This window comes from Balaenoptera borealis (assembly GCF_965194805.1).
Source record: "Balaenoptera borealis genome assembly, chromosome: 20".
NCBI classification, from domain to species: Eukaryota; Metazoa; Chordata; class Mammalia; order Artiodactyla; family Balaenopteridae; genus Balaenoptera; species Balaenoptera borealis.
Window position 1 is genome coordinate 39,965,122 of NC_138879.1, and position 288,358 is coordinate 40,253,479.

General features: G+C 44.3%; 7 protein-coding genes, 2 long non-coding RNA genes and 1 pseudogene across 29 annotated transcripts; 4 read left to right on the top strand and 6 right to left on the bottom strand.

Moving 5' to 3' along the window:
• Nucleotides 1-3,511: 3,511 nt before the first annotated feature.
• HNF1B (HNF1 homeobox B) lies at nucleotides 3,512-57,162 on the bottom strand. Of its 6 annotated transcripts, none has more exons than XM_082373961.1 (9): nucleotides 56,621-57,158; nucleotides 51,826-52,025; nucleotides 46,890-47,076; nucleotides 45,198-45,433; nucleotides 25,598-25,758; nucleotides 20,412-20,544; nucleotides 16,159-16,353; nucleotides 13,381-13,499; nucleotides 3,512-4,482 (listed from the first exon to the last, which is right to left on the bottom strand). In XM_082373961.1, exons 1-9 carry the CDS (start codon nucleotides 56,962-56,964, stop codon nucleotides 4,462-4,464), a joined length of 1,596 nt encoding a protein of 531 aa, XP_082230087.1. In that variant the 5' UTR covers nucleotides 56,965-57,158; the 3' UTR covers nucleotides 3,512-4,461. The 6 variants fall into 6 exon arrangements, with proteins under 6 accessions (XP_082230087.1, XP_082230085.1, XP_082230086.1 ...); XM_082373959.1 differs by having other exon boundaries at nucleotides 46,890-47,154; nucleotides 56,621-57,157; XM_082373960.1 differs by having other exon boundaries at nucleotides 20,412-20,547; nucleotides 56,621-57,156.
• Nucleotides 57,163-57,347: 185 nt separating this feature from the next.
• LOC309619141 lies at nucleotides 57,348-61,658 on the top strand. The gene is made up of 2 exons (XR_014238766.1): nucleotides 57,348-57,527; nucleotides 58,160-61,658. It is a non-coding gene; the product is annotated as an uncharacterized lncRNA (long non-coding RNA).
• On the bottom strand, nucleotides 57,536-195,421 carry HEATR6 (HEAT repeat containing 6). Of its 13 annotated transcripts, XM_082373928.1 has the most exons (25): nucleotides 191,367-192,944; nucleotides 189,145-189,252; nucleotides 186,839-186,979; nucleotides 186,257-186,372; nucleotides 185,294-185,408; nucleotides 183,724-183,825; nucleotides 182,260-182,397; nucleotides 180,098-180,396; nucleotides 179,129-179,306; nucleotides 173,140-173,346; nucleotides 172,658-172,757; nucleotides 161,694-162,049; nucleotides 160,679-160,801; nucleotides 160,041-160,127; nucleotides 156,697-156,831; nucleotides 155,769-155,891; nucleotides 154,902-155,026; nucleotides 154,145-154,241; nucleotides 151,073-151,277; nucleotides 148,829-149,396; nucleotides 147,164-147,218; nucleotides 145,272-145,409; nucleotides 140,679-140,850; nucleotides 131,815-132,175; nucleotides 130,570-130,796 (listed from the first exon to the last, which is right to left on the bottom strand). In XM_082373928.1, the coding sequence occupies exons 1-21, from the start codon at nucleotides 191,583-191,585 to the stop codon at nucleotides 147,203-147,205; spliced, it is 3,558 nt and encodes a 1,185-aa protein (XP_082230054.1). In that variant the 5' UTR covers nucleotides 191,586-192,944; the 3' UTR covers nucleotides 130,570-130,796; nucleotides 131,815-132,175; nucleotides 140,679-140,850; nucleotides 145,272-145,409; nucleotides 147,164-147,202. The 13 variants fall into 13 exon arrangements, with proteins under 13 accessions (XP_082230056.1, XP_082230047.1, XP_082230055.1 ...); XM_082373930.1 differs by lacking the exons at nucleotides 130,570-130,796; nucleotides 140,679-140,850 and adding an exon at nucleotides 57,536-57,686 and having other exon boundaries at nucleotides 131,998-132,175; XM_082373921.1 differs by lacking the exon at nucleotides 140,679-140,850 and having other exon boundaries at nucleotides 113,626-130,796.
• On the top strand, nucleotides 95,992-109,155 carry LOC309619144. 2 transcript variants are annotated; one of them, XR_014238771.1, is made up of 2 exons: nucleotides 95,992-100,696; nucleotides 101,828-109,155. It is a non-coding gene; the product is annotated as an uncharacterized lncRNA (long non-coding RNA). The 2 variants fall into 2 exon arrangements; XR_014238772.1 differs by having other exon boundaries at nucleotides 95,992-100,359.
• Nucleotides 195,422-195,518: 97 nt separating the features above from the next.
• On the bottom strand, nucleotides 195,519-199,911 carry LOC309619134 (protein Wfdc21-like). The gene is made up of 3 exons (XM_082374010.1): nucleotides 199,708-199,911; nucleotides 196,925-197,025; nucleotides 195,519-195,718 (listed from the first exon to the last, which is right to left on the bottom strand). Exons 1-2 carry the CDS (start codon nucleotides 199,802-199,804, stop codon nucleotides 196,931-196,933), a joined length of 192 nt encoding a protein of 63 aa, XP_082230136.1. The 5' UTR covers nucleotides 199,805-199,911; the 3' UTR covers nucleotides 195,519-195,718; nucleotides 196,925-196,930.
• A 7,166-nt stretch (nucleotides 199,912-207,077) lies between these two features.
• Nucleotides 207,078-223,404, bottom strand: LOC309619123 (uncharacterized protein). Of its 2 annotated transcripts, none has more exons than XM_082374002.1 (5): nucleotides 223,247-223,404; nucleotides 221,228-221,329; nucleotides 209,786-209,887; nucleotides 207,588-207,733; nucleotides 207,078-207,408 (listed from the first exon to the last, which is right to left on the bottom strand). In XM_082374002.1, the coding sequence occupies exons 1-5, from the start codon at nucleotides 223,368-223,370 to the stop codon at nucleotides 207,355-207,357; spliced, it is 528 nt and encodes a 175-aa protein (XP_082230128.1). In that variant the 5' UTR covers nucleotides 223,371-223,404; the 3' UTR covers nucleotides 207,078-207,354. The 2 variants fall into 2 exon arrangements, with proteins under 2 accessions (XP_082230128.1, XP_082230127.1); XM_082374001.1 differs by having other exon boundaries at nucleotides 209,786-209,890.
• Nucleotides 223,405-234,076: 10,672 nt separating this feature from the next.
• Nucleotides 234,077-235,842, bottom strand: LOC309619131 (C-C motif chemokine 4). Its single transcript, XM_082374008.1, has 3 exons — nucleotides 235,664-235,842; nucleotides 235,044-235,158; nucleotides 234,077-234,468 (listed from the first exon to the last, which is right to left on the bottom strand). The coding sequence occupies exons 1-3, from the start codon at nucleotides 235,737-235,739 to the stop codon at nucleotides 234,381-234,383; spliced, it is 279 nt and encodes a 92-aa protein (XP_082230134.1). The 5' UTR covers nucleotides 235,740-235,842; the 3' UTR covers nucleotides 234,077-234,380.
• Nucleotides 235,843-244,993: 9,151 nt separating this feature from the next.
• LOC309619130 (C-C motif chemokine 3) lies at nucleotides 244,994-248,448 on the top strand. The gene is made up of 3 exons (XM_082374007.1): nucleotides 244,994-246,737; nucleotides 247,391-247,505; nucleotides 247,921-248,448. Exons 1-3 carry the CDS (start codon nucleotides 246,662-246,664, stop codon nucleotides 248,009-248,011), a joined length of 282 nt encoding a protein of 93 aa, XP_082230133.1. The 5' UTR covers nucleotides 244,994-246,661; the 3' UTR covers nucleotides 248,012-248,448.
• A 17,426-nt stretch (nucleotides 248,449-265,874) lies between these two features.
• On the bottom strand, nucleotides 265,875-270,256 carry LOC309619397 (C-C motif chemokine 3 pseudogene; annotated as a pseudogene). Its single transcript has 3 exons — nucleotides 270,198-270,256; nucleotides 268,820-268,966; nucleotides 265,875-268,452 (listed from the first exon to the last, which is right to left on the bottom strand). The product of its transcript is annotated as a C-C motif chemokine 3 pseudogene (transcript).
• LOC309619125 (C-C motif chemokine 3-like) lies at nucleotides 269,057-276,870 on the top strand. Its single transcript, XM_082374003.1, has 4 exons — nucleotides 269,057-270,546; nucleotides 275,031-275,218; nucleotides 275,868-275,982; nucleotides 276,377-276,870. Exons 1-4 carry the CDS (start codon nucleotides 270,425-270,427, stop codon nucleotides 276,465-276,467), a joined length of 516 nt encoding a protein of 171 aa, XP_082230129.1. The 5' UTR covers nucleotides 269,057-270,424; the 3' UTR covers nucleotides 276,468-276,870.
• The last annotated feature ends 11,488 nt before the right edge of the window (nucleotides 276,871-288,358 follow it).

The window sequence follows — 288,358 nt, forward strand, 5'->3', positions numbered from 1 at the left end:
TCTGCTCACACCCTGACTCCCACACCCCCGCTCACTCAGCTCTGTAGCTACTCCAGCCTCCCTGCCGAATTTTCCATAGATTTAAAAAAATCATCTGACATGCACATACACACATTCACACACTGACTACCCATCTCCTTAACCAGAATGTAAAGCTCACGAGGGCAAGGATTTTTATCTGTTTGATTCACTGACGTATCTTCAGTGTCTAGAACAATGGTGCCTGGCACACAGTAGGTGTCAGTAAGTATTTCTTGAATAAATAAATGGGAAATATTATTTTGGACTAGATGATATTTCCAAAAGCAAAGGGATATACAGAAGGCTAAGGCCTTCTGGCTCAGGAAATCAGGCATGCTTTCCTTATAGTGCGATTTTTTTTTTTTTTTTTTTTTGTCTTTTGAAAACTAGCTTTGGACTTCCCTGGCGGTCCAGTGGTTACGACTCCACGCTTCCACTGCAGGGGGCACGGGTTCAATCCCTGGTCAGGGAATTAAGATCTTGCATGCCATGCAGCGAAGCCAAAAAAAAAAAGAAAAAGAAAAAAAACCTAGCTTTATCTTTTTATCTCTTTCATAATTAATTGGGAATCATTTAACATAATTGATTTATTAAGGATGTCTGGACAGTTGGGCACAGGAAGGAAACCTGCCTTTGGGGGCTATAACAGTATGTATCTGGTGAGAAAATTAAATGTGTGGAAATGGAGAGGAAATTTCAGGTGATCTGTTGGAATAAACATATTTATACATATGCAGACTGCATGAAACCCGCTCTGAGGATTCCTGCTTTTGATGTTGTCCCCCCTCATGTTTGTTCTGCTCATTCTTCCTTAGAAAGTATTTCCTCTATATACATGCAGATACCATTTTATATACACCAGGAAAAATATGGTCATCCAGGTGTGTGTGAAGCCCTGCATGCCCCAAAGATTCATTTATAAAATGCTGTCATGTTATAAATCTTGGCTGACAATCTAGTATTTGCCCAGCTGGAATGATCTCTGTACGAAAGAGAGACAGAGACAGAGAGACAGGGAGACAGAGACAGAGAAAGAAAGGGAGGGAGGGAGACAGGGAGGGGCTTTATAGGCATTTGGTTTAACTGATTGCAACTTCTCGTGAATATTCAGTCTGTTTGATACAACTGGGATGTGTTTAAAGTATTAAAAAACATGGATTTGTTATATGCCACCGTGTGGTCCATTACTGGTAATCTCCTATTTTCCAGAACAGATTTCAATGGCGTTTATTTGAATTACTTCCTCATTCAAAGGGGACGCATCAGCCCTGATCGTGCTTGGGAAGAAGTTCACTCCTGCCTCTTCCTGACCCACCCCCTTCCTCACTCCCTCTATTCCTCCTCCATGACCGCCCCATCCCCAACCTTTAGGGACGTGAAGCCACCTTTAGTCCCAGCCTCCTGGCTCTCTGTGGCCCTCCCACACATCACCACATTTTACCTTCTTCTTTCCCTAAGGACACAGACTCCCCAGTCAAGCCTTTCCTCTCTCCTCAGACCTCTCCTCCCTGACTCATCCTTGGATCACTGCTTGATTGGTCATATACCATAGACGTGAGCAAAATCATTTCACCAGTGATTGGCAGTCTTCTTTGCCAAGCATCACACTGGTGATGAGGGTGTCTGGAAAGATCAACCAAGTCCAGAAGGCTGCATGGGAAGGCACTCTGGGATGAGAAGATGCTAACACACACGTCTCACAACGTACCAGGCCCACGTCTAAGCGTTTAACGTATATGAACTCAATTACTCCTCAACAACTGTATACAGTAGGTACTACTATTATCACCCAGTGTTATGTAGGACGACAATGAGCACGGGGTTTAGTGGTGAAGTTAGAGATTCTAATCAAGGCATTCTGGCTCCAAAAAGAACATCAAAGATCTGCCCCCAACCCAAAAGCTCAGTTCCCTGGCTGTCTACACTGTGTTCTTATCCACCTGAATCCAACAGTTAACACTCAAGTTATTTCTGCCTTTGTGGGGAGATAATCCACTGTTTGGCATGGGCAAGTCAATCCATTTTAAGGCAGATTTTTATTACCCATTTCATTTCTTATCCACGGATGTGAAAATGAAATCTGCCTTCCCCAGATTCACCCTAGAAGACGGAGGCAGGTCATGGTAAAAACAGAACCATCTGTCTGTTAGCCTGGGCTCAGGGTGTAAAGAGAGACCCCAGAAATGTTGGTCCATAACGTGCTGCAGGAAGGTATGGGGAGGTTTTAGTTGCGAATGAATCTTCAGAATGGGTAATGCCCACCTGAATGCACACACAGTGGGCCTCCTTGCCCCTCTTAGAGCCAGTGGGAAGGGAGATTTGATTTAGAAGGGAGGTGTTCTCAGCTGTCAGGGTCACCTTCTACAAGTCTTGGATCACGTAGGGTTTGGTAAAGAAAACTCCCTAGAGATTTCCCCCTACCTGCCCACCCCCCAACTCCCAGATGGCCTCTTGGATGGTTAAGACCTTCTGGATTCTCAGGGTTATTGCAATAACACAAGATCTAAAATCTATCAAATGCAGATACTAGCTGTCCCAGAAACAACGTGAGTCCAAACATAGGGCTTCAGTTGAGGCTTGAGCTCGAGACCTATATTTCCTTCCTCTTCCTGGAACTCACAGGAGCCAACCAATAGGACATCGCAACCAGAGACAGCAAATCTTGGCCTCTCTTGATACATGCTGCTCGGCCTTGGTCCCAGTCCTTTTCAACCCAACCAGGAATTTTCTCTTGACCACTTTAGCCCGAATTACATTGTCTGGGGGAGCCAGGAGCCAAAGGAGGTCAGTGTTTCCAAACCTATCCATCCCTGCCCTGGGCACTCAGTACATTTGCCCGGCTCACTAAGAATTACATCTTCCACTACACTGGGATTTTGAAAAACCTGTTGCTTGAGGCCTCGTTGGCATGATGCCCTTGCTTACACCCAGCTTGGGAACTGCTCTGTCTAGAAGCCAGAAACCACGTGCTGGTAGGTCTACGCTGCACGTAAGAGGAGACGGCAAAGAGGACAGGTCCATCCTCCTTCTTCCTGGAGTCAACACTGGATCATCTGTGGCAAAGTCCCTGCTGGCAGAGTGTTCAGACCTCTGGCTTTTCACCTTTTGGCTTTTCACCTTCCTGCCTGGGAAGCGATCCCCACAAGAGCCATTCTCCTGACTAAGGGAAGAGAGCTGGAGTTAATGCTTACAAGGAGGTTGAAAATGTTACCCACGGGGATTCCACTTTTCCTACTTTTTCTCTGTTCCTGTGACCAACAGTCACCAAGAGTTGGCTCCTGTGAGTCGCAGAAAGACAAAGGTATTGGAGTCTGACTGGGGGAACAGACTTTCCTTACCTTAGCGGTAAAGCCGGCCTGAAGACACTGGGGCGTGCAGCAGTGAGCCTGGTGGCGTAAGTGGAAAATTCCAAGGAGACCAGGGGCCGGGGGTTCTTGGAGGAACCGTGGCAGGGGGAAGAGTCAGAGACAGACAGAAATATGAGACTCTGGGCAGTGACAAAATAAATTGTTTTAATGGGAGGTTTTCGGAAAGGGCGACTTTTCCTTGCGCTATCCAACAGCCAGTGTCCCTGTCTTGGGGTTTCCTGGGGAGGTACTGGCTGATCCCCCACCCCCACCGGAAGCGAGGACATTACTCTGACACTATGTTCAGCCCTTCCAGGGATCCAGAGGTGTGTCTTAACATCAGGAGATTGGGGTGAGCTAGCAGACAGTCCAAAATACACAGTCCCTGTGTGTGCCCGGGCCCGAGGAAGGGGGCAGGGGCTTCACTTCCACCTTAGATATTTCTCCGTGGGGGAAGAGAGAGGGGGCAAATCACTTTGAAAATTCAACTCTGACCTTTACGAAGAAAACTGAGAGACACTTTAGTATTATATACAGGGCAGAGGGGAGAGGAAGTAGAGGGGAAATTGCACTTAATTACAGTAGTTTATAGTTTACACCCATTGGACAAATTTACTTCTTTAAAAGAAATCTCCAGATCAGCCGGGATGGGGGGGTGGGGGGGAGGGAGGTGGCTGATATTTACAGTGTGTTTGGCTCAGTTCAATAGCACGTGTCCTCCTCTCCTCATTTCAGTAACAGATTCAAGTTTTCACATCAGTTTGTTCGATGAAGGAGCATAATGTAGACGCTCCGGCTTTCTCTCTTCCTCTTCCTCGGTTTCTCATCTCCCGCCTTTAGGACAGACCAGACAGGAGAGCTTGACGTCTTGGGAGAGGCATCGTGACAATACTGCATAGAAGGGAAGCTGGGCTCTGGGCCGCACCTCTCAGAGCGGATTGTCCGAGGCGCTGGCAGGACGTCAGGTGAGCAGGGACCTCTCGCAGGTGCTGCTTGTCAGGTCACTGCGCTTTTCCGAGACAGCTGCCTGGAGGGTGATGGTGTGGAAAATAGGGTCCTTGTTGCTGTGCACAAAGTAAGTGACGTGTGGGCATCACCAGGCTTGGAGAGGACACTGCAGAGAGAGAGGAGAGACAGCTCAGCTGTGTACATCTGCCAGGACCTGGGCCATTAGTCTGGCTTCTTTGGGGGAGCTGAGACCCAACTCAGTCAGCACAGAGCTGAGGCTGGAGGCCTGGGGACCCCGTGCCTGTTGAGTCCCGCAGGGCTGGTCTTGAAACACGCTCCCTTTAGGAAGACCTAGGTGCCGGCTTCCCTGGCCACTTCAGAAGAGAGAAGTGAATTGCCGCTGACCTTGAAATAGTCATAACTCGCCGACATTTATCCTGAAGTTGGGCTCCTCTTCCTGTGAGTTTATAAATAAACTGCTCAGTTTGGTGGCAATGGCAGCTGGATGGGGAGCTCTTGCTTCTGGCGGAAATAAGGGTCTCTTCCTAAGTCCTCTAAGAGCAGGGGTTCCCCTAGACCCCTTCCCAAACTGTAATGGACCTATGAGTAGCAGAGATCCTGTTAAAATGTACTGATAAATTCTGATTCAGTGGACCTGGGGTAGGCCGAAGAACCTGCATTTCTAATCAGCTCCCAGCTTGGGCAGATGCTGCTAATATATTTTGAGCCACAAGGCCATAAAGCACATGAGAAAATCACCACGTACTCACAAACGATCCATCAGGGAAGAAGCATGGGGAATTGCAAAGAGCTTTCTACAACATTTGTTACTGTCAGGACAAGAGCTCAGAGGATCAGGATACAAGGGCTGACGGCCTCTGATGCCAGGCTTCCCGGTGGGTCGGGGCAGGAGACCTACGCAGCATGGAGGAGCCTTTGAGAGCAGCCAGACCCCCATCCGAGGCGGCCTCTGCTCCCAGAGCCCTGGGCCTTGCTTATCTCAACTGTCTTGGAACACCATTGCTCGCCCTTGCCTTCCAGGGAGTCCCTTTTCTCCTCTCTCTGTCTCCTCCTTCTCTTTCCCCTCTGTTGTCATCTCAGGGGAAGGTTCTGCCCTTCAGCTTAGTGGCTTATTTTCTCAAGACCTCACCTAACACACACGCATGTGCACGCGCACACACACACACACACACACACACACCTACCACTACTATTAAAGGCCTATTATCCCACTGTTATCTCATTAATCAGTGTTCCCAGCCATAGCCTTGTATGAGGCTGCCATTATGCCCATTTTACAGGTGAGGAAAACAAGGTCAAAGAGAGCCCGTGAATTGTCCAAGGTTTCAGAGCTAGGAGAGTGTGGGGATTCAAACCAGTTCTGGGAGACCTCCCAGCCCGCGTTCTTGCTATTACGCTGAGGTTAGGAGCCTTCTACTAGCTTTCTTCTCGGTCAAGCGCCTTCCTCTGAGCCTCAGTTTCTCCACCTATAAGATGAAGGCCGTTGGGGGATCAGATGGGCTGCTCTGGGTGCAGTACTCCCCACGGTGCTTGGTGTAACTGTCCTTGTTAACACTGGGCTGCCCGGGGTGCCCCCGCCGGGGCTGCTCCTCCTCCAGTGCCCCTCAGAGCAGGACTGAGCTGTGCGTCCGTGTGAGGAGACAGGTTTCTGGCCCTTCTTCATTCTTGAGGCCCTGGTCAGGGTCCTCTGATACCCTTTGCCTCCTCTTCCTTCTCCCACCCACCCCCGCTCTCGAGTTTCTTTACTCCCCACTATCAGCCTTTTTCCAATTTTCAGATTTCAGGTGGAGGAGAGAGAAAATGGCTTGTGACCTTGCAGGTTTCAATAGAAAAGCAAACACCAAGAGCAGATAAGGAGACGCCAGCAAGATTCTATGACCTGTCATTAGGGATGGGCTTCCCAGCTATCAAATGTTTGCTCACATAATAAAATGGTGGCAGAGCCCTAAATGTTGTCAAAGGAACTAGGGTTATTTGCCCCCTTCAGAGTCTAAACACAAACATCTGATAAGGGGTGCCCTGTGCTCCCTCAGAACGGAGGTCCGGCTCACCCAGCCCCGCGGGGGCCTTGCCTGAGGACCTCTGAGGGACTACAGAGCCCCCGTCTGGAGGCTGTAGTGGCTGGGGGATCGTTAAGGACGTCCTCACCCTAAGAAGATTTGATCCGTAATGGGGAAGAGCTGACATTTATTGAGGTCCTACTGTGTGCCGGGCTGCACCGCTAAGTAAGGGCTTGACACGCATCATGGCATTGAATGCTCACGTCAAGCCTTTGAGGCAGGTGATCATCATTCATTCATTTCACACGGTTTGGAGGTCCTTCCATACGCTTAGCCCTTTTTTAGGCACCGGGTGTGTGTGCAGTTGTGAACAAGACCCTGTCCCCATCCCCACTGAGATTACATTCTAGTGAGGGTTTCGAACAATGAATGAGTAAAACAAAACGCATAACATAAAAGTGTAGGAGGAGATGAACATTCTAGAAAAATAAGCATGGTAAGAGGTTTCAGTGACTGGAGGGAAGAGGCAATAAATTAGGGAGGGGGATCGGAAGGTGATCCCCCCACTCTTTGAGGTGGTGACGTTTGAACTGAATGAAATGAACGCAGGTAAAGATATGCATTAAAGAATATTCCAGGCAGAAGATACCGCAGAAGCAGAAGTCCTGTGGTGGGATTGCTTCAGCTCTGGTTCAGCTGAAGCTGAGTGACAGAGGGAGAAAGGGCCGTGGTCTGACCACATAGGGCCTTGGAGGTCCCTGTTTCAGTGTGGTTACAATGGGAAGCTAGTGGAGAGTTTTGACAGGGGAGCGACATGATGGATTTCCCTTTTCCAGAGATCACTCTGGCTGCTGTGTGGTGAACAAAGCACACCCACGCCTGTGGGGCAAGACTGGAAGTGGGAAGTTAGGGGCCGCTGCAGGAGCGAAAGACTGATGGGGTGGTGAGAAGCGGTCAGACTGAGGATGCCTTCTGAAGGACCCCTAGCAGAACTTATTGATGGACTGGATGTGGGGTGCGGGGTATGAAGTGATCAAGGGTACCCTCAGGAATCCCACTGGAACAACTGGTTTCGTGTTTGGAAATGGAGAAGCCCAAGGAGGAAGCAATTTGGGTCAGGAGGAATTGGGGCAAAATGAAGAGGTGCTATTTTAGGCAGGTTCACTTTGAGAGGCTTGTCAGGTATGTTAGGTATGCATCTGTATGTGCCAAAGATGCATCAGGTTTGTGAATGGACTCTCAGGGGAGAGGTGTGTGCTGGAGACAGAATGATAGGATCCATCTTTGTGTACACCTGATCCAAAGCCCTGGTACTGGAGATCGCCCAGGGACAAACATGGAAGAGAAGAGGCCAAAGAAGGAGTCCCAGGGCCCTTTGACAAGTAAATGTCGCAAAGACGAGCTGCCAGCCGAGGAAAGGAGGAGTGGCCAGTGCCATAGGAGGAGAACCAGGAATGGGTAATGTCCTAAAATCCAAGTGAAAAAAGGAGGGAGTTATTGGCTGTGTCAGAGATAGAGCTTGAGAGAGAACCACTGGATTTGGTGACAAGGAGGTATTAGTGAGCTGGCCAAGAGGGGTTTCAGGAACGTGGGGACAAAAGCCAGACTGGAATGTTCTCAAGAGAGGTATAAATACAATGTGTGGGGGGGTATATATACAATGGAGTACTCCTCAGCCATCAAAAAGAATGAAATTTCACCATTTGCAGCAACACGGATGGATTTGGAGGGTATTATGCTTAGTGAAAGAAGTCAGACAGTGAAAGACAAATACTGTATGATATCACTTATATGTGGAATCTAAAAAATACAACAAATGAGTGAATATAATAAAAAAAAGTAACAGGTTCACAGATAATAGAGAACAGAACAGTGGTTACCAGTGGGGAGAGGGAAGGTGGGTGGAAAAAGAAAGGAGATTAAGAGGTACAAACTACTATGAATAAAATAAATAAGCCACAAGGATCTGTTGTACAGCACAGATATTGGAATACAGCCATTATTTTATAATAACTATAAATGGAGTATAACCTTTAAAAATTGTGAATCGCTATGTTGAAACGTATAGAATATTGTAAGCCAACTATACCTCAATTAAAAAAAAAGAAAAAAAAGAGAATTGGGGGTGAGGAAGTGGAGACAGTGAGTACAGATTATTATTAAGTTAGATTAATTATAGCTCTATTAATTATAAGTAAAGATTATACTTCCAGTTTTGTAGATGAGGGAACTGAGGCTTACAGAGATTTTAAGTGACGTGCCCAGGGTCTCAGAACAGAAAATTCTGTGCTCTTACCCACTACGTAAGATTACTGCCTTTTCTGCGAATATTCTCGCTGTTCTGATTTTGTAATAATCAGGGCAGGCTAAACATTCGCTATATTAAGACCATGCATGTGTCCCCAGACCTAGTTCTTTTCCTAGGTCTGGTTTTATAAATGCTGGTGATAAACCAAGTCTGATTTATGTGATGCATCTTAAGTGGGAAATGTCTGTGACTCTAGGTATCCGATCAACCTTGAGAAATGGTAGCACAGCTAGTGTAATAACTTTTGAAAATAACCATTGCTAATTTGATGATTACCCGTTGCCATTAAGTGAATTGTAAAATTAAAAAAAAAAAAGATTACTGCCTTTTATCTTGAGTGGGACACCAGGGGGGAAAAAATGCTCTTTGCCATTTAAGATCCTCCTTCCTAAGCTCGAGAGACGCTCAAGGTTACCATCAGGGAAAGCCAAGATTGACCCAGCTGCCACGGACTGGGTGTTTCCAGCCAAGCGCCAAGCTGAGTGCTTTACAAGTTTTATTGCATTCTGTCCTTTCAATGATCCCACGAAGGAGGAATCGTTATCTTCATATTAAAGATGAGGAAACTGAAGTTCAGAGAGGCTAGACTTTTCCCTTTGGTCACACAGGTAGACAGTGGTAGAATCTTGAGCCCGGGTCTGCCTCGTGCCCACATCGGCTCTTCATCAGCCCACGCTGCCAGTGGGGAAGGTTCGGGAGGGTGGGGGGCAGCTGCAGGGGATTTATGACGATGAGGCTGCCCACCTCCTTCTCGTCAGCACCCCTGATGGGTGACCGCTCCGGGGGTCCTCTCCTGACCTCCCTCTATGTAAACTAGGAAGCGGAGCGGTGGGTAGAGAAGTTGTGGAAACAGGACTCGGCTCACAGCCTACCCACACTTGTTCTAGCCAAGGTCGGTGCTTGCTGTGGTCTGGTTTCCAGGCTGGCGGGCTGTTGTTTTGCAGGAGGCTCAGGCAGAGACCCACTTAGGTGGTAACTCGCCAGCACCCAGGGGTTGAGAAGGGGGGGATGGGGCATAAGCTCTGGAAAGGACGGAGGGCAGTAGCTGCCAAGGATTCCCAGCAAGAAAGTTCCAGCGTGAGGTTCCCGAAACATGATCCACGAGGCCCTGGGGCATGTCTGTCTTGACAATGGAAAACACTGGGATCAGACAGATTCAAGGTCAAATTCTGGCTTTAGCCTTATACTGGCATAACCTTGGGTCATTTTTATGAGTACTTTAAAAATGGATCTTAGGACTTCCCTAGCGGTCCAGTGGTTAAGACTCCATGCTCCCAACACAGGGGGCACGGGTTCGATCCCTGGTCGGGGAAGATCCCCGCATGCCGTGTGGCATGGCACAGCCAAAAAAAAAAAAAAAAATTAAATGTTAAAAAAATGGATCTTAGAAGGTGAGTGTTGTTTAATGGATGTGGAGTGAGAAGAACCAAAGTCTGGAACTCCAACTCCAGATTTACCGTCATGTGAATCTGGGCAGATTCTTCCCCATCTTTGAAATTCAGGTTTTTGCTCTATAAGTCAGACATACAAATTTCTACCTCGCAGGATGGGTGGGAGGATTAGCCAGGAAATTAAGATGGACAAGCATCTGGAGTGCTGTGTGGCAAATGGGAGGCAGTCAAAAAATGCTAGATCTTCATTCATTCATTCATTCATTCATATTTACTGAACATCTACTAAAGCCCAGGCATTTGGCTACACACAAAGGGCTTGGGTGCTTTGAGAGGCCCTGAACTATTTGCTTTTTTCCTGGGAGGTGGGTGAGAGGGCAGCCTTGTGCCAGCAGGAGAATGGGAAGCAGGGGTCTGGAGCCTGAGCCCAAGAGGCAGGATGTGCTTGAGAGATGGTCCTAACCCTGAGAAATGTTATTGTCAGAACCTCCTTTGATCACATGCAGACCAAGCAGTGAGTTAAATATTGAAGGAGCTAATGGAAGGTGTCTCCTAAAGGATCACAGACAGAAAGGGGTAGGAACAGGGAGGAAGCTATCACTTTGTGCACGTGACTCTGTACTATGCATGGTCTTCAGGCACTTTGAATATTCCGTAAGAGGGAGGTGGGATTTTCCCCTTTAGAGATGAAGAAACTTAGTCTCACAGCCATGAATTAACTGCCCAAGGTCGTGTAGCAGGGGTGAAGGAGCTGGGATTGGCTCAGGCCTGTTGGCTTTTCCTAGCATTCTACGATGCCTCTAAAGCAGCACTGCCGGGGATGGGTCTCTATTCACTGCCCACATCAGCACAGGAAAGATTCTGAGATGCCCTGCCCTGTGGGATTTCTGTTTAGCCCAGCTGTTTCCCCAACAAATTTGACCATGGAATCTTCTCCTCATGCCAAATCTTCTCCTCATGCCCTGGGCCCCTGATTCCTAGCAATAGCCTTGAAACTCTTTTTGGAAAATACTACTTTAAAACAACAAAAAAGCAGAATTGCCACCAATTCTCTTCCAGAACTCACTTCTGACCCTTTGCCTTTGGAACAGAGTTTGTACAACTTTTCTTCACCTTGGGTTCCTTCTGCTGCCAGGAGACAGCATCTCTACCCTCTTTTTACTTCATCCTGTCTTTCCTATTTCCTCTTCTCCTGTAGTTTGTAGGAAGAAAGTTTCCTGACTGGAATACAGTATGTGGGCTTAATTTTTACTCTTGTTCCTGACCGTTAAAGACCACAAGAGCAGCGATTACCACGGGTGTTTTAAAGATGGGTATTGGAAGACAAGTATTGTTTAAGTGGAAAGAGTCCAGGCTTTAGAATCAAAGACCAAAGTCCGGAAGTTTGGCTCCAGAATATCATCTATGTGACTTTGGGCAGGTGACCCTGCATCTCTGAGCCTCAGTTCATTTCTCTGTACTTCTTAGGAGGTTTTGGTAAAAAAGAAAATGGTGAGATAATGTTCATGAGAAGTATCAATGTAAACTGTAAAGCGCTGTATGAAGTTTTATCCTTACTAAATGTTATCATCACCCTGGAAGTGAGTCCATCATAGACTCCTGAAATGTGCGGGGACTCGGAAACAACTTCACAGTAGTTCTAGAGGGCCGTCCATGCGGCTTCAAGGTCGGCTGGCCACTCTGTCCGGTGGAGGGGAGAAGCCGGCTGGGGGCCGGTGCAGCGTCTCAGAGAGCATCTCGAAGCATTTTGATTAAGAGACCATTTCCTGAATTCAGAGGACTTGTTTCAACAAGCAAGCATCAAAGTCAACTTGGGAAAGACAGGAATCATTAATCACAGCCCCATCTAGGGCTGACCAAGCGGCAGATGGATTGATAAACCTTTCAAAGGGGAAGGTATTCCCAAGCAGGGCTGCTGCGCCTGGCTGCCCCCCTGATTGAGATTTGTGAGCACAGATAAATGTTTTCCCTGCTCACTACAAAGAGTGGGAAATCACATGGGAGTCGAAGGGCAGGGCAATGGGGGCTGTCCTTTCATCTTCCAATGGGTGAGAGAAGGGTAGCAAAGCAGGTCCCACACACCTCTCCCTCCCCAACACCCCCAATTCCAGAGCCTGGATGCCTACGTTGTATGTGTTTCAGCATCCAAGATGTGCCAGGCACTTAGTCTACATGACGTCATCAAATCCTCAGAACAAGCAAATGATATGACTTGTTTTAGAGATGAAGAAAGTGAAGGCTCATAGAGGTCAAGGTCACCAAGCAAGTGGCAAAGCCAGGAATTGAACCCACCTGTTTGACGCTGCAGGACCAGGAGGAGATGGGGGCAAAGGAAGAACAGAGAAAGCTGAGCCCGTGAAAGAACTTGCTCAGAAACACATGGCACTGGATGAGGTGTGATTTGAGGGAAAAAAAGACCATCAACAGGACCAAACCCTGCCGAGAGCGTCTGACATGAAGTTCAAGGTTGTCGCCTACTTATCTAGCAATCAATAAAGGCCAAACAGTTCCCACACTGCACAGACCCCAGCTACTAAAAGGTCCTATTGTGTTACTCTGGAATTGTGACCTCTGTTCAGACATCTTGTCCTGTTTTCTAACTCTCGGCATCTCATTCCAGTCCAGCTGTCCAAGCTGCCGCCTCACCATGGGTCATCTTTACTCTCCATCCCCTCTATGTGGAGGTGGGCATTAGTCATCAACTGACATGATGACTAAGCCTCTGGATTCCCCACTTTCAATGCACCAGGAAGTTGATTCTAAGTTTCTCTGTAAAACACCAAGTAAATGCAGGTCCCTGGCAAGGCCAGGCTTGTCTACTGGGGAGTCCCCATGGGTTGGCAGAATTGCGTCATTCTCTAGAGCTTACAGCGTTGGGGGTCCAGCATGGGTCCTGGGCTGGGTGAATCAGCCTGGGGACTCACTGTTCACTCTCTCTATTGGTGGGAAATCCTCAGGGATCCCTCTTGCAAAGCATGGAACTCCGCAGGGGGTCTGACTTTCTGAGCCCTCCTTGGAAATACCTTTTCCGTGGCTCACTGATCAATCCATTGGAGATACTCAGTCTCAGTGCCTATAGGCTCTGTGTAATCCAGTCTCTAGCAACTGATCAAACTTCAGTACTCTAGCGCTCTTGTTAGGGATGCTGGGGGGAGCAATAAGTCCCTCCCCTTCAGGCTGTGGCCCATCTTCTTTGCCCTGTGACCTCAGGGATTCCTTTAGCAAGTGCCAGGGGAGCCTCAGAAGGATCACGCTTGTGGCTGAGTCCACACTTGCCACACTCTCTGCACACGAGTAGCCGTAGTCATCCCTCCCCTCCCCCCGCATCTTCTTGCCGGCATTACCTGTTTACTGGAAGACATGTTGGTGAGCGTACTGATGCTGCTGGTATCTGTGACCACCATTGCAGATGGAAACCGGGAGGTGTGGGAGTACTGGGGGGGTTCCTGCTTGTGTGCATACACTAGGGAGACAGAGTGAAGACAAAATGAAGGCGTAGATCACACAGGCGTGAGCACAGCTACAGACCCCCGCCACCTCCATCCCACACCACTGCTCCTGCTTCCCCAGGCAGATCAAAGGAAGGTGGTGGTGGTGGTTATGTCTGGCAAGGCAGTGCGATGTGATAAAAAGAACAGCCATGCGTTTAAATCCTGGCTCCTTAATCAACTCAGTTAGCTTCAGTTTCCTCACCTCTAAAATGGGAATGATATAGGATTAGAAGAGAAATGGGAATGATATAGGATTAGCCATGCGTTTAAATCCTGGCTCCTTAATCAACTCAGTTAGCCTCAGTTTCCTCACCTCTAAAATGGGAATGATATAGGATTAGAAGAGAAATGGGAATGATATAGGATTAGTCATGAGTTTAAATCCTGGCTCCTTAATCAACTCAGTTAGCCTCAGTTTCCTCACCTCTAAAATGGGAATGATGTAGGATTAGAAGAGTTTGTGTTTAAAGCACTTCGTACCAAATAGATCAATAGCTTTGCACAGTGCCTGGTATGCAGTGGTGGATGGCACTGCTGGGGTGGGAGCACTTCTTTCCCCCTGACTTTCAACAGAGTATTAGACTCCTGGCCATCAACAAGTGATCCTTAGGCATATGTGGTGCATCTGAGAACTTAAGGCAAAAAAAAGTTCTAAGTAGCTGGCAAAATGAAGGAGCTGGCCTGTTTGCTTACTGTTTCTGCCATGACTCAAGTACCAGGTCTCGTGCTAGCAACTGTAGATTAATTAATAATTGTAAATGGACACGGATGTCATTACTTGTATAATTCTGGGCTGTTCCAGTTTGCACTAAAATGCCTTATGACATCACACAAATATGAAGGCTGATGGACAAAAGGAGACTAGATTCCAATAAAACCTCCAGGACCATGTGGCTCACTTTTTGTTTTTCTAGTATGTGTCCACCAAGTCTGGAACCTTTGACTCATGCTAGTTCATCCATAAGAGTCATGTAAATTCCAGGTCACATGACCAACCCAGAAAGCATGTGGATGTTTGGCCTTGAGGGAGGGACCAGCCTGTTCTACCAAGGAGTCCTCCAGTTGGGAACGGGGGTGAAGGTCACAGCCCGCCGCCTCAGCCTGCCCTTCCCTTGGAAGGAGGCTGGTTATTTCCTGGTCTGGGGCCCCATGAGCTATCTCTTCAGAGCCAGCCAGGCCAGCTGGGCCATGGCAGTCCACAGGTCACTGGTGACCACTCTCTGACTGTCATACCCGGGCCTCGCCACTGAGGAATCCTGCCCAGGGTGAGGGGCGGGGGCAAGTGGGGAGCATATTGGCCCTGGGCGGAAGGGCAGTGGTACACCTGTGGTCCCAGACTCTGCTACAGGCTGTGGCAGATTTTTTTAAAGCCACGAAAATGTGATTGGAATGTGAGATGGTACTTAGAAACCAGCTCCGCAGGCCTGGGGATAGAGCCCCGAGCATAGAAGAAGGCTGAACTTGGCTGGTCTCCCTCAGACCCACAGCTCTGCCTGAGGCAGCCGGAGGAGAAACTGAAATCCTCTTTCCCATCCCTGCCTCCTTCTATTAAGGAGTCCCTTAATAAATAATCATTTGCATTTTTACAACTCTTAATGCTTACCAAACACAGTTCGTACCTATTTTTGTTTCATTTCCATAATCACTCTACATGCACACTACTTCCATTTTACGAGGATGAAACTGAAGCTGAGAGTAGCTAGGGAACTTAACAATGGCTACCTAGCTGGTAAGGCTCAGAGCCAGGATTTAATCAGACAGCTAGGTCTGTCTGACCCTAAGGCTATCACCCTATTCCAGAGACGTCCCTGGTGTCCCTGTGGGAACTGTGCTTGAAGCAGGGAAGCCATCCTTTCCATGATTTCTCCCCAAACTCGGAGGCCAGGGACTATAGCCTGACGTGGCCAGAGGACTGGGGGTCTGGGGCTCAGGAGGGGTAGGGGGAGAGACACGGGGGATGGGGGTGGGTGGGAACTAAATGGTTGAAAGGTAGACTTGGGGTAGGTGTAGAAATTGGAGGCGGGAAGCAGCCTCTGTGTGGGGGGCAAAAACTCTAATATTCCTTGTACAGGATGATGTGTAGGCGGTATTTTCTGCCCATGTTCATGGTTCTTGATTGGAGATGTTTGGGGTGTGGAAACTGGAGGGTGTGGGGACTCTGGAAGATTTTTCAGTTTCAGAGAAGGCAAAGAGGAGGCAAATTATATGCCAAGTCTGATCATTTGGTAACAGCTGCCTGGAATTTTGAACTGAAAAGGCTAAGTTGAGGCTCATTGGGAAAAGGGGCTGTGCTTGATTGGGGGGTCTCTTCCACGGGGGCCAGGGTGGGAAAGGGGGCATGAGTTCGTTCCACATCTACGCTACCCTTACTCTCTATCTCCAGCTCCCCTTTCCATATAGGCCTTAACTGTCTTCATCAAATCTTCCCCCAGGAATCCTGGGGGTAGAGAAGAGGACCAGAAAAGGCACAGCACTGCCTAAGAGTTATGCTTGAGATACTGGCTTTGTTGATCACAGGTAGGGAAAAGTGACCAAACCAATAAGCTTCCAAGAAACTTCAGACCCGGAGAGGGAAGAGCTTGGCTGCTGAGGTCCCTTTGGGTTCCCTCCCCGACTTGCCCGTGTCCTTACTGTGTGAGTTCTGCAGCTGCGTCACAGCGGCCATGAAGGGCTGCTGGGCCATGTGGCTGCCCGGGCTCTGCTGCATGAGGGGCTGCTGGTGAGAGCCGTGCAGCTGCTGGGAGAACTGGACGGGCTGCAGGGCTGCCAGGCTGCCGGCCACACTGTTGATGACAGGGACGCTCTGAGCTTGGGAGGAGTTGAGGCCTGTGGGAACGAGAGGGAAGATTAGAGATGGCTTCAGGGGGGAGGACAGGTGAACAGATGTGAATGGTCATCAACGGAGCCCCTGCTATTTGCCAGGCACTGGGCTGAGCCTGTTACGTAAGAGACTGCACAGAAAGCAATTTTATAGACCCATCTTACAGACCAAAAAACTGAGGCTTAGAGAGATTAAGTTGACTCGCTCAAATTCCACAGCGAGTTGTGGATTCAAATGGGCTTTCAACAGATCTGACGGAGACCTGAGAGTCTCCCAAAGTCGTCCTGTGACCTCCCAAACTTAGCTCCCTTGAGGTTGCAGGGCCCTATGCTTGCCTGCTCCATCCATGCCTGGCTCTGAGGGAGCAGAGTTAAAGGCGTCCACACTAAGGTGCAGATTACTGCCCAGATATGTCTGTCCAGCAGGGGGCAGGAGTGTGCAGGGACCCAGGTTTGGATAAAAAGCAAAACCCCCTCCGCAGTCCTGGAGGTATGGAGCCTGAAGCCCCTCGTCTAGCGGGCTGTGCAAAAGCCGAAAGAGGTCAGATGCTCTTTCTCTTGACTGGAACAGAGAGGGGATAAAACACTGCAACTCAGTCAGTCTATGAAGCGGGTATATCTCATCTGGCAGCACAGGGCTGGTGGCATCAAAAGGACCAGGTATTGGAAGGAGTAAGCAGTAAGTTGAAGGTTGGCAGTTACAGTAGGTGTTGCTTTCTGTTCTGGAAGGATGAGGGCCTCCGTGGTTCTGTCCTGTGTCTGTATCCTAAGGTCTCTTTAGAACTGGGGCCGGCACTGCAAAGATCAGGTCCCTGGTACCCACCCTCCATCGGCTCCCTGGGCGGGACTCTGGGGAAGGCACCTGAGGCAGTGTGGGAGTGGGGATGTGAGGAGCAGGGGAAAGACACCCCAACCTCTTTCCTGGAGCTGCCAAGGTTCCTTTGCCCTTGCTTTCTGGGAAGTGGGGGGAAGAATGCGACAAAGAAGGAAACCCAGAGAAAGGTCTCTTTTAGGCAAATGTGGAAAAGTCACCTAGAGAGCCCTTCCTGAGATGGAGAGGGTTCCATAAGAAGGTTCACAGGAGGGGGCAGTCCTCCGTGGAGATAGCACAAAGACCTCAACAATTGCCTGCTCAGAACCCAGCTGATACTGTTATCAGAAACCTAAAAGGTGAGACCGATGAGCAGAAGGGAAGGGGAATAAGCCCCCTCCTGGCTCTCCTGGCTGGGACTGGGGAGGTGGGGTCCTCTGAGCACTCAGAATAGTGCTATCTCAAAAAAAAAAAAAAAAAAAAAAAAGAATAGTGCTATCTCCAGTTCCCCAGGGGGCTCGGCTTCTCCTCCAGGCAGTGTCTCACCTGATACCATGATCTCCTGTTTCCCTTTCCTACCTTCTACGTAAGGTCTCAGTACCCGAGGAAGCCCCACGGATTTGCTGTTGTCTCCCCGAGCCCATTGCCCCTGCTCTTTTTGGGAAATCTCTGCCCAGAAAAGCAAATTATGCTGTCTAGAGTGGATGACAGTGGAGGGCATACTTCTGCAGCCTGCCTGTGTTTTAGAATCATCCTGGGGAGCACTTTAAGAAATATACATTCCTCGGCCTCACCCATGACTTAATGAGTCAGACACTTTAGAGGTGAGGCCCAGGAATTTTATTTTCAACACAGCCTGTGACCCTGATGTGCCTCAATTCCAGGATGGAGAGCCACTGATGTCATTCGAGCTCTTGCGGAGTGTGACTCTTGGCCTTTCCCATCTGTTTTCTGGGCACTGGTTCCTGCTTAGGAAGCATGTTATCCAGTCCAGTAGGTGAGTAGAGAACAAGGAATTGACACTGCTGGGTAATCTGTTATCACATTCTCCTTGGGCCTCTGCAGTCGCCAGGCAGGGCCCACGTACTCAACAGGACAGGAGTCGGCTATTCCTTGCCCCAAAACTCATCTCTCGGTTTATTGGCCTGTCGTGTGGAGAGCAGTACAAGCTTGGACTCGGTAACTGATTCTTCATCCTGACACTCCATGAGGTAGGACCACTGCATCTCAGCCATGTTTCCTGGTGACCCTCACCATGCTTCAAGTACACACACACACACACACACACACACACACACACCCTTCTAAGGTCAACGTACTCTGGTGTTGGCTGTCTGCAGTAGGAGATTAAGATTATTGTAAGAAGGTAGAGAAGTATGGGTGAGAAAAATTAGGAGGAACAAAACAGAAAAATATGTAATAGCTCCAGGGAAAATTTTAATTCAGATAGTGCCTAAGAAAATATATAACTGTGTGTGTCAGCCAAAGCTGGACGTGTGAAGAGAGAAGGTAAGTAGGATGGTTTGTGTATCATTTTGGTTGTAAAAATATAGGTGGGATATCTTATCCGTGGGCCTTTTCAAATCTTCTAGAAGGTAAGCAAGCTGGTTTCAGTTATCCTATCTCATTCTCAAACCCTGGTGTTAGTGTGGTTACCATATTCCTGGAGAGGGCCCAGTGAAAAGGCAGCAAATTTTAAATACTTTATTTTGTGAGTTCTCTAAAGGCTTCTCTTTTCCCACTTCCCTTTACAGAACTCAGTGGGGAGGGTGTCAATCTCCCAGCTGCTGAGGACAGACAGAGCCACACCGATTCATTCAGTAAACTCCTGTGTCTCCTAGGGGCCTAGCCCTGTTTTGCTCTCAAGGAGAGCACGAGTCCTTCTCTTCAGAAGTGATCTGAGTTGCTACCCTGACTAGAGATGGTTTAGGGAGAGAGGAGGGAGGAGCGAAAAAGGCAGGAACAAATAAAGAGGCGGTCTTTGTGGGTACTGGACACAGTGAGGCCACGAGGACAGTGGGCAATCCCCAGGGTGAAAGAAAGACAAGCAATGTACCGCCCTTAGATCCTTCCCGAGACTTCTCAGGGATGCTTCCCTGGGTCACAAGGAAGACTTGGCCTGAGTTGTTACCATAAGGCTGAAATATGCTGAATACTCATCAACATTATTACTCTGAGAGAGACATCACTGGCACAGCCGTGTCAGCCTTCCCATGCCCTGAAATGGTCCATCTGTGATGGATGGGGACAGACTCTCTGTGGGGTGTGAGCTGCTGGGGCTGGAAGGACCTGACCCCTCTTCCTGTCTTCAGGTCTGGGCATAACACAACCTATTTCTCCTTAAATCTGTCAAGGCTCAGAGATGCTGTGACAGTTTCCTGCAGAGTTCCTTCTCAGTATGTTTTCACCGTGGGCCAAGGAGGTCTCGTTCGACCACACAAAATTCCCCTTTAAGGAGGAAGCCCCTCATGTCTTGCTCCATCTTGGCCAACACAAAGAAACATCAACACAACCCAACCTCCTGGAAAATCCACCACATACTTAGGGATAGGAATGAACAGCAGACAAAAGTATAAGCTACAATATTATACATACTCATGCTTTATCGATTTACAGGCGTGTCTGCATGTGTACACGGTCATTGGATTGCCTCAGCAACCCATTTTACAGATGAGAAGACTGACCCTCATAAAGCTTCAATGATTTGACCCACAATGCACAGCTGGTGAGCTGTGACCAAGATTCAACTCCGTTCCATAACTTTCTCTTATTTTAGGCTAAACAATCCAAATCTTGTTGAGGAGAGAGATAAGGAACGAAACTAGTTGAATCAAACCTACGAGTAAAGTGAGAGAGTGGCATGGACATATATACACTACCAAATGTAAAATAGATAGCTAGTGGGAAGCAATCGCATAGCACAGGGAGATCAGCTCGGTGCTTTGTGACCACCTAGAGGGGTGGGATAGGGAGGGTGGGAGGGAGGGAGATGCAAGAGGGAAGAGATATGGGCACATATGTATATGTATAACTGATTCACTTTGTTATAAAGCAGAAACTGACACACCATTGTAAAGCAATTATACTCCAATAAAGATGTTAAAAAAAAAAACAAAAAACCTACGAGTAGTGGGTGAGTTTTAAGGGGATCTTCTTTAGTTCTGTTTTTGTTTTTTTTTTTTAAATCAGGTTGACTCATTTCCCACGCTGCTTCTCCCTGCCCCCAAGTTTTCTGACCAAGAACAGAGCTTACTTTGTGCAATGGCCATGACTCCAGAGAGGGGGGTCATGATGAGGTTTTGAGGTTGCTGGGCATTGTGGTGGGACAGGCTGTGGATATTCGTCAAGGTGCTGACCGGGGGCAAACCTCCCCCTGACACTGAGATCTGCTGGAGAGAAAAAAACAAGAGCAGCATGAGCGGAATCGGGGTTGCAAAGAGCAGTGTCCAAAATGACGTGGCTTAGCAATTCCTTGGCACGGCTAATTCACTGGTTCATTCATTCATTCAGGAACAATTATTTTTTATTTTTATTTTTTTATACTTATTTAACTTTTAAACTTTTTTTATACTTATTTAACTTTATAAAGTCAAACAGCTTAACACAGATTTTCTGGAAATTATATTGGCAATACAAATTTATCAGGAACAATTATTAAGCACCAAGTGAGGGATAGGCACCGTTCTAGGTACAGAGGATGGAGTGGTAAGTAATATCGACCATAATCCCTTCCCTCATGTGCCTCTGTTTGTTGACTACCTTTGAATTACTAGCTTGCCTTAGAGATTCCTCAGCCCATGTGTATTATATGATTGTCTCTGGCTCATGTTGAAAGTATCCTCTGTTCTGCTCTGTGCCCTCTATATTATTGGTGCTAAAGACACGCGATTGCTAAAAATAGTAGCTGAAGAAATGCCCTGGGATTCCCTAGCGTAGCAGATTAGGGCCCAGGCAGGAGCACAGGGAAGCTTTCACTGAGTACAGGTTCTAGGAAGCACTGCTCATGCATTAACTCACAAACCTCACTATAGCCACGAGGCAGGTACTTCTGCCATTCCCATTTCACGGATTAAAAAACTGAGGCTCAGAGTAGTTGTGCATATTGCCTGAGATCCGACAACTAGTAAATGGTAACTCTTGTATTCAAGTCTGTCTGACTCTAAAATTCAAGTTCTTACTTTTTACAGAGGACTTTTCCCCGACAATTACTACTAAGGTTTGTCTGGGGGAGATCAGCCATTATTGGGCTTCTCTACTTTTCCCAAATCTTTACTATACATTAAAAAAAAAAACACAAAACTTTTTTTTTTTTTGGCAAGGAGCTACTATTGTAATGACAAAGCTACTAAATGAGGCTTGGCTCCAGGTATCCCTACTCTGTTTCACCATTATATTTTAATGACAGATTAGTAAGAGAAACCTACTGAGTTTTGTGTATTTTTGTCCAAGGCCACTCTGAATCCTTTTATTTATTCCTAATAGTGTCTTTTCCTTATTGATTTTCTTCATTTTCCCAAGTGTATATATAACGGCATCACAGGCATATAATGCTAATGGGGTCTCTTCCTTGCTAGTGCTAATATGTCTACATGTCATATTGCATTGGTTAGAATTTTCCCAGTAGTATTAACCAGTAACAGAGGTAACAGATGTATTTACTTTGATTCTATATTATCAGAAATGCTTCCAATGTTTCCCCATTAATTATAAGGAGCTTTCAGTTTTACACACACATACACACACACACACACAAAACACACATACACACAACATACTTTTATTCATGATAAAGTAGTTTACTATTTATAGTTTTAAAATAATTTTTAAAAGTATTACTAAGAAAGGACTGTCCCCCCTCACTCTGAAATAACTCAGACATTCTTGATGGCATCAGGAATGCTGACAGGTGGGTTAGGGTTGGGATACATACATCAGATGTTTGAGTCGCCCTTTCCTTCTTCCTTCCCTTGTGACCCAGAGCTCCTTAGACTATAGGTCTCACACCAGCACCCGGGGTGGGTGGAAGACACTATCTCCTGCCTGCCCTTCTGATCAACCCCATAGCTTCCAAGGTGAATTTGAAAAAGAAAGAAAGGAAAAACCAAACAGGTTTGTTTGTGTTTTTAAAATGAGCATCAAGACATGAGTTAAGGGTCACGTGACCAAGAAGGAATTCTGACCACATCAAACAAGAGAGAACCAGCTTGTTGTTTGCTGGACTTGTTTTTCAAAATGTCAGAGTCATTAAAAAAAAAAAAAAAATCAGTGACCTGCCTTCAGACTTCCCCTGAGTAATGCAGTCCTTTGGAGAAAGTCAATGGAGTGACAGTAATCTCTGCCATTTCAATGTCTGGTTTTAATGGTGAAAGAGAAACGTGGGTGCTAATGATAAAAACAATTTAAATGTGTACGGCTTTAGCGCTTTCACTGATTGTCCTCAATAGTTAATGACACACATAGGGAAGGCATTATGATTATTGCTCTATGGTACAGATTAAGAAACTGAGACTCTCTCAATGTCTTGTAATAACCTACAATGGAAGAGAATGTGAAAAAAAAATATATATATATATATATTTATATATGTATAACTGAATCACTTTGCTGTACATCTGAAACTAACACAACATTGTAAATCAACTATATTTCAATAAAAATTTTTAAAAAAAGAAAAAGAAAGTGAGCCTCAGAAGAGTTGAGAGAGTAGCTCTGTGTCACCTGACTAGTAAGCGAGGAAGCCAGAATTCAAACCCAGTGTTGCTGGGCTTTAAATCGCATCCACTTACTATTTTGGGGGGCACCTTGGGCAAGTTCCTTCCCACTCTAAAATGCAACCATCATCTTCTATTTGCCTTCAGGACTGATGGAAGCCAGGGAGCTGCCAAGAATATCGGTCATGATCCTCACAGGATAATCCAGAGAGTTTGAACGGTATCAACGCTGCCTTTTGCAATCCTTTGCTTTGTGCTTTACATACCTACCATCTACGAGGTTGGTACTGTTAACCTTCCTTTGCAGACAAGGAGACGGAAGTTTGGAGAAGTTAAGAAATGTGCCCAAGTGGTACAGTGGCCATGAAGAGCAGGCGATCTGCCTCCAGGCCTGAGATTTTCACTATTAAGCTCTACTGCTTTGATACTGTGAAAGTATCCAGCATGTGCTTTTCTAAAACACAAGGTTCAACACACACAGACTGCAATCCGAAACCTGGCCAGCTCTTTGTGGACGCGTGCCATTTGGGCATGGGTTGGGGCCCAAATAGAGCAAAAGAAAGCTCAAATTGATCACCATTATTTCCAAAACCAATCCCTGGGGGAAGATTTCAAATGCACATCCTACCACAGGTCAGCACACGGAGACTATCATTCCCTGGATGGGTCTTATCCCCAAAACAGCAGAGTTACAGGCAATCCTTACACCACCCTGGTGATGCAGGCATTGTTATCCCCCATTTTCCAGATGAGGAAACTGAAGTTAAGCAACGTCCATCCTATGGCTGATAAACAACAGAACCCAAGACGTGGACACACTAGTTCCCTTGCTGCGTTATTTTTAACCATACTCCACTCCTGTCTTTGGTGGACCAAGATCTGTGATGGCTTGTTATATATTAACCGAAAACAGACTCTTGAATTTGGGCATCCAGCGATAGTGACATAACATATGAGCCAGGGTGTTGGAAACTAGAGAAAAGCTGGTCCCTGCAAACAAGCTTCCAGGTGTTTGCTAACGTTGAGGTGTGCTGTCTTGGTCAATCATCAATCCAATAACATACTGCCCATTAGGGCGCTGCCGAGCAGAAGAGGAAGAAAAAAGCGTCTCCTGCGGCTGCCTTTGGAGCGCCCCGGCCTGGGTGAGGCAGTTTGCTTGTTAGGAGGAAGGGCGGGAGGGCTCACAGGGAAACCCCAAGGACCTTCAAGCAATAGGAGAGGAGACCTGTTTCCTCCACTGGGAAGCCAAGATCTCTCCCGCAAGGCCCCCTCCTCCAGGGAAGTCTGGGCAATCCTTTAACTTATTTGGGTCTCACAAGGCAGCCAGAGAAGAAGCTTAAGGGATGAGAGGTGGGCAGGGGGGCTGCAAAAGGGCTGCCCTAGGAGCATCTTTCGTTTCCTTTTGTAGAGACCACTACCAGGGAGCGACCAGTTCAAGTCCCCAAACTAGAGTTGGCCGGGCCTGGCGCTCCCCTCGGATATTACACTTTGTTTTTTCCTCCAGGGAGCTGGGGACTCAGTGACCTGTGACTCACCATTCCTGTGTTGCCTACACGGCACACACGTCAAGGTCTAAAATGGCATCGGCTCCCTGCCACCCCCCCCCCCACCCCCGCCTCTAGGTCAGACACCTTGAAGGAAGGCATACGGCTCCACCTTGAGCTTGGAAGCCAGGAACCCTCGGCTCCTCCCTCCCCTGAAACACAGAGCATGATCCAAAGAATCAAGTTTTCCACGTCCTACCCTTCCTAGTGTCGTCATACTCGTGTTCTCTCGGAAGCCGCCCTCCCCTGCTGCACTTGTGCTGCTTGAGGATTAGGACTTCGAAAATTCAACATCAACTAGTCTATTCCTCACCGGGCGGGGCTGCTCAACTGACATCTGGGGCTGGGCTGTAGTTATGGGTACAGACAGCTTCATTTAGGGAGAATAATACTGACATTCACCTAACAATAACCACGTTGTCATTCATTGAATATTTACCGTCCCAAACACCGTGCCTCTCGTGTTATCACATTTGTTCCGCCAACAACCCTAGTGTTATTACTTTTTATAGATGAGAAAGAAAGAGCTAGAACCTGCCCAAGGCTACACAGCTATTAAGTGCCAGAGCTGGGATTTGAACCCGGGTCCTTGTAACTTCAAAGTCGGTGTTTCCCACTCACCCTGTAAGCACTGCCCCATCCCACCTGCCATTTTGTGCTGTGATCTTCACTGCCGTCCAGTGTCCTTCAAAACCCCCGTGCCAGAAGCTTCCCCACCTCTCGCCATCCACTCAGTCCTGACTTAACTACCCTCCTTGCCAGGACCAGGGGGTGTGAAGAGAAAGAGGGGGCTTGTTTCAAAGTGAGGTGCTCTCTGGGTTAAAAAACTGGCTTTGGAGGCCCTGGGTTGGGGGGGATGAATGAGCATTTTATCAACTCAAATGTCACTGGCAGCCCCAAAACAAACAGTGTCCCACCCGGTTTGCTCCTTTATGAGGCATTCAATCAATAAAACGAGAGCAGGGCTCTGTCAGATTTATTGGCTGGGTTCAAACCGAACACCTCTTCCACCCGCCAAAGGCTGGGTCACCGGTTCTACCTTTCCGTTCCAACTCTGGACGGCCCCCATTTTCCCCTGTGGGGCTACAATGGTTCATTGTTTGAGGCAGGCCTTGTGAGAAGTTGTGTTTGTTTTGCCTCTTATCTTATCAGCTCCAGAGCTACAATGGCCCAGGTGTACTCACCATTTTACCATCAGGTGAGAGGAGATTGTGGCCCGGGTCCAGGCTGGCTGGAGAGACTTGCTGTAAAACAGACTGGCTAGTCACCATGGCGCTGTTGCCATGGTGACTGATTGTTGAGGAGGAAGTGACCTCATTGTTTCCCTGCTGGCTGTAGCGCACTCCTGCAAAACAAGGCAGACCCAACAGCGAATATTAGTGTCACCTGACCCGAGAACACTTGCTTTCTAGGGTGGATGACAAGGAAGAAAAGTTGCCTTCTTTCCCCTGTCTACCCATGAGAAGTATCAGCTGCCTTTCTCTAGGGTAGAGGTTGCATGACCTCTGCTTGAATTCTAGAATGTAATCTCCATGAGGGCAGGATGTTTTTATCTGTTTTGTTTTGTTCATTGCTGTATTCCCTTGATAGCCACTCAATAAATATCTGTCAAATGAATGAACGAACGAATGAACAAATGAATGGATTCTGATTCTTGTTGCTTCAGCATAGTTCTTTTAGGATTTAGGGCCTTCTCTTTCTGGCTGGCGTATTTCTTTTGTTCTTCAAAATGCCTTCTAGAAATGTTTCCCTGGCATCGCTTGGCCGAGTAGGGCTTCAAAGCATGAGTTGACGGATTTTACAGAGAGGCACCAGCCCAGCGACCCTTCTAAGGGCCACAACAAAATGCACCAGACTCTGTGCCCCACCATTTTGGCCAAGCCCAAGAGGCCAGGGGGACACAGGCAGAGCAGGATCAGGATGGGGCTGAAGCTAGGAGTCTTTGGTTCTGGAACTCACATTCCTTTGGTGGGGTCCCATTTGGCTGACTTCCAGGGCCCAGGGGAAGGCGTGTCTGCTGGGAGGTGGGGCAGGCAGCATGCACAGGCAGGAGGTAGATGCCTAGTAAACCACTGCAGTTTGGTCTGCGAGGGAGGGGAGAACCAAGCATGTGTACAACGTCACTGCTCTGACCCTCCCTCTCGCTCGGGAACCAAAGCGCAGGTCTGTGCTCAGGAAAGGGACAGTGCTGGCCAGAGACCAGGCGACTGAAGGGAGCTGAAGGGGGAAGAGAACCTGGGCCCAGTGTGCAAAGTCCTGCTTGATGTACCCATGAAACAGCCAAAGACAAAGCCAGGGGTAGCTGGGCCATCTCACCCTCAGCTCAAAGCTGAGAAAGACAGTGTTCTGGTTTATGCTTTGGATTCGACAAAAAGGTTCGGGGGACCCTGTTCCTACCTGCAAGGGACGGAGACCAAACGCCTTAGGCATGGAATTATTTGGAGAGGAAGGCCAACTCCTCCTTCGTTTTCCCTTTTGCCCAGTTCCCCAGGATCAAACATCACTGTATCAAGTATCCGAGTTCTGTTGGTCCGCTTGCCCCCTGCCCTGCCTCCTGCCCCACCTGGAGCCCCATCTGCTCGAGGAGCTTACAAAGGTCCCCCTCCGCACCCCGGGGAGCCAGGGAAGCTGCCCTAACCAGCAGCCTCTTATTCACGAAGACAAAGCTCGCCAAGACGAGATCCAAGCTAGTTTTCCTTGAATTGTGCAAAGGACGTTCCCCAAGGCTGATATGACCTAGAGCTTAAGAGGGCTGGGGAGAAAACAAACAAATGCTAGGGCAGGGTTCTAATCTTCAGGAGCAACTTGTTTGACTATGAAGTGGCTTGATGCATGCTCTGTGGGCTTCTTCTATTGGTTGTTTCCCCATCCTTTGATTCAAGGGGCTGCTGGGGGCTGGGTGTTGGCAGAGGGGCAGCCCTGGAATTTGGTAGTTATAGGTCTGGAGCACTATATTTTGGTGGTGGTGGGGAACAGGAACCATGAAGTTAAGAGGAAGAAAGACTTTCACGTCTCCAAACCAACACCGCCTGCCCAGTCCTGTCTGTCTTCCTCTGCACCTACCTGTAGCCCCTAGGTCTCCTCTTTACCACCCTCTACTCCATCCCGTTGGGTTAAATTAAGTCCTTTTTCTCCACTCATATTTGCCACCGGGTTCCCAGCAGGATGCTTATTTAGGAGAAGAGAGATCTGGAACTTGTGAGCTCAGAAGGCAGCTGGGTCCAGTAGAAAAGGGGGGAGACAGATTTCAAATCAATTAAACGAAGGATTTTCTAACAAGGAGGGCTAATGGGAAGATTGTGTGCTCTGGAGCTGGACAAACTCGGGTTCCAATCCTGACTTTGCTCTTAACAGATGCGCGATCTTGGGAAAAATCACTCTCTCTCTCTGTGGCTCAGTTTCCTCTCATAAAGTGAAGAGAATGCTTCCTTAATAGGGCTAGTTTGGATTAGAGATAACATCTATAAAGCTCTCAGCAGAATGCCAAATAAATGGCAATCATGGCTAGGGGTGCTGCAGGAAGGGAGCTGGTGTAGGGATGGAGCCCAAGGTATTTGCCCTAAGGCTCTAGAATTCTGGACAATGAACGGTAGATCCTAAGTACTGAATGGAATTACCTTTCCACGGAGAATCATTTCCAAAGAATCCAACTCTGCTGCAACCACTGATGCTTTGTCCTGGAAGCAACTTGGGAGGGAGGCCTGGCCCCTGGCCCTCTTGTTCTTTCCTTTTGGAGAAACTGGACTTCACCCTGTTTTTCTCCTGCTTCCTCTGACTCCCTGACCAGCTATTTACCTCCCCAAGATGCTCTGCTCCTGAGAGAGCAGTGATAACGCTGGGAGTCAGGTGTGTTTTCACCTCCCAGCTTGTCCCCATCATTGATTCAGTCTCAAGTCAAACAGACGCTCGTTTTCGCCTATTTAATTTGGCTGAAGGAAGAGGGCCAGTCCTCTGGTGATCGAATATGGGTCATGGGGAGACTTCTCCCCTACCCCAGGCTACATAATTATTTATTTAAAAATAATTAACCAAAGATACCCGCAGGAAACAAAAGCCTTCTTTACAAGGGAGCCTGGCAGGAGGGAGGCAAGAACCATTTGTTAGAATCCCAGCAGCACAGCCCAAGGCTGCTGTGCTTTGTAAACCTTGTTTTCTCCCCCAGCGGAACTTCATTATATGAGAAATATAATGATGGAGCTGCTCTCTTCAAAGACAGATGGGCCTAGACCTCTGCAGCTCCCTTTAAGGACCGCTGGTTAAGAGATAGCGTCTGGCTAGGGATTAGGGGATCCCTGTTTTGAACTCAGCTCTGCCATCAGTGTATTGGGTGAGCTCTAGCTCCCTCAGCTCTCGGCCAGAGGAGTGCCTACTGTGGGGAGGGGGCTGTCATCACTGCAGAGTGTGGTGAGAGCTGGCCATGAGGCTGCTCATCGGCTCCAGGTGCACCTGTAGCTTTTCCCACTGACACTCCTCTCGCCAGGAATTCGGCAATCACTTAGGCTCCTGAGAGGGTGGCTGTAATCAGCCAGCCGCCTTAAAAGGGGGTGCGGAGGTGGACGGTGTATCACAAGGTCTCTGCCGGCGAGACCAGAAATCGGTGTTCTCGTTGGAGGAAGGAGAGGCCAGGTCCTTGTGTATTTCACAAACCCAGAAGAGCGCTTGAAAGGAGAGCCAAAGTAGAATAAGCTCTGGTGCCAGGTGACATGGGTTTAAATCCTGGCTCTACCACATAATAGCTGTGTGACCTTGGGGGAATTACTTAACCTCCCTGAGCTTCAGGTTCTTTATTGTTAACGATTTCCATCCCTTCGGTCACTGGATGAGTTATGGGCGTGAAATTACCCAGGCCACGCTTGGCACACAACAGTTACTCGAGACACATCTGTTCCTCCTATTTGGGGATTGTCTTTGTCTAAAAGACATTTTTAGGAAGGCTGAGTTCACAAAACTTCATTGAGCACCTATCTCTGTGCCAGGCATTGCCGCAGGGCGCCTGTAAGAAGTGGAATGGCATCTTCCCTTCTCCCTTCACCACTGCAGGCTCTGAAAACGAACGTACGACGAGGGGTCTGGTTTAATAGTGACTGACTGAAGATGCCAGGCTAATAGCCACAGAGGTCCCATAGGAGAAATGACAAGGCCAGAAGGTGGTCATGTACTTTCCACTCACTTCCTGGCTCAAGTCACTAATTGGCCACATCCCTATCACCAGCCCTAAGAACCACGGCAAGTATGTCCAGCAGCAAAAGGCATCTTAGCTGGAATCTAGAGACATCCCTGAGGCCTTGGAGTGGAGGTATCTACTCTCACCTGTTCCCAGTCCTCAGCATCATGGGTGATGATGCTATTTCTGAACTCCTGACAGCATGTGGGACAGAGACAAATCATTTGGTTTCTATCCAGTATGACTTGGTCAGAAGTGACAAAACATGAAGGAAGCTTATGGTTCCAGAAGCCAGCTTCTCCATACCCTGCCTTCCTGTACCAGCACCCAATCCAGGGCACTCTTCACACTACGGCAGGTTGGGATTTCTTTCTAGAACAAAATTGCACCATGTCACTGCACTGTTTGGAAACCTAATGCTGCTCCTCGCTGCCTTCTGGAAAAGCCCCAACACCTGAAAGGCAGAATTGGGCCGTTGTGACTCCAGTCTGCCTTATTGGTATCATCTGTCACCACATTTCATACAGCCATGTCAGAGCCCTGCCACTCCTCACCCAGACCCTGCCATCTCCTGCCTCTGTGCCTTTGCTTATGCTGTTCCCTGTGCCTGGAGAGCTCTTCCCTTCTTCTCCATGTCCCATCATTTAAAAGGGCTAAATGTCGCCTCTTCTGTGAAGCTCTCCTTGATTCATTCTGGTAGTTATCTGCTCCATCCTTTGCATTTTACATACAGTAGAGACTCTTACAGCAGGAGCTGGTCGCCCTGCACTAAAATGCTCTGATGATATGTTTCTTTCTCTCTCCCTCTTAATGAGATGGCTTTTTACTCATTAGTGCATCCTCAGAGCCTAGCAGAGGGGCTGATGTGTGAATATTCATTGAATGAGGGAATAAGCCCTCAGATGCTTTGAGGATCCTTGCCCCAGAGAACAAGGGAGTATCCCTTCGGGCAGAAGGAGAAAATACAGTCAGTTCTGTGGTAATATTGGTATTAACAGTGTGGATTGGTTCCAACTCTATTGATATAATAGGGAATAACTTGAGTACAACATGAATTTCATATTTGAGGGATTCAGAAATCTGCACCCAGCTGAATGGAGCCACAGAGGAATATACTACAATTGCTTTTTTTTTTTTTTTTTTTTAGTTTTTTAAAAAATTGAAGTATAGTTGATTTACAACATTGTGTTAGTTTCTGCTGTACAGCAAAGTGATTCAGTTATACACATATATACATTCTTCTTTATATTCTTTTCCATTATGGTTTATCCCAGGATATTGAATATAGTTCCCTGTGCTATACAGTAGGAACTTGTTTATCCATTCACATAGGAATACACTAAATGCACACACACACACACACACACACACACACACACACACACACACTCACACTCGTCAAACATCTACCAGCTACCATTAGTTCACTGCATGTACTGTAAGACACATCCAGCCCCCATCTCACAATAACTCACCAGCTGCAACCCTTCTGATGCTCAGTTCAATGGGCAAACTTTAGGACTTTCTCAAGGTAAAGTGCCATATTTATTGTTGTACAGTGTTTACGTATTTCTTAAGCATTTAACAGGTGTAAAACACTGCTAATGTTTTTATTAGATTCTTATCTTTTTCAAAAGGTGTCAATGACAAAGTTTTGGAGTATTGTGCCCTTAACCCCATTTTTTCCCCATAAGCCCTGTGGTTTTTATTGTGTGACCTTGAAAAGCACGGTGGTTTTTATGATGGGTATGTTGGGTTCTATAGGACTGACTGTGCCCCTGTGTTCAAAGATGGAAGCAACTGCCTCCCAGGAAGACCCCAGAGAGGAGCTGCCCAGGGTGTAATTAACCACAGAAACTTTTCAGAAACCTGTGCTTCAGGGGCTTGGACTACCCCATAGAGCCCTGGGTATCTAATCCAGCTCTCTACGAGCTTTAAAAAACAGCTTAGGAGTTTGGGATTAACATATACACACTACTATGGACTTCCCTGGTGGTCCAGTGGCTAAGACTCCACATTTCCAATGCAGGGGGCCCGGCTTGGATCCCTGGTCAGGGAACTAGATCCCACATGCCACAACTAAGAGTTCGCGTGCTGCAACTAAAGATCCCGCACGAGGCAACGAAGATCCCGTGTGCCGCATCTGAGACCCAGTGCAGCCAAATAAATAAATAAATAAGTAAATATTAAAAAAAAATACACACTACTATATATAAAAGAGATAAACAACAAGGACCTATTGTATAGCACAGGGAACTATACTCAATATTTTGTAATAACCTACAAAGGAAAAGGATCTGAAAAAGAATATATATGTATAACCGAATCACTTTGCTGTACACCTGAAACTAACAAATACAACACTGTAAATTAACTACACTTCAACTTTAAACAGTGGTTTAAAAAAACCAGCTGAGGGAGTTCCCTGGTTGTCCAGTGGTTAGGACTTGGCGCTTTCACTGCCATGGCCCGGGTTCAATCCCTGGTTGGTGAGCTAAGATCCTGCAAGCCATGTGGTGTGGCTAAAAAAAAAAACAACCAGCTGAGACCCCAATTCCACAACTCCAGAAATCAACTGGGCACCAGTGTCCAGCCACTTTAAATTCATACTCTATCTCTCTGCTTTGACTCTCTGATGATTCTGGGCCAACTTCTGGGCCTTGGCATTTTTATCTGTAAAATGGGCATACAGATCTCCGTTCCTCGGAAGCCAGAATAATGAATGAATAAAATAAGGTTAGAGAAGCACTGGTTTTTCCTGAGAAAGAAAATGCTGGGCAAACAGAACAGCAGCGTCAGCCCAGAAAGCATGACCAGAATTGCTCTTTTAGAAAGAAGCAAAGAGGGAGGTGGGGGTCTCCTGGGCAGTGGGAGGCTCAGCTTGACCTCACGTGGCCTTTGAGCCTGAAGCCTGGGGGTCCCTTTCACTGGGGTCTGTGAGCTGCACCCAGAATCTGGTGGGCTGCCTTTCACTCTTGACATTTCAAAGCCAATCTCCCATCCCTGATAATGCAGGAATGTTCCTCTGGCTGGTGGACCGCTGCCAGCTCGAGTGAGCGTCCCAGCCACCAACAGAGTAAACATTACTCAACCGGCCGGGGCTCTGTCACACACATTCTTCCCCTGTGTTCCTAACCTCACGCAGAGTGCAGCCCAGCACTGTCGGGTCTGGAAACTGGGAATTTAAAATCAGGCAGGAGGGAGAGTGCAGAGGAGAAAGCTCTTCCAAAAAGGTAACAACCGTGTCCATCAATTATAAGTAGACAGAGCTGTCTTCCTTATGAAGCCAAAACAGAGGTTTGGGGGTAGGGGCACCAGGAGGAATTAGGCCAGTCTTGCTGGGTCCAGTACTGCATCCTTATAAACCCACTTCCCCATTTCCCCCAAACGAGTCACTTTCTTAAGGAGAGAGGCAGAGACACATATGATTCAGTCTAGAGAACTTCTTAAAATACTCATTTAGGATAAAAGAATGTGAACAATTCCCCCAGCTTGAAACTGGGAACTCCAAAAATGAAAGCTTTCAAATAAGCTGGCACTGCTGCCTCAGTTTCCTCATTGGTCACGCAGGACTATTGCCGATTCTTATTAATATTTCCTTCTCTCTGAGGATAAAGATGAATGTTTGCCAAGAGTTGAGGAGACTAAAAATCTGAAAGCCTGGGAGGAAAAATCTGAGGCAAGATGAAAGCAGTTTAAACATGGGGCTGGTTTCAATTCCAGATCTCTTTCTACCCGAGGTGGCTTAGTTAGGAGCCCAATTCATAAGAGGAGAAACACAGACAGGCCTGCGGGGACGGTAAACATTCTTGAACTCAAGGAGTAAAAGTTGAGTGATACTTGAGGGAAGCCCACAAACTGGTTTTCTTATAAAAATCAAAGCAAATGTAACCAAGAAAAGACAAAGGCTTCCATCAAAAGCATCTTGGCTGAGAACAGAAATGAACGTGCACCTGAAAAAATGGCACATGTGGGGAGGTAGAAAGGGCTGCCTGTCCTTCCCACTAAGCCCATCTCGGCTACCACGCCTGCTCCTTAGCAGAGAGCTGGTTTCTGCAGGCAAACAAGAGAGGGTTTGCAACGAACACTTCAGCCGGGAGATGCTGCTGCAGGTGAAAGAAACCCAGCCACCCCTCGAGTACTTGAGAGGTCCTCACCTCTGTAAGTGTTTTACACAGTCTGCTTCTCAATGTGTCCCAGATGCCCATTTGACAGAGTGGAACACTGAGGTTCAGAAAGGAAGAAGTCATTTCCACCATCTCTTGCTAAGGGTCTCCCAGCAAAGCAGTAGTATCCCGAAGCTGGCCCCTCTCCCTCTTCCCCGATAGCCCCACACTGACTCCACATATCCTGAGCCTCCCATTGTGACGCACTAATAGTTTGAAATGATTTCATTTGTTTTCTTGGCTGCATCTCTCACTGGAATGTAAGCCCAGTGAGGGCAGGACCTCATCTGTCTTCTCCATGATCTCCTTCCTCAGCACCTTGTACAGACTATGCTCTGCCCCCTCGATAAGAGCATGTGATGAATGAATGAATGACCTGCACTTCAACTCTGACTGAGCAGTGGAGAAGTGACAATGGTATAATTTATTCTCTGATCTCCCAGGTTTTCTGAGGTTGACGGGAGGCATGTATTTTTAAGGAGGAGTAGCAGAGAAGGAGAGAGGAGAAAGAGAGATTAAAATCTAATCAAAATGAAGAGATAGCATAGATGAATTTCAGCAACTTCATGTTGGAAGGTGCGAGGTGGGGGTGCTGAGGACTAAGTATGACGTCGCAGCTCTTCCTTTCCGCACCGGACACCTTGGACAGTGCTTTATCCAGAGTGCAAAGGGCCAGTGGGATGCCTGCAAGGACCTACCCATTCCCTACTTCCTGAGGCCTAAGAACATACCCGTTACCTAGGGTCCTGATGGGCTGACCATTTCTAAAGTGTTTGGGCTGCTGGTGGGAGCCCCAAATTTAGACTTGCCATGTTAGAACCCAGTTTTAGGCCCCTTGGGTTTATTTGGGGGTCAGGAGGATCAATTCCTGGGGATTTACTGTGGCAACCTGAGTAACTCAAACGCCTTTCTCCAAAGGAATCTAGGGTAAAACTAAGAAGGGTTAATGATGGACATCGTTAGGCCGAAAGTCTGTGCGGGCAGACACAGCCCTGCCACCGTCTGGCTCCTGGGGTGTCTTTTCTGAGAGGCTGCCTTTGCAGGCAGGGGTAATGCGGCTGCAACAAAGGCCCCTAGGCTTGGCTGACGAGGAGAATGATGATGCTTCTAGTGGGTCTGGGGAACGGGGAAGGCTATAAAGTCATCAGCAGACTGAGCCACTGGGTGTCCACATAAAAGTGAGGTCCCATAAACAGACATCTGTATTGTGACTGAAGGGCTAATAAAATTGCCTTAGAAGAGGGAGGTTTTCCACTGCGACCTATTCATAAGCAGGACCCTACTGGGAAGTGGTACCCGGGGAGAAGATCCCTGGAGGCCTGGCAAGTGTCAGAGCCGCCTCATTATGGGAGCTTGCCCGGCCAGACCTCAGCCTCTTCATCACCGTCGTGGTGGGCAGCTCCAGCATCATTATCATCATCATCATCACCATCATCATGACAGATAGCCACTGATCACCCGGCAGGCTCATGGATGCTGGTCCCAGGGAACAGCGTGTGTTGGGCACTGATACCTTGCAAGCTGGATGATCACTGGCTTCCATTGACCAGGAGCACCAGTAACGTGCTTAGGGATCACCCCAGAGACCTGGTGGCAGCCTGGAGCTGGGGAGTTTCCTTCCCGTTTCTCCAAACGACTGATTTGCAATAAGTCCAATCCCTTTTCTAGTCCTCAGTTGCTCAGTAGAAACTCAGGAAGAGTAATTCTTGCTCTTTGCTTGCCCAAAGGATGCTGGTAAGAGATTATAAAAGGAAGTAATCTAGAGTGAAGTAAGTCAGACAGAGAAGGACAAATATCATATGATATCACTTATGTGTGGAATCTAAAAAAAGGGTACAAATGAACTTATCTACAAAACAGATAAGAAACAAAACTTATGTAGAAAAGAAACTTATGGTCACCAGGGGGTAAGGGAGGGAGAGGAGGGATAAATTGGAAGACTGGGGTTGACATATACACACTACTATATATAGAATAGATAACTAATAAGGACCTACTGTATAGCACAGGGAACTCTACTCAATACTCCGTAATGGCCTATGTGGGAAAAGAATCTAAAAAAAGAGTGGATATACGTGTATATATAACTGATTCACTTTGCTGCACACCTGAAACTAACACAACATTGTAAATCAACCATACTCCAATAAAAACTGTTTTTAAAAAAGGAAGTAATCTAGTAGAACTGAACTGAACTAGTAATCTAAACTCAGCTAATACACTAAACAAGGAGAAGCTAAATTAGTAGAACACAAGGGAGAAAGAATAATAACATGTTCCTTGAAAACTTCCTGATAGCATTTATCGTTGAGGGATTTTTTGGTGAACTGCATACTTTAGTTAAGCAGTATTCATGGAGGTGGAGCTGAATGACTTGTTTCTGGAAAGGGGAGAATATGCTTTACATAATAATATGTACATAAGTTATGTAGAATGAAACTAATTCCATGCTCAGCTTGAAAGTGAATAACACACTTATGAAGCAGGGGATTTATGCATGAAGCTTTTGAACAGGAAGCCCTCTACAAGAGAGGTTGTCATTCCACAAATATATGAAAGGTCTACCATGTGCCAGGCACGGGGCTTTGGGCTAGAGACTCAGTGGTGAAAAAAGCCAAAAAAAAAAAAAAGAAAAAGCCATAGGAGCTGGATATTTAGAGACTTCAGGGACTACCTTTTTCATGGTGAGAATAAGACTTTCTTGGTTTTTTTCTCTGTCTTTGACAGGTAGGAATGCAAACCCTACACTCCACCTGGCAGTGGGATTCTCAAGACGAAGGAGGAGAAGGCTCATTTCTGTTTCCATCTGTAAGACATCTTGAGATAAATGAAGCACCTATTTTGTGCTCACCATGCAAACTGATGTTCTCCTATGGGAGATGCTGTTCAGAGGTTTTCCATCCTTGCTGAGCAAGGACTCACTGGGCTTCATTGCCAGCCTGATCCAACAGGTGCCGACTGGAGAGAGGCACCCTGTGGCGGGCAGGGCCAGAAGGCCTGGGCAATCAGGCTGCCACTCAAAGGCCCTGAAAGTGTTAACCTCCAGCAGTTATAGGTGCCTCGTTTATACCCATTTTAAATCTGTTTATTGTGACTGGCCCCACCCAATCTGCTGGTGCTGTAAAGCTCTAATGGTCCCTAATAAAGGTGGAAGGCACACAGTTCCTGAAATGGGGAAGAAGTGAGGGAGTGAGGGAGACCAGGAGGGAGAGAGACAGATGATGAGTTTAACAATAAAGTATCACAATGGCAAAGCTCCCTCTGCTACTTCAAACAGCAGAGCCCTGGGCCCCAGTGTCCAAATAATAACCTGTCAGAGCTGAAAGGCCAGAGCTGAAAGGTCTCATTTGCCAGACTCCCGGAGAAATTAAGTGATTTGCCCAAGGTCACCCCTGCTCCTCAGTGCCTCAGGGCTCCTGGATCCGAGTCTGGGGCCCTCAGCCCAGCAGCCTCATCGCTTTTACTTCAGCGGGGGTACCATCAGGACTGTCGCCAACCCCTTGAGACTCTAGCCTTCTCCCATCTAGCCTACGATGTCCAGCCCTGATTGCATATCCGCATCTCTTAGGGAGTTTGTTGAAACTTCCCATGCCTGACCCCTTGTTCCAAATTCTGATTCTAAAAGGTGTGGATGGGGGAGACATGGGTACTTTTAATAAGCTCCCCAGATGCCTTACATGTGGCCTGGGAAGGAGATCTGAGAACCACAGATCTTGTCAATACTTGGGTTTCACTGTTCCTGATGTCTCAGATGAAAAGCAGGGTTCATAAAAAGGGAAACTCTTCCAGGGTGAAACTGCAAACCACAGCCTTGTCAAGAACCCAGGGAGAACCAAAGCTCTTCCTCTCTCTTGACGCCCTGAGGGTTCCTGAGTCAACCTAATAACCCCTTCTGGGTCAGGCACTCTGCGGGGGCACTGGGTGCATTTTATCACCTTTAAGCCCCTCAGTAGTCTGAAGGAGATAGGTATTACGATCCCTATTTTATGGATGAAGAAACTGAGGTTCAAAGAGGCTAAGTAACTTGTTTGAGGCCACACTGCCAGACAGGGACAGAACCACAGTTCAAGCCCAAGCCTGTTTGGGGTGCTACACCTTGCTACCCAGACACACCCATCTGAGTGTGGTCCTGGCAATGCACTGCCTGTGACCAGCTCGCCTGGGGAATGTGGATTTCCCTTGGGAAAGTCATTAAATGCTAAAGATCATCTGCATGCATGGTGTGTCTCCAACTTGGGAGGGACATGCAGTGTACACGTCCTGAGAAATTTCTTGACGTCCTGAGAGCACTAGAGAGGCTGAGCCTCGCTGGTCAGCTCCTCCGTGGCTGAACTCACACAGGGGTGATTTGGACGGGGCTGCTGAAGCCAGAACAGAGGGTGCTGGGGAGGTATCTTAAGCAGATGCCTGCTCTCAGGTAGAGGAATGTGGCTTCCAGAAAATCAGCCCTCAGGAGCATCTGAGGTTTCCTGCGTTCACTGCAGGAATCGTGTCTACCCCACCCCTTCTTACTGCTCTTTTGCGTGAAGTTTGGGGGAGCTTCCTTCCTAAGAACAAAGGTCATGAAGCTTCTCAGATTTGGCCTCCACCAGGAAAGTACCACACCCTCTCTAAGTGGCAGGTTCCCAGGGCTAATTACCAACGAGCAGGGGTACTCACACCTCCTTTCATTAAAGGAGAGAAATGCCTTATTAGGTACAGGAAATTCAGGGTCATCTTACGTACCTGACCTTGCTACATGGTCATGACCTGCCATCCCCTCCACCATCCACGGTCCCTCCCAGCTTTCTCTCACTGTTTAGTGTCTTTGCACTGAAAGCCTGTGGCACTGGATATGGCAGTTGCAAATGCCTTATGGATGTCACAGAGCAGTCCTTCCTGGAAGCATGAGAGCCTGCTTGAGACTCAATTACTATAAGAAGCCAGCCTGAGTCTACTGCAACCATCAAGATGAGTATCTAGTAGAACTACTCAAATCGTCTCAAAATTGAGGTTGAAATAAACCTATAAGAGGAACAGAGGTAAAGAGGAAAAAGAAACCCAAACCACTAGGCTCTGCAAGTTATGGTAATAGGTACCATTTATGAGAGCCTGCTACAGCTGGGGTGCTTTGCATATGTTATCTCATTTAATCCTTCCCACATCTGCATGAGCGGGTGTCTCCATTTTATGCACTGAGAAACTGAGGCCCAGAGTCCAGAGTCACACAGCTGATCAGTGGCCAAGTTGAGGTTGGGATTCAGGTCGACCTCCATACCCATGACTTTGTTGCTACGCCCACTTGGATTTATAACAGCATTTCCCCAGAGTATCTTTAGCATATATTCAATGTCGGTACTGTTGACGGTCAGGCATCTATGGTACAGCCCAGGCACTGGGATTTTTGGAAGTCCCCCAGTTGATTCTAAGAGGTGGCGAGATTTAGGAACTGTTGTCCTAGAGCACGGGTCAGCAAACTGTGGTCTGCAGGCCAAGCAGCCTGTTTTCGTATGACCCACGAGCTCAGAATGGTTTTCACATTTTTAAATAGTTTTTAAAAATAAAAAAAGAATATTTTGTGATATGCGAAAATCGTAGGAAATTCAAATTTCAATCCCCATCAATGAAGTTTACTAGAAGACAGCCATGGCCATTCTTCCACATATGGTCCATGGCTGCTTTTGTTCTCCAAAGGCAGAGCTGAGCAGCTGTGACTGAGACAGTATGGCCTGAAAAGCCTAAAATAGTCACTATCTAGCTTGTTACAGAAAGTTTGCCATCCCCTATACTAGAGTTCTTATGCACAGCTAGGACGATAAACAGGATTGAATGTATTTGACTTTATTTTGGGGCTATGTTTCATATATATATATGTTTCATATATATTTACTTTTATACGTTTCATATATATATTTTTTTCCCCTCTCCCCGTTTGTGTTAGATCTTGTGGCTTCCCGGGCAGCAGTTAGCGTCATAGACCCTTGCATAGCTTTCTGCCTCTCTCTCTCTGCACCTTTGGGGCTTAATTCTCTCCCAGTTCTTGTCAGTTTCCATCAAACCTTCAACAAACAGACTCCAAGGACACTTCTCCCATAACTTGCGGGCTGGGGCAACGTGCTTGCAGACAGCTTCCTTCCTCCTTAGATCGGACAGGAGGCATCAAGGAGTCCTTGAATTCTCTAAGGGTCCTTCAGGGGGATTAGGCACGCAGGTAGGGCTGCCTTCAGTGATAGAACTCCGGTATCTCCTTGGCCCCTCTGTGAGGAGGCTGGAGTCCCACCAGCCAGGGCAGCCGGCTTTCTTTGTATGCAGACCAGGGTTGGTCCGCTCTCAGGGGGAGGTTGCCAGCAGATTGCTCTGAAGGCTGGGCCTCTTAAGCTCATTAATATCCTGATTGTCTTCCCCAATCTAGTGGCAGCCGATGGGGTGGTACCCGCGAGATAAAATGACCTTCGAATTCAACAGATAAAATGGCAGTCAGATAAAGTCCCTACAAGGAGAACATTGGAGCCGTGGTCACCGTGGAACTCCAAATCAGTATAAAATGTGTTTTCTAAAACAGCAGATGACTCAAGGCAGGATCTGTTTCTCTTCTGAACTCAAAGAACCTGCTACTTAGGGACAATGGGGCTTATTTACTGTGGGGATCTTTGCTGCGGAGATGAATATTTTTACGACTGCCCTCATAAACCCCCTGCACTCGTCTGCTGCCCAGGGAGTGGGCGGGGCTCCAGAGGTGAGCTGAGGTGCCTGCACTGTCTCAGAAGCCCCATTAAGTTGTTAAGGCATTTAGTGCCCCAGACAGTGCCGACTGCAAGGGCAGTTCAAATCCCCACCCAGATGGGGATGGGGTTGTGAAAGAGGGGGCTTTGATTTCTGCCCTGGGCAGGGCACAGAATCCACCTTGGTCAGGGGCAACAGCTGGTGGCAGGGGCGGGGGGGGGGGGGGAGGTTGAGAGGGAGGCGGAAGCAGCAAACTAGCCAGACTGGGAGACCCCACCCTTAACCCACCTCGCAAAGCCCCTTTGTCATTCAGAGGGGAACAGTAAGAATATAGGAGAAGAAGGAACTGTGGGAGGATTGTGTGTGTGTGTGTGTGTGTGTGTGTGTTGATTTCCATGCCTGAAAGTCCTTAGCATCTGCGTAAAGCAAAGTGATAGTCAGTGTGTAACAGCTCAAAACCTGTCTCTGCCACTTACAAACTATATGAACTTGGGCAAATTACTGACATACGAAATATCTCACCTTCCTTGATTGTAAAATAAGGGTAAGGTTATGGATGGTGTCTACCCTACAAAGTTGTGAGGATTAAATAAGATGATGCATGTACTCAGCCCAGGGCCTGGTACCCAGGAAGCGCTCGATCAGCACTAGGTGTTCTGATTATTCAAATTTCCTCACGACCCCGCCACTGGGCACTTTTGAGATTTCCTTGGGTTCTGCAGATTCCAGTGTCAGGGAAAACCACAGCGACCACATGATATCCTGGCCCAGAGTCTGGTTTGTCTAAGACCCAGGGTTAGATTTCTGCAGGCAAGTTAGGAGGAGATGTAAGAGGGGTTCAGGGGGAGGCAGGAGGCTGGATTCTCAGGTCCTCAAGCTCTGATCTGACCATGGGGGCAATCACAGCCCCTGGGCTTGGAGAGGGAGGAGTAGAATTTGACGGGAGTGAGGCGTAAGCAGCCACAGAAATAAACGTCTCCTCTTCTTGGGTAAAGAGGCTGTGTGGCTCAGGACATCCAAAGGTTATCCTGGTAGGGCTTGTTCTCGCCTCTGGGCCTCACTTTCTTACTAGGAGAATGAGCCTCTATCTCCTTCTCGAAAGATGATACAAGAGGGAGGACATTAGGTGTCGGGTGAATGAAGGCTGATGAAGACCTCTGCCCCTTCCTTGCTGTCGCAAGGCGGCCAGGTGAGTTTGCTGGAGGCGACCAGGCGAGTTTGCCACAGACTGGAGCAAAGGGGACAGTACGCAAGGCCACCGCAGATCGTGCAGCGGATCCCAGGGCTTGGGCCAAGGCTAGCCCAGCTTCCAACCCATGCCAACTTCCTCCTGCTCGGGCTGATCAATACAGATACCAGTCTCCAACCAGTCTGCTTCCTGGCCACAGCCCTGCTCTCTGACCTTTGGGGGGCCTTTCTCTTGATTCTGCTCCAGAAGGGAGGTCGGGGCCATCACTCCGGGCCTGCTCAAAGGCCTCAGAATGGGCTGTCACAGGGCCTATAACCAGGGACAGCTCCTGCTGGCGAGAGCTGGGATGGGGGGGGTGCAGATAAAGGCCTTCCCGGCTGAAGATAAATGGCTGCCCGCAGCCTGCTACAGTAACTCCAGGCCCCCAAGAAGAGCAAACAAAGGGTGCCCCTGTGACACTCACTGGAAAGACGAAGCCCCATCAGAGGCAGCCAGGCTGGTTCAAAGCCCCAACTTAATTGTCAATTAAGCATGCATGAGGAAGACAAAGCCATGACAACCCTGGGCTGCATGCTGGCGTGTGATTGTAAAGTCGGGAGGGGCAACGCTGAAAACAGCTGATTCTGCTGACAGTGTGTTTGTAGGGCACCTTGTAACCAATCAGCCTCTGCTGACAGAGGCAAAGGGCTCCTCCTGCCACTCCTATTGTGCTGGACATTCCAGGACCAGGGTCACACTGTGGTCACCGTGGGCAAGTGGGCCACAGCACCGTAAGCGTGGCCGGGAAGGAAGGGGCTCAGGTACAGAAGGGATGCTCTCCTCACCAGGAAGAGGGGTCAAGGGAAAGATTTGTCTCAAAGGTGCCTCCTGTCCTCCTGGCTCAGAGACTGGTGTTTGGAGGGGAAAGTGGGGAGGGGGTGGGGACCTCATCTCCCCAGCTCAGCCTTAGAGGTTGCTAGTGCTGACTCCGGCTGTTGGCTTCTCCTCGGCCACCACAGAGCTCTTTTCTGCAGCCAGGTAGGTTTGGGGCTTACTTAGAGACCATACCTTGGTTGTAAGGACCGTGATGGGAAATATATCGTGAGAAGTTCAGATCAAACCTTCCCTGAGCGCCGGGCTTCAGCCTGCCGTCTGGCTGGCCCTGGGCGCACTTCCTAGGAGCCTGTCACAGCCCATGCGCTGCCTCCAGCAGCAGCCTTCGAGGGGGGCAGGGCCTGATCCCAGCATTTGCACCCCAGCCCCAGAACACACCTCACTGCCTCTTAGGAACAAGGCCCGTGTATGAAATTGAAAAGGAAATAGATTTCTGCTGTCCGTCACTCTTTCCACTGCCGCTTGTTTAGCCTTCTGTGATAATAATAATGATAATAGTAGTTATGGTTTATTGGGAAAGATGGTGTTTACACACTCTCTCGTTTAATTCTCACATGGCCCCTATGAGATGGGTACTATATCTCCATTTTACAGACAGGAAACTCAGACTCAGAGAAGTTATGTGAACTGGCCACGCTGCAGTTATGGGAATTAGAACCAGGTTAGAACCAGGATTGAAAACTAAGTCCAGAGAATCAGTCCCGGGACTATTTTGATGAACCCTGAATGGAAATTAATGGAGAGGGGGAGGTAGCCACTGAAAATACACAGTGGCCCATAATTATTGCTCCATAAATCGCTAGAAAGACGCACAAACCCCCCAACGATAACCTTGATCCCCAGCCAGTTCTAGGGACTCTACGCCAGCAGGAGGTCTTCCCAACAAGACCATAAGCCCCCAGGGGCAGGGACGCGTGCGTGTCTTACTCATCACTGACGTGGTGCCCGGACTCAGCGCGTGTCTGTGCTGCAGGAAAGTACAGGGTGGGAATCGGCAGGCCTGGGTTCTAGCCCTTGTTTGGCTACTGTCGCCCTGTGGAACTCGGCAAAGTCACTACCTCTTTCTGGGCCTAAGTTTCCTTCTTCCAAGTTTCTCCCGGTTCTAATATTCACTGATTTTTAAAAAGGTTGCGACTTCCGGGGACCCTAGAGAATCCACTTCCAGTGGGATACGCCTCCTCAGACGGCTCGGTGGTGTCTCAGGGCCGTGTTTCCCGCCCGACCCCTGCCCTGTCCCTAGTACCTGCTCCAGCCCCTCCAGCCCCGCCTCTCTGGGTCTCCTGTCACCATACAGAATGCCTAAGCCAACAACTGCCTGGTGACCTCACCACAACCCCAGCTTGTCAGAAAGCTGCCGGGCCTTTGTTTGGCTTGCAGGCTCCCTGACTTTGGTGTGGAGATCACAGGTCCCAGCACAATAGCCATTGTCTTCTCAGTAACGCCCCTAACCCCAGCCACGCCCCCCGGAGCTCCCCGCTCCAGCTCCAAGGATTACTACTGCACAGGGGTACGTTACTTTGCCGTCAGGCCAGTGTTCATCTGGAGGCTTCTCTGCCTCTCAAGAGTAACCCCAACTTTCTTCCCGTGTGGCCGAGCCCTCCCCTTCTGTGGCAGCGGGACGCAGAAAAGCTCCCCTCCCTGGCCCCCCAGGCTTCACGCTGGACAGTAGCAGGCTCCCAGAGACACTTGAAGGGGTCATGCTGGGGGGATGGGGTGCAGTGTGGAACAGATGCTTGGAGACGGCCCAGCTGCTGGCTCTGAGCCTGTGCCCCCAGCACTTAGGTCAGCGCCCAGGTCTCAGGCCTCTCCCATCAGAAGGGCAACCAGCAGGCGAGGGGACGAGCAGTTTCAGAACCGTCCCCCGAGTTAGAAATGGTGCTCGGCTCTCCTTCTGCAAACCCTTCCCCGGAGCAGGCAGCAGACTGTGCCGCAGTCTGTCTACACAGGCACCAAACCGACCTCAGTAAACACATCCACTCCGGGAAGCCGGCTCTCCTGGGAGCACGAAGCCCCAGGGGAAGATGTACTCATCCCATCCCCAGCCTATGCCCGCCGCAGCCCTCAGCCTATGCGGGTGCTTTCCCACCAGGAAGGTGTAGGCTTCCATCCTGCCAAGCCCACCGCCCAGAGCAGAGGCACCTGATCCCGGCCGGGGCCTGGCACACGGCAGCACACATACGTACTCAACCAATTTTGGCCAACTCATCACCGCCAAGATTTCAAGTGACCCGCCCTGCCCTAACTCCGGCGGAGCACAGACGCCAACAAGCAGAGTGGCCCTGCCCCAGAGGGCCCTGGGCTCCTCCCGCGGCAGCTGGACAGAGCCCCGGGGATGCACCTGGATGGGGTGGAGGAGGCGAGCCCTCTGCCTGCGGCGTGGACCGGGCACACCCGTGAGGCAGCCTGCTCCGTCTCATCCGGTGGTGGCCCTGACCCGCTGAGTCAGCAGCCGCAAGGGCAGAAGAGAGGAGCCTGGAGAAGAACGAGGCGGGCGGAGGGCTCCCTGGAGGCCGAGCAAGGAGTCAGAGCAAAGCCAACTAGAGCCACACGCTCTTCTCACGAGAATATTCCAGCAGCAGGAGGAGGCCAGCCCTAGGACCATCCAAAAGCACTGCCTCCTCTGAGATACGCTGAGCGCCGTGGGGAGAAGCCGGAGGGTCGGGTCGCCGAGGCAGTGGGGCCCGGCTTACCTGGCAGCTTGTTGGGAGGGGAGGTGCTGGGCTGGTGCGGGGGGGAGCCGTGGGAGAGCAGCGGGTTCAGGCCGTGCGTCTGGCTGGAGCTGTAGGCGTCCATGGCCAGCTTCTGCCGGAATGCCTCCTCCTTCCTGCGGTTCGCGAACCAGTTGTAGACGCGGACCTCAGTGACCAGGTTGGAGCCCAGGCCGTGGGCCTTGGAGGGGGAGACACCTCGCTGCAAACATTCCGCCCTGAGAACAGGAGGGAGGGGAGGTGGTGAGCAAGGGTGGCCCGGGGCCGGCCCGCCGGCGTTTGGCCCCAGACGCACAATCACGGGGGGCCTTGGCAAGGAGGGCGAAGAGGCCACGGATAGAGTGGGGGAAAGCCTGTCCTGAGAAAAGGCCAGCCCATGTAGTTATCTGATGAGACGGTGGGAGTGGGGCGGAACACAGGTCTGGAGCAGGCTCGCTGCCCCGGGAGTCAGGGGCGCAGCCTCTGGTGTGGCTCCTGAAAAAGAGAGGAAGCCGAGGGGCAGGCAGCTCAGGGAGAAGGTCCAGGTGGGCCTCCTGACTCCTCCTGATGTGGTTATTCTTCCCACCCTACAAAAGGCAAGCTCCCGGCTCTGTCTAAGCCCTTCCAAAGCACCCTGAAACGACTTCTGGTCCTCTGGGGTTTGGACATCCCACCCAGGTACCAGGGAAGCGAGATTCCTTATTCACACAGCAGAACCCCCTCCAAGGGGCAGGCTGGGTGAGGTATAAATGAGGACACGCAAAAGACGGCTGGTCTCTAGTTTTATCACTGCTGATGAAACCCCAGTGCCAGACGTGAGAGAGATTCTTAGACACCAGTGGATACTGGGGGGTCCTTCTCATCAGCAGGGGGCCAGAGCACAGCGGAGGACGCTGTGACATGTACGGGCAGATCGTTTCGCCTCCCCACTCCCCAGCCTGACCTCCCTGGCTGTATCCTCCCACTGCCAGAGCCAGTCCAGCCCAGAGAGAGGTCTTAACCAGAGCAAAGAGCAGATTTTTTAAAAAGTCAAGGTTGGAGTCAGGGCGGATGGGGCAGGAATGAAGCAAAAAGATATCTTGAGGATTTCTAATAGTTTTCTTTAAAATTCCATGTTGTTAAGAACAAATGAACTCTACAAAAAGAACTCTAATCAATGTGGGCAGAGTGGAGGGAAGACCTGAGTAATTCTTGCTCTCCTGCTAAGTTTTCTTTGAACCAATGTGTGTACAACATTTGGTCGAGGCCAAAGCCAGTCTGTGGCTAAGGGATAGCTTTTCCCTGGTCTGTAAGGGAGGTCAAACACATGATTCTCCCTTCATTGGCATCATATTTTAGACCAGCATTCTCCAGCATTCTCTGGGATAATAGTTCATAGGGGTATACCACAGAGAGACCTCCCATGGTTAACAACCAATTCAGCAAAGTGAAGAGGGCTTCTTGACTGCAGGACTTCTCAGAGCCTTTAAAATATTAATGTATGCCGTGACTCCCTAAGAGGAAGTATGCAGAATGATGCTTCTCAAACTGCTTTATTAATGGCTTGAAATGAGGGTTCTGTGGAACACACTTTGGGAAACCCTGATTTGGCCACTTATCTGGATAACTAATGTCTCAATATTCCAGGACTGAGGGGATGGAGGCTCGGGTCCATGTGCTTGCCTGCCTGCTCGGGTGAGCTTCTGGTGGTGTTACCTGTTGCACTCCTCCACTAAGGCCTCCCTCTCTTCCTTGCTGGGGTTCTTTTGCCGGTCGTAGGCCTGGTACAAGATTTGCTGGGACGCGGGCCCCCATTTGAACCGGTTGCGACGCATCTTCTTGTTGGTGGGCTCAGAGCAGGCATCATCGGACTGCCCAGGCCCCTGGCTCTGTTGACTGAACTCTGGAAAGAGAAACAGCAGCTGATCCTGACTGCTTTTGTCTGTCAAATTTCCAGAACTCTGGACTGTCTGGTTGAATTCTGAAAAGAGAAAGGAGTAGATTTGATAGGGTCTGTAGCCTTCACTCAGCAGACACACAGACAGATAGACCAATGGAAAAAAAACACCTTTATTCCTCTCCCCTGAGCTTTGGGATCTGCTGTTACTGCGGATGCGGGTGCAGGGGGTAGGCTCGGCTCAGGCCCCTCACTGCCCACTTCTGTTGGCTCCACCAAAGCCACCCCTTTCCTTTCTTTGGAGGAGCTCAAACGTGGCCGACCATTGTTTGCAGGACAATTTATTATTATTATTATTTCATTGGCTCACTGGTTCTCAGACATGAAGCAACACTCTGAATCCTGAACTCTTGTGTTTTGATGTCAAGGAGATGAACTCCATCAAGTCTCAGGTCTAGGGGAAAAAATGCTCAAAAATACAATTTGCACTTAGACAAAGTGTTCAGAGGCTGAAAATAGCTCCCCCCACCGCTCTCCTCATAATTCCTAGGGATCAACATTATAGTGTTAACGCTCTTTGAAAAATCCCAAACCCCAAATCTTTTGACTACTGCTTTGAAATAAATATAACTGGACCTTTGTATTGGAAAGAGAAGAAGCTCTTTAGAGCTCAGATCATTTCCGAGGCAATGGTGTGTGTGTGTGTGTGTGTGTGTGTGTGTGTGTGTGTGTGTCCAGGGGTCCATTTAGGAGGGAAACAGCCCAAGAGGGAAAGGTCTTACAGACCTGCCCTCACATTTGAAAGATGGGAAATGCAGGAGGTAGCGAACACAGTACCTTCCTGGGAATGGCATTTAATGAGTTGGAGAAAGGTAAATATAGATGGCATGATGTCCCTTGTCAGTCCAATTCCCAGGACCCAGGCACACTGTGACCCTCAATATATTTTGGTTGAATGAATGAATGAAAGACGGCAGTTCGCCTGACGGTGATTCCCTAGCCTTTGTGGCTGCAATGAGATTTGATATCTGCTCATGGAAGAGGCAGCCTCGTTGTCCTCTTCCTCACATGTGCGTGAAAAAGGGTTCATCAGGGTGATTAATTCCATTTTACAGATGAACAAGCATAGAGGCCAAGGACCCTGCTGAACAAGGACACGTAACGGATTCATCTCCTAACTCCTGGTCCCTGGGTTCTGGACCTTGATGTTTTTCTTCCTTGGTTCCTGGAGTCATCCCCACAGGTCTCAGAAAATCCTCAAGGTCCAAAGTCAGGCCACTACTTAGTGCTTGAATCCCGTCCACAACACCCTACCACGTGGCCTTCCAGCCCATCCACCTCCAGCAATGGGGAACTTACTACCATCTAAGGATCCATTTCCATTTTGGTCCATCACAAGGAGCCGTGGGCCCCTAACAAGCCTGGACCCCAGATGCAGGTGGTGTTGGCCTTTGTTTAACCAGTTGCTGATTGGCCAGGTTAACGAGCTGTCTCCCAGGTAGATGGACTGAACGTGTCACTGGGGCCTTTGATTTGGGCCCCACCCACTTTGGATGATTCTCAGGCCACTTAGGGCTCTGTTTTCACTGGTTCCCAACAATTCCTTTAGATACCTGAGAATGTCTCTGCCAAATTTACTGGCAGGAAGTCACTGACTCAATGAAATAATGTAGGGCCCCAACCAAGTTCCTTAATTCCTGGTCCCTCAGCTTCCCCGCCTGTGGAATGGGACTGGGTGAAGACCTACGGGCACTAAATAGTCTTTTAGAACATCTGCCCCTAGTCAGGATAACGGTGATGATAATGATTATTACCCAAGTTCCTACGGAAGTTATACTTTTCAAAGTGCTTTTACACTTCCTATATTATTTGGTCTTCATAGCAGCCATCTAAGTACAGTGACTTTGGGGAGGATCACAGTGGGAGAAGGAAGTCCCCTGCTCAGTGGGTGTCTGTCTCAGTGACTCCTCTCCTCCCTGTGGCCCTGTGGAGTTACCATGAATAATAGCCAAAGCCAGTATGGATGATCCCAAGGACCCAGGATCAGTTTGAGGTTCCTCATTTGATGTGAACAGATGTCATCACAGGGAACATTTATTGAACCATTTCTACAGTGAGGTATTATATAGAATCCTCCAAATGTATCCCTTCATCTAATTCTCACACCTCTCTGTGCAAGAAGTATTGTTATCTCCATTTTACAGATGAAGAGATTAAGGTTCAGACCAGTTAAAGTTGCATGGGCTTGGGGCGGGAGCCAGGACGTGAACCCAACCTGTAGACGCTAAACTCATAACCATTGCATCACCATGCGTATGCATGGTGATGCACCATATGCATCACCTCTCGCTCGAAACAAAACCCAAACAACACACCCACAAAACCTCCCAACTGGCCTTGGGTAGAGGTAACTGAACTGACTCCTGAAGTTCTGCCTGTGGTGGGTGCGAGACACGCCCGCAGTTGCCCACACTATGGGGGCTGCCTCTGGCTGTTGGCTGCCCATTTTGAAGAACTAGACTCCCCCATGTCCTCCATCCACCACCAACTCTCCCCCACTTCCTTCCAGATAAATTGGGGGAGGGGCACAGAAAATGTTCATTGCCCATAAAAATGAACTTGGAGAAGTTGGCTTCGGCAACCTCTTTACAGGCTCAGGAGCCAGCCTGGACAAGGAGATTCTATCTGCACAGATGGGTTCATGAATATTACCATTTATTATTTTTAGTTTCTCAAGAAAATTTATCATGTGTCATCTTTTTTTATCTTCCCCACTCTCTCTTACCACTTGCCACGTTCACTTGTGTCCCTCTTTTATTCATCTCACTTCCTATATTTTATCCCATGCGTGCATGTCTTATATTCATCCTTTAAGAATTGGTTGAAATGTCGCCTCCTCTAGGAAGCCCTCCGTGATGTCTCTAGGCAATTTAGCAATTCCTCTGCTGCCCCTTGTGTATACTTTTATAACAGCTCTTAGGAAGCAGCTGTCATTATTTTTTCAAACATCTCATCTCCCTCATTAGGTTGTAAATCCCTGGAGAAAAGGACCTGTGTATCTCACAGCCCAGCAAGTGCTTGGCACCTCATAGGTGCTCATACAATATTTACAGAATGAAGGGATGCTTTGTAAGCTTTATGCCTCATGGGACTTTAAAACAATAATAATAATTTTAAAATCCTTTGCAGAGACTGTCATACATTTTTGCAAAATGTCATTCTCAAGCATCTTGAGAAACTTTTTGGGACTTTTGTCTTTTTAGAAGCTTCCGGCTGTCCTCCTTCTCCTTTCTGAGGGAAATCCCATGGCACACAGAGAGGTAGCTCAAACTGGAGATGCTGCCTGAGGCTTGTATTGGAATGAGGGTGTGTCCCAAGGGTTCTCTGGCCTTTGGAGACTGTGGCTCTTGAAAAATTTTCTTGGGCTTTCCAGGAATTACAGGGAGTTGCTTCATGTCAGACACACAAATTCTTAAAGACCTAGGCACCATGGATGGTGGATCATCCCAGAGTTTAAAAGGGGCCTCTTCCCCTCAGTAGCAAAGAGCTCTCACTTTGCTTCTTCTAACCTACCCAGCTAATGCTTCCAACAAAAGAGCGAACCACCACAATATGAGATGAACCCTTAAACCGTTTCCCTCCACCTTGAAGTCCTTTCCAGCCCACAGACATTGAGACAATAAATACTGAAACAATCACTTCAGGTCAGTGTGTGACAGAAAACAAGAGTGATTTTTAAAAGTAGCCCTCCAGTGAGAGGGGAAAAACCCTGCCCAGAAAGTGGTAGAAACTCATATCTTGACAGAGAAGCCCACGGCCCAGAGGATAGTGTGTGGGAGGAGTGAAAGGTCATATAAATTTTTCCTAGAAAAAGGGCTGGATCGAAATAATCAAAGTGTAATGTAAAAGTATACCTTCCTAAAGTAAAAACAGTAGGTCACTGATACTCTTATCATTGAAAGGCAGTTCAAACTTCCCTAGACTTCAAAACAAAAATCTTTGTGTTATTGGGTAGAAGAAATCTTGGGACAAAAAGGAAATTTGGGAATGACAATGGGAATGACAAGAATTCATGGGTCAGAGTTGCAAATGCAGACACTTTTAGTGTGTCCTGCTTTAGCTAGAAGCAGCTTCTTCCTCCGATAGGCTCACTGGCTGGGGGTCTCAAAACTCTACCGATTCTGGTAAATGTGAGCAAGCATCTTAAGTTGCTTCAGAACTCAGTTGCACCCCCCTACCCAACCCTCCCAAATAACAGGATCAGGTTCTGAATACATCTATATATATACAAATGCCTTCTATTTTTTATACTGTTTTCAGAGAAGAGGAAAATAATGATAATGGTGATCAATATTATTGATTGCTACTAAATGTCTTCCTTGGAAACTGATCCATGGTCATGTATCAAGGGGAGATGCTTGGCTTACTTTGGGGACGATACTCCACTGTTACCCACTTGGTTTCAAAGAGAAAGATGTTGGAAGCAGGGACCAAAATATTCAAGGTGCACTGCACACACTGAAGGGCTTGTCAAAGCAACTGGCTGGGTACTAGGGGATCGTGGGAGAAGAAAATGATGTAAGTCAACCCATTGTGCAGCAGCTCTGAAGGCCAGATCCACATGCCAGCTTCCTTATATTTGCCAAGTGCTACGCAGACCTTGTTGATGAAGAGGAAACTGAGGCATTCCACAGGGGTCAGAGTTAGGGCAAAGGTCACTCCTGGTTGAGGCAGAGGCAGGATGAAAGCACTTACGTCGGAGGATCTCCCGTTGCTTTCGGACGTACCAGGTGTACAGGGCGGCGCGCTTCTGGGTCTTCATAGGGGTGCCCTTGTTGAGATGCTGGGAGAGGTGTGACTGGTTCAGGCCGGTGACGTCGACCACCTCCCTCTGGGGGATGTTGTGTTGCTGCATGTAGCCCTTGATCATTTTGGCAGCCCTCCAAGGGTCCTCGCTAGACAGATAAGCAGATGGTTAGGACGCTGGTAGAAGAGGTCGGGGAGAAAGACCCGCTTTCTAGAGGTTTTACCTAAACTCTGTGTAAAACTCTGACCTTCCCCTGTTTCTCCTCCTGTCCAAGTTACATCCTGGGGAGAGGCCAACATAGAACCTAAACAAAAGAGGAGATGAAAGCGCCTATATAGTGTACTCCATCCCTTTCATCTGAGATTAGGAGGGCAAAGAGGAAGATGATTTCCCTGCTTCAGGAATGGGAAAGCACCCCAGCACTCTCTCTTGGGAAGCAGAAAGAGAAGTTCCTGCTTTATTTTGCTTTCCTTCACTTTCCTGGAATGTGAGAGACTTAAACAACGGCAAGAGGCCCACTGGACAGTGGAGGTGCCATTAGCTTGGGGCTGGGCTGGCTGATCCGACAGTGACAGAGGGCAGAATCTCTAAATTCACCTGGACTGCTCCCGCATTATTTTCCTTCAGAATGGGTGTTTCCGTTTCTTGTCTTATAAAACAGGAGTAAAACTTTTGTGTCCACCTCCTGAGAAGCAAGGAGGACTTCTTAGCCAAATGTTAAACAGTTTTCAGAGTTTCAGAAAAGTTTTAAGAAATGATGTTCCTCCCTGGGGCTGAAGAATCGCTGCACTGAGTTGAGGCCAGTAAAGTTAAAAAAAAAAAAAAAAAAAAACCTTCACAGCCCCGCCTCTCAAATAAGACCAAACGGAGGGAGAATAATTTCAATTTCTGAATAAGATATGAATGATTCCAAATGCGATGTTTTCTTGTATTCTTACATTTCTCCTCTGACAGGGTAAGAGTGTCTGGAAGTTAATCTTTCTCATACATTTTAAGCTTGGGATAAGGACTTACATTTCTCATAAACACAGGTAATGCAAAAAACTTCTTTAGAACACTGTATTAGTGCCTTTGAATTTATTCCAAATGTTTTCAACTTTGCCAATATCTTTTCTTGCTTACTGAATAGGTGACTTAAAAGTGAGAGATATAATTGAAAGCAGAAATTAAGAAAACAGTGCACAGTATAGAACAAAAATATTCAAGAAGCAATACATCCACATATACTATTTGTTTAATGCAGCTACATATTTAACTTAAAAAAAAACCAGCATCCCTTTACTGTATGTTGATGTATATAATAGCCTGACAGAACATGAAAAAAAGTGAAGGGAAAAATTAGTTTCAAAGGTAATAAAAAACAATGCTGAAAAGCAACATTTACAGTGTTGCAAATGAAATAACCGATTTATTTCTAAATGGTATTTATAATATGTCAACTAAAGTTATGTTTGTGTAATTAATTTTTAAAAATCTAGTAATTAAACTGAGATTTTTGTAAGCATTTGAAAGATTGTGATCATTTTAGCAAGTCTTTAATATTAAATTTATGAAAACACAGGCTTTGACAGACATGTTTTGAGAAATGCAAACAAGATTAATTACATATAGCTTAATATATTTCTCAAATATTTATAAAGGTACTTCCACGTAATACAACATAATGAAGTAACAACAGGAACAAAAAATGAGGAACTGCGTCCCGGTTTCAAGCATGGAGAATTCACCTTGAGTAAGAGGAAAGTAATGTAACATTTTGCACATACCCGTGTAAACATCAGAGCTCATTTAAAATCTTATTTCTGGTGAATATTTCCACAGATATTTTTAGGGTAGAAAAACACCTTCAACGGATACCAACAATAGCTTCGAAAGTTAGAAAAAGTATTTGGATTTTAAAAGTTAATGCTGCTTCAACAGATTCTTTGACTTTTTTGGTTTTGTTTAATATGTTTTTACTTGTATTTATTTCGTGTGTCTAAGAAACCTAACTGAAATAGTGTAATGTTCTAAGAGCGAATGATTCCGTTAAGAGTGAATTAGCTTAACAATTGGGAAGGTTAAAAAAAAAAACAAACAAACCAGTAAAACCTTATAAACGATAGCAAATCTTTCAGCCCGCATTGAAGGACCAGAGTTGGGGATAAGATGGCGTAGTTACACCTTTACAGCTCTGACCACAGAATTCTCATGCATTCACCGGGAAGAGCCCCGAGAGTCGGTTACGTTTTGAAATTTGAAAATACAGCCCGTGATCAGGGGTTCCCAACCCCGATAAACACACAGAACGGGAGAAGCGCGCCCGGGCATTGAGCTCAGGACGCAGGTGTCAAGCGCCCGACCTCGGCGCCCGCCTGGCCAGCCCAGCACGCTCCTTTCCAAACAATGCCTCGGCCGCCCACAAGCAGAGAGGCCCTGGACCCCGTCTCAGATCGCCGTGATTCTTCTTTAAGAAGCCTCAAGCCCGGCCTCTTGGGAGCAACCAACTTCCCAACTTTCCACCGCGCGCCAGCCTAGACCTGGGGCCGGGGACCCGGCAGCGCGCAGCCCCCGGCCTGCTTTTCTCGCCTTTCTCTTCCAGGAGATGGAAAGAGCGGCCGGGCGCTCCCCAGAGTGACTTGCCCTGTTCTTTTCTTTCCGCCTTAGGGGAGCGAGGTGGGCCAAAAAGGGAGTGCGTGCGTCTGGCGGTCAGCAGCCGACTGTGCAGTGACCTGGGGACCGCTAGCGATTTCTTGAAAAATTGCTTTAATCAAGTCCGACCACTCCCGAAGTTGGGGGAGGGAAGGCAGCAACCGCTGGGGAAAGGGAGCGAAACCTTGGGGTCTGTCCTGCGTCCACCCGCCCCAGCGGGGGTCTCGCGCCCCCTAGCCTCGCTCCCCGCCCCCTGGAGCCGGGGGCTCTGCTCAGCGAAGAGCGCTGAGGTCCGGGGCTCCGGGCCGGGCCTGGCTCTCTGCCTGCCGGGCCTGCGGCGTCGGCGGCCCTGGGGCAGCCCGGGTCCGGCGCCGGGTCTCCGGGCGGCGCGGGGGCTCGGCTGGGAGGGCCCGGCGGCGCGGTGCGTGTGCGCGGGCAGCGGCGAGCAGTCCCGCGTCCGCGTTCTGCTTTTCCTTCCCCCTCGAAGCCGCCGCGTTTACAACTTCACCAATGAATAACCCGCCTCTCCGTTCAACCTAATCACGACTTTTTGTGTATCTTTCTGTTGATGATTTATAGAAATAAATTAATAACACCCGAACTCCACGTGCTGCAGTTTATATTACATCTCTGCCGCGTCCGGCCGGCGCGGGGCTGGGTGCCGAGGGGCGCCCCAGGTCGCCTCGGGCTTCCCAGGTCCTTCCAAATCCCAACTGGAAGGCGGGCCGCCTGCGGCCAGGCATATGGGCCTAGGTCCCAGGGTTGGGGGGGGGGGCCCGCCGGCGGGCAGCGGGAGATCGGTCGGTCCGCTGGGCCCGGGTCAACCTCCGGGCCGCCTTGGCGCCCCAGCCGCTCCTCTTCAGACCCCTCTCACCTTCCTGCACCCTAACCCCGGCTGGGGAGAAACCGCCGCCACGGGCGAAACCGCGAGGGAAGAACCTCAAACCTCAGAACTGTAGCAACATACTTTCGGGAAGTAAAAAAAAATCTAGAAATTCCCCTGACTGTTTTGCTAGAGAGTTAGCCGCCGGGTCCCCAGGTAGCAAATTCAAATGCAAGGTCATATCCCATCCCAAACTGCCACTGCGGGCGGGTGACCGAGGCTGCCCGAGTCCCCGGCGCGACTTTGGTCCTGGCCCTGCCTAGAGACCGCGGCTCTGAAGGGTCTGAGGCCAAGCGAGGGGCTTGGTCCTAAAGCAGAGTGGCCGGGAGCGACGTGCGGTCTAAGGGGACCGCTCGGCTCCTTGGATAATTAGTAACCAGCTGTCAAAGCCCTGGGCCGCTTGGGAAGTTTTAGCAAACGACCCGGGGCCGGGAGATAGACCTCCCGCCAGCCTGCCTGGATTCCCCAGGGACGCCGGGGTGTCGGCGGCGAGATCCGGAAACGCCCTCCTTTCTCCCACCAAATCCGCTGCGAACTGGGGTCTTGGCCGCATTTTCCCCTCGCTTGCTTAGTGACGTGGTTTCTTCTGCCGCTTGAGGATCCACCCTAACCTGACAACGTGCAAACATTTCCTTTCGCGAATCTAAACGGGCTTTGGGGATTCCGGATAACCCTGGGGTCTCGCACGGGCGCTGCAAATGGGAGTGCACTCCAGAGAAGTCGCGCCCCAGATCCCGTCCCGGGTGCCGCCTGTCCCTCTGCTAAGAGCGGCAGGACGCCGTGCCCCAGGCCGGGTGCGTTTCCCCGGACCGCGGAGGCGTTACCTCGGAGAAAGGCTTGGCCTGGGGCTGATGCGGGCCCGAGCCTGGTCTCCTGGGAATCTCAGCGGTTTCACTGCGCCCACTCGCACCTTCCGCCGCGTGGGCAAACCTCCGGGCAAAGGGCCCCGCAGCTCGGGTTCTCCCAGGCCGAGCTCCAGCCCGGCCGGGAGGGCCCCGCGGATCCCGGGCGCTGGCCTGGGCAGGCGTTCCCGAAGCCTCGGGGCTCGGGCCGTCCAGTTGAGGGACTTGGAGGGGTCCAGGTGTTGGGAGAGAAGCGGAGTGCCCCCCGGGGGATTTCTCTGGTGGGAACCAGGCTTGGCAAGAACGGTCGCGCGCAGTGTCGCTCAGGCGCTGGGCCGGGGGCTCAAGGGGCTCGGGCGCACACTCCGCACCTCGGCCCGCGCCTACCTGAGCATCCGGTCCACCTCCGCCCGCTGCTCCGCCGCCTCCTCGGTGTTGAGGGCTTGCAGCTCCTTGAGGATGGGAGGGGTGTCATAGTCGTCCCCGTCCTCGGAGCCCTCGTCCCCGGACAGACGGCCCTTGGCGTGGCCGTTCGTGAGAGTATGGAAGACCGGCTTGGTGTCCGGCTCGGCCCCGCTCCCAGGGGACAGGGGCAGCGTCTCCAGCTTCACCCCGAAACTCGGGGATGGCAGCAACTCCTCCAAGGCCTGGACCAGCACCTCCTTGGTGACCCCGGAGCTCAGCAGGGCGCTCAGGAGTTCTTGCTGGAGCGACGTGAGCTTGGACACCATTTTCCAAGGACAGAAAAAGAAGGGGGTGAGGGGGTGAGGGGGTGAGGGGGTGAGGGGGTGGGTGGGTGCGAGAGAGGAGGGTGGAGGGGAGTTTCACAAGCGAACCCCAAGTCCAGGAACCCCCCCACCCTTCAGCCTCCAAACACCTGTTACTCCCCGGGGTCCGGAGTCTCCTCCGAGAGGAGTCAGAAAACTTCTAACTTGCCATGATCGCCACCATTAGGCCATATAAGATATGCAAATTAGTGGGGAGGGCCCGGCTTTCGGCCAGATGCAAATGGTCGTGGGGAGGGGGGAAAACCGAGAGAGGGAGAGCGTGAGGGGCAGACGGGGAGAGCAGGAGACCCGGGCCGGGAGCGGGGCTGCCAGGGTCCATTGTACTCACGCCAGGGGGCTGAAGAGATTCTTGTCCTGGTTCTGTTTATCAGCCAAACTTTAGCTGACCTTTGGACTTGTTAAACAAGTAGCTTGCAGCCTAGTGTGGAAGGCTCCGGGACTTTTCCACCGGCTGCGGGTCCGGCTTTAGTCCGGAGAGAAGAAGAAACTGCGCTTCGGGGGTTCAGGTGAGAGCTGGAGGAAGCTGGGGTGCTCTTGGAAGAAGGAGATGGAGGGGGATGCGAAGAGCAGAGACCCTCCGACGCGTCCCAACCGACGCAGGCGATGGGCCGGGAGAGCCAGGCGGGCGGAGGATAAACTGACCGCAGGGGAATGGACGCGGAGACCTGGGGGAAATGGGACGTATTAGGTGGGGTGAGTGTGGGTTGCGGGGGCGGGGGTCCCATTTACTTCTACCTGAGCTACCGCTCTGAGGACCCCAGGCCCTCACCAGCTGGGTCTAGCGGTTTGGATTTGCAGAACTGCCGGCCCGGGAGCGTAGGAAAGCGGGAAGGAGGCCCGGAGAACACTTGGGAGGAGGCACCGACTAATTTATGACCAGAGGGAGTAGCCGAAGTTGAGCTCCCCCATAAGCGGGGCTGCACCAGCACCCAGACTGGCCGAGCCGTGGAAAGCTGGACGCCTGGGCCACTGGGTTCCCCGGTTTAAACCAGGACTATCAAAGCGCCTCCGCTTTCGGGGCAAAACTAGGATTGCTGGGCCTTCCTTTCTGGCAGTGAAAGCAAAGCTTGGCCTGCAGCTGGATGGACAGTTGGAGCTGCATGTTCTCTGGGCCCACTGACTTCTGGTTTATTCGCAGCTCCAGGACACAGCGGTTCCCGGGGCCAGGGGCGGCGCTCTGCAGAGGCGAGGTCAAGGTGGCCCTGGCAGGCGTCTCCCACGCCAAGTTGGGAAGGCGCGGAGTAAGCCGCTGGGGGAAAGAAGTATTTTTCCACGCCGGCCTGGCCCAGGAAGGAAGCCGGGAACCTTTCAGCGCTATCGGAGTTTCACCTGCCTCTCCCTGAGGCGTCCAGGGGAAGGAAGGATGCAGGAGTCGCACCCAGACCTACAGGCTGGACCGGACCTGCAGAAGAACAGGGGCTTTTTAGGATCCATCGCTCACAGTCCCATAGTTCCTGGGGCAGAGAACACCCCCTTCCCCTCTCTAAGCCTCAGGTTCATCATCTGTGAAATATCGAAACCTAAAGTGCAGGGGATGGGGCATTGTACACAATGAATGAGACCACCTGTGAAACCCTGTGGTCTAACAATAGTGTTCACACTTTTCCTTCCGGGAAGGTAGGAAGCCAGTTCCTAGTAGTAAAATCTAGCCCCTCTGGAGGTTTAGGATTCTCAGAATCAGGCAGATCCAGTGCTGGGGTTGGAGGGACCGGGAGATTCAGAATGAGCAGGCAATTTGCAAAGGAGCTTCTAAGCAAATTCTCCTCCCTTCCCACCTTTAAAAGACAATTAGGAGGAAGGGGGGAATTTCAGCACGGGTGGGGTGGGGAGGGTCTGCAGTCCTGTCTGCTTGTTTCAGGATCAAATCTCCCAGGTGTATGAGGGCTGAAACTCCAGATGTGGCTGATCCAAGTCAGGCTGCTAAGGAGCTAGGCTGCCTCTTTTAAATACAGGGTCTGCTCCACACGCCTGGGCGACCCATGAGAAAGGGGTGGTTGTATGCACAGAGCTCTGGGGGACCTTTACACCGTCTCAGTGTCTTTCCCGGAGAGAGGGGTAATAAGTTCATAGAAACGAGGGCTCTTCATTTCACCTTATTGTCTTCTAGTTTGTTGTGACATACGGCAGATCCTTGGCCCTCACAATTCAGCCCAATGGGAGAACATTTTCTGCCTACCCAGCTCCCCTCAACGGGGATAATGAAGTGTTCAGAGTAAATGTCCCTGGAGAACAATCGCTTTTTCTCTGTCTCTCACTTACTATCAGGATAGAAGCAGTCAAGTGTAATGAAGATCAGTTTCTGTGTTTAGCTGGAAAACCCATTAAAAAACCAGCCATCACTTCCCTTTTACCAACAAAGCTTTGATTTGTAGTTCCAACTGCTGTGTTCCCCGTCTGACTCTCAAGCTTCCTTACCTCTCAAAATTCAGGTGTCAGAAAACCCATTCTTCCCCCTACCCCAAGCCAACTATGGGAATGTACAGGAAGTTGCACAGAGTACAGGGAAACTTCCTATGCGTGTCCAGGTAATCTGGCTATTAATATCCAGCAACTTCCTGTAACTCTCCTGTCCAGATCTACCTTGTATATACCACCTGATGCAACATGGGTGCTCACCAACCAAGTAACTGCAACTGTGCATCTGTGAGCAGATCCAATATCTACCCCTTCGTATGGAAATTTAAAAAGAAAAGTGTAAGTATCCCACTTTTCTTTTCAAGGATGTGGGTCACAAATGCTAACCAAATGAGTTATCACAGAAAACCCTTTGGTTAAGCTTCCCCCAAACAGAGGAAGCCAGAGTACAGCTGAAAAACCCTTGTTTATGCTTCACACAAGATAAAGTAGTGACGGGCTGATATAGTAGCCCCATTTTAAAGAAATGGGAAAAGAAGACATAGGACACTTTAAGGAGGTGGCTTGGAGCTACTGTAATAAGTTAATGGAAGGGTTGAGATTGGGGCTCAGGACTTTTGAGCAGGGCTTTAGGATGAAAGAGGAAGGGCTCCAGTTTTACTGCTTTGGGAGATGGGAAGTTAAAAGGGGGAATTCTGCTGTGATTCCACGGCAGAGAATAGAGAGCAGATGTTGGAGTCAAACAGACCTAAATTTGGGTTCTCCAATCTGCTTAGCCAGCTGTGCAACTTGGGCACATTATATAATCTTTCTGAGCCTCAGTTTCCTTAGGTGGAAAATAATGATAATACTCTACTGTGTTTTTGTGAAGATTAAATGAGTTAGTAGCTGCAGGTTTCTGGATATGATATGTTTAGAAAGAGGCAGCACATCATGAAAACACGCCAAGAAGTGAGGCGGCCGATCTCTTTGGTCTCTTTTATTCCCAGCTTGTTTTTTTAAGAGTTACTGAATTCAAAGAGACTGCATTAGGTTCTTCTACTCAAACAATGAATTCGCTGCTCAAATCCCAAGATTTTCTATAGGAAATGTAGTCCCTGGTCCAAGATAATTTAAAATCCAGATGGCTCATTACTGTGTGAAGGTTTTCCGGGCACTACCTTGGAAGTTTCACAGAATGGCAAGTGTGATTGCCATGGACTCAGTCTCTCCTGTAACTTCACGGCATAAAGGATATTTCTTTCCTGCTCTTGTGCACACAGTCTTCCCCCTACTTTCCAGGCTTACCCTGATTTGCTTACAGCAGGGAGAGCCTGGTCCTCTCCGTTCCCTGCTGCTCTACTCTCCAAGGCTTTCACATTGATTTGGGAGAGTCTCTAGAAGGCCTCAAAATGAAATAATCTCTAGAGTAAAACGTGAATACAGCCCTACCCTAGTCTGAAGGAGGTTGGGGGCCTTATTGTTGGAGAGCGGTGCTGCAGCCTAGAGAACATTCTAGACTGTGGTGTTAGAGCCTGAGTTTCCAGCTCTAGATACAACACTCTTTTTGGGATAACTCTTGACCTCCAAAGGCTTGGCTGAGCACCTTTTCTGATTCTGCTTTTGAAAAATGGCCAATTGGTCTGGATGACCATTTAAGTTCCCTAACTTTTCTATGATTTGAAATTCCGGAATTAGCAGGGTGTCCGTTTCCAGGCCTTTGGGCTGATGATCCATGAGCTCAGGCCAGAACTCTGGGTAGTGCTGGACGTGGGACTGTTGACTTGCCTGTGAGGAAAGACACCACGGACAGTAAGCTCCAAGAGGGCAGGGACCATTTCACGCCTTACTCTTCAATGCCCGGAGAGGTGTCTGATCCATAAGAGATGCTCAGTGAAGCCCTTGTTGAATAAATGAAAAAGTGATCATCCCTGCATGATGCCATTAAGGGTGATTTTTGTGCCCTTATTTATACTTCTCAATTTTCCAAGTTGTCAGCAATGAAGTTGTAGTTTAAATACCTTTCCCAGACGCAAAAGGGTATATATTGTGTGATTCCATTTATATGAAGTTAAAAAGCAGGAAAAATGAATCCATGGTGATAGAGGTTAAAATTGAGGTTATTGGGGGATGTATTCACAGGGATGGGTAATGAGGGAGCTTTCTGGGGTGCTGAAAAAGTGCTGTATCTTGATCAGAATGGTGGATACATCATCAGGCTACACATTTAGTATTTGTGCATGTTGCTGTAAATGATAACTTAGTAAAAAGTAAATAAACAATTCCAAAGTGTAAAATGTAAACATTGGCAGCCATCTCCTTAGTGCCCCCTCTGTTTACAGTTGATGTGTGGCCCTGTACATTCTTCCCCATTCGCCACGTGTAGTTTATCACCACTGAAACTTACAGACTAGCATATTCCAGGGGTGGGCAAACTTTTTCTACAAAGGGCTAGATAGTATTTTAGGCTTTGTGGGCTTATACTCTGTCACAACTACTCAACTCTGCTCTCACAGACAATACGTAAATGATTTGTATGGCTATGTGCCAATAAAACCATTTTTAAAAACAGCTGGGTGGCTGGATTTGGCCTGTGGGCCACCGTTTGTCAACCCCTAGATAAAGCACCTGTGTAGGTAGAGATCCATATATCTGAAAGAGACCTGAGAGGCATCTCACTTCACTTCTTCATCGCTGGGATGAAGAAGCAGATTCAGGGAGGAGAAATGACTTTCCCAAGAGATCAATATTAGCACAGGGCACTGGGGAGATCCTGGTTTTGGAGTCAAATAGAGCCGTTGTTTGTGGGTGTGGCTTTGGGCAAGTTACTTAATTTGAGTCTTTATATTATCACCATGTGTCAACGGTGATAATAATGGAATTTCTATCTCCTAGGGTTATTGGAAGGATTAAATTAGATAACACAGCAAAACACCTTGTAGGGGGGCTGGCACAGCTGGACTTGGTTTCAAATCAAGTGCTTTCTCAATCATAGCACACGGCTCACGGGCTCCCTCCCGCCTCCCTTCCTTCCCTCCTCCTAAAGGCACGACTTCTGGTGTAAGTTCACTGACAAACACCACCGGGTGTCTACTACCTGTGAAGTCCTTCAGGGACAGCTACAAGCTTGTGACAAATGGATGCAGGAAGATCTCAAGTACTACCACCCCAGCCCTCAACTTCCTTTCTAGAGATCCCTTCCAGCCCTGCGCTTTTATTTCCCAAACAAGCCGCTATCAGATGATCTTCGCCAGGAAAACTCCTAAGGGTAGAGGAGATTTCTCTCATTTTGATTCAACAACCTACCTCCTTCTGCCGGTTCATTTTTAGAAATAGGGTGTTCCCAGGAGCTTGTAAAAGATTAAATTAAAAATGAGAGACCTAGTATGATATTAAACTACTAAATACTACACCTGGCATAGACAGCCTTCACTCTGGAGCAATAATCTAGCCCTTCTACTACTACACCCATGAAAAGTGAGATTGGCAGGGGCCCAGCACACACCAGGGGCTCCATAAGTGTTTATTGAATCAACGATATGGGCCAGGCTAGTGTTCAGAAAAGAAAGAAAAGCGATACTCTTTACTAAGATTTCCCGGACTCTGCTTTAGGATTAACATTCAAAGAAGTGTTAGCGAGGTGTCTTTGCTATACTCTCCCCTGTATTCCTCCCACAAACCTGTGAGCTGGGCAGCGTCAGCCCCGCTTTAATGATGACGAAATAGAGGCTTTAAAAGCGTAAGGATTGGCCCAAGGACCCACAAACAGTTAAGGAGTGGACCTTGGCCTTGAACTGAGGACCTCCTAATTCCATATTAAGTGCCTTCCTTCTGGTTCTTTTGCATCTTTCAAACCCAAACAGAGGAGGGAGCATATAGAAGCACCCTGAACAGTCTCAGTGAAGAGAAATCTCGTGATTGTGTGAGTGTGTGTCTGTGTGTGTGTGTCTCTGTGTGTGTGTGTTTGTGTGTGTGAGAGAGAGAGAGAGAGAGAGAGGGATCAAAGTCTTCTTTCCTGTCTGAGGACATACCAACCACGTAAAAAGCTATAACATTTGCACAGCGTTTTATGATGTGCAAAGAGCTTCCTCCTCATTTGATCCTCAAAATACTCTTGCAAAGAAGGCAAGGCAGGCATTAGTATTCACATTTCACAGACGAGAAAACTGAGATTCAGAAAGGAAAAAGGACCCACTGAAGATTCCAGAACCACCCTCTATTTTTTTAAAAAATAAACTTATTTATTTAATTTTATTTTTGGCTGCGTTGGGTCTTCGTTGCTGTGCACAGGCTTTCTCCAGTTGCGGTGAGTGGTGGCTACTCTTCGTTGTGGTGTGCAGGCTTCTAACTGCGGTGGCTTCTCCTGTTGCAGAGCATGGGCTCTAGGTGCGCGGGCTTCAGCAGCTGTGGCTCGTGGGCTCTAGAGCGCAGGCTCAGTAGTTGTGGCGCACGGGCTTAGTTGCTCCGCGGCATGTGGGATCTTCCCGGACCAAGGCTCGAACCCATGTCCCCTGCATTGGCAGGCGGATTCTTAACCACTGCGCCACCAGGGAAGTCCCAGAACCACCCTCTATTGACCCAAGTCTTCTGAAGCTGGACTCCACTGTCCTCTCCCCAATATTGTGTTTGTACAATGACAAGATTAGTACAAGGCACAGCCCAGGAATAGATACAATACAATATCTAAGAATTAGACAAAATAAGATACCCCAATTCTAGTCCCAAGGTCATGCTCAAGCAATGGAGAGCTGGAAGGATGCCAGGCAAGAAATTGGGTCCACTCCACGAGTTAGGAACCACTACCCACTTGGTGTCACCCTGTGCCTCCCCACCTGCATCTCCTCTCCTCCCATGGTGGACCCGCCCCTGCTCTGCTTAGTGCTGTCTGGTCAGGAGTGCTGTCTGTGACATGCACTTAGGCATGAGAGTGGCCACTGGGCCTCAGGTAAGGGAGGACCAAGGTCTTCTTTAATGCTCTGGTGACTAGACACAGACACTGCTCCCAGCCCTGGGGGTGAAGAGCATGCAGCGCTGCTGAGACAAAGCAGCAAACATTTACTGAGCACCTACTGGGTGCTAGGCACTGCGGTAGGTGTCTAGCACTGCTGGGATGAATGTGATTTAATTCCTGCTCTGAAGGAGTTGGTTTTATAGGGGGGGAGATAGACACATATACACTCACTTCTATTGCTAGACAGGATGGAGCAGCCTTTACAATAAGCACGGTGCTGATGGCTTCACATAAAGCATCTCATTTATTCGTAACAGCCCCATGAGACAGTACTATTATTCTACTTTTAGTTTTCTCAATTTATGCTCAGAAAGCTCAAGATTTACATTGAGATTTAGTGCTGTCTGGCTTCAAACATTTTCTGTACCTGCCGAGAGGCAGAAATGACAGGGGGACTCAGTGTGGGACTTGGAGTCAGGATGATCTGGGTTTGCAACCTGTCTCTGCTGCTTCCTAGATGTGACCTTGGGCAAGTTTCCACTCTGAACGTCAGTTTCTTCAGCGGTAAAAAGGAAAACAGTATAGAATTTGGCAGGAAAGATAATATATGTAAATCGCCTGGCACAATAAATAATTAGAAGCACATGCTAATAATAGTAGGGGAACCAGCCAAGTTCTATGGGGGCTCAGATGCCTTGAAGGATAAGTAGGACTTTGACAACAAGAACTCAGAGAACATTTCAGGCAGAAAAAAGCATTGAGCAGAGGCTTGCAGGCATGAAAGTAGGTGAGGAGGTGATGGGGGCAGAGGGCAAGCTGAGTTGTCTGGACCATGGAGGGATCTTGCTAATGATGATGCTGGGAAGTTAGGGCAGGGCTGATCACGAGTAAACACTGGATGCCAGGCCTGGGGCTCTGAACTTCTCTCCTTAGGCAATGAGGAGTCTTGGAAAGTTTCCAAAGGAGTGTGTGTGTGTGTGTGTGTGTGTGTGTGTGTGTGTGTGTGTGTGCCGTTATTTATTGATAATTTCTTGTTTAGAATGCTTATAACAACAACAGTAGCACTGCTATTTATTAAGTGCCTACCTCACTGTGCTAAATGATTTCCACTATTGTACCGTATAATCTTCACAGTAATCTGAGGTTACTCTCATTGCCTGCATTTTACAGATAAGACAATTGAGTGAAGTAATTAAATATGAGGCTCTGGAGCCAGAGTGCCAGGATTCAGATTTTGAGTTCACAACTCACAAACTGTGTGCCCCCGGGCAAATTCCTAAAACCTCCCCATGCCTCAGTGTTCCCATCTTTAAAATGGGGACAGAGATGACATCTACCCAATGAGGAAGTTGTAAAGAGTAAATGAGTCAATACATGTAAGGTGCTTAGTAAAGGAGTAGCTGTCAATAGCTCTCAATAATTCTTAGCTGTGATGATTATTATCGTCCAAAGTGACACACCTAGGGAGAACGCGGCCCTGTGTGTTCCCTGATGGATTCCCTTCAGGGAGCCTTTGCCCTTCTCCAGGCAGGTGAGTGACGGTCTGCAGTGGAGCAGGAGCAGAGGGGATAGAAACCAGGGCACCGAGGAGGGTTGTCGCAGAAGGAGCCTCTTCAAAGATGCTGATGGTGCATCCACCCCAGCATCCATCCACCGGGGGCCTCGGGAGGGGCGAGGCACCACACAGCACACAGGAGGAGGCCAAGAAGTCCAGCATCTTACCAGAAGCCACAGTGGAGCAAAGGGAAAGTTCAGAAATAAGCAGAGGAAGACCGAGACACCCCCATCCCCAACCCCCTTACCCTGCCAGCACCTTGTTAATCTCCACTTCTGCACCTTCTCACCTGCCGTTTCCTCCACCTGGAAGGGCGCCTTCCAGCCAAACCAGATTCTACAAACTTCCCTGAAAACTTGGTTTAAAATTCATGAGCTACAGGACTCTTTCCTGATTAGTTCTGTCCCTTCTAATAATTATTTTCCCCTGTAACCTTCTGGGATCAGCTGAGGGTTCAACTCCCCTTAGGAAGGCCCCACCCAACCCCAGGTTGAGCTCAGAGGTTCTCAGCTGAGGGTGGTTTGGCCCCTTGGGGAGACTTACCAATGACCGGCAGGACTGGCTTCATGGGTGCGTTTGAAGTTTAATGCTCTGTAGTTGCCATCTTGAATGCTTAATAATTTTATTTTTGAACTTTTGTTCATCAGGGCAGCCTGATGGGAAAATGGAGCGTGTGCGGGGGTCTTGGCACCTCAGCTCAAGAGGCCCCGCCTCCCGCTGCCTCCTTGACTTTCTGGGGTGGGTTTGGGGCTCCAGCTTCTGGCCCCGCCAGGCCTGTTTCTCCCTAACTCCCATCCAGCCACCACCGCTGCCCTCTGCACCCTTAAGGGGCCTGGTGTGGGCATGGCAGCTTGGGATAGGGTGCTGGAGTCCCATGGCATCTCAGGGACATGACGGTGGCCATCCCTGATCCAAGCTGGAAGGGTCTGTCTGCCACGGGTTGGAGCAGTACCCCTGGGAAGGGGAGATGCCTGACCTGACTTCCACGCCCTCAGCTGGGGCACGATGCATTGGTCCAGTGGCTGGTCAAGGGGGAAACTGGCAGCTGGTGGGCTGGGTGCCCATGTGTGTACTGAATCACAGGGTGGGGGAGAGAAATTAATTAAAAATTAAATTCTATTTAGTTTTTAATTAAATAGAAAATTAAAAAACAGGGAGAGAAAGAGAGAGAGAGGGAGAGAAAACAAGAGAGGGAGGATAGACCACAAAAGAAATGAAAAATCTTTGTATTTTAGATCTTTAATGACACTTTTTTTCCTGTGTTTTGAATAAGGGAGCCTCACGTTTTCATTTTACACTGGGCCTCACAACTTATGTAGTTGCTCCTGACGTCTGGAGACACTGTGTATCGTCATGGCAGGGGGTTCTTACGACATCCAGTGGGTAGAGGCCACAGATGCTGCTAAACGTCCTACAGTGCACAGGACATTCCCCAGAGAACAGAGGAAGATCTGGTCCAAAGTGTCAATAGGGCCGAGCTTGAGAAACCCAGGCTATTTGTTCTTCCTTTCTGCTCCCAGCATCCTCTGTGCTCATCTCTGCCCCAGCTCTTTGCCTGTGTTGTTGAATTGACCTCACCACCTGTCTAGACCAGAAGCCCTTCAAAAGCAGGGTTGCATGTTCACTAATCTTTGTGTCTCCGGGACCAAATGCAGCATTGGCACAGAGTAGGTCCTCAATACTCACGGGTGGGACCAGCTGGCAGGGCCTACGAACCTACCTGATCACATTTTAACCTATTATTTTGTGTCTGTTGGAAGCACGAATCCACGCTATTCTAAATCATTACGTGATTGTATGTTTTCTCTCCCCTAAGTGGATTGTAAATCTCTACAGCACAGGAAATAAACTTTCCACATTTTCTGTTTTGCTCAGTGGTGCTTAGAACAGTACACAGCAGGCCACAGGCACTCTGTAAGTGCTTGCTTACTAACTCCGTGTGCTCGGTGCTCCCTCCACCTTTCTGCATGTCCAAGGCCCAGAATACACTCACTTATTCATTCATTCAACAAACATCTATTAAGCATTTACCATATGTGACATGCTTGGGACTGAAAGATGTTAAAGATACAATTCCTACCCTCAAGAAGTTCAGTCAGACCAGGGAGTCAGAGGGTGTTTTAACTCAGCATAATTAAGCATCACGGTGGCTGTGAAATTAGCCTTTGGAAGACAAAGGATAAAAAAGAGAAGATCCAGGGACTTCCCTGGTGGTCCAGTGGATAAGACTCTGTGCTCCCAATGCAGGGGGCCCGGGTTTGATCCCTGGTCAGGGAACTAGATCCCACATGCCGCAACTAAACATCCCTCACGCGGCAACGAAGATCCTGTGTGTGGCAACTAAGACCCAAAGCAGCCAAATAAATAAATAAATATTAAAAAAAAATAAAATGCCATTTTTCAAAAAAAAGAAAAAATAGAAGATCCAGTGACCCCGTTTCCAAGGAATCCCCCTAAGCCGTGTTTGGTCTAACTCAGTCACTTTCAGCCCTTGGTTTCTTGGCTTATTGAGTACCTATCTGTGTCAGGCACGATTCTCGATACTGGAGATACAGCAGCAAATGAAACAGATGAAGGCCCTGCCTTCACAGAGCTTTCACTGCAGCGAGGGCTGGGGACAGACAACCAAACCAATGAACGAGGGAGTACATCATATGTCGGGTGACAGTGTGCCATGGAGAAAAATCATAGGGTGGGGAAGGTGAAAGGGAGTGGGAGGACACTTGTAAGTGAGGGGTCTTCCCAGGGAAGACTTTTCAAATCAGTGACATAGGGCTGAGACTCAAACTCCACGTGGTCTGGTGACAGCTACTTCTCGGGATGTCAAGACTCAGCCCTCCTCACAGCTCAGGCCCTGTGTGTGCCTGGAAGCCCCCCTTCTGAGGGTAGTCAAGGCACTGACTGTACATAGGGATGAGCTGAACCAGGTATTATTAAATCTTAAGGGTCTTTTCTTTAAAACTGTAATCTGTAAATGTTTTCCCCGATTACTCCTCTCAGTTAAAAAGGAAAAAAGTTTGAGTCCCTCAATACCATTATTTGTATTAAGTAATTAACTTACCACATGTGCTACTGTACTGATATTTCATGCTCATTATAAACCAAAGACGAAAATTAAAAGGCCATGGAGTTAACATAAAAGTCAGATCCAGTATTTTCATCCTGTACCCGCAATATATCACCTTGTACACTCCCCTCTGGGACCCCTGCTCTAATGTATGAGAGTAGTCCATCTTATTTTATTTTATTTTTAAAATTTTTATTTATTTATTTATGGCTGTGTTGGGTCTTCGTTTCTGTGCGAGGGCTTTCTCTAGTTGTGGCAAGCGGGGGCCACTCTTCATCGCAGTGCGCGAGCCTCTCACTATCGCGGCCTCTCTTGTTGCGGAGCACAGGCTCCAGACGCGCAGGCTCAGTAATTGTGGCTCACGGGCCCAGTTGCTCCGCAGCATGTGGGATCTTCCCAGACCAGGGCTCGAACCCGTGTCCCCTGCATTGGCAGGCGGATTCTTAACCACTGCGCCACCAGGGAAGCCCCTTATTTTAATTTTTGATAAGCAGGAACCTGGCTACAGGTCAGCAGATATCTGCCTCTCCGGAATTAAGATTTGGAAAAAAGGGGAAATTGATTGGAGGTGTAGGATGAGAGAAAGGAAAAAAGGAAGAAAAGAAAAGGGGAATAATGAGAAAAAGAGATAAGATTAATAAAATTTTAAAAGGAAAGGAAGAAAGACAAAAGGGAAGAAAAGAAGGAAGGAAAAAGAGATGAAAGATAGGAAGGGAGAAAGGGTGAGAGAGAGAAAGAGAGAGAGAGAGAGGCAAAGAGTAAGGGGAAATGTCCCCAAGATTCCCCTGGACCGAGGCAGGGTGCATTCTCCCTGCCGGCCTTTGCCCAGACCTCACAGCGTTGTAAGAGTGTTCCGTCACAGTCTGTAGGCTGGACCTTGGCCTCTTTCCACACATTCAGAATCACCAGCTAATGAAGTGGATATTGTTTTCTGGTCCATCTCTCTCACCCTATGGCTAGTTCCCCTCCGTGGCCCTCACTTAGCAGTGGTGTCAGGAGTGATGGAGAGGCTGACCGTTTCCCATCCCTGTCCCGCACACCTCATTAACCTCTCCTTGCAGCTGGAGGTGACCATTACGGATTAGAAAAGCCGGCAGGCTCGTCAGAGAGCAGAGGCACCCACAGTTTCCCAGAAGTTCCTGACCCATGCGTTCTCTCCTGCAAGTCATGGGAGACAATCTTCTGGGTTATAGAGCCATTGGAAGAAAGCCATGTTCGCCGCTCTTAGAGAACCCTGAGCACTTTTTTTTTCTTTTCAGAGACTTGCTTTAAAAACAAAGGAACAGATCTAAAACATACAGCAACAAACTAGTGAATGTAACAGAAAAGAAGCAGATTCACTGATACAGAGAACTAACTAGTGTTTACCAGTGGAGAGAGGGAAGGGGGGAGGGGCACTAAAGGGGTAGGGGATTAAGAGGTACAAACTATTAGGTATAAATTAATAATAAGAATATTGTACAACACAGGGAATCTAGCATATATTTTATTACAACTAAAAAAATGATTAAGATTGTAAATTTTAAGTTATGTATGCTTTACCGCAATAAAAATTTAGAAAAAAAAAAAAAGGAATGAGACTAGGGCGCTTCAATATAGAACTAATTAGAGAATATAAAACAAAAGAATACAAAAATACTATACAAAATTATTCAAGAGGAAAACTCAAGCATTGTTTGTTGAATGAAATGTCCCTATTTCAAATTTGATCTAGCCCTGGGCCAGGAGGCATGTGATATTTGTTGAATGGATGAATAAATGAATGGTGAATTTTCATGATAGTCCTGTGATGATTCAAGGTGGGTAACGTCTTCAGGTAAACTGAGGAGACTGAGGCTCAAGAAGTTAAGTGCCCAAGGTCACACAGTGAGGAAGCAGGTGGCAAAGTCCTGTCCTCCACTGTCACGGGGGCACTTTTTTTTTTTTAATATATATATATATATTTTAAATTTATTTTATTAATTTATTTTTGGCTGTGTTGGGTCTTCGTTTCACTGCGAGGGCTTTCTCTAGTTGTGGCAAGCGGGGGCCACTCTTCATCGCGGTGCGCGGGCCTCTCACTATCGCGGCCTCTCCTGTTGTGGAGCACAGGCTCCAGACGCACAGGCTCAGTAGTTGTGGCTCACGGGCCTAGTTGCTCCGCGACATGTGGGATCTTCCCAGACCAGGGCTCGAACCTGTGTCCCCTGCATTAGCAGGCAGATTCTCAACCACTTCGCCAACCAGGGAAGCCCACGGGGGCACTTTTTCCAAGCAGTCCTTTTGTTTCCTTCGAGATCTGCCACTTGCCCAGATGCTCTGGTGAAGTCACCCCTCGAGGGCAATGGGATTTAGAGCATCTATACTGACCACATACAAGAAGACAGGTATGGTGTTGGGCACGGGCTGGGATGGAGGATTAGGCTGCCAAACTGAGCGTGCCCTCAGGAATGGCACAGCCCAACAGGTGTTCCTGGCGCCCACGACAACCCCACTGACCCTGAAGCACGTCATTTTCACCATTGTCTCCCATGTCTCATTATTAAACATTTTTCTAATCTATGTGAGTATTCACTTAAAAAAGCTTTTGTTTTCTAAGTTACAAAACTAATAAACATCACCATATGATCCAGCAATTCCACTTTTTGGTATATACCCCAAAGAACTGAAAGCAGGGATATTTGCACACAAATGTTCACAGCAGCACTATTCACAATAGCTCAGGTGTGGAAGCAACCCAAGTGTCCACAACCCAAGTGTCCACAGCCACCCAAGTGTCCACAGCAACTCAAGTGTCCACAGATGGATAAGCAAAATGTGATCTCTACATACAGTGGAATATTTTTCAGCTTTAAGAAAGGAAGGAAACTCCAGCAAATGCTACAACATGGATGAACCCTGAGGACATTATGCTAAGTGAAAGAAGTCAGTCACAAAAGGACAAATACTGTACGATTCCACTTACATGAGATACTGAGAATAATCAAATTTATGTATAGAGAAAGTAGAGTGATGGTTGAGGGGCAGGGGGAGTGGGGAATGGGGAGTTATTGTTTAACGGGTGCAGAGTTTCGGTTTTGCCAGATGAGAAAAGTTCTAGAGAAAGATGGTAGTGATGGTTGCACAACACTGTGAATGCACTTAATACCACTGAAGTGTACATTTAAGAATGATTAAGATGGTAAATTTTATGTTTGTTTTACCACAATTTTTAAAAACCTAACAAACATTACAAAAAATTAAAATGATCAAAACTGGATAAAGTAAGAGAGTCTCCTTTCTCACCTATTTACTACCTGCTTCCCAATCCCCAACTGCCTCTTTCTCTAAGCATTTGCTATTCAGTTTATCTGTTTCCTTCCTGTATGCCCACACAGGTGTGTGTGTGTGTGTGTGTGTGTGTGTGTGTGTGTGTTGTACTTAAAAAAACCAAAACAGGATCCCTGGTTCCTTCTTTTCCGTTGCTTACTTCTCAAGGGCTGCCCAGAGGAACATTCAAGCCCACAGGCAGTGGGACAGATTGCTGGGTCTGAATTTCTATTCCATCCCTTACCGACTGACACCAGGGGCTAGTGACTTAACCTCTCTAGATCTCAGTTTCCACATCTGAAAATGGGTACACTATTATTGTTGGGACTTAATAAAAAGGAGAGTGGCAGAAGCTTGGCACGTAGGAAACATACAGTGAGGGCTGAGTGTGGTTGTTCTCTGGAAGTTTCTTCCTTGACCTGGGCTCTGCGAGCAATCAGGGTTCAGGGAAGTCTGCAGCCAGGGAGGGGAGGGAGGACCTTGTAGGAGGTGCTATGCGCATACTTGCAACACGTGTTTCATCTTTCTGCAGAGGGTCTAGCTAGGAACAAGTTATCTTTGTCTTTCTAGCAATCGAGAGCAGCTGTTACAATACAGATATCCTTTTCAAAATAGTAGATCCCTGGAGTGAAAACTCAAAATGTAAACTTTAAGAAGAGGTGACAGAGCAGAATCCAGAAAATATTTAGGACCCGGAGCACGTGGATTGGTAATTTTAGGAAGATACTGGGGTAGTAGATTACGTGAAACACTTGGAGTCAAGATGCCCAAGTTCAAGTTCTACCCTATAGGAACATATAACCTTGAGTCATACATACTATAAACTTTGCAAGCCTCAGTTTCCTTGTCCAGAAAGTGGGCATCATATTTCACAGCATATAGGATTACTGTGAGGATTAAAGGGATATAGTATGCAAAAGTGCTTTTCAAACCATAAAGCGCTAAGCAGATGCAAATGATTATTTCTGACTTTTTGTGACAATGGATTTGTGTCAATGTCCTGCCACACAGGCCTGTGCAGTACCAAAATCTTTTTTTATTTTTTAAAAATGAAAATAACTTTCTTGTTTTTTGTTCTCGGTAATATATAATCATTGCAAAAAATTAAAGCAAAATGAGAAAGTACAATTTTCCTTAATCACAGCCGCTGTTGACACTTTGAAATCTTTATTTATTTAAAGAGATTTCAATATATTAAATGAAGAAAAGGTTTCAAACATTTTTATAGTATGATCCTAGTTATGGCTTATGAATTACTCCCAATCAAGTATCAGTGATGGGAAGAAACATGCAAGTTACCAATTAAGATCATACGATCTTTTAAGACTTGTATAATCTGGAAATGCTATCAATTATTTATAAAGAGTCTTCATGTATTTAAATTAGAATAATGTACTAGTTAGGACCTAGGTTCTACCTGGGTAAAAATGGAGATAACATAGTGTAAATTCATAGTTTTGGTGAAGATTAGAGAACGCACAGTGTTGTCACAGACTGAGCCTTCAGTAAATGTTAGTTGCTCTTATTGTCAATAATAATACATTATGGTTATTTTGTCCCCTGCTTCTGATGACAATTGAGTAGTTGATCTGACGAATCCATGATCACCTGAGATAAACAAAGTAGACGAACTAGGATTCTCAATTTACAAGGTTTGAAGGTAGAGCGGAAGTAAGGATGATTGTAGGAAGACTCTTCGAAGGTCAGGGAGTGACGGATAGTACCTGGTAGGTAGTCAAGGCTAGGCAATGGTCCTGGGACTTCTAACCTGTGTTTACCACCGTGGCTTCTTTGGTCTAAACTTTAACTACTATTACTGAGATTTCATGTGACTTTCTCCCCATCTCCCTGTCCAAAGCTTCTTTAGTGCTATTGCCAGACTTGCTAATGTGTGAGGGAACAGTACTTTTCTTCCCTCTGCCAAAGATGGGAAACTTATTACAGGAACTATCTCATAAGTCCAGAACAGAGCATGTGTTTTCCATTTAATCTAATTCTAAAGTCTTTCCCCTGCCCCTATCAGATAGAGGTTATTAACATGTGGTACATGCAATGCCTGGGACAGAATGAGAGGCAGATGTTTTTCTGAAGTTTAAAAGTTGCTTTTTAAAGCAGCATTTGCTACCACAGGGAATTTCTTCTGTATCACGGAAAACATACACACATACACCCCTCTCCCAGTTTTCAATGAATAACATTTGTGACTTTACCCACAACAAAAATGTGTCACCTTTTAGGTGGTCTTTGAGGTTTACCTTTTAAAAACTATTTCAAGGAGCTAAGTTTTGGTTTTGCTTTTTTCCTCTGGTCACTGCTGACTAAGGACTCCAGGCTGTTTACACGGGAGAGCTTTAGATACGGTTATTTGTGTGGCATTGTATCAAGGCCTTCAAATATTTGCGGGGAGGTTTGGTGGAAAATGTCTAGGCCAGTGCAAATACTGCCGGCCCCAGAGAAATCCAGGAGGCTCAGAGGACCATTCCAGAACCCCTGGTCTGTCCTATTGTCCCTACGAGGAAACCCTCTGAATCTTTGTCAGACTGAATGAGCCCATTGAAGAGACTTATGTGGGTTCATATCATGAGAGGCTCCTGATTTAGCCACCGCTGGATTTGATCATTCCGCATCTATGAGAGGTACAGTGGAAAGCCATTGACCTCACAGTCAGGAACACTGAGCACCAGCCCTCAATCTGCTACTCACTTGCTGGGCCACTTTGGCAAGTCACTGGCCCTCTCTGGGTTCTGATTTTCTTAACTTTAAAAGCAGATGATTGAGCAAAATGAGCTCTAAGATCCCTTTCTTTGATCCTATTTCTCTATAAAGTACCTCTTCGGTGTAGTCATTGGACCAGGCCAGCAGTGGAAGATACAAAGAAAAATAAGATAAGATCCTTTGTCTCAAGAAAGTTTGATTGGATGTTTAACCTCTTTTATTATTTCTCAGCTCCCAGCAGTTTCCTGGAAGCTCACAATCTCAGAGAGTATACACAGGGTGGCCACAGGCACATAATAAATTATTTATTGATATATTACAATGCATGTTGAAATAATATTGTCTGTTTCCCTGAAATAATATTGTCTGGCCACCCTGAATTTTTGTACAGGTGACCACACACTCAGAAGGCCAACATATTAATAAGTAGACCTATAATAACAGTTACATTTATGTGTAATAATGGCCATAATTTATTGAGCACCTACTATGTACCAAGCTCTTTGCTAGATGTTTTAACATTTTTATCTCAAGAATCCTCATGACAATCTTGTAAGGTAGGCTGTGCCATCTCCACTTTACACAAGAGGAAACCAAGACTTTTAAGAGGTTGAGAAACCAGCCCAACCTCTTATTTATAGTAAGAGGCTTCACATCCAGTTCTTTGTGGTTCCAAAGTCTGGTCTCCTAGCCCTGTACCTCTAGCTTTGGGTGTAATATTTTGCATTTTACAAAGAATATATATATATATATATATATATATATATATATATATATATATATATATATATATGGGGGGGGGGCACACGCGCGCGTGTGTGTATACATATCTCTGCAGATTTTGAAGATAAGTAGATTCAAGCATAGAGAGCTTAAGTAACATGCCCCAAATCCCTCGGCTAGAGAGTGGCAAATACGGGACTCGAAACCAGGTGTTCTGACTCAAAAAACCAGAACTTTCCCCACCTCGCAACATTGCTTGTGCAGCATTCTCTGGCTGACTTGCTTTTGTAAGAATTTTTGAACCACTCCTTTCAGGTGGGGCAGGCACGCCACATGTATCTCCCCCTTCCTACTGTTTATACACAGCTTCCTATTTCCTTCCTCAAACCTGCTTTTCCTGCAATCTCTCCCAATTCTGTAAATGACAAACCCATCTTTCTACCTCCTTGTGCCTCCAAACAAGGAGGCATCCCTTTCGCTTATACCTGTATCTAACCCTTCAGCAAACCCTGTTGGATCTTCCTTCAAAATAAACCCAGACTCTGACCACTTCTTGGCACCTCCATCAACATCCTCTCAGTCACCCCAGGCATCTTTCCTATTGCCTAATCTGGGCCCTCTGCTTCTGCCCTTGCTCCCTAGAGTCTATTCTCTACAGAGCAGCCAGAGGGATTTTGTTAAATCAAAAGTCAGATCATGTTCTTCTCTGCTTGTAAATATCCTGGTGGTGTCCTATCTCACTCAGAGCAAAAGCCTGCTGTGAGGTACTTGACTCCAGCCATAGGGCCTCCTTGCTGTTCCTGGAACCCACCAGACACATTCCTGCCTCAGGGCCTTTGCACTTGCTGTTTCCCTGCCCTGGGGCACTTCTCCCCGGATATCTCCCTCAAGCCTCTACTAATTTGTCATCTTCTCTGTGAGGTTTTTCCTGCCCACCTTTATTAAAACTGTAGCCCACCCCCTGCTTGATATTCTAGAGCCCTATCCCCTTGCCGTTTCTCTTCTTCTTCAGAGCATTTATCATCATCTGACGACCTATGTATTGAACAACTTAATTCTGTTTATTGTCTGTTTCCTCAACTAGCCATAAGCCCCAGGAAGGCAGGGATTCTTTTTTTGGGGTGGGGGGCAGCAAGGTCTGGTTCTTTCACTGCCATAACCCCAGAATCTAGAAAAATGCCTGGCACTTATTGGTTCCCAGTAAGTGTTTTTTGAATGAATGAATGAAAGAATGGAACTCCCATGGTGTTTGAATTTCAGCCCTGCTGGGTCTCATCTTTTCATGATCTGCAGAGCAGATCACTTTTATCTCAGTCACATGGCCACTTCCAAGGTATGGTTCATTTATCACTGCCTCTTCAGCTGAGCCCAGCTCCTACCCAAGAAGCTCTCCCAAGAGACTTGGGTGACGTGCCGCAATCATGGGAGTTTCCGACCTAATCCACGTTCTGTGATTGTAACAAGGGACATGGACTCAGGCGCCGTCCTAGACTCCTCCATGAGATGCTGCCTTCTCCTAGAACACTCTCATTTTTAGGAGTCACTCAGCTGCTGAAGGTCAACCATTCAGTTTATTGAATATTAATTATTCAAATGTGCCTGGTCGTATGGGAAATGTTCAGCCAGCAATGACATGAGGGTGAATCAGGGAGAGAAAGAAAGCTCATATTAATACTCATCTTTTTCCCCCTCTCTAAAGGGGTAAATGCCCTCGAAAGAGCCCCTGTGTTTCTGGACGGAAGAGAGGGCAGGAGCACAGGAGGAGAGGCAAGGCTATTCATTTTGTAATTTGTGCAAAAGGAGTCAGTTATGCAAGTTTCTGCTTGAGATATTGAATGATGGAGTTGCCATTCAAAGTTTCTTTCGGGGTAACATTGCCGATTGAAAATGAAGCATGTGCTCCCATTTTGTGAATGAGGAAGCAGACATCAAGGGACAATTGTATTTGCCTCCATCTACCTGAAGTGCCCCAGACCGGCTCTGGAGGGGGTGTGTCATTATGAAATTACCCAGCAGTGAGAGAAAGAGGGAGAAGTGAGACTCCCTACTCAAGCCCCCCACAGTGTGGAGTCAGGGGTGGCAGCAGAGAAGGCAGGGCTGGGAAGAACCTTAGAGGTGACATCAGAGACCCAGCTGGAATGGTCTCTAGAGGTCGTCTAGAGCAACCTTAGAGGTCATTTGCACATGTAGAAGCTGGGGGGCAGAGAGGATGACTCTGGGTCCTGGTCACATGGGGAGTCTGTAACTGGAGAGGAGCCAGAATTCTCCTACCTTCAGGCTCCACATGGAGCCATGTCCAGGGTCCTCAAATGACCTTGGTGACCAGCTGGTCTCATATCCTCATTTTCCAGATGATGAAACAGAGACCAGTAAGGCAGAAAGAGCAGTGAGGCCGAGGAGGATATTTAAAATGGACCTTTGTCCCTTTGGGTTCTCTTGAGTTTATTTAAGCAGGACTTGCAGTTCTTTCTGTCCTTCAGTGTCAGAGTAACTGATACATCAATTCTGTCTAGTCCCCGAGGAAATGGTCTTGAACCTGAAAAACAAATGCCTAAATTCACTGGACCAAGTTAGTTTCTTGTACTGTCCCTTCTGTTCCATGCCAGTGTTTCTGTCCAGAAGTGGGGTCGGTTTGGTCACAGCAGGGGAAGGAGGTACAATGGACCCCCCAGAGCCATCGCTTAGCAACGAGAAAAGAGGGACACCTAGGACAGTCTCCCCAGAGTGGACTATCCCAGTGTTCTTGGCATACAGCAGATGCTTACAGACGATTGTTGGAATGCCTTGTTAGATGCCATGGTGGAAAACTTGTAAGCTGTCAGTTTCACAACTGACCAATAGATGAGTTCACTGATCACCCAAACACTCTATGTGCAGAATTATACTCGGAATTGTGCAATAGTCAAGAGAGATATGTGTGTTTTTATTCTTACCCTCAGGGGCCTGGAAATCTTGTCCGGAAGTCAGTTCTGTCACACATGACACAAATTGAGCAAAATATAAGACAGTTCCCACGTAAGACCATATAACTGATAGGACTGGGGGAGTGGATGTAAAAGCAATTCCTCTATCATCGTGCTGATGTAATAGTAATCATAGTAATAATAATAGCTGCCTTTCTTTGAGCAGTCACTGAAGTTACCATCTGCACTTTACAGATATTGTCTCATCTAATCTGCACAACAACCCTACCAGTTTAGTACTAATGTCACCCCCCTCGTCTGAGGTCTCATAGCTACAGGGTGAAGCTAGAATTTGAACCCAGATCCACCTTGCTCCAAAGCCACCTTCTCGGTGTTGACACCCACAGCAAGTACTCAGCCTTCAGCACGTAATCTAGGCCTCTGTGTGTGTGTGTTCTTTAAATACGACTCTGAGACCTTTTAAACCCTCTCCTCATCCTCTGGTCACCATGTCTTTCCAGACCAGTGGTTCTCAAACTCACACAATAGGGTCCAGACGAGTGAGAAAGAAAGGGGAACTGCTCATAACCTGGGGCCCACTTGCTTCCAGCCCAGCTGGCAATGAGGGGCGCGAGCGAACCCTGTCCCGGTGTTACCCATCAGGTGGAACATCACCCCGACTGCTGTGTGCCCGCTTTGCCCCTGCCCTTCCTGCTTTCCTCTGTGCAAGCTTGCTCTCGTGAAGTCTGCCTTAAAAGCTAGGAATAAAATTGTCTCTAAAGTGGTCTCTGTTCCTAACCCATGTGTGTTTCCCTGGGGGGTTCAGACACTGTGGGTCCCGAGCCACTGCTCCCCTCTATGGTTGTGCCTGGGAACTGCAGCTCTCCTATTCCATTCTCAGGGCCTCCAGCATTTAGGTGCTGGGTTTCTTTCTTTCTTTTTTTGTTTTTTGGCTGAGCCACGCACGGCATGCAGGATCTCAATTCCCCGACCAGGGATCGAACCCACACTCCCTGCGGTGGAAGTGCAGAGTCTTAACCACTGGACCGCCAGGGAAGTCCCTAGGTGCTGGGTTTCAATTCCACCCTCTCCCACTCCTGTACTCACTTGGTCTCCAGGTTAATGTGGAAGTACACCAAGCTGACAAACCCATTTGACCTCCTCAGATTACTGCCTTGGCTTCTGGGTACACTGAAATTAAAATCACCCTGATATTACTTCCACTACTACTATCACCATTACTACTACTATCACCATTACTACTATTACTACTGCCACTACCACTACTATCACTGTTACTACTACTACTGCTACCACCGCCACCACCACCACTACTACTTCTGCTACCACTACCACTACTACTACTACTACCACTACTACTATCATCACTACTACTATCACCATTACTACTACTACTACTGCCACTACTACTATCACCATTACTACTACCATGACTGCTACTACTACCACTACTGTTACTGCCACTATTAGTACTACCACTACTACTGCTATCACCACTACAGCTACTGCCACTATTACTATTACTACTATACTATCACTACTGTCTGTTAGTACTGCTACTACTACCACTATCACTAGTCACTATAGCTACAACCACTCTTAATATCAGCACCACCACTACTCCTCCTCCTCCTCCTCCTACTGCCATCACTACCACTACTACCACCATTAGTACCTCCACTACTACTACAATTACTACTACTGCCCCTGCTACGGCTGCTGCTGCTGCCACAAACGACTTGCTGTGTGCTTGGCTCACAGTATTTTACTTAAATTGTCTCATTCCATTCTCACAACAATCCTTGAGGTGGGAAATACTCCCACCCCTATTTTACAGATAAGCTAACTAAGCCTTGAAGAGACCCATGAGTTGTCAGAATTTCCACTGCTGCTAAGTCGAGTCAGGCTCTGAATCCAAATTGTCTGACTTTCAGAGCCCATGCACTTAACCCCTATGCTCAGTGGTCTACCATGTAAGGAGGTGACATTGGCTTTGGAGTCAGGGCGGCCTGGGTTAGACTCCTCACTTAGCTGGGTAACAGGCAAGTTAGTCTTATCTGTAAAATGGGGTTTTCACTGACACGTATGGAGTTCTTTTGAGGATTAAATGAGAGGATGTATATAAAACACGTAACAGAGAAGCTGCACATAATCTACCCTGACTTCCAGGGAGCCTAAGAGACCTTCTGTCTGTGACTCTCCTCCCACAGCCAACAACAGGTCCTCTGCAAACGTTTGCAGAATGACTCACTCTCCACTCAGGCCATACAGACTACACGTTAATCATTCATTCATTCATTCATTCATTTATCACACAATTATTGAGCACCTACTGTACGCCAGGTACAGTGCTCAGGCCATGGGGGATAAGAAGGTGAGGAAAGGAGATATGGTCACTGCCCTCGCAGACCATACCCTAGTGGAATTTTCTGTGTACAGACTCCAGGGTATGCAAAAGACAGTGTAGACAGGCAAGGCACATAGCTGCTAGTGGGTTGGGAAAGAGAGGTAAAATAAGGCCATCAAGATGAAGAGGTAAAACGAGGACATCACAGTGAAGATTAAGATAAACGTCTTAAGAGACTGGGGAATAGAGAGCTGAAAGGGAGAGAACTCCCATCAAAGGAAAGAGAAATTCCACTGGTGGATGGATCAGGCAAAGCTTGTGAAGGGAAAGGAAGGGGCCAAAGGTAGAAGCCTGGAGGTGCATGCCAGGTGATTGGTGCCTTATTATTGAGGATAGTAACCAACTATTCCCTCCTAGCAGTTTCACTGAAGAGGGGGCACTGAGACAGTAGAGGTTCCTCTAGAATCAGTAAGGGACAGATTACTAACCAAGTGAAAATACTCCCATCCCATGCCAGGCACTGGACTGGACTCCAATCCTCACCACTTGTGAGTGGGCCCCCACTTCACAGATGAGAACATTGAGGCTTACAGACGTTCAGTCGCTTGAATTCAAGTTCCTGAATGGGGGAGTCAGCATGCAAACCTGGATCCATTTCGTTCCAAAGGCCACACTCTTTCCATCATAGGACACATTGACTCTTTCCTTTACTGAACAGGCAGGAAGCTCAGTGAACTTTCTCACTCAGATCTGATAACTCAGGGGAGGGGGGTCTGAGGCAGTGTTTCCTGTGATCTAAAGGAATGGCAGTGTCTTCCTTATGAAGGAGGCAGTACCTGGTGCCACACAGGGTCATTGACAGGAAGAGGTCAAGGCCATCGGGCAGTGTGGCATAGTGAGAGGCTGCAGAGAACAGCAGTTGCTGTCAGGCAGACCTGGGCTTCCATCTCAGCTGGGCAAGGTTTTTTAACCTCTTTAAGTCTCAGTTTCCTCATCTGTAAAGTAGAAGGTAAACCAGTAGTACTTACCATAGGATTAAATCAGTTGATACAAGAGGAGTTCCAGCAAATGCATGTATATGGTAAGCAGCCAGTGCGTATTACTAGTTATCAGTGTTCTTTTACTAGAAGGTTGTAGGACAGTGCTAAGTCCTCAGGATGCAGCTACCCTGCTTCCTTTTTTCCAGAGCCTGACAACATCCTGGCCACCATACCCCTAACCCATGAGTCAAGTGGGTGCTTCATGAGCTTATGAATTTTTATAAGGTTCTATTTTTGCAATTTCATGTAATGCTCCAGTGCCATTGGACACGTCAGCTCCTGACCTTTCAGCCGGTGGAGTGCTTCCCATAAACAGAGCCATAAAAGCCCACTGGTTTTCTCTTGGCGTGTGAGTGTGTTTGGTGCTCTCCCTCTCTCCTTCACTATTTGAATAGTGATGTCATATTCCAATATCCTCTCACCTCTACTGAAAAAGCCCTCCGCGTGATTCCCTCCTGAGCGCTCAGCAATCCCCAGAGGGGAAGTTGTGGTTTCAACAAGGTGCAGGCATCACGAAACCGAGAGAGAACTGGCAGGGTGGAGAAGTTACTCAAAGGTAGGAGACAGAGAAAAACACCCACGTGATGTATAAATCTCCAGTCAGTGGCCAGTGGCCGAGTCAGGTTTTTTTTTTTTTTTTAAGGCTTGCTGTTAAGACGCTGGCATAACAACATTTAAGGACATATAAATAGAATAAAGCATCCACCCATTTCCTCCCCTAAATGCGAGCCCAACTATTTTCCTCTGTGACTGCTTTCAGTTTTTACACATATTTTTGTGAACTTTATAATCAAGCTGTAGGTTTAATTTGGAGTCCTTCTCTGGTCTCTTAATGTTCTTTCAGGAAGGATTCTTCTGCATTGCTGCAATATCTTCACACTCATGGCGGAGGCTGTGGTGTCCAGCTTCCTTCCTGAGACTCACTCACTCGCTCCAGTGTCTTGGTCCCAAGTAATCCTAGGGATGAGTGGAATAAAGTCTTTGGTTCAAGCCTTGGTTCTGCCATACTAGCCATTTAGTGACTGCCTAGTGCCCCAGGCCTTGGTTTCCACATCTGTGACGGAGCTGCTGTAAGGTTTTGAAGCATATCCAGACCTGTCAGAGAATTGCTTCAACAAACGGCAGCTATGAATAGAGATGTGCCGTGGTTTACCTGTTGTTGGATAGTCCTAACCAACACCACGATGGACATCTGTAATAAAGTTTCTTTTCCTTTTGACTTTTCTTTTGATTATTTGGCCCAAGGGTATAGACATCTTTGTGGCTTTTGATAGGCAATGTCAGTTTGCCTTCTAGAAAGCTGATACCAATTCACAGAGTTGGCAGCGTAACCTGCATTTGATCCAAAGCTAGCAGCAAAGGAAGGTGCGGGGACTAGTAACGTAGTTCAACAATAGGCAGGTTCTTTAGGAACCAAGATGCAGCAGTTAGTGGAACTTTTGTGCTGGAAGCCAGCAATTGGCAAGATGGTGTGGAGGTCGTGGAAGTTAGGCTGGGCATAGTTACAGACCAACCAAAGGCAGATATTTATTTTCTGGGTGTTTGTTAAACAGGTACTGCAGTAGGGCTCAATTCTTTGATATTAAAATGTGACTCTTCCCAGATATATTTCTGGCGTAAAGCCTAAACAAAACTTCTGCTTAAATCTTGCCTTTATGGTTAACTCTCTTCCTCTAATTGCTGCATCTCTAGTTCTTTCCGTGGGGAGTTAATTAACCTGTTAAATAGAAGTTGCTCCATTTATCTATTCTTCATTTTTATAATACATTGAAGCTATTGCTTTGCTGGTTTTTATATTCCACTTAGCTAGACTGTAAACCTCACTGCACAAACACTATTTTCCCATTTGTGGGGTGGGAAGGTCAGTGCTATGATATTTTCATTTACGCTTTACGACTTAACACAATACCTCTTCAGTGGGGTGGAGAGAGCACTGAGTTGAGAATTGTTTGATCCAGGTTCAGGGCCCTGTTCTCTCAATACCTTATAGTGTAATTTGGGGCAATCACTTCCTCTTCCCCAAATTCTGATGCTTCCCTCCATGGAGACTCCCTGCTGTGGGGGCCATGTTACAGGTGACAGGTAGGAATATAGCCCTTCGACCAGAGTCTCCTTAAATTATTTTTCATTTCTGGGACTTCCCTGGCGGTCCAGTGGTTAAGACTCTGCGCTTCCAGTGCAGGGGGCGTGGGTTCGATCCCTGGTCGGGGAACTAAGTTCCCACATGCCGGTGCAGTGAGGCCAAATAAATGAACAAAATTATTTTTCATTGCTAAGTGTTAAGATGATCTGAATTCCTAAGTTCAAGGGCATGGTTTCCTTGACTCTGCCCTGTCCATCATCCACCTATACTGTTCTACAGCCCCATGGGAACTGCTGCAGGAATCCACACCTTTAAATTGAAGACACTGAACTAGGTAATATTGAAGGTCTCCATCTAGCTCTTATTTCCAAAAAAGATTTAGAAAATGTTGGAATTGACCCAGGAAAAACACTTGGGCAATGAAAAGTACTAAGGTCATTATTCCTTTTCTTAAGTTTGATTTACAATGGTGATAACTGAAAACAAACCTAGTGTCCAACACTAGGGGATGGTTAAGCAAATTGTGGCACATTCACATCATGCAATGTTTGGGGGGCCATTAAAAATATAAGAGTTTGAAAGAACATGGAAAAAGACTTCTGGGATAATGTTCAGTTAATAAAATCAAGTATGACGTCAACTAAGTACTAAAAACATGGCTGTGTAGAGGAAAAAAAAAAAAACTGGAAGGAAATATCCAAAGTGCCTATAATGACGTTTTTCTGGGTATTCAGATTTTTTTTTTTTAATTAATTAATTTATTTATGGCTGCGTTGGGTCTCTCGTTTCTGTGCGAGGGCTTTCTCTAGTTGCGGCAAGTGGGGGCCACTCCTCATCGCGGTGCGCGGGCCTCTCACTATCGCGGCCCCTCTTGTTGCAGAGCACAGGCTCCAGACGCGCAGGGTCAGTAATTGTGGCTCACGGGCCCAGTTGCTCCGCGGCATGTGGGATCCTCCCAGACCAGGGCTCGAACCCGTGTCCCCTGCATTGGCAGGCAGACTCTCAACCACTGCGCCACCAGGGAGGCCCCCAGATTTTGAATGATTTTATTTTTTCAACTTTTCTATATTTTACCAAATTTTATATAATTTATTTCTATTTTTTTAATAACCAGAAAAAAATTTTACTCAGGTGTTATAAAATTTTTGAGACTACTTTAATCTAACCAGGAATCAAATCACCCCAAGGTTTAAAATTTTCTAGTATTAGAAAGTAAGGCCAGGGCTTCCCTGGTGGTGCAGTGGTTAAGAATCTGCCTGCCAATGCAGGCGACAAGGGTTCAAGCCCTGGTCCGGGAAGTTCCCACATGCCGCGGAGCAACGAAGCCCGTCAGCCACAACTACTGAGCCTGCGCTCTAGAGCCTGCGAGCCACAACTACTGAGCCCTCGCGCCACAGCTACTGAAGCCCACGTGCCAAGAGCCCATGCTCTTCAACAAGAGAAGCCAACGCAATGAGAAGCCCACACACTGCAACAAAGAGTAGCCCCCGCTCGCCGCAACTAGAGAAAGCACACACGCGGCAAGGAAGACCCAACGCAGCCAAAAATAAATAAATAAAATAAATAAATAAATTTTAAAAAATAAGAAAGTAAGGTCAGAACAGTCAATTATGACATTAAAATAAAAATACGAATGAGAAAAATGGGCAAAATTTCCTGCTTTTTACAAAAATAAAACTACTCAGCATGATATATAAAAGTGTTTTAAATTTGAGTCAGAGAACATGGGTTCAAATCCCAATAGAATTCTGGCTGAATGACCTTGGGCACAATTAACTAATATTTCTGTCAGTTTCATCTGGGCCATAAAATGTACCTCTCAGGGTTGCTGTAAAATCAAATGAGACAACGTCTATAGAACTCTTCTGTAAAATGTTAAGTTTAATAGGGGAGGATAATAACTGGGAGAAAAAAGGGAAGGGGCGCTTCTCTGCTTTCATTTGAAGGAATAGAGCAAGATTTTTCAAACCGTGGGTCCTGACCCATTTAATGGGTTATAAAATCAATTTATTGGTTCACAAACAGAAAGCAGTTATTTTAAAAAGAATATGATTGTATGGCAGAGTAATGACATTGTTTTGTGAAGTATACACATCAGATGATAAGTAAAACATGTATCTTACTGCCCTGAGGACCTAAGATGACTGCATAGGGCCGGAGAGTCTTTGGCTTTGAGGTCAATACCCATGGGGAGACCAGAATAGCAAAGGCCCCTTTCTCATGTTTGCTGCATGAAACTCAACGGAATTAATGTCTGGTGGCTCGTGAGTTAGTTTCAGGAGGAGAGGGGAAGTTAAAGAGGGGGATGGTTTACTCTACTGCCTGACAGTAAAATATTTACATTTGTAACATGCTCTGCCATTTGTAAATATTTTAGCGCTTAGGATCCATCCTTCCTTCCTTCTTCCCCCGGCCCCCCCCCCAAAAAAACAACTTATTAGGCACTCAGTTTTGTGGACTGAATTATGTCCCCCTCAAATTCACATGCTTAAGTTCTAACACCCAATAGGACTGTATTTGGAGATAGGAACTTTAAAGAGATAATTAAAATAAAATGAGGTCATAAGAGTGGAGCCCTAATCCAATATAACTGGTGTCCTTTTAAGATGACGAAGAGAAACCAGGGGTATACACACACAGAGAAAAGGCCTTGTGAAGACATAGTGAGAAGGCGGTCGTCTACAAGTCAAGGAGAGAGGCCTCAGGTGAAACCAAACCTGCTGATATCTTGATCTTGGACTTCCAGCCTCCAGAACTGTGAGAAAATAAATTTCTGTTGCTTAAGCCACTCAGTCAGTGATATTTTGTTAAAAGCTCTAGCAAACTTATACACTACTATGTGCCACGTTTGGTCCTAGGTCCTGGGGGATCCAGAGGTGAAAAGATCAGGCCCCTGTCTTCCTGGAGACAGATACACAAATAAGTACTTAAAATACAATATATTAATTGCAGTATGATGCTAAATGCTGCTCAAGGTTCAAAGGGGCTCAGAGGTAGCTGTCTCTAAGTCTTCCCAAGGGAGTCAGGGGTAGCGTCTCAGAGGAGGAAATTCTAGAGGCTTTTTCATTCATCCTATTTTCTGACACTGTTAATGCCAGATCAAAGTACAGGTTCCCGATTTGGATACCTTTATTTCTAATCTCTGACTATACCTATAGCAGACACAGGGTCTCAGGTTGTAGGTATACCTGTGACACCTACACAGGAACTGCAGTGGTCTTAAAGGGACATGTGGAGGGGACCATCAAAGGCTCTAATGGAGGGACATTCAGGGCTAATGTAGGTTGTTGAATGCATGGAAGGCCCAGAAGTGACAGAGATAGCTCACAGAGACACGGTTCTGACTCTCTCCGCACAGGGAATTAATCCTTGCCCTCTCCACACATGGTGCCCTGTAAGCCTCTAGAGAATTTTCTTCATGAGTGATGTGTCTCCCCCCAACCCCCCCCGGAAGTTTCTAGCTTTAGATGGCAAAGCCTGGGATCACTTCCAACATCTTACTCCAAACCTTTATTCTCTACGTGAAGGGCCTGCAAGCTCTTTCTGTAAAGGGCAAGATGGTAAATACTTTTGGCTTCAAGCACAATATAGTCTGTCCAACTGCTGGACTCAGCCATTGTAGTATAAAAGTGGCCAGAGTTAATATGTAAACAAACTAACGTGGCTGTGTACCAACAAGATTTTACTTATAGACACTGAAATTTGAATCTCATATAATTTTCGCATGTCATGAAATGTGATTTTTTGTTTGTTTTCTTTTCAACCATTCAAAAATGTACAAACCATTCTCAAGTCATGGGTATTCAAAACAGGGGGCTGTAGTTTTCCCACCCCTGACTCACATGGTCACGTATATTTTTCATGAATTTGATGCTTTTTTTCCCCCCAAGTGAATCCAGAGAATCCTAATAGTATCAAGAAGAAAGTTAAGGATGGTTGAGTTTGCTTTACAGCTTTTGAGTTTTCATAAATCAGTTCTGAAGTTCTCTATGACAATAGGCCAAGGGAATTTTAATAAAAGAACTTATCCCTATATTTTAATAAATTCATTTAAAATACCCTAGGGGGGAAAAATAATAATAAAATAAGATACCCTAGCGGGGGACTTCCCTGGTGGCGCAGTGGTTAAGAATCCACCTGCCAATGCAGGGGACACAGGTTCGATCCCACAGGCCACGGAGCAACTAAGCGCGTGCGCCACAATGACTGAGCCTGCGCCCTAGAGCCCGTGAGCCACAACTACTGAGCACACGTGCCACAACTACTGAAGCTAGCGCGTCTAGAGCCCATGCTCTGCAACAAGAGAAGCCACCGCAATGAGAAGCCCGCGCACCACAACGAAGAGTAGCCCTTGCTCGCCGCAACTACAGAAAGCCTGTGCGCGGCAACGAAGACCCAATGCAGCCAAAAATAAATAAGTAAATAAATTTATTAAAACAAACAAACAAACTATAAAATACCCTAGGGGTATTTGCATAGTGACTTGGGGCAACTCTTCCCCTGGCTGGGCCTTGGTTTCCCCATTTGTAAACAAAGGGGCTGATTTAGGCAACCGCTCAGGCCCCTCCCTCTCCAAAATTCCAGTGTCCTGGAAAGAGGTACCCCACCCCCATCTCGTGCTAATGTTGAGGCTTGCCACCACCCTTGTGCTCTGCCTCTGACCATGCGCTTGGGGTCTGTGGACTTTGAGGCACTCTGCTCAGTTTAGCTCCCTTTCCCCTGTTAATCTTTAAGAAAGAAAGGATTAAATACACAGAATTGGAGAGCTGGGCCCTTTGCATCTTTCTTGGCAACAACACTTGGGTGGCCCCTTCGAGGAACTTACTTCCTCATCTTTGTTCTCTTTCCCAGCCTATTTCAAAGAACCCTTTGGAGAACTTGCTGTCAGATTTGGCATGCCCATTCCCATGGGGAAAGGGACAGACTCTGGGTCCCCACGAGGCTCTGGGCTGGCTCAGGGGACCCCATCTCAGTTTCTCTTGCAGGAAGTGATTATGGCCTGAGGGCCCTAGACACTGTTTATAGGCCACAATCATTGCCAGTGAAAGAAAAATGCCCAGGGCAATGTAATTAAATGTAAATGAGATTATTACTGGAACAAGGTTTTTTTTTTTTGTTTTTGTGTTTTTCCTTCTTTAAGAAAAAAACCCCAGCAGGTTCATGGAGTCAGAGTAGCAGAGTTCAGGGCCTCTCACTCTAGAACAACCCCAGTTACACGTATGAAAACTAATCGGCAGATGGCCACCCTTTATCGTCACAATTCCCCCCTCTTCCTACCACCATGCTAAGAAGTCAGGCGTTCACAGCCTGTCTGGGACGGTTTCTCAAAACCAGGTGGGCTCAGAGGAACCAGAGAGGCTGAAGTCGGGTTCAATATAATCTGATTAAATGACCTGGTCTGGTTATGGCCCCAGTACTGCAGCAGCGTTGGGGGTAGGGGAGAGGATGGGGGGCCCTGGGCCCATGAGTGTGCATGCCTGAAGGAGGCTGCCTTGGTACACTTATGCTTGAAGACTCAGAAAAAAAATATTGTTCACATTAGTCACTAGAGAGGGAAGTGACTGCCCTTCAAGGAAATACATTGAAGTTTCCTGTGGTTAACCCAGGGAAACAGTGGTTCTTCCTTCTCCCGTCACCTAGGATACTATGAACAGACTTTCACCGTAACCACACATATTTCCTGTCTGTATTTTCCTGTAGCCTTTGAGCTCTAAGCTTTGACAGTCTGGGTCTTTCTTTTTTAAACTTTGTTGCTCTTTTCCAACCTCTTACCTCCAACCCACATGGCCTGTGTCCATAGCACAGTATCTGTCTTGCATTAGACCTTTGCTAGTCAGTGTGGTCTGGGGACCAGCAGCACCGGCGTCACTGGGGCGTCTGTTAAAAATGCAGAACCTCAGGCCCCACCCTAGACCTCCTTAATTAGGATCTGTGCTTAAAAAATCTCCCTGGGTGATTTCTGGTACATTAAAGTCTGAGAAGCACTGAATTAGAGAACAGGTGTTTGCTGAGTGTATAATGATGACATGGTGTTGCTGTCACTCTCTTTGCCACTCTCTTGGTGTGTGTGTTTTTTTTTAATGGCCGGCGCATGCTGCGTGGCATGCGGGATTCTAGTTCCCTGACCAGATATCAAACCCGCGCCCCCTGCACTGGAATTGCTGTGGAATCTTAACCACTGGACCACCAGGGAATTCCCCCACTGGTGTGCGATTTGTAGCAAGCAGTTTAACAGACTTGGGCCTCAACTGCCTTTGGACTAGATCAAATCAGACAAAAGCAATATTTTAAGCAGAACTTCACAGAATTATAAGATGAACCAGGCATGAGCCCTGCCCTCAAGAGGTTTCGATTCCAGTGATGGAGATGAGACAAATATGCAAGTAGTGATAATACAGGGTGAAAAGTGGCAGGTGCCCCGAGAGAAGTACAGAGAAGGGGCTCTGGGCTTCAGAGAAAGAGGAGGCTCCTGCTAGCTCGTCCTGCAGTTCTGCCCTTCTGTGGCTTCAAAGGAAAAATGGGGCTTCCCTGGTGGCGCAGTGGTTGAGAGTCTGCCTGCCAATGCAGGGGACACGGGTTCGAGCCCTGGTCTGGGAAGATCCCACATGCCGCAGAGCAACTAGGCCCGTGCGCCACAACTACTGAGCCTGCATGTCTGGAGCCTGTGCTCCGCAACAAGAGAGGCCGCGACAGTGAGAGGCCCGCGCACTGCGATGAAGAGTGGCCCCCGCTTGCCGCAACTAGAGAAAGCCCTTGCACTGAAACGAAGACCCAACACAGACATAAATAAATAAATAAATAATAAAAATAAAGGAATTCCTTTAAAAAAAAAAAAAAAAAGGAAAAATGAATTTCATGTGGAAGGGCTGGTTGAGACACCTCACACTTTACAAGCTACCGTGAAGTAAGGTCCACAAACGCTGCTGCCACTGTTCAGGAGGAAGGGGAGTTGCTTAGGAGGAATGTCAAAGATTCTAAGTAGGCGAATAAATGAAAATAAAAAGAAAAAAAAGAGAAAAACCACAGAAAAGTTTCTATTTTCCCATCCATGTTCAGTATCACCCAGACTGTGAGATTTGGAGATCAGGGGCCTCGTCCTATTCTTCTCTGTGTCCCCAGGGTGTGGCACAGTGTGTGAGCCACAGCGAGAGCTCGATAAACATTTGTAGGACTGAACCGAACTGCAATGATTTTCTTTTTTTTTTAAATAAATTTATTTATTTTTGGCTGTGTTGGGTCTTCGTTTCTGTGCAAGGGCTTTCTCTAGTTGCGGCGAGTGGGGGCCACTCTTCATCGTGGTGCGGGGGCCTCTCACTATCGCAGCCTCTCTTGTTGCAGAGCACAGCCTCCAGATGCACAGGCTCAGTAGTTGTGGCTCACGGGCCCAGTTGCTCCGCGGCATGTGGGATCTTCCCAGACCAGGGCTCGAACCCGTGTCCCCTGCATTGGCAGACAGATTCTCAACCACTGCGCCACCAGGGAAGCCCTGCAATGATTTTCATGAGCAAGACAAACACACCTTTGGGATGGAGGAACACAGTCTTCTCTTGGGTAGTTTCAAGGCAGTGTGAACAAAATCCTGCAGTGTAGCAAGTTATTATCCTGTCTTCATTCTAGAAAGGCAGATTGTAGAAAGTATCTCCTTTAGTTGCTCAGGCTTGAGTGGGAATTTTCTGAGGACCACGTTTCACTCTTCTTCCAATAAGCCTTGTGCATTTCTAAGGTCCATGAAGAAGAGCTAATCAGTGATGTGCCTTGACATTTGACTGTTAGCATTGTTGGGAATAAATCTCAATACACAGAAAGCTCTTTAGAACAATTCTTTAGCTCTTCTAATACTCCACAAGTTGGGTCAATAGAATTGCTTCCATTTTAAATAACAAAAAAGCTAGGCATATTTTCTGTCCATTGTCACCAAATATAACTGGGAGAGAACTTTGGTTTATGGGTTAAAACATGTCCACTGGAGTCACTGGACCCTATGTCTATTTCCATAGAAAGAGAGAGGAAAGATGGACAAGGTTCTTGGATTTCTATTTCTGATGTCAAGTTTCTCCTTTGAGTACATTTAAAACTATAGACTTTAGAACCTGGAATCTTGGATATCATTCATTCATTCATCATAAAGAAATTTCTGGAGACATCTGGTTAATGAGACAGACTGACTGACATGGGCTTGCTTGTCAACAAATTCATAGAAAATCTGGATTAAGTGGAACAAAAAAAATTTTTTCCCCAAATACATTGTTAAGCTTGTAAGAAATAAATAAAGAGAAGGGTTCAAAGCTAGAGTAGCAAGTAGGCACCGAGAGCATGATGCTTGACCAGGGTCTCAGATTCAGAGATAGGTTTTAGGTGCTGGAGAGGCTAAGTTTCAATATTAAGTGAAGGCATAGAAGAGAAACTCTGAGGATAAGGAGAGGTGAGGAAGTGGGGTGAATTCTAAGGGCTCCCCTGTACACGAATGGCAACTGGAAAGCTGCTCACCAGCCCAGGGAATTTACAAGGAATCTTAATACCCACCTGGGACTCTGGATGGAAGAATAGACACTCATGAGAAATTGTAAACCAAAGCCTGTGTCATATGTCAGTGTGGAGTTTGAATTTATAATATCCAGGTGGGGCAGTGTAAGAACCAGTTGAAACCAGTAAAACCACTAGGGCCCTACAAGAGGCATATGTGAGACTTCACAAAAGATAATTCCTGCTGAAGAAGAGCCCATGATAAAAACTTACAAATTACACAAGGAACCAAAGCAACATGAGGGAGAGTTAACAGAGACAGTAAGTGGGAGCATTTGTATCCACAAAACTATCGATAATAGAACATTCTGAAAAGATTATAAAATGCGTGTGTTTAAAATATTTAAAGAGGTAAAAGGCTAAGAATGGGATACTAAAAAGGAATCAGGATATCTGAAAATGTTGAATTTTTAAAAATGAAAAATATAGGTCATTGAAACCAAAAACTTAATGGATTGGCTAGATGATAGAACAGCTACAAATGAATAGAAAATCAGTGATATTAAATATGGATCTAAGGAAGTCACCCAAAATGAAACATGGATAAGTAAAGAGATGTATGTTATGGAAGGAGGTTAAGAGACATGAAATATAGAATGAGAAGGTCCAACATACTCTTAATAGAGATTCTAAAAGAGAGTCTAGAGAAAATGTAGAAATGGCAATATTTAAAGAGATGCTGGCTTCCAAATTTGAAAAAAAGATATGAGTCCTTAGGTTAAAGGAGTATCCTGAGTCCCATGCAGGATAAATAAAAGCAACTATACCCTTAGGCACATCAGCATAATGAAGCTGCAAAAATAATACAGACCAAAACAAAACAGAACACAAAAATGTTTAAAGCTACCAGAGATAAATACAAACACATTTCCTATACAGGAATGTCAGTTAGACTGAAACAAGACCTCTCATCAGCCACCAAAGGTACCAGAACACAGTGGAAATAATCTTCAAAGAGCAAAGGAAGAATAACCATTGGTGTAGAAATTTATACCCAGCTGAAGTATTATTTGAGAGAGATGGCAAAATAATGATATTTTCAGGCAAAGACAGAGTTTATCGTCACAAACCCTCACTGAAAGGACTACTAAAGGATGCACTTCAAGAAGAAGAGAATTGAGTCCAGATAGAAGGAGTGGTATTGCAAGAAGCAATATGAGCAAAAATAAAGTATACATGTAAGCATACTGCTATATCTAAATAATCATCGGCTATAAAATTTTTTAAAACAGTAATCTGAGTGAGTTTAAAAATAGAATGAAACTAAAACAGCAAGGTACAGGATTTAGGAAGAACAAGTTAAAGTATTCTAAAGTTTTTCTATTGGGGGAGATACTGGTTAACTTTATAGTCAGTAAGACAAGAATTTATGTTAAAATTTTAAAGGTTCCTACCAAAAGAATGGCAATAAAATGCAAAACTTCCAAACCAAACAAAATACAGTCAATTTGGTAGAATGCAAAAAAAGAAAAGATCAAAAGAAAACACAAAACAAAATGGTAGAAATAAGTTCACAAATATCGGTAATCACAATGACTCTAATTGGATGAAACTTAAAATTTCTGAACACACACTTGATGCCAGGCACTGTTCTATGCACTGGGGATAGGAAAATAGATAAACTACAGCTTCTGTCTTCAAGAAGCTCACAGTCTAGTGGGTGGGGGTGTGGGGACAAATGAAGCAATAATAACAATGGACTAAGTGTTATGATAAAGGGGAACACAGAGTGCTGTGGGGCTAAAAGGAGGGGCACCTAACTCAGCCTGTAGGGAGAGGGTTGGCGAAGACTTCCTGAAGATGGTGACCCTTCAGCTGCATCCTGAAGGATGAGTAAGAAGGCACAGGGGATAGGAGGGGTGCACCAGGCAAAGGTAACAGCATGGGCCAAGGCACAGAAGTGTGAGAGAACATGGCACGTTCTGGTCCAACCTTCTTTTGTTATGGATGAGGAAACTGAACCTCAACGTAAGGAGACTATCCCAAGGTCACCCAGCTGATCAGTAACAGAACCAGGATTTGGACCCAAGACTCCCACCTCCTCGTACACCGCCTTTCTACTGTACCATGGTGTCTTAGATGTGTAGCAGGAGGGTTGGGGACTGCATGTCACTGAGACGCCAGCCGACTTTGAAAAAGAGCTGCCTTTGGGTGTAGGTGCTGGCTATGTCTCTGGCCTATCCTGGGCTGGGGCAGAGCCAGGAACTTGGCAGTTTCCAGAGCTGAGCAGCCCAACTCACCCCAAGGAAGCCATGGCACCGATGCCCAGTGTAATCATTAACTCCAAGTTCACAGGGCTGGAGCTGGAATGCACGGGACCTCGGGAGCAGTCCGGGTCTCCAGGGAGCTAAGGAAAGATGGCTCTTGAGATGGGAAGGGACCCAAGTTTAGAATGGGGTCTTTTGTTCCTGATTGGGTCTATACCCTGGGCTCAGGAATAAGGGCTCTTGCTGTTCCTTTCAATTTTGTTGGAGTTTACCCATCATGTTGTTAGCTTGATTTCAGGATCCCTGTCAATGTTCACAGCATATCATACTTGCCTCTGCCTCAGCCCTTACCCTGCATGGTAAGTCTTTACTCATCCATCTACCCCAATAAACTGTGACCTCCTGGAGGGGAGGACTCAGTCTTTTATCTCAGCACCCTCGGTGCCTGGCACAGCCTGGCACGTGGTAGGTGCTCATTAAATGTTTGCTGACTGGTTGAATAAATGAGACCCTAACTCTGCATAAAGGTATTCCAAAGCACATGCCTTTTTTTTTTTTTAATTAAAAGAAATGAAGAGTGATTTTGCATAAAGAGTTCAACAGAGGTTCACGAACATCTCTTGAGATGTTCTGTGGTGTCTTAAAACTTCATAGAGCCAAGATGAGGTCCACTGGTCTAAACGGGATGGAATGTTCTTAAGGAGATGAGTCTTCTCTTTCTCCCTGAGTGTTTGGATGACAGCAGGGCATATTGAAGGTTGCTTGGGCACGCATGGGAGAGGGGTGCTCTTCAAGCATGAGGTGACATTTTATTGAGGAAACAAAAGCCCCATAGAGGGCAAATTCCACCAGCATAATAAAGCTAACTGCTGCTTATAATTTCTGAAAGCCTGCAGCCTGCAGTTGAAAAGACTGTTGGTAGTAGCATTACCAAACCTTGAGAACACAACTTTAAAGAGAACAGAAGATTCCACAGAAGAAAACTTCCACTGGAGGGTGAGGTGCAGGTGTTGGCAAAATTTTTGTTTCTTTCTGGTGAATCTGATTTTCCTGATCTGCAAAGTAGAGGCACTTATCTCTTCTTCACAGGCACTTGTCCGGATTAAATGGAATAATGGCAAAAGGGCCTTGGTACCTAGAAGACGCTCAGTCATGGTGCAGACATTTTCTCTCTCTCTCTCTCTCTCAAGAATCCTGAACCTATACAGAAACAGAGATGTGGAAATAAATTCTGCTCTTACGGCCATGTGACTGGTACCCAGGGACTCAGCAGCCCCGTCTGGAAGGGACAGAGTCACTCTGCTGACTCCTGGCTTCCAGTGCAAATGTTTGCTGGTAGTGTTGTATAGTCAGCCCTGGAGGATGCTGGGAGAAGAAACGTTCCTTGTAGGAATAGTCACTCCCCTGGAAAAGCCAGCTTGCCCGGTTGGAGTTGAGCCAGAAAAGCTGAGTCTCACCCTAGCAAATTCTCTATCACTCCAAGGTCCTGGATACTCTGGGAAGACTGCCCAACGTCAGGGAGCCTCCTTCTGTACCAGCCTCTTGGTCCTTGCTGGTTGGTGGCATACAATCCAACCAGTTTGCATGTACCTCTTTCCACCACCTGTAAGTTCTCAGAGATCTGTAAGTTCTTTAGAATTCTAGCACTCAGTGATTGTTACGTGAGTTAATTCAGGAAAGACCCAGGCTTGGATTCCTCCAGCTTCCCACCTGCCCTGGGTCCCAGCACCATCTGGAGCAAGTCACTGAGCTGCCCTGTTCACCTGATTTCTTTCCCCTTGGCCTTTCCATTTCTCTCCCTTGCCCCAAGGAACTGATATGAAATGAGAAGTAAACTGCCAAAGGAGATCCTCTCCTGGGGCAAATTTCCTGTCTTGGCTTACGGGCACAGAGACCCTGAGTGGGGAGGCCAGTGCCGGGCACTCTTCTAGAACCAGCCCTGGGGTAACAGATGCAGGGAGCATCCACCCTTTCATGGCAGGGCGGGGGTGGTTAAAAAGAGGAGGAGGAAAAAGAAAGACTGCGTAGGAGACCCCAAGGCTGCCCCTATTCCTCCAACCCTGCCCCATCCCGAAACTGTCAGTCTCCACCGAGTCTCAGCAAGAGAGAGAGAGAGAGAAAGAGTGAGAGAGAGACAGAGAGACAGAGAGAAAGTGGGGGTGGGGGAGAAAGAGACGGAGGGGGGAAATCAAAGAAAATTGCAAAAGTCAATGGCCTGGAACAAGAGGCAGCCTCAGCAACTGCAGTGTGACTTTGATTCCCCTATCATAACCCTGAATTAAAAATTCAGGCAATTATCTGCATGGCTTCCTTCTGATTAGAACGAGCCGGAGCCTCATTAATGCATCGGCACAGAGGAAAGCCATTAGGGTCTGTGAAATGGAATGTTTCTCTGAGAACAGGTTCCGCTTGATGTAGAATACCCAGCAAAAAGAAATTTCACACATTTTTGAGCTCAGAGTCACAGGACGGCAGGCACCCTGCTTCGGGGCTGCAGACCCCGCCACGGTCATCCCCTCTCAGCTGGCTCTGGGTGAAAGCCACCTTTGTTTCCCAGCCTCTCTCTGGTACCTCCATCTGCTGGAGTTGTGTGGAGGGAGGGTGAGGGAGTTGAGGGGCCAGAAGGGACTTCGTGGCCGTCCTAAGACACCAAGTCAGCCTGGATGCCTGATCTCAAAGTCCTCAAGCCACGAGGAGCACCGGAACTTTGGGGGAATTCACTGCCCTCCTTTGCTAGAAGAACCAGAAGCAAGCTTGTCGGGGACAGAGAAGGTCCGAGACTCCAGAAAAGATCAGAGTATCTGCATGACCCCAAGAGTCTTGGTGCTTTCCTGACCCATGTAGTTACTTGGGCATCCCAAGGTGGCCCAAGCAGGATCTGGTGAAGCTGAGGCAGCCGTGGGGGCTTGTTGCTTAGAAAGGGGTGAAGGGTTGGAGGTAAGGAGGGCACCCTTTATTCATCTTTTATTCTGTGAGCCCAGAGCTTCCAGAGATGCAAATCTACCACCCCGTGCCTAAGGGGGTGAACATCCACACGATATCTGGCATTCGGAGGTTCTCGTGCACCCCTCTTTGGGATTTCTAGGGTGCAGCTTTCTTCTTCAAATGACTGTGTATCGCTCACAGGGGAACCCAAGAGCAGTTTTCCAAAATAACCACCCTTGCAGTCCTGGTAAGTTCACCTCTTGGGCTTGACCCTACTTCATCTAGATTTTCCTCAAGCCAGTGGATGGCGCTTGGGTTCCCTCAATTCAGACAGCTCCACATTCCTCTAATACAGTGATTCTGGGGACACCAAACATTGATCCTTGGGATAAGTCACATAAATAATCTCTTTAGGAGAAAAGCCAATCTGACATGGTGAGAACTGGAAACCATGAAAAAGTTTTTGTAGGAAGAGAACTAGTTACAGTCAATAGGGTGCCAACCAGGAAAGCGTTATCCTTCAGTGTTTGAGCAAAGCCACATTCTTCTCCTGGCACACCTGTTGCCTATTCAGTGTTAAAAACCAGGGCCAAGTGTCTGCAAAGCTGTAAACACAGCCAGACCGTAATCAGAATAATGGAGTCAGTGTGTAGCTGACACAATTTGTACCAATGGCGCCCCCTACTGGACAGCAGCAACCCTAGGCATCCTAGGCAACCCTAGTGGTCATTCAGGTTTTCAGAATGTTTCCAGTCCCGTCCCACGTTGGAAGGGACATTCCTGGTCACCAGGGAGTTTTTCTGCAGCATGTTTTCAATACTGCAGACAGTTTTATGGATGAAGGCTCCTAGAGGTTACTTCACCCTCTAACACAAACAAGATGCTTGGTGATTCAACCATGTTCTTTGTGGGCTCTGAGGGTCCGATTTTTCTAACACTTTACTCTCTCTGGACCAACACTCACCAGAGTCAAATGCAGTTGAGAATGACTTGTGACTACAGATGATCCCTGTGTAAAGGGCTGACCTAAAGGCACCTGGAGTCTTGGGTGGGTGGAGGTTATCTCTCAAGCTTCACCGGCTGGTATGAGAGTAAAAGGGGCCGGCCAAAGGTCAGGAATGTGGGCCTTCTGGAGAGGGAAGCCACCCCACCAGCTCCACAGCTGAGCTCTTCTTTCTGCTGTTGGAAAGGATCAAATCTCAGCCTTTGTACCTTAGCCCTATCCACTGCATTCCTCAATATTTTAAACATAGACTCTCTCCTTAGTCAGACTATCCCTTTCTTCCCAAGATAACCCAGTTTCTACCTTTGCACCTTGTCACTCCTTATTCGTTCAACAAATATTTTTTGGACAACTCTTATGTGCCAGACATTGTTCTAGGAAGGGGAGCTATAGCACTGAACACTGTGGAGCAGACATTCTCGTTGGGGAAACAATTATAGAAAGACAAGTGTGTGTTAGCGGTGTAAGTGCCACGAATAAGCCAAGCTGGGAGAGGGGGATAGAGGGGGGGAAGCTACTTTTTTGGGTGGAGCGGGTCTCTAAAAAGCCCTTCGGAAAAGCTTCGTGCTCCATCCACCCTGGTGAGGATCTATCTGTTTTCTCTCCTTCAAAACTGGGATTGCCTCTTCCATAAAACCTCCCCAGTTCACTTTCCCTCTCCAGTGACGTTCCCTTCAGCACATCTCTGCTCAAGCTTCTTCATCCTTAGAAAGATGTTCAGTTATATCTTGGATTATCATCTCCTGGAGAATAAGGGTCCTGGTCCTGTCTTCTATTTCTCTGCTTTGCTACCAGAGCAGGAGGGTGGGGGAGGCGGGGAGGAGACAAGCATGTCCACTATGTGCTAGAAACAGTCACACATTCCTTCATCTAATCCCCGTGAAACTCCTGCAGACTCTGGCTTATTGTCCCCATTTTATAAGCAAGTAAAGTGAGGCTTCATTTATCCAAGGGCACACAACCACTGAGTGGGGGAACTGGGGTCTGAACCCTGATCTATCTAGCATCGTGGTCTGTACTATTCCCACCCTGGAGCCTAGAGTGAGTATTTGCGAAGTGTCGTCAGTGAGTGATGAGTACAGGGAAGGGATGAGCTTTGTTTCTCGGCGAATGGCGGTGCGAAAGAAGTGAGGAAACTCCCCCTGTCTGCTGGAGATCCTTCCTTTGCTGCCTTATAACCAGGTAACCACAGGCACCTCACTTCCCCTTCCAGGGGCGCATAACCCTTCTCTGTAAATTGAGGTTAGACCACACGACCTCCCAGGTCCTTTCCAGCTCTGACATTCTAAGGAACATCATCTTCTGCAAGGAATGGGAGAGGATGGAGGGCGGGGAGAAGTCAAGCGACTTTACTGCATCGAATCTGATTTTTTTAGCAGACAGAGAATGAGATACAACAGTTTGTTCATTCAATTAAAATTCAATATATCCTGAATACCTACTACGTGCCAGACCCTGGCGTGCGCTGAGGATACAGAACTAAACTTTTAGAACATTGCCCTTACCTTGGCATATATGTAAAGGGAAAGACAAATAGGACACGAAATTATCACAATGATAATAACGGCTAACATGGCATCCACCCTTGGCCAGAAATTGTTCTGAGCACTTGAAACCTTTGGACTCATTTTAATCTTCCCAACCATCTACGAGGTGAGTACTATTATTATTCCTACTTTACAAGTGAGTAAACCGAGGCACAGAGAGGGGTGTATGCCAAAGAAGTACCGTGAACATTAATAATACACAAGTAGTGCTTATTTACGGGGCCTGAGACGTCAGGCTGAGGACAGGCCGCTATGGTGCGGTATCAACACTGGTTTGTCCACCTGATATCGCAGTAATTCCTTGCTTGACCCTGTGCCGCCTGGAATCAGCCACACACGTCCGGTTGGAGGGAAGGGCTTTTCTGGAGTGAGCAGAGAAGGCTTTAGTTTCTGAAACTCAAAATCCGTGGCTATGAAGTAACTCAGGACATGGAATAAACCGGGTGAGTTAGAGCCAGTTTCCTGCCTGCCGGGAAGAGGAGAGGGGGAGGGGGAAAGAGGCAGGTACGGACCCCCTGAGAAGCGGAGCGCTAGCCCCTGTGCCCACCTGAGCCAGATACCCAGCGGGTCCTGGGGATCGGGCCCCGGACCAGGAGGGGCTGGTGTGCAAGTCAGATGTGCCTGATGGCCCCTGTGCAGGCGTTCCCTGGGCCCTGACGTGGCGGGAGCAACGGTGCCCTGGGCTCGAGAGCAGCTGGAAGAAGAAGTCTTAGCCCTGCAAGGGTCCCTCTGGCCAGCACAGTGTACAGAGCAGAACGAATGTCTGTCTTCCTAGGAGAAGCATGGAAGGAAAAAGAGGGTAGCTGGACCCAGAGCCCCCTCGAGTGGGAACCGGGGGAAACGCTGCCCCAGGACCAAGTGAGGAATGGATGTCTCATGGCTGCTGAAAAGAGGCAGCGGGGTATAGAGGCCAGGATGGGGGCTCCCCGAGGGCAGGGGGCTCTGTTTGCTTTGCTTACTGCTCCATCCTGAGGGCCTGGGTCAGGTAACAACGATCCATAAACATTCGTTAAACGGATGACCTTAGGTGGGCTGCCTCTAAAATCAGTCTGTTGGGTTTCAAACCTCAGCTCTGCCTTTTACTAGTTATGCCATCCTTGTGTAAGACTCTTCCGCTCTCTGTGCCTCATGTGTAAAATGGGGATAAAAATAGTGCAGATCAACGCTGATCTGACATAAACAGAGAGAATGCATCTGAAGCACTTAGTGTCTAGTGTAGCACGAGGGCTCAAGGAGTATTTGCTCTCAGTGACAGATGCCACTGCCCCACCCTTGCCCTGAACCTTAGCACCCCACCCTCACCCCCAATGCCACCCTGAACTTATACACAACCTTGAAGAAAAGAGTAGGACTCCAGAATTGGCTAAGATCAAGTTCCCACTACCACAGTACAATGGAGACTTCTAATACTCCTAATGGAAATGAAGCTAAGTGCTTAAAAAAAAGTTATTTTTCTTGCACAATGAATTTTGTAGCCTGATAATCATATTCAAGAAGAATGCAAGCCTGTGAAAGTCAGGTGTCCCTCGGAGAGCCCTGCTAGCATCTCAATTAAACAGCTTTCTCCCTCGCAGGTATGTCTACTCACAGAGCAACCTACCTCTCACCATACTCGTCTTTCTAGAAAAAGCACGGTCCTCCAGGGGAGTTATCGTCTGCAAGTGCTGCTAACAGAACTAACTTTAAGGCAAAGAGGTCAAGTCTAGGAAACAGAACTCTGTCCTTCCCCCCCAAAAGAGCGCTGAACTTTCCTGAAGAAATTCAGTACCAAGGGTTTTATTTCTTGTTAAGATATGCTCTCCTGGGCTTCTCTGGTGGCGCAGTGGTTAAGAATCCACCTGCCAATGCAGGGGACACGGGTTCCAGCCCTGATCTGGGAAGATTCCACATGCTGCGGAGCAACTAAGCCCGTGTGCCACAACTACTGAGCCTGCGCTCTAGAGCCCGTGAGCCACAACTACTGAGCCCGGGTGCCACAACTACTGAAGCCCGCGCGCATAGAGCCCGTGCTCCGCAACAAGAGAAGCCACCGCAATGAGAAGCCTGAGCACCGCAACGAAGAGTAGCCTCCGCTCGCCACAACTAGAGAAAGTCTGCGCACGGCAACGAAGACCCAACGCAGCCAAAAATAAATTAAATAAATAAATAAATAAAAAAGATATGCTCTCCTGAAGGTGAGTGATAGATGTTATCATTAATTTTTTATTTTAAAAAAAACCTATCTGTATTTACCTGGCTTCACACTTATCTAACTGCCAATAGGTGACTAACTGTCCTATTTGCCCAGATTGTATGAGTTTTAACACTGAAAGCTTCATATCCCAGGAAACCCTCTCAGTCCCAGACAAACAAAAATTCTCTAAATGTCCCAGATAATCCCTAAATGCCAATGACGAATCAGGTGGACTTGTCAGCCCAAGGGAGTGTCTGCAGATTTTTGTTTTTTTTTTAAATGGGCAAGGAAATTTACTCGTTTCAAGTCAGAAGAGCTCACCTCACAGAGGAAAAACAAAACTGATCCCCTGGGGGCACTTTCCACTCTGCTGAGTATTGGCAAGCCTGGTCCTGGAGATCCTGCAAAGGAAGATGCAGCCTGCCTGACTTGACGTTGAGGAAATGGGAGGGCAGAGAGAAGACTGTTTCAAATGGGGACACCGGACAAGGCTGCAAAGCCTCAACTTGGCATCCTTCCCATAAAGTCCCTCGTTTTTGGTCAGGCTCTCGACCCCTCAATGAATCCCAGCCACTGCGCAGGACAGTTCCCACATCTCCGAGTCACTGTCAAGCCTGTCTGCCTGTGCAGAGCCCTGTGGTTTGTCCACATGCAAGAGTAACCCAGGCATGGCAGTTCCCCTCAGGACACATAGAGTGGCTGCCCCAAGCCTCTGTGTGCGTCCCTTTCCCTCAGACCAAGTGTCTTTTGCTGTTTTTCTGGTGTCCTCAGACCTGATGGAATTGGTCCACTGCATGCAGATCAAGTTTCTGGTCACAGAGAACATGGCACAGCCTATTTCTGCACCTTGTGGGTGAGTGTAAGGGCCCATCAGGATTGTGGATGTTTGGCTCCGAGGTTGGATTCCTGAGGCTGCAGTGCTCGTTCTATGGGTCAGGGTGTCTCATGAAATTGCAGTCAAGGTGTTGGCAGGGCTGCATCATCTGAAGGCTTGACCAGGGCCGGAGGGTCTGCTTTCAAGACAGCTCACCATGTAGCTGTTGGCTAGAGGTCTAAGTTCCTCACCATAACATCTCTTCATAGGGCTGCCTGGCATAATTAGCTTCCCCCGAAGTGAGTGATCCAAGAGAGAGGAAGCAAGGGGGAAGCCACAGTGCCTTTTAAGACCCAATCATGCACTATCATTTCCTCCATATTCTATTTGTTAGAAGAAAGTCACGAAGTGCAGCCTCACTCAAGGGGAGGGGAATTAGGGAGGGAAGAGTATCAAAGGATTTGTGTACATAGTTAAAAACCACTGTTTCCCCAAACATTAAAGGGCTGGACCATGGACGAATTCCCACAAAAGTTGGTTCTGGTAGTAACATAGTAGGAAAAGCACAGGCTTCAAGTCAAATCTGAGTTTGATACAAGGCTTTGCTTCTTTCCAGTTTGTGGGATCTGGGGCAAAATTATCATCTCTAAACCCTTAGTTTCTTTATCTGTAAAATGAAGATAACAATAGTAATTCTTTCACTGAGTTACTATAATAATTAAATGAGATGACCTATGAAGGGACAGATCCAAATTGTACAGGGCACCATGCTTTTATAAATTGACAGGGCCCTCTTAAGAAAAGAGAGTGCAAAACTACAATTAGAAGTTAGGTACAAAATGAACATTTATGTAGAATTAGAAATGACCAAAAAACCCCACAATTTAAAAGCTGATAAATACCACAGATATCACAAAACCCAGAAAAAAATGACAATTAAATTTAACTACTTAAACATACCTCTTTAAAATACCTTCTTTCGTTGTTAGTGTATAGGAATGCAAGAGATTTCTGTGTATTAATTTTGTATCATGATCATGCAGCTCAATATCAAAAAAACAAACAACCCAATCCAATAAATGGGCCGAAGACCTAAATAGACATTTCTCCAAAGAAGACATACAGATGTCCAACAAACACATGAAAAGATGCTCAACATCACTAATTATTATAGAAATGCAAATCAAAACTACAATGAGGTACTACCACACACTGGTCAGAATGGCCATCATTAAATAATCTACAAACAATAAATGCTGGAGAGGGTGTGGAGAAAAGGGAACCCTCTTGCACTGTTGGTAGGAATGTAAATTGATACAGCCACTATGGAGAACAGTATGGAGGTTCCTTAAAAAACTAAAAATAGAACTACCATATGACCCAGCAATCCCACACCTGCGCATATACCCAGAGAAAACCATAATTCAAAAAGACACATGCATCCCAATGTTCATTGCAGCACTATTTACAATAGCCAGGACATGGAAGCAACCTAAATGTCCATCAACAGAGGAACGGATAAAGAAGATGTGGTACATATATATAATGGGATATTACTCAGCAATAAAAAATAACAAAATATTGCCATTTGCAGCAACGTGTACGGACTTAGAGATTGTCATACTGAGTAAAGTAAGTCAGACACAGAAAGACAAATATCATGATATTGCTTATATGTGGAATCTAAAAAAAGGGGTATAAGTGAACTTATTTACAAAACAGAAATAGAGTCACAGATGTAAAAAACAAACTTATGGTTACCAGGGGAAAAGGGGGCGAGGGATAAATTGGGAGATTGGGATTGACATATACACACTACCATATATAAAATAGATAACTAATGAGGACCTACTGTATAGCACAGGGAACTCTACTCAATACTCTGCATGGCCCATATGGGAAAATAATCTAAAAAAAAAAAAAAAAGAGTGGATACATGTATATGTATAACTGATTCACTTTGCTGTACAGTAGAAACTAACACAACACTGTAAAGCAATTATACTCCAATAAAATTAATTTTTTTAAAAAACCTGTCTTTCCTACATTTTGACTGCACGTTTTTTGATCACTCCTCAGCATGACAAAGATTTTGTAATATTTTATATAGTCAGAAGACAATGATAATTCAGTCTTTCCTTAGCATGGCTGATTAAAATTTGGTTTTTATTATTGAGAGTTTATTATTCAGCTTCACAACCCATTGTTTGTAACATCAGGCACTTCTTCAGGGTTGTTGTCAAATTTGGAAAACTTCTATCACGTTTCTTCTACAGAGGAGCTCAGGGCATTTCAAAGTGTCCTGTGTAGTGAATTGATGGCACCCATTACCCAGGGCCATTAGAGGGGTCTGCACAAGGGAGGGCCTTAAAGCTTCAGCTTCCCTGTAAATCTTCCCCTAGAAGCAGGTATGCGTGTAGCAGGAAGACTGGCATGTACTAGGTGCTCAGGAAATGGGAGAAGCGTGGAGACAACCCTCATCTTCCCTCTCCATTGCTCCAGGCAGTCAGGGATTTCTCATCCTTGATTTCATCTTCCTCCTTCTCCAGTAGACCCTCCAGGGACCTTCAGAAGGCAGGGACGAAAATACACCCCTTGTTATGATGCAGTGGAAAGGACACTGGACTCAGAATGAAAAGACCTGGGTTTGAGTCCTGACTTTGTCACTTACCAGCTGTGTGACTTTCGCAAATTACCCAACCTCTCTGTGTCTCAGTTTCCTCATCTCTGATATGGGCATCGCTATGCCAGCCTCATGGGTTGTTGTAGAGATTAACGGCAGGATATAAGTAAAGGGGCTTTGTAAATTGTAAGCAATTTTACTAATATAAAGTGTTTTATTTTGATGTCTGGAAGTTACTGAGGAACCAGTTTGGACACTACCCAATCTCTATGAGCATCTTGAATTCTTTGTTCTCTGTGGCCTAATGGAATTGGAAATTCAAATTGGACTTTAATCAAACTTGGCATAAAGACCAGGATAACAAAATAGTCCACTCTTTCCACAGAAAGGTATTGGGTCCCAGCTATTGCCGTAATTTGTGCTAGAGATGAGAATTCAAAGATAGACAAGACACAATCCTGGCCATTTGTAAATGGGCAGATGGAATCCCGCACGGACATCTGCAGTTTACAGCCTCGGCCTCCCTGCGTCTCAGTGCCTCCTTCTGCCAAGGGACGTGGCTAAATGCCTGAGAACGGTGTGGAAACAAATGGGTGAAAGCCTGCATATCACGGAGAATCCTTGCGCAGGTGTCCGGCAGAGCCATTAGAGGGTTGCATGAAGCCCCGCCGAGACTGACTGTTCTCCTTGGAGAATTTTCAAGAAGCTTTGAAGTGCCGCCAGGGCAAGGGAGGCTGCCCTATCCTGGAGGTGCATTCACTTGTAATTTACTCCTCCACGTGGGCTCTGGAGCTCCAGTCTCAAAAATACATCACCCACGCAGCCCTACCCTGTGTAAAGGAAGATGGAGAGAGGAAGGGGGGCCAGGGGAGAGGAATCCCTAAATTAAGGAGGTCCCTGGGAGTGACTGGCCTACAGACACGACTGAGTCCCCCGAGTTTCTCTCCTTGACGCATAAATACTTCCAACTAAGATCACAGACGCCCTTGTCATAAAATCAATGAAACCACAAGGGAAAATGACCTCCCGCTTGACTGCACCAGAGATATCTTAAATGGAGTCATTTCCCCTCCCGCAGAAGCAAGTGTGCTGGGGCTCAGGAACTGATATCCAGTCTCTGCTGTGGAGAATTTGAGGTGAAGAGGAAATCAGGTGGGTTGGGTGCTTGTCTATCTTGTTTTACTTGCTACATTTTGTGATGGCTTCTGAGCAACCTCTGCTGCAACGGGGAACTTTTTCCTGGAGTCAGACCTGGGTCCAAGCTCCAGCTCCTCTAATTACTGGCTGGGTGTCTTTGGGCAAAGTAGAATCTCATCCCAGTTTCCTTATCTAGTCAAAAGAGGATGATATTGTAAGGTCTGACTGCCCTACAAGAGGTGACAAGATCAAGAGGTCTGTCTATGCAAATGCTTTGTAAACCATAAAGCTCTTGATAAATAACAGGTTTTATTATTAAAAGATAAAAGCACCAATCCTGCTAGTGTACCTGATAGAACTTCTTACACTGCAAGTGACAGAGAACCTAACTCAAACTGGTTTCAACCACATGGGGCTATTTCTCAACTTTCGTAACTGAAAAGGTCTGAGGTAGGATTGATTCAGGTGAAGATTAGATTCTAACAATGTCACCAAGGGCCAGCTCCTCCCCATCTCCCACAGTGACCACAAGCCTCACATCTTAAGATGCCATCCAGAGGAAGGGAGGTCCTCTTTCCAGTAACTTCTGTTGAAGAGAGATGGAGAGAGAAGAGTGAGGGGCTCTTCTCTTTCTAGACTTAGCATAGGTATCGCATTTCATTGGCTCTCTTTATATAGCCAGGGGATAAGACACAGTGGCTGAAGAGGACCAAGGGCCATCTCTAGATGTGGGAGGCAGGATCATGATGCCAACCAAACCACATTTGAAGGAGGTTTTTTTCTTTTTTTTCTTTTTTTTAACATCTTTATTCGAGTATAATTGCTTTATGAAGGAGTTATTTTATCAGAAGAAAAGTGAGTGGATACTGAGTTGCAAAAACAACATCTATCCAGTACAGTGCACCCCCTTTAACTACTCAATATCCACTCTCACCTATATCCCCATAAATATACCTTCAAAAATACCCACTCTCTACATAAACATGGGCAACCTCTTTTCCCAAAATGACAAGCCACAGTTTTACCCAGTCTGGTTCTCTGGAATAGAACCTCGTAAATGGAGCTCTTTTGGTCATATGTGGTCCAGCGAGGCTAAATGGTAAATTTAATCACTGTTATGCACTCAGTAAACTGTAATGGAGAGAGACAGGGTAAGTGCAGTTAAAAACTCTCATTTGGAAAAGAAAAGAGCAGGAAACAACTCTCAATGGTCATCTGTCCATACATAGTACATGTCATATTCTGCCAGAAACTACATGGACGACCTGCTCCAGCAGCAGGTATATATCTTCCCCAGTTCTGCCCTCTGGAAGGCTCTCCTTTGCCCTTTGCCCTCTGTGGCTCCTGCTTATCTCTTCCGTGAATTGTCCTTCATGGACCATATGACATGTACATCATGGAGGATGCCTCTTCTGGGGGCTGCACTGTTTTAGCAGCTCTCTTCCTGTGATGTGAGTTTGGGGGACTGGAGATAACTCTCACAGACCATTGTAGGCCAGGTTTGAGGTTTCTCTGGCAAAATGATGCCCTTAAAAAGTTAACAGTCTGAAAACGATAAGACAGTGATGAAAGAAATTAAAGATGACATAAACAGATGGAAAGATATACTGTGTTCTTGGATTAGAAGACTCAGTATTGTTAAAATGACCGTACTACCCAAGGCAATCTATAGATTCAATGCAATCCCTATCAAATTACCAATGGTATTTTTCACAGAACTAGAACAAAAAATTTTTAAATTTGTATGGAAACACAAAATACCCCCAATAGCCAAAGCAAAGCAATCTTGAGAAAGAAGAATGGAGCTGGAGGAATCAGGCTCCCTGACTTCAGGCTATACTACAAAGCTACAGTCATCAAAACAGTATGGTTGGGCTTCCCTGGTGGCACAGTGGTTGAGAATCTGCCTGCCAATGCAGGGGACACGGGTTCAAGCCCTGGTCTGGGAAGATCCCACATGCCGCGGAGCAACTGGGCCCGTGAGCCACAATTACTGAGCCTGCACGTCTGGAGCCTGTGCTCCACAACAAGAGAGGCCGCGATAGTGAGAGGCCCGTGCACTGTGATGAAGAGTGGCCCCTGCTTGCCACAACTAGAGAAAGCCCTCAAACAGAAACGAAGACCCAACACAGCCATAAAAAAATAAATAAATAAAAGCTTTATAAAAACAGTATGGTACCGGCACAAAAACAGACATATTGATCAATGGAACAGGATAGAAAGCCCAGAAATAAACCCACACACTTATGGTCAATTTATCTATGACAAAGGAAGCAAGAATATACAATGGAGACAAGACAGTCTTTTCAACAAGTGGTACTGGGAACACTGGACAGCTACACTTAAAAGAATGAAATTAGAACATTCTCTAACACCATATACAAAAATAAACTCAAAATGGATTAAAGACCTAAATGTAATACCAGATACCATAAAACTCCTAGAGGAAAACAGAACACTCTTTGACATAAATCGCAGCAATATTTCCTAGAGTAATGGAAATAAAAACAAAAATAAAGAAATTGGACCTAATTAAACTTAAAAGCCTTTGCACAGCAAAGGAAACCATTAACAAAATGAAAAGACAACCTACAGAATTGAACAAAATATTTACAAATCATGTTACTAACAAGGGATTTAAATTTCCAAAATGTACAAATAGCTCATACAGCTCAATATCAAACAAACAAACAAACAAACCCAACCCAATCAAAAAATGGGCAGAAGATTTAAATAGACATTTCTCCAAAGAAGACATACAGATGACCAACAGGCACATGAAAAGATGCTCAACATTGCTAATTATTACAGAAATGCAAATCAAAACTACAATGAGATATCACTTCACACCAGTCAGAATGGCCATCATCAAAAGTCTACAAATAATAAATGCTGGAGAGGGTGTGGAGAAAAGGGAATCCTCCTACACTGTTGGTGGGAATGTAAATTGGTGCAGCCACTATGGAGAACAGTATGAAGTTTCCTTAAAAAACTAAAAATAGAATAACCATATGATCCAGCAATCCCACTCCTAGGCATATATATCTGGAGAAAAACATAATTTGGAAAGATACATGCACCCCAGTACTCACTGCAGCACTATTACAATAGCCAAGAATGGAAGCAACCTAAGTATCCATCAACAGATAAGTGGATAAAGAAGATGTGGTATATATACACAATGGAATATTACTCAGCCATAAAAAAGAATGAAATAATGACATTTGCAGCAACATGGATGGACCTAGAGATCAACATACTAAGTGAAGTAAACCAGAGAAAGACAAATATCATATGATATCACTTATATGTGGAATCTAAAAAAATGATACAAATGAACTTACTTACAAAACAGAAAGAGACTCACAGACATAGAAAACAAACTTATGGTTACCAAAGGGAAAGGGGCGGGGGAGGGATAAATTAGGGTTTGGGATTAACAGATACAAACTACTATATATAAAATAAACAACAAGTATCTACTGTATAGCACAGGGAACTATATTCAATATCTTGTAATGACCTAAAAAGGAAAAGAATCTACAAAAGAATATATATGTCTAACTGAATCACTTTTTTGTACACCTGAAACTAGCACAACATTGTAAATCAACTATATTTCAATAAAAATTTTTTAAAAAAGTGAATGGGATTCCGGTTTATTTGCTTTTGGCTAATGCCATGGATAGTAGCGACAGTCAGAGATATTCCCTCTTTTACTTGTGGGTGGATTAATCTGATCTTTCTTGGAAGATCTTGCTGAAGAGGTTATCAGTGCACTCCAAAATTTGAAATTTTCTTACAGTATTCTTAATGTTGAAGCCTCAGGAAGCACACAGTCTGAATCTCAAGGCTTAATAGGCAACAGGTTACATAGTAACCAGCTGTTTACTATGACATAAAAAAGAATTACTAAATTCTCATATCAACTCTTTCCCTTCACCCAAATATCTCCCTGCAGCCTTGCAATATCCCACTTCTGGCATTAGATTCTGTATCAGTTAGAAATCTTTTTGTTGAAGCTCAAACCAACTTAAGCAAAAAAGAAATTTGAAGGAGACTGGGAATCATGGCTGGGAAACCTCAGCAGTGACCCCCTCGGAGGAGCTGCCCAGTCAGTGCCGGCCACGGTGGAGATGGTGCTGCAGCCATTCCCTGCTTATTTGCTCTCTGCTGAAAATTCCAATCCCAGGGAAAAAACATCAGATCGGTCAAGCTTGAGTCACCTGCTCACCTCATAGCTAGGAGTAGGTAGGACCCACCAAACTACGCTTGGTGCAGAAGAGATGATTCCAATAAAGGAAACTAGGGTGATGTTAGGGAAGAGAAGTGATGCAGAACAGCCCAAATCCAACAAGCTCCCCTTGTACCTAGCAACGTCAATCATATGGCACTGCAGCTGTTATTCCAATTTAGTCATAACAGTTGGATCAAAATGAGAACAAGTTGGACAGAGGCTTAGAGGAAATCAAATGGCAGTTAGGTGAATGTCAAGGACCATGACTGCTCCCAACCAACACTTCTCCTTTGATGTCATCTTCAGGGACAAAATTCTACGTTGGATCTGAGTTACTGTGGTAAGACTCAGGCTCTCAGGGGTTAAAATGTTAACAAAAAAAATTTGCTTTGATTGATGTTTATTTGTTTATTTCAGATGTTTGTATCTAAGGGACAAATACAAATGTATTTAGCTATCAGCATATAATTATGCTCTCAGAAGCTAGTGATTCACTCTCTTACTTATTCACTCATTTAACAAATCACTTAATAGATATTTACTGAGCAGTTTCTTAGTCCTGGGCACTGTCTAGGAGCTAAGGAGATACAAACATGGATGATATAATCTCTGTCCTCAAAGGCTTAATATATGTGTGGTGATACAAGTAGTAGAAATACTTCAGTTTACTTGGAAGGAATGGTTCAATGTGAAGGCTCTTAAGTCAGACATGGGAAAGTGCAGCATTCGGTTTAAATTCCGGCCATGTGATCTTGGGCAAGTTACTTAACCTCTCCAAACCTCAGTTTTCTCATCTCTATAATGGGGATAATAATAGTTCCTAATTCAAAGGGTTGCTATTCTCACATTGATTAATACATTCAATGTAATTCCAATCAAAATTCCAGCCAGCATTTTAAAATGGAAATTGATAAGCAGAATGAGTCTGAAATATATATGGAATACAAAGAGCCAAGAATAGCTAAGACAGTCTTGAAGAAGAACAGAGCAGGAAGGATCACACTACCATATAACATGCCCGATTGTAAATCTACAGTAACTCAGACAGTGTGGTATTTTGGCCCAAGGATAGACAAATAGACTAATATAATAAAATAGTCTAAAACCAGACCAACACATATAGGTCACTTAATTTATTAATTTATGACAAAGATAATACTGCAGAGCAGTGGGGAGAGGATTTTATTTTTTAGTAACAATATTTGTTCTTTTGTATCTTCATTCCTTCTTAAGGCTGAATAATATTCCATTGTGCGTAATACCACATTTTGTTTATCCATTCATCTGTTGATGGACATTGGGTTGTTTCCACCTTTTGGGTATTATGAATAATGCTGCTTTGAACTTCAGTGTACAAATACCTGTTCAAGTTCCAGCTTTCAATTCTTTTGAGTATATACTCTGAAGTGGCCTTGCTGGATCATATGCTAATTTTATGTTTAATTTTTTGAGGAACTGCCATCCATTTTCCACAGTAGCTACACCATTTCACATTCCCATCAGCATTGCACAAGGTTTACAATTTCTCCATATCCTTGCCAACACTTATCTTCTAGCTTTGTTTGTTTTTGTTTTTGATTATGGCCATCTTAATGGGTATAGCCCATTTTTTAAAATTTACTTTTCGTACTGCTAAATGAGTGTCTCACTTTGGTTCATCATGGTCACTGGTCACTATTTATACTATGACATTTAACAATTAACATTTAATGGGTGGGGACTTCCCTGGTGGCGCAGTGGTTAGAATCCGCCTGCCAATGCAGGGGACACGGGTTCGAGCCCTGGTCCGGGAAGATCCCACATGTCACGGAGCAACTAAGCCCGTGCACCACAACTACTGAGCCTGAGCTCTAGAGCCCGTGAGCCACTACTACTGAGCCAGTGCACCACAACTACTGAAGCCCGTGTGCCTAGAGCCCGTGCTCTGCAACAAGAGAAGCCACCGCAAGGAGAAGCCCGCGCACCGCAGCGAAGAGTAGCCCCTGCTCGCTGCACCTAGAGAAAGCGAGTGCACAGCAACGAAGACCCAACACAGCCTAAATAAATAAATAAATAAATAAATAAATAGATTACTGCTAATTAAAAAAAAAATTTAACCGGTGCATGTCATAGGCACTGAACTGAGTTCTTTAATTTATTATCTTATCTAATCCCCACAACAATTCTTTAGCAAAGTTTTAATTGAAATATAACATACATAGAGGAAACTGAACAAATCATAAATGTACAGATTGGTGAATTTTTACAAAGTGAATACAGCTATGTAACCAGCACCTAGATCAAAAGCTAAAATATTACCAGCATCCCAGGAATCCCCTTGGTGCCCTCTCCCAGTTTTATCCAGTCCCCTACTATCCACCCACCCCAATAGAAAGCAATGATAACTAATATATTGACTTTTAAAAACCCATAGATTAGTTTTGCCTGTTTTTGAAATTTTTATAAAGGGAATCATAGAATATAAAATCTTTTGTGTATTGCTTCTTTTACTAAGTATGTGTTTAAGAGGTTCATTCATGTTTCACACATAACAATAGTTCATTTATTCTCTGTTAATGTAAAACAATAAAACAGCTAGTTATTTTACCAGCAAAACAGGTTTATTCAGGAGCAGCAAAGAATTGCAATTTGGGACATGTAACTATGGCAAACCACATGCAAGTCCAATAAAGCAGAGGAAACTCTTTTATAGAGGAAAAGGGGGAAGCTGGGAGGGGCTGTTATAAACAAAAAGTCCATTGGAGGAAACTGGGAGTTCAAAGTATAAAGGCTTTTCATTGGCTGGGCTGTGACAATCTCTCATTGGCAGAGCTGTTGCCAGTCAAGGAGAAAATCTTTCCTTCTCCTGCTGGTGGTAGTAAATTAGTGTCAACTTCCTGCTGAAGATGCAAAATACACCCCTTCCTGTTGGGATCTGTATTGATGTGGAGAGGTATGTAGGTGAAGCCTCCCCTTCTGGCTTCCTGACTCCATTTTTGTGAGGTTTCCCTTTATTAATTTTCACATTTCATTGCTAAACAGTAAACAGTATTCCATTTTATGACTATGCCACAGTTTATTTATCCATTCTACTGTTGAGGGATATTTTGGTAGTTTCCCATTTTAGTCTATTACTAATAGTTCTGCTGTGAGCATACTTTTGGCAAATATCTTTTGATGAACATCATCAAAAGAACATATATACACAATTCTCCTGGGTATTTACCCAGGAGTGAAATTGCTAAGTCAAAGGATATGCATATGCTTAGCTTTAGTGGCTATTTACAAAGGGGTTGATAAGTATACGTAACCACCACAGACTATGAGAGCCTGAGAAACTCCAAACACTTGCCCACATTTGGTATCATTTCTCTTTTTCATTTTAGCCATTTTGGTAAGTGCTATGGTCTGAATGTTTGTGTCTCCCCAAAATTCATATGTTGAAACCGAATCCCCCAGTGTGATGGTGTTTAGAGGTGGGGCCTTTAGGAGGTGATTGGTCATGAGGGCAGAGTGCTCATGAATGGGATTAGTGCCCTTATAAAAGAGGCCCCAGAGATACACTTCTTCTCTTCCATCATGTGAGGTTATAGCTGGAAAGCACAGTCTATGGACCAGAAAGTGGGTCCTCATCGGACACCAAATCTGTGCCTACACTGTGGGACTTCCCAGCCTCCAGAACTGTGAGAAAAACACCTCTGTGGTTTATTAGCCACTCAGTCTATGGTATTTTGTTATAGCAGCCCGAACAGACTAAGACTGAATGCATAGTGGTATTGCATTGTGTTTTAATTTGCACTTCTTTGATGAATAGTGAAATTGAGCATTATTTTCATGTTTATTGGCCACTTGGGTAACTTCTTTAGTGCAGTGCCTGTTCAAGCCTTTTGCCCATTTTTCTATTGGGTTATCTTCCTTTTTTCTTATTAAATGTGAAAGTTCTTTGTACATTTTAAAGATGAGTCCTTTGTGTATTGTATATCGCAAATATCTTTTCTTACTTGCCTTTTCACTCTCTTATTGGTGTCTTTTAATTAATAGAAGTTTTAAATTTTAATCTAGTCCAGTTTATTGTTTTATTTTAATGGTTAGTACTTTTCGTGTCCTGTTTAAGAATCCTCCAAGGGACTTCCCTGGTGGTGCAGTGGTTAAGAATCCACCTGCCAAAGCAGACGACACGGCTTAGAGCCCTGGTCCGGGAAGATCCCACATGCCGCGGAGCAACTAAGCCCGTGCGCCACAACTACTGAGCCTGCGCTCTAGAGCCCGCGAGCCACAACGACTGAGCCCTCGCGCCACAGCTACTGAAGCCCGTGCGCCTAGAGCCCGTGCTCCACAACAAGAGAAGCCACGACAGTGAGAAGCCCACGCACCGCAACGAAGAGTAGCCCCTGCTCACCGCAACTAGAGAAAGCCCACGCTCAGCAACGAAGACCCAATGCAGCCAAAAATAAAAATATAATTAAAAAAAAAAAAGAATCCTCCAAGGCCATGAAGACAGTTTGTTTTATTCTCGAATATTTATCAGTTTTTCTTTTATATTTAGATTTATAAGCCACCTGAATAAGTTTTTCTGTATTGTATGAGGTAGGAATTAGAGATTCATTTTTTTCCCATATGCATAGCCAATCGAAAATGAATTAGATTGCAAATGTGGCCTAGTCCAAACATTTAGCTCCTTTCTAAAATATTCCCACAGAATCCTAGTTAGAATCAACTAATTCATTAATCATTTTAAATTAATTTGATAAATCTTTTTTGCACATCTAGTATTTGCTAGTTTAGCTAGGTTTGTAAAGGAAGGCCTCTCAGAGCTGACATTTGAGGTCAGACCTGATTAATGAAATGATGCCAGCCATGAGCAGAGTTGGGGAGAAAATTCCAGGAAGAGGGAACAAGTCGTAGGTGGCTTGATATGTGCAAGTAACGACAAGAAGGCCGGTAGAGCTGAAGTATAATGCTCAAGAGGATGAGAAGCACAGCTCACTCTTTCGAATGTGAGATCAAAGGAAAGAAGCAGACTGCAATCATCACGAGACAGTGGAGCAATGCCTAAAAGTTCTGAGGGAAATTCCCTCTATCAAGAGTGAGGGCACGGGCTTCCCTGGTGGCGCAGTGGTTGAGAGTCTGCCTGCCAGTGCAGGGGACATGGGTTCGAGCCCTGGCCTGGGAGGATCCCACATGCCGCGGAGCAACTGGGTCCCTGAGCCACAACTACTGAGCCTGCGCGTCTGGAGCCTGTGCTCCGCAACAAGAGAGGCCGCAACAGTGAGAGGCCCGCGCACCGTGATGAAGAGTGGCCCCCGCTCTCCGCAACTGGAGAAAGCCCTCGCACAGCAACGAAGACCCAACACAGCCAAAAATAAATAAATAAATAAATAAATAAATAAAATTAAAAAAAAAGAGTGAGGGCACAATAAAGACATTTCGAACTCACAAGAACTCAGAAATTTTACCTATAAAGCAAGTTTTCTTAGGATTTTTACACAGCAGTCTACTCCAACAAGGCGAGGATAAGAGGAGGACGACAGGAGCCGACCCAGGAAGACCATGGAGGGACACCCCACCGTGAGAGCAGTGCGACTTCCCTGGAGAACACTCTGCAGACCTCAGCAGCTTTGGAAGAGGTTTGTGAGTATTTGTAGCTTCTGCCTGTGCCCCTTCCAATCTGTGATCCACAATGTTGCCCACGTAAACTTGGTAGAGTTCTAGATTCCCTCCCCACCTCAGTTTAAAACCCTCCAATGGTTTCCCATAAGTTTCAGAATAAAATCCAACTTCCGGTGTGATAAGAAAGTCCCTTTGTTATTGACCCCTGCCCATCACTCACCAAGCTGGATGGCTGCTTATACCCTCTGCTCCAATCATTGATCATTTACAGACTTCTTACAGCTATCAATATTTGCCACTTTGGAGCCTTTGTATCTGCTGCTCTCTCTCTGCAAGGAAACCCTTCTTCCCCTCCTTTCCCTGGTAGATTTCGTCCTTGTTTCTCAAACCTCACTATCTTGGGGGGAACTTCCTTGACCACCTTGTGTTCCCCTCCTCCCACCACTGGTTTAAGTCCCCTAGGTTTTACCCCAGGATTTCTCTGTGTTACTCACCTCTGGTACAAATCTGTGTCTATTTAATTTTTTGTTTATTTACTGTTCTCCTCACTAGATTATAATCTCCTTGAGAGTAGGAGATTATTTTAATCATTGCATTTTAATCATTGTTGAAGTTTCTATAATGGCTTCCCTGTAGTCAGCTTGCTTATGTTAAAATTTCTGCTGCATCACTTGCTATGTTGTCTTGGGAACTCGAGTCTCAGTTTCCTCACTTGCCAAGTGATACGGTATTTTTATTTGCAGCACCTGGCACACAGAAGGTGCTCAGTAAGGTGTGTGGAATGAATCCAGGGAGATGGGCAGAGTTCCGGGGTCGGAGCCTCTCAGCAGGGGAGTAAGGGTGACTCACTCCACTCAATCTTGACTCCTCCTTTCCCCTCCCAAGGAGGAGTGCTCAGCTTCCTCTCCAGGACCGTTATGCCCTGGGGGTTGTGAGGAAAATCTGAAAAATGCAGGCTCTTTTCCTGTTCACCCTTATCCATGTGTTGACCTAAGGAATTCAGGATATCTCCCAAACATGTCACTGTCTGACCATTCCCATGAGGCTGTTTAAATATGGTGTTACTTTAGGACTCAAATTTCACTAGATGTGGATGTCTTAATGAGGGGCTGCTGGGAGGAAGCAAAGGGATCATGTACCCGTTCTGCAGATGGAAAACCTCACGATCTTCTCCAAACTTCTCAGAGCCCATGAACTCACATAAGTTGTCAGGAATCTACCAAGAAGAGGTCCCTGGCCCCCGGGTGTCCCCTCTCCTCCAGCTAAATGAATATTCTCTTTTTGTTCTTATGGTGGAGGCAACATCTCCATGGGACTGCTCTACTTTGAATGAGTTTCTAGAAACAAGAGAGAGTTGACCCTTCTCAATGTTTCACAAGATCTGGAGCAGAGTCAAGAATGGATTGTGAACTGGTACATGAAGGGTCATAGCAGCATTATTCACAATAGCCCCGAAGTGGAAACAACCCGAATGCCCATCAATGGATGAATGGATAAATAAAATAAAAGCAGAAAAAGGAATGAAGTACTAACACATGCTACAACATGGAGGAGCCTTGAGGACACTATGCTAAGTGAAAGAAACCAACACAAAAGACCACACATTATATGATTCCCCTTAATATGAAATGTCCAGAGCAGGTCAATTTGTAGAGACAGAAAGTAGATTAATGGTTGCTTAGGGCTGGGGGTGGGGAGTGGGAGCAGTGGTGAGAGACTGCTAATGGGTAGGGGGTTTCTTTTTGGGGTAATGAGAATATTCCAATATTGATTGTGATGATGGCTATACAACTCTGTGAATATACTAAAAACCATTGAATTGTACACTTTAAATATGTGAATTGTACCTCAGTAAAGCTGTTCAAAGGAAATAGATCTAAGGAAGCGTTGGGGTGGGGGGGTGATGGGAAAAAAAAGGATGGCTTGTGTCACCTATATGCTCTCCCATGTATCTACTCCTGCAAGCAATCATCTTGCAGGGGAAGAAACTAGATCCTAAGAGTGGGTTTGAGACAGATTTCTGACCATCAGCTCTTCCTCTCCCCCTCAGCAGAGAATAGTCAGATATCAGAGTGGGCTGTAGCTGGGTAGCCTTTAAGGTTCACTTTTGCAAACTCTAACTTCTCCATTTCCTTCCTTCTTTCTTCTTCGCAGGGACCCAATTGCCGTGCAGGGAGACCGGGTGGACCACAGCTTGGATTGCACAACTGGGACAACCAATCTGTCTGGAAAGTGCATTGAGTGCAACAGTGATTCAGGGGCCTTCAAGTGCGTGTGTATTCAAGGTTGCCCTTCAGCTTTTCTCTATGCAGGATGCTATAAAGATGGTCCCTGCCTGTAGAAAGCTTGTGGTCAAGCAGGGAGATTGGCCAATTTGTGTCAAGAAAGAACTCAGAATGCAGGTAAAGTGCCTGCTTTCTTCTCGATGAGGCATTAAACTTGAGGCTGGCCAAGGGAGGTCTGCTATGGGCACTAAACTTTTCATGTTTGCCATCAAATTGTTCAACGTGTAAAACTTGCTTTTCTTACAAATGACAAACACCGTTCTCTGTCAAATTGAACACTGAGATTGTGTGCCTCAAAGTAATGTAGGTCCAACTTAATTTAAAAGCTAGGAGGCATAGGGTAAGGCTGCATTCAAGCCAAAGAAAGCAACGGAGTTTGCTGCAGTATTCCAGAAGTTTGCCTTGATTACATGAGCGGTGTGACAGGGCAGGAACAGCTGGATGCATACAACTACATGGGGCAAATCAGGGAGTTGAAGGTTAACCATTAGGGCTTTGGACCCTGAAGACAGTGTCACACTACAGGTGTTGAGACTGTGTTGTAATAACTGCTGGCTTGTTTCATGTTGCTTTGAGTCTCTTGATCCCTTCAAGTATGCCACCAAAAATTCTAGTATCTGACAAAGCTGAGAGCCACAGATTATCTACTTACTCCCTAAAGTCCCTTCTGATTAAGATGGCCAGGTAAAATACAGGCAATCCAGTTAAATTTCAATTTCAGAGAAACAACGAATAATTCTTTAGTGTAAGTGTGTCCCATGCCATATTTGTTTATCTGAAATTCAAGTTTAACTGGGAGTCTTCTATTTTTATTTGCTAAATCTGGCAACCTTACCTCTGATTCCCTTCTGGTCACTGCAAAAATGATAAATGCAGCCCTGCTTCCAGGCTAATGTTTTGTACTGTGCACCATCTAGTGGTTACATGAACAAAGAGGAAACCAAGAACCGTCCCCAAGAAACAACTTGAAAACAGCAATCCAGAAAGCTGAAAAGAAACAACTAGGCTTTAATTTTAAAAATTCTTAAAAAAATTTTTTTGACTTACTTCTTTGGATGTGGTGTCTGTGATCAGGTCAACAGCTTAGAGTGTCCAGTGAATATCTGAAATCCCTGGTAGATCAGCCAGTGTTTAAACAGCAACCCTCACTGGGCTGAGGCCTTGGGCTCCTCCATTAACACCTAAAGGCGAATACACAGCCTTGTCCTTGATCTGTTGTGGTTCCCAGCGTTCCTAGTGATGCTTCACAATGAGCATGTGGCATCCAGCCATATCTATCAAGTACAATAAATGTCAGGCTGGTGCAATTTTATTAAACCCAACCAGGCCTGTACGGAGACTCGAGGAAGCAAGTATTTCCTGTTTACTATTTTACCAAGAGGGTATAGGGTAAGTGCCAAAGGGAATTGGCCCCATCCAATGGGCCTCTGGCTGCACATTGCAATCACCTGGGGTGTTTTGAAAAGCACCAATGCCTGTCCTTCCCCCCTTCCTCCTCTTTCTCTCCCTCCCCCTGCCCCTCCTCCTTCTCTTTTTCTCCTGTTTAAATCATGTGAGTTTATACATCCACATGGTATTACTTTAAAGGAGTGCAATAGGCAATGCTGAAGACGATAAGAGATGGTCACTGAAATCAGATTTCACCTTAAAACGAGATATTTTATGGACAAAACCTCTCATCCTCAGCATATCCACTGAGGATGTCTCTGTGTTTTTGTTTTACAGGCAAGGCTAAAAGGCAGAGGAGCTTCCCTGTCTCCAATTCCGTGTCTGTGGTTCTGTAATTTCATCATAAACACTCACTATGAAACGGTATAGAAACTCCATTGGCGGTTTAGCCCAGGAGAAAATTCCAGAGCTCAGTCTGTTCTTTGAATAGGTTTTAAAATAAACTGGAAGGTGAGAGGGAGTTTGGGGATGGAAATTTTTCAAATACCCTCCAAACTGACAAGGTGTCTCTATATAATTGTATAAACAATGAAAAATAATACCTGCAATTTGTTGAGGGTCTTTTATTGCCCAGGATGCTTTGCACACACTATCCTTTTTAACTCTCAGAGCAACCCAAGGTGGCTGGGGACTATATTGCCATATTACACACGAGCAAACGGAGGCTCAGGATTTGTACTAGGTTGGGCAAAAAGTTCACTCGGGTTTTTCCTAAGAGGACACAGCTGGTGAGCAGCACAGCTGTTTTTCACACCCAGCTTTGTCTGACTGCAAATCCTGTGCTCCTCCGGCTCTGATATTCTGCCAAGACTACAGTGCATAGTTCTGCAGATTTCTTTCCCCGCTGGTCGGGCTTGTGACGGAGAGCTGTCTGCCAAGTCACTCACATGTCAATGACACTCCACTGCCAGCCTCAGCCGCCCAGTATTAAGGCACTTGAAACCAGATTTTCAAAAATATTCACTTCCTTCTGGCTGGCTCAAGAAGTCAAAAGGCAGTTTTCGTTTTTTATGGCACTTACCTTTGGGTAGCTGAGTCACGTTGGGGGTCTTATTGGGGCTTTGGTGATGATATTAAAGGCTATCTCTAAGGATCTATGGAGCCCTCCTTGGAAGGAGGAACAGGAAAACAACCATTTGTGAAGGGTAGAGTGGAGATATACCGACCCAGAAACCATGTTTCAGAATCAATCCATTCCTCGTGTTTCAAGGCCCCACATGCTGAAGTGTCACCTCCTCTGGGAAGCCTTTGGGGACCTGCCTCTGCCCCAGGCTCATGAACTGCTCCCTCTAATGCCATTGGCACTGGCCTCTGTTCTCTGTCTCAGCACACAGCAATCAGAAGCGGAGTGTGCGCATATACACCTCTTTCTCTAAACTGTGAGCTCCTTGAGCAGAGCAGAGCTGGCCTAGACCGGTTCAGGCTTCTGCAAGTCTGTGGCATCCAGAGGAAGGGGTCCCAGGGTGTAGGAGTAGGCAGTGGGCTGGAAGGAGGCGCCTTTGTCAGACTTTGCTTGGTGAGTCAGGGTCACATGGATTAGTCACAGGGGAGGGCTTTGAAAAGCTTTATGGTGTCCTGGGACGGTCAACCTTGTCCACGTCACAGCCTGTGGATTTTCTGAGCACTCTAGATTTTTCTGAGCACCTTTAGCCTCTCCTCTGGGACCTCGTAACCGTCGTAGGACTTCACACACTCAATCTTTCATTCAGTAAGTACTTCTTGAGAGCCTCTTAGGGGCCAGGCACTGTGCTGGGTGCTGGGATCAGTAGTAAACAAAACTATCCGGCTCCTGTCCCGTGCAGCTTATAGACAAGGGGAAAGGCTTACATTTGCCTGGACCGAAAGTCTCCCCCAGCACACCGGGAGCTCCTTGAAGGAAGAGACTAAGTTGTATTGACTTTTTAACATTTTCATTTTATGTTTTAGTTTATTATGTAATTCACACCATAAAATTCACCCTTTTAAAGGGGACAGTTGAGTGGTTTTAGTATATTCACAAGGTTGTGCAGCCATCGCCACCATCTAATCGCAGATCATTTTCATCAGCCCCGCAATAAACTCCTTGCCCATTAGCAGTCATTTGTCACCTCCCCTGCCCCCAATCCCTGGAAACCACTAATCTACTTTCTGTCCTGTGGTGTTGCCTTTTCTAGACATTTCACATAAATGGGATCATGCAGTAATGTGGCCTTCTGTGTCTGGCTTTTTTCACTTCGTGTGATATTTCCAAGGTTCACCCACATTGTAGCACTGATCAGGGCTCCATTCGTTTTTATGGCCAATACTACTCCACTCTGAATATACCACCTTCTGTTTGTGCAGTCATCGGTGGCTGGATGGTTACAGTTACTTTTGTAGTTTGTACCTCGATGTCTTCCTCCTCCGTGTCACCTTGTCTTCTTGCTCTGTCTCTCCTCTGTCCGTCCCTCCCTCCCTGTTCCTGCTTTCCTCTCTCAGATGCTTGTTATTCCACACCTACCATGTTATGGGCACTGTGATTAAACATCTCATAAAGGTTCCAGTCTGAGGTAAATCAAAAGGCACTATTTAAAAAATTTTAAATAAATGCCTTATTTTAAAATAGTTTTAGATGTACAGAAAAGATGCTGAGATAGTAGAGAATTCCCATACACCCATCCCCCAGTTTTCCCCATTGTTAACATCTTACATACTGTGGTACATTTGTTCCAACTAAGGAGCCAGCACTGTTACCTTACTATTAACTAAACTCTACACTTTATTCCGATTTCACTACTTTTTCCCTAACGTCCTTCTCCTGTCCCAGGATCCCATCCAGGACACTTCATTGCATTTAATTATCATAGTCTCCTTAGGCTCCTCTGATCTGTGATGGTGTCTCAGGCTTCCCCTGTTTTTGATGACCTTGACGGTTTTGAGGACTGGTCAGGTTCTTGATAGAATGGCCCTCAGTTGGGGGTTTGTCTGATGTTTTTCTCATGGTTAGACGGGGGTTATGGGTTTTCTGGGGATGGCCACTGAGGTGAATAAAGCCATCATTTTTAAATTGCTGAAAAGCCCTGGAACGAAGAAGTGAGACCAGATTTTTCAGGATTATTCAGAAAAACCAGGGAAACGTTACTTTGGAGACCTTCAAATGGTAGAAGTGCTGTATGGAAGGATTCCCTGGTCTTTTTCCCAAAGAGAGTGGTATGCCACCTATCCTCACGGTGGTGAAGAAATGAGCCTTTATCTGACATATAAACACAACTTGACATGTGTTCTTTCTCCCCTGTTGGCTCTGACGTGTGACCTTTGGTGAGTCAAGCCCTCTTTCTTGGTGTCTGTAGGATTAGGAAGTTCAGACTGATGATCTCCAGGGCCTCTTCCCACTGTGACGGTTTATACTCTAAGAGATGACTCGTAAGTTCCCTCAACATCTATCAAATTCCTAAGTTTGGCTCCCCATTCTTCCATATCAGCCCCAGCCTGTTGGATTCAGGTGGCATTTCTCCCCAGAGGATATGCCCACCCCAACCCCATTTTAAAAACCTTCCTTGCAGACAAACATACTGAACAAACAAACCCCAGCCCTTTGCCGTGTGGATCTCCACTTTGAGGGGCTGGGGGAGCGTTCCAGAGCAGCAGTGGCCAGAGCGGGACCCTGGCCTCCCTGTTCCCCTGCTGACACAGCACAAGGCCCAGAGTGAGGAGGGTCACAGGCAGAGCTACACACCGCACGACGCTGGACACTCTTCACCCCAAGGGGCTGTTTTGGTTCAGCAGCTCCTGTGGCTCGAATAAGTTAATCACTGATGACGAGAGATTAATTTGTAACTGGACAGCAGACAAGATAGTTCAGGCTCCGGTGGGGCGGCACTGAACTGTGGCGTGGGCATTTCTCAGAAGACGCCTGCTCCACAGCTTGGCGCGGACGCTGAGAACTTCAGATCTACCCCGGTTCCTACAGGCCACCTCCCTTTCCCTCCAAAGGGGGGGAAAATGTGCCCGGGACTCTCCCTTCCTCTCTGCAGCATATTCGCTGGTCTTAGAAAACCTGTCCAGGCAACAGCCAGGCTCAGTAGAAAAGTCCAGTTTAAAAAGTCCACTTAAGGGGGAGCACGTGCCTGTCAGCCCAGCCGAGGCCCGTGGACCAAACCGTGCAGGAGGGGAGGAGAGGAGGGGACGAGCGAGGAGAGAGGAGGCAGTGGGAAGATGTGGAAGAATGGATGGGAGCCCGGGGTAGGGGTGAGAGATGGTTCCTACAGCCTGAAGCCCCGGCTCGTGGATTGCGGCCACTCCAGGAAAGGCAGGTCATTGAGGGTCTGCCCTCCCATCCCATGTGCATCCCCTCTGTCATTTCCAATCTTAGCCCGCCGCCCCCATTCTGGGTCCAGGAAAGACAGGTGAATCAGGATGTGCAGGTCCCCCTGCGGCCTGACCCTCATGCTCCAGTCCTCACTTCTCTATCAAGTAAAATGACCCTTTGTTGCCATACTGCATACCCATGGCCATAGCTGTTGGCTGCGGATGCTGCCATATCGTCAGCTTCAGCAATCTCTTATTTCTAGCCAGGACAACTTGGAATTCTTAAGTCAAGCCTATTTATCAAGGAAGGCCCTGGCAATACTGCCCTGATGGCACTGGGCTCAGAAGGCTATTCTGTAAGGCCACAGTCTCAATAGAGGAAGAAGATAGGAAAAGAAGGTAAATGGAACCAAAAATAGGAATGGGGCCTGCATTAAAAGGGGGTGCAGAAGAACTTCTCTGGGGGTTGCTGAAATGTGGGCTCCCCGCCCAGAAGTTTCTGGGAGCCCAGTTGAGTAGTGGGCGATTTGTGCTTGGAGTTTCTACCAGGAGCCCAGATTCTTGTCATTTTGGTTCAATCCCACTGCCCTGGACCATGAGCGCGCCTCACGCAGTCTCCTGTCTCTGCTTTTGTTCATGCTGTTCCGTGGACCCAGAAGCCTTTCCCTCCTTTCTCCACGTCACTCACTTTGATCAGGACCTGGCTGAGGTGTCATTTCCACCAGAAAACCTTCCATGAGCCTCCAGGTTGGCCCTCGGCCCTGCTCTTCGGTATCGTCGGTTCCTTACGCCTATTGGCAACAACACCTGTGGATCCTCAACCCTAAGAGGCAGCTTGGCATCACCTGGGGCACCTTGTTAAACATACAAATCCGAGATGCCCAAGTCTCTTGGGGTGAGCTTGTAAAGCTGTATTTTTATTAGTCTTCATGTGTGTTTTGGATGCCAGGCCAGGGTTGGGTGTGTCTTCTCTCGTCTCTGTCCCCTAGGCCTGGGCACAGGGCTTAGGTCATGGAGACTGCATGTCCCTGTGGCCAAACAGGAAGAGCTGCAAAAGTGCAAGACCCTTGCCCTTTCATTCACACAATTTCCATCCTTCTGTTCCTGCTTTGTGCCCCAGACGCTGTGCTGGCGATCCAAGAGCAAAGCCCAACACAATCTGCCTCGTACAGCTGACGGTCTGGTCGGGGAGACAGAGGTGAATCAAATTACTTAACACACATCTTATTGCAAAGTGCAACATGAACCTTATAAAGGAAAAACAAAGCTGTTCTGAGAACTTACAACAGGGACTCTGGCATCAGCTGGGAGGTCAGGGAAGGCTGAGCTGAGCCCTAAATGAGGGTTAGTGGAGGACAGGGGTAGAGGGGAGTAGTCTCACTGGGTTCTTTCAAGCGCTCTTTTGGAAGCCGACTGCGAGGCGTTGGGGGTCCATGCCCCTCCAGACACTAAGATGGTCTCCAGAAGGAGCTTCTCCTCATACCCACCCCAGGACCCCACCTTCACTTCTGCTTTTCTGCTGTCTCCTCTTGCCATGAGCCTCTGGAAGATGATGTATTCTAAGCAGAGGAAAGGCCTATTTCTCCAGGCTGGGGGCTGTCTGCTAGCATCTACGCTGCCATTGCTGAATTCCCAAGAGGTGCACCTCCCTTTGACCTGATGTAATCTCGTACTGGGCACATGGCTTGGCCAGTGGAGGGCAGGCTCCCCTCCAACGTCCCTCCTGTCTCAACAGTGGAGCACCCTTGTGCAGTGAACAATGTGGACAACCATCTGTGGTGGCCTTGCTGCCGTCTCGAGCAGGACGTTCTGGCTTCTTGGTTCTCCCTCGTAGCTGGAAGATTCCTTTATCCCAGAAGGAGATAATTACATCTTCTCTGGCCATAACTCTGTTTGGACATTTAGACAAAAATTTATATGTATTTTCTGGAGGACTGGGTGTTTCTCTTACCTAAATTGAGAAGGGGCTTCTTTTAAATAGGATCCAAGAGAGTTCTTTCATATGGTAATTCACATACACTTTGGCTGATAAGCCCTAGACTTGGCAGAAGGTTCAAAGCAGAAATTGTGTTCAGATGAGGCACATGGATGCTTTTTGATCTGATTTGCTTTTAGCCGCTGACGTTGGGATAATTTTGGCCTCTGAGTGGCAGTGGGCCTCAAAAACCTGGTAAAATGAGATCTTTTTTAACCAAAGTCTGAACCACCTAGAGTGAGTGGAGGAGTCCTTATACATTGGGAGCTGGGAAAAGAAGCATTTTCTGGTGGAAGATAACCCTCATCACATGAAGGCCACGCTGGAGTGGCCCTGGAGAGGCACCTCATCCAGGTCCTTCCTTTTACCAGTGGGGAAACTGAGGCTCGGAGAGAGAATGTGGACTGGCTTAGGTCACACAGTGAGTGGCAGAGCCAGGCTGACCCCTGACAGGCACTTCTTTCTGCACCTGAACCTTGTTGATGGCCAGCAGTGACCAGTGTGAGGATGGAAGGAGCTATGTGGGTGACCGTGTGCATGGGAAGGTGAGAAGGGGACATGTGGGCTGGAAGACAGGGTGTCTCACCAAGTCCAGTGCGGCCCCTCCTCCTTCAGATATGGGAAGCTGCTTTTCCTACGTAAGAGGGGTTAGGGATAAGCATCACCTACAGGAGAGAGCACTAGGAATACAGTGGGAACTGGGAAGGAAAAGAGGAAGAGGGAAGTTCATCTTACAGACACCAGAGAATATACAGGTGAACCACGTGCCATGCCACTGTTTCACAAATGACTGTAATACTGGTGGGTTGGGGGAGGGTTGGGTGTCAAAGTGACATCCTACCTCGGGTACCATATCTTTCCATGTCTGACACGTGTGAAAACACTTTCAGTTGTAAAGATAAGTTGAACTTACTGAGCACCCACTAGCTGAGCAACCTAGTGGGTGCTCAGTAAATGGTAGCATCTCTCAGTAGAGATCCTGCTAAGGAAAGGGACAGAGGAAGGGAACATGTTTTCTCCTTCAATTCCCTTAACGATGCCTTCAGGAGGTATGATTCTCCCCACCTAACAGATGAGGAAACAGAAAGGATAAGTTTCCTGCCCAAGTCACACAGCTCAGAGCAGTGAAACTCGGCTCCCCTGGCTCTGTGCTATTTCCACCAGCGTAACTCCCATCGGCTTCAGCTGACAATTCCTTCCCTTGCCTCCAGGCCCTGCCACCTCTCCCTGGTGGACATGTAGCAGATATGGTCCCTAAATTCGAGTGCATTCAAGTAGAGGTGCAGTGCCTTGTGCATAAGCTTTGATTTAGGGGGACGTGTGTTGGTGGCTCAAGCATTTGAGAATGCTGGATATGGGAGTCTTTCCCAAAAATGCAAGATCAGTGGACATTGTGGGACATACCTGGGTTTGTTTTTTATTCCAAGACCAGCTTGTTTTCCATAGGCCCAAGCTCCATCAGCAGGCCAGGACCCTGTTCTGATTCAGACTTAGAAAGTCAGCGCACACATCTGCAGTTGAGGCTGCTCCTGCTTGGGCCTGAGAAATCCTGGGATCCCCTTTCCTTCTCTTGTCTCCTGGTTCCTCTGCTTCTGGTGATGAGGCAGGGACAGCTTGGAACAAAGACCTTCATCATTTCTGTTGTGAAACTGTCCTAAGATTAGGCAACTGTGAATTTGTCATCAATATTCATTTCTCTAGTGGATTTCAACAAGATTAACTCTAAAAAATAAAAATTAACATTTCCATTCCCTGTGAAGGGTACTGGTGAATATGGAAAGAAAAATTCTTTTTTTAAAAAATTAATTTATTTATTTGGCTGTGTCGGGTCTTAGTTGTAGCACGTGGGATCTTCGTTGTGGCATGTGGGATCTTTTGTTGTGGTGCGCAGGCGTAGTTGCCCTGTGGCATGTGGGATCTTAGTTCCCCGACCAGGGATCGAACCCATGTCCCCTGCATTGGAAGGCAGATTCTTAACCACTGGACCACCAGGGAAGTCCCGGAAAGAAAAATTCTAAAGGTGAAATTGTCTAACTCTGAAGGGCACATGCAGGAGTCCTGACCAGGCTGGGAGTGAGGAGACCTACATTTTGGTCCTGATTCCCTCCTGCTGCCTGTGTGTCTTGGGCAAGTTGCTTAACCTCTCTGGGCCTCCATGCTTGTTAAGGACTCTTTCAGTGCAAATATTTTATGGTTATAAACAGGGAGAGAATCATCTCAATAACATAGCTCCTTTGTAGTACTGACTTTCACACATTCACCATGGAGGATGATACTTGATGAGTTTAGAATTTTCTCTTGGTTGGAACAGGGACTTGAGTTCTTTCCAACTGTGGCCCTAAGTCTGTGGGTTTGGTAGGCCCATCAGGCTGTAGAGTCACATGCATTTTACATTGTAAAAATATTTCCCGTTTGCTTAAAATAAAATCCTGGAGGTGTTGATGAGTTTAGAATTTTCTCTTGGTTGGAACAGGGACTTGAGTTCTTTCCAACTGTGGCCCTAAGTCTGTGGGTTTGGTAGGCCCATCAGGCTGTAGAGTCACATGCATTTTACATTGTAAAAATATTTCCCGTTTGCTTAAAATAAAATCCTGGAGGTGAAGTGGTGTTTCCAAATTCCACTGAATTGTAGCCTCAGAACTAGAGCTGGACCATGTGGTCCAAACTCCTCAGTTTATCAGTGTGAAGGCCCAGAGTCAAGGAAGGAAGTAGCCCAGGATTCCTGGAGAATTTGAACAGAACTGGAGCTAAAACCTGGGTACCATCACACCCAATCTAGTGCTTTGCTTGTGTCCTCTCTGTATGCATAAAATTGAATAAAAGCCAGTTGGAAGAGTAAAGGATTATAAATGTCAGACCATAATCTTAAGAACAACTTTAATCCATGTAAATACAGGCACAGAGATTCTTATTTATATTTTCATTTTAACATGCATCAAAACCCTGCAGTCTTCACACACCACTATGGACACTCTATTTGCATTTCCTGAAGCCACCCCAGTGAGCAACTCTGAAATAAATTAAAAAGAGTGGTCAAGCCTGAATGCACACCGAGGTTTCCATGTGCTCAGCTCAGCAGATTCAGGTATGACCCCTACAGAGCTTGGACTCTGAACTGGCACTAACATTCTCTACGCTCAATGACCATTTCACACAATGAATTCATCTGTGTAATTGTGCTTAGCTGTCCCAAGATTAACTCCATGTTTGCATGAAGATCAAAATGCTTACTTTAAAAAGTTTGGTTTTCTTCCATTTCTGTCTTATCTGGGGAGGTATGCATGCTTGGAATTTCTTGGGCTTTTCTTTTTCAAATCTATTCTAGGGATTGAGAATGTGAGGGCAAGTGTGTGTGTGTGTGTGTGTGTGTGTGGTGGTGGGGTGACTTACCTTTTATTGTTCTGTTTTTGAAACAACAATCGGCAATCATTCTTTACTGTTTTGATGTCCTCTTGTCAAAGGCAACCCAGAACATTGGGATCTTCAAGTGGGTAATAGCATTCTCGATTGCCCCCACGCCTAGGTCCTACATTAGTTAGGATTCTAGAATTCTGCTTTATTAAAATTTTTATCCTGGGTTACAATTTACGTAAAGAGAACACATCAGAAGTGTGCATCTTGGTACACTTTTATATATGCATATACTTCTGCTTTGCTTATACCTTCAGTTATTGTTTGGTACCACTTGGTAGTGAAATATCCATTGAGTTTTTCCAAAGACTACTGCATCCGCCTGGGGAGGAGGCTGACGTTTGGAGCTGCTGGAAGGTGGTGGTGTGACTGGAGTCAAGAGGATTTGCTTTCCACTGTCTCACCTCGCTTGCACTCCAGCCACAAGTTCTGGGAGGAATATTGGAAGGCACACTGCACTCTCGCTCGCAATGGGGATCAGCAGGAAGTGGGAGACGTTTGAATGGGGTGGGGTGTTTCCACTTAATCATTACCACCGCTGACATCAATGAAAACCAAGTAATGCAGATCGTCCGCATGGGCACCTACAATGAGTGGAAAGGAGGCCAGATTCTTAGGAAGTGTTACGATGAGGTAGGGGATGGACAGAATACAAAACTGAGAGGGGGAAGCAGGGTGGCTCGTATTTCAGCTTCAGAATACAATTGATTTTTGTGGTTGAAGGGTCCAAATTGCCCTGGCTATTTCAAAACAACGTCAGGAGAGGAGCAGTTGTGCTTTCCAGCACCCCAGTGGTTGCCCAGGACACGAGGCAGCCTTGAGGACAAATACGTCCCTCCCTGAAATAGGAAGCCAACTATTTACTTATACAAATAACACTATAAAAGGGCTATAGAAGTTGAGCTGCAGCTCCTGAGCTTTGACCAGCCCCTAGATTTGTCTCAAAAGGCTCCTTCCGGAGGAAGGAAAGTCCTGAGGCTCTCAGGTCGAGCACTGGCTCAAACAACAATTTAAATCAAGCAGAGCCTCCACTGTCTCCAAGTTGAACCTGCCCAAGCGAACACCCTCAAGACAGCTTCCAAACAAAGATGACAATATTACCATCTCAACCTGAATGTGCATCACAACTCGGTTTCAAAATTCATTGTGTGAAATTAAAAAAAAAAAAAGTTTTTATAATAAAATTCACCTTTCAATCCTATGATTTTTCATCGTACTCACTTCTTTACATCCCCTCAATTCTCACCCCCTTCCTTTATCACACTCCTTTGGCAAAATCACAACCCTGGTTAGATCTGACTCTCCGCTCACTTAGCACCTGACCCCATGTACCTGAATGAAGTTCGAGAAAAATGCACAGCTAGGCTGGCAGCTCACACTTTAGATTCATGACCGCAAACCCTGATGGCTCCTTAGTGCTGCCAGGCAATCATATATTGGCATATCAATATATATTGGCATATCCCACTCATCAGTATTTGCTGAATGAATGGATTAAACAAATGAATTTTATTTAGGGTCCCATGGATGCTACAGTTCTGCTTGTCCAAGTTTAAAAGAGAATTTTATTTTAAAAACATTTTTTTTTAAGTGAGCACTGACCTTGGATGCAGAAGACTTGTATTCCAAGCCTAGCCCTGCTGCTTACTAGCTGGGCGACCCTAAGCAAGTTACCCTTCCTCTCTGGGACTCAGTCTCCTCTATGAGTGAGGCAGCTGGACCAGGACCCTAGCAGATGGAGAGTCTCTCTAGATGTCGGTTGAATGAGCGAGATGAGGTCCCTACCTTCCGCCAAAGTTCACAGATCCATGATTCTTCCTTGAACCAAGCAAGCCCACAGCTGGGTGTCAATCAGGAGAGGGAGACGTGAGGTCACTGACATTTAAAGGAAGCAAGGAGAAACACTTGCAGGAGGACCCTTCTCTTCTTTATTGGTCTCTGATTTTAGTTTCTGGTCCTGCAGCTGGAAAGAGATTCCAAAGTAAGCAAACCTCTCATGATAAAAGCAAACAATGACTTTGGTTCTGAGCAAACTTCAGATGGAGTGCAGCAGAGAGGTGACACTGGACTGGGATTTGGGGACCCGGATTCTAACCCAACTCTGTCACTGGTCATCGGTCCCACCCTCCTCTTGGGCCTCAGTTTCCTCTCTGTATAATGAGCGAATTTAAGTGTCCTAAGCTTTTATCTGGCCTCCACCATTTCAGAGCACTGGTGGCATCTTTTTGCCCTTTTAAACTTGCCTGGCCTGTTTCAGATCAGAACTGGCACAGTATCAGCAAGTTTATGGTTTTATAAGCCCCAAAACATGCTTTGCAAATAAATGATAAAGGCATTGGAGTATTGCATGGAAACACCAAAGTCTTGAACAAGAGTAGGACTTTGGAATTGTAAGAGGAATGGAAAGGCGTTCATGGTAGAAACACCTGTCCTTGACCTTAAAACCAGATGGACAAGTGGCCACAGACTGAGGGAGATCCACTGGTGCTAGGAATACTGTCTGGCACTTTCCCCCAGGATGTGGTACAGTGGGTAGTTTGGGTGCTACCTGGGCAAATCATCAAAAACAAATCAAAGTCTCCAGTGAGAAGATCACTTCAATTATCTTTCAATCTTTCTGATTCCTGGGGTCTGTTGATGGGCTAGGACATTTTAATAACTCTCAAAACTTTGCTAATCTGTCCCTTTCTCCCTGACAACACTCTCCCCTCTGCCCCCACTTTTTATTAAACAGAGAGAAAAAAGGGCTCAAGCTCAGAATCTTTACCAGTCTAGAATTTGGTAATATTGTTTTGCTTTATTGCATTTATTTTTGTGGTTAAGTTCCATGAATAGAAAGTGGTATTATTTTTTCATTTTAGAGTAGTTAAAATTTTATCTTAAAATACATGTAGTTAAGTTTAAAAAACTGAGTTAGTTTCTATAAAATTATTAAGGAATAATGTGTGTTCTACACAGATACTACAACATAGGGCAGGTGGTCCCTGGGGTTTGGTGGGTGGCATTCCCCAGTCCAAACTGGCGTCATTCAGATAGGGGAAGTTCTTCTGGACACCACAATAGTGCTTATAATGCCATTTATATTTACTGGGTAACTCAGTTTTCGGTCTTTTTTTTTCTTTTTAAATAAATGTGTACTTTTTCCTGATCACTTGGTGTAAAACTTGGAACTACACAAAAACATGTAGAATAAAAGGACAAAATATTTTTTAAAATATATAGAATAGAATGAAAAATCACTCATCGTCTCTCTACTCAGAAATAACCACTCCTAATACATTGGAAAATTTTTCTTCCTTAGTGTACCAACAGAGCTGTTATTAAAACATATGCATTAAATTTTTGTAGCCTATTTTATTTCCTTAACATTATAACATAAATGTGTCCCCACACCATTCAAAACTCTTCATAAACATTTTAAATGGTTGTAAGTTCTTTAACATAGAGAGGTCCCATAGTGGATTTAACCATTGCCCAGCTGTTTTACATCTGGGTTATTTCCAGTTTTGTCCATTAAAATGTTGTGATGGATAGCTTTATGCATCTCTATTTGCCTGCATTTTGTTTTTTTATTTCTTTGTTTAATTTTTATTAGAGTACAGTTGATTTACAATGTTGTGTTAGTTTCAGGTGTACAGCAAAGTGAATCAGTTATACATATACATATATCCACTCTTTTTTAGATTCTTTTCCCATACAGCTTATTACAGAGCATTGAGTAGAGTCCCCTGTGCTATACGGTAGGTGTTGCCTGCATTTTGGATGGTTTCCTTACAATAATTCCAGAAGTGGCATTCCTAGGTGGGAAGATTTTTAAGGCTTTTGGGATACATATTGCTAAACTTTTTCCAAAAGTGTGGGGACCTGAAGGTACTCCGATCTGAACCCATGTGATGGGACACACTGGGGTTTGTGTATGTAAGGTGGGCTTGTTACTGGAAAGAGCTCAGACTCCGCCACTTTGGGCCAGTTACCTAACTTCACCACCTCCTGCTGGTGTGGGTCTGACCAGTCCCTCCCTGACCAAGAGCAAGTGTTCTTCACATCTAGGCTCATGAGTGTTCATATTTCAGCTCAAAAAGTACATGTCATGAACTTCACCATATGTGATTCTCCCTTCATGTAAAGGGATCAACAACCATTGATTATTTGAGAAATCTCCATATTGTTTTCCATAGTGGTGGCACCAATTTACACTCCCACCAACAGTCAATGAAGGTTCCCTTTTCTCTACATCCTTGCCAACTCTTGTTATTTGTTGTCTTTTTGATGATAGCCACTCTGAGAGGTGTGAGGTGGTATATCATTGTGGTTTTGATTTGCATTTCCCTGATGATTAGTAGTGTTGAACATCTTTTCATGTGTTTATTGGCCTTGTATATCTTTTTTGGAAAAATGTCTATTCAGGTCCTCTGCCCATTTTTAAATTCGGTTGTTTGTTTCTATGATGTTGAGTTGTATGAGTTCTTTGTATATTTTGGATATTAACCCTTTGTCAGATATATTGTTTGCAAATATCTTCTCCCTTTCAGGAGGTGGACTTTTCATTTTGTTCATAGCTTCCTTTGCTGTGTAAAAGCTTTTTAGTTTGATGTAGTCCCATTTGTTTATATTTGCTCTTGTTTCCCTTGCCTACGGAGACATATCCAAAAAATACTGCCTTTATTTTCTTCTAGAAGTTTTATGGTTTCAGGTCTTACATTTAAGTCGTTAATCTATTTTGAGTTTGTTTTTCTGCATGGTGTGAGAAAGTAGTCCAGTTTGATTACTTTGCAGGTAGCTGTCCAGTTTTCCCAACACCATTTATTGAAGAGGCTGTCTTTTCCACATTGTATATTCTTGTCTCCTTTGTCATAGATTAATTACCCATATAAATGTGGGTTCATTTCTGGGCTCTCTATTTGGTTCCATTGATCTATGTACCTGGTTTTGTGCCAGTACCACACTATTTTGATTACTGTAGCTTTGTAGCATAGTTTGAAATCAGGGAGCATGATACCTCCTGTTTCGTTCTTCTTTCTTAAGATTATTTTGGCTATTCAGGGTCTTTTTGTGGTTCCATACAAATTGTAGAATTATTTGTTCCAGTTCTGTGAAAAATGTCATTGGTATTTTGATAGGGATTGCACTGAATCTGTAGATTGCCTTGGGTAGCATGGTCATTTTAACAATATTAATTCTTCCAATCCATGAACACGGTATATCTTTCCATCTGCTTGTGTCATCTTCAATTTCTTTCATCAATGTCTTATAGTTTTACAAGTATGTTTTAATTGTTTATTGATCACCTATCACGTGCCACACATTGTACTAGGTCCTGGGGATACAAAGGTGAGTAAAACACTCTTGTGTCTTACTGGGAAGGGTCACATTCTTGCATGTGTATGTTTATGTGTGCAGGGGTGAGATGGAGGGATAGACCTGCAGTAATAGAGCTATCCCGTGCCCAGATGCCACATGGACCCTGAGGAGTAGGGCGTAGGATTGGTTAATAAAGGCTTCCAGGAGGAGGTGGCTCCTGAGATGTCAGAGAGGCTGAGAAATGCTCTGTGCCCTTGCTGTTCTCCTCCTGCCCCCACTGCAGTGTTTGCCTGGGAAACAGAATAGCAATCACTGGGAGAGTTCCTTGGTGGCCTAGTGGTTAGGATTCCAGGCTTTCACTGCCATGGCCCAGGTTCAATCCCTGGTCAGGGAACTGAGATCCCACAAGCCAAGCAGCACAGCCAAAAAAAAAAAGCAATCACTTCTTTGCAAACCGTAGAAACTACACAATAAGCAGCAGACTTATGATAAAAAATTCAGATAAAATTAAAGGTCTAGGTCAAGAAATATTTCAACTATTGATGGAATTTCCCTCCTGGACAAGTTGGATTTACTCTCCCTTTTCTGTACTTCCAGAGCATTCTGCACCTCACTATTGCCTTGACTGAGAGGTTTCAGTGTTGGTGAGGTGGGGTCAGAAGCTTATTTTACTCATCTTGGTATCTGCCCTGATGTCTTCAGCATAATACTTGCTCAAAAAGTAAAATTAAATTGAACCAGCTCTGTGGGTTTTGCTCTTTTTTCTGTGACATTCATTCCAATGGCCTTCAAGTCTGAAGTCAGCGAAGCTGCCAGACTCTTTTGGGTGCTTCAGCCCCACCTGTCTGCTCAACGGACATCTCCACATAAAGCTCTCATAAGCATCCCCACTCCCTGTGCACGCTCCCCCTACAGCCTCGAGCAGCAGTTCTCAATGGGGTACTTTTGCTCCCCAGGGGATGTTTGGCAGTGGCTGGAGGTGTTTTTGGTTGTCACACAAGAGTGGAGGGGGGGTCCTCCCGGCACCAATAGAGACTAGGGGTGCTGATAAACATCCCACATGCACAGGGCAGTCTCCATAATGAAGCATTATCCTGCCCCGAATGTCAATAGCAACGAGGCTGAGAAACTAGAACTAGAGGGAATCCTGTACAAGGTAGTGAGACCATGGTACCGCTCTGCTCACAGCCCTCTCAAGGCTCCCGACCTCCTCAGAGTAAAATCGGCAGTCCTCACACCTCCCTCTTCTAACAGTTTTATTGAGATTATAATCCATGTGCCCTAGAATCCATCCTTCTAAAGTGTAAAATTCAATGGCTTTTAGTAATCAGTTGTGTTCCCATCACCACCATCAATTTTAGAATACTTTCATTATCCCCCCAGAAAACCCACCTACACCCCCTTGCCATCAACTCCCAGTCTCACCTTCCCCTCCCAGTCCTAGGCAACCACTAGTTTACTTTCTGCCCCTATAGATTTGCCTACTCTGGACATTTCGTATAAATGGAATCATACAATATGTGTATATATGGTTCCTTTGTTACTGATTTCTTTCACTCAGCATAATGTTTTCAAGGTCCACCCATGTTGTAGCATGTATCAGTACATCATTCCTCTTTCAAGGGACTAATACTCTATTGTAACAATTTACCACATCTTATTTATCCCTTCAACAGTTGATGGACATTTGGGTTGTTTCTACTTTTTGGCTATCATGAATGGTGCTGCATGAACATTTGTATGCAAGTTTTTGCGCACAGGTTTTCATTTCTCTTGTGTGTATCTAAGTTGCTGGGCCACACGGGAACTCTGTGTTTAACCTTTTAAGGAGCAGCCTGTTTTCTCCTCCTTTTCTCTAAGGATCCACATCCGACCAACCACCACAGGCTGTGATTCTTCCTCCTGAAAGTGTGCCCTCCTCCATCTCCGGAAACTGCCTCTCCACTTCTCACCTGGACGGCCACAGTGCTTCCACAGTGCTTCCTAACCGAGATCCCTCAACTGCATATCAGAGTCACAGGGAGAAGGAGTTTCACCATCCCAGTGCCCGGGCCACACCCCAGACCACTTACTGCAGCCTCTCTGGAGACCGACCCAGGCATCAGCCTTTCTAAAGCTCCCCAGGTGGTTACAATGGACAGCCGAGTAGGACAACCACAACCACGGTGCCTCTTTCCCTCTAATCACCACCCTCCCAACTGAGTGCTTTTTCTAAAGCAAATCTGATTGTGTTAGCCCGCACTCTTCTCGAAACTCCTCTTTGGCTCCCTCACAATATAATCTGAACTCCCCAGGATGCACACCTCCATCTACCTACCTCCTGTTCTTGCCTCCTTTCCCTCCCTGACTCAGGGCGCTGGCATGCCCGGCCACGCTGAGCCACACACACTTTCCTCTGTGTGCTTGCTCGCCACATCTCCACGCCTCTTCCGAGAGCCTTTTCCCATCTTTTCATCCTCCTCTGGGAAGTCTTCCCTGATGCTTCCCTGGAGAGCTGGCTGAGCGCTGAGCGAGTCTCCGCTTCGGGCAGCCTTCCCTTCCCTTCCCTTCCCACCGACTGTCACATTGTGTTCACTGGCCTCGGGTCTGTGAGTTCCTCCGGCCAGGGCTGGTATGTCATTCATCTTTGTATCTTCCTTCTGTTGACACACAGTAGGTGGCGTGCGTTTGTGTGTGTTGGTGGGAAGGGTGATGAATGAAGGTGTGAAGGGGTGAAAGCCTACTGGCCCACTTAGGGCAGGGCTCAGGGAGGCAGTCCTACCAACTGCCCAGCCGTACACTCCTGAGTCCCAACAGTAATCCTGGGGCAGCCAGAGGCCCTGCTCAGTGCCCTACCCGGACTGGTGAGTCCACACATCTTCCACACCAGGGCCACATCCAGCTGCATTTCCTGTCTCGAGGCTTACATGTTTCAATTCTCTAGCCATGGGCCTGGTGCCAGCATGTGTTGGCAGGAAAGTGGGGGCTGGGTGGGACAGTCCTTCTGCAGCTAAAGGCAAAGTGCCCCAGCGCAGAGATAAATCATAAACATTCACTTTCAAAGGGCCCCAGTGGGGTGGAACGTCCCTTGTCCCGTCTTTGGCCATAAACGTCCAGGCTCGAGAAGTTAATTGCCCTCCCCTGGAGAAGCTGTAAACAGCATGGCACATCAACAGGCAGCAAAGAGCACAGGCTGAAACACCCCTCTGGGTGGGGCCTGGACTGCCGATACTCTGCCTACTCGGCTTCCCTGGGCCTCCTGTCCTGGCATGGGCTGTGCTGTCTCTGGGGGGACCTGTTGGAGGCTGCAGGCCTTGCCTGCCAGTGCTGGAGGCGTCCAGGGAGCATTTGCCCTGTAAAGAACTAGGCTCTTTGCTGCTGCTCTGCCTACACTGACGCTGCTTTACTTCCCATGAATAAGAGGGGGCACTGAAAAGGGAGTCCGGCTCTGCTGTCAGCCATGACTGTGGGCGGCTCACTTCTCCTCCTGGGTTCGTGGTCCCCTTTGAGGTAAAGGGGTGGGGTGGGGGTGGATCAGATGACCCTGAAGGCTGCTGTCAGCTCCAACGTCACAGCTCTCCCCACCTGAGAGCAAAGCTGTGTGAAGTCTTCCTCATAGGGCCTGAGTTGTTAGAACACCATAGCTGGGGAGATCAGAGACAAATACAGCAAAAAATAACAACCTTGAAAGTAACTCCTGTTTGTATTTTCGTTTCTTCTGTATCGGGCCTCTGCATACTCCAGGGGATAGCAGTGCAGCGGGAACAGCGCTGGACCAAGGAGTCTCCCGGACCTGAGTTCAGCTCCTGCTCTGACTGGCAGCACCATCTGGGGCAAGTCACTCTCCCGTCCATAGGCCTCAGTTTTCTTACTGGAAAATGGGGATATTTCATACCTCCACAGTTCATGCAACAGACACTTGCTGAGAGCCTGCTGTAGGTGTGGCCTGGCACCAGGCTGGGGGGTGGTGAGACAGAAAGGTTGGTGAGATGGGATGCTCTCAAGGAGCTCCTGGTCCAGCTGGAAGTCAGCCACGAAAACAGGTGATTGTGGTCCAGTGTTGTGAGCGGCGCAAGGATCATAACAAAAGGAACGATAAGAGCTGGCCTTCAGTTAGGTCTTCTCAGTGCTCGGCTCTCTGCTAGGGCTTGCTTGTTGCATTCAGTCCTGTACTGACCCTATGAGCTGACACCACAAACATCCCCACTTCACAGGTGCTCAGGAAAGGCGTCCCAGAGGAAATGGCGTGTGTGTCTGCTGAGACTTGTGGTGTGTAGACTGTGGTGCAGTCTGAAGGACGGAACCAAGGCCTGGGCACGCGGGAGCCCACATAGCTGAAGCCCACGGGGCAGGGGCTGGCGACGACAGGGAGGTGGGGGAGCAGCCATGAAGGCTCTTTTAAGCCATGTAAAGGGGTTGATGACGGCCCCGGAGAACCAGCTTGGAGGCTGGCAGTTTGGAGAATGGGTTGAGCAGAGTGAGAAAGGAGACTGGAGCCCCACAGACCTGCCAGTGACCAAGGGCCCTCTTGGACACTGTTGTCATAGTTTCAGGAAGAGGTGAGGACCTGGGCTGAGGGCCGGAGCTCAGAGGGGACTGATGGCCAGAACTGGAGACTGTGGGCCATGGGGGTAGAGGGTGGCCAAGGCCAATGAGGTCATGTACCAGGCGGCCTCCTGGAAAGGTGGAGCCCACGTTCCAGCGTCAGCCCACAGTGCCTCAGCCTCATTCTCAGAATGACCACTGGCCCACCCGCCATCTCAGCTGTCAACACGCTGGGAGTGACCCAGAGGTAGAGGAGGACCAGGCCTTCCTGGCCTGGCAAGGACTCCACAGAACGTAGATGGCCAGAGGCCACGCTTTATAGAAAAAATACTTTACGGACACTTGTTAAATGGAAAAAAGCCTCTTTTCTTCCTCTTACAGCTAATATTCACTTCCTCTTAAATAGAAGGTGTTTGTTTTAAGTGTCAATACTAAACGTTCAGCAACAATTAGCTGCGTCTGAGATTCCCAAGTGAAATGTGGAGTTAAGCCCTATCTAGTCAAGAAGGCCGGGCAGAACCAGTCTTGTCTGGTGGGTCATCTGGCTACTGAATTTCCTGCTATAAAGCCCAAGAGTTAAAGAAGTTTGGGACTAGCACGAGGATAGAGGAGCAGTAGGATGAAGAGACTAGGAAGCTTACATAGTCCTGCAGGAATATAAGAACGCGGTATCTGAGCGAGGAAGCACGGCAAACCCAGGGGGAAGGATGGCGTGGTTACTCCGTCAGTGGTGTAGACACCTGGCTGACTGCTTGGGAAGGCACACAGTTACACCTCTGCCTCACTTCACACATCCCGATAAAATTCTAACATCTATGAAAGAGTGCATATAAATCAACAAACAATTGGAAAACAATGTCCCATAGAGAACTGGATAAATTATGGAATATTGATACTATGGACAATTATCAAATCGTTAAAGTCATGTTTTAGAAGAGTATTTAGTGCTCATGATACATTGTTAAGTAAAATAGCAGGCTACAAGAAAGTATACAGGTTATGACCGCAATTTTGTAGACTAATTTCCCACAGTATATCTGGAAGAGTGTTCGCGTGCACACAAACATAACTGAAGTGTGCGTGAGTCCACATATATAGTGTATACTCGTACACAGACATGTATCATGAAACATACAAAATGATAATAGTGATTATCTCCAGTCATTTTTACTTACATATATTTATTGTCTTGTTTTTTCCTAAAGTTCCACAATGAAGATTCATTACTTGTATAATATGGAAAATCAATAAATGTTATTTAGACAATGAATCTATGATGGCGCTAATATTAAAATAATTTAAACGCTTTGGTGAAAGAAAGTGGAAAAAAATTGGGGGAGCCTGCCCCACGAAGGCTGGGAATCCGGTTGCCTGAGCAGCTCTACTTTTTCCTGGTGCCCTTCCATGGAATGACCAAACACGACTATAAACTTCTGGAACCCGACACCATGTGTAGGCTATGTTTCTCTGACAGGGAACCTGCTGGTCCAGTCTTGGGAGCCTTGCTCTTGTGTTACACAAGACAGTCTAGGGGTGACCCAGTGCATCTCTCCATTTCCAGGGGAAAAATTAAGTTCATGGTTAGCGTTTTCTCAATTAAAATTTTTCTCCTATGAAATTTTCTTAAACATTTGACGCCTGAAGTTACTCTGATATATTAGAATCTAGTCTGAGACTATATCAGATTTAGTCCTGATTATATATGTAACTGTCTTAAGTTGATACATCAACATTTCAGTATGCACTGGTTCTCCAAAGAATGAAGACTACAACAGTCTGGGTACCTGTTTTTCACAAGTTCTCCAGGTGATTCTGAAACATGCCAGCTTGAGACCGCCTGTTGGTGTGTGTTCTAAAGTAGTGGGTCTGAAACTTTGCTGTAATTAGAATCATGTGTGCAGATTTTAAATCTCCCAATGGCAAAAGTACCCCTGACCACTAAACTCAGAATCGTTTTTTTTTTTTTTTAAGTTCCCCAAGTGATTCCAGTGTGCAGCCAGGTTTGAGAAACACTGCTCTAACGAGAGCAACCTGAAATCCAGGTGCTGCAGCTCCCGAGCTTGAGAATCACAGCTTTGGTAAGAGCCCTGAGTCTGAATCATTTTGTGTTCTCTGTCTCCATCTGCTGGCCATCCTGCTACATAGCTATAGTTTACAACTTGAGTTTCCAAGACATGCTGCAGCTTGTATATACTTTTAAGAATGTTCACCAACTAGTGAATATAACAAAGAAACAGATTCACAGATATACAGAACAAACTAGTGGTTACCAGCTGGGAGAAGGAAGGGGGGAGGGGCAAAATAGGAATAGGAGGTTAAGAGGCACAAACTACTATGTATAAAATAAGTAAGCCACAAGGATATATTGTACAGCACAAGGAATATAGCCAATATTTTACAATAAATATAAATCGAGTATAACCTTTAAAAATTGTGAATCACGATGTTGTACACCTGAAACTTATATAATATTGTACATCAACAATATCTCAATTTTAAAAAATGGGACTTCTCTGGTGGCACAGTGGTTGGGAATCTGCTTGCCAATGCAGGGGACGTGGGTTCGAGCCCTGGTCTGGGAAGGTCCCACATGCCGCGGAGCAACTAAGCCCGTGCGCCACAACTACTGAACCTGCGCTCTAGAGCCCGGGAGCTACAATTACTGAGCCCACGTGCCACAACTACTGAAGCCCACGCACCTAGAGCCCGTGCTCTGCAACAAGAGAAGCCACCACGATAAGAAGCCCGCGCACTGCAATGAAAAGTAGCTCCTGCTCGCCTCAACTAGAGAAAGCCCGCGCGCAGCAACGAAGACCCAAGGCAGCCAAAAATAAATAAAAAATAAAATTTAAAAAATGTTTGCCAAAAGAATCAGAGAACCAAAAAGAGTTAAAATGTATAAGTAATAGCAATAGCTACAAAATATATTCTTGTTTATAATAGGATGGTTTAAGTGTTAGAAATGCATTAACATAATGCATCTAGGATCTTTTTTGTGCTTCGCAAATAAAAAGCAGCCAATAAATGTTGATTATTACCGTTATAATTAGGCATAAGATAAACCCCCATCTTTTAAAATATATTTTAAAAATATATTTAGTGCTACTATACCTGGCACACAGTTGGCTATGTGTACCCAATGGTACACAGATACAGTCTGTACAGTGAGAAAGAGAGATCCAGAGTGTGTGTGTGTGTATATGTGTGTGAGAGAGAGAGAGATTTTTTTAAATTATAGATGTTTGGGGGAGTATTCTGTGCTATGCGTTCTGTCACATGCATAGATTTATGTAAATACCACCACAATCAGGATTCCGGTTCCATCATCCACCAAAATTCCCTCATGCTTCCCTGTAGTCGAATCCTGCCCCCATCCCAATCCCTGGAAACCACTGATTTGTCTTCCATTCCTAAAGTTTTGCCTTTTCCATAATGTCATGTAAATGGAATCATAGTTTGTAACATTTTGAGAGTGGCTTCTTTCACTCAGCATAATTTTCTTCCTTCTGCTTGCTCTAGGTTTTTCTCTTATTTTCCTAGTTAAGTTTGAAATTTAGGTGATTGTTTGAAACCTTTCTTCCTCTCTAAAATAAGTACCAAATATTATAAATTTCCATCAAAGCTTTGCTTTAGCTGCATCTATACATTTTGATATGTCATATATCAAATACTATTTTCATTTTGTTCAGTTTCAAGTATTTTATAAGTTCTCACTTTCCAACATCCTTTGAGACTTCCCCCTTCGACCTCCTATGGATTACTTAGAAGTATGTTATTTAATTTCAAGTCATTAGAGATGTTCTGGTGATTGATTTCTGGCTGAATTTCATTATGGTCAGAGATCATACTTGGTATGATTTCAGTTCTTAAAAATCTGTTCAGATTTGTTTCATGATCCAGAATATGGTCTATTTGTCCTATTGGTTACTGAGAAAGGAGTGAGTGTTAAAAGTCTCCAACTGTAATTGCTGACTTGCCGTTTCTCCTTTCAGTTCTATCAGTCTTTGCTTCATGTATTTTGAAGATGTGTTGTGAGGTTCATATCCATTTAGGATTGTTAGGCATTCTCTGTGACTTGACACTGTTATCATTATGCGATTTCCATGTTTATTCCTGGTAAATTTTCTTGCTCTGAAGTCTATTTTGTCTGACAGTATATAGCTACTCCAAATTTCTTTTGATTAGTATTTGCATGGCATATTTTTCTTTCTCCTTTTATTTTTAACCTATACTACTTATTTTAAATGGGTTGCTTTTAATGCATATAGCTGGGTCTTGGATATTTTTACATTCTGACAATCTGTCTTTTAATTAGTATACCTAGACCTTTTAAACTTAACGTAACTGTTGATATATTTGGATTTAGGTCTACTGTTTTTTGTTTTCTATTTGTTCCCTATGTTTTTCATTCCTGTCTTTCTTTTCCTGTCTTCTTTTGGATTATTTGAATATTTTTTAGTATTCCAGTTTACCTATTGAGTTTTTAAATATATCTTCTGTGTAATTTGTGTGCGTGTGCATGTGGTTTCTCTAGCGACTACAAAATACTTAACTTTTCATAGGTTGATTGGGATTAATATTTTATCATTCAAGTGAAATATAGAAATCTTACTACTGTATAAATCTCTTCACATCTCCTCTTTATGTGGTAACTTTCATGTGTATTACATCTATATTCACTGAAGACCCCGTCAGACAATGTTATAAGTCTTGTTTTAACTGATTATACATGTTATAAAAAGCTTAAGATGAGAAAAATAGTCTATTTATCCAAATATTTCCCATTTCTGTTGCTCTTCCTTCATTCCCACGGTTTTGAATTTCCCTCTGGTGTCACAGCTCTATTAACAAAATATTATCACATCAAGAGGTCAAATGAGAAAACCCAGAGAGCAAGAGAAAGCAATGGGCATCACTCTCTTGCTGTTGGGACCGCACTTCCTCTGGTCAGAGAGACGGGTTCCCCTCCCTGAAGTTTTGGGCACCTGCCTGGCTGTGACAGCCTCTGCTGCAGTGGGATTGCCGAGGGGCTGGAGAGGGAGATGAGAAGCAGCAATAAACAGGGATCTCCCTGACTCTCTCTGACTTACACAGGCCCTCTTGCCCCATCCTAGGACCAGAAATAGACAGCTTCTCTGGGAGCTCCTTCTGCCTGCATGGTATGCAGGTCCAGGATGCTGTCCACCTGGAGTCCAGGCCAGGAGACACCAGAGTGGGAAAAACAGTAAACTTACTGCCAGTTCGGTGGTACTCGGAGTTCTCCTTTCCTTCCCTGATCTTCCTGTTATTCTTTCCTTTCCAAGATAGCAGCTCCATGCATTGAGTCCAGGCACTACAGCTGCATGCAGTGGGAGAGACAGGGCGGGCTAGGACTGGAATGAGAATAAGAGATGGATTTTTATGTAACAACAGGGCCGTGGATTTACAAAGGCTGAAAAATGCTCCCTTAGGGCACCCTAATTGAGGAAGAGATTCTCTTTTCCCTTGCAGTGTGGTGGCTAGAAGCCTAATCCTTGAATTTTTACATTCATTTTTTCCAGATGAACTTTGAAATCATTTTGCCATTAAAACTATGTTTTTTGATTTTGATAGGACTTAAGCTAAATTTATAGATTCAGAGAGACATGGTCTTTTTATAATAAAGGGTCCTTCTATCTAGGAACATGGTATATCTTCTCATTTTTTTTTTTTTAATGTCATCTTCAATGACCTTCAAAAAATTTTTAAAATCTTTTTCACAAAATCCTTGCATAGGCTTTGGTTAGATTTATTCCTGGGTATGTTATTCTTTTTATTACTATTGTGATGGGATCTTTTTCTAACATAAAAAAATCTTATTGGTTATTGTTGATATGTAGAGGAGCTATTGATTTTGGCATATTTACTTTGTAACCAGCTACCTTACAGAACTTTTATTCTATTATTTTCTGAGTTGATCTTCTACAAATAATTATTTGTGAATTCTGTCCCTCAGACTGGTGTTTTACAAATAAAGATAATTTGGAACCTCTCTTTGAAAAAACTTGGAAAATTCTACTTTTGGTTTATTTAATCACACTTGACCATCAAATCTTACACAATGTTAGGTAACCGTGGCGATGACAGGCTTGCTTGTCTTGGTTGTGACTTTTTTAGCGAAGTCACCATCAAGATAGAAATATTTTATGATGTTAACGAAGCATCTTTTTTTATTCTTTATTTTTTAAAAGGGTTTTTGATCAGAAAAGGACATTGAATTTTATCAAGTGCTCTTTCAGTATCCATAAAAATGACCATTTTAATGAGTTTTCTTTATGAGTTTTCTTATTTGACCTATCAATGTGATAACATTTTGTTAACAGAACTTCTAAATTTAAAAAATACCTGTGTTCCTACAGTCAATCCTAGTAGGTCATAGAATAGACTGCAGAGCAATAATTCTCAAGGAAGGGCTTTTTCCATTGACACAGCTGCTCCTGTTTAGAATTATGTCCCCAGAGAGGCTGCACTATATTCACGAGGTGAAGGCCGAATGAACCGGAGTAACTAGAACTCACTTAGCTCTTAGATTGGTGAGGTTCTGCTCCTCGTCTGGATTCACATACAAATATCAAAATCAGGGAAGTTGCTGCCCTGGTGTTCTATAGGAGGTTTCTGTCTACCCTCTAATCACCTTAGCGCACTGGCTCTACCATTAACTAATTCTACAAAAGAGGTTACAGTGTGCGTCTTCCTCGGGTTCTAGAAGTGGGCAGGAATTAGCGGGTTTCACAGGAAAGTTTCGAATATAAGTGATGTTTCCTAATGCTGTCACTTCAATGAATAAAGGCTCTAGACATCTGTGCCAAGCTGACTCCTCCAAATTTTTCTTTTAAATATCAAAAGAAAGTTCAGAATTTGGCATTCTGAATTAGAATTCTGTATCAGAGCCAGACTTCCTACTGTTTCTGCATCAAATAAGTTCTGGCCCTTTATTCTCTGAGTGGCTTCCTTTCATGATGGCAGCTTTACTGAGGCCCCAGCCCAGGTGTCTGAGAGGAGCCCCTGGCCCAGGTGTACACCCACAAAGCCACAGGGAGAAGAGAATCAGCATCCCATTGGGACGGAAGCCCACACCCTGCATTATGGGATTTCTAGAAGTGCTTACCCTTGCTTTTTCCCTGCATACGAATATTAACATCTGTTTTCAGAAACCTGGACACCTTAATGGAAGCAAAAGGTTTAGAAAGAAAAAAATTAGATTTTATTCAAGATAAGCAAAGGATAAGAGTGAATCATCAAGTAAAACCATTCAAAGTCACTTCACAGATATTTTATCAAGGAACCCACCAGTGAAAGCCCAAAGAACGAGGAATAAGTTACATATGCCACATTTTTACTTTCATGAAAACAACAAGCAAATAAGCTGCTACTAAGAATTTATTCCTTCAAGAGAAGGAAGTCCTAAGATTCATTGCAGGGTCAGTACAGGTTCAACTCAGTTCCATGGCCTCTATAAAAAATCGTGTCCAGAATCATCTCCAAAGAAAAACAAGTCTAAAGAATGTTCTATATGGTAGTTTTTACTGTGCTGGTCGTCTCATTCTTTGGAAACTTGTACTCTACCAACAGAAAAGTGAGCCTTCAGCTGTCTGAGCACTGTGTCCCCTAGTCTTTGCCTAAACAGTATTTTCTGAACATACAGCAGCACAGAGGGAGAATAGTAACTTAAGGGCAAAGAAGAAAAACTGAGGACATATGTATGCTGTGAAATATGTATTTTAAACTAAATAACCATAGTTAAATAATATATTGCCAAAACCCACTCTATGTATCTTGATTCTTATTTATCCCATATCAAGTATAAGTGTGGAATCTTTTATTATGTATCTCTAAATTCCTGACTGAAATCATTTCCAATAAATTGTTGGTGGTCAAGAGATGTACACAAAATTTAAATGTTAATAATTTTTCAGTGAGAAATTACTTTTTACAACTACTTGGGCATTATCAAAGTATAACTTAAAAACCTTTCTTTGTAATCATCTAAATTAAACAAATAATCCTTTTTTAAGGCACAAATCCAAAAGTGGCAAAACCACCATAAATTTAGCATATGGGACCATATTCTCCTAAAGGGCATTAGGAAATTCAGATAGAAGCTGATGTTACGGCCAGGGTGAAATGGACATGGGCCTAGGCCAGAGGCCCTTGCGTGCCAGTTCACTCTTTACAGGATTGAAGGAAGGCGTGGAGGGGGCTTCCAGGGTTGCCACTTGGGGAGCTCAGTGCAACCGCTATTTATTAACCTGTGAGGAACCGTCTCAGTATTTTAGCAACTGATGCAGCTGTACCAGAACGAACTGGCTGAACAGCAGCTCTGCTCGCAGCTTTCTATAAAGGCAACTTGATAAAAATGGTAGATTATGGGCACACTGCTTTACATTAGTTTATTATAAAAGAAAAACAATTCCCAGAGACACAATATACAACATTCTAACTCCTAAATCCTTTTGCTTTTTTTAAAATACTCTTCTGAGACTAAACACTCTTCACAACCCCCCAGTCTGCTCAGCCCACACGACAACCCAACTCCTTGGCTCCCGCGTGCACAGGTCAGAGGTTCCAACAACCATGGCCACGGTCAGCACAGTGAAACCACTCTCTAAAGTGGCTGAGCCCTTTGAGAAAAATTTAAATAGCTGCTAACTCAATCTAAATAAATAGTGAAAGGACTGTTTCTGCCCCGAAGAGTAAATCCCACACATCTGATGCTCAAGCTCAGGTCTTCCTGTCATCACTTGACACCTGGAAGGTCCGGTAAAATATTCACCGATTTGTTAATCCTAAGAGTGCTACTTGTGATCCAGATGGGTCGAAATAAACGGTCAGGATATCTTCTAAAAAGCCCATGATGGCCCTTTTGGATGTGTCGCCAGCCAGTGCCTGGACACTGCTTATGTGCTCCAGGGCTGTTTTGACCATCTGGTCTCTTTCCTGCGGGTTGTGGGGTGCTCCAGTGTCATCTCTCTCTGTTCCTGATTTTAAAAACTGTAGGATATAGGACTGGACCATGTCCCCATTCAATTCAAGGGTTTCTTTGATGCAGGACAGGTCTGAGGCGCTGGCCAAGCTCAAGAGGTGAATCAGTGCCTGGCAGATTTGGGTCCGTAGGCTAGCACAGTACTTGAATTCCAAAAAGTCTGTGGTGTCTTCGCTCTTCTGTAAGGCAGTGACCAATGCATTCCAGATCTGAGCGTACTGGTCAACAGACCCATAGTGCTCTCTCTTGCCCGGGACGGAAAGGGCAGCGGCAGATCTGATGCGCACTTTGAAGTTCTTGCATGACGTCACAACTGATGTCAGGGCATTGTAGGCCTGGGAGGTCCACAGAGCTGTTCCTAGAAAGAATCCATAGTCATTAAAGCAAATGAAGGTTTAAAAATAAGTGGGGTGAGAGGGAGAGGGGTAGAAGGAAGCACATACACTAGTGCTCAAGTTGGTCATTTTATGTTTTCATTTAATTCTCACAATAACCCTACAAGATCGGGGTGGTGAGTGACTATGGGATCCTAGGTAAGTGGCCAAGTACCGGCTCCCAAAGCTCTCCCTTTCCCTAGATGAGCATGACATGTGCTCAGGACCTCTGCTACCCTGAATAGGAACTTTGGTGACTTAGAAAGAGGCTCCTTCTCTGGGAAGATGCTCGTCTGAGGGGGTAAGGCTTGGTGGGAGGAGCAGGGACTGAACTGCAGCCCCACCTGTCCTCTCGGCTGGGTGCTTCTGAGCAGTGCGCAAAGTGCACAACTGTATGCCCAGCCCTGCTCATGCTGGCAAAAGGCCATTTCACCACCCAGATTAGCATCTAGACCCTGCTCTGGACGAAGCAAGTCATGCATTTTATTGCAAAGAAAAAGAAAATACTGTCTAGGCAGTGACTGGGGAACAGAGGACTCAGATTAACTGAAGGCTCAATTTTCTAATATTGAGAAGATGATGCCTAGATTCCTGGCTCCTCTCGCTTCCTGTTGGCCCCAGGAAATCGGCCAGTTTTATTCCTCGTCAGTTACCACTTACTCCATTTCGGGAGTTCTCAGTCCTCAAGGTGGGCAGCAGAGTAGAAGGCAGCTTCCCTAATGCTCCCAGCCCTTCCCAACCTCTCTGATGTCTCTGAAGACAGGCAGCAGATACCCAGCTTCCGTGAGCTCCAACCCCAAAGGTTACTTCAGGCTGTTTCCTCAGTGGAAAAAGCCACGAGGCTACATCTCCACTGGCTCCCGGCTGACTGGTCCGCCTGGACGCTCTTGGCAGTAAAGGGGAGCAGAGCCAGATTTCCCTAACCTGATGCAGGCTCTGCTGGTCCAGAATGGCTTCACCTCTCCAGGAACACACACTTATGTTTCAAATCTTGTCACTGAGACAAATATGTAAGGTAAATGCTGGCAATTCAAGCGACTGGGATTTGGAGGCTGCGATCCAGACACCCAAGCAGCTGTCAGCCACTGATGATCTATCAAGGTGCACAGCATGTCATTACTCAGAGGCAGATCCCTATGCAGCATTCCACTTCAGTACCAAGGGCGCATACGGAATTTCCCATTTATACTCTCTTTCTCCCAGGTCTGTTTTCCCCTTTACTTTTTTCCTGATTGTTAAAACGATAGATGCTCACTGTAAAAAACTTAGAAAATGAAAGCAGATAAAATCCTACTCATCATCCCATTCAGAGGCAACCACTGTTAATAATTAGACTAATTTCTTTTCAGTCTTTTTTCTACCCATTTATTGAGATCATACTGTAGAAACAATTTTCATATCCTGTTTTAATTTGCTTAACATCAGAAGTATTTTCCCAGATTACCAAAAACCTTTTGTAAACCTAATTTTAAGTGGCAACAAAGTATCTCTCTGAATATATATACCATGATTTATCTCACCTTTCCCCTAAACTGGGGTGTTCAGTATGTTTCCATTTTTTAAAACATTATGAATAATACTGTGGCTTTAATAACAATGCACACTGGTGTGTGCTGTCCAAAGAGGCCCTCCACCAGAGAGAAGAGGGAGACGATCTTACCTAAGGGAAGAGCAGAATTTTTAAATACATTTCCCATTGCGTAACAAGCATTCCATCGGACTTTCATGGCAGCCTCAATTAGAACAGTAGAAATTAGGGCCTGGATAGCCTCCTCAATGATTTCAGCAAATCTGGGTTTTTCTATATGAGATGGTTGCAGAAAATGAAGCAAATTACCAAGGGCCCGGACTGCATTGCTTTTTACCTAGAATCAAACGTAAAACATGCTAAAGACATGTGTCAGAAAGTATAATTTCCACTTAAAAAACCCAGGAGGCCCAAGACATCTTAAAGCAAGAGAGATAATGAAAAATGCAGCCTGTAAAGGCGCAAGTTCTTAGAACTCGGCAAGGTCTTGTGTGGTTAACGTCCTGAGCCATCAGAGAGGTGAGGTTCTGCAGAGCTCCTTGCCCTGATTTTTTTAATGTTAGACTGGACTTCAGAGAGGTCCATTTTCCTTGCTGTATAGAGATGGTGTGCAAGGCCCAGGGGCAACAGGACACTGGTGGTTTGCAGCAAGGCTTAGAGGAAAAGCTAGGTTTCATAATTCCAGTCAATACTTTTCTGCTAGACTAGAGTCTCAACCTTTGCAGCATACTAGAATCATCTGGGAAGCTTTCTTTTTTAAAAACAAATTCTGACTAAATTAGCCTGATGTAGGGCTTCCCAGAACCACTGTACTAAATTAAGCACTTGCTATCAGTCAGGTACTATGCTAGGTGCTATTAAAAAAAGGCATCTTGTCAATGGAACAGGATAGAAAGCCCAGAGATAAACCCAAGCACATATGGTCACCTTATCTTTGATAAAGGAGGCAAGAATATACAATGGAGAAAAGACAGCCTCTTCAATAAGTGGTGCTGGGAAAACTGGACAGCTACATGTAAAAGAATGAAATTAGAACACTCCCTAACACCATACACAAAAATAAACTCAAAATGGATTAAAGACCTAAGTGTAAGGCCAGACACTTATCAAACTCTTAGAGGAAAACATAGGCAGAACACTCTATGACATAAATCACAGCAAGATCCTTTTTGACCCACCTCCTAGAGAAATGGAAATAAAAACAAAAGTAAACAAAAGGGACCTAATGAAACTTAAAAGCTTTTGCACAGCAAAAGAAACCATAAACAAGACAAAAAGACAACCCTCAGAATGGGAGAAAATATTTGCAAACGAAGCAACTGACAAAGGATTAATCTCCAAAATATACAAGCAGCTCATGCAGCTCAATATTAAAAAAACAAACAACCCAATCTAAAAATGGGCAGAAGACCTAAACAGACATTTCTCCAAAGAAGATATACAGATTGCCAATAAACACATGAAAGGATGCTCAACATCACTAATCATTAGAGAAATGCAAATCAAAACTACAATGAGGTATCACCTCACACCGGTCAGAATGGCCATCATCAAAAAATCTACAAACAATAAATGTTGGAGAGGGTGTGGAGAAAAGGGAACCTTCTTGCACTGTTGGTGGGAATGTAAATTGATACAGCCACTATGGAGAACTGTATGGAGGTTCCTTAAAATACTAAAAACAGAACTACCATATGACCCAGCAATCCCACTACTGGGCATATACCCTGAGAAAACCGTAAATCAAAAAGAGTCATATACCAAAATGTTCATTGCAGCTCTATTTACAATAGCCAGGACATGGAAGCAACCTAAGTGTCCATCGACAGATGAATGGATAAAGGAGATGTGACACATATATACAATGGAATATTACTCAGCCATAAAAAGAAATGAAATTGAGCTATTTGCAGTGAGGTGGATGGACCCAGAGACTGTCATACAGAGTGAAGTAAGTCAGAAAGAGAAAAACATATACTATATGCTAACACATATACATGGAATCTAAAAAAAAAGGTTCTGAAGAACCTAGGGGCAGGACAGGAATAAAGATGCAGATGTAGAGAATGGACTTGAGGACATAGGGAGGGGGAAGGGTAAGCTGGGACGAAGTGAGAGAGTGGCATGGACATATATACACTACCAAATGTAAAACAGATAGCTAGTGGGAAGCAGCCGCATAGCACAGGGAGATCAGCTCAGTGCTTTGTGTCCACCTAGAGGGGTGGGATAGGGAGGGCGGGAGGGAGACGCAGGAGGGAGGAGAAATGGGGATAAGTGTATATGTATAGCTGATTCACTCTGTTATACAGCAGAAATTAGCACACCACTGTAAAGCAATTATACTCCAATAAAGGTGTTAAGAAAAAAAAAAGGCATCTTGGAATCCAATGAGGTATATGTAACGACTTCCACGTTACAGAAGAAATTCACCTTCGTAGAAGTTAAATAATGCACCAAAGGTCACTCAGCTAGTAACCGGCAAGCCAGGATTTGAACCATGTCTGCCTGACCCTAAAGCTTAGGTCTACATTTTAAAAACTTAATAGTGTAACAGGGAATGTTCAAAGCCAAGCTGCTCATCTTTCTGACTTGTCTATTCTACTTAAAGATTTTTGGAAAAAACCAGCTACATGGACATATCATGGAGCAGTCTTACAAATGGCACTGACGGGCTTCCCTGCTGGCGCAGTGGTTAAGAATCTGCCTGCCAAGGCAGGGGACACAGGTTCGAGCCCTGGTCCGGGAAGATCCCACAAGTCGTGGAGCAACTAAGCCCGTGTGCCACAACTACTGAGCCTGCGCTCTAGAGCCCACGAGCCACAACTACTGAAGCCCGTGCACCTAGAGCCCGTGCTCTGCAACAAGAGAAGCCACTGCAATGAGAAGCCCATGCACTGCAACAAAGAGTAGCCCCCGCTCACCGCAACTAGCGAAAGCCCGCGCGCAGCGACAAACACCCAACGCAGCCAAAAACAAATAAGTAAAATAAATAAATAAAATAAATAAATTTTAAAAATAAAATAAAATAAATGGTACTGGTATTTTTCATGAGACAGGAAAGAAACTGTACAAGTGTGGCGTGTACACTATATACCCTGAGTACACCCTCAATCTCCTCTGAACAGGGATAAATTTGGTGGGATAAAACTATAATACACGAAGTATCTAACTGAAAAATATTAGGTTTTGCTGTCAGTCTACCTTGTCTTTATCCTTGGATGCCTCTATAGCTGATCGCAGCATCTTCAAGAGCAGGAGGCCAGAGAACTCTTCCTGGAAACTTGGGTCTGGTGTTTCCCTGTCCCACCCAAAGCAGGCAAAACATGTTAAAAGGTAAAGCCCAGTTAAATAAAGACATGTACAAATTATATTCACTCAGTATAACTATAAAAACAGCTCCAAAAATCTGTTCAGATTATACCAAGAACTTACAGTTTATACCTTTTGACCTAGTAGGTCCACATTCTTTTGGATGTAACCAAAAAGAATATCTCAAAATGGAGAGATTTCATGCACGAAAATGTTCAATGCATATAAAAGCCTAAAATAACATGAATGTTCACTTACAGGGTAATGGTGAAATAATCATCACATAGTGATGACTGTGTAATAATACCAATTTATAAAAAGTCAGTAGAAGTCAGGAGAATGCTTATACATGTTATATGTTAGAGTTAAATGACAAAAAGCAAGACACTTGTGTATGAATAAAGCAGTCGCCTCTGGGGAGGGAAACTAGGGGATTAAGGTAGGAGAAAGGCTTTATACTGCATACCCCTTTGTACTGTTTGAATTCTTTTTTCAACCTGTGAATACATTACTTAAAAAAATACAAATACAATATTTAAAAAGTAGGGCAACCATTACTAAGGTTTTGGTTTTATAATAGGGCTCAAAGATATCCTCTTGGGACCTTAGGCTTGGAAGTCACCCAGGAGAAATGAGCTGAGTCACCTACATGTTGACAATCAGAGTGTCTGTCAGGTTGCCTAGGGACCAGGCTGCTTTGGCCCGGACATTAAGAGACTTGTCTTGAAGTGACATCAATATTGCATTTGCTGTGTCTGCAACAAATATGACATCCTGTAAGATAAACAAAACAAAACACTGTAGTCACTTTAGGAGTTCACACTGCTACCTTGAAAATTCTCAAATTTATTTGCAGATAAAGCTGTAAGCCTTTACCACAAATCTTTATTTGGAAATCAAAATTCCTTTACTCAATCTATTTACTCTTCTTCTTCTATATTACAATCTGGACACTCATTAAAATCCCAGGGGAAGGTCTCCCACAATTCTGGTATGTGCCATGCACACCCAAGAAGCCTATAGATTTTGCTCTTGTGAACATCTTATAACTCGGCCTGCGACAACTGTCTATGAATCCTGAGCTTGGCTTGATTTCCTCCTCAGGAAGAGATGTGGACAATGAAACACATTTCCAAAACACATACTGTTGTTCACTTACACACTTCTCAGAGAGATAAAGGTCACAAGTAAGAGTGAAGGAGAAATTTATTTCCTTCTTAGTAAAAACTCTATTAGCTTTCTAAATTATTGGTATCGTACGGTAATGTCCCATTTCATTTTTTCCAATTATCCACTGATTTAAACATTTACTGTTCGAGGGTCCTGGCCAGTGGACAAAATCGTTAAAAACAAATGAACTACAGGCAGTGGCATATTTTAGTAGCAATTAAGGAAACCAGATTACAAAGCAATTTAATTTCCTTTACTGTCCAACTCAGGAGCTCTATATCCACCAAAGAGAGTAAGAAAATGGACTGTAAAGAGGCACAGTGGAGCTACACGGGCTCACTCTGACCTGTCTGAGACAAGGAAAAAGCACGTAGACCCCAAGGGCCCGAGAGGTCGCAGCTTTCACTAAACGGTTCTTGCTGTCGTTCAGCCCCAGCAGCATGGTGATGCACAGGATCTGCCTGTCACTCTGCAACGAGAAAGGTTGGCCAAGGAAAAGTGCGAATGAAACAGCCATGAGCCGATGCCTTCGACAAGTGACTGTGACACACCTGTGTTGAATCCACATTCAGGAGTTGACCACAACTGAGCCCTTGAGGCTAACTTGGCAGAGAACAAAGGTTCAACTCAGATCCAGTTATCAACTGAGTACCCACTCGGGGCAGGGGTACACACAGCATCGTGATTACATTTAACCTCCACCATCGTGAGTCAGGTCATTTTATTCTCCTACTTTAGTCAAGCTGCCTTCCTTATAAAAACTAATTTACATAAATAAGAATGGATGCAAATGCCATTAAGGATTAAAGGAAGTAGCAGTCTGAACACTGTGTGTGTTGGGCACCAAGCTAGGCGTTCTTACATGCTTCACGTTATTACTCACATCATTTACATTTTATAGGTGATAAAACTAATTTTTAGAGAAGTTAAGATAACCGAAGAGCTGAGATTTAAACCAGCTAGGATTTAAATCCAAAGAGCTGGGATTTTCTAACTTTTGGATTTGAAATCTTTCTGAAATCTGACTCCAAAGCCTCTGCTACTTTCACTTCTCTCCCCCCCGCCTTCTAAGCACAGGGAGTAAAAGCTCCTCTGAGACATTAAGACGTCAGTGCTGCTCCCCACTGCCCTCACCCTACACTCAAGTAGAACATGCACCTTTTCCTCAGAGATAATGTTGAATACTGGTGCAAAATGAAAAACAGTCAAAATCAAACTCAAGCTCTCATGCTCAGCGTCACAAATTAAAGATGATAAAACACCGCTAAGGTTACCAGCAGATTGCTGAAGGCTTCCGGCAAGATGGAAGACAGGGCATCACAGGCGCTCGCCTGCAGAGTCGGATGCTCTGAATTCTGCAGGGCTCTGGGTAAAGGACCGTTCAGCATCACAGTCCAGAACATCACCACCTGGAACAGAGGCACGGTTACAACTGCAGCCCAAGAGACAACAGTGGGACCAGCTCGACGCTAAAACCACCACGAGTAACCACAGTTGATGAAAAGTTTTTCCTTAAAGTAGTAGCTTACTGTAAATACTTTTACTAGTACTTCTTCCACAGCAATGAAAGGAACTTTAGAAAACAACTAATTAAAAGCTTCCATTTCATCCATTAGGAAACTACAGTCTGCTACAGTAAGGCAGCAATAGTGATGATAATAATGGGGAGGAAGATGAGGATGAGGATAGCAATAACAGCAGCAGCAGCTGTTTTTCAGAGAGCTTCCCACACGCCAGGCATTGTTCTAAGTGTTTTACACATATCAACTCATTTTAATCTTCAGACCAACTAAATGAAGAATATATCCTTATCTCCATTTTCACACCAGGAAACTGGGGCAGAGAGAGATAACGTTAGTGGGCAGCAGAGCTGGTCGAGAATCAGATCAAATGACACCCAGCCAGGGCTTCCCTGGTGGCGCAGTGGTTGAGAATCCACCTGCCAATGCAGGGGACACGGGTTCGAGCCCTGGTCCCGGAAGATCCCACATGCTGCGGAGCAGCTGGGCCCGTGAGCCACAATTGCTGAGCCTGCGCGCCTGGAGCCTGTGCTCTGCAACAGGAGAGGCCGCGATGGTGAGAGGCCCGCGCACTGCGATGAAGAGTGGCCCCCACTTGCCACAACTGGAGAAAGCTCTCGCACAGAAACGAAGACCCAACACAGCCATAAATAAATAAATAAATAAAATTTAAAAGAGATAAGCAAAACATTCTCTCTATAAATTTGATCTTTAAAAAAAAAAAAAAATCTAATTTGTTTAAAAAAAAAAAAATGACACCCAGCCAGGGCTCTTTCAAACCTCGAGGGCACAAGGGTCGGGGGCCCAGAGCAGCCCAGAGGCCATGTGCCCGAGTACAAGAAGCATGGGATCCAGAGGAGGAGCTGGGGTGGAGTTAGCCCTTCAGCTTCTGCTTCCTGTCTCTGCAGCCTCAGGCAAGTCACTGAACCGGTCTAAGCTTTGGTTCCTCTTCAGTAAAACAGGACAAAGAGATTACTTGGCAGAGTTTGTGTGATAATAAAATGTAAGACTGTGTGTAAAGTCCCTAGGACAGTGCTGGGTGCACAGTGGAGATTCTTAAATTGAACAACAGGCTCTGTTTTCAGCACTTTGAAGAATTTTCTCACTTCAATGCCCCTCAAGGTAGGCATCTGCAGAGTACCTTTAACAGTCTCCTTTCCATGCTTTATAAAAACCCTGGGATTTCATGCCCCATGTGCAAATCTGTCTGGGGTTTTGGTGTCTCCATTTCCTGCCCCATGGACTTAGTCCTCAGTTTTGCCATGCACTCACACACCAATTCTTTCACCCCACAATCCTAGCTCCTGGACACCCAATCTGGGTCCTCCTGCCCCAAACCAGAAGAATGTGGACAGGTGTGGTTGCCAGCCTCCAACATGGCTCACAATGAATCTCACCTCCTAATGTTCAGAAGGCCATCCCCTCCCACACTGACTAAGGCTGACCTGTGTAACTAATGGGGGTATTGTGGGAATGACAGTGCAGAACTTCTGAAACTAGGTTATAAAAATCCTACAGCTCTGTTTTGCTCACTCTCAATTCATTTGCTAGAAGGGAGACCGGCTGCCTTGTCAGGAGAACACTCGCGCAGCCCTCTGGAGAGGTCCTCATGGGAAGGAACTGAGTGAGATCTGCCATCAGCCAGCGCTAACTTGCAAGGTATGCGAGTGATCGGGCCACCTTGGAAGGAGCTCCTCCAACGCCCATCAAATTTGGCTGACTGCAGTCCCTGCCAGCATCCTGGCTGCAGCCTCATGAGACCTGAGCCAGAACCATCAGGTAAGCTGCCCTCAATTCCTGGTCCACAGAAACTATGTGAGAGAATAAATGTAGGATATGGTTTTAAGCTGCAAAGTGTTTAGGATAATTTATCACTCAACAGATTAGTAATACAGAAAGTATATCCCTTTTTTACATATGAAACAACACTTAAGTGCGAACAGTTAAGAGTCTTGCTCAAAGTCACTTGGAACAAGGGGAGAAGTCTGGATTAAACCCAGGTCTGTCTGATAGCAAAGCGCAACTCAACTCCCTGCAAACAGTGACATTTCAGTTTTAGTGGCAGTCTAGGGAAGTGACTAGAGCTAGACATTCTTTTTTTGAAATTTATTTATTTTTGGCTGCATCGCGTCTTCATTGCTGCGCACGGGCTTTCTCTAGTTGTGGCGAGCGAGGGTGTCTCGTGGTGGCTTCTCTTGTTGCGGAGCACGGGCTCTAGGCGCGCGGGCTTCAGTAGTTGTGGTGCACGGGCTTAGTTGCTCCGCGGCATGTGGGATCTTCCCGGACCAGGGCTCGAACCCGTGTCCTCTGCATTAGCAGGCGGATTCTTAACCATTGCGCCACCAGGGAAGCCCGAGCTAGACATTCTTAATTCTAGCATTCCATCTAGGGTGATGGAAATTGTGAAAAGAAAAAGAATAGGCAGGATGAGGAGGGCAGAGGGAGAAAACATCCCTAATGTTGAGTTGATTTGGTTTTTGGCTCTAAGTAGAAGGTTTTTTTTGTGGGCTCACATGTTCCTCCTCCAAAGAATAACTGGCACAGTGTGGGGCAACACACACAAGCTCAGACCACAGAACTGAATGGGAATAAGGGGGAGGGGCCTGGCAGGGAGGGGCTAAGGGAATTAAGACTCACTGAGCATCTACTATTTGCCAGAGTCTTCACACCTCATTCAATCTTCCAAAAGTCCAGTGAGTTAAGGATTTTTACTCCTCTTTACAACAAGGAAACTATGTTCATAGCCACATATTCATTAAGTGGTTTAATCCCATGCCTTCTGATTCCAAATCTTGGGCTCTTCCCACCATTCTAGTCTGTCTCTTGGGCACACTGTGTAACCAAACTAGGTTTTGTGGGGAAAAAAAACTCCCCCAAAACTGGTTCTTCCATTGCTGGCTGTATGTTACACATAATCTTACCACACACTGAACAGCAAATAAACTGAAATGCAAATAAAACCTATTCATCCTAGATTATAAACCATAATTTCTGATATTGGAAAAAACCATACTCTATACCACTTTATCACTAAGCCTCAAAATAAAACTGACTGAAGCACTAAGAAAAGAGAAAACCATGAATATACATTTACTTACCAAGGTGACTGGCACTCTCTGATCAGGTGCTATGGAAGAATCTGGTTTATATTGTTGTATTAAGCCTGTACCCAGTTCTTCCAGAAGCTGCCAAGATAAAAGAAATAGATTATCAGAGATGAGTATTAGAACCATGGAGGTAAAAAGCCACTTCAGTTTGGAGATTACCTCAAATCAAGGGGAAAAGTAATTTCCAACTGATTTTCTTTCTTTTCTCAGTAACTCCTATCTCAGAGGCATTCTTTCCAGGAGCAAAATCACCAAGTATATATTGTTAATTTATTACCAAATCAACTCTTTGGGTTTACATGTAGAGCTGAAAATAGAGGAAGGTACTGATATCACTTCCCTACCTGAAACCTCCTAAAGAAACTCAGAATTGATGGACATGCAGCAGAGGGAAGAACATAGAAGGAAGAGAAGAAAGAAGCACACAGTTTTTTTTTTCTTCTTTAAAACTGGGGTATAGCTGCTGTACAATGTTGTGTCAGTTTCCACTGTACAACCAAGCAAATCATCTATATGTCTACCTATATCCCCTCCTGGATACCCCTCCCACCGCCCCCATCCACCCATCTAGGTCACCACAGAGCACCAACCTGTGCTCCCTGAAGCACAGGGCTTTTAGTGAAAATTACCTTTGCTCCATGAAGCTGGACAGACGGATCTGCCTCCCCCAGGCACTTGCAAATCACCTCTCCAAGCTCCATCAAGTAGACCTGAGTCATTGAAAAGTAGCCCCTTGCCAGATGAGCCAACACCTGCAAAGAAAACAGGGGATTAACCCCAAGACCTGAATGCAGGACTGCAATATCCAGAAGTATTTCAATATTTCAGAAATCACTCACATTCAACAAGGGGCTGAAATCTGATGTTAATGAAATGAAGAACAACCATAATCTTCAATTAAGTATATCATAAAATTTTATGGTGCTTTATAATTTACAAAATGTGTTTCATTTAGATTATCAATATTATCACACTTAAGCCTGGGAACAATTTATCTACTGGTAGGTATTTATTGAGTATTTCAGCTGAAGAAACTAAGACTGAAAAAGTTAAAGGTTAAAGAGGTTAAAGGACATGTTCAATATTAACCAGATAATTAGCAGACCCTAGCACCAAAAAACAAATACTTTAGGGTGTACAGAAAAAACAAATACTTTAATATTTTAAAAATATTACAGAAAAACAAATACTTTAATCTAGGGTGGTTTTCTTCCTTTGAAGGAGCAAATACTTTGTTGTCTCTAAGCAGATATAAGACCAAAGAGAAGTTTATAGAATATTAAACATTTATTTAACTTTCAGACGCAGAAATCAAAGATTAACTCTACAAATTCTTTCAGAATTATTATATAATCTATTATACGGACCTGCCATATAATACATGAGGTGACTAAAATGGCTTGCAACAAAAGGGGACGAATGTGATATTTTACAACCAATCCCCCCCAACCTACCCCCCCAAAACAAAACAACAAACAAAGCATTCACACCTGAAGTGTGAATTCACACACAACTCCCACTAACACCAATGACACACGGCTTGGTTTGACCTTATTTTCACAGACTTACTCCTCAGGAAGTAATCACCCCATGAAGAAAGGATGATTACTTCCATTTCAGAGATGAGGAAATGGAACCTCCTACCTGTAAGGCCTCCAGTCGCAAGGGGAAGGGCTCATAGGTGCTTCCTCCTGTGGAGCCAGCATCGCTACCTGAACAGGCATCTTCCTTGGGCAGAACAACAATGGAAATGCAAAGTCGAATGAGCCAGCAGGGCTCTGAAGACACCTTTGGCGAGCTAACTGCGGCTTCTTCCAGAAAGGGTCCTGAAGGGGCTTTCTTCCACCAATCAGGAGGACTGACGTGAGGAGTGGCTGAATTGCTATTGCTGAGTCCAGAAGAACAGGGCTGTTGTAAAAGTAGCCGGACTTCAGGTAAAGGTGCGTGAGTGGACACTATGGCCCCCAATAGTGTGAGACTTGACACACGAACGTTAACATCTGTCAAAGGAATCGAAAAGAACCTATCACCACAGGAACAGCTACCATAAGGATCGTAACTATCCCTGCAGGCAATTAAGAATTATGGCTTCTTTGTTTAACCTGAATCTAATTAAACCTCTAGACCTAACTTCCAGTTTATGGGACAGAAGTGTAAGTTAACACTGTAAAGAAAATACCCAACAAATTGAGAGTATACGACATACTATAAGACAACTGGCTTGGACCCTTCCAAAATCAGTATCATAAAAGAAAGAAAAAGGGCCACAGACTCCTCTAGAGTCAAAAAGACTAAAGTGAGGAGGCAGGACAAGATGGCACAGTAGGAAGACGCTGGACTGTCTCCTCCCAAGGACAGGAAAATTACAACTGCATAGAGAGCAACTATCTCTGAGAATGACTGAAAGACTAGCAGAGAAGATTCTCCATAACTAGGGATAAAAGGAAAAAAAAAAGCCACACTGAGACAAGTAGGAGGGGCAGAGACACGGTCTGGCAGGGACCTACACCCCCAGTGCTGTGGACCACAGGCAGGAGGGATTTCACAGCCTCAGAGGTCGGCTCTGAACCCCACATTGGGCTCCCCAGCCCAGGGGACATGCATCAGGAAGATGAACCTCCATAATGCCTGGCTTTGGAAACCAGCAGGGCTTACATCCAAGAGAGAGCCAGAGGGCTGCAGAGAATTGAGAATCCACTCTAAAAGGCTGTACACAAAAACTCACTCACTCCAGGTCCTGGCACACAGACAGCAGTTTGAAAAGTGCCTGATCATATGTGAAGGAGATTCATTGACTAATATTAAGGCGTGTCACCAAAAGGTACTGAGGAGCTGGCGAGTGCCACTTAAAAATTTTTTTTTCTTTGTCTCCCTCTCTACCTAGGTGGCCAGGCACTGGCAGGCACCAGTTGTTTTTGTTTTTGTTTTTGCCTGAGCCACACAGCTTGCAGGATCTCAGTTCCCTGACCAGGGATCCAACCCAGGCCACAGCAGTGAAAGCACTGAGTCCTAACCACTGGACTGCCAGGGAATACCCAGGCGGTCACCAGTTCTGACTCTCTCCATCTAATTTACTAGCATCACTCAACCTGCCCTGGGTTCACCTGCGGATTCAACCCAGCTAGTGCTAATCTAATGCAGTCCCCAATTACAGCCAGCTGCACTGGGAACCAACCCTACTCCCTAGCACACCTGCAGAAAGCATGGCCCAGCCACAGCAAAAGGGCACATGCAACCCACACAGGAGACACTCCTGGAGCACCTAGCTCTGGTGACCAGGGGGGACCATACTACTGGGCCTCACAGGACACCTTCTATACTTAGCCACTCTATCAAGAACAAGAAATGTAGATGATCTACCTAATACATAGAAACAAACAGAGGGTTAGGCAAAATGAGGAGACAAAGAAATATGTCCCAAATGATAGAACAGGACAAAACCTCAGAAAAAGAACTAAATGAAATGGAGACAATCAATCTTCCAGATAAAGCGTTCAAACTAAGGATCATAAAAATGCTCTCTGAACTCAGGAGAAGAATGGAAGGACACAGTGAGAACTTCTACAAAGAGACAGAAAATATAAAAAAGAACCAATCAGAGCTGAATAAAATAACAAAAATGAGAAATACACTAGAGGAAACCAAATGCAGATTAGATGATACAGAAGAACAGATCAGCAATCTGGAAGACAGGCTAATGAAAATCATCCAAATGGAAAAGCAAAAAGAAAAAAGAAACAAGAAAAATAAGGATAGTTTAAGGGACCTCTGTGACAACATAAAGTGTACTAACATTCACATTATAGGGGTCCCAGAAGGAGAAGAGAGAGGGACAGGGACAGAAAATCTCTTTGAAGACATAATGGCTGAAAACTTTCCAAACCTGGCAAAGGAAACACACATCCAAGTCCAGGAATCACAAAAAGTCCCAAACAAGATGAACCCCAAAAGACCCACACCAAGACACATTATAATTAAAGTCAAAAGTTAAATAGAGGGCTTCCCTGGTGGCACAGTGGTTAAGAATCCACCTGCCAATGCAAGGGACACAGGTTTGAGCCCTGGCCCAGGTAGATCCCACATGCCGCAGAGCAACTAAGCTCGTGTACCACAACTACTGAGCCTGTGCTCTAGAGCCCACAAGCCACAACTACTGAGCCCATGTGCCACAACCACTGAAGCCTGCGTGCCTAAAGCCCGTGCTCTGCAACAAGAGAAGCCACCGCAATGAGAAGCCTGTGCGCCGCAACGAAGAGTAGCCCCCGCTCACTGCAACTAGAGAAAGCCCGCGCACAGCAACAAAGACCCAACACAGCCAAAACTAAATAACTAAATAACTAAATAACTAAATAAATTTACTTAAAAAAAAAAGTTAAATAGAGAATCTTAAAAGCAGCAAGAGAAAAACAACTAGTTACATATGGAGGAGCCCCAGAAGATGATCAGCTGACTTTTCAGCAGAAACTTTACATACCAGAAGGGAGTGGCACAAGATATTCAAAGTACTGAAAGGAAGAAAAACCCTTACAACCAAGAATATTCCCTCTGGCAAGGCTCTCATTCAGAATTGAAGGAGAGATAAAGAGTTTCCCAGACAAGCAAAAACTAAAGGAGTTCATCACCACTAAACTGACCTAACAAGAAATGTTAAAGGGACGTCTTTAAACAAAAAACACAAAATTATAAGTAGAAATATAAAAATTATGAAAGAAAAAAAATCTCACTATAAAGGCAAACATATAGTAAAAGTAGTGGATCAACCACCTATATAGGTACTATGAAGGTTAAAAGACAAAACTAGTAAAATCTTATATATCTACAATAATTAGTTAAGAGATACACAAAACAGAAAGATGTTAAAGATGACATCAAAAACATAAAACATGGGGGTAGGGAGTAAATATGTAGTGCTTTTAGAATGTGCTCAAACTTAAGCGACCATTAACTTAAAATAGACTGCTGTATACCAGGTTGTTATATAATAACCTCATGGTAACCACAAATCATAAAACAATACTAGATAAACTCAAAAAACAAGGAGAAAGGAATACAGTAAGTCCCCTACATGTGAACCTTCAAGTTGTGAACTTTCAAAGATGCAAACATGCGTTCCATCAATGTCAGGCGTGAGTAAAATAGCAGCTTGCCCTCCATCTCCTAGCTGACGATCCTTCAGCTCTACCATCTCCCACCTCCACTCCCTCCTCCAGTCAGTAACTCTTCTTGCCTGTTCACTCGATGCCAGCCCCTGTAGGCCAGCCATTATACTGCACTACTGTACTTTTCAAAGTACTGTAAGATTAAAAATGTTTCATTTTTTGTGTTTGTTTTTTATGTATTATTTGTGTATTAATATTATAAACCTATTACAGTACAATACTATATAGACAATTGTGTTAGTTGTGTACCTAGGCTAACTGTTTGACTTATGATCAAATTGGACTTACGAACGTGTTCTCAGAACAGAACTCGTTCGTATGTAGGGGACTTACTGTACAAACATAACACTCAAGAAAGTCATTAAATCACAAGAGAGCAAGAGAAGAGGAAAGGAACAGAGAAAAACAACAAAAATAACCAGAAAACAATTAACAAAAAGGCAGTAAGTACATAACCATCAAAAGTTACTTTAAATGAAAATGGACTAAATGCTCCAATCAAAAGACATAAGGTGGCTGAATGGATAAAAAAGCAAGACCCATATATATGCTACCTACAAGAGACTCACTTCAGATCTAAAGACGCACGGAAATTGAAAGTGAGAGGATGGAAAAAGATATTACATGCAAATGCAAATGAAAAGAAAGCTGGGGTAGTAATATTTATATCAGACAAAACAGACTTCACATGTACCACAATGTTCACTGCGGCACTATTTACAACAGCCAGGACATGGAAGCAACCTAAGTGTTCATCAACAGATGAATGGATAAAGAAGATGTGGCACATATATACAATGGAATATTACTCAGCCATAAAAAGAAATGAAATTGAGTTATTTGTAGTGAGGTGGATGGACCTAGAGTCTGTCATACAGAGTGAAGGAAGGCAGAAAGAGAAGAACAAATACTGCATGCTAACACATATATATGGAATTTAAAAAAAAAAAAAAGGTTCTAATGAACCTAGGGGCAGGACAGGAATAAAGATGCAGACGTAGAGAGGACATGGGGAGGGGGAAGGGTAAGCTGGGACGAAGTGAGAGAGGAGCACTGACATATATACACTACCAAATGTAAAATAGATAGCTAGTGAGAAGCAGCTGCATAGCACAGGGAGATCAGCTCGGTGCTTTGTGACCACCTAGAGGGGTGGGATAGGGAGGGTAGGAGGGAGACGCAAGAGGGAGGGGATACGGGGATATATGTATACATATAGCTGATTCACTTTGTTATACAGCAGAAACTAACACACCATTGTAAAGCAATCATACTCCAATAAAGATGTTAAAAAAAAAGACTTTAAATCAAAGACTGTAACAAAAGACAAAAAAGTGCATTACATAATGATAAAGAGATCAATCCAACAAGAAGATTTAACACTTGTAAATGTATGTGTACCCCACATAGGAACAGCTAAATACATAAAGCAAATATTAACAGACATGAGGAGATACTGACAGTAATATAGTAATAGTAAGGACTTTAACACCCCACTTATATCAATGGATAGATCATCCAGACAGAAGGAAACAATGTGTTTAAGGAAACACTGGCCTTAAATGACACATTATACTACCCTGACTTAATAGATATATAGAGAGAGAACATTCCACCCAAAACCAGCAGGATACACATTCTTTTCAAGTGCACGTGGAACATTCTCCAGGATAGATCACATATTAGGCCACAAAACAAGTCTCGATAAATTTAAGAAGACTAAAATCATATCAAGCTTCTTTTCAGACCAAAATCCTATGAGACCAGAAATCAACTATAAGAGAACAAACTGGACAAAACACAAACAAGTGGAGTCTAAACAACATGCTACTAAACAACCAATAGGTCACTGAAAAAAATCAAAGAGGAAATAAAAAAATACATTGAGACAAATGAAAATGGAAACACAGTGTTTCAAAATCTATAGGTCACAACAAAGGCAGTTCTTAGAGGGAAGTTTGTAGCAATACGGCCTACTTCAGGAAACAAGAAAAACCTCAAATAAACAATCTAACCTCATACCTAAAGGAAGCTAAAAAAAGAAAAACAAAACTCATAGGGGAAAATAAGGATCAGAGTGGAAATAGATACGAAAAAAAAAAAAAAAAAGAAAGAAAAAGAAAAGATCAATGAAACTAAAAGTTGGTTCTCTGAAAAGATAAACAGAATTGATAAATCTTCAGCCAGACTCATCAAGAAAAATAGAGAGGGCCCAAATCAATAAAATCAGAAATGAAAGAGGAGATACAACCAACACCACAGAAATATAAAAGATCATAAGAGATTACTATAAACAGTTATATGCCAACAAATTGGACAACCTAGAAGAAATGGATAAATTTCTAAAAACATACCATCTTTCCAAGACTGAATCAGAAAGAAAAAGAAAATCTGAACAGACCAATTACTAGTAATGAAAATTAAATCAGTAATCAAAAAAACTCCCCCATAACAAAAGTCCAGGACCAGATGGCTTCACAGATGAAGTCTACCAAACATTTAAAGAATACTTAGTATCAATTGTTCTCACACTATTCCAAAAAACTGAGGAGAATTCAATTTCCAAATTCATTCTACCAGGCCAGCATTACCCTGACAGCAAAACCAGACAAAGACACTACAAAGAAAGAAAATTACAGGCCAATATCCCTGATGAACACAGATGCAAAAATCCTCAACAAAATATTAGCAAACCAAAGTCAGCAATACATTAAAAGGATCACACATCGTGATCAAGTGGGATTTACCTCAGGGATGCAAGGATGGTTCAGTATCTGCAGATCAATCAACCTGATACACTACATTAACAATATGAAGAGTAAAAATCATATATCATCTCAATAGATGCAGAAAAAGCTTTTGACAAAATTCAACATCCCTTTATGCTAAAACCTCTCAACAAAGTGGATATAGAGGGAACATACCTCAACATAATAAAGGCCATATATGACAAACCCACAGCTAACATACTCAACAGTGAAAAGCTGAAAGCATTTCCTCTAAGGTCAGGAACAAGACAAGGATGCCCACTCTTGCCACTTCTATTCAATGTAGTATTGGTAGTCCTAGACACAGCAATCAGACTAGAAAAAGAAATAAAAGGCATCCAAATTGGAAAGGAAGAAGTAAAACTGTCACTGATGACATGATACTATATATAGAAAACCCTAAAGACTCCACCAAAAAACTATTAGAACTAATAAATGAATTCAGTAAAGTTGCATAAAATTAATATACAGAAATCTGTTGCATTTCTATTCACTAATAACAATCCATCAGAGAAAGAAATTAAGAAAACAATGCCATTCACAATTGCATCAAAAAAATAAAATACCTAAGAATAAATTTAGCCAAGAAGGTGAAAGACCTGTATTCTGAAAACTATAAGACATTGATGAAAGAAATTGAAGACAACACAAATAAATGGAAAGATACATATACCATGCTTATGGACTGGAAGAATCAATATTGTTAAAATGTCCTTACTACCCAAAGCAATCTACAGGTTCAATGCATTCACCATCAAAATACCCATGGCATTTTTCACAGAACTAGAACCAGTAATCCTGAAACTTGTAGGGAACCACCAAAGACCCCAAATAGCCAAAGCAATCTTGAGAAAAAAGAACAAAGCTGGAGATATCACATGCCCCTGATTTCAAACTATGCTACAACACTGCAGTAATCAAAACAGAATAGAGAGCTCAGAAATAAACCCACACTTATATGGTCAATTTATCTAGGACAATGGCGGCAAAAATATGCAATGGAGAAAAGACAGCGTCTTCAATAAATGGTGTTGGGAAACCTGGATAGCTACATGCAAAGGAGTGAAACTGGACCATTTTCTTGTATCATATACAAAAACAAATTAAAAATGGGTTTAAGACTTAAATGTAAGACCTGAAACCATAAAACACCTAGAAGAAAACATAGGTAGTACACTCTTTGATGTCAGTCTTAGCAGTATTTTTTGGATTTGTCTCCTCAGGCAAGGGAAACAAAAGCAAAAATAAGTAAGTGGGATTACATCAAACTAATAAGCTTTTACGCAGTGGAAGAAATCTTTAATACAATGAAAAGGCAACCTACTGAATGGGAGAAGATATTTGCCAATGATATATCCATGTGTGTGTGTGTGTTTATATATATATATATTTCTTAAAAAGGAAATCATACAACTCTGTAACAAAAAAAACCAATCCCATTAAAAAATGGTCAGAGAGCCTGAACAGCCCTTTCTCCAAAGAAGACATACAAATGGCCAAGAAAAACATGAGAAGATGCTCAACATTACTAATCACCACTAATCATCAGGGAAATCAAAAGCACAATGAGATATCAGCTCACATCTGTCATAATGGCTATCATCAAAAAGACAAGAAACAAGTGTTGGCAAGGATGTGAAGAAAAGGGAACCCTCGTGTACTGTTGGCAGGAATGTAAATTGGTGTAGCCACCATGGAAAACAGTATGGAGGTGCCTCAAAAATTAAAAACAGAATTACCATACGATCTAGCAATTCCACTTCTGGGTATTCACTCAAAGAAAACAAAAACATTGATTTGATATATGCACCCCAATGTTCACTGCAGCATTATTCACAATAGTCAAGATATGGAAACAACCTAAATGCCCAACCTAAGTGGATAAAAAAGATGTGGCACATGTATACAATGGAATATTACTCAGCCATTAAAAAAAAAAAAGAAGGACTTCCCTGGTGGTGCAGTGGTTAAGAATCCGCCTGCCAATGCAGGGGTCATGGGTTCAAGCCCTGGTCCGGGAAGATCCCACATGTCGCAGAGCAACTAAGCCTGTGCGCCACAACTACTGAGCCTGTGCTCTAGAGCCCGTGAGCCACAACTACTGAGCCCATGTGCCACAATTACTGAAGCCATGGGCCTAGAGCCTGTGCTCCACAACAAGAGAAGCCACTGCAATGAGAAGCCAGGGCGCCGCAACTAGAGAAAGCCCGCACGCAGCAATGAAGACCCAATGCAGCCAAAAATAAATAAATTAATTAATTAATTTCAAAAAAAAAAAAAGAAATCTTGCCATTTGCAACAACATGGATGGAACTAGAGGGTATTATGCTAAGTTAAATAAGTCAGACAGAGACAAATACTGCATAATCTCACTTATATGTGAAATCTAAAAAACAAAACAAATGAACAAACGAAACAGAAACAGACTTACAGACAGAGCAAATTGGTGGTTGCCAGAGGAGGTTAGGGGATGCATGAAATAGGTGAAAGGGATTAAGAGGTTACAAACTTCCAGTTATAAAATAATTAAGTCACAGGGATATAATATACAACATAAGGAATATAGTCAATAATACTGTAATAATTTTGTATTGTGAGAGATGGCTAGCTACTAGACTTATCGTGGTGATCACTTGTGATGCATTTAAATGTTGAATCATTATGTTCACCTGAACATAATGCCAACTATACTTCAAGTAAAAAAAAAGTTAAAAAGGCTTAAGTGACATAAAAACTAAATATAGGGCTTCCCTGGTGGCACAGTGGTTGAGAGTCTGCCTGCTGATGCAGGGGACACGGGTTCGAGCCCTGGTCTGGGAAGATCCCACATGCTGCGGAGCAACTAGGCCTGTGAGCCACAACTACTGAGCCTGCGCGTCTGGAGCCTGTGCTCCGCAACAAGAGAGGCCGCGATAATGAGAGGCCAGCGCACCGCGATGAAGAGTGGCCCCCGCTTGCCGCAACTACAGAAAGCCCTCGCACAGAAACGGAGACCCAACACAGCCAAAAAATAAATAAATAAATAAATAAATAAAGGAGTTCCTTTAAAAAAAAAGCCTTCCATTGAAGAGCTCCTCGGAGCACCTCTTATCTACTAGATGAGATGCTGCCCCATTCGTGAATCGTTCAACAAAGTCAATTAGGTCTTCAAATCTACTCGGTTGAATTTAAAAAAAAAAAAACAACAAAAAAAACTAAATATAATGCATGAACCCTGAATGAACCCAGGTTTTTTAAAAAAAAGCTATAAAAGAATTTTGGGGACACATGAGGAAATCTGAATGTGGACTAGACATTAGATAATACTATGGAATCAATGTAATTTTCTTAGGTGTGAGAATGGTATTGTGTTTTTTAGGAGATTGTCTTTATTTTGGGGAGATACATACTGTGGTATTTAGGGTGAAATATGTCTATAATTTACCTTCAAATGGTTCAAGGGAAAAAAGTCTATATAAATATGTACACATAGACCAAAATATGCATATAAACACACACACGTACACATATACACACTGATACATATATGTAGAGAGAGAGAGAAAACAAATATGACAGTGTTAACAACTGTTAAGTCTAGGTAGAGGTAACAGGTGCTCACTGTACAATAGTAAAAATTTTCTGTGGGTTTGAACATTTTAATAATAAAAGGTTGCTGGAGGACCAAGTCAGATACTTGAAAAGGACCTTTGAGACATGGTCCACTCCCCTCAGTCTGCAGATGAAGAAAAGCTAGTGCAGTGGAATGAGCAGGGGACTGAGCCAGAAGACTTGGGTTGTCTTAATCTTACTTCTGCAACTAACGTCATAAGCAATCTTAAGGCAAGATTTACCTTCCTGGGTCCCCTTTTACACATTGGTGAAAGGGATGAATTGGACTTTGTTTACATATCATTAGCTCATTTAAGCCTCATAAAAATCTTATGAGGTAGGCATAGATCTTCCTGTTAGGAGGAAATTAGGGTTCAGAGAAGGGCATGGCTATGCGATGGCAAAAATGGGAGTGAGCTGCAGACTGACACTGGGTCCAGAACATCTCCCACGATGCCACAAAAACATCCGTGCCTCCTTCAAGTTCTACAATTCTGACTAAGAACTCAACAAAATGTGGTCTGATCCCAAAGCTTGCAAACAAAAGAAAAACAAATCTTCTAAAGGCAACACATATATATTATATGTGAGAGTAAGTCAGGAAATAAGAAATAAGACTGTAGTTAGTGGAGATTTGAGGTTCTGAAATTTTATCTGAACTCGAGGAGATAATGTTAAAGAAGTTAGGTTTTATATTCCACTTCTTCTTTCCAAAATGAGGATAATGCCTGTCTATCTGACTGTCCATCCATCCTCTACTTATATCTAAAGGATATGAACTATTACATACTAGAGTGGGACCCCCTGGGATTTTGCTCAATCTCAATTCTAAAGGGATACTCTGGTCACTGCACTGATGCATTGAAGAGGCATTAAACTTTACAGTTAATTCTCCAGGTCACTTCTTTCCAGTGGTGTCCACTGAGGCTTTAGCGGTCAAAAGTGGGGTTCTAGCAATAGTTGATTCCCCCTAAAATTTGAGGAGAATAAGCAGAGATATCTTAGAGCTATAACAATGCCCTATTTTTTTAAACTAATAATCTAGATCTGATTGATATAAAGAAGCAATCAGTTTCAAACTACCACCAACCTTTGTGGCGGATATAAGGCTTTATCTGGTTCCAGACTTTGGTCAGCAGGCTGAGTTTCAGACGGTTATAAGGTGAATTTGATACTAAGTTTGCAAGGCACTGCAAAACACAAAGAAGAGCTCATCAGTGGGCCTGATATAGTCACAGCATAGAGACAAAATTTTAGAGCCTTTAATTTAGAAAGTCTTTATACTTATTTAAAAATCAGTCCTTTTTTTTTTTCCAGGGGGAATAGCACTTGTACTCTCATTGGTACAATTTAATACTAAAGATAAAGCAGTATTTTTAGTAAATCATTTATTTGGACATACAGAGATTATAGGTATGATCAGACAAGTAGGAACAGACTTCCAAACAGGATATCTTTAATAAAATTACTACTTAGTTATATTCTTAAGTCAATTCACTTTTGGGCAATATAAACATTATGCAAAAAGAGAGAAACTGCCTCTATAACTCACCGATAACTTGGCACATTTACCTTAATTATCTGAGTAAGGGTCTGTGAGGATGATTCAGCCACCAAAGCTAACAAAAGACATCTGTGCAACTCTTTAATGCTAGAAGCGATCATTACAGAAAAGGGAGTGAAAGCCCTTCTGTGGTCACTGGTATCTTCAGCAACAGAAAGAAACTGCTTTGAGCCTTCCAAGATGGCAGATAAAACTTGCAGAGCACAGGCACGCGTCTGAAATTTCAGGATGACGCACATCAGTTAGAAATCAGGACTCGAATCCCCTTCTTCCTATATATGTTTTTCATTTTCAAAGCATTTAGGATCCCTTTAATTAGAGGAATAAAGGCAATGTGATTATCCATCAGGCCCTAAGAGCAGCCGTGAACTAAGCCACCTGCGTGCCGCCCCAACCCCACATTTCAAAAAACCAACAGAGCCTCAAATCACATTGCTGTTAGGGTTTCCTACTGTAAGGAATAAGCCTAGGCTGCCCCACAGTATAAAAACCTGATGTCATAAGCATGAAAATAACTTAAAGATGAGAAGCCTAGTTTATTAAAGCATAAAGCCAAATGAAAAGAGAAAAGCAAACCGCCTGTGGGCAGGAAAAACTACACACATCTAGGGTCTGTTTCATATCAAAGTTCCTGAGGACCTTCTGCTTTACGTTCCAACCTAAAGCATCCATGAGTGCTCAATATAGAGATATTAGAAACTTTGTGCATACTCAGCCTGGCAGGCATCATTAGTGACCCAACTTTCAGAAACATTCTAAGGTACAGAAAATAAAATCTGCAATAAAATCTTTGATACTCAAAGGAATACTATTAAATATAACTTTATGGATAGAAAGGAAAACATGTGCACCTTTATCAATGGACTGCTCTATTTATCACGAATAGTGCCACTGCATTAAGATTTTCTTTATAAGGTTAAAAGATTACTTGTAATTGGTATTCTGATGATTCTGTAGTATTAAAAATCAGAAAAGAAAAAAAGAAAGGAAAAGAAAGCCAATTTAACCAAAATGGAATGTAGGTGATAAATGCAGGACTACTAATATGAAATAATACTGTACCCTCTTTGGCCAGCTAACCCCAAAATGTCAATTAAACCTTTCAGTCAGATATTTAAAAAGCAAGGAATCAACATTATAATTCTAGGATCTAATCTAAGTATTTACTCAATATGAAGCATATCTTGAGTTTGGTGTGAAAAAGGTTTTCCAGAAAATCTTCAACTGTTATCTCCAAATTACCAAGAAATAAATCATTTCTGCATGCTTTTTGTAGAATGGAATCATAAACAAAAAACTAAAGATTTATTGCTTTGAGAACAAATTTGTAGTATAGTAGTATGAGTCTTTGGAATTAAGCATAATCACTTAAGGAAGGCAGGAAGTTGACAATGTATTAGGAAAGTGTGTGTGAGAGAGACAGAGAGACAGAGAGACAGAGAGAGCTCGTGCACAAGTCAGCTGGTCCAAGAAGAACTCAGATGAGGTGCTAGCAACCCTTTTCCATAAAGCGCCAGTAGCACAAATTTTATAGTCTAGACTTCGCAGGCCACAGAGTCTTTGTTGCGACTACTCAACTCTGCTATGGGAGCACAGACACTGTACAAAGAAATAAATGTGACTGTGTTCAAATAAAATTTTACTTATGGACAGTGAAATCTGAATTTCATATAAATTTTACATGTCACAAAATACTATTCTTTTGATTAAAAAAGTTTTTTTGAAAGTGTAAAAACCATTCTTAGATCATAGGTCATACAAAAACTGGTAGTTGGCCAGATTGGGCCCACAGGCCATAGTCTGCCAACCTCTGATTAGATTGCTGGCTGGTCTTAACCAAAAAAGGCGGATGTTATGCTAAACCTCCATTTCTTTAGAACATAATTAAAAATTACAAGTTCAACAGCTCAACAAACCAAATAAAATTAAAAGCCAAGTTGTAGAAAGAAATTAACTAATACTCAGAAGTAAACATTTTTCAGCTCAATTAACTTTGGTACCCAAAGTGGGAAAAAGCATTCATGACTATCACAGATGAAAACAAAAGAATGTCACTGAGGGCTTCCTTGGTGGCGCAGTGGTTGAGAATCTGCCTGCCAATGCAGGGGACACGGGTTCGAGCCCTGGTCTGGGAAGATCCCACATGTCGCGGAGCAGCTAGGCCCGTGAGCCACAATTACTGAGCCTGCGCATCTGGAGCTTGTGCTCCGCAACAAGAGAGGCCACGATAGTGAGAGGCCCGCGCACTGCGATGAAGAGTGGCCCCCGCTTGCCGCAACTGGAGAAAGCCCTCGCACAGAAACGAAGACCCAACACAGCCATAAATAAATCAATCAATAAATTAAAAAAAAAAAAAAGGAATACAACCAATATATTAAAAAAAAAAAAAGAATGTCACTGAAATTAGTCATTTTTTACCATCGAGGTATAAAATCTACATGGAAATATGATACTATATTGAATTTTACTTCTCATAGTGCTGATTTATTTCCTTTAAACACTGTTTTATATACCTTTGTTGTTATAAAAATGCTATTCATGACACTGAATCAGGTTCAAGTTCTGCTTCATTTATTTTTATATCAATATTTAATACTGTTTACCATTCTAATCAGCACTTCCAGCAGAAAGTACTGATGTACAAGCAAACCATAAGAGGTGCAGCTCTCCAGAGAGCTCATTTTGTTAAGTTTTTATTATCTGAATATTTATGTTGGTAGATGAAAGCCTTTTTAATCTTATAAACATCAGTGCACTCAGTTTCACTAGAGGGTAGTTTTACCCCCTTGGGCACGAAGGCTTGTTCAAAGGTAATGAAACAAGAAAGCACTTTTCCTTTTTTGCTATTTAAGGATATAGTAGAAATTTTTGCTGAGGTAGCTCAGTCAATCCTTATTTTTTCCTTTTTTATGTATGTTCAGCCTCAGCATATTTCTGGGAGAGTGATGAAGTCGTTACTGCTGGGAACGGCTACCACTGAGGTTTCAATGCAGGGCACCTGGCTGTGCTTGTCTTTGGCTTTGTCCAAGTCCTGATTATTCTTCACATATGTTCAGGGTTGATTTCATTTGAGCACACCCCCAAAGTTGGGTGCCTTTTAGGTGGAGGCATGTGCATACTGTGTCAAGGTCTCTAGATTTAGAGACCTCCAAGCAAAGGTCACCTGTTCTTAACTGACCATAAAAGAGGAAACCTGATTACCTACTATTCCGTGACGGTTAAAAGTTTCAACTCTTTATTCTCTCTCTTAGTTATGCTATCTATTATCTAGATTTTGATTTGTTTCTACATTTCATAGCTCTCTAAAAGAGAAACAAATAATCATCATGGAATTTGAAAATCAGGATAATTCTAAAGGTACCAAGAGGAAGGTATGCCCTACAGTTTGTCCCTTAGGTCGAGTCTTGTTGATATATATACATAATCTACTTTTGTAACACCTGAGGAAATCATAAAGAAGAAATTCTTAAATTAGTCATATTGTTACTAGTAGTAGAAGTATTATTTTAATTAGTCGTATTATTATACTGATTGCTCTATCTTGCCTGAAAACATAGGATGTGCTTTCTGAAGCACATTTCCAGCATGTAAACATGTGACAATTTCCCAAGTACCATCACACTGCCAAATCCTAGAGGAAATTTCTAAGTTTTCTCCTTCTCAATGAACCATTCTAGCATCTTACATTCCAGTTTCCTGAAAATAATCCCTGTCATTGTTGGTGTTCTGAATGGAGTAGTCCAATCATGTTTCCTTCTGCCCATTTCTCTCTGGAAAATTTCTCAGTATATCAGTGACAATTGTGCTTCCAACTGAATCTACCATAGGTCATATCAGAGCTGCCATGAACTCAAAACCATCATCACTGTGTACTTCAAGGAGAAGAGACACTATTTTTGTCTTGTCATGTTTCATCCTGGCTAAGACAAACTTCAGTCTATGCTATCCAACTCTATACTCACCAGAGGTGACCACTCAGCTTTTACACATGGCTGCGCCTTTTAACCTAGCTCTGATCAATCCAGAATGCCGTTCTATTCCAATGACATGAACTAGTACTTTTTTTTTGGCCATTTCTTGCGGCATGTGGGATATTAGTTCCCCGACCAGGGACTGAACCCGCACCCCCCGCAGTTGAAGCTCAGGGTCTTAACCACTGGACTGCCAGGGAAGTCCATGAACCAGTACTTTTAATTTTTACACGTAACTTTCTAGAAGTCTTTCTAAAAAGCCTCTCTCACTGACATCATCTACCAAAACACTTTCTTCTAACATGGGTCTTGGTTCACAATTAATTACACACTATGGACAGTTTGCAGTGGTGCGCTCCAAGACCTGTTGTGGACAATTATCATGACACTTATTTACACCCTTCTAAACCTAGTATCTGCTAAAAAATCTGAATATATTCATTTCGCTTGCCATTACACTGAACTCATGAATTTTAATCATTACTTTGATCTTTTAAAAAACCTGTATAAGAATGATGACTGGTCTTCCCTTTCTCCAGGACCTTTGTGTGGCGTTCACACTAGACCTAGGACTTCTCCAGAAGGGAGTTCTATATTTTTTTTCACTCATCACGTCTCTTGCATTACTGAAATTAAACAGCAAGAACATATCTAAGAAGTACCCCAATCAAGGAGGACCACTTTGCAATAAGTAAAATTTCTCATGGCAAGTCAAATGTAAATGTTTGAAAAATACAAAGATATAAACATCATGAAAATTATTTCAATCTACTTTCATCTCCATCTCCTTGGCTACTTACGGCAGCTCCCCTCAGCTGGAGGGTCTTCAAAAACATAAATACATATATATATATATTTTCAACCTTCATAGCAGTTTTCCTTCCAATTACTAGAATGGCCTCATTATTTATTTATTTGCCACCACCATTTTTCAGGTTCTCATTTGCTGATGATTCAGTCAATCTGAAAAATTTCTACTGGTTTAACTATTTAGTATATTGGGTATTTGAAATACTGTACAAGGCATTTTTTTGTGTGCATAATTGAGGCTAGTTTATTTTTCTCCACCCTGTAAAAGTGTTGAAGGGTCATTTAGAAGTTTTCTTATATAGTAATTAGCTAGTCAAGGAGATGATCAAAGGGAGTTTCAATGTATGATGGATTGCTAGTCCTCCTTACTTCTAAGGGAAAAATCTTAAAAACAGAAAATAATACTATTGGCCTAACTAAAACTATTCATTTTGAGAGGGTAGGTTAATTACCTGAGGATAACAGATGCCATTTAGCATGAGTTTTTAATGTTCGTTATTTTAAGAGGAATCTAAATGGCAGACTATTTTCCTTATTTGGGTAAAAAGCTAACTTCTGGAAAAGAGCTAACATATCCAAGAAGAGGCAAATATTTGATCAGCCATAGTTACCTTGCTGTAGCTATCCACGACTGCCAAGTTACTTTTCCTTCTTTTCTAAAAATAAGTTTTTCTCATTAAACTATGTATTACTATTTATTACATGTGATTTGAAAAATATGGAAAAGTTGAAGGAAAAAAACCACTGTTGGGATCATATAATTCTATATCCTATACTTTCATAAAGCCTCATCAGCATTTCCCTAAGCCTTACACATCTTTCATAACCATTATATACCATGATGTTCCACTGAGTATTAAAGCCACTTTTAACTTTTTCCTATTATAAACACCATGGCAATCAACATTTTCATAAAAGAGAGAGAAGCACAGCCGCTTCAGCGCAGCTCAAAGAGGACACTGAAACAATAACTCAGTGTGCTCATGCTTCAAGCAAGCCCTGGGGCAGGAGGTGAGCTCAGTGTGATCTCCCTCTACCTGATATTCACATAAGCCCATCTCCTATCCTCCTGCCCATTTAGTGGTTCTCAAGTCAGGACTTGGGTCGGTATTAATAAGAGCCTTGTTCAGATAAGATCAGATGGGGCAGAGAAAACAACAAAGACTTGTAAAGATTTTCTTCCTAGTTATAACACTTAGAATTTAAATGCTCTTACCTTTGGAGAAGGATCTTTTAAAGTAAGAGTCATCAAGGACACAGACTGTGGGCTTCCAAGCTCAGGTGTATCAGGAACAAAGGCTGACCAGTAGCCATAAAGAACTTTTTTTTCTATTGATTTTATAGTAGAAAGAAAACAGGCTAATGCTCCTTGGCGAACTTTGGCTTGGTAAGACCTTTAATAACCAAAAGAAGGAAGAAAAAAGCCTTTTAATTGTTTTTAAAAACATAAGCATGAAATGCTATTTATTCCAGCCATCTCAAATGATACAGTGGGAAATTCAACATTCTAAATAAATCTGAAAGATGCCAACATTTTAAAAATTATTTCAAAATGTGATCAAAACATGTTAAAGCAATTTGTTTATCTAACAAGTTAATAAAGTCAACAATTAAAAAAACACAACTAGATAGAGAATAAGAGGGCAACATTTTGATATCAGGAAATCAGTATTAAATATGAGATACTGCAGAGTATCCATTCATCCAACAGATAATGTACTGAGAATCCTTACGTATGTGCCAGGCACTGTGCTGAGGCTGGCAGACATAAACTAAGTCCCTGCCCTTGACAAGCTTATTAATGGCAGAGACACAGGGTTAAAGAGATTACAACACAGTAATCAGAGATAAGTCAAAGAGTCACATAGGAGGGGTACCTAAGCCGGAATAGGGGGTCAGAAAAGGCTTCTCAGAGTATATGATTGCTGAGCTCATACTGAAGATGGGTAGTGGTTAACAAGGCAAAAGGCAAAAAAAGTGAAAGAAAGAATAACCCAGGCAGAGGAACCACATGTACAAAGGCAGATAGGAGAACAATGCAAAGTGCAGAGTAATACAAAGTCCCACGTAAATGAGACTCCTCCAAGTTAAATCACATGCGGCAGTCAAGACTTTTAAGCAAGGTTAGAAACTTATACACACAACTCAGAACGTAAGGCATAAAAATATAACAAAATACTACTACCTCACTTGACTCTGCATGCCTCCTTCAGCGTCAGAATAGTCTGACTCACTACTGCTGACTCTCTTCCAAATGGAAGAACTGAAGGATGAGGAGACTTGGTCTTTTCCTGCAGCTCCACTTCCAGCTAATGGCAAACTCGGAACACCCAGGGAGGAGGGGCACTGAGTGTCCCCTTTATGCGGGTTCAGTCTGCCTGAGCCAGTGACTGGGGCTACTTCTCTTTCACCACTGGATTCTTCCTCCTCCTCCTCTCCTTGCTGGATTTTCTTCACTTTTACTTTTGATTTTTTCCTTTTATTCTGATTTTAGGAGCAAATGAAAACATATATATGATAGCTATTGGTAACTTCTCATTTGATAATTACTAAGTATGTCCCCAACACGTAGTATGGATAAAGAAGAGGAGAAGAGAAAAAAGCGGCACTTAATACTCCATGCGTCAGGCACTATGCTAAGTGTTTACGTACACCTTACTGGACCATAAGAAACAAAGTAGGAAATACATGGGACAGAGCAAAACTTGTGACCTGGGTTTAATAAATTCTACATCTGTGATCCTGGGCAAATCATTTAGCCTCGCTGAGCTTGCCTTTCCTCATCTGTTTAAGTACGGACTAATGCCACCTTCCTTGCACGGTTGTGAAAGCATTCAGCCTTCTCAACAAAGGTTCTGCAAGAGATCAAGGTCTACAGAAAATGACTTGAGTGATTATTTTCTCAGGTCTCCCAAACAGGATACGCAGCTAGCACCACTCTAGATGCACAGGAGGGATGTTACTCCTTTACATACAATCCAGGTTTTAGAGCACTGGGGCTTTGTAGATATAAAGTAAAAGCCTGGGACTTCCCTGGTGGTCCAGTGGTTAAGACTCCACATTTCCACTACAGGGGGCACGGGTTCGATCCCTGATCGGGGAACTAAGATCCCGCATGCCGTGCAGCGCAGCCAAAAAACAAAAAACAAAAAACAAAAAACTTAAAGTAAAAACCAGTTTCTTTCTTTTCTCCTACTTCCTTCTTTCGGACATCCAAAGATCTTTGGAATCTGTGCTCTCCTCTGCATTCTCAAGGTCCCTAACCTTTAGGAGAGAAGGTCCTCATGACTTCTACCTTGAGTTATTAATGTGGCTCCAGACTCACACCCTTTTACTTGCTACCACAGTGACTTCTCTGAAATGCCCATCTGATATCACTCCCTTGTATCAGATGCTTCATTTCCACCACCTATAAGATAAAAACCCAAACTCCTTAGCACACTGTGTATGACCCTTATGATTTGGCCTCTGCTACATACTTGTCCCACCTTCCCCTCCACACACCTGACACTCTAGCCCATTGTTCAACTCGCATTCCCTAAGTCTGTGTACCTGTTGTTCCCTCTGAATAAAACATTCTCCTTCCTTCTCTGTACCATTACTCATTCTTGAGGCTCAGGTTAGCCACTATATCTTTTAAAAAGCACCCCCTTACTCCTCTATTCGTTGCCCTGAATGTGCTCCTAGAATACCCCCGTGAATATTCTGTTGAAAGAAATCATAATACTGCGCTGTAGTTGTTTATTTATCCACCTTCGCTTTCTCCCCCAAATTCCTAAAACCACAATCTATGTTCCTAATGCTTAGCACAATGTCTGGGATATAACAGATGCTCAGTAAATGTTGACTAAGTGAATGAGTGAAAGAATTTCTAATTATAAGCATTTTAATCAGGTATTACATTTCTAGGTGTAATACCTCAGCCGTACATCTGTATGCTTTAGGTTCTCCAACAGAAACAGGAGGGAGATGGCAGCTATCTGGAAAGACTGGGAAATTTGGCAGTGGCAACAGAGACCTATAATATTTACCAGCTAGTCTCTTGGAGAAAAAGTCTGTTGACCTGTGGTGTTGAGCATTTGAGGGATGCGGATGCTTGGCTATGGGTATAAAGCGAATGCCCATTTTTATAGCTGTTACACTGCCTAGCCCGCTTAGAAGTGTAAGATGCTCTAACTGGTAGTTTTAGCAGTCTGATGAATTTAAATTTACTATGCTAAAAACCCTAAGTTGAAATCAAATTCAAGGTGAGTCTTTGGCACAGCAGTGATGCAAATCATAGAAAACACACATAGCAAGCCAATTAAAAACAATCCACAACTTAAGTCTAAATATACGTAAATGTACCACAGCTGGTCGAGAAGTGCTGGATTCTGTCTGCTGCGGTTTGATGGGCGGTCGTCCATCATACTGAGGAAGTGGGGTGGGGTACAACACCGTGGGCATCTCTATGTTTAGTCCAGGGAGTCCATGGAACATGGTTTTCTAATGATGATGATTAAGGAACACACAAACACACATACAACGGATCATAAAACAGAATTATTCACCATGTTCTGAATCACACAGATGAACAGATTAATGTTTAAAAGCTTTACGAAGGAAACTGAAATGGGACAGAAAATAGATACCCTGAAGGTTTAGAGCTTAAAGGAGAGTTTAATTTCATCTAGACCAGAGGGATCTGGTTTGGCCAGATCCGGTTAAACTTTAGATTCTAGTTTATTTACTTACTACTTCTATTTACTAATTTAAAAAATTTATCCAATCACTCTTGTCCAATATTTTATCTATACTTTTTTTTAACCAATCTATAATTTTTATTTAGCATATCCATGTCCAAATCTAGCTCTCTGTTATCTATTAGGGAGTAGGGGAGATGGTACAGGAAAAGAACTAAAGTTTTAGTCATGATAAAGCTAAGTTATCATACATGGCTTTGATCTAAGGCCACCACAAAGTTTCTCACTATTTCTTGGCTGAACTGAAGACAGCTGGATCCCCAGAGAGGTGGATCTGACTCTCCCACTGACTGGCAGGCTCAGAAGCCAAAGGATGGCAGCCTAATGCTTCACGTCTTGATTGGCCTGCCTACTACATGGGAGCTAAAGCCAAGGAGAAGCACTGGTTCCTCTTTCAAGTCCAAACAGATTCAAGATATTCTAAAATTAAATCATCTACAGATCATACCTCATAACCTATTCCCAATAAAATTTTAGAATTTTGATAAATTTACTAAAGATTTAGTCTTTACAGTTCTTCATTTTATTTTATTTACTTTTAATTAATTTATTTATTTTTGGCTGCATTGGGTCTTCGTTGCTGCACACGGGCTTTTCTCTAGTTGCGGCGAGCCAGGGCTACTCTTTGTTGCGGTGCATGGGCTTCTCACTGCGGTGGCTTCTCCTGTTGCGGAGCACGGGCTCCAGGGGCGCGGGCTCCAGTAATTGTGGCTTGCGGGCTCCAGAGCACAGGCTCAGTAGTTGTGGCTTGCGGGCTCCAGAGCGCAGGCTCAGTAGCTGTGGCGCACGGGCTTAGTTGCTCCGCGGCATCTGGAATCTTCGTGGACCAGGGCTTGAACCCGTGTCCCCTGTGTTGGCAGGCGGATTCTTAACCCCTGTGCCACCAGGGAAGTCCCAGTTCTTAATTTTAAATATATTTAAATATGAACATTTTATTCTTCTCTCTTAAAATATAATACCCTAAAGCTAGCCTTGGAGTAATGATGTAAACTGGTCCTTATGTCTGGGGTGTAAACAGGAAAGACACTAACCACATGAGGACCTGGGGTTTAAGCAGGCAATGCCTTACCTTTAGCACAGCCAGAAGAGCTCCAAGTTCATCAGTCTGTGTCAGTTTCATCTTCCCACCATTTAGAAGAGACTGTATACCTTTTAATGCATTTTGTAACAACTAGAGGGAAAAAGGAGACCACGTTAAAAGGTAAATGAAATTTGGTTGTCCAGGGACCAACTTTCTAGCACCACGTAGGATGAAGAAAGAAAAGCCTTTAGATGATGAAAAAGACTTTAGACAGGGGAGGGGAAAAAAAAGAGCAGAGATGAGGATCCAGAGAAGAAAGCTGAAGAGCTACTACTAATTATTGTCTAGAAGAATGGAGCGCTTCTATTGAGTAAGAGTGGTCTTTTGGTACGTTTATAAACCCGCACGTACTAATCATGAGCAAGAAAAAAAAAAGAAGAGATGTTTAGTGGGAAGAGTACGATAGGAATAAAAATGCAGCAGCAGAGATTGGAAACAGGAAATCTCTATCATGTGGTAACCAAAGCAGCTCTTTTCACAGCAGCTCTTAAAAGCAAAGGAATGTATGTGGGGACAGGTTTCTAGAGGGCAATTCGGATCAAGATTAACTTTTTGGCCAGTAATGTCATTTCTAGGATTCTGTCCTTAAGAAATACTCCCTACGTGGAAAGGATGTGAACTGCAGCCTTGTTTGAAATAGTAGAATCACTGAAAAAAACTTTAATTTTCCATCAATTATGATAATTATTTAAGAAGCTAACCCTCTGCTACATATGAAACTTAACAATAACAGCAAGCACTTTTCCAAGCATATTTAAGTGCTTTTATCAACAGTTCATATACACCTCATAAGACCTCTACAAGGTAGTTATAACATTTCTCCCATTTCAGAGATGAGGAACATGTAGGCTCAAGAAGTTAAGTAAATTGCCAAGGTCTCCCAGCTACAGCAGTTAGAAAGCATGAAGTACATCAACAGGTATTGAAAAGATGTCCAAGATATATTAAGTTTAAAAAGGAGAGAGAGCTGCAAAACAGCATATTAAATATGATCCCATTTAAAAATTATAAATATGCTCATTTATATACAAAAAAATCTGGGGGCATGTAGAACAAATTGTTCCCAGTGGTTCTATCTAAGCTGGGGACTATAAGAAACTTTCGCCATCTTTGATTTGTAATTTTTGAAATGTGTCACTTTGAATTTAAATCATGTTAATAAACTGTCATATTTGCATCAGGTTTTTAAAAAAAGAAATAAAGTAGTGCAGATATTGTTGAAATCCACTCCTTTCCCTTCCATCTCAAAGACAGTCACTAGTCAGAAATTTTTTATTTCTGCTTTTATAGTCAGGAGGGTAAAAATAGTTTAAGAACCTAGAATTGCAAAACAAACAAAGAAAAATGGCAAAACAAAACAAACAAAAATAATTTCTTGTAATTTAAACCTGAAAGATATGGGTTCAGCCTTTTTAAATTATAAACATCCCCTTATGCCTATATCTCTAGACAAAACTAATACAGCAACAAAATTAAACCCTTTAATAGCAGCTTTTGTTGTACTGCTGCTTCTAAACACATCTGTAACAGTCACAGGATTAGTGGTAGTCTCACCTACCATGCAAAACGTGATATCATCCATATCAGATGATTTTGGAGACTGTAAAGTGGTCAAGAAAGCTTGGAAGCAGATATTTTGGTAGGGCTCCTCCAAGTACGGCTGTCCTGGCACACTAAAAAACATACAGAAAAAGCAACTTCAACTCAGTCGCCTTTGAAATGGGGCTTGCAAAAGAATAAGAATTAAAATACCGACTAATGGAGTTGGAATATACCCTTGAATGAAACTGTATCATAAAAGATTGTGCACTCTGGTTAATTAACTACTGCTGTGGACAGGCACGAGGCGGGAACGAATAGGAAGAAGAATGGTTTCCACAGGGAAAAGTTACAGAAGTCTGTAGTGAAACAAGTACACAGAAAGCGAAATCTTTTTTATTCTGCTTTTCAGTTCTTAGAGGGAAATAATGCAGACAGGTTGTCAAGCTAGAATCACACAGCTGAACCTGCCTTCCTAGCCACTGGACAACACTGCAATGTAGAGACAAGATATTACACATCAGTTCAAGCTTGTGCCACTCATTTTCTATTGCATGAATTTAGAATTGGGCAGCTGGGATTGGTTCTGTTCTCTTCAAAGAAATTGGCCTTGACAGATATATCTCACCAAAGCTTAAATTAAGATGAATATATCCTTCTAGAAGACTTAATATGGTTAGAATTTATACCAACAGAAAACAAAACCTCAACATATTGCACATATATCACTTTTACCATATTTTAGAAATAAAGTCCTAGTCTAAGGTCCTAGTCCTTCACTTCTTCATAAGCTTTCTTCACAAGCAACGTTAAAATTAAAAATAAACAACATAAGATGATGTCATTAGCAAAGAGCACGGGAAATGCAAAGTAGGTTATTTTTCTAAGTTGGCTCTGGCTTCAGACAGATTGAACCACCTACAAAGGGCCCATGAGAGGCCCCATCTTATTACACCTGGGAAGTCTGACTGAATCCACATACCTGAGACATAAGTTTGCCATACAATGCACTGCAGCTCTCCTAACTTCAGGGTCCGACTGAGCCAAGTCACTCAGCTTCATCAAGAGTCCGCTCTTGCCAAGCAAGTCTGGGAGGTACTGAAACAACATCACAGCCAATGTTGGCCGAAGAAAAGCTTCTAGGAAAACATTACTTTTTAAATAGATTTCTTTCTTCTTTTTTTTAACTAAAGGGAATTTAGGTACCAAAAGACTAGCTGCTAGGTAAATCCTTCAGACAGACGTGCAAAAAGATGCCCAAAACACATCAGTAAGGATCAGCACTCCCAGCCTAGGTTGTTGCTGAAGCTCTTTCGTCTTGGCTGCGTAGCTGAAGGGTCATGATAATAATAATAATGATTAATATTTACCAAGTGCCAAGCACTTTACAAGTGAGACGGAACTATTTTACACGTGAGAAAATGCGGCTCAGAGTGACTGAGGAAGGGTTACTCAACATTACACATCTAATTAATAGCAGGACAGAAACCTGAACACAGGCTTGCTGGTTCAGAGCCTGTGCTCCCAACCTTTCAAAGGAAAGACAGAATGCAGTTTAAACTACCTTTTGACACTTTGAGCCATTGCAGTAAACCAGGGCTGCCAAGGCTTGGAGAATCTGCATATGTGTCCAGGAACTGCACTGCTGAATAGCAGAAATAGTATATGCCAACAGGAAATCCAGGTTCTGTTCGTCAACAATCACCTATCAATAGAGGGGAAAAAATTACGTGATCTAACTTCTAGAAAAATATTTAATCCTTTTCAGACATGAATGCTCACCTGAATCAAGCTGTGTAAGAGAAAGAGAGCGCGCATGTATCCATCTTTTTTGTGTCAAAAAAATCAGCTTTAAAACCGTGAAAGTTTGATCGAGAGGACCCCCTCCCTGCCCCAGGGCCTTGCTTACTTCTTCCCCTTTACTCCCTCTACTCAAAGTAGAGCCTGGCAAAGTCCTTGTAACTTTTCCTTGAACTAACCAGACACTGGTAGCTGTAAATACACAGATATGTAAGACTCAATCTGCTGAAAACTTTTAATTCAATTATGTTTCCTAGTAAACGCTCAACAAATACCTTGTGACTAAATATGTCTGCTAAATAGCTACTATGTCTCTGCCATGATGTGGGGAATATAACAGAAAGAGATGGCATATTCCTGTCCTTAAGGAGTTTATAATTTTATTGGGATAAAGTAGGCTAATCCAAGTACCAATTCATGGACAACTGAAATAAACCACCACCAAATGTTAGAAACTTGGTTAAGGGCTGTGGGTGCCACGGGTGACTAGGAACCTTTCCAACTGCCAGTGTTAAAAAGATGTTACCGCTGAGAACAGCAAACATTCAGAAGCCACCACATCAGTTTGAAAAATTCTAAACTTGAAAAGAGCCTTATTTCATTTAGCAAGTCACATGCAGCAGACGCTGTTGGTTACCTCCAGCATATTCATCCCTCTTTTCTTGCTGGCAGAATACTGATCTTATTTGGGTGTCTACCTTCCCCACATGAGACCTGAAGGTAAACCCCAATTCTGCTAAGACAGTGGTTTTTCCACCAATGGCAATTGTGTCCCCCAGGGAACACTTGGCAATGTCTGTAGACATTTTTGATTGTTCAAATTGGAGATGCTACTGGCATCCAGTGGGTAGAGGCCAGGATGCTGTTAAACATCTTCCAATGCACAGGACAACCCCTCATAGCACAGATTTATCCAATCCAAAATATCAACAGTGCCAAGGATAAGAAACCCTGACATAAGGGCTGAGCTGCATATGGTAATCATCTAGGGAGCACAGGTCCTCCAGGTGATTCTAATGGGCAGGCAAGGTTGAAATCCCTTGTTTAAGCCATTCATGGTAATACCATTCCCCTGATCAGACTGCTATAGAGGGGTTCTCGTATGACCTAGGTCTCTCCAGCCTGATATCAGGGAAGAGACTGCTGGAGAGTCTGTGAGGCAAGCTTCCTCATTCTTAAATAAAAGAGACAAAAAATACATAGTTCTTTTGCTTCTGCTGGGTGTTACTTATTTTCCATGGGATGCCTGGATTTTAAGTGTGAGAGTTGCTAGCTGAGGATAACCCATCCACTGAGGATGGCAGGATGGAAAGATGCCAGAAAGCCTCAATTATTAAGTGCCCCTAAAGCTGCATCCCTTGGGGCTTGTGATGTAAGATCATTTTTAAAAAATTATTTAGCTATTCTGGCTTGGCTCTTCTGTTTCTTACAGCCAGAAGCGTCTTAGATTACATAATGCTAACTGGTAAGTTTTGTGCTAACTACATTCACATACTCATGTGGTAGCTTGCAGTAACAGCCTCAAATTTTGAACTGTTCCTAAAAAAAGATACCAGATTTATTTAGCAAGTTGGAGAAGATTCTGAAGAGAGGGGAGCTATAGTACAGACCTTCACATAAATAACAGGGATCTTTTTATCTAGGTCCCCTTGCCCCTAAGCTACTTCTTATGTTCTATGAAGACCAAAAGTAGATGACAAAAATGGTAGCTTTGGGAGAGGGGAAAAAATACTGGTAGGAAAGGGGTAGGGAATATTTCAATTTATTCATAGATATGTCTTAGTCAAATTTATCTTTCCTGAAAAATTCTAAGACCTGGGGGCTTGAATGATATTGGTTTCCTGAACCGAACGGATAGGAATACCTCTGACAGACAAACCTGCAGAATCTTTTTTTTTGGTCAGAGTTATATTTGTTTTAATATAATTCTTAGTAAGGCATTTGCTTCTCACATTTGCACAGCTTCTGAAAAGACCAGCCTATCATACTTACCACAGATATAGTATCTCAAAGGTACTTACTTATTCTCAAAATTCATGATCTGAATTCTAAAGTTACCTATATGATTACCTGTAGTGTGTTAAGTAAATGGTGGATAAGCTGAGACAGTTTGCTGACAAGATGATTCTGATTAAGAGGCACCAGTCGGCAAGCATGGACAAGAAGAGTACTGACGTCCTACCAAAAAAAAAAAACAAACAAACAATCAAAAGGTGCTATACCTGTTAGCCAAGAGAAGACCCGCCCCCAACACAGCCAAATGAGAAAATAAAAGTGAACGTTCACACTCCAAATGGGGAAAGATGAAATATGAGGCAGAGAGTAGGATGACAGCATAAAAATAGCAAGTGCTAAAAAAGGAAAAGAAGCAATATGATTTTTCTCAGGCTAAAGACTCCAGAGTCTCTACATATGTAGAAACAGTACAATTAAATAACCAAAGAAAGGATTCCAGAATATAAAAGCACACACTGAAATTAAAAATACCAAAGAGTAAGCAAACCAAATTTGCAATGTCACTGGGAAAATCAGAAATGACACTTGTCCAAATTTAATGTAAAATTAGGAATTCTTTTTACCTATTTGCAAATCACACCATTCATTCATCTATTGATGTTTATTGAATTAAAAAGCTCTGAGCACCTTCTCTGTGCCAGGTCTTTGGGCTCCCAACATGAACAAGCATATTCCTGAATCTCAAAGAGCTCACAATCTAGTGGAAGAGACAGAAATACTATTCACAAATAATTAAAGTGAATTAGGTGCTGAAAGAATTCCGTACAAATTCTGCGGGAACACAGTAATTAGGGAGGTCTTGTGGAGGTGATTTGTAAGCAGAATCTGGAATGATCTGAAGGATGAGTAAAACTGTGCCAGACAGACAAGGCACCGAAAGACACAGCAAGCAAGGGGAATGGAGTGGGCAGGCTTGAAACAGGAGTAGGTGTGGAACACCAGGATGTGCTTGAGGAACAGCAAGTTTTAAAATGACTGCACACAGGGCACAGAAGCAGGAGTGACGGGACATAAGACTGCAAAGTCACAAATTATATAAATAAAGCAAAAGTCCCCGACTCCTCCCTTAATGCCACTCCCCTCCCTAGTGACGCACACTACTATTTTGTTGTAAATGCTTCCAAACATTGTTTTGAACTCTTTGCATCTATAAATGTACATTTATGTTCAAGCCCTCCCCACCCTATATTGGTCTCATACTGTAACTTGCTTTGCCCAGTTACCAATATGTATTGGAGATCCTCCCAAATCAGAGTTTACTTTTCTAATGAGATTCTTTTCCGATGAAGAAATGGTCACTCTGGCAGGAGAGCAAAGAATGGTTTGGACAAGGGCTGGAGATAGTAAGTTAGAGGAGACCAGTGGAACAATCCAGGAGAGTCATCTTGCCTGAGGGCCTAAGGCTTTGGCAATGGGAATAGAGAGGAGGGGATGGACTGAGAAACACTGCTGACATAGATGCTGAAGAATCCAGATCGGATAGGATCTGGGAGGAAGGAAAGGTGAAGAACCAGTGTCTGCACCTTTGCTCTGTGTGACTGGGCAGGCTCTGCGTGTTTGTGTGTGTTGCGGGATGGGACGGATTGGGGATGTAATGGGTGTATGGAGACAATGAACTAATTTTTAAGAATTGTCAAGTTTGAGGTGCCTGTGAGCACCAGAACACAGTGGTAAGACCGGGTCAAGAGTTCAGGGAATTCAGTAGCATCCAAGGCCTGATGTGTGTGAATACTATTACTCAGAGCCAAAGTACTTCTAAAGAGGCGGCAGAGAGTGCGGAGCTAGCATGGAGTAACAGAAAATGGCTGGGACTTTGAGACACTTTAGTTCCAATTCTAGCTCTGCCTTTTGCCAGCAATATGACATGGGACCTTTTTTGTGAGCCTCAGTATGTTTAGCAGTAAAACAGACCTAATAATACTCACGTTCTAAGATCCCTAGAACCGTGTACGGTAAAGTACAGTACGTGGTAGTAAGGAATTTTATACACAAAGTGCTCTGAATGCGGGGAGCGGAGGGATGGGAAGGTGGCACCAGAGATGACACCTGCAATGCTATCTGAGCAGAAGTCATCAAGCTGGGTTTTGAAAGAAGCTAGTTTGCCAGGCACGGCACGGTTCTTCCAGAAAGGGAGGGCGGAAAATGTGCCACGGACGGAAGGAGCAAACGAGCTTGCAACTAAGCACGGCGACGTGGGGGCGGGAAAAGGCCAGAGAGGCGGGCGGGAGCCACCAAGTAAGGTCCCTGAAGGGTGGGGCCGGGGCCAGCGGGCCTACCTCCGGGGCCACGCCGCTGCCCTCGCTGTAGTTCTCGGAGATGAGCTGGTCGAAGAGCAGGTGGATCTCGGTGCGGCTGGAGCTGCTGTCATCCGGGCGCAGGGCGCAGAGCCTGGCTGACAAGCAGCGGAACCCACGGCCCTGGTCGAGGGGTAGCTCCCGCTGCGCCTCTTGCGCCGGCCCGCTCGGCAAACAACCCGCAACTTGCGCCGCCGCCATCTTTGCTACGTAGGACCGCAGGGAAATACTTCCGGGGTATTCCCCGCTTTCGCGCGCCAGTTCCGGAAATGCCTGTTTCAAACCAGAACCCGAGGTGGGAGGGGTTCTGAGACTACAGGATCGATCCTCGGATTAGTGCCCTGTGAATGTATATCAGAAATTATGTGGAGATTTTTTTCGCCGCCCACCTCTCCTTGAGCCCTGACTGAAAAGTGGGGACTCTATTTGTCCTCCCAGAGAGTTTGTTACTGGGCAGGGCTGACATTCCTGTTTAGTACTAAGCGTTTCAGATTCAGTCTGGGGTTGCAGGAAGGCCGCTGTGGAGGGGAGTGACAGAAACTGCTAGTTCGACATCCTTCTCTTCTTACATCGTATTGGAGCCCCTAATTTTTTCCCTAGACACAAAACCACCCTGAATAAAAACTGTGTTCCCCAGTATTCTTTGCAGCTGGCCGTGAATCCTGTAGATCTAAAAGCAACTAACCACACAGAAGTAATTTGGGAGTTCAAACTGAACCATGTAAAATATAACCTGCCTAAGGGTGACATGGTTGAGATTGGACACCCCAAGATCTCCTGAAACCTTAAAAGCAAGAAGCTGGAAAAGAAAATAGCCATTTAAAAAGCTGTGAACAGTTTTCAGTCACACCGGAAGTGAAGGCTTGAAATTTACATTTGGGCAGACTGGGAAAACCATCTCTAGGACGTTTGAGTTATGCAAATATAAAGCAAATTCTCACCCATAACTCTTAGAGAAATCCTTGAAGTCACCCAAATGTACATATTTTATCCTGTGAATAAAATAGTTATGTTTAGCAATGAAAATGGGTGATAAGCTTTAGAAGAGCTAGTTCTCTGAAAACGTTGGGATTCTTTGGGGAGAAATACTTATTTTATTTTGAATTTAAATTTCATTATGCTTGTATATTATTTCTTCTTGGATGGGTGTATACATATGTATGTGTATTTGTGATATTCAAACATTTGCTCAGAGAAGATCAGGAGCTGAGAACTAGTCACTGATTTTTTTTTTTTTTTTTTTTTTGCCACACTGTGCAGCATGTGGAATCTTAGTTCCCCGACCAGGGATCGAACTGCGCCCCCTGCATTGGAAGGGCAAAGTCTTAACCACCGGACGGCCAGGGAAGTCTCTAGTCACTGATGTTTCAGTTTGAATTCTCCTAAAGCAGAGCCTCAGGTGAGGTTGATATGTGAGTGATTTACTCAGGAATGAACAGGAAAGAAAGGGGAATCAACAAAAATATGTGCTATCCAGGGACTTCCCTGGTGGTGCAGTGGTTGAGAGTCTGCCTGCCAATGCAGGGGACACGGGTTCGAGCCCTGGTGTGGGAGGATCCCGCATGCAGCGGAGCAGCTGGGCCTGTGGGCCACAACTACTGAGCCTGCGCGTCTGGAGCCTGTGCTCCGCAACGGGAGAGGCCGCGATAGTGAGAGGCCCACGCACTGCGATGAAGAGTGGCCCCCACTGCCGCAACTGGAGAAAGCCCTCGCACAGAAACGAAGACCCAACACAGCCATAAATAAATAAATAAATAAATAAATGAATGAATGAATGAATAAATAAATAAATAAATCCCATTAAAAAAAAAATGTGCTATCCAGTTGCCCACTGCAAGGGGTGAATGATTGCTCAGTCCTCGGGACTTTATGAGAAGCCTTATGGAATGCTTTCAGAACCCCTGTCCTGAGGAATGGAAGGGGGGAGCATATATCTGCAAGCCTTTGACCTCTGTTGTCAAGTGTTGCTCCACCAAACATTAACTCTCCAGTGCTTCTGAGTTGAGCATGCGTCAGTGTGTGGTGGTTCCTGCAGGAGTCTCTTGTTGCATGGACAAAGAAGTCCTGAGGCAAAAGTGAGAGGTGTGGGCTACTAGGGTAGGAGTCTGACATGTTAGCTTGTGCTGACGTAGATGCAGGAGATAAACTGGTTCCTATAGCAATGATTAGGATAAGACTATAAGGCCAAGAATATTTGAAGCAGTGCATAAGAGTTGTCCAACACACTGGGCTAGGAGGACTTGAGACCTGGTCATCACCACAGTGAAGGTGGCATGAAAGAAACTGTGGAAAGGACCTAGGTTTGGTGTGGCTAATCTTAGGTTGAAATGTGGATGACCCACACTTAGTGTTATTCAAGACTGAATGATTCAGGTATTGTGAACTATACCAGTCTGTTGAGTTCTGATGGAGTATACCCTTGTGGATGGCAGTGTGGTTTCTCCAAGGAAATGAACATGCCTACTCTCTGGTGATCACCAGCTGAAGGAAACGTACATCAAGCTCTCATAGAGGCCTTTGAAGGCCCCCGGCATTGGCTTGTATTTGGACATTAACCTCCAAACTGTGAAAAATCACCGTTTGGCAAACGCCCTCCCAAGAAAATCTCCTCACACATCCTTACCTTTCCTCACTCTCAGTATTTTTATAATCTTACAGTGACTGAGGGGCTTTAAAGGGTGCTAAGTAAGTTCACAGATATTTCCTTTTATAAATTCTGCATAAGGTGATCTGGAGCCTTACTCTGGAATTTCATTTCTTTCATGTTTTGGAACCCTGTTAAGACTTCGTTTTTATTGCCTCATTAGGGTCTGGATCATCCTAACTAAATTAAAGTAGGCTTTACTTTACATCCCTCCCCCATTTCTAATTCACATCCTTATTTCCTTCAGAACATTGACCATAATGTGTAGTTATCTTCTTTATTTGTTTACTTGTTTATTACCTATTTCTTCTTATAGAATGTGAGCTTTGTGAAGGTACAGATACCATCTGTCTGGTTCACTATTGTATCCCCAGTGCTAGCACAGCACCTAGGATGTGACAGGCAACCCACAATACCTGTTGACAGAATAAATGAAGTCATTATTATTATCAGAGCCCCCTATTTGCCATCTGTTGGTTGATATGAAAATCAAATGTTCTGTAAACTGTAAAGTTCTATTAACCTTAGGATCCAAATGAGGTAGATATTATTATTTCTCCCTTTTTACAGCCAAAGAAAGTTTAAATGGTTGAAAGAGAAAAAATTTAAACAGTTTAAATGGTTTGTCAGGGGCAATGAAGGCAGTAAATTAGTCAACATCAGTCTACAACCTGGGCCAGTTGAATCTTAGGTCTGTGACTGTGAAACACATAGACAAGACATTTCAAGTCTATTTTAACCTCCCACATTTCATAATGGGGAAAACAGGAGAGAGGAGCTGGCTTTCAGTATCCAGATGAACTATGAGAGTCCAGGAAGGAGGATTAGCCTTGTGTTCTGTTCTAGAGTCTTAGAAAATTAGGACTAAGAGTCATTAGCCTATCAATTTGGTAATAATAATAATCATTTAGTCAACATTTACTTAATGTTTCCCACGTGTCAGGCACTGTTCCAAGCACTTTACACAAACTGTTTTTACCCTTGCAGCTCTATGAAGTATTGGATTGGCCAAAAAGTTCGTTCGGGTTTACAGAAAAAACCCAAAAGAACTTTTTGGCCAACCCAATATATACTGTTATATAGATGAGGAAACTGAAACACAGAAAGGTTAGGACACTTGCTGAAGGCCACACAGTTGTGTGGTGGGCCTGGGTTTGAAATTCAAAGTTGGATCTCCTAACCACTATGCTATTGATATAACGTATAGGCCTTAGAGTGTGACATGGAAGTATAGTTAAGGCCCTGACCCTTATCTGCTATATGACTTCGAGCAAATTACTTAATTTCTCCAAACTTCAGTGTCCTTATATGTAAAATGGTAGTGAGAAGAATCACTGTCACAAGGTCATTGTAAGGATAAATTAGATGATACTTGTGGGGCATATAACACAGTCCTTGTTGCATAGCAAGTGCCCAACAAATGTCATCTATCCCCCACTGCCTCCTCCTCCTCCTTATCACCCCTCACCAAATAAATTAAGTAGTATGGGTACTTTTAATGATGATGATTTATTAAAAGAAACAATTATTTTCCCTTCCCCACCACATCCCTTGTCATCTCCATCCATGGGCCCCCATTTTCATCTGTATTCCTGGGCAAGGAGTTTCAAATAGTCACATCTTTGAAGACAGGAACTCCAGGAAGGGATGAACAACTATTAGAGAAGGATGGCCCTTAAGATGTCTTCATCTGCGAAATGGACAAAAAAATTAGGCATGGGACCTGCTGTTTGGGGGACCTGGATCCACAGAATACAACTGATAGGCAAGAGTTCCCAGTTCTAATCAATAAGAACCTGCCAGGAACCAGCAAGGCCGTAAGCACCCCAAGGATTGTGGGTGGATAGGACAAATAATACATTCTGAACACAAGCAGGTTATTTTTAAAGTATGTGTTGATTCTGTTGTGTTTAGTACAACTTAATTTATAATCAAAACTGAATCCTTGTAGCTTTCTAGTATGCATTTTTTTCAATCAATGGCTATTGACAATAAAGGAACTATCATGTGAGGCCCCTGAAATATTTTTATAGGAAAGGGGTTCTTATAGTATAATATGGCAATGTGCACCTAAGGCTTAAAATAAACATACTCCTTGGTCATCAATTATACGCCTTAGAATTTATTCTAAGGAAGTTAGTAAGGGCATATATACCAATTCAGTATTCACTACAGGCATATTAATGATGTAAAAAATAAGAAATATATTAAATGTGTATTAATGGGGGTTGCTAAGTATATGAACATACATGATGGACATGCACATATGGAGCACACGTGAAGGGTATTAAAGATGATGGGATAGAAACATCAGTGTTGATATTGAAAGTTGTTCACTAGCTATTTCTTTTTTTTTTCTTTCTGGGCCGCACTGTGCGGCTTGTGAGATCTTAGCTCCCCGGACAGGGATCGAACCCGCAAACCCGGGCCCTTGTCAGTGAAAGCTCAGAGTCCTAACCACTGGACCACCAGGAAATTCCCTCACTAGCTATTTCTAAGTGAAATAATTAAGAAATCAAAATAGGTACAAGATTATCTCATTTTAAAATAAATATTATATATGTGTGTATGTGTTATAATATGCACCAAAGTGTTAAGCAAACATCATTTTGGGGTGGGGGGTTATGGGTGATTTTTATCTCTTTTTTTTTTCTCAAATAAATAGTCTGATCTTTCTCTAGGATATACCGGGTAATGAAATTATTTTAAAGATTTGGAAACCACCATCCTGTGGTAGGTGCTTCTTTTTCTTGGGAAGGGTGGGTGATGAGGAAGAGACCACAGAGAGACAGGCTTCCGTCCCACTCATTTCTGGAAGGTCCTATTAGGGCCAAGCGTACCGCCCACCTGGTTTGGACATGGTTTGAGGAAGCAGGGAAGGGCCTGATGTTTTTACCTGTCCTTAGTCCGAGACGCATTTGTGGCCACAACCATTGCTGACGCAGTGCTCCTCCGGACCACAGTCCCAGTCACCACTGCAGAGCTCAATGCAGGTGCCTACGTTAGAGCAGACCAGCTGAACACCGCCATGCTAGAGACACAGGTGCTAGAGAGGCCAGCCCTTGATTAAGGAGCCAATTCCACTTTCTTCTTTTGGTTCAATGCATAGTATAATTTATAAATGATTACTCGCGGAATAACACTCATTAACATCTTATATGTTTCAGTGAAAAGCAATGCATTCACACAATCTCAACAAAACAAGTCCTCCTTTAAAGAGGAGGATAATTGTGTCTGTGGAGGGGAAGTGCAAAGAAGTCCACTTCAATGTCCTCACTTCTCCTCTCTGCAGGGAAAGGGGCAGAGAAGGGGAGACTCACATTTACCCAATATCAGCAAGGGTGACCTGCAGTCACCTTGTGCAGTGAGTCTGACTGGCCCCGTTTTATAAGAGTGGCAGCGGGGATGCACAGAGGTGACTCTCCTACTAGTCAGTACAGAAGTGGGATCCAACCCAGACCCGCCTGGCCCCTAGGCCAAGCTCCCTCTGCCATCCCACAGGGTGAAACTGACCCTGACATGAAGAGCACATCTCCAGATTTCAAGGAGTCACTCCTGACCTGAGTGGAGGCTCGCCATGTTCCCAGAGCCTCAAGGTTAGTCTTCGAGGGCCAATGAAATAGGTCCAAGAAGCTGGTTAAGATGGTTAAGACCCCCCAAGGGTTTCTAACAAAATGTGTGCAGAGCTCTGGACGAATGTGTGCTGTGCTTGGGTTGGTTACTCGGCTGTGATCAGGAGATTCTCTACCTGATTCTGTCTCTGAACTTCTCTGGGCCTTTGTTTTCTCATATGTAAAAAGAAGCCCTTGGATCCAGCAGAGGTGGATGAAGTTCACTCTCCAGTGTCAACTCCAATCAATAGAGGTGGCTATTCTGATGCTGGCTTGACAAGAGCTGGGGCACCGTGTCCAGGCTCAAAGAGAAAGAGTGCTATGTTTGATTAGCAATGTCTGAGGATGTAAGACGGGGGCCTGGTGGGATGTCTACAATGTGCCTGCAGACCTCAGAGAAGATCAACACCATCCCTCCATGCTTTTATTAGCCGTTGTTGGTTTATGGTAAGAGAATTGGGAGACTTCTTGTCTCCACTCACAGCAGTTTGGTCACTCATTGACATCTGTTGACTTCTTACTATGTACAAAGCACAGAGGTAAGTTATTCAGGAAGTACAAAGATGTAAGATCGGGTTATTACCTTCAAGCAGCATAGAGTCTAACAATGGAGATAGGACTTATGTTTAAAGTACTAAAAGCAAAGCAGTATGTGACATGTGCCCTGAGAGAGGTTTATCCAAAGGACTAAAGGAGCTCAGAAAAGAGAGGACATTACTTCTAATTAATCAGGAAAAGTGAGTCTTGAAGTATGGAAATCTTTTAAGGGCAGAATTGAGACGGATGGTAGAGAAGAGAAAAGAATTACTAGCAAAAGTTCACAAGGGGAAAATGCAACAGGGTGGGACTAGGGAGAGGTGCGTGAGGCACCCAGGGCACAAAATTGAAGGAGGCACTTGTGCAATCCTGGGAGTGAGCACCTCCGTAAATTTTGTACCCTATATGACTCATCTCCTCACTCTTAACCCTGAAATACAGGAAATACAGGAAGAATAGCAAATGGAAGGCTGGATAAGTATTAGGGAGCATTTGGAAGTCAAGGCAGAAAGGTAAGCAGGGGACAAAGTTACAGAGGGCAGATCTTGAGGACCTGAGGAGTTGAGATTTCATTTGGTAGGTCAAGAGAGGGATGTGATGGCCGTTTACTTATGAAGATTATCTGGTGTGAGAGCACAGAATAGACCAGGATTCCACAAGCAAGCAAACTTCAGAGGGAAGAGAGGGGCAGGGAGAGCTGTCAGGAAGCGATTGCACTCACCCAAGCATGGAGTAATCAGGACTGGAAATACAGTGTGGCAATGGGGGTTGGAAAGGAAGGAACATGTGTAAGAAACAATTTCAAAGAATGAACGGTATTTGGGAACCAATTTAATGTAGCGGAAGGAGAACAAAGAAGAGACGAGTTAGAGTTGAATCCAATAACATTTAGGGAGAAGAAGATAGTGATGATAATCTAAGAGAGAAGAAAGTTGGAGGATTGATGGAGTGACAAACAATGTCAGATGCTGCAGAGGTTAAAGACTCTGGCTACCGAAGAGAGTCAAGTGATTTGTCAAGACGATCTGGGAGAGTGATGGGGACAGCAATGGAGACTACAGTCAGTCTTCAAGGGATTAAGGAATGAGTTATGGGGAAGAAAGGGGAGAATGAAGGTTACCCCTTTGAGAATGTTTGTGGTAAAAGGAAAAGAAGAGATTGGGATGATTCATGGTTCACAGATTTAAGAAAATATTTTCTCTAGGCAATCCAATTTATTTACAGCAAGAGACAAAGAAACTGGTGGAGAGAGAGAGGCTGGGGAGATGGAGGGTGGCTGATGAGGGGGCAGAAGCCTTCCCTTTTGGAGAGTCTAGATGGAGGGGTGACCCTGGGAAAGGAGGGGAGAAAGTAAAAGCAGAAGCAGAGAGATTCTACAGTCAAGGTGGGTCCCTGTAATGGCTCCTTGACAGGAATATCTTCCCGTCTCTCCTTTCTTCCCCTCCTGTCCCTGCACCTACTGGTCCCCGATGGCTTACTTTCTGGCTCCCTCATACAAAAAAGGACGGGGCTACCTTCTGCATGGACTTACCCAGAAGTTTATAGGGTCTCACGGCAGCCTGAAGCTCCTGTACCTCTGAGCTGAGGACGACTAGGGTCACAAGGAGGAGGAAGCCTCCCAACTTCATGCTGCTGTCGGAGGTCTTTGGTAAAGACGCGGCAGGGCTTGAGAACAGCTGAAATTTATCCTCTTCTGCCCCCTGAGCTGGGATGAAAGGCCAAGGGTGGGGCTAGAGTCTGTGGGAGCCTAAGCCCTGCCCAGAAGCTGACACGTCCGGAGAGCACACACCTTGTATACCTTGGGTTATGCCACATTGTTACCTAAGCAAGTCTCTGAGCCAAGGGAACACCCCTTCCTCTGACTGACAAATATGACTCCTAAACCAGGAAAGCAGTGAGTGACTGAGAAAGAAGGTGAATTGGGACACTTTCATTCACTCATTCATTTTTCAACACAAGTATCAGATGTCTTTTCTGGGCCAGGCACATGCTGGGCATGAGAAATATGTCCTTACAATGATTGCAGCGTAGGAACTGGGTGCTAGCTGGTGAAGGCACAGCCTGTTCTTTCACTTCACCCCTCCTTGCTCTGGGCCCTGGCACCTCTGGTCTAGAGGGCAGGGAGAGGCAGTAGGACAGCCAGCAAGGGTGCTCTTAGATCACCTGCTGGTGGTAAGGAGGCGACTCTAGTCTCCTTCTGGCTTGGTCTGATTCTTTCTCCTCCTGGGCACCAGGCAGACGTGGTGGCCTTTGCCCATATGATACGTGTAATTGTCTTGGGATGGAGTTCCACCTCTCCTTGTCCCCCTTCATTTCTGAGGCCCCAAGTTCCCGATATACGTGTTAAACTCTACCAGAATGTCTCCCATCATGAAGCACTGGGGTGGGGGTGGGGTGGGACTGCAGTAACCAACCAGCTAGGGAGTGAATTTCATTTCCCCGCTTCTTGTACCCACTCCTACACTAGAGGAGTGATTCTCTGAAACACACGCTCCCCTTGGTTTTCTGAAGGGATAGGCCCTCTTCCCTCCCCAGTAGCAGTGGGGATTGGGGGGGAGGCATGTATGAATTCTGGCCATCAAAACTGTGTCTCATACGATGTCTGTCTTAATGTGAGATGAGGACGACTGGGCTGGTTGGTAATGGCAGGACCAGTTTGTAATCTCTTAATAAGGCCCTGGGGAGATGGTTGATTTCTCTTTACAAAGCGCAGTACTTGACGTTTCGCCAGGGGCCCTGGTTCCTAATTCTGGGGCTACAGGAAGAGAGAGCTGCCCTGTTATGCTCCATTTGTCACAGTTCCTGAAATGCACCAGTTAGAGGTCCTTTGGGCAAACAACTGACCTCACAAATTGCTAATACCCCTAGGTGGGTTAAGGAGTACATTTATGGGTTATTCATTATGCAATTTTGCAAACTACCTTAACTCAATCCTGCCTATCCCAAAGCTGAGATTGGTTGGTGTCTAATTTCTGTAACAGGGTAAGAGCCAGAAAGAAACTTTTAGAGATGCTGAACGCTGACGAGAATATCAATCCATATATAATTCCAAATTTTTTTAAATGCTAAAAAAAGTTTAAACTGCACAAAGCTCAAAGGTATGTTGAAATTAAATTCATTTCCTTTTAGATGTCCTCTTTTCTGATTTGATTTTGGGTACTCTGTTTTGCTGGTTCCCTAAGCTGGTTCCCTTAGTTTGTCCTTTTGGTTACTCAAAGCTGAGTGGGGCCTTCAGAGCCTTGTTAATGAGGCCCCCGTCTTCCCTGGATTTACCTTGGTGTGCAGTTATTTGGTGCTGCCAGCTAAATAGACATTTAAGCCTTCTAGTTTTATAAAACCTAAAGAAAATTTTGTCTTGTGACAAAAAAAATCTCAACAAGACCGGTAATCTGAATTGAAGCCCACCCGAGATGTGAGTGAAGGGCCTAACAACTCCCAAATGCCATTTAGTGAGCACTGGCTTTATTCCAGGCTAGGTCCTTTACCGACCTCCTCACATTTAATCCTAACAAGGCTGTGAGGTGGTCTGTTGGTTAGGAGTCTGATTGCTAAAAGAGGGAATTTAGTATGAAAATGCAAGGGTGTCATTTCTGCTTCACTTTCTTTTTTAAAAAAATTATTATTTATTTAAATTAACTAATTAATTTATTTTTGGCTGCGTTGGGTCTTCGTTGCTGCATGCGGGCTTTCTCTAGTTGTGGCGAGCGGGGGCTACTCTTCATTGCGGTGCATGGATTTCTCATTGTGGTGGCTTCTGTTGTTGTGGAGCACGGGCTCTAGGCGCGCGGGCTTCAGTAGTTGTGGCTCGCGGGCTCCAGAGCGCAGGCTTACTTGTTCGTGGCATGTGGAATCTTCCCGGACCTGGGCTCGAACCTGTGTCCCCTGCATTGGCAGGCGGATTCTTAATCACTGAGCGACCAGGGAAGTCCTCTGCTTCACTTTCACATCTACTTCATCTTTCTTTCTCTGCTGACCGTCTCCCTCTGTTTTTCAAACCATATGGTAGGGGGAATGTTACCTCCCCTGAGCCCTCAAGTTCAAGATGAGTCCAGAAAGTACTAGATTTTCCCAATCCCAAATTTAAAATGCCAGAGGAGAGAATTTTCTTGGCCTGGTTTGAGTCAGATGTCACCCCCGCCCCCCAAACTGACAATACAAACAAAGCTGCTGAGGGCTCTGTGTGTGTGTTTGTGTAAGGGTGTATGTGTGTGTGCGTGTGTGTGTGTTGCGGGGGTATTCAGGGAGCAATTGTAATTAGGAAGACACACAACATCGTTTCCAATACAGACAGGATTATTGCCATTTTACAGATGAGAAAACTAAGTCACAGAGAGATTTAGTAACGTACCCCAAATGACAGTTAAAGGCAGAGCCAAGCTCAAACTCCAAAAGTAGTGCTCTTCTCTAGAACACGTTACTATCAGGTTAGGTCCAAATTCTTAGAAAATAATTTCGATTCTTCTCTGTGGCACAGATGAATGAGCTTTTTTTAAAAACTAAATTTATTTATTTTATTTATTTTTGGCTGCATTAGGTCTTTGTTGCTGTGCTCGGGCTTTCTCTACTTGCGGAGAGCGAGGGCTACTCTTCGCTGCGGTGTGCGGCCTTCTCATTGCGGTGGCTTCTCTTGTTGCAGAGCACGGGCTCTAGGCACGCAGGCTTCAGTAGTTGTGGCATGCGGGCTCAGTAGTTGTGGCACGCAGGCTCAGTAGTTGTGGCACGTGGGCTCAGTAGTTGTGGCTCACAGTCTCTAGAGCGCAGGCTCAGTAGTTGTGGCACACGGGCTTAGCTGCTCCGCGGCATGTGGGATCTTCCCGGACCAGGGCTCGAACCCGTGTCCCCTGCATTGGCAGGTGCATTCTTAACCACTGCGCCACCAGGGAAGCCCACCTTGCGAGTTCTGAGGGCAGCCCCTGCAGCTCTGTGTTGACAATGGGGAGGAGGACGGACCCCCCTCTCCGCACACCCCACCTTCGCACGAACATCATGCTGCTGAGCGGAGTTTCCTTTGATGACAATGCAGATGGGCAGAGATGCGCTGTGAGTTATACTCTTCCCCTCTGAGCTCTGCAGCATGTGGAACCTGGATCAAGACACAGGTAATTGCAAACGTAACCCCTGATAGGCAGCTGACCTTTCTGGATGATATAGACCTGAGGTTAGCATTGAGTAATGTTGTACTTTCAAATAAGCTCTCTGAGCCAAAAGAAATAGCTTGTTCCACCTAATATTCAAAACTACTAAAGAATGGAGGCCACTTTGAGTGACAGAGAGAAAGGAGGTAGAAACAAAGGGACCTGGGATTTATTGGGCACTTCTATGTACCAGGTCTTATAAACACACACATATACTAATACACATATATGTATTTTGAATAATATATATATAATTATATTGTATATTGAATAATATATATAATTATATGTATAAATATATACATATAATTATTTATACACACACACACACACACACACACACACATTATCTCCACTCCTTTTAAAGATCAAAAATACTCTCAGGGGTTATCTCTATTTCATACATGGGGAGATAATAACTTCCCCAGGTTCACACAGCTTCTTAATTACCTGTCTTTCTGACTCCAAATCCTAAGTTCTCTCGTCCACCCAACACTGTTTATGCCTTTTCCTTACATATTCCCACTCACTATATTCTAGACCCAAATATTAATACTACAGGGCTCAAGGCTTGATCTAAGAATGGGCACTGGTACCCTCTCGTCTTCTCCCCGCAGCCTCCATGGGACTCTCTAGAATTCCTCACTGGGTCACACTACTTGAACTGCTAACAGGTAGAAATTCCCTTGGGTAAATAAGCCTCCTGCCATGTTCAGATGGAAGGAAAACCCCATATCTGAGTATCATAGCTTTTTTCCTTCCTTCTACCTTGTACAGAATCCTCAGGCCTCCTTTTCTTACAGGTTCTCAGAAATGTGGATCCAGCTTTTTGTATAAGTTTTCAATTTCCCTTTTGTAAAACTGTTTGGAAGAACATTTATTTTACAAGGATTGCTCGATTTGACCATTAGGATAGACCTACTCAACCCATGAGCGTCAGACTTACTGGGTAAATGACTTTACCAAACTCATTTCTTCTTCCTAAGAACACAGTAGATTACAGCTCCCAGCTTTCCTTGCAGTTGGCCACGGCCATGTGACTGAATTCCAGGCAATGTGAGCAGAAGTGATGTGCCCCACTTCTGGGTCAAAGCCCTTAACTCCCCTCCCCACCCCAAACCCATGCCATCCATCCTCTTCTTCCTATTGTTAGCCCGAAGCACTTAGGCAAGTGATCCTGGAAGCCAAATGTTGAGGTTGATGAAACCACAATATGGAAGGAGCCTGCTTACCAAATTACCACTTGGAGGAAATCTGCCTGCTGTTCAAGAATACCCATTTTGGATTTCATACCAGGGAGGAATAAACCATAACTGAGTTAAGCCAGTAATATTTTGAGATTTATTTGTTGCGGCAGCTAATTTATACAATGTGAACTCTAATTAGTCACATCACTCTCTCTCTCTTTTTTTTTTTTTTTTTTTTTGTATTTTGGCCACATGGCATGTGGGATGGTTCCCTGACCAGGGATCAAACCTGGGCCTCTGCAGTGAAAGCACCAACTCCTAACCACTAGGCCACCAAGGAACTTCCCTAGTCACAAAACTCTTGACAAATCCATTTAATCTCCTGCCCCTAACCAGCCCCCGCACCTCCCCCCAACCATCCGACACACACACACACACACACACACACACACACACACTCCACTGCTAAAGAGAAGGGCTATTTTTGGGGGGAAATTCCAATTTCTTAAAGTCACTATTATTTTTCCTGAATAATGGTGATAGTGCGGCCGTTATGGAATACTACATTCTTATTGCATTTAAGAAGTGCCAGCCTATGCTATAATTCAGATGTGATTTCATTCCTTCCTTATAGGCTGTGAGGCTCAAGGACTTTGGGGTGACCCTATTGTGCATTTTATTGGCATAGGAGAGGGAATATTTGTGAGCCCTGGGATTTCAGCATGATATTGAGAAAGTGAAGTTCAGTGAAGAGGAGAAAAAGGGTAATGTAGACAAACATTTTGGAGTTGGACCAGCTGGAAATAAGTACAGGTTTTTGGGCCACCAGTGACTTTCCATTGCACAGATCCAAATGTACCAGCCAGAAAGCACTGCTTCCCCAGGCATATCATGTAGACTTTAGACTCCAGGGACATTGCAATCCACGGTCAGGTGAGATGGTGCTATTCTCACAACCCAACCTTAGAGGTTCCCTCTTCATCTCTCAAAATTTCAGGAGGACCCAGCACTCATAGCCTCTCTTTTAGGGACTAATTAGCTTGGCACAGAGACTGTGTAATTGATCCAGGTCTTTCAAGTGCTTGGTCGCCCAAATGTTAACACAGATCCTGTAACAAGTCACTAACCAAGTGTTAGGAAACCCTGCAGTGTCAGTTCCTAAGACCCCAGCACTATGAGTGCTTCCCACTGTGGGTGGGTGGTGAGTACAACAGCTTTCAAAGTGGTTGGTTGGAATTAAATTTGCAGATAAATATGCATTCTGCATTTTTATTTTTGGAGGTAGTATAGTATAAGAAACAGAGAGAGTTTTGGAGCCACTAAAATCTGGATTTAAATGCAGGTTCTACTACATCCTGGCCATATGACCTTGACAATTAATCTCTCTATGTTTCTTCATCAAGAGTTAGAGGCTCAGCATATTCAACTCATAGGACTGTTGTAAGGATAAGGAAATAATGTAGGGGAAATATCTAAAACTGAAAAATATATCAAATAAAATATTTTCCTTCTCCTTTAAATGTTTCCTTACTCTCGGTTGGGTTTTAAACTCCTAAAAGTAAGAGGTTATTCTTTACAACCTCTATGGAGCATTTGGTACCAAGAAAAGAACCACGATCTAGTTGTCACTCCTTTGGGCATCTTCCTCCAGACTGGGGACCCAATAGGGCTCTCTGCTTCTTTACTAAGTCCTGAGATGACTCATTTTGGGGGCATGCTAGCTCTCCATTCCTTGTGCCCTGCTCAGAGGGTCCCAGTAGTAGGTGATGTTCAGACTACGTGAGTGGCATTATCCAAGTTTCAGTGTGTGTGGTAGACCACAGGAAGCTTGGTTGGAGTCCTGGAGTGAGGTGAGATGGGGGTTGGAGCCAATCACAGGGAAGAGGGAAACGTGCCCTTTGAGGAGAGAATAGGGGATGGAAACAGTGATGAGGACGTAGAGAAGCAAATATAGACAATGATGTCTGGAGTTTCAGCTGTGGAGTGGATGGTAGCTGGATTGAAATATGGAGTCAAGGCATAGGTGTGTGACAAGGGGAGGATCCAGTAGTAAGGGAGACATCTACGGTACTGGAGATAATAATTGGAGGAGTCTTTCATTAGAAAAGAAGAATGTTAGTGGAGGGGTTGGACTTAAATAGGAGTAGGGAGCATTTTTTTTTCCATTATTACTGGGGATAAAGCAGAGTAAATGGATACACATATATGGGGGCAGAAGAGGAGGACATTTTTGCAAACTTGCAGTTCTTTTCCTAATGAAGGATAGATGAGATAGACGGTGAGACCTGAATGGTGGAAGTTGGAGTGAGAGGTAGATGAGATGGGGAGTTGAAGAAAGATAAGTGGAAATCTTGGTTGTTGGGAGAGTGAATTTTCTGGGGGAAGTGTGGTTAGATTTCCAGGCAGTGTTGAGTGCCTGGGCTGGTCCCAGGGAAAAGGATGAGGAAGAAACAGAGGACATGAATGGTGATGGATGATGAAAAAGAGAGAGGGTCCATAGATTGGGGTTAAATACTTGTTGGAGGTAGAGGTACTAATGTAAGTGAACTAGAAATCTTACATAGAAATAATGACTCAGGTTTGATAATGCTACAGAAATCATTTTATTAACAAGAAAGATAATTTTGAAAGCAGTCACCTCATGATTCCTCAAACAATTGCCAGAATTCAGCACTTAAACCAAGTTATTTTAGATCCACATCCTGTGATCCTGGGGTCAGTAAGAAAGCACAGCTCTTAGAATAAAGATGACGTTTGGGAACAGTTACTGAAGGAGGCCAAGGTTCAATTATCATCCGAAAAGATGATGAGCATTTCAAAGAAAGGAGCATTTGGTACCCAGAAAAGAACCACGATCTAGTTGTCACTCCTTTGGGCATCTTCCTCCAGACTGGAGACCCAATAGGGATCCTAAAATACAAAGGTAATTATGTCACTTTCCAGAAATTCCTGCTCTTTCCTACCAACCAGCTTTCTCCACAAGTCACCCAGACTTCAGTGAGCAGAGGGGCAGCTGGGGTCCCTTCTGGGCTGGCAAAGGCCAGCAGGAACTCATCCTCCCCGTAAGCAGCTCTCTGTCTTATACTCACGGCTCGAACAGGGGTGCAAACGTGTCCACAACCATTGCTGCAGCATTTTTGTCCCAGGGGACAGAATTCATCCCCTCTGCACATTTCAACACAAGGTCTAAACGGTATTTTTGTCAGCAGTGGACAAGTTCCAGGTCTCTGTTCATCTGAAAAACAAAACAGTCTTGCCAGAACCCAGGCTGGCTCTGTAGAAGGGAGTGGGACCCAGTGCTGAGAGAGAGCAAGCTGAAGTGTCTCACTCCCTGATGGACCTTTAGCCTCTTCCCTTCTTGATGCCCCCAATCTTTCCCCCTTCTAAACCTTAGAGGCACACAGTACTGTTTTGTGTATGGGAAAACACACTGATGACCAGCAGCTGCAGCATCTTGGGAGAAGAGGAGAGAGCCTTGCCTTTAACCCCCTTCTTTTTGTTCCAGCTGAAACTAGATAATTAAATCCCAGATCACAAACAGAGCCAACTTCTCACCAATTCTATGCGCCTTCAGGTGCCAATGAACACTGAGTCCCACAGTGTGAAAATCAGACTGGGTACTAATACCACCACCAGCCTTACTTCTAGTATAGGGCTCTGATGACTGCATTTGGAAAGAAATATTAGATAAAAGACAAAAGACCAGGTTTCAAGTCTTTTGTTTTTGTTTTTTTTTAAAGGGAGTTCCCTGCTGGTCCAGTGGTTAGGACTTGGCGCTTTCACTGCTGTGACCCGGGTTCCATCCCTGGTCAGGGAACTAAGATCCCCAATCCAGTATCTAGTGCTACTCAAAATGGGTCCCCTGACCCAGCAGAATAAGCATCCCCTGGGAGCTTGTTAGAAATTCAGATTCTTGGGCCCCAGCCCAGACCTATTGAAACAGAAACTCTAGGGCTGGGGCACAGCAATCTGGATTTAACAAGCCTTCCCCCCGGTCATTAATTTAAAAAAAAAATTATTTATTATTTTTTTATTTTTGGCTACATTGGGTCTTAGTTGCGGCACACGGGATCGTTCGTTGCGGTGCGTGGGCTTCTCTCTAGCTGTGGTGTGCAGGCTTAATAGTTGTGGCGGGCAGGCTTAGTTGCCCCGTGACATGTGGGATCTTAGTTCTCCGACCAGGGATCGAACCGGTGTCCCCTGCATTGCAAGATGGATTCTCAACCACTGGACCACCAAGGAAGTACCCCTCACAAGGTCATTCTTATGTGTGTTGATATGGGAGAACCCCTGCTGCATATAACCCCCCAAAACAGTCTACCCTATTGAGTTAGGGTAGACTAACTAACATGGAAAATGCAGGCTGGCTATCACTCTTGTGAATCAAGTGAAATGGTGGTTGACAATTGTCTATTCCATGTTGGGCAGAGATCTCCTTCATCTGTGGGATTTCCTTACATACTCCTCCGTCCCCACCCCCCCCACCCCAAAACATCTAAGTGTGGTCCTTGATTCTGAGACAATGTAGAGATGTGTTAGCAAGCTGTTCCTTGGATGATACACCCAGTCTTAACTCTACAGCCTCCCTAGTTCCCAGACCACTTTGGTTTTTGTTTGTTTGTTTATTTGTTTTTTGGCTGTGCCACGCAGCAAGTGGGATCTTAGTTCTCCAACCAGGGATCGAACCCAGGCCCCCTGCATTGGAAGCTGGCAGTCTTAACCACTGGACCGCCAGGGAAGTCCCTCCCAGGCCACTTTGATGCACCCACCAAACTTACAGCAGCAAAGATCAATCCTAGGCTTTCAGTCAAGAAAGTAAGGGAGTTGAAGGTTCTGTGGGGAAAGAGTACCAGCCAGCCATGGCTGGCAAGAATCTGCCTGGGCAGGCGTACATACTGGTGGACTGAATGAATGAACCTGTGTGTTTCACACTGGTGTGGACGTGTGTTTGGGTGTGAGATATCAGCTAACGTGTTCATAACCGTGTTCTTTCCAGCCCTTGTTGAAGAATAATTTGGTACCTTAATGTTATTTCATTTTTGTTTTAAGAGTATTTCCAGCTTTTTCAAGTTTACAAATACTTCTAAAGCAAGATATTATTAATCTGTCTTCATGGTCTTCTAGACTTGGGAGAATTCTATTCTTTTCTAATTCTCCCAGAGGTTAGTAGTGGCCCCAGTATAGCCGCCTCCTCTCTCTCTGTGCAGCTGGCCTGAGAGCCATTATCCTGGCAGGGCTAAGCATTCAGTTAGTCAGGGACGTGGACGGCTGGGCTTGCAGCGCTTACCTAGGTTTCTGAAGGGTAGACAGATATGGCCACATCCAGTGTTGACACACCAACTCCCTAGAGGGCAGTCCCAGGATCCTTGGCATTCCTCCACACAGATACCTACTTGTAGAAAAAATTCAGCTGAAAACTGTTAAGCCTGACAGGATAACAGGGGAGGGCTGTGAGAAGGTTTGTTTGTTTAAACTTTTATCCAATTCAAAAAATATAGACAAGCTATCTACCTATTTTGCACTATCATAAAAGTAGTACGTTTTTATTTTTAAAACAAAAAATACTCAACTATATTAAGTAAAAAGGAAGTTTCTCTTTCCCTCAACCCAACCAGTCCATTTCCCAGGAGATATCTACTATTTCCTGTAGCTCCTTCTGGAATCTTCTCTTTGCTTTTACAAATATAAGTACAAACACATCAATAACACACATATATACATACACAATGCGAGTAGATGTTTGTCTGTTAAATTACAAATACGTGGAGTGAGGCTGTAGCTTTTTGGGTGTTGAAAGGTGTCTTCATGAGGCAATATAGCAATCTATATCAAAAGCTTTCAAATGTAATTTGGCCATTCTACTTTTAGGAATTTATCCTAAGAAATATGATTTAGCTCAAGGACATTTATCTTGTCCTTGTTATTAAAAAGTAACTCAAAATGATAGATTATCTAATTCTATAATAGTAGAAGAAGGCATGGAAAGAAGGCATATCCACATACTGGAAAACAATGAAGCTTTTTAAAATGTGTGATAGAATTGTGTTTATTGATTAGGGATGGGCTACAACACCATATTTGTAAAAATCATATATCCTGGATTTTTGTTTGTTTGTTTATATCTCTGTTACTATGAGATCTTTAAGGACAAAGACTTCTCCTTAACTATCTCCCAGCACTCAGCACAGTTCCAGACATGCAATAACCACAAAATAAACATTTATTCCTTGTTAAATCTGAAAAAATGTATCTGTGTGTGTATGAAACATGGAAGCTTTTATCTTAAAGGTTAACGTGGTTATCTGGGTAATGGGATCGTGGATAATTTATCTTTTTAATTAGTAGTATTTCTGAGGTTTTTTATAATGAACATTATTAGTTGTATAACAAAATAAAAGAAGTTTCTGTGCTCAAAAAGTCAGGACACACAGGTCTGTGATATGCTTTTCCCTCTGGAAGGACAAGCCTGAAAGCAGAGACCCTGGAAATTAACCATCTACGGAAGGGAAGTCTGGGCAGAGCTAAGCACACAGTCTCTCTGTTGTGTGGGGTTTGGGGACCTGGGCAGGGCTGTGTGCTTTTATCTTTGTCCTGGACTGAAGAGCAGACTCGATTACATCCCTTCTTGATACATTGTTCTCCAGCCCCACAGTCCGAGTTTCCCTGGCAGTGATCCACACAGGTTCCTAACATCAGAAAAGGCTCAGTGAGTTGGTGGAAATGTAAATTGGTACAGCTGCTGTGGAGAACATTGTGGAGGTTCCTCAAAAAACTAAAAATAGAGCTACCATATGATCCTGCAATCCCACTCCTGGGCATATATCGGGAGAAAAACATGGTCCAAAATGATACATGTTCCCCAATGTTCACTGCAGCACTGTTTATAATAGCCAAGACATGGAAGCAACCTAAACGTCCATCAACAGAGGAATGGATAAAGAAGATGTGGCACATATATACAATGGAATATTACTCAGCCATTAAAATGAGCAAAAGCCACCTTGTGTCACTGAAGCTGTGAAACCGAGTGACGTGAAGAAACCATTAAAGTCACCAGATCCAGGATGAGGTCCCTCTGTCATCCTGACCACAGCAGAAGCACAGCCTGGTCCTTTCCTTGGCAGTGAAGCTGAGGGTGTGCTTGCAAGGTGCTCATCGTAACCAGTGGCCTTTTGGTTAAAAGGAATGTCTTCTCTTTAAGTGACTTGACTGATTTTGCTACTTGTGCTTTTAGAGTCACATATCAGTATCAAGACCTTAATTATCACCAACTTACATATAAAGAAACCATATTGGGCAGGAAAAAATTCAGCCTGAGGGAGCAAAGGTTTGGTCTGGGGCACTGCTTGAGGGCAAATTTGGGGAACAGTTGGGGGTGTAACTTGTTAAGGGACCTCTCAAATTTTCTTCTTATCCAGCTGTGCAGAGAATTGAGCAGAAACGTTGCTAGGAAGATTGGGGGGTGGGGGTGGGTGGGTGGTAGGGTGCCCTGAAAGAGTGAGCCAAATTAAAGAGAATGTGCAACCAAAGCCTTTTTAGGGGACGGGGAGTGGGGCCACCCTGCTGTGTGCCCCTGAAGCAGAGAGCAAGAGAAGGAAGTGTCAAATCCCAGCAGCCTGCAGGGAAACTGACACCATTGATCAACAGTGAGACTGACATCCCTGTGGCTTTGGGAAACCAAGCTAATGTGGGCACCAGCTCGCCCCCAGTGAGTCTGGCTGGGAGACCTTGGGTTGGGGCTCTGGTCAGAGGTCCCCAGACCTGATGGGAGGAGAGTTCAGGTCCCAGGTTTCCAGCTCCTGGTTCCTGTCTTGAGGATGGTATAACCCCTGCATGCACTTATTCTCTGGTCTGGTGGGACTGTTCCATGAATGAGTTCATCTCCCGTAAGATTTCCAGAGCTTTGACGTTAAAGGAAAAAAAGAACAAATAATCTCTGCAACAACTCTGCCAGCTGAGCCAGTGCACAAACACCAGCTTCCTGTAGCATCTATTTCTTCTCCAGGATAGATTCCTCATTTGAAATGTGGAGTTTCTTACACAAATAATTGGAGAATAGAGGCTGATCATATCCAACAAACTATGTGCCCAAGCTAAGAGTCTCATCTGTTCTTTTCCGATTTTTATTTCATTTTTTTCTTCTGGGTGACCTGAATTAAATTAGCCAGGTTTAGGAGGAAATGAGGGCAGAGGAGGAGTGGATGCTAAGATTCTTTTTGCTTGTCCCAGCTCCCATGAGTTCTGCCACAGGGCGGCCCCATGCAGTGAGTCACTGGTTTTCTGAGCACATCTGCTTCTCCAGATGTTTATACTGTGAAAAACGTGTTAAGGAAACCTAACTCAAAATCGGAGCGAGGAAACCACGAAGGAAGGGCTCTCACGCAGGTACCACTCATGGCAGCTTGCGCCCTCCAGCAGGAAAGAGGAAGATCTCCTGTTGCCGGCCGACCGGGAGCCGCCCTCGCCTACAGCCAATGAGAAGCTACCACCACTTCAGACTCTCACTTTCCTCCAATGAACTTCTGTACGAAACAACCCTTCCCAACTTCCTCCTGTCCTTTGTAAAAGCACGCTCTCCTTTGTTCTCCAGACTTGCCCGTGGTTTGCCACATTTTGCTCGTCTCCAATTGCAACTCCTCTGCTATTCTCGAATAAACTCAATTTTGCTGGCTGAATTGCTTACCTTTTTCTTTTAAAAGGCTGACAGTACTATATACATTCATATATTTCATTTAATCCTCACACAATGTAGTAATGGAGATACCATTTTCTGGGTTTCCTTGATGAGGAAACTGGGGGTTAAAAATATTTCATACATTTCCCCAGTGTCCCCAGAGCAACGTTTTGAAATAAAGTCCTAATCCCATGCGGTGTTGCCTCCTACTTAACAGTATTTCCTGTTACTCCGTTCTTTTCCCTACCATTAATTTTTTTTTTAAATTATGTGCTAGGGTCAGGGCCAAATACATGATCTACATTAGCGCATTCAGTCCTCACCATACCCTGTGCGATAGGTGTTGACCCATGTTGCAGCAGAGGAACTCGAGGTAAAGTAACTTGCCCTAAACCCCACTTTGGTGAGCTGCAGAGGTGGGATTTGAAGGCTCCGGAGCCCTTCCCTGCACCTCCCACTCTGCCAAGCACCGAGCCGGCATCAATCCTGACTTAGCCACTCACTGGTTTTATAACCACAAGCAATTCAAAGTCACTTAAACCCAAGAAACCTCAGTTTCTTCATCCAGGCATAATAAGGAGGTACATAAAATCTAGTGAGAAGAACCAGCATTGAGGTATTGCTTAGAATAGCAACAATAAACAAAATAACAAAACAAAATCCCACCTGAAATGTCCACTAGAAGGTGATTTACTGAGGTGATGTAGTATATTCTATATGGTGGGATACAGTAAATTAAATTAATTAATTAATTAAATTTATTAAATGTAATAATTAAATATGTGAAATAAAGTAAAATGAAATGTATTGTGTTGACAGTGAAAGATGCTCCCAACAAAACTTAAGTGACAAAACAGTATTTATGGGGAGAGGATTAACCAAGATGGCGGAGTAGAAGGACGTGCTCTCACTCCCTCTTGTGAGAGCACCAGAATCACAACTGGCTGCTGGACAATCATCGACAGGAAGACACTGGACTTCACCAAGGAGGATACCCCACGTCCAAGGACAGAGGAGAAGCCACAGTGAGACGGTAGGAGGGGCGCAATCAGAGTAAAATCAAATCCCATAACTGCTGGGTGGGTGACTCACAGACTGGCGAACACTTATACCACAGAAGTCCACCCACTGGAGTGAAGGTTCTGAGCCCCACGTCAGGCTTCCCAACCTGGGGGTCTGGCAACGGGAGGAGGAATTCCTAGAGAATCAGACTTTGAAGCCTAGTGGGAATTGATTGCAGGACTTTGACAGGACTGGGGGAAACAGAGACCCCACTCTTGGAGGGCACACACAAAGTAGTGTGCGCATCGGGACCCAGGGGAAGGAGCAGTGACCCTGGGGGAGACTGAACCAGACCTACCTGCTGGTGTTGGGGGGTCTCCTGCAGAGGCAGGGGGTGGCTCTGTTTCACCGTGGGGACAAGGACACTGGCAGCAGAGGTTCTGGGAAGTTCTCCTTGGCGTGAGCCCTCCCAGAGTCTGCCATTAACCCCACCAAAGAGCCCAGGTAGGCTCCAGTGTTGGGTTGCCTCAGGCAAAACAACCAACAGGGAGGGAACCCAGCCCCACCCATCAACAGTCAAGTGGATTAAAGTTTTACGGAGCTCTGACCGCCACAGCAACAGTCAGCTCTACCCACCACCAGAGCCTCCCATCAAGCCTCTTAGATAGCCTCAACCACCAGAGGGCAGACAGCAGAAGCAAGAAAAACTACAATCCTGCAGCCTGTGGACCAAAAACCACAGTTACAGAAAGACAGACAAGATGAAAAGGCAGAGGGCTATATACCAGACGAAAGAACAAGAAAAAACCCCAGAAAAACAACTAAATGAAGTGGAGATAGGCAACCTTCCAGAAAAAGAATTCAGAATAATGATAGTGAAGATGATCCAGGACCTCGGAATAAGAATGGAGGCAAAGACTGAGAAGATGCAAGAAATGATTAACAAAGACCTAGAAGAATTAAAGAACAAACAAACAGAGATGACCAATACAATAACTGAAATGAAAACTACACTAGAAGGAATCAATAGCAGAATAACCGAGGCGGAAGAACGGATAAGTGACCTGGAAGACAGAATGGTGGAATTCACTGCTGCGGAACAGACTAAAGAAAAAAGAATGAAAAGAAATGAAGACAGCCTAAGAGACCTCTGGGACAACATTAAACGCAACAACATTCACATTATAGGGGTCCCAGAAGGAGAAGAGAGAGAGAAAGGACCAGAGAAAATATTTGAAGAGATTATAGTCAAAAACTTCCCTAACATGGAAAGGAAATAGCCACCCAAGTCCAGGAAGCGCAGAGAGTCCCATACAGGATAAACCCAAGGAGAAACACGCCAAGACACATAGTAATCAAAGTGGCAAAAATTAAAGACAAAGAAAAATTATTGAAAGCAGCAAGGGAAAAACGACAAATAACATACAAGGGAACTCCCATAAGGTTAACAGCTGATTTCTCAGCAGAAACTCTACAAGCCAGTAGGGAGTGGCATGATATACTTAAAGTGATGAAAGGGAAGCACCTACAACCAAGATTACTCTACCCGGCAAGGATCTCATTCAGATTCGATGGAGAAATCAAAAGCTTTACAGACAAGCAAAAGCTAAGAGAATTCAGCACCACCAAACCAGCTCTACAACAAATGCTAAAGGAACTTCTCTAAGTGGGAAACACAAGAGAAGAAAAGGACCTACAAAAACAAACCCAAAACAATTGAGAAAATGGTCATAGGAACATACATATTGATAATTACCTTAAACGTGAATGGATTAAATGCTCCAACCAAAAGACACAGGCTTGCTGAATGGATACAAAAACAAGACCCATATATATGCTGTCTACAAGACACCCACTTTAGACCTAGGGACACATACAGAGTGAAAGTGAGGGGATGGGAAAAGATATTCCATGCAAATGGAAATCAAAAGAAAGCTGGAGTAGCTATACTCATATCAGATAAAATAGACTTTACAATAAAGAATGTTACAAGAGACAAGGAAGGACACTACATAATGATCAAGGGATCAATCCAAGAAGAAGATATAACAATTATAAATATATATGCACCCAACATAGGAGCACCTCAATACATAAGGCAACTGCTAACAGCTATAAAAGAGGAAATCGACAGGAACACAATAATAGTGGGGGACTTTAACACCTCACTTACACCAATGGACAGATCATCCAAAATGAAAATAAATAAGGAAACAGAAGCTTTAAATGACACAATAGACCAGATAGATTTAATTGATATTTATAGGACATTCCATCCAAAAACAGCAGATTACACATTCTTCTCAAGTGCGCACGGAACATTCTCCAGGATAAAGCATATCTTGGGTCACAAATCAAGAATCAGTAAATTTAAGAAAATTGAAATCATATCAAGCATCTTTTCTGACCACAACGCTATGAGATTAGAAATGAATTACAGGGGAAAAAATGTAAAAAAGACAAACACATGGAGGCTAAACAATACGTTATTAAATAACCAAGAGATCACTGAAGAAATCAAAGAGGAAATCAAAAAATACCCAGAGACAAATGACAATGAAAACACGATGACCCAAAACCTACGGGATGCAGCAAACGCAGTTCTAAGAGAGAAGTTTATAGCTATACAAGCCTACCTAAAGAAACAAGAAAAATCTCAACTAAACAATCTAACCTTACACCTAAAGAAACTAGAGAAAGAAGAACAAACAAAACCCAAAGTTAGCAGAAGGAAAGAAATCATAAAGATCAGAGCAGAAATAAATGAAATAGAAACAAAGAAAACAATAGCAAAGATCAACAAAACTAAAAGCTGGTTCTTTGAGAAGATAAACAAAATTGATAAGCCATTAGCCAGACTCATCAAGAAAAAGAGGGAGAGGACTCAAATCAATAAAATCAGAAATGGAAAAGGAGAAGTTACAACAGACACCGCAGAAATACAAGGCATCCTAAGAGACTACTACAAGCAACACTATGCCAATAAAATGGACAACCTGGAAGAAATGGACAAATTCTTAGAAAGTTATAACCTTCCAAGACTGAACCAGGAAGAAACAGAAAATATGAACAGACCAATCACAAGTAATGAAATTGAAACTGTGATTAAAAATCTTCCAACAAACAAAAGTCCAGGACCAGATGGCTTCACAGGTGAATTCCATCCAACATTTAGAGAAGAGCTAACACCTATCCTTCTCAAACTCTTCCAAAAAATTGCAGAGGAAGGAACACTCCCAAACTCATTCTATGAGGCCACCATCACCCTGATACCAAAACCAGACAAAGACACTACAAAAAAAGAAAATTACAGACCAGTATCACTGATGAATATAGATGCAAAAATCCTCAACAAAATACTAGCAAACAGAATCCAACAACACATTAAAAGGATCATACACCATGATCAAGTGGGATTTATCCCAGGGATGCAGGGATTCTTCAATATATGCAAATCAATCAATGTGATACACCATATTAACAAATTGAAGGAGAAAAACCATATGATCATCTCAATAGATGCAGAAAAAGCTTTTGACAAAATTCAACACCCATTTATGATAAAAACTCTCCAGAAAGTGGGCATAGAGGGAACCTACCTCAACATAATAAAGGCCATATATGACAAACCCACAGCAAACATCATTCTCAATGGTGAAAAACTGAAAGCATTTCCTCTAAGATCAGGAACGAGACAAGGATGTCCACTCTCACCACTATTATTCAACATAGTTCTGGAAGTCCTAGCCACGGCAATCAGAGAAGAAAAAGAAATAAAAGGAATACAAATTGGAAAAGAAGAAGTAAAACTGTCACTGTTTGCAGATGACATTATACTATACATAGAGAATCCTAAAACTGCCACCAGAAAACTGCTAGAGCTAATTAATGAATATGGTAAAGTTGCAGGATACAAAATTAATGCACAGAAATCTCTTGCATTCCTATACACTAATGATGAAAAATCTGAAAGAGAAATTATGGAAACACTCCCATTTACCATTGCAACAAAAAGAATAAAATACCTAGGAATAAACCTACCTAGGGAGACAAAAGACCTGTATGCAGAAAACTATAAGACACTGATGAAAGAAATTAAAGATGATACCAACAGATGGAGAGATATACCATGTTCTTGGATTAGAAGAATCAACATTGTGAAAATGACTATACTACCCAAAGCAATCTACAGATTCAATGCAATCCCTATCAAATTACCAATGGCATTTTTTACGGAGCTAGAACAAATCATCTTAAAATTTGTATGGAGACACAAAAGACCCCGAATAGCCAAAGCAGTCTTGAGGGAAAAAAACGGAGCTGGAGGAATCAGACTCCCTGACTTCAGACTATACTACAAAGCTACAGTAATCAAGACAGTATGGTACTGGCACAAAAACAGAAATATAGATCAATGGAACAGGATAGAAAGCCCAGAGATAAACCCAAGCACATATGGTCACCTTATCTTTGATAAAGGAGGCAAGAATATACAGTGAAGAAAAGACAGCCTCTTCAATAAGTGGTGCTGGGAAAACTGGACAGGTACGTGTAAAAGTATGAAATTAGAACACTCCCTAACACCATACACAAAAATAAACTCAAAATGGATTAAAGACCTAAATGTAAGGCCAGACACTATCAAACTCTTAGAGGAAAACATAGGCAGAACACCCTATGACATAAATCACAGCAAGATCCTTTTTGACCCAGCTCCTAGAGAAATGGAAATAAAAACAAAAATAAACAAATGGGACCTAATGAAACTTAAAAGCTTTTGCACAGCAAAGGAAACAATAAACAAGACCAAAGGGCAACCCTCAGAATGGGAGAAAATATTTGCAAATGAAGCAACTGACAAAGGATTAATCTCCAAAATTTACAAGCAGCTCATGCAGCTCAATATCAAAAAAACAAACAACCCAATCCAAAAATGGGCAGAAGACCTAAATAGACCTTTCTCCAAAGAAGACATACAGATTGCCAACAAACACATGAAAGAATGCTCAACATCATTAATCATTAGAGAAATGCAAATCAAAACTACAATGAGATATCATCTCACACCGGTCAGAATGGACATCATCAAAAAATCTACAAACAATAAATGCTGGAGAGGGTGTGGAGAAAAGGGAACCCTCTTGCACTGTTGGTGGGAATGTAAATTGATACAGTCACTATGGAGAACAGTATGGAGGTTCCTTAAAAAGCTAAAAATAGAACTACCATATGACCCAGCAATCCCACTACTGGGCACATACCCTGAGAAAACCATAATTCAGAAAGAATCATGTACCACAATGTTCATTGCAGCACTATTTACAATAGCCAGGACATGGAAGCAACCTAAGTGCCCATCGACAGACGAATGGATAAAGAAGATGTGGCACATATATACAATGGAATATTACTCAGCCATAAAAAGAAATGAAAGTGAGTTATTTGTAGTGAGCTGTATGGACCTAGAGTCTGTCATACAGAGTGAAGTAAGTCAGAAGGAGAAAAACAAATACCGTATGCTAACACATATATATGGAATCTAAAAAAAAAAAAAAATGTTTCTGAAGAACGTAGGGGCAGGACAGGAATAAAGACGCAGACATAGAGAATGGACTTGAGGACACAGGGAGGGGGAAGGGTAAGCTGGGACAAAGTGAGAGAGTGGCATGGACATATATACACTACCAAATGTAAAATAGATAGCTAGTGGGAAACAGCCGCATAGCACAGGGAGATCAGCTCGGTGCTTTTTGACCTCCTAGAGGGGTGGGATAGGGAGGGTGGGAGGGAGATGCAAGAAGGAGGAGATATAGGGATATATGTATATATATAGCTGATTCACTTTGTTATACAGCAGAAACTAACACACCATTATAAAGCAATCATACTCCAATAAAGATGTTAAAAAAATAAAAATTAAAAATAAAAATAAAAATAGAAAAAAAAAAAGGAAGAGGGTGGACAGGAATCACGGTAAGGTGAGAAAAAGAAAAAAGTATATTTGGTTCATTCTTTAGTTTCCTCATCTGTAAAATGGACGTGAGATGAATACCTACATCTTTCATACCTCAAGTTCTCAAGATTAAACAAAATAATGTATTTTGAAAAAGATCTGGCACAGAGAGTTTGCCAAATATGTGTTTTTCACTCTTTTCCCATCATGTGGGATGCCAACGTATGGCAAAGGACCTTTGAAACATTCCCTAAAAACAATATTTCATAAACATCTTTGAAGTTGTTTTTAAATTGCATGTAATTTAGAATTAAAATATATCCAGCATTTTGAAGTTTATGAAACTTTTTGACATAAACAATACATCCTCACAAAAGCAAATTGGCCAAGTATCTTTGGATTTAAAAAAACACGCATGCCCTTTGAGTCAGCAATATCATTTCTAGCAATGTTTCCTAAGGAAATAATCAAGTTATAAATGGAACCATTTAGTTCCAGGGGAACCCTTTGATAGTAAAATATTAGAGAAGTTTGAAAGCCCATTGGTCAAGAAGTAGTAAACAAAATGTGGTACATTCACAGTAAAAATGCTCTGATGTCTTTGAAAAAAATAGAGTTGTAGAAATATGTCCATGCTCGTAGCAAGCTATTCACTACATATTATTGAGAGTAAAAAGAAAAAAGGAAAGTTTAAAAACGTTTGCGGAGGGTGAGGCCATGTTTAGTTGGCGCCATACCCCCTGAGTATATTTGTGGAAGGATATGAACATACATGTAACTATGTTTATCTCCTGGGAATAAGATTACAGGCACATCTTGCCATCAATTTGTTCCGTAGTTCCTGACTTTTCTGTAATAAATACGTATTCCTTGTGAAAAATTAAATGAGATTTTTTTTTTTTATTTTTTAGGATTCGCATACTTGAAAATGTTGGGATAAAGGTTCTGAGACCAACCTTTCCCTCAAAGGGCAAGAACAGAGGGACACCTCAGGCATTCGGGTGTGTTTCTCTGGGTGATCACACAATTGTGCAAGTTCAGATAACACCAAGCTCCTAATTCTCCCAGGATAGGCTGGGGTGGAGAAAGTCAGGACTCACCTCTTTGAGCCTGTGGGGAGCAGATGCGCGAACAGCCACGTTCCACGCATTCTCTTCCTCTTCCACAGTCCCTGTCTTCTAAACAGTCATACAGACACATTTCTGGCAAGAGGAAAGACGCAGTTAAAAGCTTTGAAGTCTTACGATTAGAAAATAAATACTCTCAATGCCTTTACAATATCTTTCAAAAACCATCAGTTCCCTAGAAATAAATCTAACCAATTATGTGCCGAAAACTACACTATATTACTAAGAAAAAAATTTAACTGTCTTATAAATGGAGAGAGACGCCATGTTCATGGATGAAAAGATTCAGTGTTATAAAGATCTCAGTTTCCCCCCAAACTGAAATTTCATACAATCCCAGTAGAAATCGTAGAAGGATTTTTCACAAAAATGGATAAGCTGATTCTAAAAGTTTATACGTAAGTTTCCCAAACCAACAATAATCAGGATAAGGATCAAGACAATTTTAAACAAAGTTACAGGACTTCAGGGTGGTTGGATTAACTGGACTGTCCATATGAAAAAAAGGAATTTGCCCCCTACCTCACACCACACTACAAACTCTGTTCCAAATGGGTTATAGACCGAAGTGAAAGGTAAAGCAATAAAGCTTCTAGAAGATACTATAATAGATAGCTTCATGATCTCGGGATAGGCAAATATTTCTTAAATATTACAGAAATATTACTGACCATTAAACTAGATAGGTAGATGGAACCTCATTAAAATTAGGAACTTTTCTTCATTGAATGACACCATTAAGAGAGTGAAAAGAAAAGCTACATTGGGAGAAAATGTTTATAATACATATATACGACAAACAACTTGTATCCAGAATCTCTTACAAATCAATAGTAACAATTGATAACCTAATAGAAAAATGGGCAAAAGGACTGAACAGACACTTCACAAAGGAGAAAGTTAGAAGTTGTTACAAAAAAATAATGTCAGATTTTGGGAAGGCGGTTTTAATTGTGTAGGTTGGCATAATTTTTGAATCTTCTATAATTTCCCCTTAAAAAGACACAGAGCAATCAAAATAGCAAAATTCAAAACACATAGACAACAAAACTGCAGAACAAGGTATCCCCTCAAACTCCAAAATATGAGTGGATGGAAGGAGACATACCACTGTCATCTACCACACCAGTGAGGTATCCGCATCTGTGCAGAAATCTGCAGGAAGCAATGAGGTGACTGATGGAGAAGACTGGGGACATTGTTCCCATGGGAACTTCCTGAGGAATGTACTAGAGATTGATCATCAGCCAACCAAAGTACTGGAGAGACATCAAAACGGGGACTAGTAAGGCCATTAGATATATACTTACAGTAGAATTAAGCCTTAATAATGGTCTATGGATAAAGTCTATGAAATAGCTATATGTTTTGACAATATACCTATTAAAAATCGGGGAGGGGGAAGGAAAGAACATAGGAAAAGCAGAGTAAGCTTGATAAGTACCTTAATATGATTAAGTGGGAATGAAAGGATATTGCTTAAAAATCAGCTGCTGGGGGTAGGGGAGTGGGGAGGAAGGAAAGAAGGAAATTAGCTAATTTCATTATGACAATTACTCATAGTAGGAAACCTATAGATAATAATAAAAAAAGGGGGACCAAGGGTGGTACTCAAAGGTCTTAGTTTAAGGTAACTAATAGAACAAAAACCGAAACCCTTTCTAAATGCAAAACATATAGTAAGAGAGAGGGGAAAGGAGAGAGAGATTACACAAATAAAGTAGATTATATAACAAAAGACTATGTATCTAACAAAGATATCTACAACAGTAAATAAAATAACAACCAAAATGGTAAGATAAACTGCAGGTATCTCTTTTAGAGATACATATCAGATCCAACCCAATCTGATAAGGGGAATGAGAAATGCAGGGTGATCGCTCATTTAGATCAAAGGAAATGCATCTGATCAATGCCGAATCTCCACTCTGCAGTGGGGACATGGCAGCTTCCGTGCCAAACCATCCCCAGGTCTAACACTGGGCTCTGTACCTTCTCTGCTCTCAGGGAGGATCCCCTCAGCAGCCTCACGGTTGAAAGTAGGTCTCGGAACACAGGCCACCTCCAGCCCCCCGACGATGAAAGCCACCAGAACAAAGATGGTGCCTGTCTTCATGTTGGCCTTTATGTGATGCACAGGCAGAACCCAGCCCCATTTTATACTCTCAGTGCCACCAGAAAGGAGGGTGGGGCAGGAGGCAGAAGAGCTGGAAGAGTATCAAAATATAAGCCCTCAAAGGAGTGCCCTCAGATGTTCTAGTTTCCTTGTTCTATTTTGCAACTGATTTCTCAGATTAGGGAATGGTTTCTTGGAGATGCAAGTACCTAACGGGAGAGCTTGGGAACATTTTTTAGCCCTTCATTCATTGCTTCATCACAGCTTGCCCCTGGTTTCCCTGGTGCCTTTGGGAACTGTGGTCAAAGAAAAGAATTTTCTTTGTGTAAATTAGAATTTCAGAGTGCGAGCTTACATTATGAAGCCAGGTGCTGTTTGTCAGGGCTCATCTGGGGTGTCCTGCAGGACCGGTTACACAAGGATGGTGAATGTATGCTTTGAGTGGTTCCCAGGGCTGAGGGTGGAACCACAATGGTAGTCATGTTTAAAGATCACAAGCTGGGACTTCCCTGGCGGCGCAGTGGTTAAGAATCTGCCGGCCAAGGCAGATTCGAGCCCTGGTCCGGGAAGATCCCACATGCCACAGAGCAACTAAGCCCGTGTGCCACAGAGCAACTAAACCCATGTGCCACAGCTACTGAGCCTGTGCTTTAAAGCCCGTGAGCCACAACTACTGAAGCCCGTGAGCCACAGCTACTGAAGCCCGTGAGCCTACATCCCGTGCTCCACAACAAGAGAAGCCACCGCCATGAGAAGCCCACGCACCGCAACAAAGAGTAGCCCCCGCTCGCTGCAACTAGAGAAAGCCCGCGCACAGCAACAAAGACCCAACGCAGCAAAAAATAAATGAATGAATAAATAAATTTTAAAAAATAAATAAATAAAATAAAGATCAGAAGCTGGGCAGGGCCCTTGGGGGTTGAGAGACATGGTCCCTCTTGGTAACTGGTGTTCTCTGAGCCTATTCTGCTCCATACCAAGAGGTTCCTGGACAGAAGGCTGTGTGGGTGAGCTACATGAGCAGAGCTACAGGAGAAGGACAACTAAACTTTCCACAGGGGCCTGTGGAAGGAGCCCGCCCTCTTTCCTATCCAAAGATTCTCAAAATCTTTGAGAAAGGCGTATGCAGGTAAGACCCCAACAACCGTGGGAATGAAGAGAAAGTCTGCGTTGTCCTTGGTGGTCAGAGCCTGGACAAACGCCTTAGGACTCCCTGTGGGGAGGCCTGGACAAGCTACCCTAAGAACAGAGAAAGACTCAGCAAGCCACAAGAGGAGGTCTCAGACTGGCCATCTCAGGCAGTGAGCTCACACCCAGGATCTCAGAATCTCTGCAGATGCAAAGGGTAGTAAGCACCCAAGAATGACTCCTCAGTCTGAAGGAGGGACCAGGGTACCCAGAGAGGGAGCTCAGTCCGGGGTGGAGATCAATGGCTGCAGGCAGCGCAGAGAACAGCAGCGGGCCAGCCTTGATCCAAACCCAAGGTGGCTGGCCGGATCCCAGGCTGCTACGTATCGTGGCCTTGTTCGTGGGGCCGGGGCTGGACAGCCCCAAAGAGCTTGCAGGAGAATCCTTTGGAGCAGCACTATTGGCAAGGAGAGGACTCCTGAATCCCTCTCAAAAAGTGATGAGACGGGAGGATTATCACTTAGTTAGTATAATCTGTCAAAGTTCATTTTCACACAACAAACACATGAATGTGCTAAATAATTCAAACAATACAGATATATCCAGAGTAACCTTGCAGGAGGTAATCAATATTACCAGTTTGCTGCGTATTTTTCTAAACCCTTTTCCTACGCTTTTACCTACACACATATGTGTATATACAAATATATACTTTGTTTGCAGAAATGAAGTTATATGTATTAATTTGCTTTATTCACTTAACATTATGTCTTGGAGAGCTTTCCAGGTTAGTATCTTCTTTTCCTTTTAAAAAATAACTACTATCTAAAATTCCATTATATGAATGGTTTATAATTTATTTAACCAAACTTCAATTGCTGGACATTTAGCAGGTTTGTGGGTTTTTTGGTTATCAAACAATTTGCTGTGGATATGTATCATACACTTTGTAGTGCTTCCTTTTATCTATATCTATATCTATATCTATATCTATCTCAGTATTTCTCCCAGAATAGATACCCTAACATGGAAATACAAAGGAGACATCTATGGTAAAGTTGGAAGGTATTGCCAAATTGTCCTGCAAAAAGACTACACTATTTATGGCTCAATAATATTCATATATATAAATCATATATATATAACATATATATAATATTCATCTATATATATCACACTTTCTTTATTCCTCTGTTGATGGGCACCTAGGTTTCTTTGCAGATACGAAAGGTGCAGTGTGGGGAATATAGTCAATAATTGTGTAATATCTTTGTATGTTGACAGATGACAGCTAGACTTATCCCGGGGATCATTTTGAAATGTATAGAAATGTTGAATCACTGTCTTGTGGACCAGAAGTTAACGTAGTGTTGCAGGTCAATTATACTTCAAAAACAAACAAATTCATAGAAAAAGAGATCAGATTTGTGGCTCCCAGAGGCAGAGGAGGGGGAAGGGGGAATTAGATGAAGGCAATCAAAAGGTACAATCTTCCAGTTACAAGATATGTAAGTATTAGGGATATAATATACAACATGGTAAAGATAATCAGTACTGCTACGTGTTATAAACGAAAGCTGCTAAGAGAATAAATCTTAAGAGTTCACATCACAAGGAAAAAACATTTTTTAAAATTTCTTACTGTTGTATCTCTACGAGATGATGCATGTACACTCAACTCATGGTGATGATCACTTTACGATGTATATAAGTCAAATCATTATGTTTCACACCTTAAACATATACAGTGCTGTATGCCAATTATATCTCAATAAAACTGAAAGAAAAAAAAGACTATACAATTTACACTTCCAACCACAGTGAAGGAGACATGGATTTCTCACACACTGATCCAGTACATTTGTAGTCTTGCATCCCCAAGTTAAATTTTTTTTTTTTTTTTTTAAGCAACATAAATTTATTCTCTTGCACTTCTGGAGCTCAGAAGATTGAAATCAAGGTATACATTCTAAAGTATGGACAGGGCAACTCCTTCCAGAGTTCTAGGGGATAAGACCTCCCTTGCTTGCTCTAGCTGCTAGAGCTGCATTCCTTGCCTCTTGACCCCTTCTTCCATCTTTAAGGCCAGCAGCATAACATCTTCAAAACTCTTCTCTGTCTTCACTTTGCCTTCTCCCATTCTGTGACAAGTCTCCCTCTGCCTCCCTCCTACATGGACATTTGTGATTATATTTAGGACCTACCCAGGAAATCCACGCTAATCTCCTCATCTCAAAATCCTTACTTTAATCATGTCTGCAAAGTCACTATTGCCATATAAGGTAACATTCACAAGTTAAATTTTTAAAAATTCTATTTATTTATGTCTTTCTTGAAGTAGAGTTGATTTACAATGTTGTGTTAGTTTCAGGTGTACAGCACAGTGATTCAGTTATACATATACACACGTAGCTATTCTTTTTCAGATGTTTTTCCATTATACGTTATTACAAGATAATATAGTTCCCTGTGCTATACAGTAGGTCCTTGTTGTTTACCTATTTTCTATATAGTAGTGTGTAACTGTTAATCCCAACCTCCTAATTTATCCCTCCCCCCTGAAGTTTTTAATGGACTATTTCCAGCTGTATATAGTCCCATAGGCCCCTTGGGATGTATCCCAGTTGGGGATGTAGGGCAAAAAATTCTCACCACAGTAAAGACATTTAATTAGCAGAAGTTGTGTAACCCAATATAATCTGCTGGTTACTCTAGCACTTCAGTTCCAAGTATGAAGCAAAGCATAATTATGGCCTGGAATAATCTTGCTGAAGTAGGCATTGCAAAAACAGGTGCTGCAAGGTTATTAAGGAGGGACTCTCTCCAATACTAATGACAATACTTGAATTTTATGAAGCATGCAATTGCCTGGCAGGTCCTGTACTTGTACTTTACACCCACCATCTCACTGAAGGCTCACAAGCCTGAGGGGTTGCTTCCATTGGCACTCCCATGTCCCAGATGAAGAAAGTGAGACTCAAAGAAAGTCATGCCTTGCAAACACTCCAAACCCACCAGAGACCCACTGATGTGGACTCTCCAGTCCTGGGGTCCAGAAAAGCTCCACAGATGCTTTTCATGCACCTGGAAATTATGAGGAGTGCTTTACCTACCAAATAAATAAAACCTTTATTTCTTTGTGAAAAACAAAACAAAATGATGTCCCTAGAAAAAGTGGATTTCTGGTACTCGAGTGACAATCACAAATTTGGGGATTTGCTAAATTCTCATGACATATTATCATTTGAAAGGGTCAGGTGTCTGCAACAGCCATGAGAGGCAAATGAACAATGAAGGGAGAAGACTGAGTCAAGACCTTGGGAATTCCTAGATGCCCTCCTGTAACTGAGCAGGACTCTATGTGGCCTTCCTGGGACAGACCCCTCTCCCATATCCTCTGCTTTAGCTCCGCTCTGAAGTACCCAGATAATAGTATCAGATGCATATTTCCTGAGTTGTTTTACAGATGCTAAAATAACCCCCAAATGGAAGAAATTAACTATTTAATGACCGTGAGCACATAGCCCCCAGGCCTACTGGAGACTAAGGATTGATCATTTTAACCCCTGTGACACCCTTACCATCAAACAATCGGAGAATTGTGCACTAGCTGATCACAGATCCTGGGACTGCCCTTCCCACCTTGCCTTTAAATAGGCTTTGCTGAGACCCATCTGGGAGTTCAGGCTTTCTGAGCACTAGCTGTCCCCGACTCCTTGTATGGCACCTTACAATAAACACTGCACTTTCCTTCACCACAATCCAGTGTCAGTAGATTGGCTTTACTGCCTGCAAGGGAGCAGACCCAAGTTTTGGGTCAGTAACACTCAGTCTGTAAAACCCACCCATCGTACTTGCAGCCATCAAAGTTGTATTTCTTTTCTTTTCTTTTTTTAAATGGCACGAGACCTCAAAGCTGTCACAGCTTCCATGTTCAGACTCCTGAATTTGCTGGAATTCCATTTTTCCTGGAATTTCATATTCCAGAGAGTCATTTCCCAACCCTGTCAAATCCTTTAAACACCCAACTGCACTCTCAGCTCCCCAGTCCCAGATCTTGTTTATGTTGCATCTTTGTCATCTTTGTCCTGTTTCATAAAGAGTCGGGGATGAACACCAAGACATTGTGTTACAGAGCGTGAGATCTTGTTAGGTCAGAGATGATGAAATTAAAAAGTCAGATGGCACGTATCCGACTAACGACATCTCCTTAACACATGGGGGCCTGCTGCCTTTCTGTATGACTTTAAGTGTGTAACAGATAATCTTTGGAGGAATTACAAGGTGTCTTCCCTCCTTCCCCTACTTCCTTATACTCACTCGCATTCCCCTGTGTTGCAACAGTCAATTATAAAATACACTCACTGCCCTTGGGGGAGGGTGGACACAGCTTAGAGAAGCAAGTCAACTGAGTTCCTCAGTCGGTTTTCTTTCAGACTCTACCTTACATACTAGTTCTGAAATCACAGGCTTTCCATTTCAAGATCTCAGCTTTTGGGGAGAAAAGGATTTGGGTGGACATGGTAGGATGGGGATAAGGCCAAACCCCACACGAAACTGGAGATAGGGTTGATACCATAAAGTGTAGATGTGTTTTTAAAATTCATGATTTAAGAGCTAGCTTTCCACATAACGGGAGAGAAAAATAAGATATACACTAGAGGGAAGATAAAGGAAAGACGTGAGCCAAAAAGTTAGGCATCTGAGAATGATTAATAGGGTCCCATCCCTGCCCTGGAAGAGGGTGTAGTGGGACTGGGAGGTGGCAGAGCCCAGGAAGGCTGCCAGCCTTTCCAAGAAACTTGGTGAGCTCAGAGGAGCTTAGGGTTGGACAAATGGGACAGAGCCATGGACCCAACCCAGGACGCCATGACAGGACTCCTGGGTCCTTTGAAGGGTGAGTACGCAAAGCAGCTCAGGACAGCCTTGGGGCCGCTGGGCCCGGTCATCAGGGAGAGCTGTGGTTTCTTTCACCCTCTGCAGCTCAACTCACATCCTTGGCTTCTGCTTGCTCAGCTTCTGGCCTCCTGTGAGGAAAATGCCTGTGTCATGGGAACATTACAGAAGACTCTGCGTTGGGGTGAGGTAGTGAGAGGACAGAAAGTTTGCATAAACCAGAACATGAGGAAACAGACTCCCTCCCGTCTAGAGAGGGAGATGGGAAGAGGCAGGCACCGCAGGAAAGCAGAAAACACAGGGCTGGCGTCCAATGGCGCTCACCCCCCCATCCTGCCTCATCTCTTCTGGTCCCCACCCAGAAACCCAGAGAAACCTCAGCCAGACAGTCTTGAAAGCAGATACAAGCTCCCTGGCCTCTGGGTGAGAAAAGGAAGTTTTATGAAAAGAGGAGAAAGGGGAAAACAAAGTCTGATGTTGCACAACAGGTGAAGTCCTACTTTGCCCCACCACGAGGAGTCCATGCTGTCATCTGTAATTCCCTGGTAAAGCATTTCTTCATGAGGGTGTTCAGGCCTCCTGCTGTCTTCCCTGGTGATCCGGCCTCTGTGGAGCTGAGTTTCTCTCTTCTCCACACCTCAGGGGCAGGGAGGTGTGGGGAAAGGGTTCCACTGTGAGGGAGGAGGTTCTGGCCCTAATCCTGTCTTCTCTCTAATAATGAAACCAGAGATGAGCCATGGCTTTGCTCTGGGCTTCATTAGACAAATGAGAGGGTGGATTCCTCCAGATAGGAGACCAAGATGCCCAGAGGGCCCCAGGAGTCTCAAGAAGAGTCAGGCTTCCTCTCTCTTTTTTTTTTTAAATACTTACTTATTTTGTTTGGCTGCATCGGGTCTTAGTTGCGGCACGTGGGACCTTTGTTGCGGCATACAGGATCTTTAGTTGCGGCATGCGAACCCTTAGTTGCAGCATGTGGGATCTAGTTCCCTGACCAGGGATTGAACCCGGCCCCCCTGCACTGGGAGCCTGGAGTCTTAGCCACTGGAGCACCAGAGAAGTCTCCAGGCTTCCTCTTAATGTGGCTGGTGGGTGTTGAATCTTTGGTGAAGCTTCAGCCCTCATACTCAGCTGCTGAAGCAGCCCCTCCTCTTGAGATACCTCACCTCATCATAATCTGTCACCTTGGAATGTGGCCACTTCACCCTGAGTTTCTCCTGTGGGTAAGTTTGTCTCACCTTCTAGAATGTTCCATTCCCTTCCACACTAAGCTGGAGGGGGTCATTGTCAATGACCCTTCCATTGGTGATTGTATTAGTTTCCTATTGCTGCTGTAACAAATTACACAAACTTGGTGTCCTAAAAAAACACACAGTTATGCTTTTAAAGTTCTAGAGGTCAGAAGTCCACAATCTGATTCACTGAGCTGAAATCAAGGTGGCTGTGCTCCTTCTGGAAGTTTCAGGAGAGAAACCATTTTCTTGCCTTTTCCAGCTTCTAGAGCTGCATTCTTGCATTTCGTGGCTTGTGGCCTCTTCCTCCATCTTCAAAGCCAGCAGCATGGCATCTTGCTTTTGTTATCACATTGCCTTCTCTTCTGTGGTCACATCTCCTTCTGCCCCCTCTTATAAGGACACTTATGATCAGATTTAGGATCCAGACAAATAATCCAGGATAATCTCTTCATCTCAAGATTCTTAACTTGATCACATCTGCAAAGCCTTTTCTACCTTATAAAGGAATATTCACAGATTCTGGGGATTAGGATGTGAACATCTTGGGGGCCATTATTCAGCCTACCACAGTGATCTATACCTTGTCTCAGGCCTGGAGATCATGAATTCTCTCTCCCAACCCCTTCCCTCAGAATGGTGTTGTGTATCTTTCACCGAAGACCATACCCTAACCTTCCCGGCCACCCCAATTACCCCTCCTTTCCCTCCCTTTAGGCCCTGAGGATATCGGTCCAATGGAACTTCCTATGGTGATAGAAATGTCCTACATCTGCACAATGCAACATGGCAGCCACGAACCACATGTAGCCAGTGAGCACCTGAAATGTGACTAGTGCAAATGAGGAATTGAATTTCAAATTTTATTTAACTGAAATTAAATTTAATTGAAATTTAAATAGCTACCTGTGGCTAGTGGCTACGTATTGGACAGCTCAGATCTAGGCAGATGAGAAGTAGAAGCCAACACCAGTCAGGTTCTTTGCTGCTAGCCTCTTCTCACACATTTTGGGATCAGTTCTGCCCCTCCCCAACCTCCTTCTCTCAGTCCCTGCAGAATCTGAAGGAGGTTTCTACAGGAGCTCTGGGATGATGGGAGTGGCTGAGGGCAGGGCAAGGAAGGAAATTGTGTCTGCTGGCCCCAGAGAGGTACATAGTCTCAGTTCTGCTTTTGTATCAGACTAACATTCAAACAAGACATGTAAATCATAACCACAATGAGGTATCACCTCACACTGGTCAGAATGGACATCACCAAAAAGTCTACAAATAATAAATGCTGGAGAGGGTGTGGAGAAAAGGGAACCCTCCTACACTGTTGGTAGGAATAGAATCTGGTAAAGCCACTATGGAGAACAGTATGGAGTTTCCTTAAAAAACTAAAAATAGAGCTACCATATGATCCAGCAATCCCACTCCTGGGCATATACCCTGAGAAAACCATAATTTGAAAAATACATGTACCCCAATGTTCATTGCAGCACTGTTTACAATACAGTAGCCAGGACATGGAAGCAACCTAAATGTCCATCGACAGATGAGTGGATAAAGAAGATGTGTTACATATATACAATGGAATACTACTCAGCCATAAAAAAGAATGAAATATTGCCATTTGCAGCACATGGATGGACCTGAAGATTATCTACTAAGTGAAGTCAAAGAAAAACAAATACTGTATGTTATCACTTATATGTGGAATCTAAAAAAAAAAAAAAGAATTTATTTACAAAACAGAAACAGACTCACAGACACAGAAAATAAACTTATGGTTACCAAATGGGAAAGGGAGAGAGGGGAGGGATAAATTAGGAGTATGGAATTAATGGATACACACTACTATATATAAAATAGCTAAACAACAAGGATTTACTGTAGAGCACAGGGAACTATATTCAATATCTTGTAATAACTTATAATGGAAAAGAATCTGAAGAATATATATATATATATATATATATATATATATATATATATATGAATATATAACTGAATCACTTTTCTGTGCACCTGAAACAACATGTTATAGATCAACTATAGTTCAATAAAAAAAAAGAACACTCAAACAATTTTGAGGTAGCTCCCTCTTTACCCTACTTACACGATGAGCTCTCCTTTTGGGGACCACGGAGGCATGTCACAAGGAGCACAGAAAAGGGGACTAACCTGGGGCTTGACACTGGCCTTGATGCTCTCTGGGTGGCCTTTAGAAAGTCACTTCTCAGTTCTTATTCCTCAGTTTCTGTACTATGATAGGGCTGGACCAAATGGTCTGAGAGGTTCCTCCCAGCTTGTGAATCAAGATTTAATTGTGCATGTAATTCTACTTGAGAGCCATGTTCTGCCTGACCCATGTCATAGGAAGTCATGACTGAAGGGTTGTTAAGTGGCCTTGGGTTACTCCCATCACACTCTAGAACCAAACCTGACATCTGTTCTTTTGTCCTCATGACCACACTTTGCATTTGCTCTGGCTCTAGAGGGCCGATCCACTAATCTAATCTGCCTGATGACCCTGGGAGGATAGACATTATAGCCCATTTTAAGTGAAAAAGCTGAGGCTCAGAGAGGGAAAGAGAGAAACGTCCAGGCATCAGGCCCCATGATGAGAGCTTTACACATCACATCATAACACCCCTTCAAAGTGAATAATATCACTCCCACTTTACAGGGGTGAAAATTGAGGTCCTATGAGACAAGATGACTTTCTTAATGATAGTGAGTGATGGAGGCCCACTTTTCTGATTCTGAGCTACTTCATCTTCCCTCTCTGTTGTGCTGCTGTTCCTATTTACAGCTTCCCTACAAGATGTTGAAATGATAGCCCTCAGCAGCACAGGTATCTTTTTGGATCAGCCTTTCACGGTGCACCCCAAGCAGACCTACACGCCTTAGCAAGTCACATCACCTCTGTGCCTCTGTTTCTACACCATAAAATTGAGGATAACAGTCCCTGCTTCATAAGGGTGTTAAAATCCTTGCTAAAAGTATTAAGTGAAGTTTGTATCTCTAGACATTTTAGCCCATATTAAGGACTCAGTAATTGCTCATTCTTATTGTGTTTGGAAACGATTCATAATAGCAGGCAATTCCCTTTACCGCAAATCAAATTAAAACACAAAGAAGGGCTTCCCTGGTGGCGCAGTGGTTGAGAATCTGCCTGCCAATGCAGGGGACACGGGTTCGAGCCCTGGTCTGGGAAGATCCCACATGCCGCGGAGCAACTGGGCCCGTGAGCCACAACTACTGAGCCTGCGCGTCTGGAGCCTGTGCTCCGCAACAAGAGAGGCCACGATAATGAGAGGCCAGCGCACCGCGATGAAGAGTGGCCCCCACCTGCCACAACTAGAGGAAGCCCTCGCACAGAAACGAAGACCCAACACAGCCAAAAAAATAAAATAAATAAATAAATAATTTTTAAAAAATTAAAAAAGAAAACACAAAGAAGCTGTCTACATTTTTAAAAAATTTTATTAACACTTGGACTCAATTGCATTATCCATGTATCCTCAATAGCAGAGAAACAGTGATGGTGGACCATCCCCATGGGGGACACGTGTCCTTTGGCAAAACAAACATAAATAGTGGCAAACGACACCAAATACAATAATAACATAGTACGTAATAAAGATTAAATTAAGAGAAGGAACAGGGACGACTGAGAGCAGTCGTGAGTGTGGAGAGGGTGCGTCTTGCTGAGAAGCGTCGGGCTCAGGTGATCTTTCCTGCAGAACACCTGCCCCGGCCTCAGAGCAGCTCAGTTCAGTTCAAGGTCATCCATGTACTCCTGGACCCAGGGATCACTGGGGTTGGCGCACACTTGCCTGCCCTTTTTGGTCTGGAATCTGTGGAACAAAGAGTGGCCAGGTTAGAATCCCATGGGACCTTGCGTGTGGTGGGTATCTCCCTGTCCTTAACCGTGGCTCGTGTTGGACAGCCTAGTGGGTGAGAAGACCCTTCCTGGGGTGCTGCTGGGACCTGATTCCTTGTAACTTCCTCCTTGGGTTTAGCTGTGGCCTCCTGACTTGCCTAGATTAGGAACCAATGTGTTTTGCAATCAATGTGGACATATCTCCCCATTCATTCCCTGCTGCCCCTAGCAATGACTTTTGCACGTGTTTTCTAAGTATGGTTTAAGAATTCAGCCCACATCTTCTATCATCTTTTTGACTTTCCCTGTTTTCCTGGCCTCTAGCTAACTTCCTTCCCAGAAAGCACCTCCCCCTCCTTTAGCTCCCACCCAGCCCTCTCCAGGTCTCAACAGGTGACTTCATGACCTGTTCCTCACTGCTTTCAGGGAGGCTTTCAGCCCTGACACCTGCCTCTCTACTGCTTCATCTCCCCTCACCCCAAACAGGCCCCCTTTTCTAATCCTGCCCTCACCCTCGCCTCCCAGAAAGGCCCCCGGGTTGATACTCACACCACAGCTGGCTGGGAGCAGAGACTGCTGGTCTCGTAATAATCGATCACGAAGTTGCGAGGAAGCTTCCGCAGGGTGTAAGAGAAGCAGCAGGCGGTGGGAGGGTCTGAGCCCACTGGGAAGAAAGGCCGAGGTGAGACAGAAGCTCTACCCAGAGCTATTCATTTTGGCTTCTAGTTATAGATATTCAAAGGGCATCCCTGTGGATCTGCCAGATCCCCAAATATGGTCCCTTGTATCTAATCCCACCCACTCTGAGTAGGAGTCTTATTCTGAATAGAGAATCCTAGGGGAAGACCATGAAAGGATTCTAGAAGGTTCAGGCTGTATTGGGTCTTAGAGCACAGGTCTAACTCCCTTCATTTTACAGATGGGGAAACCAAGGCACAGAGAGAGACAGGGACTTACTTAACCCAGTCTATGGGTTGCTATTTCTTAAGAAAACAGGAACTTGAATATTACTGAGTGTCTACCAGACTCTACATTTACCTGCAGGCTACTTAGAAATCTTCCCTGCTCCCTTTTGTCTCATCCCCAGATGTTAGTGTTGGACCAGCCCCAACTAAAAAGTCGGCGCTGCCTACATCCTGACTCAGTGGCAGCTGGAAGAATGGACTTACTTGGTGCTGAGAGTGCCAGAGAGCAGAAAGCAGCTGCAAGCACGAGGAAGGAGAGGACAGTCATGCAGAGCTTCATGGTCTTGGTGGAGGAGAGACTTGCCTGGAGCTTGGACTGCAGAACCTAGAAGCTTCAGAACCCTTCTGTGCTCTGTGTTGATACTGAGTTGGGAGCCCTTCTTTATAGGAACTCTGAGGCCTGGGACAGAGAGGAGGGCACAGGAGGGCGAGTGGAATTTCCAGGGTACAGATGATGTCATGGTGCCAATAAGGAAACTGAAGCTAGCTGACTGTGAGGGGCTCTGCACAGCTTTCTTTTCCCCAGCAGTGTCATCACAGAGGAAAGTGGAGGGAGGTGGAGGAGAGAAGAAGTGGGCTGAACCCTAGAGGGAAGTGGTATACCATAAGGCAGTGACTGAGGCTTGGGGGAGAATTGCAAACCCTACAAGAAAGACGGAACCTTCACACCTGCTAGAAGGGGCTTGTAGATGAGAACCATCATGCTCTTAGTGGTTACCACCTCCAGAAGCTGGAGACTTCATGTCAGTCTTTCCAGGGTGGCCACAGGCCTGGCCCCAAGAAGGGGAGGAAGCCAGGATTCCATGTCCCACTGCAGGCCTCCTTCTGCTAGGCAGAGTGACTTTAGCACCCTGTATATTTCCTTGGGCATAAAAAAAGTGTCCAGCTTTGAGTGTGCAGAAGGCCCCAGCAGAAGTGTAGCTTCTACATAGCGAACATTTACTATGTGTCAGGCACTAGGCAAGCTGCGTCATACACGCACATCTAACCCTACCATAACCCTGAGCAGGGTGTGATTATTCCCCTGAGGCAATGAGGATCAGAGGGCAGAACAGAGTTCAGTGATAATCTCAAGGCCACACAGCTGTTAAGTGGCAGTGCCAAGATTTGGACTGAGGTTCATCTGACTCTAAAATCCATTTTCTTTCTACCCTGTCATCTCCAGAACAAATATAGAACGTGACCACAGAGAGAGAAACTGCTGGCCACCTAGGGGCCACGCCACACACAAAGACCCATCTTATCAGGGCTGAATACGGGAAAGGGGTGTGGTCCGTCTGTCCCAAAGAATGCAAAAGAAATCAAGGGAATGCAAAAGAAATCAAGATTTCAGTGTGCTCCCTTGGGCCAATAACAGAAAAGGAGAAAGAAATCAGGAAGAATCAAGTTTAGAAGACCCAGATAAAGAATGTTCCTCCAGTATAAAAATGGAATTGGATAAAGCTGGCAATGAATTCATCTATGTTACAGATAAAGTATATAATCTAAGCCTGTGGGTGTTTCCCAGACATCCACAGGGAATTCCCTGTGTTCTTGTAAAGCCCTGCCTGGTTCGGCAGCTGCTGTGGGCCTGAAGGTGACTACATGAAGCTTCCAAAGGCCAGGAATACAGCAGTGCATGAATCAGGGCAAGCGAGAGCCATTAGGATGATGGGATCAAGACCTCTATCCACCTGCAGCTCAACCACTCTGACCCAGCTGCTCACCCACAGTCCCACATTGCTACCTGCCTCTGCTTTGAAAATGAAGAATGAAGAGTGAAAAGAGGGAGCCAGGCCTCCTGGGTGCTGTAGAGATGTGGGATAGAAGAAGTCACAGCAGTATCTCGGAGCATTTCAGTGTCACTAAATAAAGTACAATGTCTTCCTACTTCATCACTCTCCCCTCTCCCTGCTCCCACCACCTACACATGCACACAGACTGTACTTCTTTTCTTTATCCTTTCTGTCCTCACTCCTTTCTTCCTGTGAGTCTTGCTTCAAGTGTTCTGATCTTCACCAAGACCCCCATCCCCAACTCTAACGCTCTACAATCTCTGATATCACCTATGCAAGTATCTCTCGTGGTCTCTCCTGGTTGATGGAGTTTCATCTTCATGCGTCAAGAACCTTGCTTCAAGGGAAGAAGGATGTGTCTTGTGGTTCCCGGAATCTACACAGACTTTGTTATCCTGGCATTTCCATTCAACCCAATTGAGTAGTCACCTGTTCTTTGTCAGGACAGACAGAGCTGAATGACGACCCATCGCTGCCCTCAGAGTCCTTAGTCTAGTGATGGTGTTGACAGTGACAGAAATCACTATCTCGTGAGATGGAATAAGGTATGTGTCATGTCAGAGGTAGAAACAAAATGTCAGAGAGCCCAAAGGATGGAGAAAACCATCTCTTGGCTGTAAATGAATAGTTCCAAGTCAAGGCTAAATCCACTGTGCACTAAGGAAGAGCCCTTGACGTGGAGACCTCCGTCTACGTGAGTGGGGAGCGCTGATCTTCAAGCCATGGAAGTACATAGCTCTTATGAAAATACATAAGAAGAATGATGACAGATAAGAATGGGTGATTACCCACACAGTGTGTTTGTTGATTTTTGCCTCCTAGCCTTGATTTGATCTTTGGCTCATGCAGGCAAAATTTTTTTATTCATGAAGGTCTTAACAATAATGCTGTGTTCACACCAGTGAACTTTCACATAGAGAGTACAAAGGCTTGTGTCAAAATGTTTAGCTAAATCAATGACCTCCAAGATTTATACATTGAGGCCATTTCTAAGTAATAGTCGATAGAGAATGATAACAAATGCCTCTCAAATACCCAACCAAAAAAGTGCTCATCTCCTCTAGAGAACCTTCCCTGACCTCTCTCCCAACTGAATTCTGCACCTCCCTTTGTGCTACCTCCATCACATCACCTATAAAATATCTGTCTACTTGGCTGTCTCCCCTCCTAGAAAGGGAGTTCCTTAATGCAGAAACTGGGTTATGCTTATCTCTGTGTACACAGTAGGTATTTTTTTTTAATTTATTTATTTATTTTTATTTTTGGCTGCCTTGGGTCTTTGTTGCTGCGCGTGAGCTTTTCTCTAGTTGCGGCGAGCGGGGGCTACACTTTGTTGCAGTGCTCAGGCTTCTCATTGGGTGGCTTCTCTTGTTGCAGAGCATGGGCTCTAGGCGTGCGGGCTTCAGTAGTTGTGGCACTTGGGCTCAGTAGTTGTGGCGGATGGACTTAGTTGCTCCACAGCATGTGGGATCTTCCTGGACCAGGGCTTGAACCCGTGTCCCCTGCATTGGCAGGTGGATTCTTAACCACTGTGCCACCAGGGAAGCCCTACACAGTAGGTATTAATAAGTGTCCAGAGGCAGCCCAATCTACCAGTTTTAATGGGAGGGGGTGTGATAGGTAACATGGACTCAGGATGTGAAGTCCATTTAGCCAAATGAAGTATGAATGAACTAGGCATCTGAGACTCTATCCAGAATATAATTCCCCAGCCTTGATGGGAATCTCTCCTCCTCCTTCTTCTTCCTCAACCCACATGCCCAGTGGTTTCATGGTAAAGGATACTATTCTAGGACTCAGCTCTTTCCAGCTCAGGGATGTGAGAAGTGACAGCGAGAGTTAACCATGGTTCCAGAGAGCACCACGGGCATACTGTGGGCCACCCCCTCACTCCTGAGCTGGGAAGCCCTCCACTTCCCCTCACTCGTGCTGATAAGAGTTTTCGCCTCCCACGCCCTTGACGGCCACTGTGCTCGACACTCCATCCTGGGAATTTTCACATCTGTTTTGTCATTTTGTCCTCCCAGCCTCCCCAGTAGTCCTGAAAGCAGGACCACTGGCCACAGCAGTAACAAGACCTTCCAAAGGTCCTAGTACTTTTGATTTCCCTCAGCATATCCATGTCTATGGTTTTATCTGATCCCAATCTGTTTTGCCATGGCTCAGATTAGGAAGCAAGACCTAGAAAAGTTAAAAACCTTGATTAAGGTTACATAAGATATGGGTCAAGACCCAATTTCTTCCAACTCCTGGTCCAGAGATGACTAAACTTCTTTGACAGGTGTGACCCTTTGAGATCACACATGGGAAGTCTCTGAAGGTACCAGACTCTCAGAAGAGATTACAAACCTGCTGAGGAGCAGGAAGCAGAGGTGGGCAATCCCGACATTCTGTGCTTTTGTGGAAGGAGAGCGCTGAGATGCAAGTGTAGGGGAGACCATTGGGTGCCGGGACCAAGAGACTTAGCCACTAGGAAGTGGAGTGCCCAGAACTAGAAAACTCCTTGTGCGTGAATGTTGCAACTGCAAAGCCAAGGTGAGCTGGAATATATGTTCGTTCTGCCAAGACAATAAACTAAGAAGAGGTAAATCCTTTAGTCTTGCCAATATGGTAGCCAAATGCCTTGGGGAGAATGGGAGCAGAAACTGGATTGTAGATTGAAGAAATAAGTACACAATTATTCGAAGTGCAGGTTTCAGTATGGAGTCCATAGGACAGTGAGCTGGTTGAAGCCATCCATCAGTGTTGGCCCCACTCTTCTTAAAGTGGAAATGTGCCTTCGTCACCGGCCACAGCCTGCTCTTTAGCTGTCAAAGGTGAAGGGCAGGGCTTCCCTGGTGGCGCAGTAGTTAAGAATCCGCCTGCCAGTGCAGGGGACACGGGTTTGTGCCCTGGTCCAGGAAGATCCCACATGCTGAGGAGCAACTAAGCCCGTGCACCACAACTACTGAGCCCGCGCTCTAGAGCCTGCGAGCCACAACTACTGAAGCCCACACACCTAGAGCCCGTGCTCCGCAACAAGAGAAGCCATGACAATGGGAAGCCCGTGCACCGGAACAAAGAGTAACCCCCGTTTGCCGCAACTAGAGAAAGCCTGCGCACAGCAATGAAGACCCAACGCAGCCCAAAATAAATAAATTTAATAAAAAAGAAAAACTTTATGAAAAACAAAATTAGCATGCATGATGTTTCAGTGTGGGGATATTCCAAGCTTTTATACCAAAATTTATATTTAACCATTCTGTTACTTAGCCCATTCAGGTTGTTCTAACTTTCCTCTATTCTAAATTGAGCTGAGACTTGAAGGATGATTAACCAGGAAGAGTGTGAGGGTGGGGTCACTCAGGCGAAGAACAAGAGACCTGTGCTTTTTAAAATATATAAAATAGATTACTTGAAATATTTCAGTTATAATGATAATAGTAACTAACACATAACACTTACTATGAGCCAGTCATGTTCTAAGCCTTTATAGATATTAATGCATTTCATCCTCACAGCAGTGCTCTGAGGTAGGTACTGTTATTATCCCCTTTCACACATGAGGACACTGAAGCACAGAGAGGTAAGTAACCTACTGAAGGGTAAGTAACACACAGCTCGTACATGATAGATTTGGAAATGACACCAAGAAGGTATGGCTCCAGAGCGTAAATAAATCAGAAAAGGGAAATGTGTTTCTTATAAATTTATGTTAAAAGTTTAACAGCCAAAGTTGTGTTATTATGATGTAAAATATCTTTCGGTTTTGCATTTTGCATGTCTTTGAATAGTGCAATCTGTGGATTTCTCTCTTTTCCTTAGAAAATTAAGGGAATTAAACAGTGGTTTCCTTTATTTGTTCTAAATACTAATCTCTGCAGCTTTCACGGGATATACCCATGCTTATGGAATTTCACTCTGTCCTGTGATCTACAAGAAGGGGAAATTGTGCTTTGCCAAGTGACACCTTGTTCATAAAAAGCAGAGCAGAGACCTGCATTTTTAAGGAATCACATGTAGTTTAGAGAGCTGAGTCTTTGTTTCCAGGAAGTCTGAAGGTGGCAAGAAACAAAGCCAAAGGAGGAGACAGAGGTCAGGTCACAGAGGGGAAGCTTCCATTTCATGCTGGAAACAAGGTAGACTGAAGGGTTTTCAACAGAGAGAGACAGAGACCGATTTGAACAAAATCACTTCAAATGCCTTGTGTTGGACAAGTTGAAGAGAGGCAACTGGAGGAAAAAACAATTGACAGGACACTCAGAGTTGTCATGACAAGAAGTGACAAGGACCCACCTAAGACAGTGGCAATGGGAAAGATGAGAAGTAGATACACTTAATTTCAAGTATACAACAGAGTCAGTAGTTGAATAGATGGAGGAGATGAGGGGGAGGGAGGAGTCAAGGGTGACTCCCAGATTTCTGGCTTGGAAGCTTGGTAAGAGGGAATGCTTTTTACTGAGTTACAGAAGGAGGAGCAGGGGACAGGTGGAAGGATCTAATCCAGTACGAAGATGTACACCCTGGTCTGTGCGTGCGTGCACACACACACCCACACACACCCACACACACACACACACACACACACAAAATGGCCAGAGGAGAATGACAAGAAGAACTCAAGATAGGAAAGGGCCTGGCTGCAGAAAGAAGGGGCTACGTCAGTGAGACACTGTCTCTCTAGGATGCTAGAAAGGGGCCCCCAGGATATTTTCTCTGCCCATGTGAAAGGCAGGGCCAAGCCTGCTGCAGCCTGACTCTGTGGACCACAGCTGAAAAAAAGGAGGCCAAGGCTGGGCCAAAAAAGGGTGTCATTATCAATGAGTCCATCCATGGAACCACTGCCGCCAAAGGGAGAGATCTGAGATTGACACCTGGGGATGTAGAGCTATGGGACCGGAAACTGGAAGGAAACCAATCCATCAGGGCCAGGGCACAGGAAACAATGAGGAGGTGAGCAGAGCCGGACAAGGCAGAGGTGCTGCAGAACCTGAATTATTCAGCCAGGATTCCCTGTTCTCATGGCTGGGACGTTCTGCTGGACTGAGGTGGGGCCTCAAAGAGGCTGGAATGAACCAGAAAGCTAGGACACAAATCAAGCCCCTCCATGCTGAAGGATCCACCATGTTGACCGTTGGCTAGTTTCTGTGATCACCACTTAAGAGATCTTGGTGGTCCCCAAAGATCAAGACCTTGACACCATGGCCTTTCTGATCCTTTATATAATATTAGTATTTCAACTCCCTAGTGAGACGTTGGGCATAATACATACTGTTAGTCAAATTAATGAACCATTCATTCACCAAATTCTTATTAATGCATTGCGGTTATTGTTGGAGATACATTGTTAAATAACGCAGACACTGAAATGTAAAACTGACTAATTCCATCTCTCTGATCCTGGGCAAGTCATTTCACCTGGGAACATTAATTTACCTCCTAGGAAATGTCTGAGACCCTTCCAACTCAACCATCCTAAGGCTTCCTTACATTATTCATTCAATATGTGCATATGGAGCACATACTTTGGATACAAGTATGTTATTTTCCTGATTCAAATAAAAACATATATGACAAAGAGCTATTTCCTGGTTTTAGGATTGATACAAAAAATCTTACAAATATATAATCACTAAGATAGAATTTTATATTTATCAAAAAGAACAAAATTATAAGAAATAGAGACTATGTCAGAAAATTAACCATGTTATAATCAACATGTGCTAGAATTTGGTTTAAGTCCACCAAGACATGGTATGAATTTGGTTTAAAATCAGCAGGACATGCAATAGGCACATGAAAAGATGCTCAACATCACTAATTATTAGAGAAATGCAAATCAAAACTACAATGAGGTATCACCTCACACCGGTCAGAATAGCCATCATTAAAATGTCTACAAATAATAAATGCTGGAGAGGGTGTAGAGAAAAGGGAACCCTCTTACACTGTTGGTGGGAATATAAATTTGTACAGCCACTATGGAAAACAGTATGGAGGTTCCTTAAATAACAAAAAATAGAGTTACCATATGATCCAGAAATCCCACTCCTGTGCATGTATCCAGAAAAGATGAAAACTCTAATTCGAAAAGAAATAAGCACCCCAATGTTCACAGCAGCACTATTTTCAATAGCTAAGACATGGAAGCAACCTAAATGTCTATTGACAGATGAATGAATAAAGAAGATGTGGTATACACACACACACACACACGCACGCACAATGGAATACTACTCAGCCATAAAGAATGAAATAATGCCATTTGCAGCAACATGGATGGACCTAGAGATTACCATACTAAGTGAAGTAAGTCAGAGAAAGACAAATATCATATGATATCACTTATATGTGGAATCTAAAATATGATACAGTGAACTTATTTACAAAACAGAAACAGACTCACAGACATAGAAAACAAACTTATGGTTACCAAAGGGGAAAGGCAGGGGCGGGGTGGTAGAAGGGATAAATTAAGGAGTTTGGGATTAGTAGATACAAACTACTATATATAAAATAACAAGGACCTACTTATAGCACAGGGAACTATATTCAGTATCTTGGAATAAACCTTAACAGAAAAGAATATGAAAGAATATATATAACTGAATCACTTTGCTGTACACCAGAAACTAACACAATATTGTAAATCCACTATACTCCAATAAAAATCTAAAAATAAATTAAAAATAAATAAAATCAACAGGTCATGGTCTAGATTTTTGAAGAGACAATTGCATAGATAACTATCACACAATGTGGAAAGTGCTGTAATGGCAGAGGTAAATAATAAAGTCTGTTATCAGAAACGTGATTGATTCAGCTGTTTCCATTTCCTTCTTCTCACCCTCAACTCAGAGACGCCTGCTCTCAGAAACTAAATCACGAGTGTGAAGGGGGTTCCCCCAGGAAGTAAATGAGGGAATTCAATTCGGGGTATCGATTGAGGGCTGGGGCAGAGGGGGTGGACGTGAGGAGGAGGCATTGTCTGTGACCTAGAGTTTCCAGTGAAGCAAATGATAGACTCCTTTTTTTGGAATTGACAGTAACAAAGGAAGACAGCTGGATGCTACAGCCCCAGTGAAACCTGCCATTGCCCCAAATCTTGCCTTTGCTGCACCTCCCTCGGACCAGCATTAGCAGTCATAGGGATGGGATGGAAACACAGCCCATGTGTTTTAAGAGAAGTAACTCTACGGACACAGGAAGGACAGAATTCCTAAGGTGTGGTCTCACTTTGCTTATGTCTTATCACCTCCATTGCTCTAACTCCTTTTGGGGGAATTCAAAGCCCTCTTGGTTTGGTCCTAATGTAGCTTCTTCATCCATATTTGCCCCTCCACTGTGCAGCTACTCTGAAGGACTCACTCCTCCCTCTGACCCAGCAATTTCACACCTGTGACTCTGCGTTAGCTGGCCAAGCCATCTACTGCCACACCATCTATACATGTTCAAATCCTGTGTCTCTTTCAAGACCCAATCAAAATTCCATCCCTTCTGTGACGCCTTTCCCTATCCTCCTGAGGGAGACCATGACTCCCTCTTCCTCACATTCTGAGCTTTCATTTATTTTTCTCCTAAGAATCTTAGCACTTTCTGTTAAGTACTGTGGTTACCTGTTTATACTCTACCTGCTCCTACTAGACTGGGGGCACCTAGAAGATAAAGATCATTAGAAAGGATAAACCATAATTCAAAAGACTATACATATATATATATATATATATATATATATATATATATATATATATATATGTATGTATAATTGAATCACTGCTGTACAGCAGAAATTAACACAATATTGTAAATCAACTATACGTCAATAACATTTTTTAAAAGTTCATTAGAAAGAACTAAATCTATTTCTCAATGTAAAATGTGATTTATGCCCACTAATTCTGTAATAATAAATAATAAAGGATGGAAAAGAAAATATATACATCTGGCTAAGAAAGTATACTCTTTCACACCACTGAAATTATGAATTGAAAAGAATAGGAAAGGAACACTGCTCCAAATTTGGCATTACTTATGTAAATATCTTACAGGTTCCTCAAAATAGTTCAGACAAATGGAAATCAAGACTTCATTTTAGCAAAGGCCATTCGAAAGAAACCTTAGTATATTTATCCAAAAATTCTTTCAAATTAGACAATTGCCAACAACCTACCTTCCAACTGGTGGTGTTGGAAATGTTTTAAGACAGAATGTGTTCATAAATCTGTGGGCTGACCAGGAAGGTAATACATTCTTACTCCAAAAAAATTGAGAAAATTCCAGAAAAAAAGGAAAACAAAATTGCCCATTCATCTGTCACACAACGTTAAGTACTAATGATGCTTTGGCCATTTATTTCCAATGCTTTTTATTTTTTCCACGCCTAGACCATATATCCGTGTGTGTGTATACACACACACACACACACATATTTATGGTTACAATATTTATCATATATGTGTATATACACATATACACACATATATATTTGTATAATTCTTCATCTTATACAGCTGGTACAATTTTTATCTTACTTTTTGACAACTGATGTTATGATTATATTTATGCTACTTCATTTAGTTTAAGGGCTTAATAAAAAACATTCCAGTGGATATATCATAACTGACTTTATCATTCCCTGATAGAGGAAAATTTAGGTTTCCTCATTTAGAGTTCTAAATGTTGCTGGGTCAGCACCTTCCTGTCTGAAGATGACTCCATATTTGGGCTGGTTTCTTTAGAACTCTTTCCTAGGAATGTGATCTCTAGGTTAGTGGGTATAAATATTTTTAGGCTCTTGACATATTAACACCCACATCTAATGTCTCTTTATGAGTTTCAACTAGTGTTTAACCCAGTGCCCCTGGTCACTCGGTGACTGCTGAATGGACAAATGACAGAAATATGACCTCATGCTTCCTAGCCCTCTAGCAGGGATTCCTTGATTCAGTCCCTTGCAACCAAGGGAAGCTTGTGCCACCCTCCAAGGCAGTATCGCACCTGCCCTATCCTTGTGGTTAGAGCAGCTGGGGAAACACAGCAGTTTCAGCTCTGTGGAAAGGTCAGAGCTGGAGAATTTGTTAGGGGAAGGGACCAGCTGAGAATAGCCCTGGCTGGACACACACCCCTCTCCTGCGGCTCACAGGGGAAACCCATTTCTTCACATGAAACCAGAACAAGTCATGCGTTGCGGGCTGAGACTTGTAGCTGACAGCAGCTATTCTTGGATATCCTGAGCCCCTGCGGTTGCCACGGACCCTGAGTTATGAAACACTTAGTGTGAAAGCATCACTATGCTTAAACATTTCCTTCCTCACTCCCAGATTCCATTTCCCCATCCATCAGGGCTGCCTATAAAGAGCTGGGGAGATGGCCTCTCACTAAAGAAGGACGCAGGCAGCAGCGGGCGCCCAGTCCCACACTCAAGGCCACACTCCGCCTGTTCAGCATCATGAAGGTGCCCGCAGCTGCCCTCGCCGTCCTCCTCTGCCCCATGGCCCTCTGCAGCCAGGTCTTCTCGGCACCACGTGAGTCTGTGCAGTAGTGGCAGGGGTCCCCACGCCAAACTTTACTTGGCCTTGAGAGCCCCCAAGAGAAAATAAAGATCTTCTTAAAGGGTTATGAAACATTTTGGCCTTTCTCTTCAAGATTTTTATTTTTATCTTTATAAAGGGGTCCTCAGATCTGGAGCCAGGGTTGGGGAGGTACAGTCCCATTTTACAGATGGCAAAATGGGGACCTAAACAAATGAGTTGGCAAGAGGCAGAATCCAAATCTGGTTACTGCCCCGTGGTGTCAGTCTTCCAGTAACTCACCCTAGGTCCCCCCAAGAGTTTGTCCCTTGGATGTCTTATGAGAGCTGTCTAAGGTATTTCTTTTGCTGGGGTGTGACTTCTTGAACCAGAAACAATTTCCTGAAGGGCGATGTGATAAGAACAGTCTGTTTGGATGTCTGGAGCACACAGAGAAAGAGAGAGCCCACAGTGAAGAGTCAAAAATAAAGAAGGATGCAGACAGAAACAAGGACAGAGACAGGGATATTTCTAGGCAAAAATGCCCAGCGCCTTCCAGTGAACTGTCGCCCAGTCTGTGCCCTAAGCCAGGCTGTCTCTCTCCTTCCGAGTCTTCCTCATCCCCTTCTGAACTATGACTCAGCCTCATTCTGCCCCTTCCTCCACAGTTGAGGCTGACACCCTAACGGCCTGCTGCTTCTCCTACACCGCCTGGCAGCTTCCTCGCAAATTCGTAGCTGACTATTTTGAGACCAGCAGCCAGTGCTCCAAGCCCGGTGTCATGTAAGTGCCAGTCTTCCTGCCCACCTCTGGGGAGATGGGATGTTGGATGGGAGTCAGCACCCAAGGGCACAGAGAGGCCTGGGGCGCCATCCTGGCAAGCCCAGCCCTCCGGGGCCTATCAAGTATACAGGACCCAGGTCTCTGGGCTGTGACCTGACCTGGCCGGGCTTGCAGAGTCAGGGGGTGCTAGGCCAGCCCAGAGGGAGGGAGGGGAAGAAGGAGGCTGAATCCTCTGCATCCTCTGAGGGGCCCCCTGAGTCAGGGAGAGCGTCTCTCTGGACTGACGTAGGCAGAGGGTCCCCGAGGGAGTGGCAGGCCCTGGGCCTCCCAGGAGAGAGGGGTGGAGGGGCCACAGGGAGCCCAGGATCCCCCTGCTGGATTCCTCAGTGTGTAATCCTTTTGTCCTTCTCCAAAGCTTCCAAACCAAAAGAGGCCGGCAGCTCTGTGCCAACCCCAGTGAGGACTGGGTCCAGGAATACATCACCGACCTGGAGCTGAATGCCTGAGTGGCCTGGAAGCTTTGAGGAACCCAGTGACCTCAGTGGCCCGACTGGGCAGCAGGGGTCTGAGCCTTGCAAATACCCCTGTCACCTCCACAGCTACCTCTCCTGTGCGCTGGTTGTTTCCAAACAGCAACACTCCGGGACTCGTTCCTAACTTAGATTGCAACTTATTTACATATAATATTAATATTTAATTTTTGTAATTTAATTTCAATGTCCCACTGTGTCTGGGACTGTGTGCTCCAAGAGGTCCCAAGACACCTTTTCACAGACCTTCCCCTCCCCATTCGCTTGCACTCTGGTGACAATTGACTGTCGGCAGCTTGTTCTATGCAGAGATGGTGCCAATGCCACCAGACTGACAATTGTGTATTGGATGTTTCCATTCAGTGCTGTGTTCAGCAAAGCGAAATAATAAAGATGCTCTTTTGAAAAGTAAACTGGCATTGAGTTTGGTTTTGTTTCTCTGGCAAATCAGAATCACTGGTTGACTTTCTCTGAAAGACAAATATACGATATCGCTTATATGTGGAATCTAGAAAAATGGTACAAATGAACCTATTTACAAAACAGAAATTGAGTCACAGATATAGAAAACAAACTTATGGTTACCAATGGGGAAGAGGGGGATAAATTGGGGGATTGGGATTGACATATACACACTACTATATATAAAAGATAACTAATAAGAACCTACTGTATAGCACAGGGAACTCTATTTGGTGCTCTGTAATGACCTATATGGGAATGGAGTCTAGAAGAGAGTGGATATGTGTATATGTATGGCTGATTCACTTTGCCATACAGCAGAAACTAACACAACATTGTAAATCAACTATACTCCAATAAAAAAATTAATTAAAAAAAAGAATCACAGGTTGAAAGGAATAGTAGGTTAAAGAATAGGAAGATGGGAAATGGAGGGAAATTGGGAGAGATGGAAGGGGGCTACCACAGAGCTACTCTGCTTTACACTTGTGAATGAAAAATGTTGCCTGCTGTATCAGTAAACAAAGAATGTTGCAGCCATCAAGCCATCACCTTTACCGCTGCCCGGGAGGTAAGCCCTGAGGGAATTCAGGATAGAAACAGGTTGCCCACCATCTAGCAGTCAGCTGCTGCTGCCACCCCCAATGGTGCATCCTGAGGAGACTCAGGATGAGAAATCACAGGATACTGGCCCCAGATGGCTGAGGTTCATATCAAAAGAATGATTTCAGTGAGCCCAGGCTCCTGCATCTTCCCATACATACAAAAGCACTAAATTCCCTGAGATAGCTGGTTTTCTTTAATTAACAGTAATCTTTTGATGTTCCGACTACCTGGTCTTTGTTGCAAAAACTCCTATATATCCCGGCTCCCCCCTTACCTCTTCAGAGCAGTCCCTCAGAGCTATCTGAGGTGCTGGGTCCCGGGCTTAAGTACTCAGCTTTGTCCATCAATAAAACTTAACTCTTGAGGCTTCCCTGGTGGCGCAGTGGTTGAGAATCTGCCTGCCAATGCAGGGGACACGGGTTCGAGCCCTGGTCTGGGAAGATCCCACATGCCGCGGAGCAACTAAGCCCGTGAGCCACAATTACTGAGCCTGCGCGTCTGGAGGCTGTGCTCCGCAACGAGAGAGGCCGCGATAGTGAGAGGCCCGCGCACCGCGATGAAGAGTGGCCCCCGCTTGCCACAATTAGAGAAAGCCGTCGCACAGAAACGAAGACCCAACACAGCCATAAATAAATAAATTTAAATAAATGAATAAATAAATAAATAAATAAATAAATAAATAAATAAATAAATAAAAACCCTTAACTCTTAACTTTTAGGTTGTGCATTTTTTTCAGTCAACACACTGGAGCCACATTTCCAGAACATTTAAATTATGACTATTTTATGAATCAAATCATAATGTACATGAATGGATACCATTAAGAAGAGTATTCATAGTACATATTTACGATAAATCAAACTTTCTGAATAACGATTACTAACATATTTGAGACTTACTCCAGGCTGAGTGCTTTTTCTGCAGTGTTCATTTGCTCCTCACAATGAAATAGTATAGTTTAAGTACTATTAATATTCTCATTTGACAGAAGAGTAAACAGGGGCTGGGGCTCAGAGAGGTTAAGCAAATTGGCCAAGATCACACAGCAAGTAAGCGGCACAATTGAGTTCCAAAACTAGATTCTGATGTAACTACAGACTTTGCTCTTAACCAGTAACCAAGTTATTTCCCAAAGTGTAATCCACCTGTATTCAGATTACAAGCAATGATTGAAGTTTTTAAGCCACTCACATCAGAATTTTTAGGTGTGGACCTGGAAATTGATATTTCTACCAAGCTTCAGGTGTTCCACATGCATGTTAACAGCTGAGAACCACTGAAAGAGTCAATAGAATTCACTGCTCTTTTCCATATGCAGTGCATATCTGCATATGGTAACAGGTATATTGTACATTATTTTCCTAGAATCCATGCTCCACAAAATACATGGCTAAGGTTAGAGAAGGAAAAGATAACCAGCCTACATGTGGAGCAGGATTCTGTTTATAGGTTTACTGTGACAACTCAGTTATTTAATAGATAGGTTGCCTGAGTTATAATTATAACTTTAAGAAATGCACACTGAGCTAGGGTCCTTTTGGCAGAAGGAGGAGAAATTCAAAAGATTTGTGTGAAAACCAAACATGTATTAATTTTTATGACCCACAATTGTTTCATGTTGTTTAAGATAATCTAATTTTTGTACCCCAAATTAGTTTAGAATTGTAGTGATCAAACTTTTAGAGTACAATTCAACACTACTGTTAAGCAAACATTAAAATGCACGTACTATCGGACCAAGATACCATTTGCCCTGATTCCATTTCTAGGAGTCTGTTTCGTAGCAACACTGCCAGAGGACAAGACTATAGACACGAAGATATTCTTTTTTTTTTTACATCTTTATTGGAGTATAATTGCTTTGCAATGCTGTGTTAGTCTCTGCTGTGTAACAAAGTGAATCAGCTCTATGTATACATATATCCCCATATCTCCTCCTTCTTGCGTCTCCCTCCCTCCCACCCTCCCTATCCCACCCCTCTAGGTGGTCACAAAGCACCGAGCTGATCTCCCTGTGCTATGCAGCTGCTTCCCACTAGCTAACTATTTTACATTTGGTAGCGTATATATGTCAGTGCTACTCTCTCACTTTGTCCCAGCTTCCCCTTCCCCCTCCCCGTGTCCTCAAGTGCATTCTCTATGTCTTTGTCTTTATTCCTGTCCTGCCCATAGGTTCATCAGACACAAAGATATTCTTTGCAGCATGGTTTGTAAACAGCAAACAAATGGAAACAACCATTTAAACCAGTAGAAGATTACATTAGAAGAGAAATGAGATGCCCACCAATGGACTATTCTGTGGTTAGTAAAAAGGATAACACTCATCTATACCTATGGAAAGTGTCCATAATATTAGGTGCAAAAGGTATATCTGTTTACATCTAGTATATGCATAGATACTCTACATATATGCTACAGAACTATATGTATTGAACGATATTATTTTTGCTTTTATTTTAAAAAACCGTATATACATATATATTTACAAAGGCACATATTTGGAAAGATACATATCAAATAGCTAACTATGGTTTCTTAGAGGAAATGGGATTTTTATCCTTTTTTTTTAAAGGAATGGGGACTCTTCCTTTTTATTTTCTGTACTTTTTATTTGATTTATTTTTCAATGAGCATGTATTACTCACCTCTCTAGTCTCATCTTACCTACCTTTTGACAGGTGATATTCCATCCATCAAAACTACTTTCTGGTTGGGATTCTGAGTTGACACAAAGAAAAGAGAGCTCAGCTTAGTTCACAGTCTTGATGCCGTAATGGCTTTTATATAATGAGGACAATGCAAGGAACAAGTCCTTTCGCCCAAGGCTTTCATATCACCCACACATGCACACACACACAGAGCTCCTCCTAGAAAACATTTTATAATCCCCTTCCTTTAAGAGAGCCCCATTCCCCTAACACCATTACCACCCACACCATGACAAGTACGAAGATTCTATCGGGAGAATGAGAGGAACAAACCTTGTCCCCAAAGAAGCAGTGAAGCTGTCATCACTTCTTCTCTATTGGCTTCCAGCATCTAGGGACAAACAAAATCGGCTCATTTATGCTGAACTGCTTCTCAAGGTCCAGCAGCCCAAAGGCAAATGAAAGCTAACCCGTGCTCAATCACTCAATACAAGTGTTGTGAACAAAAAAATGTAAATAGAATAAAGACCCCTGTGAGGGAACGGGGAGCATGGGAATTGCACTATTAACCAATGTATAGGGCATTTCAGAGTCCGAGACTTGACTGAAATGCTTAGTCAGCCTCTCAGGTTGACCTCCCTGGGGGTTGACCTCCCTGGGGATTGTCCTCTGTGGACACACATGTGTGCCAGCGAGGAGCCCTTTTCGGGAGCTGCCAACTTCTTATCCCTGTGAGTTAGGAGCCTGGAGTTTGCCTTAGGTGTTGGGCAGCTAACTTTGGCTGTGCTGCGCTGCATGCGGGATCTTAGTTCCCTGACCAGGGATCGAACCCGTGCCCCTTGCATTGGGAGAGAGGGGTCCTAACCACTGGACCGCCAGGGAAGTCCCTCAAGTAATGCCCATCTAATGACAGCAGGCTTCTGATCTATTCCATGAGCTCAAAAACCCAAAAGGGAGAGCTTGCCTAGCCATATACCTTGCATTTTACCTGGTGTTGGGAATGTGTTTCCTAGCATGGGCCTCAATACTACAGTCACCCCTACACCCCTACCTCTAGCCACACGGTGGGAGACCTCTGCCTCCATTCTGGCCCCTGCAGAGATGGGGCAACTTGCAAAAGTGATGAATATTTGATGCCCAAAGCCACGCCTTCCCTGCGCCTTTACAAGGAGCTGACTGTCCACTTCAAATAAGGAAGACAAATATTTCACAGGAGAGGGTGGGGAGAGGGACTTAGGACCCATAGTCAGAGCTCAGGTTTCTCTCCTGTTAAGTCTCTCACCTCCCTGCCTCTATTCACATTAACTTTATTTTATTATTTTTTTTTATCTTTATCATTTTTTTTAACATCTTTATTGGAGTATAATTGCTTTACAATGGTGTGTTAGTTTCTGCTTTATAACAAAGTGAATCAGTTATACATATACATATGTTCCCATAGCTCTTCCCTCTTGCGTCTCCCTCCCTCCCACCCTCCCTATCCCACCCCTCTAGGTGGTCACAAAGCACCGAGCTGATCTCCCTGTGCTATGCGGTTGCTTCCCACTAGCTATCTATTTTATGTTTGGTAGTGTATATATGTCCATGCCACTCTCTCACTTTGTCCCAGCTTACCCTTCCCCCTCCCCATATCCTCAAGTCCATTCTCTAGTAGGTCTGTGTCTTTATTCCCGTCTTGCCCCTAGGTTCTTCATGACCTTCTTTTTTTTTTTTCTTAGATTCCATATATATGTGTTAGAATACGGTATTTGTTTTTCTCTTTCTGACTTACTTCACTCTGTATGACAGACTCTAGGTCCAACCACCTCACTACAAATATCTCAATTTCATTTCTCTTTATGGCTGAGTAATATTCCATTGTATATATGTGCCACATCTTCTTTATCTATTCATCTGTTGATGGACACTTAGGTTGCTTCCATGTCCTGGCTTTTGTAAATAGAGCTGCAATGAACATTGTGGTACATGACTCTTTTTGAATTGTGGTTTTCTCAGGGTATATGTCCAGTAGTGGGATTGCTGGGTCGTAAGGTAGTTCTATTTTTAGTTTTTTAAGGAACCTCCATACTGTTCTCCATAGTGGCTGTATCAAGTGGGGTTTATCCCAGGAATGCAAGGATTCTTCAATATACGCAAATCAATCAATGTGATAAACCATATTAACAAATTGAAGGAGAAAAACCATATGATCATCTCAATCGATGCAGAGAAAGCTTTCGACAAAATTCAACACCCATTTATGATAAAAAACCCTGCAGAAAGTAGGCATAGAGGGAACTTTCCTCAACATAATAAAGGCCATGTATGACAAACCCACAGCCAACATCGTCCTCAATGGTGAAAAACTGAAACCATTTCCACTAAGATCAGGAACAAGACAAGGTTGCCCACTCTCACCACTATTATTCAACACATTAACTTTAGATTAAAATAGAAATATCTGCGTTTACAGCCCTTCGAGACTCCAGATTACTGACAACAGTTGACAGGCTGGAAAGGCCTTTCTTAGCAAAGCTGAATTGTTTTCCTTTTTCGATGTCAGATAAGCCCATTTCAAAGTAGCCTGAGCTCTTTCTTAAAGAATTTTACTTAAAGGAAATTAAAAAAAGATTTTTACTGAGATGCAATAGACTACAGGTCAACCAGCACCAGTAGTACCATGTGAGAGCGGTTCTCAAAAGGCCCTGCCCAGACCACAGCAGGAGCACCTGGGAACCATTAGAAATGCAAACTCTAAGCAAACACCCCCCCACACACCCCCCCCCCGGCTTCCCCCCCGGCTTCCCCCTTTAGGGGTTGGTGCCCAGCAATCTGTGTCTAACAAGCCTCCAGGTAATTCCCACACACACCAAACCATTTCCACTTAACAAGGTCCTCACCAAACTCCCTGCTTTTTCAATTCAGCTAATCCCATGCTTCAGTCACGAGCTGTTAACTTTTAACAGACTCTGTATCTCTGCACAGATACAGGACTCTGTATTTCTCAGGATAGTAGTAGTTGCAAGAAGGAAAACAAACAAGCAAACCTACCTCAAAGAGACTGGAATAAATGAACCCTGTGGTTCCAAGATCAAAGGGTACAGGGAGGCTCTGGCTCCAGGCAAGGTTGGATGCAGCAGCCCTGTGATGCCCTGCAGGTCCCGTTTTCTCTTTCTGACCTCCCTTCCATGTACGAGTCCCAGGATAGCTGCCGGCACCTTCCAGTGTCACATGAATTCTTGTTCATTTTCTTCAGGGAAGAGAGACGCTGTGTCTCCCTTGGAAAAAAAAATCACTAGGTTCTTTCAGATTTGACTGACAGGTCAGAAATCCAATTCCTAACCAATCACTGTGGCTAAGGGGATGGGTTTCATTGATTTGCTTAAGCTAATCAAGGCACATACCTGGATCGTGGTTGGATGAATTTCACAGAAATCTGAGAATTATGAGCAAGAGTGGCTTCCCAAAGGAACTGTGGGTTTCTGGTATCAAGAAGGATGTAGAGTAGGTGCTGGTCGGGAAAAACATGTTCTCACTATGTGTCTGTCTTTTTCCTGTAGATTTTTTTCTTGAGTTAACAACACTAACACTTTGGGTGTGATACACATTTCTTCTCCTTTGCTCTCTAGATTAGAAACTTTCAGTCTTCTCCCTTCCTGAATGACTTTATTTTTAAGAAGATGCTGATTTGTGTATTTCCTGTTGTCCGATAAATGACTATTGCCCAAATCTGAGGCAAAAGAGACATTAAGCTCTTCACAGTGGCAAAGTCACCACCAGAAAATAGGGCTACATGTTCATCCCAGGACACACTAAGTGGGGTAGAACTGGTCCTGCCACAAACACTACCCACCCTGCTTCATAAAAGCAGAAGACGGGGGAAAGAGGAAAATGAGAGAACTCTCAGAATAATGAATCATCATTACTGAAATTGCCCATATTGAGGAAGAGAGAAGAATCCTTTACTATTAGACAGACTAAGGGGTAGATGGCAGGGGACACATCATACTTGCTGCTTCTGTTCTCCCTCTTTCCTGGGAACAGCATCCACAAAAAATATTATACAGAATTGACCACATCCCCAGACATGGGGTGGGTCCTGATTAAAATAAGCCTATTTGCATCTTGGGCTTTTTTTTTTAACTTATCATTAGAACTTAAGCATTTCCCATGTCATTGTATTGTTTATAAAGGCTCCCTAATAGCCAACCAAGTGAAGATACCATAATTTTCTTTGCCATTTCCATATTGTAGACGATTTAAATTGGGTCCAATTTTAAATTGTTATGAATATGCTGGGGACCAAATACTCTTATGCATAAACTTTCTTCCATATTTGAATGTATTTATATAGGAAATAGATTCCTAGACACGGATTATCTTGGTCAAAGACTAAGATCATTTTAAGGTTCCTTATGTATGTTACCACCATATCTAACATGTCTTTTTTTTTTTTTTGGCTGCATTCGGTCTTCGTTGCTGCACGCGGGCTTTCTCTAGTTGCATCGAGCGGGGTCTACTCTTCGTTGCGGTGCACGCACTTCTCATTGAGGTGGCTTCTCTTTGTTGTGGAGCACGGGCTCTAGGTGCACGGGCTTCAGTAGTTGTGGCGCATGGGCTTAGTTGCTCCCTGGCATGTGGGATCTTCCCAGACCAGGGCTCGAACCCATGTCCCCTGCATTGGCAGGTGGGTTCTTAACCACTGTGCCACCAGGGAAGTCCACCTAACATGTCTTTATCCTCTTTGCTTTGTGTGTATTGAGAGCCCTTGATGAATCTCTCTTGAATGAGTGAGTGTCTGAAAAACAGCCTGCCCTCTCATCACTCCTGAAGCCCAGGCTTTGCTAATACAACTCTGTCTACCTGGGTGTGGTTGAAATTGGGTTGTGCTTCTCAGGACTCATGGCATCATCGCAAATGGCACATCTATGCAGTTAGAACAGCTGTGGAATAACGGAAGTTTCTGCTGGGGGAAATTATGACTATAGGGCTCTAATGAGAAAGAACCAAGTAAGTGTGGTCCCCCGATGACACCAACATCTCACCTCCTCTCGCCGTGGAAACCACTTCCCCATAAACAGCCCCAGTTAAGTGAGCACTTGAACTATTCTTGCAAATACCCTGAGCCCTGTGGTTACCCAAGACCCCTCTTGCATATACAAGTCAACAAGGCACAACTGTGCTTAAAAACTTCCTCTCTCATCACCCCGAGTTTCTATCTCCCAATAGTCCACGACTTAGGTCTTAAGAGTAGGGGACATTAACACACCATTGTAAAGCAATTATACTCCAATAAAGATGTTAAAAAGAAAAAAAAAAGAGTAGGGGACATTGCTTGGACCCCAGAAGGAGGCTGGCAACAGCGAGTTGTTCTGGCCCACACTCTTGAGCCCTTACTGCCCTCCTCACCATGGCTCTCTGTTCCCAGGCCTCCTCTCACAAGTGTCCTCCTGCTGACATTTTCTGTTGTCCCCCCACTTTCTGGCTCAGGTCAGACCACATCACTAAAGCCCTATGTACAGAGGTACCAAGTGAAATACAGGACTTCCCAAGGGGTTTGCAAAAATGCCCTGGGCTGGGGCTTCCCTGGTGGCGCAGTGGTTGAGAATCTGCCTGCCAATGCAGGGGACACAGGTTCGAGCCCTGGTCTGGGAAGATTCCACATGCCGCGGAACAACTAAGCCCGTGAGCCGCAACTACTGAGCCTACGCGACTGGAGCCTGTGCTCCGCAACAAGAGGCCGCGATAGTGAGAGGCCCGTGCACCACGATGAAGAGTGGCCCCCACTCGCCGCAACTGGAGAAAGCCCTCGCACAGAAACGAAGACCCAACACAGCCAAAAATGAATATAAATAAATAAATAAATTTATTTTTAAAAACCCAATGATCCAAAATCTATGGGATGCAGCAAAAGCAGTTCTAAGAGGGAAGTTTATAGCAATACAAGTTTACCTCAGGAAACAAAAAATACCTCAAATAAACAACCTAACCTTACACCTAAAGGAACTAGAAAAAGAAGAACAAACAAAACCTACAGTTAGTAGAAGGAAAGAAATCATAAAGATCAGAACAGAAATAAATGGAATAGAGACTAAGAAAACAATAAAAAGGATCAATGAAACTAAGACCTGATTCTTTGAAAAGATAAACAAAATTGACAATTTTTTAGACAGACTCATCAAGAAAAAAAGAGAGGGCTCAAATTAATAAAATCAGAAATGAAAAAAGAGAAGTTATAACTGACACCACAGAATTAATTAGAAAGGATCATACGAGACTACTACAAAAAATTAGATGCCAAATAAAATGGACAACCTGGAAGAAATGAACAAATTCCTAGAAATCTACAATTTCCCAAGACTAAACCAGGAAGAAATAGAAACTATGAACAGACAAATTACTGGTAATGAAATTGAATTGGTAATAAAATAAATTCCCAATAAACAAAAGTCCAGGACCAGATGGCTTCACAGGTGAATTCTACCAAACATTTAGAGAAGAGTTAACATCTATCCTTCTCAAACGATTCCAAAAATTGCAGAGGAAGAGATGCTTCTGAACTCATTCTATGAGACCAGCATCACCCTGATACCAAAAGCAGACAAAGATATCACAGAGAAAGAAAATTACAGGCCAATATCACTGATGAACACAGATGCAAGAATCCTCAACAAAATATTAGCAAACCAAATCCAACAATACATTAAAAGGGTGAAACATTATGATCAAGATGGATTTATCCCAGGGATGCAAGAGTGGTTCAATATTTGCAAATTAATCAAAGTGAATCAACACCACATTAATAAATTGAAGAACAACAGATGCAGAAACAGCTCCTGACAAAATTAAACATCCATTTGTGATAAAACCTCTCCAAACAGTGGGCATAGAGGGAACATACTTCAACATAATAAAGGCCATATATGACAAATCCACAGCTAACATACTCAATGGTGAAAAGCTGAAAGCGTTTCTTCTAAGGTCAGGAACAAGACTAGGATGCCCACTCTCCCCACTTTTATTCAGCATAGTATTGGGAGTCCTAGCCACAGCAATCAGACAAGAAAAAGAAATAAAAGGAATCCAAATTGGAAAGGAAGAAGTAAAACTATCACTATTTGCAGATGACATGATATTATACATAAAAAATCTCAGACACCATGAAAAAACTACTAGAGTTCATCAGTGAATTTGGTAAAGTTGCAGGATACAAAATTAATATACAGAAATCTGTTGCATTTCTATACAGTAATAATAAACTGTCAGAGAGAGAAATTAAGGAAACAATTCCATTTACAATTGCATCAAAAAGAATAAAATACCTAGGAATAAACCTACCTAAGAAGGTAAAAGACCTGTATTCAGAAAACTATAAGACACTAATGAAAGAAACTGAAGAAGACACAAACAGATGGAAAGATACCATGTTCATGGATTGGAAGAATTAATATTGTTAAAATGACCATACTACCCAAGGCAATATAAAGATTTAATGCAATCCCTATGAAAATACCAATGACAATTTTAACAGAAATAGAACAAATAATTTTAAAATTTATATGGAAACAATAAAGTCCCCAAATAGCCAAAGGAATCTTGAGAAAGAACAGAGCTGGAGGAATCACACTCCCTGACTTCAGACTATACTACAATCTTACAATAATCAAAACAATATGATACTGGCCAAAAACAGACACAAAGATCAATGGAACAGAATAGAGAGCTCAGAAGTAAACCGATACACTTATAGTCAATTAATCTGCAACAAAGGAGGCAAGAGTATACAATGGAGAAAAGACTGTCTCTTCAATAAGTGGTGCTATGGAAACTGGACAGCTACATGTAAAAGAATGAAATTAGAACATTTTTTCACACCATGTACAAAAATAAACTCAAAATGGATTAAAGACCTAAATGTAAGACTGGAAACCATAAAACTACTAGAAGAGAACATAAAACTACTAGAAGAGAACAAAGGCAGAACACTCTTTGACATAAATCACAATATTTTTTTTGGATCTGTCTCCTAAGGCAAAGGAAACAAAAGCAAAAATAAACAAATGGGACCTGATTAAACTTAAAAGTCTTTGCACAGCAAAGGAAACCATCAACAGAATGAAAAGACAACCCACTGAATGGGAGAAAATATTTGCAAATGATATGACTCATAAAGAGCTAATATCCAAAATATATAAACAGCCCATACAATTCAACAACAACAATGAAAAAACAAAAAACCCAATTTAAAAATGGGCAGAAAGCCTGAAGAGAACTTTTTCCAAAGAAGGCATCAGATAGTCAACAGGAACGTAAAAAATTGCTCAACATTTTTAATCAACAGGAATGCAAGTCAAAACCACAATGAGTTATCAGTTCACACTGGTCAGAACGGCTATCTTCAAAAACACTGCAAATAACAAATGTTGGCAAGGATGTGGAGAAAAAGAAACCCTTGTATACTGTTGGTGGGAATGTAAATTGATGCAGTCACTGTGGAAAATAGTATGGAGTTTCCTCAAAAACAAAATTAGAACTACCATATGATCCAACAATTCCACTCTTGAGTGTATATCAGGAAAAAGAGAAAATACTAATTCGAAAAGATACATGCACCCCAATGTTCATAGCAGCATTATTTACAATTGCCAAGGTATGGAAGCAACCTAAGTGTCCATCAATAGATGAAGGGATAAGAAGATGTGGTTTTATATATACAATGGAATATTACTCAGCCATTTAAAAAGAATGAAATGTTGCCACTTGCAACAACATGGATGAACTTGGAGGGCATTACGCTTAGTGAAAGAAGTCAGAGAGAGAAAGACAAATACTGTATGTTATCACTTATATGTGGAATCTAAAAAATAAAACAAACTAGTGAATATTACAGAAAGGAAACAGACTCACAGATACAGAGAACTAACTAGTGGTTACCAGTGGGGAGAGGGAACAGAAGAGGGGCAAGAAGGAGTAGAGAATTAAGAGGTACAAACTACTATATGTAAAGTAAATAAGCTACAAGGTATATACAGCACAGGGAATACAACCAATATTTTATACTAACTATAGATGGAGTGTAATCTATAAAAATTTTGTATCACTATGTTGTACACCTGAAACTAATATAATATTGTAAATATACCTCAGTTTTAAAAAAATGTGCCACATGGGAGGAGGGTAGAAGAGTCTGGGCTGTGGTCTGGCCATTAACCCCACCCCCAGGGTGACCACCCACAGTCAGGAGGGAACTCACAAACCAGGAGCTTCTCCCTGAGGAGCAAAGGGTCTGTAACCCATCAACTTTTCAGGCACCCCAACTTTTAAGACCTGCAACTGAGAGGTGATCCCCCCCCAAAGATCGGGCTTTGAAAACCAATGGGACTCGTGTCCACAAGATCCAAAGAGCTGTAGCAAACTGAGAAACCCGCCTTAAGGGACTCATGCTGCAGACTCACTCGCCCCAGGGCCCAGCGCAGAAGCAGCGATTTGAAAAGCACCAGACTTGATGCCAAAAAGACGCATTTGCTAAACTTAAAGCACTGGCCTGAGGGGCCGGCCATTGGGATAATCTCCAGGATGGAGGTATGGTAGAACCATTTTTGCTCTCTCTCTGTGCTCTACTAAAGCCAGCAGTTATTGTTTTTTCTTTTTTTTTTTCTTCTCAGCATAAGGCATCTTTACCCTCCCACCAGTGGACACCATCTTTGTGCTCACCCCCTGCCACACTCCACAGCACTGGTATCTCCTGGAGAAGGGCTTTTACACATTCCTGGTGACCATGTTTTTCCATCTGGTGTCCAGGCTTCGTGGCTGCTGCCAGGCGATGCCCTGTGAACCCCTGACTCTAGTGGCCACAGGGGTTTGCAGTCCTGGGTCCCTCAAGACTGTAACAATCATGGAAAACAGGCTACCAGCCTCAGGGCACAGCACAAATAACAGGTTGAAACACACCCCAGCTCTCTGTAAAAGAGGCCTGTTTGCTTGTCCTTGTGCCTCAGCTTGAGAGCCAGGCTTCAGGTCTGTCACACATCTAGAGGCTACATATTCCTGAGAGTTAAAAATGAAAGGCGATTTTGGGACTTGTTTGGTGGTCCAGTGGTTAAAGACTCTGCACTTCCAATGCAGGGGGCATGGGTTTGATCCCTGGTCAGGGAACTAAGATCCTGCATGCCGCCCCACACAGCCGGAAAAAAAAAAAAATTCCAGCCTGTTTTTGTAAATAAAGTTTTAGGGGAACACAGCCATGCCCATTCCATGATATACGGTCTGCGGCTGCTTTCCCACTACTGTGGCAGAGTTGAATAATTGCCACTGAGTCTGTGTGCCTGCAAAGCCCAAAACATTTACTACCTGACCCTTTATGGAAAAGTTTTCTGAGTCCTGGCCTGGATTATGTTTCAAGTGCAAGAAAGTTAGATTAAGTCAGAGACTCTGTTGTAAAATTCAAGAGGGAGAAATTCCACATGCTTATGAGAAATGCAAATGTATATTAATTTTTTGTTAAGCCCTACTTACTTTGTTTTGTTTTAAACTCTTTATTTTTTAGTATCACAAAGTGGAATTTTGATAGTCAGGGTTTTTGAGGAGTAATGACACAGTTTCTAGCAAATTTTTAAATGTACGCATTCTTCAATCTATCTTATTTTGAGGAATCTATTTTGAGAAACACTATCTAAAGACATAAAGGTATAGGCATACAGATGTTCTTTGCAGCCCTGTTTGCGAAAGCAATGAAAGAGAAACAAATTCATCAAAAACGGAATAGCTTAAAGCATCATAGTATAGCCACATAATAAATGTGAAACCACTGAAAATGATGAAGTAGATATAAATGTACTGAGATGAAAACGTATCCATGACATTAATTTAAAGCTATGTATATAAAATATACCTTTCATATGTGTATCTGTAAATATACAAATATCTATGTTATAACATAATTGTTTCAGAACTACATGTAATAATGCTTGCTCTGGTAAAAGCTCTATATATTTACAGAAACATAAGAAGGACATGTGATGTGATACCTCTCAACCTGTTAAATGTGATTTCCTCTGGGAAACACAATTTTTAAGAAATGGAGAGCTCCACTTTTCATTTGCCACTCTTTGTCCTTTGATTTTCATACATATGAGTATGTGAAATTTTTCATTTAAAAGACAAGATTTTTTAAGTTGGGGTCTTCCTCCAAAAACTTGCCCCTTCTTAGCTCTCCTTGTCCTCATCTCATCCTCCCACAGCCCACCCCCAGCTATATGTGGTATTCCAGATATCTGAATCCCTCGCTCAAGATCTAGATCCACCGTTGAAGGGATGAGCCTTTGAGACTTCAATGTGGCTCAGAAAACTTTGGAATGTTGGTTAATGTCATGCTGTCCATTGTATCAAGAGATCAAGGTAACAAACATATCCTGTCTAGCTCCAAGGGGTACATTTTGACTCAGGATTCCCTCTTTTTCTCTGTCTCTGTCTCTCTCTCTCCACACACACAGACTCACACACACACACACGCACATACCTGCACACAGAGCTTCTCCCATGCAACATTTTATAATCCCTTCCCATTCTGAGATATTCTCCCTTCTGCCCAACAACATAGCAAACCACCCATGACAAGTGCTATTAGGAGTGATCACAGGGGGAAAGGAACCTCTGCTCTTGGTGAAGCCACGGAGTCTCCTCCTTGCTTCTGTGGACGCTGGACATATGACGACTTACACAATTGGCCTATGAGCATTGAAATGTTTCCCAGTAGATCTAGGGTTTAGTCCACATCTCGACAGCATGAATATTGCATGAATACCTCATATGTAGGATGAGTACTAAACTGACATTCATCTTACAGTAATAAGGGGGGAAGGAAAAGAAAAAGCAAAATACTCTCATAGACTGCAAGTTCACATTGGTCAGGAATTCCCTGGCGGTCCAGTGGTTAGGACTTGGTTCTTTCACTGCTGAGGGCACAGGTTCAATCCCTGGTGGGGGAACTAAGATCCCGCAATCTGTGTGCGCGGCAAAAAAAAAAAAGTTCACATTGGTCAGACCTCTTTCATTGGTTATCCTTTTGTTTGAGAGTAAGTGGCAGAGACAGTGCTCCCTAAATAGTCCATATGTTTCCCTACATTGCAGCTGGGTTGGTTGACTAATTCTGGTCAAAAGACTGCTAGCAGAAGTGATGTGTGTCACTTCTGGGCCAGAACAGTTAAAAGCAGTACGCCTTTCCTGTCTCCTTCTTTCTCATTCCAGAATCTATAGCTACAGGATGGAAGCAGCCTAGATTCCTGAGTCACCAGGCAAGCTGCTCTGGGATCCGTACAACTCAAAGTACAGTTCATGGACCAGCGGCATTGGCATCACCTGAAAGCCCAATAGAAAAGCAGAGCTGAGCCATACCCCAGACGCATAGAATTAGAGCCTCTTGGGTGGAGCCCAGGAATCTGTGCTTAGACAGGCCCTCCAGGTGATTCTGGAGCACACGAAATTCTGAGAACCAATGATCCAACCTACATCACATCTTGTGCAAGTGAGAAACTTTTATTTTGTTAATGTACTGGGGGCTTGTTCATTACAGAGCTATAGCCTGTCCTATCCTGACTCTTACAGAAAACAAACATAAAATGCTGAACTTTTCTCCCACTATTGGTTCCACCTTAACAACATTTTGGGCAGATCCCATAACTTTCTGGCCACATTCAGTAATTAAAATTCTTTCAGTTTAAAACTTCAATCTCCCATTTGATCTCATCTCCACTTCTCCCCAGCTCCACACCTCCCACTGGTGCAAATTGGGCTCAGAGGAGTTGGAGTGAGACGAGGCTTTAGTTTGGTCCTGGATCCCTTCCCCTCCTCTCTTTTAAAGGCCTAATTCTTCTGGTATGGTGGGGAGGGGGGTGGTCTATGTGGGGTGATGCTGGAGTAAAGAGAAAACTTAACAGATGTAGTCCCTTCTCCCTTCTGTTTGTTTTCTCTGCTTCTCTTTTTAATACCAATAAGTCACTGATGCTCTTTTGGGCAACACATGCATTTCTTTGCACAGAAGGGGTTTCTGTGGGTCCTCCCTTTGCATAGTTCCCTGATGTTGACATCCCACTCTTGCCCGCATCCTTCATCTCTCCCTCAGTCCACACCACTGGCAGCACACCTGGGCCTTCGCTAGCCTCAGCATGTTGAGAAAAGTCTCCCACTTGGAGCACACCTGGCCCTGCGTTGGGTGTAAGAGTTTACAGGTGACGTGCAGACTGGACTTCAGCATCCTTTGCCCACACAGCCAGGGACCTTTGTGGACATCAACCCTGACCTCCTGCCGTTAGAGACCTTTCAAGACTTAGACCTCCTATTGGTAGGATGACCATTCTGAGAGTCAAAGAGGATACTATCAGTAATTATGCTGGCACAACCAGCATAAACGGGGTCTTCCCCAGAAAAGGTGGGATATATGATTCCCGAATCTGTGTTGTGTCGTTCAGAAGAAGGCTCAAGCTCCAGAACCTTCCACAGTGTCGCTTGACCAAGAGGAAACTCACTCCTTTCTCTGCCCTGCCTCTTAACTCATTTTCTTCTCTCCCACTCAGTCTGGCTCAGGAAGTCAACAAGCACGTTCTATATCTATAGGAAAAAAGAGAGTGGACCGCCTAGTGGGTTCCATCTGTGTGAAGAGAGGTCATTACTTCTCCTCTTGAAACCCAATGAAGGGGTCTTGAGGGGTGGGGGAACTCATAAAATCTGGAAGTGCCTGCAAGCAAAATGACTCACTTTACAGTTGAGGTTCTAGGATGAAGCTCTCAAATGGAAGGGAGATCAGAAATTCAGAAAGAGGGATTCCCTGGTGGCGCAGTGGTTAAGAATCCGCCTGCCAATGCAGGGGACACAGGTTCGAGCCCTGGTCCGGGAAGATCTCACATGCCGCAGAGCAACTAAGCCCCTGCGCCACAACTACTGAGCCTGCGCTCTAGAGCCCGCGAGCCACAACTACTGAGCCCATGTGCCACAACTACTGAAGCCTGCGCACCTAGAGCTTGTGCTCCACAACAAGAGAAGCCACCGCAATGAGAAGCCCACACACCGCAATGAAGAGTAGCCCCCGCTCACCACAACTAGAGAAAGCCCGCGTGCAGCAATGAAGACCCAACACAGCCAGTAAATAAATAAATAAATAAAATCTATTTTTTAAAAAAAGAAATTCAGAAAGAAACATGGTTTATGGTGATACTTTAAGGACCACTGGATCAAGCTTTGCCTGAAGGTAGTCAATCAATACTTCTTGAAGCTTCAGTTATGTGAACTAACAAGTTTCCTTTATCGGTTAAGTCAGATTGAGCCAGCTTTTCTGATACAGTAACTCAAAACATTCCTAAGTGACACAGACTGCAGTGCTGCAGGCAGCAGACCCCAAAAGTGGAATTGGCTGAGGGCAGGAGCTGAATGCAAAATCAGTAAGGATACCTCTAGCCAGCACAACAGCTGGTCACCCCCATGGCCTCTTATATATTCTCACCAGGGTCATCTGCCTACCAAGGTTGCATCCAAAAGGAAAATTCAGGATGTTGAAGACTGATTACTTCTTGCATACATCAGCAAAGCCCACTAAGAAAGAGATTAGCTCACTTTGAAACTGGCTTCTCCGATAGCAGAGAAGGAGAAAATATAGTTTGCTTAAGAGAAACCCTTTCTGCTTGCTGCCTGCAAATCAAGCTGATTGAGAATCAGTCATCTGGAAAAGCAGAATTCTCTCCTCCAAGCTAATGTTAGTATAAGAAGAAACGGGAAGATGAGAGAATAGAAAGGACAAAAAAGTGGGGTCCATAAACAGCCTGATTCACCCCGTTCTCAGACCCCTCCTTTAAATATTTATCTTGTGGACAAAATGAACCATCATGTTCTCTGTGAAGACGCAGGCAACTGGGCTGCAGTTGGAGGCATCAACTGCGTCAACATAATTGGAGCTAATTAAGGAAACCTCCGCGCCTGTGGCATCGTTTCATCAGCAGAGGGCCGTGGGGAGACAGCAGCCAGTGACATGGGGGAGAGGGGTGTGACGGTAAAGGGGACGCCCAGAGCTCCCAGTACTGTGCTATGAGAGAGGAGTCCCAAAACCCGTTCTAAAAGTAACAGTAGCTGACGGATTTTCTGCTAATTAACCATCAGTGGAATTGACCAAAAACATATCAGAACCTTGAAAAATGGGAAAGGAGCTGTATTGCCTCTGAAACCCTAAGACCAGCCAAAAATAGACTAGGACTACACCCCAACATCGGTTCTCAAACTACCTGTGCATTAACATTTTTAAATGACTGCTGCCCAGGTCCCACCTAAATCTCATTAAATCCATAACTTTGGAGGTGCGCTCCTGGCAATGGAGTTTTTTAAAAGCTCCTGCAAGTAATTCTATGTGAATTCAAGGTTGAAAGGCACTGCTCTGCCCTCAAGCCAATCCTATAGCACCCATCTCCCACAGGAACCAGGCAGCCTTTATGATACGTATGCACCCCAAGTAGGGTTACCAGATGAAATACAGGATTCCCAGTTAAAATTGCATTTCAGATACACGACAAATACTTTTTGTATAAGTATGTCCCATCTATTGCATGGGACATCCTTATAGTGAAGAATGCTTCATCCTGTATTTATATTTAACTCTGGCCACTCTGGGCCCCAAGCCTCAGCTCAGGTGTGGCTATGGAGAACATTCCCCGAGAAAGCAAAGTGCAGAACAACAGAGAAGGTGGCCAAGGCTCTCAGTCAACTGGCGGGTAGGGTATCCTTGAGAGACTGCAGGCAGGGGTGGCTAGACTGTCACTAATGTGAGCACTTAGCACAGCACTAATGTAAACACTTAGCACAGCACTAATGTAAGCACTTAGCAAAGAACCCAACACTTGGTAAGCCCTCAACAAGTGTTAGTCATCATTCTGAGGAAATCATTTATGAAAAGGGACTTGTGTGCACACATTCGCATCACCATGGTATTCATTTAACTAGGAAATTTTCCTAGACCATATCAATTGTGATTTGGTTACAAAATAATATGTCAGTTTCAACTTTCCAGGAAAATATCTCCAGGGAGATGTCTGGTGTCCCTCTACTAGTACTTTTATCCCTTTCTCATGGTTTTCTGCCCGTTTTCATATTTCCCTACTTCTTCCCCCAGTATTCCTCTCAACCTGTGATTCTGGTTAGTTGGGAAAACAAAATCAAGAGAGTCAGCACAAGGAAAATGCTGGTTTACCTTTTATATAAGCGCCTTCGATATTTTGAATCATGGTGCTGGGCAAAACCACTCAATCAGCATGTGTTGTTTGTTATGCATGATACCATTTCTGCCAAGAGAGCGCTAATCGCACTGATTGATCCACGTATTGAGAGTGAGGAGAACTGAAGAGGAAGGAGGAGGGATGGATGGTGAAGAGGATGACATGCGGTGTCAGAGCAAATATTCGTTACATCACCCACTTCAACGGTGGAAATAAAAGACAAAAGTTAAATAAGATACATTAAAGTCAAGGAGGGCCCCAGAGTGTGGCTGGGGCGGGGATGTGACCCACAGAAGAGGTGCCTTTTGGAGTCCCAGTGTTACTGCCCTGCTCCCCCGTCTGCCATAGATGTAACACCTTCCCTGCAGCTCCCAGGCCACTCAGGCGCTCAGCTCCAGGTCGGTGATGTATTCCTGGACCCAGTCCTCATTGGGGTCGGCACAGACCTCCTGGCCTCTTTTGGTTTGGAAGCTGTGGAGAGGAGTGGAAGGATTACACACTGAGGAATCCAGCAGGGGAATCCTGGGCCCACTGTGACCCCTCCCTCCTTCTCTGCCCCAGACATCTCAGAGCCTATCCACATGCTTTAGATCATGTCCTTAACCTTGGGGTTTACAGACCATCCCTGTGTCTCATATGGGGGTCCCCTGGGAAAGCCAACTTCCTGCTGTCACTCCTCCCTCTGCCTGGGGGCAGACCCTCCAGGACTCTCTGCAGGCCCCAGAGCAGGTTCGAAAACACGGCAGTGGCCTCTCCTGGTGTCCTGAGCTCTGAGGAGGTGCCTCAGGCCAGACCCCCAGTCTGCTTCCCCAGGGTGGGCAAGGAGACTGGCCCTTACATGACACCGGGCTTTCAGCACTGGTGGCTGGTCTCATAATAGTCGTCCACGAATTTACGCGGGATCTGACAGGAGATGTAGGAGAAGCAGCAGGCGGTCGGGGCGTTGGCACCAACTGTGAGAAACAGGACAGATTGATCCTGAGTCCTTGTTCAGAGGAAAAGGTGAACCAGCTGTACCTGGAGGGTCAGGCGGACCTGAAGGAGACAGTGCTGCTGGAGGGGAGGATGATGGGCGGGGGGATGCAGGAGGAAGTTGGCGTTTCCTCTTTCCTTTGACATTTTTATTTCTGTGTCTCTCTTTCGGGGTTTCTAATGCTCTGTCTGTCTTGGTTTGGAGTCTCTATGCCTCTCTATGGAGAATTTAGTTTTCTGAACAAACTAGTTCTTTTTCTATCTCTCACTGGGGAGTCTCAACTGGATTCTTAAGGAGAGTGAAGGCCACACCACTGGGAGCCAACTGGACACAGGTTCCACCTCTTGTCAGAATCCCATCTGGGTCTCATTGTCCCAGGAATCCATAAAATGGGACTCCCTCCCACTCTCTCCCAGAGCCGGAGATTAGAATTGCTAAAACCCCTTGAGAAGGGAAACTCTGCTCAGGAAACAGTGTCTGAAATCTCTCTGAAGTCGTCTACTTAGAGGGCTCAGGCACAAGATTTTGGCACTGTGGTCCAAGCCGTGGCCAGAGAGTGGGGAGAGGGGGCGGCAGGGGACAGGGCAAAAGAAAGGGAGGACAGACTCACGGGGGGCTGCGGCGAGGAGCAGGACAGCCAGGGTGGCCCCGGGGACCTCCATAATGCTTGACAGCTGAGTGAAAGCCCAAGTGGTGGCCAAGTAGAGTTGGGACTTGGCGACTCGAGGCTGCAGCCTCCTTCTGGGGTCTAAGCCATGTCCCCTCTTTATAGGCAGCCTTGGGGCATTCGAAAATGGAAACTTGGGGAGACCAAGGGGGAAATTTTTTATCACTGTGTTGCGATCATGCAGCGAATTGCAGAAGCCAGGAAAGCTTCGGGTCGCCACAAAGGCTCAGGCTATTTGCAAGAATGGTTGTGTTGCTTACTTGATGGGGAAATGGTTTCCACAGTGAGAGGAGGTGAGAGGCTGGTGTGACCCTGTGACCAGGTTAGGTGGTGCCTTCTCATGAGAGCAGATCTGTAGACCAAGCATCTCTCCCACAGGGCTGGACCTTCTGGTACTCACCCCGGCTGACAGCACAGCTGTGATGTAGATGATAATGCCACAGAGTCTTAAGAAGCACACCCCAAGCTAAAACCATAGCCTGGATGGAGACAGCAGAACTGGAGAAGCCTCAGCTACAGAAGGGGCCAGATTGAGGCCGGCCTTTCAGACTTTGGCTCATTCCTCAAACATTCTACCTTAAACTTTTGACTGCTGAGGCATCCATTTCAAAGACGTCTATCTCGAATAAGCACATTGCCCAGTACACAACTAGATAAAGGGCCAGGTTGCCCTACCCATGAAGTTCCCCTTTTAGAAAGTTCTGGGTGACCTAGATAACTGACCACTTGAGTGACCCCACTTTTCCCTTCCCTGCTGTAATTTCCTCTCTTATCTTTTAAATTCACCAATAAAGAGTGAACCCATGAAACCCTGGGCACCCCACCCTCGCCCCAATAAAGGCAGAACCCCAGGTCCGAGCTCTCTTATTCTCTACTGGCAGCCTCGCTGTGTGGCCCCAGCAGTGCCGTGTACCTTCCAGGACCTGTGAGTAACAAACCTTGTCTTTTCAAAGTCCCCTGATGGCTGTTGCTGAGGTGTGTCTTGCAGTCATAATAAGAACCACAGTGGCTGGTCCAGCCTCAACTTTGGCTCTGGTCAGGGAAATGTCTGTGGGGCTCCCACAAGGAGTACAGCCCAGGTGAGGTCCTGCAGGACATTCTGAACTGTAACATCACCATCAACAGGCTGAGACTGACACAGAACAGCTGGTCCCTGGCTTAGCCTTAAAATGTTGTTACCCTTTGAACAGCAAAACTCTCTGCCAGGGATCTATCCTATGGATATAAACACAAAGATGACGTCGTAGGCATAATGGTGTTTGTCACAGCTTATTTATAACAATTAAAAGATGAGCTACAATTAAATACATGATGGTGTATTCACCTCTTGCAATAACAAGTCGCCCTTAGAAACTGTGAAAGTAAAGAAATTTTAAAAGGAAGTCCTTGTTATTTAAAAATCCTAGAACATTTCCTGTTTCCTTATTGTAAAGTCAAGCTGGCCTTTCCAGGGTTTGCCTGGCAGCTCAATAATGTCATCAAGGACTCCCTTCTTAAACATGTCCCCTTCCCCCATTATTTCATTGGCTTTTCTTCTTTGGGCTTGTCACCTCATGGTGATGAAATGGCGGCTGCTGCTCAGGTATCACATCTTCACAAAAAGTCTCAACCACAGGCATAGGAGGGAGTCTCACAGGAGTAGAGAAAAGGCAATGTTACTAGTGTTTTTAATTCAAATTGGGTTTTTTTTTCATAATTTGTAATGTTAACTGTAGATGACCCTCAAAAGTGGTAAAAGCTAATTTTAACTAGATATAAAATACAGAAAAGAAAAAAAACTTGTTTCATTTCTGAAAGCTGGGTAGGAATGGCAAGTGCAAGTAAGGATGTGGGAGGTTTTTGTCCACATTCTTCCTGTCTTTTTGTGGCATAAATGTATTCTGAGGCATAATCTGAGTAAAATTACATTCCTTAAAGGTAGGAAAAATTCTATTACCCAAACCTAACCACTATTAATTTGGTTTATTTCTTTCAAGTGCATTTTCCCCTAGGCTTATGATAGTTCCATTTACTTACTTGCTTTTTTTACCTCTTTTTACTATGTGTCTGTGAGGAGAAGGGACATTACTGTAGTCATGATGTGGATGCAATTTTGTATTTTTCTTATTTATACCTAACATTACAAGACTTTTCCAAATCATTCCAGTATTTTTAAGAGCTGCCTAATTTACTCAACCATCAGCCTAGTGCATTTATATTATCATGTACTATTGTAGCACATTTGGGCTGGTTCCAATTTTTAATTGCTATAAATAAACTGCACCAAACATCTATATGCATAAAACTTTCTCCATAAATGAAGTTTTTTTCCATAGGATATTTTCCTAGCTGTAGACTTTCTGAGTCAAAAAATAAGAACAATTAAGGCTCCTGATCTATAGAGGCACCCTATATCTAATGCATGTTCATTTCTATACCCTATTGTTAAACCCAGTGATGACACATCGTAGGGACTTGTGAATGTTTGATGATTGAAACAGTGATTAAAAAGCTGATCTCATCTATGTTGTCTTGCCTGTAGCCCAGGCTTCCCCCATTTCATTCTGTCCATCTGGGACTGGATCAAACATGGCTTAGGCTACTTTAGACTCTGTGGCATCATTAGATATGTCACGGTCAAAACACCTGTGAAGAACATTAGAAATGTCTGCTCTGAGGAAGGAAAAAGGGAATGGTATGGGCCATAAAGAACTGTTCTTGGTAGAAAGAACCAGCTAAGCTTGGTCCCCCAGTTACAACAACTCCTGTCTTCCCCCGTTTTTGGTGAATCACTTCCTTAGAAGCACTCTGAGCAACATGATGTCATGGTCCTTTCCACCCAGGGTGCGGTTTTCATTGTGACTTGTGTGCTCACGATGCTGTGGCATTACCCATAGATGTCACCTTGTATGATCAGAAGAGCTGTAGCAAAGCATCAGATCTGCTCTGTGGGTGGAACCATTAATCTCTAGATCTTTCCATGTACTTATAGCTCTAACCCTAACATCATCTCACCTCCTGTCACTGTCCAAAACATTTCCAGCCAATCAGCCCCAACAAGTGAGCAACTGAGCTCTTCTTGGATGCCCTGAACCTCCGTGTGACCCCAGGGACCCCGACACGTGCAACTCATAACATGACACCATCCGACAACTTCCGATCTGGTCATCCCCAGCCTCTAGCTTCTCATGCTTCAGAGTTGCCTATAAAGGGACAAGGATACAGGATGGACTCCAGAAGGATGGAGGCAGCAGCAAGTGTCCAGTCCTATCTTGGCTTTGCCCTCTGCCTGCCCATCACTGATGAGTTCCCCATGGCTGCCTTTGTTCACCATCTCCTCACCAGGGCCCTCAGCTCACAAGTCTTGTCTGTATTGCAAGACTCTCTGCACCCTCATCCTTTCTCCCTTTTAGAATTGTTTCCCAATGCCCTGGATGGATGTCTAAACCATATTACTTAAGCCCTATGGTTGAGATTCCCTACATGAAAGCAAAGAATTCACAGTTTTCAAAATATTCTGAACTATTTCCCAAGAAGTTTTAGCTCTCCTAGCCTCTGGATCTAAAAGGCAGACGAGCACTAGGACCCATTTTTAGTGGGGAAAATTGAGGTCTAATGCAGTCATTAACAAGATGCAAATGCCAGGTCCAGCTGGTTCCTAGGATGAGCCAAATGACATATTCCCTCAGCTCTCCCAAGGAGCTCCACGCTTTGGGTGATGTACAGAAGGTGACATCTTGCTGGGAAATGTCTCTATGCACCAGATGAAGTTCCCCCGAAAGAGACGGAACAAGCGCTCACTGTTCCTATAGCTATATTCCCTGAAGAGGGAGCCAGAGACTGAGAACAAGACAGGCAGAGATTCAAAACAAAAATTCAAGGTAGGGACTTCCCTGGTGGCGCAGTGGTTAAGAATCCACCTGCCAATGCAGGGGACACAGGTTCGAGCCCTGGTCTGGGAAGATCCCACATGCCGTGGAGCAACTAAGCCCGTGCACCACAACTACTGAGCCTGTGCTCTGGAGCCTGCGAGCCACAACTACTGAAGACTGCACGCCTAGAGCCCGTGCTCTGCAACAAGAGAAGCCACCACAGTGAGAAGCCCGCGCACAGCAACGAAGAGTAGCCCCTGCTCGCCGCAACTAGAGAAAGCTCGCACGCAGCAACGAAGACCCAACGCAGCCAAAAATAAATTAATTAATTAATTTTTTAAAATTCAAGGTAAAGAAGAAATGCTTAGTTTCCTCGGTTCGTTTGTGCCCTACTCTGCAGCCCTGAGCTCTGACATCTCCACCAACTTCTAGGTGGCCCCCTCCCAGGGTGGAAAAAATTGATTTGGCTTTTCTCGGGCTCTTGATTGCCACTTCTTCACGGTTAGGGCAGACACCTCAGTGCCTGCTGCTTCTCTTACTTCTCTCCAGATCTGTCACAAATTTGTTCATGGTCATGGTGACACACACAGCCAGTTTTCCTACCCTGGTATAATATCGGTATCACTCCTCCTTCCTAGAGACAGGCAGGGCTTGTGCAGGAGAGCCAACCCATGGGACATGGGGTGAGGAGCAGACAGGCATATTTCTTTCTGGTTTTTTCTTCCTCTTCTCAGGATTTTTTTTGCATCTTACTTGTTAATATTTAATATTAAAAATTAAGTCTTTTCATGTCATTCTATTTGTTTAAGAGGCTGGCACTAGACTCTTAAACATTCGCCATTATGTCTATCAGTGGGTTTACTTTATCATTCCAGCACTGTAGAATATGTAGTTTGGTGTCAATTACTTAATCATAGATAAGCTGCACCAAATAACACTGTCCTTAAAATTTTCCCTGTTTTGTGAGTTCATTTCCATAGGATAGATTCTGAAAAAATAGAATTTCTGGCTCAAATAATATGGACATTTTTAAGGCTGGACCCTTATCCAGCATTAAATCCAGACTTCATTGTAGGTATGCAGTGAGTATTTGACAAATAGACCATTACTGGAAAGCTAATCCTTATTTCCACCATTCTTGTACCTCCAGCCTTTCCAATTCTGTTCTTTCCATCTAGGGTGCACTTAAGCTCGGCTTATCCTTCTTGAGACTCAGTGGCATTTTTACACGTCACATTTATACACTTAGGACAATTGTGGGAGCCCATCAGAGCATCCTGCTCTGTGGAAGAAGGCTGTGATCACTCACTACAGAGAGGTATCTGTCACGTGGAAAGGAAACAGCTAAGAATGATCCCCAGGCGATGCCAACTCCTGGTCTCCCATCTGGAGAAACAACTTCCTCATAAGCACCCAAGCAAATTGGCAATTGAACCATTGCTATGTGCACCCGAAACCTCTCTAGTAACCACAGGCAACGCTGGATTATACAACTCACACGACACCACTACACTTAAAATTCCTCGCTTAGGCACCTCCGATTTTTATGTTCCCGCAGCCCAGGACCACCTATTAAAAGGAGCAAAGATAGCTCACAGCCCAGAAGGAGGCCAGCAGTAGGGAGTTCCCAAGCCCCATCTCAGCTATGCCCACGCTCTTCTGCCTGCCTGTCCCACATCATGAAGGTCCTCGTGGCTACCATCTTTGTCCTTCTCTGCACCATGGCCCTCTGCTCCTATGTACAAGGTGAGTCTGTTACCTGCTCTCCTTTAATCGTTGCTACCCACACTCTGGTCTGAAGTCTGGCCCAAGTGCTGTGGCCTAAGAACCCCCATGTGAAATTAAAGAACCTCAAATGGGGTTTCAAAAATGACATGGTTGTTTTCTTCAAGAAGGTTTGAAAGCTTCTATTGATTTGGGCTTCAGGATGGAGTTAGGAGAGGTTTTATCCTACTTTTTAGATGAGAATATTGAAGTCTAATACATTTGCTTATTAGCATGAGGTAGAATCCAGGTCTATTTAGATCCTGGTGGTAAGTTTCAGAATCCCACTTCAGCGATTCCCAAGAGTTGTGAAAATCGTTCATACTTTAACTCAGCCATCTTATCTTTTAATTGACCAGAAAAAAATTCCACAAAGAGAGTTAGGAGGAGGGAGTAGACTATCTAGGGTTTAGTTCCCTGTAGAGAAAGATAGAGACCAAAATGGAGTGACAAGACCAAAAACAAGACGAGGGAAAATAATGAGAAACAAACAAACGAAAGAATCAAATGCTTTCCCGTTTCCTTTACCCCCAAGCCTCAGCTCTGAGCTACGCTGTCTCTCTCCACTTCTTCCTGATCCTCTGGGGCTTGCCTGTACTCCTGAGTAACTGTTGTCCTTGCTCCCCCACAGAAAGGGTTTACAGCCCACCCACCTGCTGCTTCACCTACACCCCCCAGAAAATCCCCCGTGGAAAAGTGGTTAACTATTTTAAGACCAGCAGCCAGTGCACCAGACCTGGTATCGTGTAAGTGTCAGCCCTCCTGCTCAGCCCTGGGGAGACACAGGACGTGGAGGTGGGGGAGTATCCACAGGAGTCAGAGCAGGGAGCAGATCCCCAGCGTACCGGCTCATGGATAAGGAGCCATCCTGGCAAGGCGCCCAGCCCTCTGGGGGCTTTTTGTGCATGCAGGACACACAGAGAGAGGCCACTGGTCTGTTTCCTGACATGGGATGGGGCCTGCCGGGAGCCAGGGAGGATGTGGCCAGAAGTAGAGGGAAGAGAGGAGAGAAAGAGACAGCAGAAAGGAGATGACCTGAGGTTATCTCCATAAATCCCATAGGGATGAAGATGAAGGGGCCACAGCTGGTCAAGAACATCCTTACTCATTCTCTGTATAATACTTCTGCCCTCTCCACAGCTTTTTCACCAGAAAGGGCCTATATATCTGTGCCAATCCCACTGACAACTGGGTCCAGGAATACTTCAGGGACCTGGAGAAGAAAGCTTGAGTGGTCCAGAAGGAATCTGTTAGAGGTGTGGGTAGATTGGGCAGCAGGGACCTGAACCAGGAGACTGCAACCCCAGAAGTTCCCTCTCCTGAGTCCCTCTCCCCTCCACTAACCACATTCTGAAAACTTTCTTTAATTTAGCTAAGCTAGTTAAATATTGTATTTCATTTTATTCATTTGATGCTTTCTCTGAGAAATCATATGACACCCTCTCATTCCCAAGCCCCTTCCTAGTCAATCATACAGTGGTTGACTCATATTTGGGATGATGGTGAATGACTGTACTCCTGTATCTGGGTAGATGTTGGACCAAACCCATCGACAGATGCTTATTGAGTTTTTATGAGCCTTTTACTCTGTTCAAAATGTCAGAATAATAAAGATTCTTTTTGTTTCCTAAATATATCTTGGAATTCTGGTTATTCTTTTTTTCCCCTGACAAATCAGTTTCATTGGTTGGAAAGAATAAGAAAGAATGATTAGAGGCATCTGAGTAGAAAGGGAAGGCAAGAGAATGAGGATATGTTATCCCAACACCACCAGGCTTTATACCAGGGAAACATTTCTCATAGGCTAAAAAAGAAGCAAAGTATTAAAAACAAATGCAAATTTATATGCACCAGGGAAATCCATCACTTACATTGCACCAAAGCAAAGCATTCGATCATGCATATTTATGTATTTTCATAAATTCAGCTTTCTTAAGAATAAAGACTAACAGTTTTTGAGGACTTACTATGAACCACAGCCTGTACTAAGGGATTTACATGCATTGTCTATTCTTCAAAATCACTGTGTTGTGTATACTCTGATTATCTTCCTTTGACATATGAGAAAACAGAGTTTCAGTGAGCTTGCCCAAGGTCACACAGCTAGTAACTCTGTGGTCAAACCTGCAGACGAGAGCAAGTCCCACACTCTTAATTAAACACTAGGAAATTGTCTCTCAGTGTTCCACCTGAAGCAGAGTTACCAGGAATGCACAATTCTCTGATAAGAGACAGCCTACCTCAGCAAATGAGAAGTAAGGAATTGTTGGTTTAAGACCCCAGAGAGTATAGAAATCCAGAGATGTGAGCCTGGCACTGAGACCTCTTCTAGACTGAGGATGTTTGCAATTCAGAAGAGGTGGCTAAGAAGGTGAGCTGAACATTTCTCAGCCTTGCCAGGCTGGATGAAAACAAAGTCCAGGTTTGCCCAAGTGAAGGGACTGTAAGAAACCATCCTCTGTTTGGGCTGTTAGCTTAGGAGTAAAAGTAAATTAGAAGAGAACCATCCCTTGAACAGACAGGAGGCCAGCTCCAGTCACCTGGGTGGTTTAGAAAATCTCAAACTCTAAAATGTTTTTAAACATGATCCCAGATGCTAATGCTAATGCCTTACAAAGAAGCTTGAGCTTTTTGGCATGGAACTGGAAACTATAATGAGTATCATTACAGATTTGTAAAAGTCAGAAATAAATTCTGGAACTGAAAAACGCAAAAACTGAAATAAAAACTCAGAGCAGATTAAACCCAACTGAAGAAATATCGGTAAATTTAAAACATATCAAAGTGAAGCAAGGAGAAACAGAAGAAAAAAAAAATACAAAAAGAAGATAAGAGAACATGGAGGATAGAGTAGGGCATCTGTCATCTGGTTAATTGGAATCTCAAAATGAGAGGAGAGAGAGAATGAGACAGCAAATGGATCTGAAGAGATAATGGCTAAAAGTTTTACAAAACTGATGAAAGATATAATTCTGAAGATTCAAGGAGGGAAGGAGGGAGGGCATCATCCCTGTTGCTATCAGTGGGCCAAGTTTTGTGACAGCCACTCCTACCATCAGTCCTAACCTACAGAGGAGAAATACAACTGATGCTGGTGCCTGTCTCACCAGTGAATCCTGATGGCTTTGATGAATAGTGTGTTCTCTGGGACTTCCCATGGAACATAATCTGGTGGGTCTTTCAGCCTCACATGGTATATATACTTCAGCATGCCCACTTCCATGGTCATTTTCATCCCTTCCTTCTCCATCTGTCATGGCAATTCAAGTATTTTAACTTCACTCAGCATGAACCATTGCTTTCTCCAGGCTTCTGGAGCTTTCCTGGCTGCAAATTTGCACCAACCTCTGGGATCCTTGCCAGGAAGTTATAGTCTATATCCAGGAAGAGAACCCCCTGGTCAATAAGCTCCCTCAATCCATTCTTGTGTTCCAGTTTCCTTGATCAACCACCCGCAAAGTCCAAACCCAAGGTAATCTCCCAGTTCAGGCTGGTACATGCTTGCTAAATTTTGCTGTTCCTTTGGAGTATAGTCCCTTTTCTCCCTTATCAGAAATATAATTTACTGACATGAGAAGTCTATGTAACAAAAATATATGGAAAATATGAATGGTCTTATTTCTATTAAGGAATTAACATCAGTAATTTAAATCCTTGGCAAAAAACAAAACAAAAAACTTCATACCTATTTGGCTTCAAAAGCAAGTTCTACCAAATAATAATGGAAGAGATAATGGAGAAAGAGTAACTTTTTTAACAAATGGTGCCAGAGAAACTGGACATTCATAGAACAAAAACAAACAAACATAACCAAAAAACCTTGACCTTAACTTCACATCTTACACAAAAATTAACTCAAAATGGATCATGGACTAAAATGTAACACATAAAACTACAAAACTTTTAGGAAAAACATAGGAGAAAATCTTCAGGACCTAAGACAAGGCAAAAAGTTCTCAGCTTTGATACCAAAAGCACAACCCATAAAATGAAAAATCGATAAATTGGACCGCATCAATTTTAAACTTTTGCTCTTCAAAAGACCCAGTCAAGAAGATGAAAAGACAAGCTATACAATGGGAGGAAATGTCTACAAACCACATATTTGACAAAGGACTTGTATTTGGAATATATAAAGAATTCTCAAATCTCAACAGTAAACAAACAATCCAATCAGAAAATGGACAAAAGTCATGAACAGACATTTCATCGAAGAGGATATACAGATGGCAAATAAGCAATGGTTCTGTGATTTTTTTAATCCTTATTTTTTAAAGATAAAGGTTCAAATAGTGCAGTAGGCAGAATAATGACCCCCCTCCCAGAGAGGTCCACGTCCTAATCTCTAGAACCTGTGAATATGTTACATTACACAGCAAGGAGGAATCAAGATTGCTATCAACTGACTTTGAGATGGGGAGATTACCCTGGATTATCTGCGTGGGTCCAATGTAATCACAAGGATCCTTATAAGGGTGGCAGGAGTGTCAGAGTCGGAGTGATGCAATGTGAGAAAGACTTGACCAGAAATTGCTGGCTACAGATAAGGAATGTGGGCAATCTCTAGAAGCCAAAAAAGACAAGGAAATGTATCCTCTCTTGGAGCCTCCAAAAAGGAAGGCAGCCCTGCAGACACCTTGATTTTAACCCATTGAGACCCATTTCAGACTTTTGAAATAAATTTGTGTTGTTTTAAGCCAGTGAGTTTGGGGTCATTTGTTACAGCAGCAACAAGAATCTAATACAACTGAATCACTGTGCTGTACACCTGAATCTTAGATGACATTATAAATCAACTACATTGATTTAATCAACTTCAATTAAAATTTTTTACAATATATAAACATAAAAAATAAGAAGCTAATACAAATACTTACAGATAAAATGATACTATGGTGCTTTTAAAACATGGCCACGATTTCTTTGACACTCTTCTCCTGGAGAGGTAGGCGTCTAGTTCCCCTCTCCTTGAATCTGGACAGGCTTGTGACTGCTTTGACCAATAGATTATGTTGGAAGAGGTACAATGGGACTTCTGTGGCTAGGTCATAAAAAGCCATCCAGCTTCCACCTTATTCACCAGGAACAGTCATCTTTGACCCCTAAGACTGCCATCTGGAAGGGCCACATGTACACAGCTCCAGTTGACAGTCCCAGGTGAGCCTGTCCTGCAACTGTCCTAGCCCAGGCACCAGACGTGACCAAGGAAGCTATGTTAGAAGTGGATCTTCCAGCCCAGATGGTGAGGGTTATTTTTAAACTGGACTGCTTGTGGCATCGTCATATATATCACACCTATGCAGTCAAATCAGTTTTGAAAGAACATCAGCACCTTCTGCTCTATGGGGGAGCAACAGTCAGCACACAGTTCACAGATATATCTGTCCTTGAAAGGAGGCCTGTTGCAATACAAGCTCCTGGCCACCCACTAACTAGGGATTCTTCAGAAGGACCCCAGACAACAAATAATTTCGTCAGAAGTGTCCCCAACCAATGGAGAAATTGAGCTATTCGTGCAGATACTCTGAACCCCTCTGTTAACCAAAGGGTGTTGACAACCCTGGGTTGTGCAACTCACAGCATGACACCAGCACTATTATTAAATATTCCCCTCCAGTCATCCCCGGTTTCCATCTTCCAAGAAAAATGGAAACGGCTTGAACCCAAGGCGGTCTCTCTTTTCAAAAGTGTCCAGGCTATCATATTCTACCAAGTGGTTCAGAGAGAAAGAACAAGGCAGGTTAATTCCACTTTATAAATAAGATAATTGAGGCCAAATTCACTGAATAATTGGCAAGAGGCATACTCCAGGTCTAGTTATTTCCCATTGGTGCAGGTAAGTTTAGATTCATGTCAGCTATTCCCAAAAGCCCTGTTGTTTTGGAGACATAAGAGATATCTCAGGTTTGATCTCTGTTGTTTTGTGACACCATGGGCTAGATGAAGTTCCCTCCCCCAAAAGACGGTAGGCCAGATAAGGCATTTTAGTGAGCTAAGTCCCCTAAAGAGTAAGAATAAAAGCCAAAATGGAGAGATAGAGAGGGAGAGAGGGGAAATTTACTAGGAAAAACCACATGCCCCAGTTCATTTAAGTTCCCCAATTTTAAGAAATGTTATGTCTTTCTAGTTCCTTCTGACCTTTTGTGGGTGGAAGGCAAGGAGAAGTTGATGTTGTTTGGCTTTTGAATGATTCAGTGTCTTGCTGTGTCTTCTCCTCAGTCTCCTGCTGATTTTGTAGCAGCAGCCAGCGCTCTAAGCCAATGTCGTGTAAGGGCCACTCGTCCTGCTTATTCTTGGGTTGAGAAACTGGGAAGCCCCATAGAGGGGAGCTGCCTGCATGAGTATAGAGAAGTAGATTGGGCACCATGGTAGAAATACTATCTCTGAGTCCATCACAGATACAGAAGAGACGTTGAGGTGTTTTCTGAGCCAGTCCAGACCCAGCACGGAACAAGGAAGAGTTGGCCAAGTGCAAAAAGAAGAGAGCAGCAGGAGGGTGGAGGGGCAATATAGGAGTAGGGGTTTAAGAGGTACAAACTACTATGTACAAAATAAGGTACAAAGAGAGGACAAACATATGGACACCAAGGGGGATAAGCAGGGTTGGGGGGGTGGTAAAAAAAAAATAATAAAAGATCTTGTACCACTGTCTCCAAAAAAAAAAAAAAAGCTACAAGGGTATATTGTACAATGCAGGGAACATAGCCAATATTTTATAGTAACTATAAATGAAGTATAACCTGAAAATTGTGAATCACTATACTGTATACCTGTAACTTATATAATATTGTACATCAACTATGCTTCAATAAAAAATAAATAAATGCCAAAAAAAAGAGAGAGCAGGAGGGAAGCTATTTGAGGAGATCCTCACGAGAGAGTCAAGGAAATTGCGGTTCCTGAGGTATGAGAGCTGATTGCTGAGAAAGTGACAGATCCTGAGATGTCAAGTCAGAAAGAATGAAGGGGCCATCATGGCCAAGAAATTTCCCTGCTGGTTATGTCCTTAATCATTCTGCTCTTCTTCATAGCTTCCACACTAAAAGAGATCAGTTGGTCTGTGCCAACCCCAGTGATGTCTGGGTCCAGGATTACATCAAGAACCTGGAGTTGAATCTGAGGGGTCCAGAAAGAAAGAGCCAAATCCATCAGTAGATTAGGAAGCAGAAACCTGAGCCAGAAGAATGGGACCCAGCAACTCTCTTTTATGTGTCTAAACCCCACCTCCCACTAATCAAACTCTGGAGTCTTCCATGTCTAAATTTTAATTTATTTAAATTATTTCATCTTTATTAATGTAATTCAAAATTGGAAATATGTTTTCTACTGAATGTTTTCTCCAAGAAATCACTTAGTACATACTTGTTCAAGGTGACGTTGAGTGCTTGTGTTAAATCTTCTCTCTAGATATTGGGCCAAATCCATCAACAAACAAGAATTTATAAATATTCATTTTTCAACAAATAATTTGGACTTTGCACTGTTATAACCCTTTGAATAATGAAGATACTTTTATTTATTTAAAAGTAGGCCTTGGGAGGACTTCCCTGGTGGCACAGTGGTTAAGAGTCCGCCTGCCAGCGCACGGGACACGGGTTGGAACCCTGGTCCAGGAGGATCCCACATGCCACGGAGCAACTAAGCCCGTGCGCCATGGCTGCTGAGCCTGCGCTCTAGAGCCTGTGAGCCACAACTGCTGAAGCCCGGGCACCTGAAGCCCGTGTTCCACCACGAGAGAGGCCGCCTCAATGAGAGGCCTGTGCACCGCAACGAGGAGTGGCCCTGGCTTGCCGTAGCTAGAGAAAACACACGCTCAGCAGGGAGGACCCAACACAGCCAAGAATAAATGAATAAATAGATGGATTTATAAAATAAATAAATAAATAAATAAAATTAAAGTAAGCCTTGGATTTCTGGCCATTGTGTTGTTTCCTTGGTCATCAATAATACTGATTGAGAAGAACGAAAGGGGAAGTTTAGGAAAAATGGAAGAGTGAGAAAAGATCAAAAAAGAGAAGACATGCCACCTTAATGACATTATGCCTTACAATGGAGACAGCATCCTAGAAAGCTAAAGCCAAAATATTATGTTATAAATTAAACTATAATTTCTATTTCCTAAAATAAAATCAGCACTTTACATGAACAAAAAAGCAAGACATTCCTTCATGTGCACTTTTGCTTTTTAAAAAAAAATAAATCAATCTTTCTTGAGAATAATGACATATTTATTCAGAGTCTAATATGAATTAAGAATTTTCATAGACACAAAGACATAGAAAACAAACTTATGGTAACCAACGGGGGAAGGGCGTGAATAAATTAGGAGTTTGGGATTAACAGATACACACTCCTATATATAAAATAGATAACCAACGAAGACCTACTGTATAGCACAGGGAACTATACTCAGTATTTCTTAATAATCTATAAGGGAAAAGAATCTGAAAAAGAATATATATATATATATATATAACTGAATCACTGTGCTGTACACCTGAAACTAACACAGCACTGTAAATCAACTATACTTCAACTAAAAAATGAATAAAGGAAATGTGGTATATAAAAAAATAATAATTTTCATGTATTGGGTCATTTCATCCTCAAAATATTCCTATGATGCAAATGCTGTTGCTCCCCCAGTTGATAGATGAGGAGACAGAAGTTCAGAGAGTTTAGATTAACTTCCTTATGGCTATGTAGTTAGCAGTGTTGGATAAACCTGGGTCCATCCATGTCACATGGTCTTAACCATCAGATCCCTGTCTCTCAAAGTGTTGTTCCACCTGGAACAGATTTAACCTGACATTCCCTGTTCCCTGATGTTGGTACTCTGCTTCCAGCTAACCAAGAGATCATCTACTTGGGTGGGCAAAGGCAAGACGGTTCAAGTCCCTCTACCTATTATGGCATCTTCACTTTGCTCATGCTTATCAAGCAAAAGTCAGAGTGTAGGCAAAGTCTCTCTGTTTGCCATCTCTCTCCCTGCCATCTCTCTCCCTTCCCCTTACCCCTACTCAGGTACACTCAGGGCACATCAGCAAATATACTGTTTATGTTGACTCCCCCTAGGTATTGAGAAGATTCCCTCCTTCTTTGATGGCACCTCCAATCTCTACAAGTATTTCCCTTGGAGTTCTCTCATTTGCTTTTATGGGAGTAGTGAAACAATAACATTCCCTGCCCTGGACAATGATTCTCTCCTCTCACTTCTCTTCAATCTCCTGCTTCAGTAGACTGGAGGGATGTAAAGAGGTATGGGGCTAGCCCTGCCAACTCCAGGGGATATCGTCTGAAGAGGGAGTATATGGAATGGTCTTTTTTGGATGAGACAACAGCTTTTTGCAGCAGGATAAATCCCAACCAACATCTTATTAAATTACACAGAAAATTTCAGGAAGATGGAGGGGAGTGACACTGCCTAGGGCTGGAAAATAAAGGAGAATAAGTACTCATAAGATTACACCACAGGGACTTCCCTGGTGGCGCAGTGGTTAAGAATCTGCCTGCCAATGCAGGGGACACAGGTTCAAGCCCTGGTCCGGGAAGATCCCACATGCCGTGGAGCAACTAAGCCCATGCACCACAACTACTGAGCCTGTGCTCTAGGGCCCCTGAGCCAAACTAGTGAGCCCACGTGCCACAACTACTGGAGCCCATGTACCTAGAGCCCGTGCTCTGCAGCAAGAGAACCCACTGCAATGAGAAGCCCATGCACCATAACGAAGAGTAGCCCCTGCTCGCCACAACTAGAGAAAGCCCATGCACAGCAACAAAGACCCAACACAGCCATAAATAAATAAATAAATTTTAAAAAAAGATTACACCAGAACTCTGCAACTTAGATAATAAATCACAAATATGGCCCCAACTTTAGAAAAGATATACACAATTTGTATAATGGTTAATATTCTTCACATATCAAGAAAAAATAAGAAAAAAAATATATTACATACTTAAGTGTATTGAATATATAATTTTGCTTCTAAAAGACATTAAAGTTTTCCCTTTTCCCATTATATTTCCTTCCTACTATTAGAATTGAAAATAAATGTTCCTCCAGAGGAGGTCTTGGTGGCACTGAATATAGCAAGTCGCCAGGGAGGTTGGGGTGCAAATGAAGAGTGAGCTCCATGCCAAGTTCTCCTATCTGCAGACACGGTCAAGACTCCATCCACATCAGGACCCTTACCTTTGCTCCCTCAGACTTCCCACTATTTTTATCTCTTATGTCCAAAGACTTGTACACAAATGTTTGTGAGAGTTTTATTCAAAATATCCCCAAACTTCACTCAAAATAGAACTCAAATATTCAAGTGGCGGATGGATAAGCAAATTGTGGTACAGTCATTCTGCTATAACATGAAATGTACATCCCTAAATATCACTGCACTATAAGAAATCATGCAATAAAAACCACAGGGTTACGGGAAAATGGGGTTGAGGCACAACACTCAAACACTTCATCAGTGACACACTGAAAAAATAGGAATCTAATAAAAATGATAGCACAGTTTTACACATGTTAAATAGTTAACATAAATACTACAACAAATTTGGCACTTTACTTTGAAAAAGACCTGAAGTTTGCTTGTGGCAGTGAGAGTCAGAGGGTTACAGCTTGTGAGTTATTGTAAAGTGGTAGAAGGAGGGTTGTCTGAAGCCAGAAAGTTGTAACTCCGGTTGTGGATGAGTATGGCTCATAACACATGCAGTGAACAGAGGTAGCTAGTAGGTATTTGAGGGGTGTGTGTGCGTGTGTGTGTGTGTTGTGTATTCCTATGAGACTTGTTCACCTGATGTTTTTCACGGATAAAATCACATGTAAGCAAATGGAATAATTTGTGTTATGCTCAACTTGTTTCCTAATATTTTAATCGTATCAGAATAAATTCACATTTTCTAAACAAGCATTATAGCAGAACTGACTATACATCCATACAATGGAATATTATTCAGCAATAAGAAGGAGCCAACTACTGATACATGCAACAACATGGATAGACGTCACAAGCATAATATTAAGAATCCAGACTGAAAAGTCTATGTATCAAGTTATTTTACTTACATAGTATTATGGAAAAGATGAAATTATAGGGACAGAAATCTGATCAATGGTTGCCAAGGACTGGGGATGAGGGAAGGCGACTGAGTGATAAAAGGGGCAGAAAGGAACATTTTGGAGTGATGGAAATGCCCTAAATCTGGATTGTGGTGATAGTTACATGACTTTATGCATTTGTCAAAACTCACCAAACCGTACACTTAAAAATGATCAATTTTATATGTATTTAAACTATATCTCAATAAACATGATAATACACACATACTCATAAGAAGGCTACAAATGGAGAAAACAAAGCAAAATGAAGTAAACTCCAAAAAGTGAACTTCTGAACTTTAACTTCTAATAGCCATGTGTGGGTTAGCATAATATATTAGAATTCCAAGGAGCTCCAGACACAGAGCAAGCCTGCACCCATCTGCCAACTCTTTCCTACAACTCTTCATCAAGACCATGATTAGCATACTAAAAGCTAGGGGTAGCAGACCTGAAAGAGAACCTCCTGAAATGTGCTGGACTCCCAGCAAGTTCGAAGCAACTATATGCCAAGGCAGGAGGGGTGGGGGAGAACAGATGAAAGAAATTCATCCAAGGTTCTCCAAGTTTTCAGCTACCAAAGGCTGAGAACACGGCAGGAAATCTGAGATAAGTGCACTCAAGGCACTATAGGCTTCAGCTATTGAAGGTAGGGGGTAGGAAAGCTGAGAAGAAATCATTCTGGAATGCTATGGGCTTTCAACTACTGAAGTCAGGGGCAGGAGAGCATAGAGAAACAACTCTGGGGCATTCTACTCCTTCACAAATTATAAGGCAGCTGCCTTCCAAAATCTATGATTAGAGCAAAGAAGCAAAGAAAAAATCTCCTGAGGTACCAAAAGCCGAGAGCAGTACTATAAAGAGAAATAACCAGTGACCTAGATGGGCAAATGGGCTATAAATTAAAAAGATCTCATATGGTTCAGAAAGTTAACAGCACAAAGAGATCTTGAGAATTTTGCCAGTGCTCAGATCTCAAACCCTGCTGAAAGAAAAGTCCTGATCCTCCCCTCAGAATATTTAAAGCCAGTACAACCTGAGTCAAACTAAAGCTGCAACAAAGCCCATAGCCAATTCAACTACAGATCAGATTGAATCAGCCCCATATTTAGCAGCCTGAAAGAAGAAGAGGCATGCATATTCTGGGTAAATTATTTGCTTCAGTCCCTATTGTTCTTGTATACAAAATGCCCAAAACTCAATAAAAAAATTATGAGACAGGTCTAGAGGGGGGTCACTGAAGTGTGGAGTTCTGGAGTTTGGAGCCACGTGGCCGACAGGGTCTTGGTGCTCTGGTCTGGTGTCAGGCCTGAGCCTCTGAGGTGGGAGAGCTGAGTTCAGGATGTTGGACCACCAGAGACCTCCCAGCCCCACGTAATATCAATCGGCAAGAGCTCTTGCAGAGATCTCCATCTCAATGCTAAGACCCAGCTCCACCCAACAGCCAGGAAGCTCCAGTGCTGGATGCCCATGCCAATCAACTAGCAAGACAGGAACAAAACCACATCCATTAGCAGAATGGCTGCCTAAAATCATACTAAGTTCACAGACACCCCAAAACACACCACTGGATGCAGCCCTGCACACCAGAAGGACAATCCAGCCCCACCCACCAGAACACAGGCACCAGTCCCCTCCACCAGGAAGCCTACACAAGCCACTGGACCAACCTCACCCACTGGGGGCAGACACCAAAAACAACGGGAACTATGAAACTGCAGCTTGTGAAGAGGAGACCCCAAACACAGTAAGTTAAACAAAATGAGAAGACAGAGAAATATGCAGCAGATGAAGGAGCAAGGTAAAAACCCACCAGATCAAACAAATGATAAGGAAATAGGCAGTCTACCTGAAAAAGAATCCAGAGTAATGATAGTAAACATGATGCAAAATCTTGGAAATAGAGTGGAGAAAATACAAGAAACGTTTAACAAGGACCTAGAAGAATTAAAGAGCAAACAAACAATGATGAACAACACAATAAATGAAATTGAAAATTCTCTAGAAGGAATCAATAG

Excerpts from the sequence above, each read along its gene's own strand:
- LOC309619125 (XM_082374003.1), top strand. The coding sequence starts at position 270,425 with ATGAAACCCTGGGCACCCCACCCTCGCCCCAATAAAGGCAGAACCCCA. Across the intron at positions 270,547-275,030 it reads CCGTGTACCTTCCAGGACCT|CCCAGGACCACCTATTAAAA; the intron begins GTGAGTAACAAA and ends ATGTTCCCGCAG. Across the intron at positions 275,983-276,376 it reads TGCACCAGACCTGGTATCGT|CTTTTTCACCAGAAAGGGCC; the intron begins GTAAGTGTCAGC and ends CCCTCTCCACAG.
- LOC309619130 (XM_082374007.1), top strand. The coding sequence starts at position 246,662 with ATGAAGGTGCCCGCAGCTGCCCTCGCCGTCCTCCTCTGCCCCATGGCC. Across the intron at positions 246,738-247,390 it reads CCAGGTCTTCTCGGCACCAC|TTGAGGCTGACACCCTAACG; the intron begins GTGAGTCTGTGC and ends CTTCCTCCACAG. Across the intron at positions 247,506-247,920 it reads TGCTCCAAGCCCGGTGTCAT|CTTCCAAACCAAAAGAGGCC; the intron begins GTAAGTGCCAGT and ends CCTTCTCCAAAG.
- LOC309619131 (XM_082374008.1), bottom strand. The coding sequence starts at position 235,739 with ATGAAGCTCTGCATGACTGTCCTCTCCTTCCTCGTGCTTGCAGCTGCT. Across the intron at positions 235,159-235,663 it reads TCTGGCACTCTCAGCACCAA|TGGGCTCAGACCCTCCCACC; the intron begins GTAAGTCCATTC and ends CTTTCTTCCCAG. Across the intron at positions 234,469-235,043 it reads TGCTCCCAGCCAGCTGTGGT|ATTCCAGACCAAAAAGGGCA; the intron begins GTGAGTATCAAC and ends TTTGTTCCACAG.
- HNF1B (XM_082373958.1), bottom strand. The coding sequence starts at position 56,964 with ATGGTGTCCAAGCTCACGTCGCTCCAGCAAGAACTCCTGAGCGCCCTG. Across the intron at positions 45,434-46,889 it reads TTAGTGGAGGAGTGCAACAG|GGCGGAATGTTTGCAGCGAG; the intron begins GTAACACCACCA and ends TCCTGTTCTCAG. Across the intron at positions 13,500-16,158 it reads GCAGCTGCAGAACTCACACA|TGTATGCACACAAGCAGGAA; the intron begins GTAAGGACACGG and ends CTGTCTCCCTAG.
- LOC309619123 (XM_082374001.1), bottom strand. The coding sequence starts at position 223,370 with ATGAAGACAGGCACCATCTTTGTTCTGGTGGCTTTCATCGTCGGGGGG. Across the intron at positions 221,330-223,246 it reads CCTCCCTGAGAGCAGAGAAG|AAATGTGTCTGTATGACTGT; the intron begins GTACAGAGCCCA and ends TCCTCTTGCCAG. Across the intron at positions 207,409-207,587 it reads TTTGCACCCCTGTTCGAGCC|GATCCCTATTGGGTCTCCAG; the intron begins GTGAGTATAAGA and ends TTTGTATTTTAG.
- HEATR6 (XM_082373925.1), bottom strand. The coding sequence starts at position 191,585 with ATGGCGGCGGCGCAAGTTGCGGGTTGTTTGCCGAGCGGGCCGGCGCAA. Across the intron at positions 155,027-155,768 it reads TTTTTCCTTGTCTCAGACAG|GATGTCATATTTGTTGCAGA; the intron begins GTCAGAGTGAGC and ends TTTATCTTACAG. Across the intron at positions 154,242-154,901 it reads GACACTCTGATTGTCAACAT|GGAAACACCAGACCCAAGTT; the intron begins GTAGGTGACTCA and ends TGGGTGGGACAG.
- LOC309619134 (XM_082374010.1), bottom strand. The coding sequence starts at position 199,804 with ATGAAGTTGGGAGGCTTCCTCCTCCTTGTGACCCTAGTCGTCCTCAGC. Across the intron at positions 197,026-199,707 it reads GAGACCCTATAAACTTCTGG|GCACCTGCATTGAGCTCTGC; the intron begins GTAAGTCCATGC and ends GCTCTAACGTAG.